Below are 288,358 nucleotides of genomic sequence, written 5' to 3' on the forward strand. Positions count from 1 at the left end.
GGACGCAAGGTGCCCTTCGGTAGTTGGTTGGATTGCAGAGGATGTCGTTCTTGCAGGTTAAAGCAGCAAGTAGCCCCAGAGGGCAATTCCTGTCTCAGCTACAGTTTCAGTATGTCACATGAAGCCAAATTTGGCCAGTTATAATTATAATTTCGCATTTTTATTGCAAAGATTTGAAAGGTAAAGCATAAAAGATTCCGATTTTCTATATTTGAAATCGGCCCATTTTAATTTGACACAAAATCCTTAACTATTATGATAGTCATAATCTAAAGTGAACTGTGACAGAAATAGCAAAGTGTCTAGACAAAATACATAACTATTAGTAAAGCCACATAAATAAGGTGAGCGGGTAGTGAAATCTGTATTGAGCGTGATTTTGAGAAATGTTTTCCATTTAAAAGCTGATATAATTTGTGTGCAAATAAAACATTGCTTTGAACTTTGGTTTTAGATAAAACAACGAATGTTGGTGTTGTAATGTAACCTGCAAGTGAAATAGTTAATGTTTTCTTGGAATTATACTGAGCTCTTTGTTCTGTGAGCTCAGAGCGTTCTTGTTTACCTTTGGACGTTCTGAAAGTGTCTGTTGAAGTTGTTGTTGCTGTGTCTGACACTCTGGCACTCTGCTGGGGGTCGTTATATACTATAACCCAATAAAGCCCTAAAATAAGCTTCAGAATGTGTCATCCATCCTTTATAACAATGGCGACGAGGATGGGATGATGTGAATGGACCCCCGGCAGTGACAAGGATCGATGCCGCTCCACTTCATCTCAGTGTAGAAGCGGCCATCATGGGACGTGTGCTCCAGTGTGTCTCTGACTTCAAGGAAGCGCCCCTAGCATGTTCGCAGCTCCTCCGAAGCTCAGCGCAACGCCCGCACAAACCTCCTGGTACACCGCAGCCCTCATTAACTTCGCTTGATGTGTGCAGACGAACCCCAGGCTTTACCATACATAACAGTGTAGAGATGCATTTGCAAACTAATGCTCGTTCTGCCGTGTTGGAGCGTTTCATCCGTGTGCGAGGCCATCAGACGCTCACAAAATGGGAGAGTGATGTTGGAGCAGGGAGCAGGCAGCAGTGCAGAAGAGCCAATTTGGGACTGCCAAATCTAGCCGCGATGCCAGGGGCAGGGACATTTACAGCATGAAGGCGCAGTGAAGTCGCAGTCAAGAGAGTTTAAATAAATCACATAGCCATCTATGTCACATAGTACGGCCTGACGAGCAGGCTTAAAGCAACACGAAGTGCCATAGGAGCTGTGTGTAATAAGGAAGCATACACTGCAGGTGAGTGGAGATCCTTTATTGGTAACCAGCCTGAGCCAGCAGTACTCAGCCTGCACAGCACCTCTTCACCCAGCTTCTAACGGTTCTTAATGGAATCTCCCCTCTGAACAGAAGTAAACATGACATCAGAGAAGGAGTGGAATTCTACGAGGTAGAATTCCACTCAAGAGCAAAAGGCACTTTACAACACTTCTCCCCCCTTTACCCACAACTGACGGCAAAACAACTACACACACACAGCTACACACGCTACCGCAACACATACTACAGGCAAGACACACATTCACCACAACACATAATAGGAGCCAAAATGCAGCTAAGGGGGAAAAGAAAGATAAGAACCAGAACAAGGACCTTAATGTAGCTCAAAAGAGGGAAAACATATGAACTAGAAAGGTGCTAACGAACTATGGCACCCAGAACAAAATCATTGTACTTAGAAGGAACCTTCCTCACTCTGACGGGATGAGCATGACCCTGGACAGAGACAAACGGCCCAGTAAGGGAGGATGCCTCCTCATCACGTTCACACACCGGAACAAGAGCAGTTTCACCATTGTGAGAAGGGGCCAGCATAGAAGGGACCTTATCAGCAGCCTCCCCATATGTAGAAGGGCATAGCAAGGGATACTCGACCCTCGCCCCAGCATCGCCTACAGCACAATCAGGCTCCCCCCACGCACCACCAGCAGAATCCATTTTGATCTTGTCTACTACAACCACACGCCTGAGACTCCATCTGGAGCCATCTTCAAGCTTGACGTAACCACGACCACACTTGACAACTAAACGTGGTTTCATATACTTGCTGAGTCCCTTCTCTGCAAACCTGGGATTCTTGATCTGGACCCAATCACCCACCTTGACCGGCAAGGGTTTCCTGTGGGCCAGTTGTTCCTGCAGAAAACGCTGTTGCCTGCACCTTACTCGATCTAAGACTTCTTGCATATCCACTTGTGATTGAACCCCACCACCCAGGGCAGGGATCCTCAATTTGGAGCCAGGTTTCCTCCCTCACATCAACTCGAAGGGAGAATGACCAGTGTAAACGGAAGGAGTAAGTCTGTATGCTTTCAGTGACTCTGATACCACTCTCCCCTAGGGAAAGCCATTGGTAAGGGCCAACTGAACCGCACCCTTAACAAAATGATTCATGCGTTCTACTAGACCATTAGCCTGTGGGTTATACAACGCAACCCTATGATGACGTATACCAAGGTCATGCAAATACTTTTGCATGTAGTCCGACACAAACTGGGCACCATTATCGGTCACCAGCCCCGCAGGCACGCCTTCCCTGTCGAACACCGCAGAGAGGAGCTCCACCACTTTCTGGGCAGTAACCGTAGCCAAAGCTGTCGCTTCAACCCATCGGGATGTGTAATCCACCAAGACCACAATAAATCTTAGGCCCTCCCCCCCAATGAATCTATGGGGCCCATTATGTCAAGCGCCACCTTGGACCACACTTCACGGGGCACTTCCACAGGATAAATGGGTAGGGGAGTAGGAACTTTGCTCTTGTCACTAATGGAACAGGCCGCACAATTCTTCACCACATCCTCCACATCAGCGTCCATTCGGGGCCGCCAATATTCTTCTCTGAGCCTCCTCTTGGTCATGGACCCTCACGGGCCAAATCAATGAGCTTCCCCTTAAGGGAACAAGGAGGAACTAACCTCAGGCCCTTGGCCACACCCCATGGACCCACAGACAACTCCTCCCATACGTGACCATACAATTTAGACAACGCAGTACCAACAACCCCACTACTGAGCGCAGTCTTTATTTCCATCAATTCAGGATCAGCAGAACATACTGCACCCCATTCCAATTCCGACACAGCCGGCACCACACTCGCAACCAAGGTGCAATCATCCCTCACTACATCCTGGACTACATCAACATAATCAGACCTCGGAAACCGCGACAGGCAATCCGCTACCGCGTTCCTCGCTCCCGGGACATATTCAACCTTGAAATTGAACTCTGCCATATCAGCCATCCACCTCATAATCCTTGAAGACGCATGAGACAAGCCCTTGGTCGTCAATGCATGCACCAGAGGTTTGTGGTCAGTGCGCAAGGTGTATTCAATTCCTCACAGGAAGGTTCTAAAATATTTAGAGGCCCACACAGCAGCCAGTGCCTCTCTTTCTATGACAGCGTACCTGCCTTAAGCCTCTCTGAGCACTCTGGATGCAAAGGTGATAGGCCGAAGCTCGCCCTCCACCCTCTGCTCCAAGACACACCTATGCCATACTCACTCGCATCCACAGTGAGATATGTTTTCCTGGCCGGTAAAAAGGAACCCAAGGACCGGGCTTGCTAAATCTCCTCCTTCAATCTGAGAAATTCCATTTGGCACTGGTCTGACCATGCAAAATGCATCCCCTTCTTCAGCAACGACCTCATACCAACAGTCTTGTCGGCATACGATGGGACAAATCTGCTGTAGTACTCTGTGAGACCCATGAAGGATCTCAAAGGATCTTTGGTTGCTGGGGCCGGTGCATCCTTCAACGCTTTTACCAACTCTGCCCTAGGATGAATACCTTGGGCATCTAACGAATGTCCCAAATAAGTCACACTGGGAACACCCACCTTGCACTTGCTAAGTTTGAGAGTGAGACCACAATCCCTCAAGACACACATCACCTCAAGAACCCTAACATCATGTTCAGCTTGCGACTTACCCCATACTAAAATGTTATCCTTGAAACATTCTACACCCCGAATGCCCCCAAAAATGTCTGCATTGTCCTCTGGAACACCGCAGCTGTGGAGGCCAAGCCGAAGGGCATCCTACAAAAACGGAAGGCGCCAAAAGGGGTGACAAAGGATGTAAGCGGGCGAGATTCCACATGCAGATCTATCTGATGATATGCAGAGGAAAGATCAAAAGTAGAAAAGCAGGAAGCCCCAGACACCCGGGAAAGCATCTCATTGATGTTGGGGAGGGGGTGTCTGTCAATCCAAATACTTGAGTTTAGATCCCTGAGATCTACGCACATCCTCATTCCTCCATCACCCTTGCGTGCCAATACTACCGGGGCCAACCATTCTGAGCACTCTACTTCCTCTATGAACCCATACTTCTTGAGTTTGTGCAACTATTCCTTTAAGGCATCACGAGCCATGATCGGAACTCTTCTGACTTTGTGTACAACAGGCACGGAACCTTTCTTGAGAACTATCTTGTGTGCAAAACCCTTCAATTTGCCCAACTTTGAAGTAAAAACTGAGGGAAACTTACTCTCCAAAACTTCTGCTGTGATTCCCACAGGCAACATGGCACAGTCATTCCCTTCACATACACTCATCACAGGGACAGGTTTCCCCGGTCTAATTTGCAGCTCCAGGGCAGCTTGTTCGTCCCAACCCAGTACGGGGTCACCTTTGTGAGCCACATACAACTTACCCCTAGTCATTCTGCCTTCAAACTCTATGTCAACCCATTCAACCCTAAAACTTGGATGGGCACTCGCCCATAGGCACACGGGTTTATATCGGAAGAGGAGAGTTCAGACACCTTCTTTTGGAACTTGGACTCGTATAGTTCAGGGGATATCATAGTGTATGGAGAACCTGTGTCCACCATCATCTCTAACAGAACGCCATTGACCATGAGCATTGCCCAAGCTCTCTTCTTGCAGCTCCCCACACTCAACAATGTCTCTTCAGGCACACCTCATTCACCCCTGTCGGAACAACCCATGTAGCCCACTATCGTCACATCATCATCATTCACATCCAGCATCTTCACAGACTCCTTAGCAGAGGCAACGCCCCTGCACATGCGGGCATAATGTCCCCTGGCTTTGCATTTCCTACAGTCCACATTGGTAGCAGGACATTCCTTTGCAACCGCTGCATGCCCTCGCCAACCACATCGCCTGCACTGTTCCTTCGATGAGGGTCCTGCTCTGCCATCCTTGTTCCTCAGTTTGGTCTCAACAGTCCTGCGGAGGATCACCGCATGTACAGTTTCCCCTTTATCAGCCATTTCCCTCACACTCTTCCTAGAGTCTTCAATTGCGCAGGAAATCTCTATGACTTTTTCTAGGGGTGGGTCTTTTTCAATCCATAGTCTCTCCCTGATACGTACATCACACGTGCGCATCATTACTTGGTCACGGATGTACTCATCGACGGTACCAGTGAACTTGCATGTTGCAATCAAAGTGCGTAAGGCAGTCACATAAGCATCTATACCCTCACAGGAACCTTGAGCCCTCGAGAAGAAATGGTACCTCTCAAGAACAACATTGGCTCTCTTGCCAAACCGCGCTTGCAATTTGCCCAAAGCTGTCTCATAAGCGAGCACCACTGGTGGTACTACATCACCACCCTCACTGCCTTCTGCCTGGGCAGCGGGGGTAGCGTGCACATTGGGGCCGGGTAGGTGCCTGAATAACCTGAGGCCCTCAGTTCACAAGCAATTGAGCAATGCCGCCTCCTTCTCATCATCCATGAATTTGGCACCACCCGCGGCTCTGAGGTACACTTTGAAGGTGTCCACCAACAAGTCCCACACAATAGGCGGCTCCCCAGGACTGGCCAAGAATGCAGGTGGCGGACGTGCATTATTGTGCTGCATGTCGAGAAGGGGGAAGTCAGACAGGCTTGTAATGAACCAATATGCACTGCGCAACTTTGTAATCAATTAGTATCCTCTGTGCAACCTCCTCGTGTGCCTGGCAGAGCAACCAGTGCTGGAGTGCCACTGTACAATAAAACGTGCCTGAGCAAAGACAGAGATGTGGCCAGGATACAATCATGAAACACTTGGAAGACCCACACAGGGTTAATTCTCTCTCTGAGTGGCTGGAGTGAACGCCCCCAAAGCAGGAAAGAGAAGGGAGGCATCTTGCGTTTAGTCCCACCCTCCTCCAGCTGGCGTCGATATACACTAAGGGAACGTGGCGGCAGGTACGGGCTCGCCCTGGCTCCCAGCCCTGCTCGCCGCGTAGGGCGGACACGTGCCGGAAAACAGGGATCCCTTCCCCTCTCACCTGCTGTCCGAGGAGGCACCGCGCTCAACCCCAGCTGGGGAGCAGAGGCTGGAAGTACATCGGCTGTCCATGCGCGGAGGGCCTCCCTTCCACAGGACAACAGGCGCTGCAGCCTACGGACGAACTGGCAGGGGCTGGGAAATGCTGCTGCTCCCAGCTGATTCCGGGCGGTACTCGACGTGGGCAGCGTCGGCGGGAGGGCTAACCTCCACACGGCCCCCGCTCCTCCTCTGGAGCAGGCACTCTCCCAAGGGCGAAGAGAGGAATGCAGGCAACTGCTGGCGGCTGCAAAGGCAACGTGGGTCAGAGGCTGGTTACTCTCGTCGCCAGTGTAATAAGGAAGCATACACTGCAGGTGAGTGGAGATCCTTTATTGGTAACCAGCCTGAGCCAGCAGTACTCAGCCTACACAGCACCTCTTCACTCAGCTTCTAACGGCTCTTAATGGAATCTCCCCTCTGAACAGAAGTAAACATGACATCAGAGAAAGAGTGGAATTCTACGAGGTAGAATTCCACTCAAGAGCAAAAAACACTTTACAACACAGTGCAATGTAGGCAAAAGTATTGCTGTGTCACGAGACAAATAAACGCATATGTGAATGCGCTGCCAAGCAAGCAGTGTGAAGGTTGAACAAGAATGTCAAGTTATTTCTGACTTTATTGTCAAGTTGTTTTTGAATTTCGGTGCACCCAACCTCAACGCTCTATTATAGCCCTCAGAGTTGGACATTGAAAGAGGCTATATTTTCCCAAGAAAAGCTGAACAAGTGACAAGCAGCACCCTACCTGAGAGATCACATGAGTCCATTTCAGAGACCATCAGTAATAAAGATCACCTGTTAAATGGACTAAATATATATATTTACTGGGACATTTTTAAAGTGCTGGACGTTAATCTATTTTCACTGCCTTTTATATCTGGGAAGACAAATAGCTCAACATGGCTTTGCCTGGCATAGCTGGTCCTCCGATATTTATGCCCACTCCTGGACCCGTAAAGATTTTGTGGGCTTTATGCATTACCTCAAGGACGCAGGTGGTAACTCATACTCAAATGAAAGGAAGCTTGCACTGTTATTGCATTTTTTAGGATACACGGGGCAAAGGATTTATGAGACACTGCCCCAGCCACCTGGAGATGGTAGTGGTGATGCAGTGAATGAGTTTGAAAATGCCTTACTCAAGCTGGATTTGCATTTCAATCCAAAGACAAGTACAATATTGGAACGATTCAACTTCCGCACCCGGGTGCAAGAGCAAGGGGAATCCGTGGAGGAGTACGTGACTGCTTTACGGCATTTGGCTCTGTCATGCAAGTTTCAAGAGTCATTTGATGAGCACATTCGAGACCAGTTTATGACTCACTGCAAATCCAATAAATTTCGTGAAGAGCTGTGGCTGAGGGACGAGCCCAATCTTGATGAGGTGTTGGACATAGCAAGATGCGTAGAACATTCTTTGGCTTGTGTAGCAAAGTTATCTAAGGGAGAATCTAGTGAGTTGAAGGAGAGCAAAGCAGAAATTCTAAATGTGGTCAATGCAAAGAGTAGAAGAAGAGGAAAGGACAAACAGGTGATCCGTGGAACTGCAGAGGACAAAAGAAGAATAAACTTTCCTCAAAAGGGAGACAAGAATTATGAAAGACTGTGTTTTCGGTGTGCTAGTAATACACATTTAGCTTCATCAGTGGTGTGTCCTGGCAGAAGAACCATATGCGCAAAATGCAAAAGAAGAGGGCATTTTGCCAATTGTTGCAAGAATTACCAGTCAGGCCAGTTTAGCCAAAAAAGGGTTTTGTACGTCAACGAGGAAGATGATGCAAGGTCATTGGAGGAAGAGATTACGCTTCCAACACCGAATTTTATCGTTAACACTGTGAATGTTGTGTCCAATGGTGAGAATGGGGATGATTGTGAGCGCCCATATGCTACGGTGTGTATAAATGGACACATGATATGCATGATGGCTGATTCTGAGTCTAAAGTTACCTTAGTTTCGAGAGTTGTTTTTGAAAAGGATTTGAAATGTGATGTTTCAAAATTGTTGGAACCAGATATCAATCCTGGGGGATATAACCAGGACAAGATTGAGTTGTTATGTTATGCCATGGGAAAATTTGATTTCAAAGGACGTTCTTGTAATGGAAAGGTATATGTTACCAAGAAGGGTCAAACCTTGTTAGGTTGGAGAGAGAAAAAGAACTTAAAGATTAAACTCGATCCCAGTAAGGTAGAGCAAGTGCTACAGGTGTCGTGCGCATCTCTCACGAGACATTCCAAGGTTTTCAGCAAAACCTTGGGAAAAATAAAAGGGGTGCAGCATCAGATAATTGTAAAGAGGGGAAGCACGCCAGTTGTTGCTAAGTTAAGACCAGTTCCTTTAGCTTTGCGTGATGGAGTCAAGAAGGAATTGGAGAAATTGCTGAAGATTCGCATGATAGAAAAGGCCGGAGGTGTGGAATGGGTTTCGCCTGTGGTTGTTGTTAAGAAGGGGTCAGGTATCAGCGTATCATCATATTGAACTAGAGGGGACAGTAGAAAGCTTACAGCTTTTATTACTCATGAAGGAGTTTATCAATTTAAGAGAATGCCCTTCGGGCTGGCATCGGCTTCATCAAAAAGTAATGGACCATTTGATGAAAGGTGTGTGAGGTGTTTTCTGTTTTCAGGATGACGTGTTGATATGTGGTGAGTCAGTGGAGGAACATAATAGAATTCTAGACTCTGTGTTGAGAATCTTTGAGGAGAAAGGGATCACGTTAAGGGAGGAAAAATGCAAGTTTGCAATGTCTAAAGTGGATTACTTGGAACATGAAGTGTCCAGTGAGGGTGTGAGATTAAAGGAGAGTCTTATAAATTCAATAAAGGAGGTAAAAAGGCCGGTGAGTAAGGTTGAATTGCGATCTTTTCTCGGCATGACCGAATTCTATCAAAAGTTTTTGGAGAACTATGCTGTGAAAGTGGAAGAAATGAGAAAACTGTTGAGGAAAGTCACAGAGTTTGTGTGGAATTGTGCTTGTGAAATGGAATTCCAAAGAATAAAGGAGGAAATAGACTTAGCTCGCCCGTTGGGTTGTTTTGAAACCGAAAGGACAAGTATAATTACCGTGGATGCTAGTGAGAGCGGTTTAGGTGCTGTACTTTTGCAGAGATGTGATGATGGGTCAGAACTGATGATTGCTCATGCGTCCCGTGGTTTGAAAGGGGCTGAGTTGCGTTACTTTGTTTTAGAGAAGGAAGCGTTAGCTTGCTATTGGGAAATAGAACGTTTCAAGAGTTTTGTATGAGAACTGATTTCGTTATTAGGACTGACCACAAACCTTTGAAAGTGATATTTGAGAGTAAGGGCCTAGATAAAGTTTCTCGCAGGGTGGCTGGATGGGTCACCAGATTGCAATGCCATAGATTTGAGGTGCAAGTCATTCCAGGTAAGGAGAATATCTTGGCAGACAGTTTGTCAAGAGTGAAAGTGGACAATAATGACTCATTGGATGATGTCGAGATGGAGATGGTGTTTGTGAATTCTGATGGTATTGTGTCTAAGGAGGAAGGGCTGGAAGAAGTGAGGAGAGACAATGTGTTAAGTAAGGTGATATCTTATGTGATGACTTTGGTATGGCTTAAGAAGGTAGAATTGGTGGACAACGAGAGACCTTTCTGGGAGGTGAAAAATGAGTTATCGGTTTCAGATGGTATTTTGTTTAGGTGGGAATGAGCAGAGGCTCATGAAGGTATTCGTTCCAAGGTGATTGATTTAGCTCATGTTGGCCATATCAGTGTTTCAAAGACAAAGGGGGTTTTGAGTTCTGATTACTGGTGGCCGGGTTTTGACAGAGATATCGAGAGGAGACTGAGTGAGTGTCATATGTGCATCAAAACCGGCAAAGGATTAGAAGCAAGGAAGCAACCTTTGGTAGATGTGGGTGTGCCATCCAAGGTGTGGAGTGAATTGGCCATGGACATTTTGGGGCCTGTCGATTTAGGTTATGGTAGGGGCAAGTTTGTGGTGTTGGTTGTTGATCTGTATTCTAGGTGGTGTGATTTCAGAGTTGTGAGGGAGATTTCAGGGGAGAGCATGGTGAACGTCTTGCAAGGGTTATTTGCCAATGAAGGTCTACTGGAGAGTATTCATACTGATAACGGCACCCAGTTCACTGGGGGATGTTTCCCAAAATACCTACGTAAATGTGGAGTAAAACACAAAAAGTCTGCCATATATCATCCTGAAACCAATGGGGTTGTCGAGAGAATGAACAGGTGTGTAATGGAAAGTATGCATCTGGGGCAGGAGTGTGGGTTCGACAAGAGGGTGACTATTCAAAATAGAATCTGGGCCATGCGGATGGTGCCCCATGCAACCAGGGGGTTATGTCCTTTTGAATTGATGAGGGGACGCAAGTCATACTCCAAGATGAGTCCTCCATGGTTGGGGAGGAGTAGAGAGTCTGATTTGGTTGTTGTTGAAGTGAGGAACATGTTAAAAGAAAAGAAGGTGAATTGGGTAATGTGCGAGAATGAAAGGTGAGGCAAGAAGGAGTTGCGTGTAGAGTGCAGGGGTTGGGTAAGAATCAGGAAGGGAGTTGTTAAGAGAAAGGGAGATCTCTTATATTCAGAACCTCTAAAAGTTGTGGCTGTGCTGAAAGGAGCCATGTGAGTTGTGGGTGGCCAAGTCTGGAATAAGAACAGAATTGTGGTGGTGAAAAGGAGCGGTGTGTGTTGGAATGCTCAGGTGGTGTCTTTTATCACATTATATAAAAAGGGGAAGATGTGTTGTGATGTAACCTGCAAGTAAAATAGTTAATGTTTTCTTGGAATTATACTGAGCTCTTTGTTCTGTGAGCTCAGAGCGTTCTTGTTTACCTTTGGACGTTCTGAAAGTGTCTGTTGAAGTTGTTGTTGCTGTGTCTGACACTCTGGCACTCTGCTGGGGGTCTTTATAGTCTATAACCCAATAAAGCCCTAAAATAAGCTTCAGAATGTGTCATCCATCCTTTATAACAATGGCGACGAGGATGGGATGATGTGAATGGACCCCCGGCAGTGACAAGGATTGATGCCGCTCCACTTCTTCTCAGTGTAGAAGCGGCCATCATGGGACGCATGCTCCAGTGTGTCTCTGAATTCAAGAAGCGCCCCTAGCATGTTCGTAGCTCCTCCGAAGCTCAGAGCAACGCCCGCACAAGCCTCCGTATACACGGCAGCCCTCATTAACTTCGCTTGATGTGTGCAGACGAACCCCAGGCTTTACCGTACATAACAGTGTAGAGATGCATTTGCAAGACTAACGCTCGTTCCACCGTGTTGGAGCGTTTCATCCGTGTGCGAGGCATCAGACGCTCACAAAATGGGAGAATGATGTTGGAGCAGGGAGCAGGCAGCAGTGCAGAAGAGCCAATTTGGGACTGCCAAATCTAGCCGCGATGCCAGGGGCAGGGACATTTACAGCATGAAGGCGCAGTGAAGTCGCAGTCAAGAGAGTTTAAATAAATCACATAGCCATCTATGTCACATAGTACGGCCTGACGAGCAGGCTTAAAGCAACACGAAGTGCCATAGGAGCGGTGCAATGTAGGCAGAAGTATCGCTGTGTCACGTGACAAATAAACGCATATATGAATGCGCTGCCAAGCAAGCAGTGTGACGGTTGAACAAGAATGTCAAGTTATTTCTGACTTTATTGTCAAGTTATTTTCGAATTTCGGTGCACCCAACCTCAACGCTCTATTATCGCCCTCAGAGTTGGACATTGAAAGACGCTATATTTTCCCAGGAAAAGTTGAACAAGTGACAAGCAGCACCCTACCTGAGAGATCACATGAGTCCATTTCAGTGACCATCAGTAATAAAGATCACCTGTTTAATGGACTAAATATATATATTTACTGGGAAATTTTTAAAGTGCTGGACGTTAATCTATTTTCACTGACTTTTATATGTGGGAAGACAAATAGCTCAACATGGCTTTGCCTGGCATAGCTGGTCCTTCGATATTTATGCCCACTCCTGGACCTGTAAAGATTTTGTGGGCTCAGTGGCGCAAGGGCTTTATGCATTACCTCAAGGTCGCAGGTGGTAACTCATTCTCAAATGAAAGGAAGCTTGCACTGTTATTGCATTTTTTAGGATACACGGGGCAAAGGATTTATGAGACACTGCCCCAGCCACCTGGAGATGGTAGTGGTGATGCAGTGAATGAGTTTGAAAATGCATTTCTCAAGCTGGATTTGCATTTCAATCCAAAAACAAGTACAATATTGGAATGATTCAACTTCCGCACCCGGGTGTAAGAGCAATGGGAATCCGTGGAGGAGTATGTGACTGCTTTACGGCATTTGGCTATGTCATGCAAGTTTCAAGAGTCATTTGATGAGCACATTCGAGACCAGTTTATGACTCACTGCAAATCCAATAAAATGTGTGAAGAGCTGTGGCTGAGGGACGAGCCCAATCTTGATGAGGTGTTGGACATAGCAAGATGCGTAGAACATTATTTGGCTTGTGTAGCAAAGTTATCTAAGGGAGAATCTAGTGAGTTGAAGGAGAGCAAAGCAGAAATTCTAAATGTGGTTGATGCAAAGAGTAGAAGAAGAGGAAAGGACAAACAGGTGATCCGTGGAACTGCAGAGGACAAAAGAAGAATACACTTTCCTCAAAAGGGAGACAAGAATTATGAAAGACTGTGTTTTCGGTGTGCTAGTAATACACATTTCGCTTCATCATTGGTGTGTCCTGGCAGAAAAACCATGTGCGAAAAATGCAAAAGAAGAGGGCATTTTGCCAATTGTTGCAAGAATTACCAGTCAGGCCAGTTTAGCCAAAAAAGGTTTTTGTACGTCAACGAGGAAGATGAAGCAAGGTAATTGGAGGAAGAGATTACACTTCCAACACCGAATTTTATCGTTAACACTGTGAATGTTGTGTCCAATGGTGAGAATGGGGATGAATGTGAGCGCCCATATGCTACGGTGTGTATAAATGGACACATGATACGCATGATGGCTGATTCTGAGTCTAAAGTTACCTTAGTTTCGATAGTTGTTTTTGAAAAGGAATTGAAAGGTGATGTTTCAAAATTGTTGGAACCAGATATCAATCCTGGGGGATATAACCAGGACAAGATTGAGTTGTTAGGTTATGCCATGGGAAAATTTGATTTCAAAGGACGTTCTTGTAATGGAAAGGTATATGTTACCAAGAAGGGTCAAACCTTGTTAGGTTGGAGATAGCAAAAGAACTTAAAGATTAAACTCGATCCCAACGAGGTAGAGCAAGTGCTACAGGTGTCGTGCGCATCTCTCACGAGAAATTCCAAGCTTTTCAGCAAAACCTTGGGAAAAATAAAAGGGGTGCAGCATCAGATAATTGTAAAGAGGGGAAGCACGCCAGTTGTTGCTAAGTTAATACCAGTTCCTTTAGCTTTGCGTGATGGATTCAAGAAGGAATTGGAGAAATTGCTGAATATTGGCATGATAGAAAAGGCCGGAGGTGTGGAATGGGTTTCGCCTGTGGTTGTTGTTAAGAAGGGGTCAGGTCACTTGAGACTGTGTATTGATATGAGTGAATTAAACAAATGTGTGCTGATGAATAGGCACCTGTTGCCGAACATGGGAGAGATGCTGATGAGTGTTGGGCGTAGTAAAGTGTTCACCAAACTCGACATGGCTTCAGCGTATCATCATATTGAACTAATGGAGAGTAGTAGAAAGCTTACAGCTTTTATTACTCATGAAGGAGTTTATCAATTGAAGAGAATGCCGTTCGGGCTGGCATCGGCTTCGTCAGTCTTCCAAAAAGTAATGGACCGTTTGATGAAAGGTGTGAAAGGTGTTTTCTGTTTTCAGGATGATGTGTTGATATGTGGTGAGTCAGTGGAGGAACATGATAGAATTCTAGACTGTGTGCTGAGAATATTTGAGGAGAAAAGGATCATGTTAAGGGATGAAAAATGCAGGTTTGCAATGTCTAAAGTGGATTACTTGGGACATGAAGTGTCCAGTGAGGGTGTGAGATTAAAGGAGAGTCTTATAAATTCAATAAAGGAGGTAAAAAGGCCGGTGAGTAAGGTTGAATTGCGATCTTTTCTCGGCATGACCGAATTCTATCAAAAGTTTGTGGAAAACTATGCTGTGAAAGTGGAAGAAATGAGAAAACTGTTGAGGAAAGTCACAGAGTTTGTGTTGAATCGTGCTTGTGAAATGGAATTCCAAAGAATAAAGTAGGAAATAGACTTAGCTCGCCCGTTGGGTTGTTTTGATACCAAAAGGACAAGTATAGTTACCATGGATGCTAGTGAGAGCGGTTTAGGTGTTTTACTTTCGCAGAGATGTGATGATGGGTCGGAACTGGTGATTGCTCATGCGTCCCGTGGTTTGAAAGGGGCTGAGTTGCGTTACTCTGTTTTAGAGAAGGAAGCGTTAGCTTGCTTTTGGGCAATAGAACATTTCAAGAGTTTTGTATGGGGAACTGATTTTGTTATTAGGATGGACCACAAACCTTTGAAAGTGATATTTGAGAGTAAGGGCCTAGATGAAGTTTCTCACAGGGTGGCTGGATGGGTCACCAGATTGCAATGCCATAGACTTGAGGTACAAGTAATTCCAGGTAAGGAGAGTATCTTGGCAGACAGTTTGTCAAGAGTGAAAGTGGACAATAATGACTCATTGGATGATGTCAAGATGGAGATGGTGTTTGTGAATTCTGATGGTATTGTATCTAAGGAGGAGTGACTGGAAGAAGTGAGGAGAGACAATGTGTTAAGTAAGGTGATATCTTATGTGATGACTTCGGTATGGCTTAAAAAGGTAGAATTGGTGGACAATGAGAGACCGTTCTGGGAGGTGAGAAATGAGTTATCGTTTTCAGATGGTATTTTGTTTAGGTGGGAACGAGCTGTGGCTCCTGAAGGTATTCGTTCCAAAGTGATTGATTTAGCTCATGTTGGCCATATTAGTGTTTCAAAGACAAAGGGGGTTTTGAGGTCTGATTACTGGTGGCCGGGTTTTGACAGAGATATCGAGAGGCGACTGAGTGAGTGTCATATGTGCATCAAAACCGGCAAAGGATTAGAAGCAAGGAAGCAACCTTTGGTAGATGTGGGTGTGCCATCCAAGGTGTGGAGTGAATTGGCCATGGACATTTTGGGGCCCGTCGATTTAGGTTATGGTAGGGGCAGGTTTGTGGTGTTGGTTGTTGATCTGTATTCTAGGTGGTGTGATTTCAGAGTTGTGATGGAGATTTCAGGGGAGAGCATGGTGAACGTCTTGCAAGGGATATTTGCCAATGAAGGTCTACTGGAGAGTATTCCTACAGGTAACAGCACCCAGTTCACTGGGGGATGTTTCCCAAAATACCTACGTAAATGTGGAGTAAAACACAAAAAGTCTGCCTTATATCATCCTGAAACCAGTGGGGTTGTCGAGAGAATGAACAGTTGTGTAATGGAAAGTATACATCTGGGGCAGGAGTGTGGGTTCGACAAGAAGGTGACTATTCAAAATAGAATCTGGGCCATGCGATGTCGCCCCACGCAACCAAGGGGTTATGTCCTTTTGAATTGATGAGGGGATGCAAGCCATACTCCAAGATGAGTCCTCCATGGTTGGGGAGGAGTAGAGAGTCTGATTTGGTTGTTGTTGAAGTGAGGAACATGTTAAAAGAAAAGAAGGAGAATTCGGTAATGTGCGAGAATGAAAGGTGAGGCAAGAAGGAGTTGTGTGTAGAGTGCAGGGATTGGGTAAGAATCAGGAAGGGAGTTGTTAAGAGAAAGGGAGATCTCTTATATTCAGAACCTGTAAAAGTTGTGGCTGTGCTGAAAGGAGCCGTGGGAATTGTGGGTGGCCAAGTCTGGAATAAGAACAGAATTGCGGTGGTGAAAAGGAGCGGTGTGTGATGGAATGCTCAGGTGGTGTCTTTTATCACATTACATAAAAAGGGGAAGATGTGTTGTAATGTAACCTGCAAGTGAAATAGTTAATGTTTTCTTGAAATTATACTGAGCTCTTTGTTCTGTGAGCTCAGAGCATTCTTGTTTACCTTTGGACGTTCTGAAAGTGTCAATTGAAGTTCTTGTTGCTGTGTCTGACACTCTGGCACTCTGGAGGTCGTTATTTACTATAACCCAATAAAGCCCTAAAATAAGCTTCAGAATGTGTCATCCATCCTTTATAATAGTTGTTTTTTGTGTCTAGAAGCAACTAGCAAGAATGATTTTGAGATGATTAAACATTGCGATATTGTTTTAGAGAACAATGCTGAGATTTAGTGGAATACCGAACAAGGATGTTAATCACATTATTTGGAACAGCAAAGGATTGATGAGGAGGATGATTGATTGGAGGAGGACTGAAGTGTGTCGGAAGCAGCTGATATGTGTTGAACCTTTGCCCCATCAGTGCGTCTTGACACTCTGAACGTTAGGACATATGAGGACGTATGAGGGTTCTTTTCTCTAACTTAACCTAACTGAACCTGCTAGTGCTAGAGCTGCTGGAGTTGGAGCTGGAGGGGCTGTGAGCCTGGGCTGGGCATGAGTGACGTGCCTGGAGAAAGTTTTCGATAGCATTGTTGATGAAGGAGATGGTGGCGGAGTAGCTGGGCAGGGGTCGGTAAGAGGCTTGTGTGCCTCTAGGGTGGTAACTATTAAGCTACCTGAGGGTTGAATCTGATTGAGAGGTGGACCCTCCCCCCTTATTTATCCCTGCCAGCTTTCGATTACTCAAGCAATTCTATATTCTGTGCTTGTTACATTGCTATACTGACAGTAACGATTGAACTGGAGTAGTTGGGAGGCGTGGTGAGGTGCGGAAGATGGCATCTGAATATTATTGAATGTCAGAAACAGCCTTGGCAATTAGTGAAGGTGCAGTGTGGTATGTTGTGGTAAGACCTGCAGGATCGTTTTTGTGAGCAAGCGAAAGCGTCGAGGAGTGGAGAAGTGCTCTGGCTCTAACCTTTGGATATTTAGGCTGTGTGGGGCAACGTTTTTCTGGCCTTGTTGCTGGGTGATAGGAATATGGTCTGTGCTCTTGGTGCTCTGGTGTTTTGTGAAACACTCTGCGTTGTGCCCTGGAAGCCGTGGTGGCCCGAAGGTTGAGTTTTACGAGGGTAGCACACAAGTGGAGCATGGAGTAAAATTCCTGTTGCAAATGGTCTTCCTCTATGCCAGGGAAAATCAAAACCTATTCCCCTCGCAGCAAAAGAAGAAACACTAATATTGTCAGGCATCTTATGGGAGAGGTATACATAAAAAGAAAAATGTGCAAGTGGCAATCGAAATTGCTTCTACCAAGGCAAATGATAATGCAGGGCCAAAACCAGTGGCTGGGTTAACAGCAGGGGTTGGTTCGACATGTGGCCTATTGGTGGTGAATAGCAAGATCACAGACTTTTTTGGATCAAAAATGTTTCTATTGTGGGTGTGGCTATAAGCAACACTATCATTCTCTGCAGTGGATGATCTGATTGAACTATTTGGCCCTGCAGTAGAGAATACTCAGAATCAATTACCAGTAGCCCTGAATCAACAGCCTGAACCAATGACGGGGGATCAATTGATACCATCTTTTGAGGAAAGTACCTCTTCTGCTCCTGTGGATAATAATTATTTTCTAAATACATGTGTTAATCTGCAGAGAGAATCAATTGGTAATGGGTATACTAAGCCTCCGTGCTTACAAGAAGAAGCTGTAAGCAACGTGTTGGCCATTCATTTCTCTAACTCACCAGAATTGGCGAAGATAGCGGAGGAATTGAGAGAGGGAGGTGTGCTATTAGGGTTCTATGTGTAAAGACCTCATCATTAAAATCTCATGAGAAAAAAGATTGATGTATTTTGGCCATTGTTCTTTTGATCGTAGATCCCAAAACCTTAATAAGGAGGTCTTTTCACACAGAACACCCTGTTTTTTTATTTTTATTTGGAGGTTTCACCTCTGAGACACCCTTCCCTCCTCCCTCGTGCCCCCGGTCCCCCACTTTCCCACATTATTACCAAGCCCCTCACCCCACCCCTCCACACCCATGACTCCCCTTATCCAAAACACATATATACATACAACACACACACACCAACACACACACCCACACACTTACCCGTTCTCCTCATCCTGCGGTTCCCAGTCCCATGGGTCTGTCAGCTCTTGCGCACACTTGTGTGCAGCAGGGGCGTGACAGTTTCATTTAGAAACAGCGCTCTGTGCAGTCATGGAGCAGTTTTTTTAAATCAATTTTATTTTTAAAAGATCTTTAGAAAAAGTTATTTTCACCTAGAACGGGTATGGCCCGCTCTGCAAGTGGATCTGAATCCAGTAGTTTCTGACATAAGAGAAGTCTTAATGATTGTTAAGGCTTTGTTTACTTTGAGTATGTCAATGTCTGGAAAACAGAAGGACCTTTGTAATGTTGTAGCGAATATTGTAGACATTATCCTTGAGAATGCCTCTCGAGAAGAAGATCCTATTCCACTAATGGAAGATACTTTGATTAAGGAGGATGGTATGCTGAATTGATGAACGTATTTGATCAATCTGATGGGATTATTATTCCTGAGGACGAGGAGGTTGGTTTGCATTCACCTGTCATTCAACAAGACCCAGATAAGGGTAAAAACTATTTTGAAACAGAGAAAGATTAAGAGAAAGGTACACAAGAGTATGAGAAGGAAGAATACAAGGAAGGGATTGCAGAGTGTAGAGGGATCTGTTGGACCTGGAATCCCTCATACATCAATACATGTGGCTGATTATTCTCCTAATATTGGTTCTGGAGCTGGTGAGTTGGGACCCATTTCTGAGGGTTATTTACAGATTAGCCCAGATACCTGCAGTGAGAATTGGTTCCCTTGACAAGTGAACAAAGCAATCTGGCAATGGCAAGGAATCTCAGAAGATGGACAAGACACATATTATGAGTGTTTCTTCTGATAGTAACCAATGTTTTGTCAGTTAGTGGTCATTATGGCACCACTGCTTGTAATTTCTCGTGGGTTTGGTGAGCCGCCTGCTGATTGTCTGCATGTAAAGGAGAAACCTATGTTTGTTGAGTATGATGGGGAGGGAGAGATCACCATATCGGTCCTGCTGCTGCTCCTAATGTGTCTTCTAGGCAAAAATCGAAATTCGGGCTTACCTGTTAAGTCTGCTGAGCATAGACTCTGTGATAGTATAATGTTTACTGAGATATTTGGTATTTCCTCTCATCCTTTCTTTAATAGAAATTGTACTTTACAAATGATTCATGGTGTACCACCCTTATCTGCCACATATAGTTTAGATATTGAACTGGTGGAAATTCCTGAGGATGTTGAAATGTCTAATTGGTCAATTGGGAATTTTATATTGCCGGTAATACCTGGCCAGATATTATCTAAATCCAATTAATTCCTGAAACTGGGTTTTGAATGCGAAATGTTTTGGGAAGAACAAGATGGCGATCTGAAGGATGTGGAAAATAGTAGGGGTGACGATCAGGAACAGACATGACTGGAAGAAAAATATGTGGGGGTTATGAGAGTGTTTTTTGAACAAATTAAGATGAAGGAGTTAGGAAATTGACCTTCTTGCTCTAAGCAAGTTAGTGAGCCATTAATTGTAACCTACTGGAACACAAGGGGATATTCCACCTTATTGAAATACACTGATAGTGTTAGGATCATGGTCAATTCTGATTTATGTGTGTTCCTTTAGACATGGTTAAGCCAAGGGGTTGCCCATACATGGGTACTCTGCGATTCAAAGAGTTGCTAGTAAACAGAAGTTAGGTTGACCCAGAGGACGGCTCATTATTGGGATCAAAAGCTCACATTCAATTAGTGAATTTCCAGGATTCTATCATGAGTCAGTTCTTGCAGCAGTTATTACGTTTTATAAAGCAGAAGGTACGGCTCAGGTACTATTGGTTAATGTCTATGCCCCGGTGGAGAGGAGAAATTTGCATGAAGTTATACGACTTGTTGATGATATTTTGAATGATTGGACTCTTCAGTATCCAGGGACACACTATTTGGTGATGGGGGATTTTAATGCCATGTGTGGTCCTGCTTTGATTAATAAGAGACGCTATAAAATAGCTAAAATTCAGATGGGTGGCACACAGAATGATCTTTTTCTAGGCTATGGTATGCGCCATCCCTCCAATAGTTCAGAAGAAGCAGCCGGTAGGGATTATATCTGGATAATGGGACTTTTAAATCTTGTATTAAATTTGTTTTTGTTATCCACCAAATCTTTAAATTGTGTTCATGAATTGGCACTGACAGACAGTAACTTAAGTAACCCTAGAGCCCTGCGTTTTCCAATTAAGTTGGGACCATCTCTGGTTAGAAGAAGTATGGATGATGATGTAATGTGCAATCAACAGGGCAGTAGACATTTTTGGAATACTGTAAAGGTTGATAAATTTAATGAGAACCTAACATAGGATTTTCTTTTAAACCAGTGGCTAAAGCAGTTGAGATTGATGCTAACAGAGTTGCCCCCCCTCTTCTCCTCTGGATACCCCAGGCGGTGGCACAATTCACCAACCTGTGGCAAACCCTAAGCAATGGAAGACCATGACGGTGATAACAGGCTCAATATAAAAGGCGACTTGCATGTACATCCACAATATGCTTTTAGAGGAGGAAAAGAGCAAAAAACAATGTATAGCTAATTTGTTCACTCAAGTAAGAGCAATACATTAAATGTTCTCAATGGGAGCCAACGAGAGGCTTCACAGGTCAGGCAGTGTGTCCTACTGCTGGCCAGGGACATGGGCTCTGCATCTAACGAGTGCTTCCCTTACTGGATTGCCTTGGCAAGATGCCGGGGGCATCGTGGAAAACATTTGCTCAACAAATAATGAGGAAGAGAAAGTTGTTAACAATTTGGTTACTTTTCTTTTAGCGATTACAACTGAGCTAAATGTGTAAACATTAGGATTAGATGTGTTTTCCAAATTTTGGCTTATCCTTAATAGCAGCATAGTGAATAATTAAGGACAGCGCCCCCTTCTTAACACATGTTTCTATGTATATAGGAGTATGGGTGCTACCCCAAATGCCATGAGTCATTACTAGTTAGACCATGCATCATATGCCGATTTTGTGCTTGCAAAAAATAGTGCAAATGTTTTCATTTTTAAATGAAACACTGCATGTTTGAATTGCCTCTACAAGGGCACAGCATGTAGCATCATATTCATCTGCCACTTATTATATTTAGTTTGATCGACAGATCTCTATACATTTTTGATATCCAGTGCCAACAGCACCAGAAGTCTGAGGTCACATTTACATGACGGAACTTCTCTGGTGAGAGAGAGTGCTTTCATTCCAGAGGCACAAGTGCGACGTTGGAGGTAGAGTACTGTAAGTCCAGCAGCTACCTCTAGCTGTTCTACTTAAGCTTAATGCTGCAACATGTACATGTGTGTGCCACATTATTTTCTTTTTCTTGGTGGAAATATTTGGAAATCAATGCCACATTATCCTGGCGTGGAGTTCTGCCTAGAATGAGGAAGTTGCCAAAACTCAAGAGAGTGGGCGTTTTCATTGGGTAAAATCTATTGTTACTTTCATGTAAAAGAATTTAGCCTGCATACTATAAAGCAGATGCCTGCAACCTGCGGATTAGCAGATGCTTAGGAATTATTCCGCCCCCAGGTACCCCACAACCGCCCCCCATCTCCCACTAATGACTATTTATTTTCAAATTTCTTTATTGGCATTTATTATTTAACACATTTGCAGGACAGCATATATGTCCAAGGTTCAAGGATAATGAGCATTACTGAGAAAAACAATAACAAACGAACGATACAACATTAACTTTCTCCCAATGATTTGCGTGTTGAGCAGATGCCGCCCAGTGGGCCGGGGGGGGGAGGGGTTCTAAGTGGTTTGGAGTCTCCCACTAATGACTATGATGGATAGGCTCATGGGAAGAAAATTGTTGTATGTGTTATTGACAAATGACCTTTATGTATTTCACATTGTTGCGAGAATCATCATTTTGTTCTTTGTTATAACCAGAATAAGCTAAAAAGAGATACAAATGTAGTGGAATTCTATTGGTAGTTCTGTGGAAGCAGTCAGTGAGTAGGGGTAGGTGGTGGTATGTTAATGTCGCTGGCAGCTTGGCAAACAGCTCAAACTGGGGGAGGGCAGTGTGTAAAGTAACAAATAATTAGTAGTATGATGGTCATCAATTGATATTCAAAGCAAAATGTGTAACCAAACAGAGCAGAAAGCCACTACAAGAGGTGTGCGGTCACTCACTCTGGTCAACCAGATGCGTGTCACTGTGGTTCCATGGAGGCCTATAATGTCTGGGCTTGCCCCGTCATTTATGTTAAACTAATTAGTGAACACGCATAGAGATAGAATCCCAAAATGACTCTGGCCAAACGAGTCTGGCGAGGTCCTGAAAGAGACCCTGCACAGGTGTGGTGCTGCAAGAGGGTGATGGTTGTGAAGCAACTCGTGGCTGCGGACACCATTGGGTACCAGGACACAGTGGCTGAAGTCTTCCAATGTAGGGGCAGGGAGCAAGGGTGAGGATGCTGGGAGAGTTGAGTTTTGCAGCCTGGTGCATCTGGGCAAGGCATAGAAACAAAAGCATGTGCTGTCCATATTTCTTACCCTGTCCCCAGGAGGCCTGAAAAGGATTGCAAATCATGAATGCCCTTCCTGCCCCAAAAGACTATACTAGGATGCAAAAGGGACATAAGGGAGAGGGGTGACAGCAGGCTGTCAAGGCATAGGAAAATAGTGCTAGCAAAGTTCAAGAACTTTCGACCAAAGCCCACTTGGGGGCTGTGCTCCTTGTGCCCCAGTGCAAGCGAAGTGGATGTGCAAGGCGGCGGTCCTCTGGGGTCACATCTGAGTTGAGGAGGAGACAGTGTAAGCGACCAGCTAAACTTCAGGAATTATAACCTAATCCACTCATAGAGTGGGAAGACAAAGCTAACAAACCTAAACAGGCTTAAAATGAAAGAAGGAAACTCAAAGACTAGGCCCAGCACATGGTATTTGAGGCACTGGAAGATTAAAATCAACAGTAAGAATTGATTGCCCTGGAGAAGGACGTGTTTGGCATCCGAAACTGACTGTGGAGTTTCATCTTCTTTAAAGTGTGTGTCCTTGCATCAAAAAGGGACAACCATATCCACTCGGCCATGTCTAGGCATAGAGGTCACAGCAGATTATAACCCAGAAGAGGGCAGCTAGAATACATCTAAGCTCTGATGTGGCAATATCATTGCCCTGAGGGGCACAGTGAGCGATCAACCGGGGAAGCCTGTTGTACACCGATGCCTTTACAGAAGGACAAGCAAAAGTGTGCAAACGCTGTCCCCCTTTAATCATTGTTTTGTCCAAAGCAACGTGCACAATGCTTTGGCAGACCAGGCTGACCAGAGTCTCATACAAAGCAGGTTCTGGAGGCAATTGGCACTCCACCGACTGAAGTCAATGGGATTCTAAAACAAGAAAGGGTTATATTGATGGATTTGAGAAAATTGTGAATAGATAGAATTTCATGTGCGGTCAGCTTGCAACACTAGTTGCCTTCGGAAGTGTGAAACATGTAATTTGTGATGTGTGCATCGTTTTTATTGTATCATGGATAGATTACACAGGTAAATTGACTGATTTTATAAATGGTTGGTTAATATTCAATTTACATATGTTATTTGAAAATTGTATATGATGGATGGATTGATGAATTTAAATGTGTATAAAGGTTTATCTTAAAAAATGAATAAATTAAGGAGCCCCTGCATGAGAACACCCACTTAAAAAAACTGACCTTGCAAATATATCAAGTGCAGACCACTTAACAATGTACAATTTTTAAGTTCCAAAGTGAATGCCCTATCAAGACAAATCTGCAGTGATCTGAGCGTGTAGTAGGAGTTCCATTGAGCACAATATCCTAGCCGATATGGTGTGCTTTGAGGCCGGTCGTGCAACCCTGGTCATTGATAGAGGATTGAGGAATCATCAACTCAGGTGCTGTTAAAGAACTTTGTGCATGATGTATAGCAGGATTTCTGTAGCTCTATCTGATTACAGTTAGGGATTTATGGGGATCAGGGTAAAGATGGGGAAACAAGGATTGTAGAACATTATCCGATAAAAACACCTTCTTCCCCGATGGCACCCTAGAGAGTTAATGGAGCCGATTAATGGAATTAATGTGCGCTGAAATTTTCAGCGCAAGCATGCGAAAGCGTGCAAATCGCAGTGCCAGTGCGAAAATCGCAGCAAAACCCGTGAAACCCGCGCACAGCGATTCATGGAAGTCCGTGCGTGAGGAAATTCCAGAATGTGCGCCAAAATTCTGCGTGGCGCACGGTGGCGCACACGTCTCCAAACAGCATGCGCTAAGCGCACAGCAAAATCGTACATAGCGCGGCGCACACAACAAAAGTAGGAGGCACGCGGAATGGGGAACAACTCGTGAAAATGTGGGCATCACGGGGGAAGTACAGGAGGCAAGTGCGCGGAACGTCCACACGCTCGCCTAAAACACGTATTCATGGAATCGAATAGGGCAAACCAGCGCACGGGCAAAGACGTGCACAGGCCTAAACACGTCCGCCACACGAAGGCAGGCGGTAGCGTCCCTGCACATGAAAAAAATGTGCGCTAACAAAAATCAGGTACATACAGCTATGATGAATGTCCCATACTGTGTCCCTCTAGGACAAATGACGTGCAAAGGGGTACGCGACCAACACAGAGACCCGCTGTGTGAAAAATAGCGTGTGCGTGCATTTCAGGGGGTGCGCGGGAAGTTTCAAACGCGATAGGCCTTGGGCGAGTGGGATACATGTATAACTTTGGTTCGCATGGAGTTTCATACACGATTGGATCCGGGTACGTGTATATCTGGGGTGCGCGGGAAGTTTCACACGCGAAAGGGCCTGTGCGAGTGGGGTACGTGTATTTCTGGGGTGCGCGGGAAGTTTCACACGCGAAAAGGCCTGTGCGAGTGGGGTACATGTATTTCTGGGGTACGCATGGAGTTACAGACGTGATAGGCCCTGTGCGAGTGGGGTACGTGTATTCCTGGGGTTCGGGGAAGTCTCACACGCGATTTCAGCAGGGTACGTGTATTTCGGGGGTGCCGGGAGTCCTACACGTGAATTGGCAGTGTGGGTCCTCCCAGGTGTTCCCTCTACACCCTCCACGGCCCCTGCAGGCAGCCCACACCTCATGGAACTACCCTGCACCCCTGGTAATGTCCCACAGGCAGCCCATCCACCATGGGCATGCCCCCCAGCCAGGCCACATGTCACCTTGCACTACTGATCACCAAGCATGACCCCCTGCACCCCCACTCCCCAGCAGAGCAGGGCACCTGCCAGCAGGCCCCCACACATGTCCCCCAGCACCCCCACCCCCCAGCAGCCAGGGGCACCTGCCAGCAGGCCCCCACACATGTCCCACACATGCTCCCCTGCACCCCCACCCCCCCAGCAGTCAGGGGCACCTGCCAGCAGGCCCCCACTCATGTCCCACACATGTCCCCCAGCACCCCCACCCTCCAGCAGTCAGGGGCACCTGCCAGCAGGCCCCCACACATGTCCCACACATGTCCCCCTGCACCCCCACCCCCCAGCAGTGCAGGGCACCTGCCAGCAGGCCCCCACACATGTCCCCCAGCACCCCCACCCCCCAGCAGTCAGGGGCACTTGCCAGCAGGACCCCACACATGTCCCCCTGCACCCCCACCGCCCAGCAGTGCAGGGCACCTGCCAGCAGGCCCCCACACATGTCCCCCAGCACCCTCACCCCCCAGCAGCCAGGGGCACCTGCCGGCAGGCCCCCACACATGTCCCACACATGTCCCCCAGCACTCCCACCCCCCAGCAGTGCAGGGCACCTGACAGCAGGCCCCCACACATGTCCCTCAGCACCCCCACCCCCCCAGCAGTGCAGGGCACCTTCCAGTAGGCCCCCACTCATGTCCCCCAGCACCCCTCCCCCCCAGCAGTCAGGGGCACCTGCCAGCAGGCCCCCACACATGTCCCACTCATGTCCCCCAGCACACCCACCCCCCAGCAGTGCAGGGCACCTGCCAGCAGGCCCCCACTCATGTCCCCCAGCACCCCCACCCCCCAGCAGTCAGGGGCACCTGCCAGCAGGCCCCCACACATGTCCCACACATGTCCCCCTGCACCCCCACCCCCCAGCAGTCAGGGGCACCTGCCAGCAGGCCCCCACACATGTCCCCCCCGACAGGTCATCACACTCCAGACCCATGCCCCTCATGGCCACCCAAATCCCACCCCAGTCCAAACACCCCACATTGAAATCCCAAAGTCATTATAGAAAATACATAACCAGCATGGCTATGAATCAATGTCCCTCAGACCCACGCAATGGTGACACATGACTGTGAAAAGATCAACATTGTGACATGCACAAAACAAATGAGATAAGACCACATCAGTAACGTATATAATAAATGTGCATTCAATAATTAACCAAATGAATAAAAAAAATCACACAATAATGGAAAAAATGAAGAAAAAGCTGCATGTCCAAAATATTCAAAAAAAATGTGTGAAACCAGAATCCAAATCAATCCAAAAGCAAATGGGTCCAAAGAGTCTGTCCGTCCAACCAAATCCAAAGTGTAAAAATAAGACACATCCATTGATCCATGGTAAAAAAGAAACTTCAATGAAGTGAAATCCAGTGTAGAACTATATACAAAGTACAAATCCCGGGTCCATGAGCCCAACCATTGAAAGGAAATCTACAAAAACCCTACCTAATGAACAACTATATACAAAAAGGTGGGGCATTGTCCAAGCGCCCCAAATGAAATGAAAACCAAAAGGAAACCTAACACTAATTAACTATATACAATGGCAGCGGGCTAGTCCGACAGCTCACTTCCTGATTTCCCGGGCCAGGGCATCAACGAACTCCTGCTCGATGTCCCGGAGGCGGTCCTCTTCTAAGGCCCCGAGGGTTCGCAGGGATGATGACATCCAGACCTCCAGGTCCCTGCGAATTGCCTCGAGGCACTCGGCCCGCCTCAGAGCCCTTTGCATGGAATTCTCCGCCCTGACCATCGTGAGCCGTGCCTTTTCCGCCCGCTGCCGCTCCGCATCTATAGCATGACCTAACCGCTGCCACACGGAAGACACTTCCCGTCCTGGGTCCTCCTGCTCTCCGGCCGATGCCTGCCCCTCCGATGTCGAAGACCACAAGCCATCATGGCTCCCACCTTGTTGCTGCTGCTGCTGTGCCTGTGCCCGTGCCCTGGCTCCTGCTGCCTGCACATCCTCCTCCGGCTGGGGTGCAGTTGTTGAGGTGGCCACCCCTGCTGGACGTCCGACTCCCGACTGTGGCAGGGATGTGTCCTCCACCAGCCTGGCCGCACGGTCAGAGGCAGCTCCACAGGGTACCCAGGTGATACATGGGACGGAAGATGGCACGGAGGACGACTGGCGCATAGGGGGTTCAGGTGAGGAGAGGGTCGAAGCAAGGTTCAGCAAACAGAGGAATCCAGCCTGGGTGACCTGTCCCAGTAGGCTGACATGGTCAACGAGCCATTCGAGATGACGTGCAGTCTCCCCATGAAAAGACTGCAGGTCACCTCGCATGTCACGTTGACACAACGCCACCCCACCCAGGACAGGCTCAACCCGGTCCCGGATAGCCACGTCCGCAGGGAGAGGAAGGCCAGTTGTCATAAGCGGATCCCCTCCCTGAAAATGGGTCTGGACGTAGGCATCCCTGCTGGTGCGGAATGATGCAGTCACAGGATCGGGGACAGGATTACACACAGGCACCTCCGCGGCGGCCTGTGCTGCTTCCTGTTCCTGCCCCTGCATTGCACCACTGGCACCAGTGGAATCCCCACCTCCAGACCCCGTCTCTGTCCCTTGCGCGGCCTCCTCCTCCACTAAACCCCCCAACAACCTGGATGACTCCGTGCCATCTTCCTTCATCGGACCCTGTGGGGTTCAGCTGCCCCTTCTGCTGCCGAGGAGTCCAACTCCGACCTCCGCCTCTTGGACCTACCCTCGGCAGCTGCGGCCTGGGACGCGGCACCGGACTCCTCACTCCCTGACGAGATCACAACCTGGGAGGGGACCCGGGCCTTGCGTCTCCGGCTGGTGGTGTGATCCCCGCCGCTGTGCTCCACAGCACCCTCTCCGCCCTCTTCATCAGTTGACGCTGCAGACAGGGAGAGATAGGAGTACACTGTACGATGGACTGATACACACATGCCAGTTGCACATGAATGGCAGTGTCAAACTTCAGACATGGCATCACAATCCCCAACACACATGGCATGTCAACTCACACACCTGAGCAATTCCACAGCCATATGGCAACAGCCAGCACCATCCATACACATACAACAGCATGAGCAGCCAAAGGTGAGCCAGACATCACATGAAACACAGGGAGTGCACTAGACATGCACACATGCCACTACACTTACATGCATGTGTACACCTCCACCAACTGTCGCAGTGATGAGATCGGCATCCATGTCACATCTGGCAATCAGTCTTCTACATATCCGTGTCCCAAGCATCCATGTTGCATCACTGTTGCACCCTTGTGAAACACACACATGCACATGTACACGGTGCAGATACATGCAGCTGGAACCGACATCCATGTGTGACACTACAACCATGCCAACTTACATACACAGTCATTCAAGCATGTGTGCTCACACATCTGCATTTGGCATGCAAGCTTACACACACATGCACCATCCATGTGTCTCACACATGAGAGGACTCGCATGTGTTAGCCTCACGGCCCTGTACATACACATCCATACATGGCCCTACAAAACCACATGTGCAACCTGCACACTACCGGCACACTACTAAGGGCCTTTCCTCGAATTACACGCTGACGTGCCAAATCACTCCGTATCAAGCTGGCCATGCGAAAACACACGGAAGACCACGCTCCTGCCCTGAAGGCCATTTTCCTGCCCCCAAGAGCCCCGAGCACGCTCCCACCTGCCATCTGCTGCTGCCTGCCTGCTGCCCACGTGCCCTGCTATTTGCTACCTGCACATCAGCCATCTGCAGGGGTGCAGTTGCTGTGACCACCCCTGCTGGAATAGAAGACTCCCGACTGGGATACCATCGCTCCACAGCCCAGCCCCAGGACCCAGTTGCCCACCCACGCCTCCCTCTGGGGTTGCCATGTCGGGCACACCACCATCTGAGACCACTGGCAACCCCCAGCCAGAGAGGCAGAGAGCCACCAGCTTCACTACCACCGAAGTTGGTGTCCTGGTGGAGCAAGTCCTGGGGCAGTATGATGCCCTCTTCGGAAGTTCGCACGCCAACAAGGAAGGACGGACCAGGATCTGGACGGACATTGTGACTGCCATCTATGCGGAGGGGGTGGCAGTTCGAAGATTCCAACATGTCAAGAAGCGCTGGGAGGACTTCAGGTCCAGGACCCTCAACAAGGCCCAGCGCCTCGTGGAGGGGGGCCGGGGCAGCATGAGTACCATACAGATGAGGGTCCTGGAATGCGTAGGCCCAGTGCTCCATGCCCAGATCCTTCGGAGGCAGACCCGTCCGGAGTTGAGCGGTAAGTGGCCAAGCATTGCTGTGTGAGACAGGGCATGTTGCAGGGTGCTGGTTGTCTGATACTTGCCTGTATGTGTGACATAGGCCATGTACGTACGTGTGTGTGCAGGGACATCATGGTCATGCATGTGAGACCAGTAATGTGTGAACCACATTGTTGGTGCATGTGTTACAATGCAACATGCGGAGCAGCATGGGGAATGCACACATTAATGCATGCCTGTCTCTGTTATTGGACATGGATGGGGTGTGAGAGATGGGTGCTGCTGTCATGGACATGGATGGTGTCCATGTCTGTGTGTCTGACTTGCGTGTCTGTGACTTGGAAATGCCATGGATGCATGACACATGTCTGTGAGAATGTTCAGATTCACTGATACAGCCTAGTCATCCTTGTATCCACTGTGTCTGGGGTGTATGAGGCCAGATGGATGAAACTAGGGTTAAGTGTGTGCATGTGATAGGCATGACCCATGATGCATGTGAGTTTAAAACCAGCATTGTATGTTTCAAGAGTCCCTTGGACATGTATGCTAATGTTCGTAGCATGCGCCATGCCTGTTACTGCATGTGTTTTGCCTTCACTGACCCATGTGTTGTGGAGGGACATGATGGAAGTGATGTTTGACAGTGCCACTCATCTGCTATTGCTTCCTGTCTAGGGGACCATTGTACAGTACTCTGATGCTTGTGTTCTATGTCTCCCTCTACACAGCAGCAAGTGATGAAGAGGGCAGAGACGGCGCTGTGGAGCAGAGTGGCGGGGATGCCCCCACCGGCCGGCGACGAAAGGCCCAGTCACCCTCCCATAATTTACCATCGTCCGGGAGTGAGGGGACTGGTGCTGCGTCTGCCACTACGGCTGCAGCGGAAGGGGTGGGTGAGCCCCCACAGGGGCTTGCAACGGCGGAAGACGGTGTGGAGCCATCCAGGTTGGTGGTTTCCACAGAGGAGGAGGAGGCCGCTACTGAGCCGCACATGGGGCCTGGTGGGGGTGGTACCACCGGTGCAAGTGGTGCAGTCCAGGGCCAGGGCCAGGAGGCAGCACAGGTCACCACGGAGGGGCCTGTGCATGTCGCCGTCCCTGACCCTGTGACTGCACCACCATGCACCAGCAGGGATGCCCCATCCCAGGCCCGTCCGCAGGTAGGGGGGATGTCCATGTCATCTGACACTCCTATACCTGCGGACGAGGGGACCCCTGGCCGTATGGAGAAGGTCCTGATTGGTGTCGCGTTGCGCACGCGTGACATTCGTGATGACGTGCGTGCTTCCCGGTGGAGCACGCATGTCATCACGAAGAGCAGCGTGCCAACGTGGCCCAGTTGGGAGTGTCCATGGTCGGGGGTTTTGTACATGTGTCGGCCACTCTGGCGGCCCTCTCCTCCTCTGTGGAGACTATGCGCCAGTCGTTCTCCATGCCCTCTTTTGGCCCAGATGCCACCAGGGCCCCCGGTGGACCTGCCCTGACCAACGCAGCCAGCTCGGTGGGGATCCCATCCCTGACACAGTCGGGAGTCGGAGGTCCAGCAGGGATGGACACCACAGCAACTGGACCCCAGCAGATGGAGGATGTGTCGGCATCATCGAGCAGGGCACGTGCACAACGGCGTCGGTGGATTCCATCCGCCTGGATGCCGTTGTGCTGGCAGAGGCAGTTGCGTCAGAGGCAGCGGCAGGCTCAACGTGGGAGGCATCATGGCTCGGGGCAATCTACATCAGAGGGGCAGGCATCAGCCGGAGGGCAGGAGGACCCTGGAATGGGAGTGTCTTCCGTGTGGCAGCGGTTGGGCCAGCAGAGAGGTGCGGAGCGGCGGCGGGCGGAGGAGGCACGGCTCATGATGGTCAGGGCGGAGGCGGGCTGAGTGCCTCGAGGGAATTCGCAGGGAGTTGGAGGTGGACATGGCGTTATCCCTGCGAGACCTCGGGGCCAGAGAACAGACCCGCCTCCAAGACATTGAACAGGAGTTCGATGATGCCCTGGCCCATGACATCAACAAGTGAGCCGTTGGACTTGCCCGCCGCCATTGTATATAGTTCCTTAGTGTTAAGTTTCATTTCTTTTTTCTTTCATTTGGGGTGCATGGACTATGCCCCACATTTTTGTATATAGTTATTAATTAAGTAGGTTTCATTGTAGGTTTCATTTATGTTGTTGGGCTCATGGACCCTGGATTTGCTATTTGTACATAGTTTTACAGTGGATTTTTCTCCTTCATCTTTATTTTTCTTCACCATGGAGCAATGGATGTTACGCTTTTCTCTCCCTTTGGATTTGCTTTGTTGGACGGTGACTTTGGACACATTTTCATTTGGATTAATTTGAATTCTCATTTTTTTTATTTATCATTTTTTGGGACATGCTGCATTTTCATTATTATTGGCATTATTGTGTGTTTTTATTTCATTCACTTCATTTTGACTTGATTACATTTTTGTTTCTTACTTCAATGTGTGTTCTTCTCTCATTGGTTTCATGCATGTCACAATGTGGGTTTTCTCAGTCATGTGTTGCCATTGTGTGGGTCGGACAGACTTGTACTCATGCGCGTACTGCTTATTTGTGATCTATCATGTAATGGGGATTTCAGTTTAGAGTGGATGTAAAGCTTGGTTGGGTGTTTGGACTGGGGTGCTGTGGGGTGGGATTTGTGTGGCCATAAGAGCCAGGGATCTGGATTGTGATGACGTGTTGGCTGGGGGACATGTGTCAAGGCCTGCTGGCAGGTGCCTGTCAATAATGGGGGGGGGGGAGGATCAGGGGGACATGTGTGGGACATGAGTGGGGGCCTGCTGGCAGGTGCCCCTGACTGCTGGGGGTGTGGGTGCTGGGGGACATGTGTGGGGGCCTGCTGGCAGGTGCCCCTGACTGCTGGGGGGTGGGGGTGCTGGGGGACATGTGTGAGGGCCTGCTGGCAGGTGCCCCGCACTGCTGGGGGCGTGGGGGTGCAGGGGGACATGTGTGGGACATGTGTGGGGGCCTGCTGGCAGGTGACCCTGACTGCTGGGGGGTGGGGGTGCTGGGGACATGTGTGGGACATGAGTGGGGGCCTGCTGGCAGGTGCCCCTGACTGCTGGGGGGCGGGGGTGCTGGGGGACATGTGTGGGGGCCTGCTGGCAGGTGCCCTGAACTGCTGGGGGGTGGGGGTGCAGGGGGACATGTGTGGGGGCCTGCAGGCAGGTGCCACTGACTGCTGGGGGTGGGGGTGCAGGGGGACATGTGTGGGACATGAGTGGGGGCCTGCTGGCAGGTGCCCCTGACTGCTGGGGTGTGGGGGTGCTGGGGGACATGTGTGGGGGGCTGCTGGCAGGTGCCCCTGACTGCTGGGGGCTGGGGGTGCTGGGGACATGTGTGGGGGCCTGCTGGCAGGTGCCCTGCACTGCTGGGGGGTGGGGGTGCAGGGGGACATGTGTGGGACATGTGTGGGGGCCTGCTGGCAGGTGCCCCTGACTGCTGGGAGGTGGGGGTGCTGGGGGACATGGATGGGACATGAGTGGGGGCCTGCTGGCAGGTGCCCCTGACTGCTGGGGGGTGGGGGTGCTGGGGGACATGTGTGGGGGCCTGCTGGCAGGTGCCCCTGACTGCTGGGAGGTGGGGGTGCTGGGGGACATGGATGGGACATGAGTGGGGGCCTGCTGGCAGGTGCCCCTGACTGCTGGGGGGGTGGGGGTGCTGGGGGACATGTGTGGGGGCCTGCTGGCAGGTGCCCTGCACTGCTGGGGGGTGGGGGTGCAGGGGGACATGTGTGGGGGCCTGCTGGCAGGTGCCCCTGACTGCTGGGGGCTGGAGGTGCAGGGGGACATGTGTGGGACATGAGTGGGGGCCTGCTGGCAGGTGCCCCTGACTGCTGGGGGGTGGGGGTGCTGGGGGACATGTGTGGGGGCCTGCTGGCAGGTGCCCCTGACTGCTGGGGGTGGGGGTGCAGGGGAACATGAGTGGGATATGTGTGGTGGCCTGCTGGAAGGTGTCCCTGACTGCTGGGGGGGTGGGGGTGCTGGGGGACATCTGTGGGGGCCTGCTGGCAGGTGCCCCTGACTGCTGGGGGTGGGGGTGCTGGGGGACATGTGTGTGGGCCTGCTGGCAGGTGCCCCTGACTGCTGGAGGGTGGGGGTGCTGGGGGACATGTGTGGGGGCCTGCTGGCAGGTGCCCTGCACTGCTGGGGGGTGGGGGTGCAGGGGGCATGTGTGGGACATGTGTGGGGGCCTGCTGGCAGGTGCCCCTGACTGCTGGGGGGTGTGGGTGCTGGGGGACATGTGTGGGACATGAGTGGGGGCCTGCTGGCAGGTGCCCCTGGCTGCTGGGGGGTGGGGTGATGGGGGACATGTGTGGGGGCCTGCTGCCAGGTGCCAGCACTGCTGGGGGGTGGGGGTGCAGGGGGACATGTGTGGGGGCCTGCTGGCAGGTGCCCCTGACTGCTGGGGGTGGGGGTGCAGGGGGACATGTGTGGGACATGGGTGGGGGCCTGCTGGCAGATGCCCCTGACTGCTGGGGGGTGGGGGTGCTGGGGGACATGTGTGGAGGCCTGCTGGCAGGTGCCCCTGACTGCTGGGGGGTGGGGGTGCAGGGGGACATGAGTGGGACATGTGTGGGGGCCTGCTGGCAGGTGCCCCTGACTGCTGGGGGGTGGGGGTGCTGGGGGACATGTGGGGGGGCCTGCTGGCAGGTGCCCTGACTGCTGGGGGGTGGGGGTGCTGGGGGACATGTGTGGGGGCCTGCTGGCAGGTGCCCCTGACTGCTGGGGGGTGGGGGTGCTGGGGGACATGTGTGGGGGCCTGCTGGCAGGTGCCCTGCACTGCTGGGGGTGGGGGTGCAGGGGGACATGTGTGGGACATGTGTGGGGGCCTGCTGGCAGGTGCCCCTGACTGCTGGGGGTGGGGTGCTGGGGGACATGTGTGGGGCCTGCTGGCAGGTGCCCCTGACTGCTGGGGGGTGGGGGTGCAGCGGGACATGTGTGGGACAGGAGTGGGGGCCTGCTGGCAGGTGCCCTGCACTGCTGGGGGGTGGGGGTGCTGGGAGTTATGAGTTGGTGATCATATTGCAACGTGACATGTGGCTTGGCTGGGGGCATGCCCATGGTGGATGGGCTGCCTGCGGGACATGACCAGGGGTGCAGGGTAGTCCCCTGTGGTGTGGGCTGCCTGAAGGGGCCGTGGAGGGGGTAGAGGTGACACCTGGGAGAACCCACACTGCCAATTCACATGTAGGACTCCCCGCGCACCCCCGAAATGCACATACCCAGCCAAATAGTGTGTGAATCTTCCCGCGCACCCCTGAAATACACGTACCAAGCCCAATCGCGTGTGAAACTTCCTGCGCACTCCCGAAATACACGTACCCAGGCCAATCACGTGTGAAACTTCCAGCGCACCCCTGAAATACACGTACCCAGACGAATCGCGTGTGAAACTTCCCACGCACCCCTGAAATACACGTACCCAGCCCAATCGCGTGTGAAACTTCCCGCGCACCCCTGAAATACATGTACTAAGCCCAATCACTTGTGAAACTTCCCGCGCACCCCTGAAATTCACGTACCCAGGCCAATCGCGTGTGAAACTTCCCACGCACCCCTGAAATACACGTACCCAGGCCAATCGTGTGTGAAACTTCCTGCGCACCCCTGAAATAAATGCACCCAGCCCAATTGCGTGTGAAACTTCCCGCGCACCCGTGAAATACACGAACCCAGGCCAATCGCATGTGAAACTTCCCGCGCACCCATGAAATACACTACCAAGCCCCATCGTGTGTGAAACTTCCCGTGCACCCATGAAATACACTACCAAGCCCCATCGCGTGTGAAACTTCCCACGCACGCCCGAAATACACGTACCCAGGCCAATCACGTGTGAAACTTCCCGCGCACCCCTGAAATACACTTACCCAGGCCAATCGCATGTGAAACTTCCCGCGCACCCCTGAAATACACGTACCCAGCCCAATCGCGTGTGAAACTTCCCGTGCACCCCTGAAATACACGAACCCAGGCCAATCGCATGTGAAACTTCCCGCGCACCCATGAAATACACTACCAAGCCCCATCGCGTGTGAAACTTCCCGTGCGCCCATGAAATACACTACCAAGCCCCATCGCGTGTGAAACTTCCCACGCACGCCCGAAATACACGTACCCAGGCCAATCACGTGTGAAACTTCCCGCGCACCCCTGAAATACACGTACCCAGGCCAATCGCATGTGAAACTTTCCGCGCACCCCTGAAATACACGTACCCACCCCAATCGCGTGTGAAACTTCCCGTGCACCCCTGAAATACACTACCAAGCCCCATCGCGTGTGAATCTTCCCGCGCACGCCCGAAATGCACGTACCCAGGCCAATCATGTGTGAAACTTCCCGCGCACCCCTGAAATACACGTACCAAGCCCAATCGCGTGTAAAACTTTCCGCGCACCACTGAAATACACGTACCCAGCCCAATCGCATGTGAAACTTCCCGCGCACCCCTGAAATACACGTACCCAGGCCAATCACGTGTTAAACTTCCCACGCACCCCTGAAATACACGTACCCAGGCCAATTGCGTGTGAAAATTTCCACGCATCCCTGAAATACACGGACTCAGGCCAATCGCGTGTGAAACTTCCCGCGCACCCCTGAAATACACGTACCCCACTCGCACAGGCCCTTTCACGTGTGAAAGTTCCAGCGAACACCGTAATACACGTACCCTGCTGAAATCGCGTGTGAAACTTCCCGCGAACCCCAGCAATACACGTACCCCACTCGCACAGGCCCTTTCACGTGTGAAAGTTCCAGCGAACACCGTAATACACGTACCCTGCTGAAATCGCGTGTGAAACTTCACGCACACCCCAGTAATACACGTTCCCCACTTGGCATTTGCTGTTTGGCAGCCCTTTAAACTGGTCCAGGGTTAGCGCAGCTCTTTGCGCTGAATTGGGAATTTTGATGGCTTTTCCTTGCGCGAGGACGTTCTTGGGGGCGTAACTGGCGCTGCTGCAGGGTCGCTGCACCACTCTGCACCACGGCTGGTTTTGGAGGCTAAAATCCATGAATACGCTGTGCGCGGAAATCGATTTTAGTGCACGCGACTCGTGCAGACATTCGCACGTGCACACTGTGCGCCAGCCACGTGCGCCACTTTTGTGCGAAATTCTATGAATTACCCTGAATGTTTTTAGCAAGTCTATCGATTCCGGGGATTTCTTTACCCTTATAAAGCGATGCGGGGATCTAGCCCATTGATCTTTTCCAATCAACTGAGGGATTTCTCAATTAAAAGGTCATTTTGAAAATATACTATTTAAGGCTTGAATATTAACAAGTACACTTAGACGTCTTGAGAACGACCTTCGGGGTCGAAACACGTGTTGGCTATTACTTCACAAATACAAACAAGAGAACTTGTATGATCCCATGCGTGGACTTTGTTATTTTCAGCATCGGCTTGTGATTGTTACTTAAACACAATTTGATCATTTTTTCATTCTATAAGAACAGTATTTCCGTGCGCAGTGATAGTCTTCAAACAATTCTCAAGTTAATCGTTATGCATAGTGAACCGTTGAGTGGAAGGTTCACCCTTTGAAAGACTCCTGCTGCCGGTAGTCTCTTCATGTGTATCATTCACTAATTAACGTATGGGCTGCTAAATAGCACACAATCTCAAGTATCTTTTCCACTCGAACCAATTTTTGTAATGTTTTTATAATAGTTCACACCCTTGCGAGAACAATTCTTTCATCTCAGCAATCAGAAATGAGGGTTTCGAAGGAGTCATTTCTGCTTGCAGGAGACACATTTAAAAAATGAATGACCAACAAAGCCTTTTGTCAGCAACATTAATAACAAAAATGCTGAGATATTAGTAAGTTCTCATATTTTGTGGTCAACATTTGCAATATCTTCCAATAATAACCACAACGAATTGAGACATCATAATGGGATTTGTATCCTGTCGTATTAGCTCACTTTTCAGAGTAATTTCAAACCTGGTAATCTCTCGACAATGTGACAAATCCAGAAGAGAAAATACATGGCAACAGACCAGCATGAGAACATTAAGACCAAAAATAAAAGTAGCAGGATTACGCAACATATGGAGTGTGTCAAACCCTAGGAAAAGATGCACTTCATACACACACGTGTGTAAATTAGATCATATATTCACTAGTGCAGTTCTGGAGATGGGTCAGAAAGTCTGAATGATTGGTTCCATCAAAGTTTACAGCCACTACACAGTCGCAACGGCCCTAGATCTGCTCCCAGAGAAGTTATGTGAACTAGATGGAGGCTAACTACAGAGTTTTTAAAAGACTTGAGTAACTATAAAAAGACTGAAGAACAAATAGCAGTTTTTCAAACTCACCACTCTTGAGTTTCTCAGAAAGGAAGCTTGCGGAATTCAGGGAGACATCCCAGAAGATGATGCAGCAGGATACTTGCAACAGGAGCCAGTGCAGTTTGATGAGGGTCGGGTGATGTGGTTGAATTTGTGGAGTCCTTTTATTAGTCATGCTGCAACATGTCGGACACATCTCAGAGGTGCCAGGATAGTCACCGGAAGGCCTTAAATATAATATAATTTGTAATTTATATCACGCTTAGTACCCAGAGGTTTCCAAGCGTGGACCCAGGGATCGTACCTGTGTTGCGCTGCGTCGTCTTGCTTGCAAGGCAAGCATTTTGCTCCTGAGCTATCCTGCTGAAACTTCCAAAAGGGCATTGCCACCATCTAGGTGGGAAATGACCAAGACTCAGAAAGCAGATCTGAAGTTTTTTTCTGTGATGAAAGGTTTGACTTTCAGCATGAGAGAAAGTTGACATGAAAGGTGTCCATCGATGTCAACCACAAAAGACTTGGCACAGGTGGCCAGCTGAGGTGTGAAGCCCTCATTCTTTACATGGAGGTGCATAGCATAGAGACAAGTCTGGATGTCAGGGTTTTTGGTGTTGTTGGTTAGCAGTAGGATTTCTGTCTTGTAGGGGTTTAGTTTAAGCAACGGACCTCCAGGACTGGATCAATGTAAGGCAGGGATAGAGCCTGTGGGTGCTTTCGATAGAGGATATCTGTGTATTAGTAAATATGCATGTTGTGTGGAGCCAGGAGGGTTCTATGTAAAGAATGAAGGTTACAGAGGAGAGGCTGAATCCTTGTGGGACTCCCTAGGTGTAGGCAAAGTTGGTGATCTGGAAGAATACATTTGGATGAAGTGGTGGTTACCAATGTATGATTTGAACCAGCTGAGGATGGTCTCTCTGATCCTCATGTGTTAGTGCAGAATTTCAGCGAGTGTCTGGTGATCTACTGTGTTAAATGCTGCTGAGAGGTCAGGGATACCAGGAGGCAAGGCTGGCCATCACCAATCTCAGGGAAGAGCATACAGGTAATTGGGCGGTAATTGCTGAGATCATCAGGTTTCAGTGTTGGTTTCTTAAGAATTGGGAGGATTTATCCGGTATTGAGGGTTGAGATGAAGGTGCCTTCAGTGAGGGAGATGTTGATGATTGTCAGCTAACGGAGGAGTTCTTCAGTTGGACGGGTCTTGAGTACAGAGGCTGGGGGATATCGCCTGTGTACAATGTTGCCTTGTGGGATGCTAATGTGGCAGTCTTTCATAGTGAATGTCTTAAAAGGTGTACAGGTAGTTGTGGTTTTGTGAGATAAGATGTGTAGTGTGCTGTCAGTTGTGGTGTTTGGGTCCATCTCTTGGCAGATCGTGCTGACCTTATTGAAGAAAAAAGAATTGATGGTGGATTTTATTTTCGATGATGTGAAGGTGCGGGTGGGTCGGGCAGAGGGCTGAAGCAATTCCTGAGGGCTCTGCTTTCATTGCTGGCCTTGCCTATGGTGTTTTGGGAGTAGTTGGCCTTGGCAGTTGTGATATGTGGCCTGCATGTAGCACATAGTTCCTTGAGCAGGGCGAGGTCAGTTGCACTGCAGGATCTTCACCAATTCTTTTCTTGTTTTCTGATAGTACATTTGTTGAAGTTGAGTTACTGATTGTACCTGGGTGTCGAAGGTTTAGGCTTGAGGGTGCATTGTTTCAATGGGGTATGGCGGTTGATGTTGATTGCGAGGGTGGTTTTGATGTGAGTCACACGCCTGGTTCGACTGAGGTAGAAGGGCCTATGTGAGGTGGAGGTTGGCGAGGTCTTCAGTAAGATCCTCCCCTCAGAAGTTCTCAAATGATACGAAGGCTTTTTTCTGGGTTTCCAGTGGGTGTGCTTAGCTGGGGTGGTGTGAGTAATGTCAAAGAGGATTGCCAGATGCTCTGACCTGTCAATCACAATTGGAGAGCTGTGATGGAAGGTTGTCAGGACAGTGATAATAAGGTCAAGAATATTACCTTTCCTGTTAGTTATGCCTTGGATGTGCTGTGTGATGGTCAGAGTGTGAAGTAGTCAGTGGAGAGCTTCCTTCATTGACTTAGTTGCTGGGTTACCATGGATGTTGACGTCACAGAGGAAGGTGTTGGCCTGGGGTGAGAGACATGGGGATTGTCAGGTCAGTGAATTCTTCAATGAATCAGGTGGTGGGCTTGGAGTGTCTGTACATGAGATGAAAAGTAACTGTGGGAATTTGGCAGAGTGGGAAGTGACAGGAAATGTTTTTGAAAGAGCAGATGGTGGCTACATCCAGCTGGGTTCTGGGCCATGATGCCTTGTGAATAATGGCGACTTCTCTGTCCATCTTGTTTGCACTATCTCTTTGCAGAATGCTGTAGCCATTGGGGATCAGGACATCAAGATGTGGTTGGAGGTAGATGTCATCCAGGTCTAAGTAATAGAGATGGCTTCCAAGTCATGTGTGCTGATGAGGTTGCTGATATCTGCTGCAGACATTGACGAGCATCTGTTTTTGTGTCATGGCGGATTATGGAGTGCTGATGGTGTCTACGGTGACGCAGGTAAGCTTACTTCGATGCAGTGTCCAAGATGTTGCTGATGATAGGGTGGTTGGTGATGAGTGGTGATATGGAGATGCACTGTTGGGAGAGAGGGGTGAAATAAATATTTGAGGGAGCTTAACTGATGTTAGAGGAGCAGGAGTTCTGGTCTTGGGTCCGAACGGTTTGAAGATGTCCAAAAAGAAATGGCCCTTTTCTTCCTCTGCCATTTGTTCCAGACAACTGGGTAAAAGACGCCCTTGATATAAAAGTACAAAAAAGGAAGAGCAGGCCTAATCAGATGTGTGGGGCTTAGGTCACATGATCCACTTGCACCTGCTCACCAACTGCAAAAGAAAGGAAAATGGAGGGTTGCTTAAGTTGGGAAAATGGACAGCAAACAAGAAGGCACCAAAAGCAAGAGAGACTGGGAGCAAGAACTACATATAACACTGGCGAACAGTACATAATCGATGTGTGCAACATTAGTCCGAACATGCAGATACGCAACAATAAATACTGCTGCGTACATACTGGTCCAGAAATAAAACACATGCTGTCCGCTTACTTCCAAACGACGTTTGCAGGAGATGCTTAGAACCTAAGGCCACCCTCTGCCACATGCTGCTCATCTGCAAAAGCCTAAAGAAGTGGCGGCAAGAGATTCAAAAACATATCTTCTTAGTCATGAACATGGAAATAAGATTGTCAAAGTAAAACGAAAAAAATGTACAAAGAGGTATGGCAGTGTGGATCAAAACGCCCTTACGGTTGCTAGAAAACACTTTAGCAGACTGTAATGATAATGTTCACTGCTAACAGGAATGAAGAACTCGCCACATTCCAAGGCAAAGAAGACACATTCAACATCTTCTGAGGGGACTTTTTGGAGTATATAGATGATGGAAATAGCACCTGCGCCTAAGCGACACCACTAGCCCACACATCAATAATAAAGCACGTAAAAGTTGGCTTTCCTTAAGGTTGGTCTTTTGCCGGCGACACTTGTAGATACCAAGTATTCTTACATCTGTCAAATATTTATTAACAGTTTTACTTAATTAGAGTCTGTTGCATCTCACTGGAGTAGGTGGAGAAAAATCCAAAGACCACCGAAATATGAAAGTAAAGAAAACTCCCAGAGAACTGCACCAAATTGTTAGACCTTTTGAGTTTTAATTGTCTCATTAAGCAAGGTGCCCTTCCTGATGACACGTGTTTCGACAAGAGAAAAAGATGCTGTATGTGGGCTTTCTTATAACTGTGGTACTGGTGTCATCTTAATTGATTATGTAACACTCATTGAATATGATTTCATACTTAAATCAAAGTTGTCAAAAAAAGACAGCGGGAGTGGCTGAACCCTTAATATGGGAGGAACTGAAGGTGGTGATCAGGGGAAAGATCCTCCCAGGAGCTTCCAATCTCCAGAGGCTTAAACTCCTCGCCCAAGCTAATATGGAGGGAGAAATTAATATCCTTGAAGGCAAGCACATGATTCACAAAGAATGTATGGTTGGAAATGGTCTGCCGCTATTGGTCAACTATATTTTACTGACAAGCAAAGCAGAAGAAGAATGGTGACATCTGAACTCTTCGATTGAAGAGCAAGAGCAATAAAACATTCAAACACATAATAAAAGACACATACAGATAATAAAATATAACGAAGTAAGCCTGCGCAATACCAGATCAAAGCAACTAGAAGAGCTGAATGTTCTGGCAGGATCTGTACACAGCCGGCGAGGTTAGCCTGGGAACCCAAGTTGCTTATTTGAGTGTGGGAGTTCTCCGCGTAGTTGCGAGGAATAGTTTCCCTGCTGAGAATTGCTGGTGCTGTCCATGAAGTCCTGATGAGAAGTGTTGCTATAGTCCAATTAAAAGCACAGAAAACCCGATGAGAATTCTGCCACAAAAAATGCCATTGCTGCTCCATTGAAATATAGTGAGCCATCCGAACAGTGCTGGTACTGTCCCATTCAATTGTCACACGTTAACAGGCATGCCAAGATTTTGCAGCAGAAAGCGATAGTATTGAATTTCCCTGTTCCATTGCATTGGGGTTAGAATTATTGTAGGAGGGAGACAGTAAAAAATAGCAACTCTTTTGTTTACGAAATCGGGAATGGTGGCTTGTATGTATTCAAAAGGAAAGCATCTCCGCTGAACAGGGTGAGGACTGCGCGTTTATCCTCCTTGTGTTCCATACCGGGTTCTCCAAGCGTTTATCCTCCTTGTGTTCCATACCGGGTTCTCCAACTCCGGCCTCGAGGGCTGGAACCATGTTGGATTTTCAATACACCTCTCATTAATATTCATGAGATACATTTGCATACAATGACTCTAAATGTATGCATTTTTTTTCTCATGAATATTAATGAGGGATATCCTAGAAAAAAATCAGGATTCCGGGCCTCGAGTTGGACAACCCTGCAGCATAAAAATGTGCTCTTGTATGTCTTGTTTTACATATGTCCTAATTTGGGAGGGGGTAAATTAAATCACGTGCCCCCATCCTTCAAGACCCAGTAACTCCGGAGATATATATTGTTTTGTTTGCTGCCATCTGGCCCGCTGGGGGCTGCGGTGGTGGTTGTGGGGTGGAAGGGGGGGTGGGGGGGAATTAAAAGGCTTAAAAGTATTGGGAGACCATCTGGGAGAGTGTGCTGAAAGGCTCAGCAATGGCTGCTGCTCGCTTACAGCATTGCCATTGCTTTTGCCATTCCCCCTACAGACACATGCGTCAGAAAGGGTGATTCGCACAGCGGGAGCTACACGCCCAGTCCTCTTCAGGAAGATGAGCTCGAGACACTGGGACATGTAAACGCAGGTCGCAGAGGATTTGTTTTCATTTGGAACGAGCGTGGCTCTGAGAGGCTCATGTGGCATTTGTTTTCCGGGGCGTTAAACAGTTTTGGTGTGTGTAGTAATTTAACCCTGAGTGCTTTAGATTATTAGCTTTGTGCAGGGGGAAATGTCCTCTCCAAAAGGTTTAAGACTTTTTCATCCTTGATTGCCTCCCTGGACAGCCTCTCCCTCAGGGTCTCCGGCACCAAACAGCCTTTAATAGCTCACTTACTGGGAACTAGCTGGAGTGCCTGTTAAATCCACAGTCCACTGGCTCCACGAATTCAGAGCCGCACGAGGCTTAATGGGTCAAAGGTTAGATCCACATAGACTATGAGATCTGATGCTATGTTGACACTGCAGATTAGCGGTCAGGAGGACCACTTAGGCCTATTGCTGCCAAACAATTTCAGTTCAATGGAAAGCGAAAACAATCGCAAGGAAACATGGAAGCCGCAGCACACTCTGTGCCTCCAGGCTCCCATCGATTGACTTACTTTTTTGGTAGCACATGCATGTGGGTTTTACCTTCTCCTTGTCTCCTCTCTCACCCCCCTAAATACACTACAAATGCCTCCCAAAGACACTCGCCAGTGAACATACTATTCCAATGTTGGTGGTTAAAAGGACACGGCTGCTCCTGCTCTATTGGCAGGAGTTAATTTACAGGCGATTCATAAATGATGAAACAACATCAGTGTGAAGTGCTCCCCCTTTAAGAAAAGAGTCTCTGCTAAGGGCTCTTGCCAATGTCACATGTCAGTGACCCTATGACCACTTCAATAAAAGGGATGAGCGGTTTCCTGCTCATCAGTCGATACCAACTGACTCCTGCCTGCTGTTTCGTACTTCTGCAGCGCAATGCTGGCGCTGCATAGCAAGCATAGGGCCTCCCCTGCATTACCCTCCAACAGGACATTGCCCCTGCTGGGCAAGGCTGTCCCTGAGGACCCTTATGTTTAGCAGAAACCCTGCCGGGCAACTCTACAACTGTGTGCCGGTGCCCCTGCTCGGCAACTATGTGAGTTGTAATGACCTGGCTGCCACCAGGCCATGGTGCGCCCCTGTGATCATGGGCGAACAGGGTGATCCGTGTTCATGAGTTGTTGGCTGGGAGACTCCCAACAATACGCCTGGACCACGGTACCGTGGGGGTCCAGGCACAACAATCAGGGCCTTTGTTGAGGTGGTGCCCAAGCTGTGCCCCAGCAAAATTGTTATTCTTTCCCTGAGGCACTTGGGGTTCCATCTAGCTTTGTGTGGCCATTTTCGTGCCTTCTCTTGAGTTGACGCCCTGTAGAGTGGTTTGTTTCTTGCCTCATCCGACGCCTCTATAGGACTGTGTGTGTTTACTTCCTGATCTCTGCTGTGGAGCACTCGTTCATGGGCCTGGAATTCCTTCCAGGCCTCTCCTCCTCCCGAGGCACCACCCCTCAACGCAGACTTCTGGAGGTCCTGCATTGATTGGCTGCCAGACATAACTAGCTCTGACAACTTTTTTCCTTGAATGGATGTGCCATGTAAATCCGCTGTAACAACAACCCTGCAGAAAGTTGACAACGCGCTGGTCTTGGAAGCAAGACCATGCAGAGCAACAGAGGTTCGATTTCCCGGATCCGCTCTTAGAAACCGAACTCAGGTATGGTATTAGGCGCGTTGTAAAAAAACAATTAAATTAATAATAAATGATAGATACAAGCATTGTGGTGTAAAATTCTGAGATTAGAGTGGGGGATGACAAGAAATCGTCACCGTAATGCACAAATAGAGAAGTCATGATCCTTTGCATGTTGCCCTTAAAAGTAGGCCTGACTTGCCCCTTCTGGCCTGATCCTCAGCCTGCCCAAGGAATTTCCTGGCTTTCCTTCCTGTACTCAAGGCCCGGTGGTGGCACTCTCTCTAAAGTTATACCCATGCTCGTCTCCATTATTTTAAAACACCCCTTTCCTTTTTTTTCAACATTCATTTTAAACACCCCTTATTCCCAAAATCAAGGAATTCGTAAAACAATTACAACACCCTGATGCTCGACATTTTCTAACCTGTACAGGACAATCAGACATCTCTTTGTATTGTCCTACTTGCCTTCAAAGCATTTTTCACTCAAGCATCTTCTGAATACAATGTGCAAGTGTGTATGCGTTATTACCTCACTGTTTTCATGTAAATTTAGACACATCTCAGACCATCATCGAAAAAAAATCAGGCTTATGTGGTGCAGGCATTTACTGTGGAGAATACACAGGATGAGGGGCTTTGGAATGTTGATGGGCCCTTCCCTGTGAGCTGGGACGTGTCAGGGAAAGGGGCAATTAGCATTCTCCATTTCACACTTGTGTCTGCCCCTGCCTAGTAATAAAAGGTAATACTTAAATGAAATATGAACACAATGAACAACCCTTTGTCAGGATTGCTCAAGGCAAACCTTCTTGATTTTACACTTCAAAAAGCACCCTTTTCCTCGTTTTCAGGAACGAATATGCATGCCACATACCAATATAAGTTCCACCACCGGGACAAAAGGACACACCCCTCCCCCTACTATCACCTCCCCTTTTCTATTTCTCCCCTTCTTCAATGTGATCTAATGTCTCATCTCGGGGCGGGGGGTGGAGAGGAGTGAGCGAGGGGTTTCCATCACTGCTAAAGGCGACAAAAAGCCTTCCAGTAGTTGGTGTAGCTACGGCACGGCACCAAAGTACGCCGCTAAATGTATTGATTTACTTCATGACGCACACAAGTTGGATTTCACTGTCTCCTTGTTTTCTTCCCAACACCGAATGCTTCCCCAAGTCACTGCCAAAAGAAACCAGACCTCTGGCATAACAGGGGCCCCTGCACCTCCCGTGTTGTGGGGGGCCCCGTCACCACATGTTCTGGAAGGGGGCTCCACTTGAAGTAAAAAAAAAAAGGGGGGTTTTCAACTTTTTTTTTTCCCATTTTTTTTATTCACTCTGCATTTCTCAGTCCTTAATGGAAATAATTTCTTTATGAAGGCAGAGTGACTTCAAAAAGGAGTGTATGGTGCAAGAGTGCACACAAATGTATGGGTGGCTGGGTATGCGTGTGTGCGTGTACGGTGAAAGGATGCACACTTAAATGTATGGGTGACTGTCTGGGTGTGCCTGTATGGTGAAAGGTTGCACACTTAAAAGGACGGGTGCCTGCCCGGGTGTGCCTGTATGTATGGTGAAAGGGTGCACACTTAAATGTATGGGTGGGTGCCTGGGTGTGCCTGTATGGTGAAAGAGTGCACTCTTAAATAAATGGATGGCTGGGTGTGCGTGTGTATATATGGTGAATGGTGTGTGTTCTTGTGTTGAGTGGCGCAACAAAACCTACATTTCAGGGGGGCTAACCCTGCAAATATTGGGAGAGGCGCTAACTTCACATGTGGTGGGGAGGAGCAAATATATTTGTGTGGGGGCATTTAACTTCCTTACGCATTTTAATGAGACTATTCTAGTGCAGCTTCAATGTTACAAGCAGTTAACTCTCTCCTTTAGGTCTGAAAGCACCCACTTATAGGCTGCTGTGAGAATGATTGGTCTCCTGTTTCCTCTCTACCCTTCCAATCACTCCCATTTGAATGCAGGTACTAACAGTGAAATGCTGTACATTAGTCCTTTTCTGTCCGGCAACTGCTCTGTAGGTCAGCCAGGTCAAGTCAACATAGCCCACAATTTCAGTGGGGGGGGGGGGCGGAGTGCTGAAGCCCAGTCAGCTCAATGGTGTTGCACCACTACTTGTGCTTAATGCCTTCATTAATTATTGGTAATCTTCTTTACACCTAGCCCTATTCTTCCTCATCCCAGTAGTTGTTTATGAGACAGTACTTGTGTATGATGCACTGTGCCTCATACACAAGTACTGGGATAAGCTAGTGGTACACGAAGGTAATGCCTGGTTTAGCTACCTGTAATCTTCATTACTCCTAGTCCCACTCTTCCATGATCCCAGTACTTACCAGTGAGGCAAGGAGCCTCATACGTAAGCACTGGGACAAGGAAGAGGGACCTAGAGGTAATTCTGGGCCAATTAGCTGATTTTGGAGGTTGGGGTAGGGGATGGGAGGGAGAACGGATGTGTGGAGGGGTGGGGTTGTGCAATAAATCATAATGGTCGTCCATGTCCATGCTAAGCAGGCATGATATGTGGCATTAGTGGCTAGAGAGGCATTTTGGTGCAGCCAGTCTAGTCATTCATCAGTTTGGTATGACTTGTTTTAACTGGGCATTTCTGATAAAGCAGCCCTGCTAAGTGTAATTACCTGGCTAGACTGGCATTTGGGTTCTTCCAGTCTGGCCTTTTCTTACTGCGGCACTGTATATATTTCTGGGCATCTGTGATAAAATGATATAGTATGATAAGTCATATAAAAAGCACCCGTACACAAGTGTTTTTAGGCACGACAAGGGAAGGAAAACAGAGGGAGGACAAGACAAATTATCTTACTAAGCCTTTTGTCGTTCAGATCGGGCAAGTGTGAGAACGAGAAGTGCAAGGGGAAGGGAGGGGGGAAGTGCATGAAAGAGGGGAGGGGAAAACAGGGCAGCAATGCTCTGAGTAAGTGCCGCCAGGGCAGCGCGGCTCTGGGTAGTGCAAGGAGAAAAAAGGACTGTAGGGTTACAGTTACAGCCCCTAATTGCGTGGTAGGCCTGGAGGCATTGCAAGGGTGACTAATCAAGAAAGAGCCTGCACTCAGTGAGACAGAGGGTAGGTAAGCAACCAGTTGGTACAGTGGACACGTAGGTCAGTTGGGCCAGCAGAGGAGGGAGTGAGAGAAAGCAGCGGAGAAGAGGAACGTTATGAGCTGCTCCTGGAACTTCAGGTGGTCCGGCTCAAGTTTGGGTGGGTCAGGGAGGCCATTTCAGAGGGAGGCACCTGCTGGGGAGAAGGATCTACCCCGTCACTCGCTGCCTGTAGAAGCATCTAACCCCTAGGGCTCGAGAAGGAAGGTATTTGGAAGAGAGCGTTGGATGTAGTGCAGATCCCAGCCCCAGAAAGCCTTGTGGACAATGAAAAGGGTCGTGAACTTGATCCTTGCAGCCACCGAGAGCCAGTGGAGAGATTTCATGGCTGGAGAGATACAGTCCCTGGGCTTGAGACCAAGGATAAGTGTTGCAGTCCTGTTCTGGGTTAGTTGCAGAGGGTGGAGAGTAGAGGAAGGCAGATTGAGAAAGTAGCTGTTGCAGTAGTCCAGCCTAGAGAGAACCAGAGCTCTGGAGACAGTGACCTTCTGGGGTAAAGTGAGAAATGGAAGAGTCCCTTTGAGGAGGTGCAGCTGGTAGTGGGACTTCTTGGCGACGTCCAAGATGTGAGGGGAGAAAGAGAGAGTGGATTTGAAGATGACACCAGGAATGAGCGATAGAGGAGAGTAGGCTGAGGGGAGCCTGAAGGAAAGCTGAGTGTCATCCGCATAAAACTATAAATTAGAGGAGAAGGTAGAGATCAGGTGGGTCAAAGAGGCCAAGTAGAGGTTAAAAAACCAGGGTGAGAGGATTATTGAGCCCTGGAGAACAACACATGTAGAGATAGTTGGTGGTGTGAAAGGGAGCAAGTTGTACCTGGGAGGGGAGGTCCAAGAGCAAGGAGGTCAGCCACTCCAGGGCCTGATCCATGATGCTCAGGTTCTCACAGAGTCAATTGATCAGGATGGTCTGGTTGGCCGTGTCAAAAGCTGAGGAAAGTTCCAGGATGATGAGTACAGAAGGAATGCTGGAATCAAGGTTAGACATCAGATCTTCACAGGTGTTCAGGAGAGCAGTTTCCGTGCCTCTGGCAGCTCTTAAGCCAGACTGATGGTCATGGTGACAACCAACAGATTCAGTGTGGAGAGTAAGCTGACAGTTAGCCAGCTTTTCCAAGAGTTTGGGAGAGGGGGAATGTTCCAGTGGCAAAAGAATAATTACAGAAATCGGCCAAGGCTGGATCAAGGGTGTCAATGTGGTCCTTGATGGTTCTGGAGGAGCAAGCGAGCACCTGTTTCGATGACACTTCCATAGATGGGACTTGTCTAGAAACCTTGTCAGGTGTTAGAGAGAAAGAGGAGAAAGGAGGAGGAGAGGGAGAGATGGCCAAAGGGGGCCGAGAGAGGAAGAGGGAGAGGAAGAGGAGATAGTGGACAGGATATCCTGAGTTTTAGAGGAGAAGCGAGAAGCCAAAGCCGTACAGAGGGCCTGTTGAGGGAACAGGAGAGGTAGAAACCGCGACAGGATTGGCCAGTTCCTTTCAGATTTTAAAGAGTTTGGCTGTGTTGTTAGAGGCCGCAGCGATGCAGGCTTGAATGTGTGCGCTCTTCTTGATGAGTCTTAATGCTTCGACTGGCATTTTGGTGCTATCAGTCTAGGTATGTCTTAATGTGCAGCCAGTTGGACATGTTTTCATTGTGGCATGGCATTTTTAATAGCCAAGCATTAATGTGCCTGTTCACTGTTGGTGACTTGCATGTATTGGATTGGTGTTACCCTACACAACAATAGGAAACACTATGGCTTTTTAGCCAATTTTTCTCAGAAAGTGTGCCGTGCATTGCATTAAAACATATATTTATATCTTTCTCCTAGTGCACTGTGATGCATACCCCTTCAGCAACACGTTTGTGTGTATTGCGCAAGCGTGGTAATCAAGGGTGGCTCAAAGCACAGGGGACTCGTGATTTGTTGCCGAGTAGGGCGGGCCCCCTCAGCATGGCTCGCAGGGGGGCCCCATATCTTGTGTTGCGCCACTGAACCAAACTCCGCTATTTCTTTTGTAGGTAAAAAGGGTGCTGCTTTATTGGCAGGAGCGGGCTTGTACTGGCCCATGGGGCAATAGGGCACTGCCTAGTTTGGGCCAGTTTATTTGGCCAAAGTGGGCCAGTTTGTGTTACTGCACTCATTTTAGAAAATGCTACTAACCAAATCTATGTTAAAACGCACTATTTGCATTACATGTTTACCAAAAACTCCCCCTTGAGTAGTACTTCCCGAAAAATAGTTAATTCCAATTTGTTATCGAGAGCCACTTTTTCATTGGTGCTGGGACACATGTATATCCCAGTACGACCCTGGGCAGGAGTTAAGGTGATCTATACATGGGCACACAGCATGACCACGGTTATCTGTGGCCCAGAGAAACGAATCGTTCTTCCACCAGGTCTCGTGACCACTTTATTGCCTTTTCGCTATCGCCTCGTTTGTGCACCCACATCTGCTCCATTTCCAAGCTCTGCTTTGGAACATTCGATTTGGGGCCCGGAATTGATTCCACAGCCAATCAAGGAACCCGGCTCACCCCAGTCTTCCCCGTGGTCTTGTACCCTGGAGCACCACTGAATTATTAAGCTTGTGTCTGCCAGACATCTGTGCCCCACGCAGGAAGTTTTTCTAAATTAATGCACCATCTAACTCCACCATGACACTACGGCAGGAGTTCCCCCATCCTCCTTCTACATTACCTGCAACCATACTCTTCTACTGGATCCCCAATGTGCATCAGCTTTAGTGTCATACCAACGTCTGATAGGTGAACCTTATCCAGTTTTGAGAGTTGTTAAGCAGTGCCATATACCCTCCATAATCATTCCCCTCAGGAACTTATCCATTCCTCGCTTTAAGAGCATTCTAGAATGCTTGAAACCCTCAAAACGGTCCGTGCTTCTCAGCTCACTACAGAAACGTGTCAAGGACCCCTGCATTAACTGTAATAATGGGCCCCAGCCCCTTTTTACTAGGTTGGTCCCTCTCGAGTTCTCGAGTGTATTACCCACATGCATGGTCTGCCTTTTATTCTACCCTTTATTCTATCCTTCTCATCACCTCATCATGGAGCTTCCCTCCCAACAGCCCGGCTTTCCCAATCCAATACATTCTTCCTTATCAATAAGGCCCTCACCACTGCTCCCATGCCCCCTCTGACATCACCTCATCTGCTTTTGAATATGCCACTTTTCAATTCCTACCTCTTACCTTTGTCACTGTTCTGGTGCTCTCCCAAACCCTTTATCCTCTCAACTCCTTCTTCTCTGACCTTCTACGTCTCCTTAGGTCACTCTCCAAAACATCTCCACTGTAATTCTGGGGGACTTTATCCTTCTCAAGCCCTTTGCAGACACCTACCTTGAACTTAAATCCCATCTTTATGACAACTCTCTCTACTCCAGGCATGACCGGCCTACTCACTCTGGTGGAAAATCTGTTGTCCTTGCCTTTCTCTCTACGTCGCTGTCCTCCTCTAACATCTCTATTGACGCCTCTCTCCTGACCATTCCATTATTCACTTTAAAGTGTTGTGCCGTCATCCTCCACTCCCCCTCTCCCCTATTCAAAAACCAAGTGTAAATTTAAGAAGGGCTCTCTTGACACTTACCTTGAGTACCTCTCTCCTATCTTGTTCCACTATTCATGCCTCTTCCATGTACTATGGTTTTTCTGAATTTCTCTATGCACTTATGACTCCCTTTGACTAACACTATCCTGTACGCACATTCACACCTTCCTATCCCCATCCTCAGCCGTGTATCACCTCTGAGGTCCAGACCCTCAAACAAGCATGAACTGTGACCTGTGACACTGGCAGAAGTCTCAGACCCCACCCTACTCCTAGCCTACAAAACGCCTTTGCTGACCTCTGTTCTGCACTGTACTCAGGTGAATCCCCATACTCTACAACCCTAATCCCCTCCCTTCACAATCATCCCTGCAAACTTTCATTTCCCCTCCAACCTTTGCTCAAACCTACCAAGCCAATATCCATTGCCTCCCTTCTCTCGGCTAATGACTTGTTCATATCTGTACTAATAGAATCTCTAAAATGTGTGACACTTTACAGTGCTCCTCTCCATCCCCCCTTGTCCACCATCTTTTCTTACTAGCCGATCTATGCTCAACTATTTCTTCCTTATCTTTCCTACCAAATAAGCACCCATCTTTCACAATACCAACCCATCTCGCGCTTCTATAAATCTGTTTGCTCCTAAACCTCTAAGAGCCAATCGCCTGATCTTATTTCTCAGAGCTCACTAACCTCTCTATACTGGACTTTCTCCTGCCTCCTTTAAATCTGCAACTGTCCAGTCCTGGGCTGAGCTAAACATCCTGGTGACCAATCACACGATTTCCCTCCTAACCTAGTATCCAATGCTCTTTCAGCCAGTGATTATCAATCGGATCACTAAGTACTTGCAGATCTTGTCCTTGGAGATTCACTTTGTGGTGAAGATAAACCCCATCACAAGTAACCCAGTCTTCATGCCCAGCCACAGAGTGATGTAATAGGAATGTTGAGGAGGGATTCCAAAGAGGAACGTTATCCTGGTGTAGTGCAAAGAGGAAGATGGAGTATTTTATTTGTGGATATTAAACCTAATCAAGCATGTTGTGCGTATGAGTCTTCAAATACAATTCAGTCAGTCTTCCGTAGTAAATAGTTCACTGAGACTGCCCTCATGCGTGCCTCCAACTTTCTTTTTGTTGCTCACCACCCCAGAGTCTCGAATGTACTCATCATTTTGGATCTCACTACTGCTTTTGATAACTGTCAACCACTCCTCTCTCCTAATAACTCACGAAGAGGTTTTGCAAATCTCCTCTAGCCTGTATTGATTCCTACCTGGAAAGTCGCTCCTTTAAAATCTCCTGGAATTCACAAACATCTAACCCCACTCTCTTGCCTGTTGGCATCCACTGAGGATCAGTACTCAAGTCCCTGGACCTCTGCTCTTCACCAGCTCTACCTCTGCACTATGAAGACTTATTTCATACTTTGGCATTCACGATCATATTTGTTAATGATACTCAACTCTTTGTCTTCTTTCCCTCCTTCCCCCAGCTATCTCATAATGGATTACCAACTGTCTCACTGCAATCCGTCACTAGATGGCCCTCTGCTGCCTCATGGTGAACACTTCAAAAATGGAAGTCATATTTCTCCCTGCTTTTAAATGCATCCATCCCCTCTGCTATCTCCTTCCCACTTGAGCATCCTGCTGCCTTGCTCACAACTTTGGGGTTGTCTATGATAGCACCACCATCTTCAACAATTCATCACTCAATCAATCAATCAATCAACCAATCGTTCTTCTTTATTTTGGTGGAAACTACCATAAATGATTCACATAATACATAACAACACACAATAGAACAATCCAATATTCTTAAATGAAAGCAACAATAAAACCAGGGTAATTAAAAGTCTGCAAATCAAAAATAACAATAATCTATTCTAGATATCATTACTGACAATTGTATTCTAATTCATTAAATCTGATCCTAGGTACAAATCGTTACCAGACCTCAAGTAAATTGTTTATATGCATTTGGCATAATAAGAGGATAGATTACATTTTAGAGATGGAATACATTGATCAAGTGGGATTTGCTTCAATATTAAACAAAGCTCCATGTGCAGTACAACAGGTCTGAATTAGTATGAAAACTGTAAAAACAGAGCAATTTCCTGCATATAACTAAGAAGTGTTGGTCGTCAAAACATATAGGCCAAGCAAGGACAATCAGGTTGACCTGAGCCTAGTGCCTAACACCAAACTGCAAGTAATTAGCCTATTTCTTCTTGACCATGCTCTACTTAGGTATGAACCCAGGAAAAAGGTGACTCTCACCTCTGAGGACTAAAGTAGGAAGGCGATAGTGGGACTGAAATGCCTTACCCCGCTTTTCCCAAGGATACTTGTCTTCCTGATGTCTGTAGAAGTAGGACAGAACAGAATGAGATGTGCAAGAGTTTCTATGGCACCACAGACACATCTTTGGCTGGCTCCCCACTTCAAACTAGATGTATGAACCACCAGCGGCAGAATGTTTAACCTTTTGCTGATGGGCAGATTTGTATGGTGTTGGTTAGTCACGAAAGGTAGATACCATGGTAATCCCTTCACAGGTGCGAAAGGGAGATATGTTCTAATCTGCCTGCTAGCTGCCATGTCATCTCCCCTTTTGTCAACCAGGAACTGTGCAATCTCAGACTTTAGGGTTCTTTTGGGTATAGCAACCAGGAGTTTATGGTCAGTGAAGCAAATTAACAGGACTGGTTGAAATAAAGTGGACTTGACATAAGTAAACCAGCCCACCTTGCTTCAACCGCTTAATGGCAGTAAATTAGTTACCAAGGTCTTAGTTAGGTTCTCTCCACTGTCGAACCAGAGACTATGCCATAATATAATTGGTCTAGCTCAGATTATATCCGTTATGCACGTTGTTCCTATCTCCAGATGGGTTGTGTAAATCGAGGTGGCCTGTGGGACAGACAGTAATTTTCTTAAGAAATAATTGGCAGCCGACTGTAAACAGGTTGGATTAATGTAGCCCCAAATTTCACAACTATATGTCCCGGCCGCTATAACTTTGGTGGATTGGGGCCTTATATTAGTGGCAAATCTGAAGATACACCCAGAAATCTGTCAGATTTGTGCAGCTGATTCAGCAAAATTGTCCTCTGAAGTCAATTTGGTGTTAAAGCTGAGACCCATGTAGTCTAATTTGTTGCAGACCCCTAGTTTATACCTATTTGGACTGATTTCTGGTTGAATCCTCCTTGTTCCCGAAATACACACTGTGAGGCACTTCTTTTGGTTTACTCTAAGCCCCCTGGCCAACATATATGCAGTGAACCCATCAACCAATAGCTGCACTGATTTGGGAGTAATTGCCAGTAAGACCGCATCATCTGCATGTGTAATGAAATGTAACTATATTTATAAAGCGCTATCTATGGCTTGAAGGCATCTAGGCCCTAAAAAAAGAGAGAAACGGGCCAAAAAGAACATTCAAAGCAAGAGATTCTTCAAAGCTTTACGAAACCCAAGGTGATCAACAGTTTTGCACATTTGCAAAGGAAGGGAGTTTCTCATTGACAGAGCAAGACAAGAAAAGGCTCTTCCCCAAACGCAGGCTCTCTGAAATCTGGGGACTACTAACAACAACTGTGAAGTGGAATGGAGCGATCTGGCTGTGATGTAAGGAGCCGGTTTCCTTTTTAAGAAACTCTATTCCCCCTAAGTGGACTGTCCGGTTAACAATGCAGAGCACCTTAAATCTGATGTGACTGCTGACCAGGAGCCAGTGGAGCTGAGAGAGAACTTCCTGAGAATGGGCAAAACGAGTGGCACCAAGGGCTAGCCGTGCAGTGGCATTTTGGAGTAATTGAAGCCGCAGGACTAAAAGAGCCAACTGTCCCAGGTAGATCCCATCACTGCCACCGCTCCTGCTCAAGACTCAGCAGGGAGAAAAGACAGAATCTTTTTAAGGGGTTTCAATTTTAAAAAACCTATGTTACATAGAGGAAATGCAATTCTCGGGAGCCAGAAGGAAGACGTTTTACCCCAAGGCTCTTTTCCGATTTACTAGGTGCAGGACACCGCAATGATTCTATCAAGCAGTCTGTGGTCCAGGAAGTCTCTGTTCCAGTGGACCCTACCACCATGATCTAAGTTGTATTACTGTTAAGTTTAAACCGGTTTCGGGCCATCCCTTTCCCTATTGCTAACAAGCAATTTCAAAGCTTGGATGGAGCAGGGGGCAGATACCAGAGAGTCTAGTCAGAAAAGTAGCTGGGTATCGTCAGCATATGTGTAAAAATGCACCTTGTACTCATAGATCAGATCTGCTAGTGGCCAGAGATAAGGATTAAATAGAAGCTGGGACAAGGAAGACTCCTGAGGGACCCCTAAAGAAAGAGCTTAAAGGAGACAAAAAGAAAGGAGAAATAGTTACCATCTGAGTACAGCCTGAAAGGAAGGATGCAAACCAAGCCAATGGTAGGCCTGAAATTCCTGCATCTTCCAGGCAGCGAAGTTCTGGTGATCAATATTACCAAACGCCACAGAGAGGCCAAGGAGGATCAACACTCCAACCTCTCCACGGTCCTGAAGCAAAGCCAGTTCATCCAGAACATATATCATGACTGATTCCGTACCCCTAGAAGGCCGAAAGCCAGAGTGAAACTGATGGAGCTAGAGTTGGGATTCCAGAAAAGAAGAGAGCTAAGTAGTGACTATAATTTCCATCAACTTCAAAATGGATGGGAGAAGTGAAAGAGGTCTGTAGTTTACTGGCTGAGATATGTTAAGATATGTCATTTTCAGTAAGGAGGACAGAAGTGCATGCTTTAGAGGGATGGACTAGAGCCTGCAGAAAAGGAAGAGTGAAGGGCTGCCATAAGCAGCGGTATAAAATCAGATGGTAATGACTCACAGACCCAGAGAGGAATGGAATCAACAGGAGATGCTGATTTATGAATATGAAGGACTCTCATAACTAACTCATCAGTGCATAACTTAATACCGGGAGTTTCCTGCCACTACACCTTGGGACATCGGTCTTTAAAGCAAGCCAATTTTCTTCAAGTGAATTTATTTACAGATCTAACAGCAGGGATGCCAGCACACACCCTTGCCGGACCCCCTTACCCACATCTATCTCATCACTGAGTTCACCTCAAGTTCCAAAACTGACAGGCATCCTGGGGTTTATATGAAGGGCCATAATTGTTCGCAAATGTGGCCTTGGCACAACCATTTCACCTAACGTACTCCAGAGGCAGTTCCTGTCCATGTGGTTAATGGCAGAACTCAAATCCATGAAGGCTACATAGACAGGAACATCCAGGACCTTAGCATATTTGGCCAGAATCAGGCAAAGGTTCAGTCACTGAAAAAAAGTACCAGTCCCTGCCCTGAATGCAAACTGTGTATCCAACAGGACATTATTTTCCTCCACCCATTCCTCCAGTCTTTTTAAGAGAATACCTGTAAACAGTTTCAATGATCCATCCGCAAGAGTGACGGGGCAGTAAGCACATGGGTCCGCTAAATATCTCTATTTCGCTAAATATCGCTAAATAGCCACTACACTCCTCGCCGGAGACAAATGGGACTTGAGCCCCCCATTGTAACCCATAGAGGATGCTTCTGATGCTGCCCATGCCCCTCCAATACATCGGGAACAGTCTGTCTCGATGTGAGGTCAATCCGTGCACCCGAGACGGTGCGACTGCCATCCAAAATCTCCCTGTGAAGGGGGAGCTGAGAGAGTCCATCATCAGATCCAGGGCTCAAATACTTGTCTGGCAACATGGTGTGTGCTGCATAGGGAAGAAGCAGACAACAGAGGTGGCCTGCCCACAGACCTCAGGCATTTGGTGCTCCCACAAAAGCCAGGGCATGGGGAACATCCCACAGACCTCATACCCTGAGGCCTTCTGAATAATTCAGCAAGTGCTAAAAGAGAAAGGGCTCAGTGAGATCCGAGGCCTTGCAGGTCTCACAGCCTTGTGAAGAGAGGTAAGCCTGGCCCGGTGGAGAGGCATCAAATAACTACTGCTGGTCTGGGGGCTCGCAAATGCACTCTTAAGCTGTACAGAGAATTCTGGGCAGAAAACATCACCCATGAGTGCCAATCCCCGAAGCCCATCCCACACAGAACTCCCCTGGTTATTTCCATCATCAGGACTTACCTGTGCCTGCAATCCTTGGGGGGTTACGCCAGCCTCAATAACTACTTAGGATTTTAGGGGGGCTAGAATGCTACCTTGCTTGTGTAATGCCATGTTGGGAGCAGAACCCCCCAGAAAGGAGCCCCAACTCAAAGGTGCCCATTGAGATCAGAGCGGGTCAGGGCTTTTCTTCTTTATAAGCCCCGAGGACATGGTACAAGGTTACGGATCACAATACTGGTTACAAGAACCAAGCTCCAAAGTTAACCTTAGAGTGGAACACATTTTTGATTAAGCAAGGAGGTGATGGTCCTTTGGTACTGGAGTTGTGAAGTTACTTGCACCTCTCAAGAAGAGTCACACAGCCAGCATAAAGACATGGACCAACTAAAGTAGTAGAGCGTACACCTAGCAACTGCGCAGTCTCCAAACTTCCGGAAGGTGCGAGCTATTCTTTAAACCACTGTAGCACCCAGAGTCTTGAGGAGAGTACTGAACAACTTGACCTTATTGGAGGTGGCTCATCAGGGTGATCCAGAAGTATCAAAGGAGGATAATACGACTGAGCCTGGAACACCCTATGAGTTGGAAAGAAGCCCTCCAAAAACATAAGCATTTGCCAGCTGCTGACCCTCAAATTGTAGAGCAAGAGGAACATACTGTAGCAATCATGGGAGAAGAATCAGCTATGAAAAATGATATAGCGGCCTTCCTAGAAAAGATCAGAGGGATACGGACTGATATAGGGTGTAGACTGGACAGCCTAGATAGGAAAGTGGAAACCCTGGAAGACAGAGTGCTGGGGCTCAAGGGGAACCAATCATCTGTCGACATCCTAGAAACTTGGTTGGATATGAGCCTATCCGAGTTGGAGAGAAGGGAAGAAGAGGCATATATAAAAAATCCAAGTATGGAGGGGAACTGATTATTGCCAGAGCTCACCGTGCAGGAGGCAGAGGCCAGGGCCCAGATTGGTCCTGGTACAATTTCATTACTACACCGAGAAGTGAAAAGTGCCGGACAAGGCCTGGAAGGAAGGTCTGGTGGAATATGAGCCAGCCAAGATCACAGTGTTTCAAGACCGGTCAGGTTTCACCCAATCTAGGTGACGTCACTGTGGCCCCTTAACCCAGTGTCTGATAGAGGAAGAAGTGCATTATCGAGGGGCATTCCCATTTTCGATGTCTTTCGAACATGGTGGAATGAATTATAACTTAGTCACAGAAGATGACATTCAATGAGTTACAGAGAGACCTTATGGGGGAAGAATTTCCCCCATCACAAAAGGTTAAAGGACAGAGGAAGTCCACGATGAGCAATACAAGACCTGAAGAAAGAAGAAAAATCCTGTGATCCAGAACATTTTAAAAGTTGAACACCCCTTCGCCGGAAAAGGAGTGAAGCAGAGTGGTTTCATGGTTCGTAGTGGAACTGATATATAACATTTTGTGTTTCAACAATGTCACTTGTTAGATTTGCACTCTAATGAAAATGAGAGTTAATTTAGGTTGGGGCTGGAATAAGGATCTCGATTTGTACCGCTGGACGAGATGGGGGTTTAGCATGGCAGGAGCGACTCATACTGCTTTGAGAAATCTTCTTAAGGGGACATTGGCCTGGGTGACACTTGAGTGGGGGTGAGGGGGCGGAGATTGGCAAATACTCTGGAGTAGATTTGGGGGGGTTTGAGAGATGGCCAACAAAGAGGTTGAATTACCTGGTAACATGAACAGAAAGGCCGATAGATTATAATTGATTAGAGGGGACTCAGAGAGGTAACGTAAGTATAAGAACAGGGGGTGGGTGAGGTTATACCAGGTGGTCCAGTCTGAGCAGTTCTACCAGGGCAATCCTGAGCTGGACGCCAAGGGGGGATGGAGGAGGTTATTATATGTTTTGGTTAGGGTGTTTGAATATCACTTGTTCATTGTTGGGAGAGAAGGTAGAGTCAGAAGGGTACTTGATCTCGATAAGCAGAAGGAAACTGATAGTTGTTATTGGGATTAATGAGTTCAACAAGGAGCACAACATGAATGTCAATGGTTGACGAGTTTGCAAAAAAATTTACATTGCATCTTTGAACATGAGAGATCTTAATTCCCCTGTTAAGAGGTCACTCACTTACAGAGAATATAAGCGGTCAAAGTTGGATGTGCTCTGACTCCAAGAGACACACCGGGAAAGGGGACAGGAACTCCTAAACTGAGGAAAGGGCATTGAACAAATATATATTGCATCAGGCCCCGCAAAGAAGGGTAGTGTGGCTATAGTATTGGAAGATAGATGTAGACTGGTACTCGAAAAAAAGCTCACAGACCCTGAGGGTATATAATTGTTCCTGAAGTGGGCACTCCAGGGAATTAGGATTCCAATTGGGGTGGTGTACTGTCCTAATACAGTGCAGATCCACTTCAGGAAGAAAGTTTCTAATAAGATCAGGTCATTCATGGAAGGGGCACTCACAATGGGCAGCAATTTTAACATGGTTCTAACCCTGACAGAGACAGGAAAAAGATGAAACCCGACGTGCCCCACTCAGATGATAAAACCAAATTAAAGCACTTTTTGGGAAATTAACCATGAACTGGGAACAGAAGATGTACTGACGATGCCAAGGGAAAGTAATCCCCATTTACCTATTACTCGGCGGTACACAATTTGTATTCTAGAATTGATTTCATTCTGGTTGATCCAGAGGAGAAGGCTAAGGTCAAGGAAGTGGGACTCTTGTCAATCCTATGGTTGCACGATGATCTAGTAATTGCAAGAATAGGCGACTGGTCGGAGGAGGCTAAGAGAGGCAGGTGGATGTGCAACGATTACATCCTAAAAGACAGAGAAGTGGTGCGAAGTCTACTAAATGATATAAAAGAATACTTCCAGTTCAATGACAATAGTGAAGTGAGCCCCTCTATATTATGAGAGGGCATCAAAGTGACAATAAGGGGAACATTAATCAGACTTGGTTCCCAGAAGAAAAGAGAATGGCAGCAGGAGGAATCTATGTTTAGGGATATCATTGAAACTCTCCAACCTGGAGGCCCAAGCAAAGCCTATATTAACCCGACAACCTCGAAACAACTCAGGATTTATAAAACGCAACTGCAAGTTCTTATGGTTCATGAGACAGACAGGAAACTATAATTCCTGAAACAAAAATACTATGAGAAGGGGGAGAAGGCGGACAAGATCCTGGCATGGAAGTTGAGGGAAATGAGGAAGTCTAAAACGGTTCCTAAAATCTGTACCATCGATTCCCAGGCAGTCTATGGCAATCACAGTATAGGTAGAGAATTCATGACATTTTATGAGAAATTATATGACTCAGAATTGGAAGAGGATGACGGTCCAATAAACAACTTCATGGATCCCTTAGCTCTATTTAGTCTTCCTAGAGATGCAGCTGAACAGTTAGATGACCCTATAAATGAAAAGGAAATTGTGGCCACAATTAAATTTATAAAGGGGGGGACACCCCTGGTGGCAATGAGTTCTCCATTCAATTTTACAACATAATTACAACATAATTAGATCTACTTTAACGCCATACTTGGTGAAAGTACTTAACAGCATTCTCAGAGGGGATGAGCTGCCTGACACCACGACGGAGGCGATAATTGTTCTAATGCACAAAGGCAAGACCCATTTTCATGCGCGTCATTCAGACCCATCTCTCTGTTTAATACAGACGTGAACATCCTGGCCAAACCCATGGGAACAGACTACAGAAGGTCTACCCGATAATAATACATGGAGATTGGGATGGGGTGGAGGTTCAGGAGCAACGCGTTTGTCTTGGAAGCAAGTAACACAAGGTTCGAGTCCTGGTCTTACGCTTAGCAACTCGTCTCCGGTATTAAGCGTGTTATAAAAGAACAATTAAAAAAAAAGAGATCAAGCAGGATTTAAAAGCGGTCAGATAATATTAGAAAAACTTTACACTTGATCGACATGCCCCAGAACCAAGACCAGGATGCTTGTTTGGTTTCATTAGATTCGTAGAAAGCATTTGATAGGGTGAAATGGAGGTACTTGGGGAAGGTCCTGGAGAAGATTGGGTTGGGGTCAAATTTTGGCAGATAGATAACAGCTCCATATAGATCACCAACTGCTAAAGTGCAGGTCAATGGCGTGCTATATGACCCCTTCAGGTTATCTTATGGTACCGGACAGGGTTGTCCTCTATCACCCTTCTCTACGATATGGCTATATTGCCATTATCGGTCGCTATTAAAGGTGATCCCGCAATCAAAAGGATTTACTAAGGGGCAGTCAAATTCAAATGATCATTATTCGCTGATGATATTCTAGGCTACATGGGGATGGGAGAACTTCGATAATGGCACTCACGGACACAATAAGAACATTTGGGGTCTTTTCTGGGTTTAAAAAAATATTTCCAAGTCCAGAATAATGCTGATAGGAAAGGCAAGCCCTAGTCTTGATGTTAAAACAGATGTTGGGGTATGAAAACAGTACATGAGTAAATAGATTACCTGGGAGTTAGAATCCCCACCGTATTGTCAGACTTACTTTCTCTAAATTTCATCCCTTTACTTGAAACAATTCAGAACAACCTCAGACGATGGAGCTCATTGATTCTTTCATGGTTTGATAGAATGACTGCAGTCGAAATTAATATTTTTCTGAGCCTCTTATATTGATTTGCCACCTTACCGATACCCCTCCCTGATAGTTTTTTAGAGACCTAGATCATGCGGTTTACAGATTTATCTGGGAGGGGAAGAAGTCACGGATCAAGAGATCAACTTTCCCTCTACCTAAGGACAAGGGTGGTTTTGGGTTCCCAGACTTCTACAAATACTGCAAAGCAGCTCAGCTCAGAGTAATGTTCGGACACATGAGAGATGATCTGGGTACATACTGGAAATTCCTGGAAGACTGTGTGGTGCTTCCTAAGAAGGTTAGGGACTATCTGCTGGCCCCATTGAAGGAGGGGAGGTGCTTCGGCCCCTATGGAGGAAAGGCCACGTTGTGAGGCTCTCACTACTTAGCCCTTTCCATTGAGCTCACTTTGGGGGGCACCATTCAACTTGAATAAGGCAGGTTCTCATAAGGCACAACTCTTGCTCAGATGTAGGTCTAGTGAGAGCGGGGCAACTATTTAATGAAGCTAGGTTCAAGGACAATGATGAAATCGGCGAGATGTTGAGCCAGGATTCCAGAACTGTTATTGAGTATTGTGTGGAACCCATAGTCGCAACAGTAAAGACAGACACAAGTGATCACAGTTCAAGGGTATTTATTGAACAGTGTTTGCAGGGTGGAAACATGCCTAAACTAAACCTAACTCTAAGATGGGAGCAAGCGTCGACCATCAAATGAAAATAAGGCAGTCCTAGTGGCGTTGTGTCAAAATAAAAGGGCCTGTACTAAGAAACCTATTGCCAAAACCTCACAGCTAATACAAAAAGGGGTGCGAGATAGTTTTCAAGAAAAGAAAGAAGTGTTCTCAAATAATATGTCAGGATGCGGCAGCTTGGTTCTCCCGTCCCCACTTTTTAACTACGGGGTAAGGTGGGATCTTGGAGCACAGTACACACTCGAGCTTCCTCGGAATGAGTCGACAGTTCTTATCCAGCTTATCAGGAGCCTTGATGGCCAAGTCTCATTTCCCCAGAAAGTCTCTTGCCTTCGAGGGCCTGGCATGTTCAAATAACAAAACATAAGGTCCTTCATCAAAATTAAAGTTTGTTTTCTGCTTTCACTTAGGGTGAGGATTCTTCACCCTTGGATCCCCCTCTTCCGGGCGTAGATCCTTCTTTTACAAATCTTAATGTCTTTTTAAACAGTTGCAGTGGACATCCCTCCACCGGGTTCACTCTTGTCAACACACTGTTTCTTGGGACTTTAGACTTGCCCCCTTCTCATCAGCATCCCTCGGTCAGGTTCACTCTTACCAACTTCACATTCACAAATGGTTATGGGATTCAATTCCCTTGCTTTCTCATGTGGTGGGATTCACTTCCCTTGCGTTCTTATAGTTCGTAGATCAAAGACTTTCGACTATACAGGGATTTTGCCTGACCTCCTGTATGACCACTTTGACATAACTTGGCGTCTCTCCTACGGCCTCCTGGTTTCTGAAGTTTCACTCATAGGGGATCAACCAAAGTCTCTTGAGTTAGCACCCACGTGGTGCTGGTTCTCTCTGCAGCTTGTCTCCCCTCAAGACTTTTACAGTTCTTTCTACTTAGTTCAATTTGTCATTTTGCGTCTTTCATGTGTGCACTAGAAGCCTAACCGGCCCATAAAGCTGGGGTTTGCCCAATAGCACTTTAAGATGAGTAGCAGCACCCGTGAGAAGGATGGGGATGCATATTAATACTCTAGCATCAAATCAATAATGACAACTCAATGGTTTGGCAAAGGGAGTCCGTTTAATGACAAGTACAAAAAACTGGAGTCTCACGAATTTCAATGGTTGTTAGATCTTCCTTCTCGCTTCACAACTCCAACGAACTTCATAAAAAAACATCATTTATACTAAAAATGTGTCATCACTGACGCGTAACGCTTAAAATGTTGCATGCAATTCTATTGGTTCTAGGAAGGTAACTTTAATATAGGTACTATATCTGTATATGGTAACGGAGTGAGGGAATTGGGTAAACACTGTCAGGTGGGGCATCTAAGCCCTACCTTAAAAATGGATACTGTAGACGTCACTAAAAGTACGATGTCCCATTGGTTCTACTAACTATAGGACCCTAGATTACTTGGTCCACTATGATTGGGTTGGCACCAACCCCACTCATACTTTTCCACTTTGCCTAGCAGCATGCAGAATGGTCAGCCAGGTGAAGGGTGCACATCAGCTCCCCCAGCCTTTCTCCAATTATTGCTACAATCAATCATCACTTCAGTGGTCATGTGTCAATTATTTCGCTGTGGTTGGCCTTGAGACTGCATCTCTGTCTGGAAAAGTTCCAATATCTTTGCATGGCAAACCGCCATGCATAGGTGTGAAAGTCCCCCTTCTTCTCGCTCAGCTGGTCACATGATTCAGACTCCGTAAAATCACCTCATTCTCCATGTAATCCGTGTATTTGATTTTCGTTTTGTCCACCACCTGCCTTCTGCTTTTTATCTTGACCTTTCTGAGCAGGATATTCTGTTCCTTGCTTCATTAGTTTTAACTACTATTGGCCTATTTTGGCTTATACAACCATGGCTTTTTGGCACGATTTGTCTTTGTCCGAGTTTCACTTCTGTGTTTTATTCTTGATTTGTTCACGATGAAACTCTCCTCATGCGACCTCTAGTAACCTTTGATTGATTCTGTCATTGTGCATAGTGGACGTATACTTATATAACCTGCTTCTATTGAGGTAGGTATGCATAGGTGGCGCTTGCCGCAATCTATTTTACAACTAAGCATAGCACGCTGGATGATTTTCTTATCTTTCTTGTGGTTCCAAGCATATGTACACGTGTAAACAAACTGAACATCTTTGCCGTGCTCATGGCATAAGTTTCTTACAGTTGACATCGTCTTTTCACTTTAGGTTCCCGATGTCCCTTATCCATGGCGTTTCATCTCCTCTTGTCACTCGCAAGTCGTCATACCTTCTATATGTGAGTCAGTCCGGGTTCTTGTGACATCACCATTCGTCTTCCTTTAAGACCTTCTTGGCTTCTTCAGGGACTGTACTCTGACAATCTTTATTCTGCTTCATTTGTTGATATGGTTTTCTCAATGCATACTTTACTGTCCAGGTTTTCTTAGGTGTCGGTTCCTCAATGGGTGCAGTTCTTTTGATAGGTACTGGACAGAGCCCCACTGCGGCTCTCTGCTGGTTTATTTGCTTCTCGTACGTCACATACTTGGCGTGAATGTTCCTGGTACTTCAAAATGGATGGTTGGAGTGCGGGCCTTACTTGGGACCTCCTCTACACTCCCCCTGCTGGGTGATTCATCAACCACTTTTATTTCTTCCTTTGTATCCATCTTCTTTGGATCCTCTGTATTCACTTTCACTTCATCTTCTGGGTCCATTTTTACTTCATCTTTTGGGTCCATACATGACAGTCTGAAGAAATGTCTCTTTGGGGTCCATATCTTTATGACTCCTTTTAGACTTCCTGCTGTTCTTACGTGTTCATCTTTGTTCCATGCCATTAGTTGACACTGTCCATTTGGGCTGCAATAGATCCATCTTCTCACATATTTTCTATATTTCCTGGGATATCAAAACTTTCTTTTTTCTGGTGCATGAATGCTGGCTTTTATGAAGTCTCTTATTTCTTCATAAGTCAGGTCTTTGGGCTCCCACCCTGGTTCAACATCAATCATGATCTTCATCCCTATGGCCTTTTTTGCAGTTTTGTGACACTGAGAGATTATTATCTTGATAACACTGAATCCGAGCAATATCATCACTAGCAGGGCTCCTAGGAACTTGAATGTGTCTGCCATCCATTGCGGAACCCATGAGAATAGTGATCCAAACAAACTGTCGTTCTCCAGTTCGTCAGTTTCCTCAATCATTTGGTTCTGTAGTTTTGTCAGCATACCTATGGCCTCTGTTAGAGTTCCATTTTCTTTGTCATGAGAAGGGATAAATGTGCAACATGATTCTCCGATTTTTGCACAAAACACCTCCATCCATGGCTGTGATCATGTCAAGGACATATCTGTTCTGGAGAGTCTTTAGTCAAATCGCTCTTAACTCTTCCTTGATTGTGTTGAATCCCTTTATGGTTGTGTTGATGGTCTGCAATAACTCCCATCTGGTTATCTGCAACCATTCAGTATTTGCTCCAACCTGAACTCTTGGCATGAAAATTGTCGTGAACACTGAAGAAGTCTGACTGAACAACCTATGTTCATAAGGGATGGCACCAAAAGCTTCTATGGATTTGGCAGAAAAGTAATTATCTCGCTTCATTCGGTTCATCAATATCACAGATCTCTTCTTCCTCAGGTGAGCATCTGCTTTTGGGAAACTGTCAATTTTCAGGTCACTTTTCGGAATCACCAACGCTGGAACATGGACATTCACTATTGTACATAAAACTCCCCAGTTTCTCCGCAGTCTGATATATGCTTTGGATCCACATGCTCAATAATGATCCATGATAACTGAAGTACCGTTTATCATTCCTGGAGCGTCAATAACTCATCCACAGTTCTGATTCTCCCCATTCTTCCTTGTGCCATTATTCCTGAAGCAGAATTTTGGGCTTTCCAATGGCACTATCTGCAAGGGTCCTCCTCTGTCCTTGACCCATTTCGCACTATGTTGATGGTGGTCTCATAGTGACTGAAGACCATCCAGGCCCTGTATAGCACCACTCCTTTCTCCCATCCGTCTGGTGAAAGCACTGTTCCCCAAATTTGCATTTGGCCTCCGTTCTTCCACTTTCGAGCCTCTTCTGGCATCTTCCATTGAACGTTTAGTTTGTGACTTGTTTCTCTTCTTATTTCTCCTCCATTAACTCCAGGCTTGTCATATCTGATCACAATGTGTTTTGTCTTTCCATTTTTTCTTGTCTTTATGTCCTGGACATAATCATCTTCATTTGGATCAGTTCCCCATTTCAGTGAGCCATTACTTCCCATGAACTGGCCTATGGTTGTGCACATTGCTACGTTTGATAGACAAGTGCTGTCTGGACATCAATTTCTACAACTACAAAGATCTTTGACTTCCCCATGCTGTAAGGTAGGAGTGCACAAACAAAGCATTCCCCCTCTGAATTCTGTCTTCCAACTTCTCTCATATGCTGGTACCATATGTTATTTCCCAAATGTGCTGTGCTGTCCAAGTAGTCGTTTAGCTCGCTGTCATCTCCTTGTATGCTTCTCTTGATTCTCAAGGTTCTCATGTAGTTTGTTATAACTACATCCTTGAATGCATCCGTATGGCTTCTTCTTGCTGGAGGATTCTAAGGTACCTCAATCCATGATTCAGGTCTCTTCATCTGTACCAATTGGGTAGAAGACAGTCTGGAAATTCTTTCCTTGTCCTCTTGTCTTTCCATAGCTCGGGTTATGAACAACCATATTGATTCTGCTATCATCTGTGCTTGTGAGATTTTCTCTGGGCTTGCACTTGTCTCTTTCAGTGCTGGATCAGGAGTGTTCATTAATGTTGTTTCAGTTGGCTTCCTCTCCAACTCCTTTTGTCTCTTCACTAGTTCAGCTTTCTTCATTTGGTTTTTAACTTCACTTATAGTAGAGCTTTTCATTGTTGGCTGTCCAACCTTCCCTTCTTCTTTGGAATGTGGTTATGTAATTATTGACACTAGACCTGGTGGGTGTGCATTCATCGTTTGCATGCGTGTGGTTGTCAGTAACATTCTTTCATCCTTACTCTGCCGACCCTGTCTCCGGATTTTCAATTTGTTTGTTACCATAAGTGTGTGTGTGTCATTGCTAATCACATCCATCGCAAGTTCACTCATTCCGCTATCAGACCTTCTAGGGACTGGAATGACTATGTAAGGTCTGGGTGCCTTCGTGGGTTTCATGTGTACATCATTAGGTGGGTGCACTGGAATCGGAACACTTTGTGCACCAATAAAAATGCAGTTCTAATCATCAGTGACAGTAAAACAATAATGAATACAATGCATAGGTGCATGATTCCTCTATAGGTTAATCTACAGCATTTAGTTCTGGAACAATAAGAGCGTCTCTCTTCCTGAGGGATGACAAGATTACTACTTTCGTTGCCCATTTCGATCATCTGAGGAAAGAAAACTAACTTTTAGTACACTCTAGACAATATTATCTCTGGATTCTGCTGTTTCTGCTTGTGGGTTCCAGGTACTGAAACAATTGTCCTTCTTTGCCTGGACAATGGATTGTCTATCATCTCTGGATACAGTTCTTTTGTTCGGTTATGATCAGTTCAGCAAGTCTCTTTACTGTGCATGTTCAAGGTACACAAGCTCCCAATTGATTCCTTTTATCTGTTTCACTCCAGAAGACATATTGTGTACTTGTCAGTACAACAAGAGTGAAGTCTCTGACAATACCTTCTCGATCTGTCCCTCAGCAGAAAGTTTTAAATGTTCTCAGATAATTCTGTTGATGGTTAGAAAGTTCGACCTGCATCACAATACCATGCAAGAGCATGCTCACCTGTGTAGATTTAGCTGGGTCTCTTATGAATGTGAGGATGTCAACACTGGCATGTCCCCCCACAAATTTTGGAAAATCCTCAATTAGGTGAAAGAAGACGTTGCTGGCCAATCTGCTATCTTCTGGTGGAGGGACATTTGTCCTGCCCTTGATAAAGTTTGGAACTGTTTGGCCCTCACTCACTGTGAGCAGTTTCTGCAATCTTAATGTGTGTGGAGAGCAACTTGGATGATAATTCCATTCAGGATTATACTTAAACGTTCTGTGTTTGCTAGATCTTGAAGAAATGTCAAAACATCCGTGTTACTTCCGACAAGATCTGGACAGTGTTCAATTAAGCGAAAGAACAGCACGCTGATAAGCCTATTTGCTTCTTCTTCTGCTTGGGACATTTGATTTTTCCCTCTCTGTACTCCTGAAGCAGGTGGAACTGCTCGGCAATCACAGTGAGTAGCCTCCTTATCGTATTTTCGTTTACAGGATTTTGAAGAAATTCAGTGATGCTGGTGAGCCTTCAAACCAATGACGGGTATGACCTTAACACTAGGTCAAAGTAACTCAGGACCTCTTTGGTGATGTCGCTACTGTGGGACACCATAAGTGAGTCCGAACAATATTTCTGTTTGGATGCTGTATTTTCTTCCAATTTGTGTGTCCTCAATCAAAATTTGGCATATCCTTTTCTTATCAAGGCTTCAGTGTGCCTCAGTCTAAAGTTCAAAGTAAATAACCTCTGTTGTGGCTTATGCATTCAATTCTCTCCTTCACACTGCAACTAGGATGCACAGAGTGTCCATTTTTTTAATGTCCTTATCCCCTTTTTGCTCAGAGGAAATGTCCAAAATGAAGCCACAACCTTGCACAAAAGCTCTTTGTCTTTGCTGGTCATGCGTCCTCTTCCTCGTCATGGATCTCGTCTGCACGTGCTGCAGGCTTCCCCGCCGTCTGTAGTCTCTACGAGTTGGGGTGAAGGCAGGGGGCCTTCTCCAATGTATGACTTGATGTCTCCCAGAAAGATCCAAACTCTTCTTCCTTGTAGCTTGACTGCAGAGGGAGTGACATCTTCCACTGTGAAGGGACCATTGAACCTTGTCTTGTCCCACTTTTTCCTCATATGATTCTTCACCAGGACCGTGTCTCCAGGGAAGATTGATGGTACACATAATATCTGAGCTGTGTTTGCAGTATTATCTCCTTCTGTGTTCTGTGCTGCCCTGCACCCTTTTTGTCGTCGCTGCAACTGGCCTGAAATTACACAAGATGTCATGCAATTCAAGTAATTTTGCATTACAGACCCTAAGGTTTCTCCTGTTGGCTGGGAATCACTTCTAGCTCTGTCTCGGGTGTCAGGGAGTGCACATCCTTCTGCCTGTTGCTATTTTGTATAGCATAAAATGATGGTCAGTACCAGGCTGGTTTCTGAGTGCATACAGTGCCAAAGGAAGGCAGTGTAACCATCCCTCTTTAGAGTAAGCTTCAACTTGGCTATCCTTTCCTTTAACAATCCGTTGAGCTTCTCACATACTCCATTACCTTGCGGGTGATACGCCAACGAGAACTTGTGCTTTATACCAAGCAGCAAGCTAATCTGTTCAAAAACTTTGTTAACAAAGTTAGCCCCATTATCTGATCTCATAACCTCACATACTCCCCACCTGGGAAATACCTCTCTCACCCAAAATTTTGCCGCACAGGTAGAGTCTGGGTGTGTGCATGGACCTGCTTCTATCCATCTAGAGAATGGAAATACCACAACAATTAGGTAACTGTACCCATTACATACTTGAATCATATCAATGGAATTGACATGCAAGTGCTGAAAAGGTCCCTTGGGCCTTGATATGACGCCTCTAATTACTTATAATGTATGCCCAGCCGTGACTGCTGGCAGATTATACAGTTCACCATAAAAAATGCAATGTGCTCTGCTAAGTTCAGTATGAACCAGTCTTCAATGAGCGTAGTTGCAAGATTCTCTTTTGTCATGTGTGCTGGATAGTGCAACTGCTCCAATGCTAATTTTAACAGGGCTATAGGCATTAATGATTTACCAGTATTGTCTTGTTCAGAGGGGTTTAAAGAACACCCTCACCACTTCCAGAGGTTCTTCTCCTCCTATGGTACCTCCCCTTGGAGTTCCATTAACTGGGTTTGCCCCAGGTTATTATAGCTCTGAGGTTCACTTTGTGCAAAAATAATTTTTTCATTTACATTAGTTATTTCCACATTCATTATGGTTTCGTCTTTGGATGCCATACGCTTGGCCTCTGTGTCTGCTGCTTGATTTCCTTGTGAGATAAAATCTGTCCCCTTCATGTGGGCGACACATTTCATGACTGCTATGCTCACTGGGAGCTGTAGTACCTTAATGAGCCTAACCAATAGGGCTGCGTGCTGCACTGGAGGGCCATCTGCTCGGAGGTAGCCCCTCCTTTTCCAGCGTGCTAGGCCTGTGTGCACTGTCGATGTCACATAGGCGGAGTCACTGTACACCGTTACTTCCTGGTCTGCATGATTCCCAATCGCGAGTATCAACGCCAATAATTCTGCAGCTTGTGCTGAATAATGAGATGGTAATCGTGCACTAATGAGTACTCGAAATTCTCAGTTTGCTGTGTGCTTCACCACAGCAGTGCCTGTATATCGTTGCCCATCGTTTTGATCGAGGAACCGTCAACAAAGACAATTTCTCCTTCTGCCAATGCATTTGCTTTCACTCTGGGAATCTCATCATAAAATTCTTCATAATTTGCGCAGTCATGTATTGGCTCTCCTTCAGTGACTGGTTCTGCTATGAACATAGCTGGGTATACTTTCTTACATCTAGGATTTTTAATCAATGGATTTGATATGATCACTTCATAAGTAGAAGCTTTCTGAGATGTCAATGTGCTCTTTGGTTTCTCTAGAATAGCAAATAGTGCATGCTCGAGCATACCATCAAAATGGTTGTATCTTTCTATATGGCAAACTCTGCGGCAGCTAAACTTTGTTCGCAAGGGAAGCGGTCTCTCATCACTGGGTCCGAATTCCCACTGTACTATGCCAGGGGCTTGTAACCCCATGTGGTTCTCTGTGTGAGCACTGCCATCATAACGCTGCCATTTGTGTCTGAAAACAAGTGGAATTCCTCTGCATAATTGGGAATCCCTAAAACTGGTGCAGTGCAAATGGCTCTCTTGAGTTCAGCAAACCAATTTTCCATGGTCTCAGACCATTCAATTTTCCCTTTCATCACCTGTGCCTTCTTTAGGGCCTGTAGCAAGGGTTTGGTATATGAGCTGTAGTCAAAGACCCAAGCCCTGACATAATTGCAAAGACCAACAAAAACTCTGCATCTGTTTTATCGTGTGTAGTTTAGCTCTGTTGAGTATGACTTCAGCCCTTTCAGGGGTAACCCTTTTCCCCTCATGCGAGATCATGCGAGATCAGTCGGCATATGTACAGCACTTCTCGCTGACAATATTGTAACTTTTCTTTGTCAACTTCAATCCTTTCTCAGCCAATATGGTCAATAGCCGAACAGAATCGCGTTTGCATCTTTCCTCTGTCGTGCTGCAGATTAGGATGTCATCCACATATTGCAAGCCAACCCTCTCTAATGCAATATTGCTTAAGTCCATCTGCAGGACTCTTTTAAAAATCGAAGGAGACTAGCAGTACCCCTGGGGCGGCAAACGCATGCTTTTCATATGCATCTGCCTGAATATAAATTATGTGAAATCTTGTGAGTCTTGGTGCAATGGGATTGAGAAAAATGCATTTTTCAAGTCAATCACCGTGAAATATTTTGCCTCAACAGGTCTATTACATAGGATTGTGGCCGGGTTAGGGACTAAAGGGAACTCTGCCTCTACAATATCATTTATCGGGCGTAAATCTTGAATTAGTCTCCAAGACCCTCCCTTTGATTTTTTCATAGGGTACACAGCGGTATTACATGACGGCTCTGACTACACTAAGATGCCCTGTTCCATCATAGCCGAAATTGTCTTGAAAATTCCTTCATCTGCTTCCCTAGACATGGGATACTGTTGTACTTTGGGTAAAATTGCTCTTGGCTTCAATGTAATCCTTACTTCTCCGACTCCTTTCAATAAGCCTACGTCATAGGGTCATGTGGTCCATATTGAGACAGGCACCTGGATCATGTCGTCCTCAAAATATTTAGCACGATTCTGTGCCAGCATCATTCTCTGAGGCACTTCTCTTTTGCTCATTTTCACCCAGAAAATTAGATTTACCTCAACTGTTGTTTCTTCTCCATCTGCTTGTTCGTCAAACAGATCGTCATCACTGACGTCAGTCAATCTGTACCTTTCTTCAACAGCGATTACTGTGCACCATTGTGGGCCTTCATCATTGCAAACATCGATCAAAGCCATTTTCCCCTCGCACTATAGCTGTGTGTATCGTCAAGGGAAATACTTGTCCCTCCTCCTCGTGCATAGGTATTCTTGGCCTAAATAGAAATTCATCTGGGGTCCTCATGGTTTTGTCTGCAAGACCTGGTAGCCCTGCCATTAACACATGTACTCCATACGCAAATTTTTCTGGCTCTAATGGGATAGCTCTCATAGCTGTATGTCCTGCGTATACTCTGATTATCTCGCATACGTTCAGGTAGTGCATTCCTGGAGTTGAACATATTATGCCCTTCTCTGTGAACGAGATTGTCATGTTTAACTTTGTCATTAGGTCTTGTCCCAAGATATTTACTGGGGGTTGTCTCGAATATAACAGTGGTACATTCATATCACATTCTCCTATGGAGACTGGAAGTATATCTGTAAAAGGAACACGACTTGTTGCTCCTGTGAAGCCCTGAGTATTTATAGCATCGCCGGACAAGGAAAACTTGCCTTCACGTATACACGAGCGTGTGGCGCATGTGTCAACTAAGAAGGAATATTCTTTATCCCCTATAACGACATCCACCCTTGGTTCCTGGTGAGGGTCTGGTGTCACTGATAGGATAGAACACATCAGGGTTCCCAGTGAGCTGTCCTAGTCCATATACAACTTTGTCCCGTTTTGCATGATTTCCGCCATCACCAGTGTTAGCTCTTATTCCACAATTCACAGCCTGTCCTGCACTTACTGTCTGTACCAGTTGCATCAGCGACTGTTGAGACTGTCCTTGTGGAAAACCTATCAGGTTCTGAGGTTGCAAGCTTTGCTGTGCTCCTGGCGTTGCTGTTGCACCGTGTGATTCTGTGCAACTCCATTTCCTCGCTGCTGTAAAAACACAGGTGGATTCACCATAACTGTTCTTGTTCGTTGGTTATTTTGCACCATGCCTTGACTTCTGCATGTGCATGCTATATGCCCTGTCATTCCACACATCCAACATATTGGCGGTGGTCTGATTATGTGCCCATTCGACATATCTTGATTGCCATTTGGCATATTCTGAAAGCCTTCCAAATTGTTTTGAAAGCCTCCCTGCTTACTCTGCCATCCTCTTCCTCTAAATCCTCTCCCTATGGGGTAAATCCCCTTATTGCCCTGGTTAACCTGCTGTGGATTATTGACCTGCTGTATGTTCGATCCATCTGTGTTAGTTATCATTGCCCCTTCAATGGCATATTTTGACAGTGTTTTCTGCACTCATTTTGCGGCTTCGCCTTTTCGTGCAGCCTCTTTTTTGCAATTCTTTTCCTGCAGCAGTCTGCAATAGTGTGCTATGGGCAACTGTATTTCAGACCAAGGTTTGGCTGCGATTCCTACCAATTTCTTAAGCTGCTTCTGTACCTGATCTGGCAGCACTTGGCATAATATATGGTAAACACCGGTATAGATTTCCCCCAAGAGTCCCGCGTTTCCAGTACCCACGCGTCTTGGAAATTCTGGATGTAAAGCAAAGGGTCCACTGACTCCTTCATTTTACGTGTCATTATAGCTCCCATGTCAGAAGTATCTGGATGTAACAATCGTAGTGCTTTCCATACCGTGGGTCTGCAATTGTTAAATGGTGCTCCATCATGCGCAGTATTAACTGTGGTTATGCCAGGATAACCTGCACGTGTCCACACATCGTCAGCTCTATCACCAAGTATGGCGATTAAAAGATCCTTGATATCCCCTATAGCTAACGTGTTCCCTCCCGTCATTTTCTCTAGCTCGTGTATCCATTTTCCGGCTCCCGATGTATGGAAATTGTGACGTATAGCCCTCCCTCACTTCTCTCATTGTAGGAGTAATATTCCTGCATCGCTGCCTACCTGGTAATGTCCTTAGTTGGCTCACATAGGGTGGTGGAGACACCCCCCTCTGACCGTAAGATACTTCTTTGTGTCGATCTGACTGGGTGGCTGACTCAGCCTTAGGTGCAGACTCGCTAGAATCTGACCATCTTATCCCTTTTCCTCCAGAGAAGCATTTTTCGCGTCTCCTCTCTTCCTCCTTTTCCTCATGTTCGTCTCTTTCGGCATCTGATATCGTCTGTGCCCAACTCGTGCAACTTCTCTCATCCTCCTCGTTCCTATTGATTGTCAACCTGTCTAAGGACAGTTTTCTATTTCTACTACTTTGGGAGGCGTCCTCCGCATCGTACAGCTGAGTGCTCTCCAGGCGCTCGTCCTCTCCTTTCCATTGGGGTACTTGTTCTAGCCCCATTTCGTAATATATCCTATCGATCATCTCTCCGATGCTTCTGGTGTCAAAGTCATCCTCGATATTTGCCTGGTTTTTCCAGGCGTTAAGGACGGGACCCGCAAAGGGACCTCAGAGCCAATTACGGTACCGCAATTAGCGGTACCGTAATTAGCACGTACATCATTCCCATTGAGCCCTATGGGGCTGACTGGCTATGATGTAGGGGTAATGGAGGATGGCGGAATTAGCGCCATTACCCACCTTGGAATATGGCGCTAATTCCGCCATCCACCAAGGCGGACCCGGTAAGGGACCGGCGGCAGCCATGGCGCTAATAGTGCCATGGTTTACCGCCTTCCGTGTAATGAGGCCCATTGAATTCTCTGCTCTTCCTCGCTTCCTCTCTGACCATATCTTCTTCCCTTTTCTTTGCATATCTACGTTCATTTGCCCTTCGTATTTGCTCATCCCTTTGTCTCTTTATTCTTTTTCCCCGTATCTCTTGCCCTTCTTCTTCTATTCACTTTTGTTCATGTCTGTCCTGATCATTAGCTGTTCTCTGTTTATGATTGTGTTGTCTTTCTTGCTTTTCGGCAAACAACTGCTCTCGTCTCTGCCTATCTTTTTTCCTGATCCTTTCATCTCTCAATCCCTTTTCCTTTTCCTTCTCTTTTCTCTGTAAACTGTGTAGCTTCCCCTATTCTCCCGTCATTGATGCCTTTACAATCGAGTTTCAATAAAATCTTACCTCCCATCAATTTGTTCTGTGTGAATGCTATCTCATCAGTTATATCCTCATTTCCTTTCCATATTTTGCCCTCTCTCTCTGTATCGAGAGATGTACCTGCTTGTGCCTGGTCCTCTCTCTCATTCTCGCGCCTCTCTTTGTCCCTCAGGACCTTGTAGATGATATCTCTATCTCTGTCTTTGTCTGGATTTTCATCGCTACTTTGCGTAGGTGACTCATATGCCGGGTTGCTATGTCCAGTGGCTGCTTTAAGTTCCCTTAGTGGGTATAATCCTTCATCTCTACTGACTTCACTTTTTATTTCAGATGGGGCGGGTGGCGCGGAAGGCATCTCACTGCCCTCTGTGCATATGTTAAGTATCCAATCTACTGGCAGCTCCTCCTCCTTATCCTCTTTGTACTTCTTCCAAAGTTCTAAACTTGCTAGGCGTTTGACTAACTTTTTGGCAGTGTATGTGGCATGCAAATATGTTGTCATGTGCTGCAGGACCGTTTTAGACAGCGATCCACCCTTGGGCCATGGCATAAACATTTTGTTTGCGGTTCGTTTAACCCATTCTGCACTGTACTTTTTCAGATTTAGTGCGTGTTTTGGCAACTGCTTGTGTCTTCCATGCTTAAATCTATTCACCTTCTCTTTATATAACACCTGTTGTGCTTTTCCGTTTCTTTAAACAACTTCAACAATATGAGCGAGTACCAATCGTCGCAAGCTCCAATCCCATTTTTTTCACAAAAAATTATACTTTCTTTTTCAAACAACAAGCATCAATTAGTGTCTACAATATCTCAGCTAAACAATCGCGTAATTTTTATGCTAATTCCTCAAAGGAAAAAATCTCATCCTATGACGTCACAACAAACAACACATAAGACAGATGTTGACAGACTAGAAAGACGCCAGCTTTCGTCTCCTAGTTATTCCTCTTTTATTCAGGACTTTGGATGCAGGCTTCTTCTAACTGCTATATTAAGCGTAGGAATTTGGGCGTATCCTCTTTTCTAGGGTGTCCTCCCCAGTACCTCTCTTTTCTCGGGTGTCCTCCTCGGTATCTTTATCCACTACTCGGTCACCCTGTGAGTCACTATTTTCTTCCCCTATATATATATATATGTATATATATATATATACACATTCTACTCTACTTCTAACTGTATTTTTGTTTCTCCCGCATCCCTGTTACCTTCCCTTACTTGTTCGAAGGCATGCACTTTTGCCACTCACCGTTCGCATGTTTTCCTCTCTAGATGCTCGTGATCACTGCCTTCGTCACCGTCATCCTGCCGTTCACCCGATCGGTTGCTCGGAGAAGTGGGAAGGGGTTTGTGGGGGAAAGCACAGGTTCCTTCAGACCTTAACCTGCAGGTTTTACAATTTATTCTAATCACTGTCTACGGGGAGCTTCTCGATCTACTTAGCCAGAAGGCAAAAGGACTTGTGATATTGCCGAGGACCTAGAGTTACTTTATGTCGACAGTCAATGGGTGTCTTATCTAATCGATAATCAATAAACCATCCTATCTCTGCTACTATGTGTGCACTAGGACCCCAACCGGCCCATAAAACTGGGGGTTGCCCAATAGCACTGAATAGCATAACCCGTGAGATGGATGGGGATGCAGATTAATACTCTAGCATCAAATCAAAATGACAACTCAATGGTTTGGCAAAGGGAGTCCGTTTAATGACAAGTACAAAAAACTGGGAGTCTCAGGAATATCAGTGGTTGTTAGATCTTCCTTCTCGCTTCACAACTCCAACGAACTTCATAAAAAACACATAATTTATATTAAAAATTTGTCATCACTGACACGTAATGCCTAAAATGTTGCATGCAATTCTATTGGTTCTAGGAAGGTAACTTTAATATAGGTACTATATCTGTATATGGTAACGGAGTGAGGGGATTGGGTAAACACTATCAGGTGGGGCATCTAAGCCCTACGTTAAAAATGGCTACTGTAGACGTCACTAAATGTACAACGTCCCATTGGTTCTACTAACTATAAGACCCTAGATTACTTGGTCCACTATGATTGGGTTGGCCTAGCAGCATGCAGAATGGTCGGCCAGGTGCAAGGTGCACGTCAGCTCCCCAGCCTTTCTCCAACTATTGCTACAATCAATCATCACTTCAGTGGTCATATGTCAATTATTTCACTGTGGTTGGCCTTGAGCCTGCATCTCTGTCTGGAAAAGTTCTGATATCTTTGCATGGCACACTGACATGGGCATGTGTGAAAGTCCCCCTTCTTCTCGCTCGGCTGGTCACATGATTCAGACACCGTAAAATCGCCTCATTCTCCATGTAATTTGTGTATTTGATTTTCGTTTTGCCCACCACCTGCATTCTGCTTCTTATCTTGACCTTTCTGAGCAGGATATTCTGTTCCTTGCGTCATTAATTGTAACTACTGTTGGCCTATTTTGACTTATACAACATTGGCTTTTTGGCACGATTTGTCTCTGTCTGAGTTTCACTTCTGTCTTTTATTCTTGATTTGTTAACTATGAAATTCTCCTCATGCAACCTCTAGTAACCTTTGGTTGATTCTGCTTTTGTGTGTAGTGGAATTATACTTATATAATGTGCTTCTATTCAGGTAGGTATGTATAGGTGGCGCTTGCCGCAATCTATCTTACAACTAAGCATAGCAAGCCGCACGATTTTCTTAGCTTTCTTGCGGTTCCAAGCATATGTACACGTGTAAACTAACTGAATATTCTTTCACTTTAGGTTCACGATGTCCCATATTCATGGCGTTTCGTCTCCTCTTGTCACTCGCAGGTCGTTATACCTTCTATATGTGAGTCAGACCGGGTTCTTGTGACATCACCATTCATCTTCCTTTAACACCTTCTTGGCTTCTTCATGGACTGTATTCTGACAATCTTCATTCCGTTTCATTTGTTGATATGGTTTTCTCAATGGATACTTTACTGTCTAGGTTTTCTTAGGTGTCGGTACCTCAATGGGTGCAGTTCTTTTGATAGGTACTGGACAGAGCCCCACTGCGGCTCTATGCTGGTTTATTTGCTCCTTGTACGTCACATACTTCGGCGTGAACGTTCCTGGTACTTCAAAATAGACATCTGTTGCAGCACACTTGGCCTATTGTCCTCAGTCTTACGATTCCATCTCCGGAGGTTTCACGTGTCTTTCTCAGAAAGGGCAAGGTTGTGTCTTTCCTTGTCAGCCTCTTGATATTCGCCGCCTTTCTCCTCCTCTTGAACTGCCGTACCTGGATAGCTGTCTCGTTGTGCGGTCTGCCTTGCTCGTGCTGTGCTCTCTTGCTCCACCTTCTATGCCTGTGGGGAAGGGAAAGGGCTGTCGAGTGTGTGTGAGCCTGAACTATTGCCTGACTTTGCCTGACTCTTGTATTGGGACATGTCAGGTAAACGTCTCTGGTGTTAGTCTGTTCTCTAGTGTGTCGTGCAAAAGTGTTTGTGTCGGAAAAGGGGGAAGTGGTTTTGAATGGCCTACTTGGTAGGATGGGGAAAAGGTGTTGAAAGAATGGAGATAGCGCGTCTCACCCATCGGTGTCCCACTCCCCGACACCCCTCATCCAGGTGATCCTCCCTCAGTGGTACACCCCCAGGAACTGGATCCAATAGCGATGGCAATGTCCTGGCCACCTGGATGACAGATCCCTGGTGCCTTCAGGTTTCTCACAGTATTTCAGACTAAAGGGCTGTATTCTAAACTCTAAATGGGTTAAACAAAGAGAGAGGGATCTCACTCCTTTGAAAAGGCACTGGATGATGTAAACTCTAGAAAAGGCATAGTGTCCAGATTATACAAAGTGTTAGTAACAACAGAGGTACTTGATAGGCGGTACTTCAAAAAGTACTGGGTCGATTTAGCTGGAGAAGAAATCCCGGACCACATCTGGGATAAGATTTATAAGGTTACTTTCCACAGGAATCTTTCTACCTCGGCTATGGAGCACAATTTTAAGATCCTCCACGGTTGGCACAGAGATCCCCTGAAACTATTCAAGATGTTTAAGTGGGTATCTCCATTATGTGCCCATGGATCTGTTGGATCATTAGACCACATCTGTTGGTCATGCCCAAGACTACAAATGTATTGGTCAGAACTGCGGAGCTGGATTAAAGAGATAACAGGAGTAGGGTTGGAAATACACCCTTTGTTGGTACTTCTGGGAATTCCCTCGTGGGATAAGGAGGAATACTGATTCCATAGGATGTGGAAGAATCAGATGGTCCCGGATAAGGATGACTGGCTAAAGAAGGTCGAGGATATATTTACAATGGAAAAGCTAACTTACCTATTTCATTACGAACTGGGCTACTCTGACGAGGAATGGGGAGAGTTAACGAGTAAATGGGGATCCAGCAGGAACTAGACAGACAAAGGGAACCTATGAGAACACAGGAGAATCACGCAGATTAGGGGGGCAAAAGGTACATCTCAGTATACAATTTCAGGGTGAGCAGTTATGTCTCCCAAGCACAGGATCCATCGTGAGGAGGCCTACAGGCACCACTACTCTAACATAGCGATACCTATAGCAGGGGAATATACCAAAGACTGAATATTGTTGGACTTGCAGTGAGTTGTTGTGATTATTACTGAAGTCAATGCCCACCTGACTAGAAAAAAGTGATAAAGTTTAAGGAGGGGTGGGGGCAGAGTGGGGCAATGGGTATATAACTGGAATTCTCAAATTGAAATGTTTGTATTGCAATATCTTTTGTTTAACATCTTTGTGAGATTTTCAAAAAACTTTAACAAAAATATGTTAAAATAGAAAATTGAGCCAGAACAGGTGTCCACAGTTCTGGTTGACTGAGGAAAGGGGCATTGGGACGCCACCTATTACCAGTGCTCTGTGGGCCTTTTTGCCTGGATGTCACATGGCTCAACTCGTCCACCGTAAAGGCGGCTAACAGTTCTATCAACTGCAATTTTCTTTCATCTGCTGCATCAGTTCTACATTAATACAAGGTCTGGAAATGATCTATCCACACCTTTTCTGGAGGTTCCTTGTACCTGTGCCTAAATCATTAGTATCCCTAGATACAATGAGTCAACAATCTATGCTGTTATTTGACCAGCTGCACCACAGAGCCTATCCCAGCCATCATTCATGATCTCCACACTTTTCCCTGCCAGCTCATCTTTAAAATCACCTCTCCGCTCTCTTATACATCCAATATCAGGGGGTTGACATTTTAGGGCTCATGCCAGGGCTTTCCTCTTTTCCCTACATGGTTGAGAGAGCCAGGACCGTCTTGACCTATTAGGAAGCTCTATATCAGAGCACAGTGATCTACAAATCTTGCTGCAATTCGTAATTATTTGGGAAAAGGCAATTATGATAACTCCAGAATGGACACGATATTCCAGGCAGGTCAATATCTCCTCTCTACAGGCATAATTAATTGACTTCTGTAGGGAGGCCTCCTTGGCAGGTGTCCACCCGACTACCCTAAATCCTTTCCTCACTATGTTACTAGGAAATGCAGGGATATTTGATAACGAGAAATCCACCCGACCCCAAGTAAGAAGCAGAGGGATATGGTCACTTTCACTCCTCTCTGAAATCTCGAAACCTTGTGTATTGGCCCACCATTGGAAGAGTATGGGTACGTAATCAATTATGCTCTGATAACATCCATTTACAAAAGTAGACTTTCCCGATGGTGGAGTATCAGTACTCCGGTTTACAGTTCTAAAACCGTTTTTCAAGCAATAGCTCCACAACAGTAAGGCATTATCTGTGGTGGCCAGGTCCACCAAGTTGGATTTAGTTAAGCACAACGCCAATTCCTTCTCGCAGTCTTGGAGTAAATCATCCCGTACCTAGTTTCAGATTAAAATCACCACCAATAATTAAAGGATAGTTAGACCCAACATCAGAGTTAAGGTCCATGATCTCACTAAGTGAAGTGTATTATGAGAGTGGCGCCTTTCCCGATTTATTGTTATACAGATTCACCAGACCTAGCCCCTTTCCACCTCCCAACTTTAGGTAAACAAAGAAAATGTGTGGAGCGGACCACATAGAGCGAATATCTAATACTTCCATTCATCACTACACTGCCTCTGCTGTTCATATTAACATTCTCAACATTCAGAAAATTCATAAATGTCTTGCTTACCATTCTACAAAAAGTCTAATCTCCACCCTCAAGGTAAGCAAACTTGACTACTGCTTGTGCTTGTTCCTTGGCCTCCCTTTCTACTCCTTCTTTCCTCTAGGTAAGTGGTTTTCAAACTTTGGGGCATGACCCCCTTGGGGGAAGCAGGCTCATGTCCAGGGGGTCATGCACCCACAATTCTTTTTTTTTTAACGTATTTGTTCTTGAGTCTAGATTCTAGACTAAGACAAATTTGGTCTTGAACTTGCAATGAATATCATGTTGGAAGTACCATTTACCTGCATACGACTATCATTACACTACATTTCTTTCTGTCTAGATTATAGACAGAAATAAATGTAGTGTAATGACAACCGTATGCAGGAAAATTGTACCATTAAACACGATATTCATTACAAGATGAAGACCAGATTTAGCATATAGTTTAATGGGAAAGCCACAACATACATACAGTATTGTAGCTATCTACAGTATCAAGCCCTCCTGAAGATAATAGAGAATGATATACTTGGAATTGGAAGGGCTGTAATGGTATGTAATGTACAAAGCAAAAAAGACAGTAATGTAAACCCCATAAACTATCAACGCTTCTAGACAGAGAATAAGTGGACACTTGTAATGGGAAAGGCTGAAATGGATAGGAGAATGTTTCTATAAAATCTTCACAACTATGGTATATTGATGATCAGAAAAAGCACAGCGCTGACACAGTGAACAAAGATGGCGTTCAAATGACTGCCGTAAAGTGGCCCAAACTAAGGCTCAAGCTGACATTTCATCACATTTTGAATACAAAAGATATTTTTTCGGCTAATAAAGACTATTCTTCTACTAAGATTGCTTTGGAAAATAATACATATAAAGTTATGATTCTTTGTGAGCTTCATTCACCAACGTCTTCTGCACCTTCTGATCCCTCTCAAAAGCAGTTTCAATTCTTAAGTGTTTTTAGGCTAAGATTGAAACTCTCAGAAACCATTCATTTTCACACCCCATATACAGCTGTGAATGCTATTTCGCCATTGTTAGTGCTTAGATTCTGCTTTCTGACTTCAGAAATGTGTTCCATTGATTTTGATAACATTCTTCACATATGCCGCCATTCACGCTCTCCAAGGGATACTTGCTCAGCTGCAAGGTACAGAGATATAATAGTGAACTTATTCTCAATATGATGTGGCTGAGACTCAGATAGACTCCTTATTACAGCTAGCGTGCACGAAACCTCCAGTGTTTGGATTCAGCAGCCCGCATCCAATTCCTGATATTACAAACTCTGCTAAATAGCTGATATTTAATACTCTTCTCTTTTTTTATCATACCCTGCGCACTTGTGACATACTGAGACATTCCATTCAGCCTCTTGAAGTTGCAAAAGTGGTAACCCGGGGTGGAAATAGCATTAATCCCCCGTTCCAAGGACTGAAATGGGGGTAACAGGCCAGTGCCCGTGTTATCTGCCCTCGCTTCATTCAGGTTAATTACTTGGGCTACTGGTGTGATAACTTGGGCTACTGGGCCATTAACCCTCGTTCCAGCCCTTGAAACAGGGGATTAACTCCATAGTTATCTTGGGAATTGTTTCTAAGCATACTGCATGTTAGTGGCATTCTCAGTTTTTAGAACATAAATGGATCACAGAGAAATACAGCAGCTGTCACTGATGTCCGATAAAAAATACCATGCCTCCCACCCCTCCACCCCCAAGTGCCAATTGCAAACTGTTTGGCTTTTTAATAATTGTTCTGATGGGAGAAGCCCCTCCCCCCTGCAAACTGATGCATGACTTAACATGGTCACTTTTCACTCTCACCAAACACTGCACAAACACGGATGTCCCAACCCTGCCACTTCTTGTCCCCCACCCCTTCCCCCCAGCATCTTAAAGAGCCATATGTTCATTAAACATTTGACACAGTAGACCACCAGGCACTTATGGGCATTGTACATCAGTGCATGGGGATCAGCAACCTTGTCCTAAGCTGGTTCAAGTCCTACCTATCAACTGCAAGGAGTTTGCTCAGATGGATTCCACGAGATTGCCAATGCTACCCGTCACCTGTGGAGTCCCACAGGGTTCCATCCTCTCCCCAGTGGTCTTCAATCTATACATGGAGCTGCTGGGAGTCCTGCTAGCCACAAACAACATCCACCAATAAGCTTATAACAGTCATCTATACCTCAAGATCGACTGCATCAAGGACATCCATAGGCTCAAAACCTGCCTCTCACTGATCCAGTCTTGGATGTCTAGTGCATACTTGAAGCTCAACCCCTCCAAGACCGAATTCCCACTCCTTACCAACAACACTGAACACCCAGACATACAGACCTAGTTATCAATCATGAACTCAGAGGGCTTCACACCTGAGCTCCCTGCCTCCGCTAAGTCCCTCAGGTTCCACATCGACAAACAGCTCTCCTTCAAGACACACATAGCGAAGAAAACTCAGACAGTTTGGTATCAGCTCTTTTTCCTGTGAAAAGTCAAGCCCTTCCTCCCCCCGGACAGGTGTAGATCAACTGTCCTATGCCACCTGGATGGGGGCAATGAACTCCTCAAAGGCCTCCCGTCATCCTCCCTTGTGCCCCTGAGAAGTGTCCTACATGCGGCTGCACGCCTAATCATGGGTCTACACAGATACGACCACATCACCATGGCACTCATCGACCTTCACTGGCTCCCACTGCACACACAAATCACATTCAAGTCTTGCTGCATCATCTATAAGGCAGTCACGCTCAAGTCACCCAGCTACCTCGCGGAGAAACTCTGCATCTCTGGTGGACAGCACACCACCAGAAGCCAGTACACATGCAGACTTTAAATCTGCTGCTGCAAAAAGGAAAGGGCCAGAAAACAAGCCTTCTCTTCCTATGCCCCAAGACTTTGGAACCTCCTACCGTCGGCATCAGACTCGCCCCCACGCTCCTACAATTCAGAAAAGAACTCAAGACCCACCTCTTCAAGGAGTCTCTCCTCACCACCACCTAGGCCATCAAGTCACCCCTCATGCCACCTGACTCACTAGATGCCGCCTGACCCCTTAGATGATACTAATTTAGTTGAACGCAGAAGGATTCAACATTGAGCAGGTCTTCCCCTGGATTATAATATATGTTCTTGTGGGTCATCCATAGAGTTCTTCCATGGGTGCATTAATCCAGAGCACCTGCATTTCCCATGACATGCACGAGTAATGGTCAAGTTTTTTCCTTTGAATTCTGGAACTTGTAGTCCTGCATTTGAAATGGGAAAGTTTTCAGAATGCAAAGAATACAATTAGGACTGGATGAACTACTCTTGCATAACAAGGGGAAACCGGAGAGTTCTATAAATCCACATAGCTAATTTACAGGATCTGATCAGTGTGTTTTCTTACAGGCATGTTTTAGGTCCCTCGACTTGCCAGCTGTTTAATGTAAGCTCTTTGCATGAGACACGCATGCTCAGCGAGTACTAAGGGACACATCATGTTAGAATCAGCTCTAACAAAAGCAGCCAAATGCTTTAAAAGCCCATGGCTATATTTGATCCTCATATTAGAGACATTGAATGATTTACAAAACTGAAGAATCATATCACAGACTTCTGTGGAACGCGGCTAGCCAGTGGGATGGAGGCATTTCTAACTCAAGCAAGGCAACCGCAGGGTATGGACATGAGCTATCCCAACTACAAGAGAAATAGACTACAAGGTAGAAGGCACAAGTGACCAACCCCAGCCAAGATAGCCTCATGTCAACAGGAGGGGCATATAACCAAGATCTTGCTTTTAATTTAGCGAGCCAACACATTCTTTGAGTTGTAGCATTGATTGCATTCACTTGAACAAATTGGAATGAAGTGTCAGATTGCACAGGAGAAAGAGTATTGTGAAAACAAAATAAAGACTCAGTATTATTAACAGAAATAAGATGTAGAATACGTTGATGCAGTAGCATGAACATAAACAAAAGACTACGTCAAGCACTCATGGACAATTTGTAAATGATGTCCAAGCTGCAAAGGGAGTGAAAAAATGCAGAGCATCATTATGAGTTTAGCAGTAATTCAGTGGTAAATCTGTCAAATTACCACCAAATTCAATTACCCTTACCGCCACATGGTGATTGTTGGCATACTTTTCTCTGGAGGAATTACCGCACAGTAAATCCACCAATTCTGGAGGTAAAGTAGAGGATTTGCCTCCAACAACATACTGGAGATGAATCTGTAAATTTACCTCCATAACTCGCCAAAACCTTTAATTTGGTGGTGTGTGTAAAAACAGTGGCAAATTGGTTACCACTAAAAAAAGGTGTACCTGTAAAACCTGTAATGAGGCCCATAGTGGGTTAAAATGAATAGTAATACAAATCGAAAAAATAAAAGTAAAGACAAATTTACCAACTCGTGCTGAAGAGGTTACACTAACAGAACCACTGTGCTCATTCCCACCGTAAAGACATCAATACATGATGCACCCATATTCATTCTGGTTGCGGGATTGGAGGGGGCGGGTGTCAATTCTCATCAAACAGGAAGGTGAAGCATATAGCATCAGGAAGGAAGATTGCCCAAGAAAACCATGTAATTCACGATTAGTGTCGAACCCATTATTAACCGAGTGCAAGCCTGCAAGTCCCTTTTGCCTCAAATGATCAAAGCTTTGAAGTTCAATTTCCAGAACAAGGAGATGGTGGAATTCTTTGTAATGGAAAGAATCTGCAATTGTTCTTTGCTTTTGCACGCAGCCCTGCATAATGTGATGTAACCAGCTCACGTTCTTCACCACTGAATATAGCACATACTTTATCCAACATATACAACTCTATTTTAACATATTTAGAACCTTTCCTGGAAAGACATTTCTTCTTGCCAATGAAAAGCTCTCACAAACTAGATTACCTCCATGTGCCTCTTCTTTATCCCAGTACTTACTTGTTAGGTAACCTAACCTCCCTTCAGCAACCCCTTTTCACTCTTTTTTCTTTTTGTCCTGGCTCTGCCTCCTCCCTCTGAGCCATATCAATCACCGTCACCTGGCATCTTTTCTGGCAGTGGTCCTCCGCCATCCGATCCTTTCCTGGCTGAGCCAGGAGGGGTCACATTCCTGAGACATTTTGCTCCCACAGAGCCTCCTGAGTGAGGATATACCGCTGAGCTGGCAAACCAGTTTTGGACCTGCCGGCACCCATGCTGAGTCCTGTGCACTGGTTGAGCAGGTGGTCCTGCGGCATCGGAGGGGCCGCATTTTCACTGAGACCACTGAGTCGAGCAACAGTAGTGTGGCATCCATAAGCCGGCCTAGGCATTTGGTTGCGAAGCGACCCATGCACAAGGCAGGTTCGTCCTGATGCGACAGGTCTTTCTTATTAAAACACATAGAAAGGCGTCAATGGATCTTGTTCTCTCCTTGGGGGCAAGTTTGCAGATACCTGGCAAAGATATACAAGTGTCATGAGGAAACACAGAGAGAATAGGTGCCACCTGGAGCCTAGATCTCCTTCTCCCTCATCTTCGTGCATCCCAGAAAAATCACACAGGAGGGGGACACATTGAAAGGTTTCAGAAGATCAGCTCCTGGAAATGTTTAAGAAGGCCATCAAAGAGGAAGGGATTAGGAGTAGAGGCAAGCACAGACATGCCTCTTCCTCCTCCAGCTCTACTGAGGGCAACCTTTACTTACTGGGTGAAGACCTAAAGGGTAAATACCTGGATAAGGAGTCAGTAGCCAATGTCATGACCCAGGTTTCACCAGACACTGATCCCCCAGCAGCTACAGCCGGATCCACGAGGGCTCCACCTTTAATGTACCCTAAGAACAGGGCTTATATCCTTTGAAAGGAGTGTTGAAGGTGATGCCACAGAACATATAGGTGGACAGTATACTGCCCAGCCTAGTGGGGAGTGCATCAATGGCGCTGCAGGAAGTTGTTAGGAGCCCACGGATAGGAAGGTGGATGGAGCACTACAGAAGACCTTCAGCTGTTTGTCTCCTTTGGGGTGCCCTTACCAGGGAAGAAAGCAAATGTGATCGCAAACATTCACTGGTTGTGAGATACCATCTCCCAGGCGTATTTGTCCATGGGCTCAACTCCCCCTTCACGGGTACAGGGAAAATTTGCCAGCGACATGCCGGCTTCTTGGGCAGAAGCCAGGGGAGTTTCAATTCAGGATATTTGCAGGGCAGCTACCCGGGAAGACCCGAATAGATTCATCAGGCACTATTGTGATGTACACCGGCAGGGGGCTGGGGCAATTGGAACAGAGGTGTTAAGTGCAGCACTCCTGGAATTATTCAGACTTGGATACTGAGACTATTGTCCATTTGTTCTTGAATGAAGTTGGTGATGGTTGGTGTGCATACCAAAGTTTTTTCTGTTGCTTCCTGTTCCCGGACTCTATTACATAGAGTTGGTGTACCTCACAAGCAAGTACTGAGAAGAGGGATGTGGAGGGTATGCTTTATTACTTACCGTAATTTTCATTATTCATAGTCCCACTCTTTCTCGTCCCAGTACTTCCGGCCCACCTCTCTCTCACCTCCCAAGCAGTAATAAGTAGAATGGGCCTACCAAGGCAGTTGGTAATAACTGAAGGATGTCGGTCAAAGAGGATTCATATGCCCTGGGGGGGAGGCAGCACCAGGAAGAAAAGGCTGAAAAGTGAATAGGGGTTCCTGGAGGGTGGTAACGTCACCTCACAACCAAGTACTTGGACGAGGAAGAGTAAGACTAGCAGTAATTAAGATTACCAGTAAGTAATCTAAGCATTTCTAACGTTTGAAGACGCCAGAGGGGACATTTTGGCAGCCATATACGTGTGTGTGTAGGGTCGGGATCTGTGTGACTAAACCCTTAATCCTCGGGACCTCGGAACTGGCCTCCGTGTGCACTATAAAACGAATTTGGCTAGAGGAGGCTCCTTGCTGAACAGAACCAATCTTTGTAAAAGTGAGCTATTATAATTTGATTACTTTATTACTTTCTAAATCCAACAAAACGCATGTATAGCTCTCAAAGGATCCGTAGAACATGTGTAAAGAAATGCACACCGGTCTGGAAGGTTTGGCAGTCAGCAATATTGTCAAACTGTCCGGGCGACCTCCAGAGGGCAGTGCGCGGATGGAGGTAACTGTCAGGGCGCGTGCTCGCTTGTGTGGGGGAGGACTCGCGCCCTGAGGACTTAAGAAGTGTGCTTGCCGAGATCATTAGGAGCCTGCGGCTTCATTATTCCGGTTGTGGGAGGATTAATTAAACCCAGGTGGCGGCTGAGTTAGCCAGCCGAGGGGGCTGCGAGCGGGGCTCCCCGCCTGCCGTCACTCCCTGTTTTCCAGGATATTGTTACCCCTAAGAGCTATTCCTAAAAGCGCTCTTTTGTTTCATTCCCTGGTGCAGAGGAATTCCACAGCTAATGGCTTCAATCAGCGCCCAGGACACGCCTGGAGAGCCAGCAGCTGCTCCGGGGCAGGGTTGGCCAAGGAGGGCCCAGCTGCGCACTGTACACTTTACACTGTATTATATTTACAAAGGGGTCCATGGCGTTAGGTTCTTGCAGGGCCGGCCCTAGATTTGTGGGGCACTGGTCGGACAAATATCTGTGGGACCCCTTATTCGAATCGCAGAAAATTATGTCACAAAATGAGTCTTTAATATCCATGGGAATCAAATAAACGGTCGATTAGTGTTTGATTTTTAGTTTAACTTATCTAAGCAATCCCTATTTACAGGGAAGGCATTAAGGCAGTCAGTGTTAGCAATGCTGCAGTTCTTCAAATGTTATCAATAGAGCTCTAGTCCAAAAAAAAGTGGGTCTGCACAGACTGAATCTATATAAACGTGAAATACGCACATTTAATTCAACTGGTCCTCCCTAATAGAAAAATATTCACAATACAAATGAGCATTGGTCTTTAATAAAAGGAATCATAAATAACCAAAAAATAACCAGATAGAAGAAATGTTCCTATAACGCTGTTGCCAAAGTATAAAAGGTGCAGCCCTTTTACCCTTTTAAACCCAAAAATCTATATTGAAATATTCCATTAAAAGCAACATATCAATACAAGACATGTGCTTTGAGGACACTTTCATGTGGTCTTGTGAGTAAGCGTGTGCCATTGAACTTGAGGATCTTGGATAAAAACTTTTTGGACAAACAGTTCAGCAAACATGCTTTTTTTGCATTCCGGCCTCAAAAAACGCCTTCCCAAGGAGGATGGCTTCCACACTGTTAAAAAAGTGGGTGGATGCTGTCAACCCACATGTACCCTCAACTTGTACCCTGAAAATCAGAAAAGGACCAGGGGAAAAAAACTCTTCAGTCTCTTCATTGATGAACCTGGTAAATCATCACAACCAGTTTGCCCTCTTATCCTTTCCCCTCCTCAGCCAAAGAGGACTTGAAAAGTGCACACATCATTAAAGTACTCCAGAAAATAAGTAATCCTTTTAGGAATGTTCAACAGAAAGAGTACAACTGTTGTGTTATTGCCCCCCATCTTGAAGACTGCAAATACCAGAATGCAATTCAGCAAAAGGATAAAAATGGCTTTAAGGCTTTCTCTCAAGACTTAAAGACTCATAACAAAAGATAATGTGAAAAGGTAACCTGGGTGCTTTACATGGTTTGACAATGGCAGGCTTCATATGTTGCGTGTGAAATGTGACATTCTACAAAAAAATAAACCTATTTGGCACACCAAAATCTGTACCCATGAAAACTAGTGAGAGAGAGTCTACAACTCTTTTGTTAACATATTTTAATTGTCTACAAAGAAGACAGATTTGGGCAGCAAAACAATTGTTCTTAAATCGACCAGTATTTATAAAAAGCTCTGCTAAAACATAGAGCGTAATAAGTCCTAACTGTGAGGCCCCATGGGGTCTGATGGGCTGCTGGGGTGGTGGGCAGGCGGTATTTCTCTCTAGAAGCAGGTGACAGGGGTGCGGGAGCTGAAAGCACGGCCTAGCTAAGACGGGGGCCCGTGCCTGGAGCAGCATAGACCTGCAGCCCCTGTTTAAAGCAATTCACGTTATTTCATATACTCTCTGAAGCTTGTGGCTGTGAGCCCCCCAAGATCACAGGGCCCAGGGCGACGGCACACACTGCCCATACCTTGGCCCGGCCCGGCCCTGGGTTCTTGCATGCCCCCTCAATGGAGTATCCGAGAGTATCCGACTTAGAAAGGCATTCCCAGCTAAAGCACTGTTAACCCTGTGCCGAATTACAAAGCAAATGGTTGACACCACGCACGCCCAAATTATTAAAACATACATATTATCAGAAGAAGACGCACAAGTAATAACCAAAAAAGGCGTGCATATTTTTGGAGTTGTTCCGTGTCAGCTCCTCCAATCTCGGATTTCTGTTTCTGGTCAGTTAGTTATCGTTTTACTTTTATACACTAAAACGTCAGGACCAATGGAAATAGAATACAAATAAAACAAGCATTTGGAAACCTAACAGTTTTAGCTTTTGCACGGGCATAGGATAGGCATTTTCCATGCACTGCCATAATGGTTCTTACCTGGCCATGACATGAAAACACCTGACAAATAACTGGTGTTACTACCTGGCACTGCAAGACTTTGGAGATGATTGGTGGCTAAACTGCCCACTCAGGCCCACACAACTGCTAAACTACCAGTGATCCTAAGCACTGCACATAATGCATGCCCCCTTCATCTTGTGTGGTAGCGCAGGCCAACGGCAGGCTATATCTTCAGGAGGGGTGTGAGGTGATGGCAATAGCAATCCACATAACGTGCGTACAATGGTTCCAAAATAAAAGAATGTCCAAACAAAGTTCTATACCAATATAGACTTTTAATCACACAATAAATTGCAACCAACGAGCTAAAAACACTAGCAAAAGCCTACACCTGAAAAGTGAACACAGAAAGTGCAGACTGTCGTGGAATGCCACTGTGGATGGATGAGCAAGGGCGTTCAGGCACTTAATTGGCTAAATAGCAATGTTAAAAAATGTGTTAGTGGCTTTTAAGCTCTGCTTCTCTGGCTTTTTTCTTCTATGGTCCAGTGGAACAGGGCCTCTTCACAGTACCACCTTCTTGTCTTTGGGAGCTCAACAGTGTTGAGAAGGGTATCTAGGAGCTTCCTGAGTCAGTGATTTGGCGCCCGGGTGGTGAGCTGTTCGACTGGGTCTAACACGCCTTATGGTCCAAGCAGTAACGTTACGTGGCCCGAAGAAGCTTTTGACAGGCTGGTAATGTCCACTTCTGTGTAACTCACTAGCGGGTCAACGTGGGAAGCAGGGTACAGAGCTGTTCCTTGACTCATACGTTGCTGGAAGGTCCAATCTAGGGTCTCGAGGCACAAGGTGAGTCCTTCTTTTCTGCACTCCCACTCCAGGGAGCTACGCTGGCACAAATAGGGGATCCTTCACTTCCAGTTAACAGGGTCCTGGTTCCACTGTGCAGCCTGCAGTGAAGCCTTGATCCAACAGCAATCACTCCCACTGTTCCCTGTGAATGGTTAGGAGACATAAGCCTAGAGGTGGGAGGGCCAGGCAGGGCTTCAGCCTGCTCAGGGTTTGTCGCTAACCCCATCCTGAACCTAACTACGAGCAAATGGGCCTTGGGTCCGTGCTGAGACTTGCCTGCTTGCCCCATCTGCCAGTGCCACCTTCACCTTGACTGAAAAAATAAAACACGGGGGAAAATGAAAGTCTTTCTTGGTCTGGGGGTAGGTGGTGTCTGCCTGCACCCAATAGGGATATATTGTCCTGGAAGGCTGCAGCCTGCCTGTGTAACCCCCCCACCCCACTTCTCCACCACTCGCCTGTGGACACAAAGCAGGCATCACTCTAGGGCTGGTCTCATATAAAAAGTGCCTGACAGGATCCTGATTTTTGCATGGCAAATGTTGTCCTCCTGGACATTTTCATATTCACATGAAAGCCCTCTCTTCACCTTCCTCCCCGGCTCAGGTCTCAGCTTTTAACTGATGTTTCTGTCCTTCCAGACTGTCATATGGCTTCTGATTCCCCTCTCAACCCTTCTCACCTTGCCTCCCATGGTGTAGCTCATTTGTTTTTTGTTGCTTTTTTAGAAATCAGAAAAAGGTGCAGTTTTTTTTTCTCTCTTGAACGTAGAATAGTTTAAGCTGTTATCACTTTGCATTATACCTGTAGTGCTCATTCAAACTGAGGAAACTTAAAACTAGAATGATACATGTGTTCAGTAACATACATGTTACATATTTTTCAGGTGTGTATAATCTGACAAGCATTAGTTTAAAACCCATACATTATTACGTTTATGTAAATGCTAGATCAGTTTGTTTCCTTTGCATTCTGGGACTTGAAGTCCTGGATTGCAGAAAAACGAAATCTAGGATTAAAGTCCCTGAATGTAAGCAATTGATACAAAACATGACTGGACTACCACCCCTGAATAGATTTGAACATGTTGTTACTTGATATTTGTTTAGCATCTATTGCCATTGATTTGGCCTCAAAGCAGTGATATAGTGTGTTGTTGGCTCAGCTTGTGTTTGGCCCTACAAGCCAGGTTAGACCCTCTGGCTGAACTCTGGTTCAGCCCTTCCCCATTACCTCGTGGGCTCCCCCACCTCTACATTGGTCTCCCGTGCCTTCCTGTCCCTTCAGTCTTCACCTCTATGGTAGAGGACTTTGGAATGGACTGCGCTCCCAACAGATGTCCAAAGGGGTATCCTTCTTCTCTTGATTGTCCAATGATGAATCAAAGAATGAGGGGGCTCCCCTCTCTTGGTAAGGCAAAATGTCCCAGAGGAGGGCTCCCAAGCAAGCCTGATGTAAGGAGTTCAATACAGGTGGTGGTAAAAAGCGCCCTTTGTCTTTTGACACCCCACCCAGAGTGCCTTGCCTGCAGGAAATGGAGGGGACATGAAAAATAAGAGAGCCCTAATAGAATCAGAGATGGAGGGGCCCTTCTCTCAATCTACACCTGCTCCCTGGCTACTCTAACTCTGCCCCCTTTCCATGCTGCTGACATCAATGGGACTCCAGTGGTCAGCATCCTGGTGTGAGGGAGGCTTTTGTTTTGTTATCCCAGTGCCTGCCCCTGAAGCATGGTTCCCAGGACACCTACTGGGGAATTTATTTTGCTCTGGGAGAGAATTCTAGCTATTGTTCTGCATAGCTGTAGTGGAGACAGTCAGACCCAACACCAATTCACATCAGTCTTTTCATATCTGGCCTTGCTCACAGAGCTGGCACTGCGTGATATGTGTTCCAGCAGCGGTCATGGATGCATGGGTAACCTGTGAGCCTTCTCTGTGTCACTGCAGGGCTCGATCTGTAGATGTCAGGAGATTGATTACAGCAGGGCAACTGTGTTTTGGCGTGCAGAATTATAAAGTGCTATCCGATTAGCAGACCTCTCAGTGACAGAAATACTCACATCATTTTTTAACATTAAAAATCAAAAAAGCTAAGGCTTTCACCCACTGGCAGATGGCATCCCGACAAGGGGAGGTATGATCATATCCATCAGAAAGCACCTTATCAACGGTAAGTAGTTTGTTCACCTAACCATTACTTATGCAAATGAAACAAAGTGACTGAAACAAATGTATTGATTCTTTTTTTTTTCAAATTGTTTTTATTACAATTTTATACTGAAAAACAAATCAAACATTGAAACAAAGGGACTGAACCACAGTCCCAAACTCTCCCCTCCCCCCCACCGGATTGTGGATATTGTCTCTGATCCGGATTCAAGGCCTCTAGAGATTTAGTTTATTTAAACAGGTCCAAGATGCGGAGTTTGTGGGGGCACCATTGTAGCATATACTCGCTCTGTAGATGTTCTAGTGCTGTTCCCCAGTCTGTGATAAATGTTTGGGCTTCTCCCTGGATGTTGTACGCAATTCTTTCCATAGCGATATGGGTCCAAATTTTTCTGAGCCAATCCAGGTTGGTCGGTGGAGATTGTTGTTTACATTTTTGTGCTATTTCTAGCCAGGCCGCTGTTAGGAATCCCATGAAGTTCTTTTTTTGGGAATTCGTCAGTGTCTTATCTCCCAGGTTCCACAGCCCACACAACCATACCTCTTCTTGCAGATTTCCGGCCCCGTTGAACATGGCTTGCATGTGGGTTTTTACGTCTGACCAGAATTGTGATAGTTTTGGGCAGTCCCACCAAATTGGTCTCCAGTTCCCTGCGGAATTGCATCACCTCCAGCATTTGTTTTGGGTGGAATGATACATTTTATGTAGTCTTTTGGGGGTGTAGTGCCATTGGACCATGATTTCTATCCACGCTTCCCTCACCTGGATGGCTTTAGACCATTTTGGGATAATGCCCCATACATAGTCCCATTGTTCTTTTGGTATCGCTTTCTCCAGCATAGTTTCCCATCGCTTCATGTATTGTCACTTTTTGGTTCCGGTGTGAGTCAGTATGTATTTCTCAAAAGGGGTTGGGTCTCTGCTCACAGCTTGTTTTATCCGTGGGGAGTAAAGCCAATGGCAGAGTTGGTTGTATTTGAATTTATCTTTTTGCGATAGACCCAATAGATCTCTGCATTCCGTGAATGATCTAATTTGTTGCCCATTGATCATGTCTCCGACTTTTGTGCAATCTGCTTCCTCCCATTTCTGATAAGTACCCTTCTCCATGCCTGATTGGAATTCCGGGTTGTCTTGTATAGGCATAAAGGGGGCAGGGTTGATTGTCAGAATTTCTTTTCTGATTGATTTGTTTAATATGTCTAGTGGAGTTCGCATCACTGATGCGGACATTCTGATGTCTATGTTTTGGCTTAGTCCATAGGAGTTTGCAGAGTCGGTTCCTAGCCACCGCTCTGTCTTGTGCCTCCCAAATCTTTTTGGAGTGGTCGGGGATCCATTCTTTGAGGACCCACATTTGGGCCGCCTCATAGTATCTTCTGAAGTGTGGAAGCGCCATTCCTCCCCATTCTCTTGGTGCTGTAAGTGTCTGGTTCGATGGTGTCAGAGTTTTTTTCTGCCATCTGTACGTCGATGTTGCCTTAGTAAGGGCTTTAAAGAAGGAGGGGGGAATTCGAATTGGGAGCGCCTGGAAGGTGTACAGCAGCCTGGGTAGGACCATCATTTTTATCACTGTCATTCGGCCCCACCACGAGATCGAGAGTGGATTCCACTTTACCAGATCCCCTTTGGTCTTTCCTAGCAGGTACTGGAGGTTTTCTGTGTAGAGATTTGCAATTTTGTTCATGAGAGTTGTTCCCAGGTATTTGATCCCTTTCTTTGCTATGTTTTGTTGTAGTTCCGCTGCTAGTTAAGGATCTCTTCGTTGTTACCTGCTAGGATTAAGATTTCACATTTATGTCTATTGATTTTTAGTCCTGATATATTGCCATAGATCTCTATTTCCCTCATCAGAGTCGGAAGGGATTCCTTTGGATTCGACAGAGCCAGCAGCATGTCATCCGCATATGCCATCGATTTGTGTGTTATTCCTCCCATGTCGATCCCTTGAATTTCTGGGGTTTCTCTGATCCTCTGCAGAAGTGGTTCTAGGAAAATAGTGTAGAGCAGTGGGGAAAGTGGGCACCCCTGTTTGGTGCCTCTTCATATTTTGAACGAATCTGTGAGTTCCCCATTCACCGCTACACGAGCTAATGGAGTATTGTAGTTTGCACGTATCATCTTTATATATTCTTATCCCATTCCCATTTTCTCTAGAATGCAAAATAGCAGAGACCATTCTACGCGGTTGAATGCTTTTTCTGCGTCAAGTGTTAGGAGTATGGCTGCTGTTCTTGGGTGTCCTTTCTTTTCTATCAAGTGTGTGATCCGCCTGATGTTATCGTGGGTCATCCTGTTGGGGATGAATCCCGCTTGGTCCTGATGGATCAACCTGGGAAGCACCTCCGAGAGTCTTTTGGCCAAGACTTTAGTGTATAGTTTTGCATCCAAGTTTATTAGCGCAATGGGGCAGTATGAGTTTGAGGTTTCCGGATTTTTCCCTTGCTTGTGGAAGACTAGGATCTTTGCTTCATTCATGGATGGGGTGATGTCCGTGCAGTCTTTAAAGGTGTTAAATAATTCTGTTAGGCACGGGGTCAGTTCTCTTCTGTATGTTTTATAGAATTGTGCTGTAAACCCGTCCGGACCCGGTGCTTTATTTTTTGGCAGGTCCCGTATCACTGCCTCCACCTCTTCTTCTGTGATGGGCTCATCTAGTCTCTGCTTCTCCTCCTGCGACACTGTCTGCAGTGTCACATTTTCCAGGTATGCGGTCTGGTCTTCTTCTCTTGGATTCTCTGTGGCATATAGCATTTGGTAATATTGTTGGAAGATCTTCCCTATCTCGGTTGTTAAGGTGCATTTTTGGCCATGATCATCCGTCAGGGCTTTTATCGATTGGGCTTGTCGTTTACCCCATAACTGTCTGGCTAATAGTTTGTCTGCTTTGTTCGATCTCATGTAGTACCATTGCTTCAGATATAGGAGGTGTCTTTCCGCTCGTTTAGTTCGTAGGGCCTCCAATTGGCCCTGAATATGTCTGTATGCCCTTTTTACTTTTTATGAGTTGTTGTGCGCCATTTCTTCTCTCAGTTCCGTGCTTTTTGCTTCTAATTCTGCCTCCCACTTGTTATTTGATTTGGCTCTTTGTGTTGTGATCGCTATAATGTGTCCGAGTATCACCGCCTTGAAGGCCTCCCATAGGGTTGACTTGGATATGTCCTGTGTATTGTTCTCTTTAAAGTATTCTTCAGTTCGCTCTCTGATGATCTCTCTCATGGCTGGGTCCTGTAGGATTTCCCCCGGTAGTGTCCATCTCTATAGGCATGCTTGTTTGCGTAAGGTGGGGAGGCAGATCCAGAGGGGGGCATTGTCCGATAGAGAGATGTCACTCACCTCTGTTTTACGGGTCTTCCCCAGTAGGCTTGAGGACATCCAGATATAATCGATCCTGGCAGTTGAACCGTGTACATGCGAGAAGTGGGTGTATTCTGGTGTTGAACCTCCAAGTTTCCTCCACGTGTCTTCCAGAGCCAATTTTGTCATCGCCTTCTGGAGAGCCTTTGAGGGGGTACCCTCGCCCAAGTGTCTTGGATTTGAACGATCTGTGCATGGGTCCCATGCAATGTTGATGTCTCTTGTTAAGATGATCTCTGCCTTCGCAAAGGATTCCAGTTTGCCTATGCTATCCCTTATGAATCTGTCTTGGCCCACATTGGGGGCGTATATCGTTGCTATTGTCAACGGGAAGCCTTCAATTCGTACATTCGCAAACAAGTATCTACCTTGTTTGTCCAATAGCGTTTCCTGAATGTGTACATTTAGGGTGTTAGCGAATTCTATTAGTACCCCTCTTTTCTTCTCTGAGTCATTGGCTTGGAGGACTGTATCCTATGATTCGGGTTTTCCCTTTGTCTTGTTTTTTTATATGAGTTTCCTGAAGTGTCAGGATATCGAATCTCTCCTTGTGTAGGTAGTGTTCCACCTTTTTCCTTTTTACAGGGGAGTTTAGCCAACGTATGTTATATGTAATGATTTTTAGGCCCATTTTTTATATGAATTCTCTTCTCTTGTATGTCTCGTCAAGGTCTTTTGGCTTATACCTTCTGCCTTCCGGTGTATATCCCCTCCCCCTTCCCAACTTTCCCCTTAACAATTCCCTTAACTCCCCCCACCCCCCATAACAACCCTGAGGAGGGCTCTGGGCCCTATGATCGCTCGGGCGTGTTGCCACTCGCGCCATGCCCTCTTTAACTCATGTGACCTGGCTGTGGGGGGTCCTAAACCCCACTTAGGATTTTCACAGTAGTTCTGTTCTTCCCGGCTCTGGCCCACCATGTTGGTTGCCGGCGGTCCCGTCCTTTTCTGCCTCCTCTTGTTGGTTACATTGGTGTTCAAAGTGGTTTCTCCTTGAGTCTGTGGGGATGATAGTTTCTTCTTATTCCTGTTTTTTTATGGCTTGCTTCCCTTTGGATACTGTGGTTTGCCAGCCTCTCGGGGCTCTTCGCCCTTTGATGGGGTCTCTGGGTTGCGCATTCCCCTCCGGGTCTTCCTGCATAGTCATAATTCTCTGGCCTTCCTCGCACGTGGTTATTCGCTGTTGGGCGCCTTCCCATGTAAACAGGATGCCGAATGGGAAAGTCCATTTGTATCGGATTTGTCTTGTAGTGAGTTCTTTTGTGATTGGGGCCATTTCTCTGCGCTTTTGGAGAGTTGATTGAGCCAGGTCTTGGTACAGTTGAATGTTGGCTCCATTCATTCTTATCTGATCCAGCGTCCTAGCCTTTTGTAGGATGTGCTCCTTCTGTGTGTATGTGGCCATTGCTATTAGCACATCTCTAGGGCAACTTCCGGGCTCCCCCTCCCGTCGGGGGCCCACTCTATGGACTGTGTCTATGAGAATTGCTGACTCTTCTTCTTCATCGATTATGTCTTTGAACACCTGTTGCACTCCAGTTTTAAGGTCTTTATCTCCGACCGACTCTACCATGTTCTTAATTCGTATGTTTGATCTCCGAGATCTGTTTTCTAAGTCTTCACATTGTATCTCCAGATTGTGTGAGAGTCTGGCCAGGTGCTCTTGCGTTTCTGCATATTGCTGGGTTTCTTCGTCCAAGTTCTGGAACGTTCTCTCTAGTATATCGGTTCTCTCTTCTAGTTTGACCACGTCTAGTTTCAGCTGTTGCACTGTTTGTTCGCTCTTCATGGTCTCGAATTGTGTGTGCATTGAGGCCATAAATTGTTTCTGGAATTCTTTAAACCAGTCTCTCATGTCTTCCTTAGTGGCCATGTCGGTTCTTCCCTCTTCGGCGCTTGGGGACTTTGTTTGTCTTTGTGAGCGGACGTTTTCGAAAGGTCTTGTGTATCTGTCCCCCAGAGTAGAGCCAGATTCTGGTCCTGCTTCCCTTTTAATGTTGTTGCGTGTGATTGCCTGCTCCTAGACTTTGACATCTGTGCTATCTTCGCCCCACATGTGTGTCGGGTCACGCTCTGCATGTTCTCTTTTGCTGGGACTATTTTAGGTATATCGTGCTGGTGTTATGGCCTAGGTGTTCCTAATGCCTCCTCAGTTTTCCCTAGTATTGGTTTCCCTTGTTTGTGGGATCGTTGGGGTTCTCTTGAGGTGGGGGCTGGGTGGGGGGGGGAACGCCACCACACGTCCCTTCTGTGTCGCTTTGGTATCGTGCCTTATTTTGCAATGGTTTTTGGACCCTTTCTAGGTCCGCGTTATGAAGCCCGAGTCTATGGGGAGATGGATTGCACGTCCTGCTTATTGCGCCTTATGCCCGTTCCTCCCAGGGAACTCCCTCCACACTCCACCTCACCTCATTTCTTGATTTCTTGTGGGTGTCCCCGCCTGAGTGTCACTGCCACCTGCTCTTTTGTTGTCTGCAGGTTGGGGGGCTGCTCCCTCTGGGTGGATTCCCCTCTCTCGGGGCACCGGGGCCTGCTGGGGAAGTCCTCACACTGCTCGTGCTCCTCTGTGGGTTCCACTGTTCCCGGAGTTCGTTGCGGGGGTCCGCTCTGCCGTATGCGGGCGGGGGAGGGACCGCACTGCTCCAGGCCTCTCCTCGCCAGCACCCCCTCTCCTCGGTTCTCACGTGTCGGCATTGTTGTTGCAGGCAGGGGCTATCCGGCGTCCGGCTCCGCTTATCTTGGCGTCTCCTTCCTTCCTCCTATGCTCCCCGCTGGTCGAGGCGAGTGCCCGCCCCACTAGGTGTGGGGGGGATCTCTACCTCAGGTCCGCGGGCTGGTTCGCTTCTCTCCTCTCGATGGGTATGCTGGTACGCCCGCGGCTCCAGTCTTCGACTGCGTCCGGTCTCCGGGTGCTGAGGGCACTGGGTCTGCGTATTGTGTGTAGGCGTAGTTTGAGGGAGACGGTTCGTGCATGGACGCTCACCTCTTCTTTCGTTGCTCCTCACTGCTTATAATCTCTTCCACCAGTGGAACTGTTATCCCGTGGACCGCGGCTGCATGAATTATTACGCTATGCTGTGTCGGCCCGAGTCGGGAGATGGAGCACCGTTCATGCACGTCTACCCTGCTCGGCGGCCATCTTGGAATCCAAATGTATTGATTCTACGATAACATTTTATCCATACAATGCTACTTACCTGACCAAAATCCAAGTTTTATTGCAGAACATTTACAAAACAGTTCTAAACCTGCTTACAAAGTGTTGTCACAACCAGAACAATTCAATTTAACACATTACAAATGATAAAACATTTCTACTTTTACAAACACAACTCAAAGAAATCATACCAAATAAGCACATAACATTAAAGTCAGTCATTAGACTGAATCATTGAACATATACTGTAAGATCCACACATCAAAATACCATGTCTGCCTCATAAAACGATTAAAAGTAGTAACCTATCAATCAAAAGCACACCTGTTACTGCAGATCATTAACATGAACCTTGATAGGTCACATCACATTACTTTTCTATAAATGCAGAAAAACCCACACATTCAATCACAAATAATATATCCAGTAGCATCAACAATTTTTATTGGTCACAATGTTAGCTAATACCTTAATACCAACCTCTTTCACGGTAGGTTGTATAAACCACACATATTCTGATAATTCACAAACACCAAAAAACATAAATTGAGGAGAGTAATAGATCCTTTTAAACTCCAAGCAAATGTGATGGCCTAATTCACACACATGTTAGACAGTGGTAGTCTCTTAAACCAACGTGGAAATCATTGGAGAAAGGTTTTTTGAGGAACATTGGGGTTGTCGGCTTTGGAAAGTGGAGGTTTGTGAGCGATGGGGATGCCAGCGTTTGGGTTTAAATTATAGTTGTATACTGGACATAACAAAAAATGGATCCCACATTTTTGGAACCTTAACTCAGCCGTATAAATGCCAAATACAAACCTTACACCAGCACATAAGTATATCTTTACAATGTACACCAACAAAAATATATATATATTGTAAACAGGCAATACACTCTAAAACCACACAAAATTAACCATTGAAATAAATAAAAATATACATCTTGTCTGACATGTCCTCAAAACAGACACAGGCAATCACACATGGGGTGTATGTGACTTCAACACACACACACCAACACTAAAATCGCTAGGTCACAACAAAAGATATTTTTGTCGTTGTCTTCATACCCCAGATCACACCAGACAACTATTATGCATAGTATAAACAAGCAAACATATAAAATCAGTATACAAGCTAAAAGCAAAATACTATTTACATACCAGTACACTCACACATTTACACAAATCCATAACAAGAGGAGGAGTTGTTGTTTATGCAATGTTTTAAAAACAAATGTTTGTTGTCTAGTTGTGCATTGGACTTTGACATTGCTGGAGTTGTAGATTTCAGCATTTTCTTGACAGTAACCGGGATTATTTAAAAGCATTTTCCTCAAAAAATGTTCCTTTCAGAGTACTCTAGTTCAATATTGATATTTGTTTTCAAATACACTGTTTTAAATACATAAGTATACATAATCAATTTAATGAAAGTGTCGACTAAGAACATTGTTGGTAGCATGTTGTGATGAATCCTGTGGAGTCATCACCATTTCCCCAGCGATTACCTCCTCCCATGTGGCCAGGGGACGACAGCTGCTGCCTGATCCTGGGGGTGCTACTAGCTACTATGAAAACCAAACTTCTGATGGCATATACTAGTCAAAACCCAAGATGTCATAGCTTCAACATATACATACACACATAACATCTCCTGTTTCTGATGTTTCTCTAAGTAAACAACATTATTTTAGAAATCCCCTAAGCAAGCACACCTAAGGGGCAGCTCGCAAACGTGAGAATCACATACCGGCGTGGCGAGAAGGAAGGAGAGATGCAGTGGGCACCTTTAGAAGACCGTCAGAGTACTGGGAGCAGCGGAGAAGCTCTTGCAGATACTGCCATGCTGAAAAGAAGCATTCTCCAGCTCAGGTCATGGTGAGAAGTTGTGTGAGAGCACAGAGTTGTAAGGAATGCTGTGTAAGTGACTTAAATCCAGCAGTCCAACTAAGCCAATGCCTAGTATGGGATGCCCAATTGAAACCCTTATTTATATATTTTTATCTCAAAAGTTCTTTAAATCTGGATGATGAACCCTTATATAACGCCCCTCTCTTTGAATCTCCCCAACCTCACTGAGCCAAGAAGTAGGTTTGTTTTGCAAATTAAAAGGTTTATTTGAAAAATTGAACAATATATATCACACTTTTATGAATAGAATAGTATCTGAATAGCACACTATGAATATGAACAGTGATCAGCAATGGGTAATCTTATAATATCAACAATCTCTTTAATCATTTAGGAGTAGAAGTAGGAAAGATAAGGTAGCAGAGAATACTTTGTAAGATTCAAGGAAATGCAATGATGGGAAAGAATGCAACACAGAAATGAACTTGATATGGTTTCAATCAAAAGACAATATGATCACTCTTTCCCCTGTGGCTACTCACTCCCCCCCTCTATGCAATATGAAGAGATGGAAATGAGGGCACACAGGTTTCAAGAATACAATCAATAAAGCAGTTCAATCCCAGTTCACCCAGCAAGCTTAGAGAAAACAGGTATGGTTTTAAAACAGTTCAATTGCTTTTGAATGTGTTCAATTGCTTTTGAAAGTGATTGCAATGAATGGGAAACTATGCTAAAATGATTTTAATTCACTAAAGGAGATTCAACACTAGTGAGAATTACTTTGGATTGGTACAGGTCAACACTAGCAATGATTCATGAATGATTATCAGATTGAAAACGAATTTCAGCAGTTGAAAACAAGAAACAGCTATTTTGACATGTGGTGAAATGGAGCCAAATGGCAATTCGTGGCAATTTTTCTGCGTGCGTGAAACACGATTACATAACAACGGTAATGAATTGGAATGTTTTAGGTTTGTTGGAAAGCCTAGGATCTTAGCTTCAAAATGACAGTTAAATTTTGGTTCTAGGACGTGCAGTTCAAAAGTTAGAGGTTTTTGTGAAGGTAGATTTTTCGGAAACAGAATCAAGATTTCAAAATGAAAGATTGTGCTTTAAAGATTTACCAACAAGGATAGGCTTATACTAAGGGGCTATGAAGAAGCAAGACACTCAATGGGCAGCCACCAGAACACCGGGGCCTCCGCTCTGATCTCTGTCCGTCAAAACACTTGTCCCTCTTCAGAAAAATATCAGCGCATAGATGATTATTGCTCCAATTATCAAGAATTATGTGGAGGAGAGAAGAATTTAGGATAGACAAAAGAGGTTCTATAATGCAGTTCTGGACAAGTTGAAATGGATGGAATAATATTGTTTTAAACTAAGAGATTGGTTAGGTACAGTTCTAGGCTGGATACTCCTATGGCTTTGGAATGGAGTGGGCCCCATCAAAGATCTGGTCAAGGGTTTGGCTGGGGTTCTCTCGCCACCGGACAGGTCTCAGCACCTGGTTCTGCTCTCAGCAAGGCACTGCGGTCTGCACGGCCTCTTGGACTGGATCTGACGGGTTCTGGATACAGCTCTGCTCTCTGGGTCTGGATCTAGCACAGTGTTCTTAGCTAGAACAGCAAAACAGCTCAGCCAGGCTGTTGGATTTTGATATGCCCCTTGGAAGTTTAGGGGTTAGGATCAGGTTGCAAAAGGTTCTGAAGGCCAGCTGAAAAAGGTTCGGCTTTTGGGTTAGGCCTCTCTGCTTGAAGGTTCTAGAGTTTGGTTCTAGAGCTTGGTTCTGGAGTCTGATTTCTGGATCTATGTCTGGATCTTCCTGCAGGGTGCTTCGTCAAGAAATCGGTTGATGAGTGGAAAAGTGTGTGTCCTGCCTGTCCTCAGCAGTCCCTATTTATGTATTTCCAAAGTGGGTGGGGAGGCTGATTCTCTATGCCCAACCCTCTAAGGATCTTATAGGTCAGAGGATTCCCTGTCGCCTGATTGGAGAAACGAGCAGCGTGTCATCCTGTGTCATCATGTGTCATGTTTATGGCTTAGGGGAACAACCCTCCCCTTTTCTCTGTACAGTATATCTTATTTTTCATAAAAACATATTTACAAGGTGCACAACTTGTTAATACTACATAAATTACATAACAGATTGCCTAAGGTATATTTCTGTTCAACTCTCAACTTCCTGAGAGCTTTGGTTCAGAAATGACAACTTTTTCGCACTTTTGGTGGGTTTCTCAATATTAATTCTGCACCAATTTTTATACCCGCATGCATATCCCATCTGAGCACATTTCTGTAATTTTTTAGGTTCCTGGCATAAACACAGTAGCTACAATATTAATAATTCTGGGGTTTGGTCTCAGAACATCGCACAGAGTCCAGCTTAGTCTTAAACTGTGAGCAAATTTTTCAATTTAACAATCTCAAAGTTTCACATTTTTGTCAGTTTGTTACAATATTTTAGAAGCGTTTTCCTTAAACATATATTTAATCCAATGTCAAATCCACATCCCAGTCTGGTCCGCCCCCAGAGCTGGGCTGACTCAGAGGGTCACATGTCCTTCTTCCTGCCAGCAGTTTGTTGTCAGTCACACCCGGATTAGCATTTCTATTCAGCCCAAGGACTCCTTTGTCTGCACTCAGAGCAACAGGCCAGGCTGCCCCTGCTAGTTCCCTTTCACAACAGCCTGTCAATCTCGTAGCCAAGGGCAGGGGGAAGTTTCCTTTGTCCAGGGAGAAGGTGTGGAATTTGTTGAAGCACAGTGTGGGAAACTTAATCTCTTAACCCAATGTCTAAAAATTGTCTTTTCTTATAATATAACTCACATTTATAACACATACAACAAACAATGCCTTACTTCAAGCCTTTTCAGAATATGGTTTTAAATTGTATCCACCTCTTAGGCTTCTGATAGCAAGTCTTTCTTTGGCATAGTTTGAGTTCCATGTTCAACTTTACCCAAAATGGTTTTAAAACGCCGGCTTCTGGTAGAGGTGTGTAACGGTATTACACCCATTTTTGACAGATTTCTTCCAGCAAGCAATCCTCAAAAGTATACTTTGTTCAGATATAGATACACTTCTGTGGACCTTATATTTATGTAGATTCTAGAAGGAGAATGATGTTGACCACCCAACAAGGAGGTTGGATCTTTTTGGGTGGTTTGTGAGCCATGAGTTTTGCAAATTTGACACCAAATAAAAACAGATTTTTGAAACAACTCTGTTTCTTTTGCACTGATTTTGCTCTGTGGACAGCTAAATGATGGGTTTTGGCAGTGGTCTCCTGCGTTACAGATGGTGACCTATTTTTCAGATTTTTACTGCGCACTTTCTGGTGATTTCAGGCGAGCAGCATGCTTTCCAGCGGCCATTATGATGTTTCTGCTGCCAGCATTGCACAGTGATGTTGCAGGGCTTGAATTAGTGGGTTAATACATCCCACAGCTGAAGGAAGGTCCGCAGTGAACAGGAGGCCGTCCCAGAGAGGAAGCTTTCTTGCAGAGGCATGCCACGGGTTGGGATGCTGCAAACTACTGGGGAGCCTTCTCAGAGGCTTTGGGGACCCCTGGGTGTACCAACAGGCATTTACACAAGTACATGAATTAAGTAAATGTGAATACCTCTGCTACTCTATCTCCTATTCTATCCCTCTCGCTAAGTCTAAGGAAAAAAATTAAGATGAATACCCTGGTCTCCAACCCATGCCTCCCTATCACTGATACCTACATCAGTGCTTCCACCAGACAGATTCTCACTGACATCCTCTTTGTCGTTCCCTCTCCCAAATGATGGACCCCTCATATGGTCTCTGATCTCCCCCTTTCTCATCCTCCCCCATTAATGGTGGCCACCGGCGGAAGGTCCTCTTGGCCTCTTTCCATTCCTACAAGAACATCATTAATGTCTATTTAAATGGTACTGTCATGGTTCAGGGCTCTCAGCCCAATATCCTCCTTCTTGATAGGTGTCTCCCGCGTCTTATCAATATCCTCCCTCTCCTGCTACCCTTTCTAACACCTCTCTAGCTCCTCTGCCACAACCTTCCTTCTCCACTGCCTCTCTGGCTCCCACCTCCTCCTATGCTTTGGCCCCTGTGCCACCTCCAGCTACTGCCTCTGCCCACTCTCTGACCCTTCTTCTGCCTCCACTGGTTGTCTCTCACTCCTGCACCCCACTCCGGAAGTCTTTCAAATGTGGCAACATGCTCCACATCACTACTGTCAACACTCGCTCTGCTATCAGACACTCCTCTGACATCTTCTCACCTCCTCGAAGACCTTGACCAGGATGTCCTTGCTCTCACTGAGACATGGTTTACAGCCAATTTTGTCGCACGTTTTGGCACTCTCCTCCCTGAAGGCTACAAGATCAGAACCAACCGGCCTGGAGGTGGAGTGGCCATGATCTTTCCGGAGTGAGTCCCTGCTTCTGTCATTTGTATGCAGGCCTACTCCTCCTTGAAATGTCTGGTCTGCAGACTCTCTATCTCTCCTGGCCTCTCTCTGACGGTGGTCACCATCTATCTACAGGCCTCCTGGCCAGGTCGCCCTCTTCCTCTCAGAATGGGCTAACCTCTCTACCTCTCTTCCTTTCTCCTTGCCTCGACCTCTCAACTTCTCCTCGGAGACCTTAACCTCCACCTGGATGCTTCTAATCCCTCCTCTGGGCTCTTCAGCAACCTCTGCGACTCTCTCTCCCTCTCCATTCTTCCCTCTGGTCTGGCACACTCTGCCGGACACATCTTGGATATTCTCATCTCCTCAGACATCCCCCTCTCTAACCCCCTCACTACTCCTCTCTCTTGAACTGACCACTTCCTGCTCTCTTCTCACCTGAAACTTCTTGTCCCTCAAGAAAAGCCTACCCCAGCACTGCCTCCCTCATTCTCTGTCATTCGGACCATGCAGCGAGTGTCAGTCGATATCTTTGCCTCTACTTTCCCTGCTCCTCCCTCCCCTGTGGCTGACTCACACTCTGACATAGACCTCTCTAACCTGCATCTTTCTATCTCTAACACCCTGGACATCCTTGCCCCTGTCACTTTGGTGAGTGCAGTCAAGGTTACAAAAATGTACCAAGCACTGAGGGCAGGTTCCTATTGCATCCTTGGTGTAGCTTTAATGAGTTATATATATATATATATATATATATATATATATATATATATATATATATATATATATATATATATATATATATTGCTTAGGGTGTAGCTTTAAAGGTATAGAAATATATGTATCAGTTTTTATTATGTGTTCAATAGCTATGGAGTGCAAACATGTCATGGAGAGAATGCAGTCTTGTCATCTAAGCGATTGTTGCATTCCATTTTAATCTGTTGCTGTACTTCAGTGTGCCTGGTTGTAATATTATGCAGCTGGAGGTCCTTTTCCTTAAAAGATAACTTAAATAAATAGAATTCAAAGCTTACGTGTGTCCGGACGTTCATATATAACATTGGTGATGAGGATTCATTAAGAAGAAGCAAGCCAGGACCTCTGCTGCATGCCTGCATCCCAGCCGTGAAAGTCTGACTGAAGTGCCCTGAACTGCTACTACGCCATGCCACATTGCAGCTGCTCCATTCTGCTGAACGTTGCAGTGGCCCGGAAGTAAGTGATTCCCCGCTCCTCCCATCTCTTCCCCGACCTCTCCGCACACAGCCATAAGCATGTAAGCCCCCTCCTCACCCGACGCGGCCCTTCATTCCCTCACACTTCAACCAAACGTGCTGAATTTGGAGATGCCTCACTGCTGCTCCTCCCCTTCTAGTCTGATACAGTATTACATGGTATAGCGGCGCACTGTCGAATAAGCACCATTTCATCCCACGATCAAAGGAATTTAGGATTAAAGCCATGAGATGAGGTGAGGGGTGAGGAGGGGTGAAAATTGAAGATTGTGTATAAGGCGGCATATGAGAAGAAGGAGAATCAGTTGCAGGGGAATATGAACTATTCCAGTAAGTAGGGGCAAGAAGAGGCAAGAGGCACATACCAATTAAGGACAAAGGTGCATCGCACATGCCAAATAAGTACAAAGATGCAAAGAGGAGCTGATAAGCAGCAGCAGGCAACACTACAATAGGATCACTTATATAACAGTAATCCTCCGGAAGTAGCAGCAACAGTCAGCTATCAAGTGTTGTGGCATCAACAGTAGTACCATTCCAGTGCTCATTTAAGAGGAAATGTTCAGAAGCAGAAACCCACAGGAAAAATATTAACTATAGCATACCTTTGCTTGCACCCCACTGCAACAAGCCCACTGAAGCAGCACCATGGCCATGTCAAATGTCTATAACCCACCTATGTTTATGGCGACTCCAGGGCCAATAAAGATCAAATGGGCGCAGTGAAGAAAGGATGTATGCATTATTTGAAAGCAGCTGGTGGGAATTCCTTTTCAAAATGACAGAAAATGTGCCCTATTAATGCATCACTTGGGCTACAAAGGACAGAGAATCTTTAAGACTTTGCCGCAGATTTCAAGTGATGGTGAGGGAGATACCATGTCTTAACTTGAAGGTGCGTTTGCGAAAATGGACTTACATTTTAACCCAAAAACAAGCACTATAATTGAAAGGTATAATTTTCTCATGAGAGTGCAGGAATCAGGGGAATCAGTTGAAGAGTACATTACTGCACTCCGCCAATTGGCATCTTCGTGCAAGTTTCAGGGAGCCTATGATGAACATCTACGTGACCAATTCATGACTCATTGCAGCTCTGATCGCATACGTGAGGAATTATGGCTCAAGGATGAGCCCACATTGGATGAAGTATTAACCATTGCCAGTAGGGTTGAACATTCATTAGCTTGCATTGCTAAGTTGGCAAAGAGATACACTAATGAGATGAAGTCAGAGGTTTTGAATGTGAATGAACAAAAGAGCAAGAAGAAGCCTAGATATAAGGAAAGACAGCCATACCGAAGCGGAATTGAGACAAAGAACTACAAGCAAAAGGGAGAGAGAGGAGAAAAAGAAGAACGCTTATCTTATTGTTGTGCCAGTAGCACACATTTCGCTGCCTCAGTAGTTTGTCCGGGAAGAAGAGCAGTGTGTTCAAAATGCAAGAGGAAGGGACATTTTGCAAACTGTTGCAAAAACTATCAACACGCTCAGAAGAAAATTTTATATCTCACTGAGGAGGAGGGACGGAAATCATCTGATGATGAGAATGAATTTCCGGTGGAAAATGTTATTGTTAACACCATTGTTGACACTGTTAATGCTGTGGACGGTGTGAATGATGAGGATGATGAATGTGATTGCCCATATGCGAGTGTTAAGGTGGATGGGAAAGAAGTATGCATGAAGGCAGATTCAGGATCAAAAATAACACTCATGTCAAGAGAGGTATTTCAAAGGGTTCTAAAGGGGGATGTACAAAGACTTTTCAAGCCTGACATTAGGCCTGGCGGCTACAATCAGGACCCAATTGACTTATTGGGATATAGCAGGAATCGATTTGAATTCAAGGATCGGGAATGTGAAGGAAAAATATGTGTAACCAAAAGAGGGCTTACTTTGTTGGGGTGGAGGGAGCAGAAAAAACTGAAAATCAAATTAGATCCTAAAGGTGCTGAGCAGGTGTTGCAAGTAGGCGAATCAATCACCAGTAAACACCCCATGGTACTTAAGAAAGGTATTGGCAAAATGAAAGGTATACAGCATCAAATTATCTTAAGGAAAGGAAGTGTACCTATAGCTGTAAATGAGGCCCGTGCCTTTGGCAGTAAGAGAAGGGGTCAAGGAGGAGCTTATCAAATTTTTGAAGTTAGATGTTATTGAAAGAGCGGGAGTAGTAGACTGGACTTCTCATTGGTAGTTGTTAAGAAGGCAAACTCCGTTTGTGTGTGGATTTACGTCAGCTCAATAAGTGTGTGATGGTAGATCGCCACCCTCTCCCAAATGTGTCAGAGATGCTTTCAAGGATTAGGCAAGGGAGGGTATTTTCCAAATTGGACATGGCTTCTGCTTATCATCAGGTGGAATTGGAGGAGCGGTACCGGACACATGTAAGCTTTGAATTCTATTTATTTAAGTTATCTTTCAAGGAAAAGGACCTCCAGCTGCATAATATTACAACCAGGCACACTGAAGTACAGCAAGGGATTAAAATGGAATGCAAATGAAAGCAAACAACACCATCATAACAAACTGGAATGTTCTCTCATAAGATGACATGCTTACATTCCAACCATTGCTTAGATGATAAGACTGCATTCTCTCCATGATGCATCTATTCATTCTTTCTACACATCCATTAGTTTCCGGCTGATACAATGCAGTACTCTTGTGTTTGGTTCCATATTCTTTGAATTCTATTTATTTAAGTTATCTTTTAAGGAAAAGGGCCTCCAGCTGCGTAATATTACAACCAGGCACACAGAAGTACAGCAACGGATGAAAATGGAATGCAAATGAAAGTAAACAACAGCATCATAACAAACTGGAATTTTCTCTCATAAAATGACATGCTTACATTCCAACCATCACTGGAGACTTGTACTTACACCTCCTGAGGCCCAGACCGTGTAGCAGTTCACATCCCAGCACTTCATCCATGCTCCTCCCCTCCCCCCGGGCCCGGACTCCCCAGCACTTGCCCCCTCTATCCTCTTCCTTGCTGCACTTGCACTTTCTGAATACTCAGAAGGCATAGTAGGTTCGTCCCCCTCTCTCTTCCTCCTCTGCTCTTAAATATTGTGTTGTAATGTTGTAATGTTTTTCCCACTCTCTCCCTCCCTGCCCTGTGGGCGCTTTTAAAAAGTATATTTTTATTGTCTAAGAGCCTAACACGCAAACAATAAATAAATAAATACGTAAATAAAATAAGATGGAACAGTGGAAGAACATTTGGGCCAATGTAGAGTCTCCAGGTGGGCAGCTCTATAGCAGTCAATGGTTTTCCTGCTCAACAGATCATTATGGCATTGCCATCGCATGCCCTGCATCCACTTCTGTTACCCATATCGCGGCACATTGTAAATGCAGAGACCTGAGGAACTCTGGCACAGTGCGTGGAGGACAATCCCAGGCATCAGGGAAGCCTCCCAACCATGTACCAAGCCTTATCAACACTGCTGGCGAATTGGAATGATGCAAAACAGGTAACGTATAATAAGCAAAGGCATTCTCTCTTTATTGCGTAGATTTGGGAGGATGTCAGCCACGACTGAAAAAACGAAATCCACGTTTGAGAATTTCTGGCTCCCACCCAAAGAATTTTTGTAGAAGGCCTTGACGAGGTACTCTGGTACTGCTCCAGCCGTGGCTAGTAAGCCATTTTAAGATTCACGGCCCACCGGAGACCCAGAGACTTGGGCTGTGTACGTCCTCTAGAGTTTGTGCTATTTCCTCTTCAGTCATAATATTGTCTGATGTGAGTAATTCTTTTCTCCATCTCGACCTTGTACGTTCTAAACATTCTATGTGTGTGTGTGTGTGTGTGTGTGTGTGGGCGGGGGCCGGGGGTAACTGTGTGAGTGTGCCCTTGGCCATCCTGCTCTATTCTACTCGTTTAGATGGACTACAATGCAAAAGGTTTTTCATTACTGCCGTGTAGTATCTTGCATATGCACTATGCGTCACCTAGATTGACAGAATGAGGTCATGCGCTGTTGTCTACTTCCTTGACCTTTAGAAATTGGCCATATGTTTTGGAATATGTGTCGGTATGTTATTTTTAAAATTTCAGTAAATCTTAAACACAAAACAATACAACCAAAAGCAAATATTGAAAAGGTTGCCAAAAAAATAGGGAATGAGTTCGAGGGGACAGCTAACATGATGAGCACTCGCCTCTGCCTTGCCAGCCTGCAAGTGGCAAGTTAGAAACCAAGCAGTGCAGAATCAGCCTTTCATACTTCTCAGGTTGTTAAACCGATTAGCATTAAATGGGATACACATACCATCTACTATTACAGCGCATAGAAGCCGGTGGAATGTAGCATGAAGCACTATATGATAACTCGATGCTAGTTGGCGCAGGCCACCATGGTGTGCTCAGGTGTGAAGAAGGTTGAGCCCCGTCACCCCTTTTTATCCCCTCATATATACAGAGCCGTGCACACACGCTTTGAACGCTGCCAGGCCAGGAGACTCCAGTTTGGAAGCTCAGAGCTACAGACCAAGAGGACGGAAGATCTGTCAGCTTGAACTTCACTACACGGCCTTCCAAATCGCGAACTGCAGAATGTCACCGACCTTGCACATTATTTAAATAATAAGGACAGTTTTGCCACCCTCTAAATTGCGCGACACTGCATTGTTCCCGATGGTGTCAGTATAGCGAGAGTCAACTCTTCGGGACACATTGAAACAAGCATTGACAAAGACAGTTCTTTTCACTTTTACGTTGAATAATTGCGTGAATTCATAGATGGCGGTTTCTTTGTTTTGTTGTTTATTTCTTTATTTATAACAGGTTATCCATCCAGTACATATTAATATCAAAGTCAATGTACAAGATAACCAGAGCATAAATAGAGCAATACTAGAGTAACTAAATCCATTGAGATCACTTAGTCAAGGATAAGAGTTTGAAATATAAACAATGTTGATCAAAGAACAATTCTATACAGTGTTACATTGAGATATTCCACAGATAAGACACTACACAAACGAGCACACACACATATTGGGAAGAAGCAAAGTTAGTCTTTTGACAGGCTTGACTGGGAGGTGAATGTCTCAAAATAATAATACGTTTTTTATATAGCACTTTAATCTAAAGCACTTTACCTAGGACATATTTACATACACTACTATTATTATCCAATCGAAATTGGTACTCATTTATCAATCTCGGAAGAATGAAAGGCTGAGTTGGCTATTTCGGGACTTGAACCTGCGACATGCGGATCAAACACAGATCACAACTATGAGCATTTAACTAGCTGATCCATTTTACTGGCTCTTTCGAATTGTTGGCAACCTTTCGGCAAGTCTAGGTTTTCAGGAAACCCCCTCATCCCCCACCCAATGTATCCACAGGCCAGTGGACCAGCTGCAATCTTTAGATTCTCACTGATGACTGCCAGCCAGGGCACCCTGAATTAGACATAGTTCGACAATGCGTAGGATTTGTAGAGTGTAAACTTCTCCTAAATGAGGTTCATCCTGGAAGGCGTTCAAGTAAACCCAATAAAGCTGAAAGCATGTTCCTGCAAAGTGCATCACCCCCACGGTGCCGGCGCACCCCCTGTAAGTGAGCGATGCCCTTGTTAGGAGAAGATGCTTTATTTATGGGGAGACGTTGGCTCTTATCTGCAGAACGCCACCTAGAAGGAGCGGCTAGCGAAAGCCAGGAGGGCCTTTTATCAGCAGACTTCGCAATGGAAGTATGTGATCCTGATCTTAATGATGGCAAAGGAGAACGGCGATTGCTTTTTGGCTTAAATAGGAAAAGGCCTTGGAAAGCTGTTTGCAGCCCGGGGCTGTCTAGTCTTCGCTTCATTGTTGCTAAACAAGGGAGGACCCCGGCAGAGCCTGGGGTAGAGGAACAGAGCCATGAATGCATCAAGACTTCGTAGCCAGTCATCTTTTCAAAGGACCCCTTGTCCTCAGCATGTCCAACTTTACGTCACAGACGAGGGGACCCCTTCTTGCGCCTCGATTGCATTCTCTTTAGCTGCCATCATGCGGTGGAGCTCTGAAAAATGATTTTTTTTTACTGCTTGTTAGAATTTTTGAACTGTAGAAATGTATGAGCCTGCGTGGTAGACGGTGCCCAACCACCTGATGTTGTTTATGTTATGTTATGTCACAACGCTTTTATACTGTGCCAAATCACCACCGTTGTGGTATCCAAGTGCTAAGGCTTGCATGGAGGTTGACTGTCCAGACCAAATTCTGCAGTGGGGTTGCGGACACCACCACTTTCAGTGCTTCAAGTGGGGTGAAACATTGAGGGCAGGCCTGAAATGGTATGAAGCTATCTTTATTTAGGGCGTGGCCTAAGATGCATACGTAATTAAGAGACCTTTAATAGCGGTGTGGCCTATGAAACTGCAGATGTACTTTTATGGCTCCACCTTACCCAATGGATCAACCCATCAAACCGCACGTTTCGCGTCAATGAAATAAAGGAAAATGTTTCTGTAACTTCTCCAGACTTCATCAGGTCACTGTTTTATTTTTGACCTCTCAAACACATCCAATTCCTTGTCATTTTAAAAACACAGGTGTTTTCCCTCTCAAAAAAGGCAGGCGTAGTTCTGAGTGTCGCTCATTTTTGAATTATGGTCAGTGTGTGCGATCATCATCCTCATTTAGACCCACTGTGTGCATTGTGGCTATCGTGGAAATCCATACCTGGTGAAAAGCTATGGATCCGTTTGCATATTTGCTCTCATTCCTACCGCACATTTACCCTAAAGCACTTTATACTTCCAAGGCAACTGTATAACATCAATGAGCATTTGTCAAAAGGGAAAATTAATCAAACAAATCTAAACGTAAAAACATTAAGTGTGAGGACACACTTTATTATTTTATTTATTTATTTAGTTATTATTACATGTGTTACATGGGCAAACCCAGAGGTATCACGGCGTAGATCACTTAGAGCATAAATCTGGTTACAGAAAGGTGTTGCAAAATAGAGAACACAAGATTCAGGATACCATACTAGATTACTTAGAGCATGTATCAGGTTGCAAATTGTGTTACAAAATAGAGAGCAAAATATTCAGGATACAATAGTGAAATACATTACCAGAGTGGAGAGAGTGAAGCTGACAATGGCCACGGTCGTGGTTGAGATCCTACTAGTTACATTTGTTAAATAGCCAACTTTTGATAAGCCTCTTAAAGCACTGGTGCGAAGGCTCGTTTCTGATATGTGTAGGCAGGGTGTTGCAAATCCTAGGTGCCACAACTGGGAAGCTGAACCCTCCCGCCCTAGTGCTCTGGAATCTGGGCACATACATGTGAGTACTGGCACCAGAACAAAGGGGTCTGGTCGATGTTTTTTGGGTGACACAGTTGTTCAGGTAGGATGGCACTTGTGATAATAATCGTTGATCCTTTTTATTTTTCTAAAGAAACAGAAAAGTAGCATGCAAGGTATAGTTGCTAATAAAGAACTCTGTAATGTGGGTCCTGGTCTCAGGGGTAGAACACATGGCAGGGAAATTCACATCCGCAGGTCAAGTAAAGGACCCCATTCTCAAATTTAAGACACAAGGCATGAAAACCCCTCCCATAGTGACAGGAGGCTAAGGAGACTTCAACTATGTTTTATTTTATTTTACTGAAGTTAAAATAAACTACAATTATTTTAAGGTCAAACGGTACACTCCAAACACACCAACAAAACACTTAACAATGAACAGATAACTGCAATTTCAAAGCAGGCAGCCACGGGAGAGTGGCCTATGGGAAGCTGTACCCATCTGCAACTTAGTATCTCCAATCTGCTATGCAGGCCTTTGGGAACATGAGACCTGGCTGGTGACAATCCCCAAGCTGATCAGCTGGGACTTTACATTGAGGAAGAGTTCCTCACTTCCTGGGTTTGTAACGAACTAGCAGGGCTTTTAGGAGTGCACATACAGAGACGCTTTTGGGGGTCAGCGTGGCCCAGACTTCTTAGGCCTAAACCTCTTGTTGATGACGTGGGCAGTTTGGATCTGCGTTTCTGGTGGTGCTGGAGACCAGACTGCCTAGGCACGTTAAGACCAACACGAGGCATTTCTGGGCAGTTTTGGTTCCCCTTGGGACTAGATTGAGTGTACATGGTCCTCTTGTGGGCTGACGAGGGGCATATTTGGTTCTGGGTTTTTGGAGGCATTGGGGTGGGTCTGACAGCTATTGGTTGTGAGGTGTCTTGAGAAGGTAGGGAGGGCCTGCAATACTAGGCTTTTGACTCTATCAGAGAGGAGGAATGTTTGCATCCTGTTGTCTAGTGTTACTAGTGGGTCTGTGTTTAGTTAATCTGTGTGGGGGCAGCCAGGTAAGCATCTTGATTCTGTCACACCCGAGCCTAGGCTCGTGCGAGGGGCCAGATCACCTTTTGGGATGGGGTCAGATTGTTTTTTGCCTGTTGCTTTTGGGTAATGGAAGGGGTAGAGGGTGTGCATTCTGAGTGAAGAAGAGGTGCCTATCCCGTGCTTGCACACCTTTGAGGTGATGGCGTGTTCTGTTCACCAGGTGCTTTCTGGAGTAGACGAGCTTGTGCGTGTGGCCAGATCATCTTGTGGAATGAAGTTGGGATAGCTTGTCCTGCTGTATTCGGCCAGACAGACAGAGGGCAGTGTATGGGCAGCGGAGAGACAGAGCTGCGGGACTGGACTCCTCTGCAAGCCCTGCATGACTGGCAGCTTAGCAAGGAGATTGGTGGCTCACGTCAGTCACCACAGGTGGGCTCCACTCATGCATGGAACTGTTTCATTAGCAGATCATTTCCTTGCTTACTGTGAATCATTGCATTGTTTGGTATTATTATAATTAAACATTTCATAGAATCCAGTGAAGTGCAAGGCATTCTCCCTTTGTAGATGATTTCATAGGTGCATTGGACTGTGTTGAGTCTGCTTGTTTTATTCAACCAATACAATGCAGAATACAGTTCATTATGGTTGACTCACAAATAAGGCGGTTAAGGAGAGGTGGAAGATGATATGAGGTTGGTATGTGCCATTCTCCAGGAAATATGCTTCAAGAATGTCGACTACACCACCGGACCCCGTCACGCTACTAGATGTTGCACATTTCTTTATTCAGACAGATAGTTCCTCCTAAATCCCAAACACCACAATTAACCTGCAGAACTCACAGAGAGTGCTCATGTAGTCACATGCATGCCTCACAATCACGGAGAGGCCAGGCAGGTATGGATCCGAGAAGACCTGGTTCACCCATTCTTCCCTCCTGCCCTTTTCACTTTGTGCTCCAAACATTCACCTATACACAGCTAATGATTGGCTCTGTCACTTCTGACAGTTTGCAAGGCAGTCTCAGATTACGCCCTGGAGATATGTAGGGGGTGCCAAAAATGTTTACTTGTCAATCAAGACCCCACACTTCGAGAGCACACTTGAGCACATCACGCAACCATACTCTGACTAATTATAGTACCGTCCTCCAAGTAATAGAAATTGCCATTACTGGAAAAAAAACACACTCAAACAAGATGTCTTATTGTTCCTGTGAAGAATCAACTTCTGGGGCACTTGAATCACCCCCTCACCTCTAGTACACCAGAACAAATCGGAACAGATTGGAAACACAAGTTAATTATAAACCTCCTTGTCCAATTTTGGTAACGTGGATGCATTGTTAAGCTTATCTCTGCAAGGTCATGGATCATTGGTTAGTTGCAACACAGCGAAAACACAATTATTACCCAATGACAAAAGGGACTTTCCAGTCAAGGTTGTTTAAACAATATCTACTTTATTATTATTACAACAGACAGTTCTAGCACACTACAAAATACAACCCACCCTCTAAAGGAACAGAGGACAGTTTCATGAAGGAAAGGGATGCACTCTGGATACTGACAGGAAGGTAGGGCAGTCCGTAAAGCAATCAGTCTTAACTGTTCAATGTTATTTGGTTTCAGCACCAAGGGAGCAAGGGGTCATAAATATCACTAGGGGCCTTAGGAGAAGGAACAGGGGGACAGCACCATAATGTTCCTGGTGCTTGAGATGCTCGACAGCGTCAAGCCAGTTCCAGGACGCTTTACAGCTCTGACAACAGAGTTCAAGATGGGAGAGAGTGGTGGGTATCAGGCGCAGGCAGTTTGGCAAGTGAGGCTGGATGGACGGCTGCAAGCTGGCCTACATGGCGGTTCGGGATCAAGAATCATTGTCTCTGTGCTGGTTGGCGGATCTGGAACGCTGGTTGAGGCATCTCGGATGGCTTTAATGACTGCAGGGTGGCAACAGTCAGTGGTGCAGCTGGTCGTGGTTCGAAAGGCTCAAGTGCCTCAAAATATCCTTAAAAGATGGACACTGGTTGATGCTTGTTGTGGCACTCCTCCTAGCTTCTTTGCAGGGCTTGTGTCATCCATTAAGGTGGACGGACCAAAACTGAGGAGAGTGTTTGCAGGCAAGGGCCTTGTCCTTTGTGCACTCTCTGGCACTTCCCACCTAGGAAGCATTCCTTGCAGAACCTAGCAGGGCACACTATGTGCTGGCTCGGTACCGGTTCCGGAGCTGCTGGACGGGTCCTCCGAGTCCGGTATCTCCCTCTCTTCCCTTGGAGATGTTTAGGGTAGGGATCTTGGTTTCCTCTTGGAAATCCTGGGTTTTCTACACTGGCGGAAGATGTAAGCTCGATTCTACCTTCAGCCAGGTTCCAAATGAGTCCTTCTTCTTACTCCTTTCAAAGTCATCGGTTGATCTGCTAAGTGAGGGACTCAGTCCTCTTTTAAAGCCAAATGGGCCCCGGTGATTGGTGCAGGCTAGGCCTACCTTAAGGAACCAATCCTGGGTACCCACCAACAATCTCCTGTTATGGGTGAGGTCAGGACCAGAGTGCTTTGCAACAGGAAAGGTAAGGGGTGACAGCATGTACTCCTAAATCCCAACCATCTTCCTGTCTGTTGTAGAACAAAGTGTTTCTCTGGTTAACTGAGCCCTCTGTGACTCTTGATCACAGCGGAGGTCTCCCTTGAAGTTTTTGACGAGAGCAGACTTCCTCTCTCCCTTAAATCACATACTTCATCCCTTTTGAAAGGGGTCCGCTCTGCAGGGTTTGCCTATGGTAAATAGTGGACCCAGACATGCCATTCACTGCCTTTCATACAGAGCAGTGGGAGTTAGCTTCAAGTTGACACATTGCATATCCAAGAAGTGTTTGTCCTGCCTCCCCTTTGTCTGTTCTGTGATGAAGCCTGTCGCAGGCCTGTTTCAATTAACTCTTATCAGTATGCACTGCCACCAGCAGATTTAGACAATAGAGAGGCAGATCCATGGAGCCTTTGATATTTTAATTAGGCTAGCCATGGCCAAGGAAGGTGTTGCTTTCCCCCTCTGAGATGCTTTTGATGTACCCGTGGCTGTCACATTCCAGCTGAACATGACAGGGGAGGACGGCACTTGTAGGCTGTGTCCTCCCGGAGTACACTCAACTATGCATTTGTTGTGTAGTGAGCAGGGAAAAAGTGTGCGGAATGGCCCCACACATTTTCAGAGGTTGATCTCCTATCATTCATTTTCATTTCCAAAATTCTAAAAAACCCAGGCGTGCGCACACTCCCCGTGCAGATGGTCGAATTCCCCACATGCCCCCAAACTTCAACATGTGAATCATCACCTTACTGAGGGTCTGGTACATCATCAAGGTGAACGTACTGGCTGGGGCTATCTGCATTTCCATGCTGGGAGCCTTACTTTTGCTGGATGTCCATATCTAATCCATGTAGGGACATGGGCCAATGCAAAAGTTTAGGGTTTCCCCCCTTGCATGGCCATTAACCATTGCAGAGGCGATGGTATGTCGGGATCATGAAGTGAGACCTGAAAATGTAGGGTTTCAGCTTCTTTTCAGCCCAGTTCCTTTCTCTTTTTGTCAACGCCTGCTAATGTAGGCAACAGGTTACTCTACCCCTCTAGAGTTCAGTTGTGCTAAGACTGCTCCAAATCCAAAATTACAGGCATCTGTCTGGATAATGAACTCCTGACCATAGTTTGGCACTTTCAGAACTGGGGCCCTGCACAATCCATCCTTTAAATCCTGAACGTAGGTTTGACAGGCGGGGGTCCAATTTGCCTTCTTTGGCTTCCTCTTGGACGTTACATCATTCAGCGGTATGGCAATGGTCCGATACCCTCTGATGAATGATCAGTATTACCCTGTGAGAACTAGAAAGGCTCTCACCTGTGTCTGTGTGGTGGGGATATCCCAATCCTTCACAGCCTGTACCTTTGCTTCGAGAGGTTGTTTCTTACCTCCTCCAACCAGGTGGCCTAGGTACGTCACTTTGCCCTGCGTTATCTGGCCCTTCATGGCCTTAATAGTCAGACCTGCATTCTGCAGCACCTGAAACACTTGCCTCAGGTGGGATAACTGATCCCCCCAGGTGTTGCTGAACACAGCAATGTCATCTAAATAGACAACACTGAAGTTTTCCAGACCAGACAAAACCTGGTTAACCATCCTCTGTAAAATGGCAGGGGCATTCTTCAATCCAAAGGGCATCACAGTGAATTTATAATGTCCTTCCAGGGTTGATAATGATGAAAATGATGACCTCTCTCTCGTTCCATCTGTCAAGCCAAGCTACCAATACCCCAGGTCAATGTTACTCATGTACTTGGCAGCAATGAGCTTGCCAATGAGCTCATCTACACAAGGAATGGGGTAAGCATCTGTCTTCATGACAAAATTGGGCCCCCTATAGTCCACACAAAAGCAAACTTCAGTCTTTCCACCACAGGGCTTTTTAGGGACCAGTACCACTGGGCTAGCCCAGGGGCTGTGGGGTGGCTCTATCACTCCAAGGGACAGCATCTTGGAAACTTCCTCCTTGATGGAGTCACTGAATTTATCGGACATTCAGTGAATCCTCCTCTTCACTGGCTTGCTGTCTCCAGTGTCCGCATCATGGGTACACCAATCTGCGTGACCGGGAGTCAGAGAAAACAGACCGGCAAACTGTCCCAGTAAATGGCGACAGTCTGTCAGTTGCTGTTCTCACAGGTCCATTGCAAGGTTGACACTTTCAACTGACCCATCTGTGGCTTCAGTGTGCAAGAGGTCTGGGAGGGGATCGATCACTAATGCCATGACCAAGTCATCCCGGCTATAATGAGGTTTTAGCCAGTTGACGTGAAAGACCCTGCACACCTGTTTAGGTCCTTTCACGTCAATGAGATAATTCACCTCACTGACCTTTTGTAGCACACAGTAAGGACCAGTCTCATTGTCCTGTAGGGCACTGGGTTTGACAGACTCCATAATCCACACCCACTGGCCTGGAGAATAGACTGTCACTGTGGCCTTCTGGTCATGCCAGTGCTTCATCAGCTCGTGCCTGGCCTTTAGGTTCTTGGTTGTCTGTTCTATGTACTTTGCCATTCTAGCCTGAAGGCCGGGTACATATTCCACCACATCGTGTGTAGGGAATGGTGGTTTGGTTTCCCATCCCTTTTTTCAATAGACTGAGGGGACCTCGTACAGGGTATCCAAACAGAAGCTCAGAGGGGCTAAACCCTACTCCGTTCTGTGGCAGCTCCCTGTAGGCGAACAGAAGGCATGGCAGGAGAATATCCAATTTTCCCATCAGATGTTCTTTAAAGCCACCTATCATGCCTTCCAGGGTCTTGTTGAAATGCTCAACAAGCCCATTTGTTTGTGGATAGAAGGATGTAGAAAACCTATAGGCGAATCCACACTCTTCACGCATGGCCTTCATATATGCTGTTATGAAGCTTGATGCCCTGTTAGAGTTTTTGCAACCACAGGGGCTTTGATGCTCCTCAGAGGGAAAGCCTCAGTGGATCTTGTGGCGTGGTCTACCACAACCAAGATATACCTTTTCCCTCAGCTGGTTTGAGGATCCAAAAGGCCCACAATATCCATGCCTATTCTTTCGAAAGGCTGCCTAACCACTGGTAGTGGAATTAAGGGGGTCTTTGTGGCACCAACTGACTTGCCAGAAGCTTGACAAGTCGGGCAGCTACTGGACAAATTCCTTAACCTTTACGCCGAACTGCAGCCAGTTAAAGTGCTCAGACAACCGGTCCAATGTCTTAGTCACTCCCGAGTGACCCGCTAAAGAAATTTGGTGAGCCAAATCAAAAGGAACTTTCTGTGACATTGGGGAATCACCAACCTACTGGTGCCCTCACCCTCAAAGCCTTTTGGCTCACTGTACAGGAGTCCATCCTCTCAGAACACTTTGAGCAGTCCACGGGCCTCGCCCTTAGCCTGCTCCTCCACTTGCTTCCACAGACCTGCCAGAGTGGGAACTCTTTCTGGGCTGTGAAGAAGTCAGTCTGACCTGAGCCCCCAGCTGATGCAAGCTCATCCAGCTTGGGCATGCCCTTCAGATCTGTGCCCACCTGGTCCTCCATCTCAAGTTCCTGCACTGCGCCAGGCAACTCTGAAGTCACTGAGTCCTCTGCTACCTAAGTAGGGTCTTCAGTGGCTACTAGTCCCTTTCCTGCAGGAGTAGGTGACCCAGTAGTCTGTGGAACTGGACTAGGGGCTACTGGCCACAACGGCCCTTCCAACAAGCCCTCTGGAAGCACTGAAGGCCCTAAGACTCTCCGAGTGTTCAATCTGGTGCTCTCTTTGGCCCTCAATCGGGTAGCCACTGTAAATATTTCAGGATCAGGAAGATCATTACAGAATAGAAATTGGGCAGGGATGGAGTCTTTCACCGCTACACAGCACTGGGTCATTTCACCTCGCCAGCTGAACTCTACTATCGCCAAGGGGAACTTACTCTTTCCATCAAGCCCACTGATGCACAAATCAGGCCTATCAATGTACTGGCCTGGCTGTACCCACGGCCAGGGGACAACCCCTCCCCGAGAACAAATTGAGGACACAGCCAAGGGCAAGTTAGGAGTGTTGTTTATTACAAAAACCGACAGGTATCATACAGGAGAATTGCAGATCTCCAGAATCTCCATTTCCCAGAATCTCCATCTCCATTTCCCAGAATCTCCATGTCTCCCCTTTTTGATGCAAAATTGCAAAATTGCATCAGCACATGGGCCCTCCCCCAAAAACCTATCATGCATGTGTATTGAGTGCTTGGAGTGGTAGATCCAATAGATGGTCAGTATACATCTTACTCTACTTGTCCTTCCACGTCCGGTGACTGGCCTGCCGTTCCATGTGTTAATACCCCCCCAAAAAGTATTGCGATACAAAAATATCACCATATTTCTGCAGCGATATTGAGCCATGGACCCTGCAGGGCCACCCCTGAAATCCCCCCACTATTTTTAAATGTGCGGGGGACACCCCGCAACCCCTGCTCCCACAAATGATCCCCCCAAAAAATATTGCCTATGGCGAGACAAACTACCATATGTACGGCCTGCCCTGTCCTCAAGAAACTACCTATTACATCATTGCAGGGTTTCAGACTTACCATTGGCCCTTTCCCCCTGCCATCCACCCCTGTGTTTCTGTCCCCTGATTAGCTGGAACTGGTCTCCCCAGGGCAGGGACCCAGTTCGGATCTCAGCCCTCTGTGCACCTCTTCAAGGTGATGTGAAATGACTATGTGTTCCCAATGTATTTGGTAGCAACACCACTTTTCCCTATGGAAGTGCCCTCCACGTTGCAACATTGTTAACTTATTCATGTTTCACTTCTCGTCTGGGTTGCTGAGACCTGTTTGTCTTCCCATTGCTGGTGAATATCCATTGTCTAGCTCGGCTGCATCACGTGATTGTGGACCACAGAATCCGGCTCTCCAGGTCTGCAAATATGAGGATTTATTCTGTTTTTCTGCAGCTGGCACCTTGTTGTTTGAAGTTTGGAATGTGCTTGTTTATCTCTGACCTTGGCTGTGAGCTCTGGCCTTCCCGTTCTGTGCAGCCTGGTTCTGCTTCCCTCATCTTGTGTCCTGCGGCTTGAGGTCTTCTGTGATTTTCATTAGACTTATAATATGATTTCTACATACTTCTACCACTTTATTTCCTAAAGGTTAATCATACCTGGTCCTACCAGGCTGCTTATCTACTCCTGTAGTTCCATAGGGCTAGATGCCATAAGCATCTGCAAGCTTGCTCTGGATCTCTTTGTCGCCTTGTGTTTTGTGTTACTGCACTTGGCTAATGAGAAAAATAATAAAGGCTTTGACAGTATGTACATGTATCGGTCCTCTATCTACGGAACTGTGTATGCATGTTCTTCGTGTATACGAGTGTGTGTTTGTGTAAGCTGTGCATAGTTGCGAGTATACTTCATGACTAACGCTGCTATTTTGTGGTGTCACTATTGACGTCAGGATAGCGGGGTTCAGCATTTAGTCTATGTTGTCCATTTTGGCATTTGGATCCATGATCACTCTTCAGATAACTGTATGTAAGGATATCCACTGGATAAGGTTAGAATGGCTGTCAGAGAGAATATCTCTCTGCATACATGTCAGTCAGTGATGCTCCTGGGGGTCATCCCAATAATGAGTGACTGTGCGTTCTTGACTCTTTGGGCCATCATGTTCATAGGGGTGAGGAGGGGCATTTCTGGGACCCTCTCTTCAGTTCCCCCTCTGGTCGACCTGTCAAATAATCCTCCATACTTCGTCACTCTCGCTTTTGGTAGCCATATCTTTGTTACTCCTCCAAAATGTCCACAGAAATGTGCATGATCATCAAAACTTCATGTCCTATAGGTACGGTCTCCTTCTGGGTTGCACCAGACCTACTTTCCCCAGTATCTGTTATTGTCTAATGGGTTGTCGAATTTTATCATCTTAGTCGGGAATATTGGACATTCCTTTGTCATGGCTCTCAGGCTATTTCCTTCTTCCACTATCTTGTCTTTTTCTTCTCTCATGTTCACATCTACCATCATCTTCATCCCTACTGTCTTCTGAGTAGTTTTGCGGAATTGTGTAATGCAGATCTTCACCACGCACAGTCCAAATAGTACTAATATTAGTGCTCCTATTAGTACTTTCAGTCTGTCTGCCAGCCATGAAGGCATCCAGGACCATAGGTATGCCAACCAGCTCTGGTCTTTTCCGGTCCCTTTGGCTTCTTCCTCCATCTTGGCATGCATCTTCTATAATCTTGTCCCGTCTTCTGTCAGTGTGCCATTCTCTCTGTCATCGGCAGATGCAAATGTGCAACAGGAACTCCCAATCTTGGCACAAACTCCTCCTTCCATTGCTGTGAGAAGGTCTAAAACATATCTTTTTTTGAGTGCCATTAACCTTACTGCTTGGAGCCCTTCTTTTATCGCATTGAAGCCATTCACTGTAGAATTTATTGTTTGCATCAGGTCCCATCAGGTTATCTGCAACAATTTTGAAATTGTATATGTTTGGACAGCTGGAACCACTGACGCAAACAATATCTCTGTCCTGCTGAATAACCGATGTTCAGGTGGTACATCGTCTAGTGATAATTCTGATTCTAATGAGAAATTGTTGTCTCTCTTCACTCTACTCACTTTCACAGTCCATTTCTTTCTTCCCTTTTCTTCTACTCCCACGGACCTCTTCTTCCTTTTGTTATTATCCATCTAAGAGAAGTCGTCTATCTTCACGTCTTTCTGTGACACTACCAGTGCTGGCATATTGATGTGCACCAATGAGCAAACTCCTCCCCAGTTGGGTGGCAGCTCCTCGTATGCCTTGCATCCACATGCCCAATAGCGGTCCATTAATACTGCTGTGCTTACTTTCATTGCTGGATGCTTTTCTGTGAACCCACACTCTGTGTTATTTCTAACCTTATGGTAATATAATGCTGGTTTCTTCAGTGGTATTATGGCCATTGGTCGAGCTTCATTGTCTAGCCAGGTGAGCAGTTTAGTGCTTGCATCCCATTCCTTTAGGCACTTGTCATTTTCTCCTTGCACTGTGTTCACTGGTGCTTGTACTAGAGTGTGTGCTTTGCTTACTACTACTCCTTCTTTCCATCCTTCCGCTGTGTATACTTGGGAATACACAAGCAGCTGTGGTCTTTCCCAACATCCTGGTTCTCCTATTTCCTTGACCCCCCTATTTGGGCATGGTCATTTCATTAGTGTTATTGTTTTTGTCTCTCCTTTCTGCGTGCCATCAGTTATGTATTGTATAGCTTGGACTAACTGCCAGTAATTGTTAATTATGTCAAGAGTCTTTATATAGCTGTCTTCATAGCGGAATGTTGTTTCAGACATCCATCTCAATGCTGGCTGAGGTTTTACCTTTGAATCTTCCTCAGGTTGTAACCATGAATAGATACATGAGTCACAGTGCTCTTGCTGCTGGTATCTCAGTTGCTATAAACATTCTGGAAGCACTCATGGCATAGGGCATTAGTGAGCAGACATACAAGCTCTTCCCAGTGGTTTCTTTACCTACTTTGGTCATGTGTTTGTACCACATATTGTTAGACGCTCGAGCAATGTCAGTAAGATATAGGTCCACCCCTCCCATGTCTGTGTCAGCAAAGTGCTTACCTAAGTGAAGGCCATTGTCAGACCGCAGGACCTCGCACACGCCCCATCGTGGGAATACTTCCCGGGCCAGGAATTTTTCACTCTAAGGGCGTCAGGATGAGAGAAAGGACCTTCCTCGATCCAACAGAAAAATGGACATACAAGCACTATCATGTATTGGGTCCCTAAGCAGACTTGGATCATGTTGACATAGTCGACGTGGAGATGTTGGAATGGACCAACAGGGCGAGGTATGGCTTCTGTTAAAACTCTTAATGTATGCCCTGTAGGAAACTGCTTGCACGTTAAACAATTACTCATGAACTCAGCCACATGTTCCACCTAGTTAGGACATAACCATGTTTCTCCAATATGGGCGGCAAGCACCTCCTTCCCTGTATGTCTTAGATAATGTGATTGTGTTAGTGATGTGTATAACAATACGAGTGGCATAAACCCTTTCCCTGTGTTACTTTGCCACCATAGGGCATCTGTTGGAGATACTGTACATCCCCTCCTAAGCCACAGGTATTTTTCTTCGCTGGGTGCAGCTCCCTGCAGCTCCATGATTTCTGTTTCTGGTAATATGTTGCACCCCACTTTGAGTATCTTTGTACTTGCATAATCACATGTGTGTGACGATGCCTCCATTTCTAAAAGGTTCCCAAAATATGCGGCGCATTTTGTATCCGCATCTGCTGCTTCATTTCCTCTTGAGATAGGGTCTTCCCCTTTTGTGTGTGCTTGCCATTTCACTATTGCTAGTCGCTCTGGGATATGTATGACATCTACCAATCTGCCCAATAGGAGGGAATGCTGCACTGGTGATCCATCAGCATGTCTGAAGATCCTCCTCATCCAACGTGGCAGCCCAGAATGCACTGTGGTTGTCCGTAAGCTGAATCTGAATAAATCATCACTTCCTTTCCCCTGCTGCACTCCAATGCAATATTAGGGTCCCTAATTCTTCTGCTTGTGCTGATTAATGTGATGGCAGTTGTGCGCTTGTCACGACCGCACTGGTACCATCTCCCAGCAGTCTCACTACTCCTGTTCCATTTTGACTTTCCCCATCTGACTGGTCAATTGTTGACAATCCATCAATAAAAGGCACGTCTCCCCCCTAAAGTGCGTCCTCCTGTACCTTGCGAGTGTCACTGAATTAATCTAGGTTTGCTGTGCAGTCATGTGCGTAGTCACCCTCCTCTAGAAATTAAGCGATAAATGTCGCTGGGTTGACAAGCCTGTATCTCGCTACTTTGAGAGCTGGATTGGATATTAACACCTCATTCCCAGAGGCTATCTGTGTGGCAGTGTGCTCTATGGCCTTTCCAGTACTGCAAAGAGAGCATGCTCCATGTAAAGAGTGGTGCTGCATCCCATGGTGATACTCACTGACTCATCCGCAGCGAATGCGGCTGCAGCCAATGCTCGGTTGGATGGATAATGTCCTCTCATTACTTGGTGTAGTTTCCTAATGTAATATGCTAGTGGATTGTGCCCTAGGCTAGTCTTCTGTGTCAGTACTGCTGTCATCACTACTCCATCAGAGTTCAAGAACAGAAAGAATTCCTTTAGATAGTCTGGGATGCCTTACACTGGAGCTGTGCATATTGCTTCCTTCAGCTCATTTCTGTTGTCCATCATATTCTTTTCTCCCCTTTCTGTGCTTCCTTGCCCTGCAGAAATTACATAGTCCCAAGAACTGCTGCATCTCTTTGACTGTTGTGGGTTTTGCTTTCTTACATATAGTCTCCACCCTCTCTGGCATCACTCGTCAGTCATTTTGGAAAATCATCCGGCCAATGTACAACACTTCTGTCTGGCAATATTGTAGTTTGGCCTTGTCCTCCTTGTATCCCGTGTCTGCTAACACTGTCAGAATGTGTACTGAGTCTACACTGTTCTTCTATCTTGCTACAGATCAATATGTCATCTACGTACTGTATGACCATGCTCTCCATCTGTTCTTTGCCTAGGTATAATATGATATGATATGGCAGTTGTAACACCTATGCACAAGTGTTTCAAGGTGTGATGAGGCAAGGAAGGGGGAACAGGGGGAATACAGAGAGAGTGATCTTACTAGGCCAAGTGATATTGAGATCGCACAAGTGCAGGGGAGGGGGTAGGAGAAAAATGCCAGGGGAGAGGTCAGTGCTGTACAGGGGAGCAAAACAATCACGAGAAGTGCAACCACCAGGTGCCAGGTACAAGGCTAAGTGCAGACAGCTGCTGTCTAAAAGTGCAGGTAGGAGGGCTGTAGGGTTACAGATACAGACCCAAGAGCAAGGGTTGCCAGGAGGCAACGCAGGGATGCAACTGGGTGGGTAGGGAAAAAGGCCCAAAATCAGGGGTTAGCCAGGTGACCAGTGCAGTATCAGACAGGAAATCAGCATGGGAGAGGAAGAGGGAAGGTAGAAGCAAAGAGGAAGATCTTGAGGTGCGTCCGGAACCGGAGATGGTTCTCCTGGTATAAGGTAATAAAATTGCAGCAAAAATGTCGCCTGTAAAAAAAATCACAGCCGTGGTTTTATCCAGTAAAGGTGTACCCCATTATACCATTTAAGGGGAGAGAGGGTTGCGGGGGTGTCCCCCACTCCCTTTAAATGGTATAATGGGTCCAGGGATTGTGGGGGTGTCCCCCGCATCCTTTACATGAATGTGGCAGCAAAAGCATTTTTGCTGAGATTTTAAGACATAGAACCGTTCTCCTCAAGTTTCAGAGAGGCAGGGAGGCTGTTCCAGAGGGAGGCCCCAGCCGAAGAAAGAGATCTACCACAGAGAAGCGACTGACCCTGGGGGATTTGGAGGTGAAGGAGCGAAGAGCTTGAGTAGGAAGGTATTTACGAAGAGAGAGTAGGAGGTATTGAGGACCCAGGCCCCAGAAGGCCTTGTAGACAATGCAGAGGGTCTTAAACTTAATCCTTGCAGCAACTGGGAGCCAATGCAGAGATTTCAGTGCTGGAGAGATACGATCCCTGAGCTTGAAGCCAAGGACAAGTATCGCAGTCCTGTTCTGGATGAGTTACAGAGGGCAGAGAGTAGAAACAGGCAGATTTAGAAAGAGACTGTTGCAGTAGTCCAGCCCAGAGAGAACCAGAGCTCTAAAGACAGTGAGCTTCTGGGGGAAGGAGAAGAAAGGAAGAATACCTCTGAGGTGGTGCAGTTGGTAGGTTGACCTCTTAGAGACGTCAGAGATGTGAAGAGAAAAGGAGAGTGTAGAGTCGAAGAAAACCCAGAGATTCTCAGCCTCACAGGTGGGAGCATGAGAGGCTGGCCAGAGAGAGACAGGAAAGGAGGCTGCAGGTGTGCCAATGAGGAGAATCTCTGTTTTACTGGCATTAAGGCAGAGATCTTTGGTAGCACACCACTCCTGGATAGCAGACAGACAGAGATGAGAGAAGGAGAAGAGGTGGCAGAGGGGAGCCTGAAAATGAGCGTCATCCTCATATCACTGAAAGTTAGAGCAGAGAGCGGCAATGCGGTGGTCACAAGGTGCCAGGTATTGGTTGAACAGCCAGGGAGAGAGGTTAGACCCATGGGGAACACCACAGGTAGAGAGTGAGATAAAGGAAAGGTCCACCTGAAGGACCCTATTGAATATGGAAGGCGGTGATTCACAGTACCCTTGAGGACGTCTGGTATGTTTCCACTTCTCATTTCTATATAAAAATGAAGTCAAGTCTTGTGAGTCTAGATGTACTGGTATAGAGAATAGAGCATTCTTCAAATCTATGACCATGAAGTAGGCAGCTTCCCTTGAAATGCTGCAAATAACGGTCGCTCGATTCGAACTAAAGGATATTCTTCTTCTACAATATGATTAAGAGGGTGCAAGTCCTGTATAAAACACCACAAACCCCCTTTCGCCTTTTTGACTGGGTACAAATCAGTGTTGCATGGTAATTCTGATGGCACTAGGATGCCTTGCTTCACTAGTACTGTAATGGTTTCATAAATACCTTTGTCTGCCTCCCTTTAGAGTGGGTATTGTTTAACTCATGGTAAATTCGCTCCTAGCTTCAGCTTTATCTTCTGCTGCTACCCCCTTCAGAAGCCCCACATCACAGGGACTAACGGTCCATAAAATGCTGGGTACCTTTCACAAATCCTCCTTGAGAAAAGTCGTCTGTGCCTTGAGCACCATCGCCATTCTCTGTGGTACCTCGCTGTTATCTGTTATGTATCCTCACCCAATATGTGATGTTAATTTCGAACACTCTCATGATCTGATCTGTTGTCTTTAAATAGTTCTTCCTCTGTGACAGTGACCATGATCAACCTGTATCCCTCTGCTATTTTGATCACTGCTCGCCATGATCGCCCTCTGTCATCGGTCCCATGCACTGCTATCCAATCATCTCCCACGATTAGAGACTCTAGTTCTACTGGCACTATCGTCCCTTCCTCTTCATCTAATGTTATCTCTGGCCTGAATAAGTACTCATTTGGAAAGTGTTACATCTTCCCTTAGATCTCTGGAAGCCATGCTATTACAATCTCAGTCCCATATTGGAACAGCTACTCATCCACTGGCACATCCCTCTGCACCCTTTGTCCGCAATAGGCTTGAATGATTTCCCTTACATTGAGAAGGTGCATCCCTGGTGTGGATCACACTATCCCCTTGTCAGTGAATGAAATTTTGAGTCTGCGCATAATGTCTCTCCCTAGTAAAAGTATATTTACAGGTGTCTGTAGGGTGTGAAGTAGGAGCAAGGATAGATCATGCTCCCCTTTAGAAAGTGTAATATTGTCTGTAAAAAGAACCACTTCCATCGCCCCAGAGAATCCTTGAGTATTCATGGCATCGCCTGACAAACTATATTTCCCCTCCCGGATGCAGGATTTAGTCACCCCTGTGTCTACAAGAGAGGTGAATGTTTTGTCACCTATTGTCACCCCCATGTCTGGTTCCCCTGATAGGGTGGTCTTTAGGTTTTTTTGATAAAATAATGCTACTGTTTTGTCCCACGGTTCTTACGTTTCAAGGCACCAAAGCTCTTGAATCGTCTGAATGTTGTGTAAGGGGTCTTCATCTTTCCCCACTTTGCGTACAATAATCGCACTCATGTCTGATGTGTCTGGGTATTGTGTCCTTAGAGCTTGCCATTCGGCCATTCGGCCACTCGGCCGTTTGAAAATGGCGAACCATTGTGTGCCATGTCCTGGGTGGTTACTTCTGGGTAACCCACCCTTCTCCATTCGCCATCAACAGCCTCCCAAAGGATTGCCACTAGTAGACGCTTTATAACCCACATGGCAAAATTCTGTCCCGTTGTCATTCTTTCTATTTCGTATATCCATTTCCCCACACCCGCGGTTAATGAGGGTAGCCTACACCTCATGTTTTCCTTGTCTATGTGCTTCGATGGTATATACTGTGGTCTTTCCCTCCTTTTTCCAGTAGGGGCAACTGTATGAACCTGATCTCCAAATTCTCTCCTCGTGTCAGCCTGATCTTTCTGTCAGATTGGTCGATGTCTTTAATGTTAGTGCATGCCTTTGCTGGCTCCCCCTTATATCACCCTGGGAGATCCCTAAGCCTCTGCATGTATGGGATTAAGTCATCTAGATGGAACAATGCATCCGTCGACTGCTGCAATTGATCGTCCTTGTCACCCTTAGATCCCCCTGTGTCCTTTCCTACTTCCCTGGTCACATTTCTGTCTGTGCTTTTCCCGTTGACTTATGTTTGGATCACCCGCTTCCCTCGTCCTCACTTCCCCCTGCGTCTCTGTCTGAGTCGGTGTCCATGTCACTGCAAAAAGTTTCTGCAAAGTTCAGTGTCCTAGTGGCCATGTCTGTGATGGGCTTCACTGCAAAGTCAATCAGGTGCTCGGCTGTTCCTCTCCTCGAAGGACCTCATGTCTATTCTGTCCGATAAAGTGGCAGTCCTGTGTGGTAGAGCTGTCTAGCTCCATTCACTTACTTCGTTCAGTTTTGTCGTCTCCCATGCCCATTCCCCACGTCATCCTATGTCTCTGATCACGTGCTCATCCTCCTCCTTGCATTTGCGCTCTCTTGCAGTTCGGACCCGAATGGAAAAGACCTTCCAGGGGGAGAAAATGACTTGGAGGACTGCATGAGCAGTGTTTCTTGCCAATCATCTCCCCAAGGAGTAAACAGGGCCTTCATAGCTACAGCCACCATGAACTCTAGGCTCGCGTACTGTAACAGGCGTTAGTTGGTACCTCACAAAGAAATATAAAAAAACTGCAGACAATTCGGACCGGGGCTGTCATAGCCGTCTGTGGCATTGGACATAGGGATCGTGTTTCCAGTGCCCAGAGGAAACTACATTGGCACCCCGTCCATCAAAGGATTCAATTTAAAGCATCTTTCCTGGTTTACAAATGCCTTGCAGGTATTGCTCCTAGTTATCTTGAGTCACGCATCAGGAGACTGCCCTACAGACGAACACTGCATTCCAATAACAAGGACCTTTTACTGCAACTACATTTCACAATGAAGAGATTTGGGGACCTGAGTTTTAACGCCTGGGATCCAAGGGTTTGGTTGATCGACCCCTCTCCATCAGGCAGCTGCCATCCTTTACCCAATTTAGGAAAGCCCTAAAAACTCATCTGTTTGACAGAGGACTCTCTTACTCACTCACTCTCTCACTCCCTGGATCCTGACTGTAACCCCACTGCCTCTTGCCTTTAGGTTTTCTGTTTGTACTGTCTGTGAGCGCTCTGAGGCCTGTGGGTAAACTGGTGCCTAATACAAATTCAATAGAATAGAATCAAATAGAATAGGAGCAAGTGTGGTTTCTCAACACCCGAGAGTGTCAGTGAGGATAGGGGCTAGTGCAAAGGCCTCAGCACAGTCTCTAAATGGCCCTATAACTGTTCCTGCTGTGAATGAGGTAGTGGCTATAAAGCTCCTGCTTGAAGAGAGGAGACTAGCGCTAGAAGAACAGAAACAGCAGGACAAGGTCACCATAGAGCTACACAAGCTGGCGCTTGAAAAGAAGAAAGGAGGCCAACAGATCCACCTCTAGCGAAAGCAGCAGTAGCGGCTCAAACCAGAGTGCCCGGGAACAGCCTGATGGCACATCACGAATGATTTAGTGCAGGCTTATGAAGTCAAGAAGGATATTTTTGACTGGTTTGAAGCACTCGAGCTGGCTTTCCAGCTACAGGAGGTTGATGAGTACTGTGGGGTGCAGCCTTTGCCCTTACTGACACCAGCAACTGATGCAACTCTTCAGCTAACTTTGTGAGGTTGACTTACACCAGCATCTTGTGGACAAGACTATCACAGACCCTAGGGAGCTTGCAAAGGTTGCTGACAGTTTTGTGAGTACTCGAGTCCAGAAAAAGGATAAGGCGAGCACAGCCAAACCATAAGAGAAATCGGCGTACAAAAAAGTAAAGAAGGATGGGAGGGACAAAGGTCCAACCCAATCCTATTCGAAGTCAGGTCCTCACAAGAAGAAAGGGAAATCCCAAAACTCTAGTTCAGCCGTGCATACTGAAAAGAAGAGCGCAGGCACCCCTAACACTGGGACACTGGCGTTCTCACCACCCAAAGGTGGTTGTTTCATGTGTCAGGAGCTGGCCCATAGGAAAGGGGATCCTGCTTGCAATGGCTTACCCAAGCAAGCCATAGTGAATGTTGGACTTGTGGAAGAGCCATCATTAGTGCGGGCCTCTTAGAGGAGGACTTCTGACTAGGCCAGGGAGGGGCTGAATATAGAATGGTTGCACAGAGTGGGAACAGTACCGGGTCCCCAGAAGAGACTCCAGTTCCCAATAATACTCAACTCTATCTAGAACATGTGTATATCAATGACACCGTAGTGAAGAGAGAGTCCAATGAATGCCCCTCCGTACCCCTATCATGATGGCCCGAAGGGTCAAGAACGCATGAATTCACTCATTATTCAGACAACCTCCAGGAGCACCACTGACTGACACGTATGCAGAGAGATATTCTCTCAGACAGACATTCCAACCTCGTCCAGTGGATATCCTTGGCGATACAGGTGCCTCAACAGTGATCATGGATAAAACAGCAAGACCCCATTGTGCTTAGGTCCTTGGTGACACAACGACATAGCTGAGTCATGAAGTACACTCACAACCATGCACAGCTTACGCAAACACACACTCATATACACGAAGAACATGCTTACATAATTCTGTAGATAGAGGAAAGATACGTATACATATTGTCATAGCTTTTTTAATTTTTCTCATTAGCCAAGTTCAGAAACGCAAAACGCAAGGCAACAAAGAGATCCAGAGCACGCTTGCAGATGCTTATGGCAACTAGCCCTACGGAACTACAGGAGTACATAAGGAGCCTGGTAGGACCAAGTACAACTAACCTATGGGAAATAAAGTGATAGAAGTATGTAGAAATCATATTATATGTTATAAAATCACAGAAGGTCTCAAGCCGCAGGACACAACGAGGAAGCAGAACCAGGCTGTACAGAATGGGAAGGCCAGAGCTCACAGCCAAGGTCAGAGATAAACAAGCACATTTCAAACTTCAAATGACAAGGGGCCAGCTGCAGAAAAACTGAATAAACCTTCATAACTGCAGACCAGCAGAGCTTGATTCTGTGGTCCACAACCATGTGATGCGGCCGAGCTAGACAATGGGTATTCACCCACGGTGGGAAGACAAACAGTTTTCAGCAACCCAGCCGAGAACTGAAAAATGAATAAGTTAACAATGTTTCAACATGGAGCGCACTCCCATAGGCAAAAGTGATGTTGCTACCAGATATATTGGGAACATATTGTCATTTCACATCACCTTGAAGAGTTGCACAGAGAGCTGAGAACCGAACTGGGTCCCAGGCCTGGGGAGAGCAGGGGTGTATGGCAGGGGCGCAAGGGCCAATGGTAAATCTGCGACCCTGCAATGATGTAATGGATAGTTTCTTGGGGACAGGGCAGGCCAGCCACCTAACATGGAAGTACCAATAGAGTAAGATGGATACTGCCCATCAATAGGGTCAACCACTCTGAGCACCCAATAAACGTGAGTGATAGGTTTTTGGGAGGGGGTTCAGGTGCTGATGCAATTTTCCATCAAAACGGGGAGAAACGTCTTGTGGAATTAGAGATTCTGGACATCTGTGATTGTCCTGTATGATCCCTGTCAGTTTCTGTAATAAACGACAGTCCTAACTTGCACTTGGCTGAGTCCTCGGTTTGTCCTCTGCGAAAGGGTTGGTGGGCCCTTAGGAGCTGAACGGGTGAGCTCATAGCAATCCCCAGACGGTATGAAGCTGCCTCTCCCATTGCAGTGCCTGGAGGGCTGCGGGACACCTTACGGGACCCGAGAAGATGGGACAAGTGTTCCCCGTGCAAATGCCGTCAGGGGCCAGCTTGGAAACATCCTGCCCGTGAACCATGAGGAGTCCAGCAGACCAGAAGGGTGGTGTGGCAGCTTTGGGGCACCTGTTAGCCGAACAGCGTCCACAGATCACGGAGTGCAAGTATTGACTCAGCCACACAGCAACTAATGGGAGTGGGATAGTAACGAGGAGTGTGAGTGTGGTACTACGTATTGTTTAGTATCTTTGGAGTATTTTTGAGAATTGTCTAGTAGTGTTGAGTATTGCTAAGCATAGTAGGGAAATGAGTGGAGGTAGATGTAATTTTTGTGGTTAAGGCACATTCAGTCTTGAGGTGAAAGGTTCTGGTGAATAACCTAGGCTATTGATTTAAGGGCACAAATGACAGAAGTTGTGTGAATATTGGATTTCCTGTGGGTTGGGCATTTTAACTCGGGTCATAAATGATGGTATCCCCGTATAAGGTTTAGCAAAGGGAGCTGGTCTAGATTGCGGAAGGTGTTCGTCTGGTTAAGTCTCAAGGAGACTTTTTATTTGCAAGGCGATGCTGCAGATACAGGTTGAACACAAAGAATATTGGTATCCCTTGTTAAGAGGCAGGAAGACAGCTGTGGGTTTATGTTGGGTTTTTATACATTTTTGTATAGCGAGAGATTAGCATTATGCGCACTGTGAGTGATCTTTAGCACTACCTTGTTCAGTGAGTTGGTGACATCACCCGTTAGTCTATGAATAGGAATTGGAAAGCACAAGGTACTGTGGAAGCGGTGTTGAGAAACCTAAGACTGACAGAGAAGGTTGCCCAGAGGCGGTGCGCGGAAGGCGCATGCGCAGGATTGGTGAGTGTGTCTGAGGAAGTGGATAATTGCAAAAGGGTGGTGCGCTGATCACACTTGACAGGTTGTTTTGGGCCAGAGAGGCTGAAAAATATTTTTTTTAAACTGTTATTTTATTGTGCTTGTATAACAGCGGAGTTTCGAAATCCTCAGCTTCAGGTCAAGTAGGTATAAAATCAATGTATCAAGGGATGTGGGAGGGGGACACGCCCCTACATCACGTGTGCAAGACCATTCTACACCATAAGGACAAGCTTGTAAATATGGCACATCATGAATGAAAAGTACTGGTGGTAAATTGACTAAGCCATGGCCACAAAAGGGAAGTTTCTCCAAAAATGTGCAGCAACTGCCACTGACAGATTTACATGACACTGTTAAGGGGAAGAAATTAGCTAACTGAATGACGATATTTGAGCTTTGGAAGATGTTCCAGGAGGACGAGGGGGAAGTAGTGAGGCGTCAATGGATGCTGAGCCAAGAGGAGACACCGGGGCTAGCATGCCGCCCTCTGCTCCCCCACCTTCTCCTGCGAGCGAAAACAAAGGGGATACAGAAGACAAACAAGGGCTATACCCACTACGTGAGCTAAAAGCAGCATAGGCATATACAAACCCAGTATTTCAACCTCCACCATATACCATGAAGGAGGGGCAGAAAGGGTTTGGACTGATGGATGGTGGAAAGGGAGCTTGAGGCGAGGCGTAGGCAAGCACTAAGGAGGGGCTAGAGGGCATAGCCTCGAATGAATGGATAGGGAGACAGATCCTCCTGAAACTAGATTGTAAGACAACGGTAGAAGCAGCAGGGGTGACCAAAGAGATGGAGGGATTTAAGGGGAGCAACAAAGCAAGGGACTGGGTAGAGATAATGGAAGAAGTAGAGTGAAGGGAGAAGGAAGAAGAGGAGAGACGCAAAAGAGAACATAGAGACAAGCAAAGAGACAAATAAAAATAGCGCGAGCAGTGAGAGAGGAGGAGAAGGGAGCGAGCGGAGATAGAGTATGGATAGTAATGGGGTAGAACCGCTGGTGGGTACGCTCTGGCTCTCAAAATTTGTATTCCAAATATGTGTGACCTCTCCCACAGCGTCACCAAAACCTGGAAGCTCTATCCAAGTCTTCCATAGAAAGATAGGTGAGTTAGAGTTGGATTGCTGGATCACCTAAAAAAAGTGTGCTTGCAATGGCAAACTTTAGAACGACGTATGGTCGAAACACATGTCGGCTGCAAGCAGTTAACTAGCACATGCTTTTGAATAAATCATGCAGTTGAGAAAACTAAGCTTTCATCTGATGAATCTATGTATTAATTGTTCATTATCACAACTTTCCATGGGAATATAACCATTTTTTTGTGCCCTGTGCGACTCACCAATTCAACACTAAATCACCTAGATTAATGCAAAGGCTACAGTTACCGCCCACTTAGATCCAATACAATGGCTACATTTCACATCCACCTATATTCCAAAAACAGGGTACGCTCTGCCTTCAGTTGGAATACAATGCAAAGGCTACCTTCTACAATAACCTAGGGACAATCAATAATGTGATATAGTTGTAATATGATGGCTACCCTTGAAAAATCATCTGAGTGCAATACATGACTACCCTTGCAATTCCTCTAAGCGCAATACATTGGCTAACCTTCACAACTCTTCTAGGTGCGAAACATTGGCTAACCTTCACAATTCTTCTGAGTGTGAAAAGTGGGCTACCCTTAAAGGTTCTTCTAGGAGCAGTACATTGGCTAACCATCACCACCTTCACCATCTTCTAAGTGCAGTATATAGGCTAACCTTAGCAGTTCTTCTAAGTGTGATACATTGGCTAGCCTTCACAATTCTTCTGAGTGTGATAAGTGGGATAACCTTCAAGGTTCTTCTGGGAGCAGTACATTGGCTAACCTTCACCACCTTCACCATCTTCTAAGTGCAGTATATAGGCTAACCTTAGCAGTTCTTCTAAATGTGATACATTGGCTAACCGTCACAATTCTTCTAAGAGCAATACAGTAGCCGGCCTTCACAATACTTTAAAGTGTAATGAAGAGGCTAAACTACACAATTCTATCTGAGTGCAGCATCAAGGCTAAACTACACAATTCCTTCTGAGTGGAGCGCTTAGGCTGATTTTCACAATTCTAAATGAAACATTGGTTATCTCTGGGTGTTCCTCTAAGTTCAAACATGAACCTACCCTCACAATTCAATTCAATAAATTGCAATACCAGGGCAAAGTGCAGATCAACACAATGATTGAGTTGGAGCTAATTATGAGGGAGTGGCAGGGTTTTACTAGAGCGCAGAATTGGCTATACACCCGGCCTGTACCACCTTACATGGTTGTTGCTGTAGGATAACTGGTCATGCGTACATGGGTGAACAGGAGCAAACCGGGATGGGAGTTGCCCTTTGCCTCTGGCCCGTAGCCGGCTGCCTGGGCAAGGCTGCCCTGATGAGGTTGGTAAAGAGGGCCCGTTACGGTCACATGGTGGGGGCCACCAGCCTATCAGCAAGGGGTAGGGCTGCAAGTGAGAGTGAGGATGGGCGGGGGGTACTACAAGGATGGGAGGTAAAACACATAAGGAAAAAGGTGCCAATGAAAAGAAAAGCAATGAAGCTGCAGAGAGCAGAAAGGAGAAAAAGCAAGAGAGGGACACTTACTCTAGGCTGCACACTGTTCGTAGGGGTGCTAGAAAGGCCCAGTGTGTGCCGAGCAGGGGATAAGATCCCCAGTGCTCTGGCCCATTGCAGTCACATGGGGGAGGCAACAGCCTATCAGCAAGGGTGTAAGGAAAAGGGTGTTGTTAGGGGGCTCAAGACTGTATTTCTGCTCTAAAGCAGGAAAGAAACTGCATTTCCCATGAGTCTGTGGGTTTCTGGAGCCCGCGCAGGATCATGAACACTATTTAAGTTCCTACTTGGACCGTACTGCCTGTTGGTGATTGTTGGTGTGGCAAGCACGGGCCGGAGGAGATCATGTGTGCAGGAGTTCATGGAAGCAAGGGGAAAGACCCAGGCCAGGCGGTGAGGTGGCGTGCTTCCCGAAGAGCTCTGTCCCTCAAGTGGGAACAGAGCAGAGTCACAATGGTTAGTCTGTCCAATGCTGAATACGCTTTCACCTAGGGAGGTGCCGGCGAGCCCCCCCCAGGCTTCAGTTAAATGCCACAATGAGTGCATGTGTATTTGGGTGCATACTGTTGTTGTAGATGGGCAACCTGAACCGGGTGCAAGATGCTCATTCTTATTTTGCTCCATACTTGATTTGAGAGTGGTACATGTTCATGGAGTGCTGCACGTGTGTGCTCTCTTACTGAAGGGAGCCTCACAAACACATGCTGGGGCGAACCGTGGAAGGCGGATCTCTAGCGAACTCAAACAGGGGAACGTTGAGGGGAGGGAGCATGTTCACGAAAGAAGCAGAGAGACTCTTACATGTTGCTTTGTGGCTGCTTGCTCTTGTACTTTTCATGTTGTAGCACGTGGCCTATGTTTCATGCATTAACAGGAGTAACTTTTGCCTGATTACAGTTCAAGAAGGGCTGGAGTCATTCCAAAAGGGAAATCACGTTGATGCCAAAATATGTGTCATTTGCATTGTGCTTTGTCCGTTTATGTTGTACTCTGCTTCAGTCTCTATGGCCATGAGTAAATCATGTATGTACTTATGTTTGTTGCTGACAAGGAAGAGTACATGAATGATTAAGCTGCTCTCTAAACAAGAAGGGTGTAGCTTATGTTAGGAGGGGTGCCACAGGTTTCTGACAAGTGAATGCTATAGGTTGTTTCTTTTACTATGTTCCCTGATACCTATCCATTTGTAAGTACCCTAACCCTTGTTCCGGTCATCCTAAACACTGCCTACCTATCCACAACCTCTCCCTAACCCGCTTCCCCCCTTTGGCTGCCTCGGGGTACCTGTCTATACTAAAAATCAGGAGCTTGTGCTAACTAAGGTGGGAAGGGTCAACTACATTGGGCTTCTGTGGCTAGGAAGGAGTTGTGTGATAATCCAGGGGTGTGACAAAGGGCTACGGCTGGAGGTGGGAGTGTCGATGGGTGTGGAGTACAACAGAGACGAGAGGGGAGACAAACATGAGGAGGAAGGTGCCAAGGAAAGGTAAATATAGAAGCCGCAGAGAGCGGTAAGGAGAGAAAGCACGAGAGGGTAACTTACCCTAGTATGCACACTGTTCGAAGGGGCACTGGAGTGTGAGAATTACCTGCTCTTAGTCATTGTCTGATGCAGGCTTGCAGCTTGATGTCATGGATGATGTACATACAATCAAGCGACAGCATCCTTTCATTGAGACGAAATCACTCTTAATTCAACCACCTAATAGTAAGCACTCAGCAAGACTAAAATAGACATCACTCCCAGCTCAGCTTCAAATAATATGCAGTCATTGACAGTCTGTTTAACAGAAGGTAGATAACCCACAGTTACAGAGAACAGGGGGCAAAAATTGGCAACTTCTCACTTAGTTCTTTGGCAACACTATCACATTTCACTGTACAGATGTTTACAGGTTTCATTTTCTGACTGCACATCCTAAATGAATCTATGTGCAATATTAGTGTGACTGGAGATTAAACGCTGTTGGCTTTATGGTAGTTTTGTACATTAACTGAACGGTTGGCCGTATGGCGATTTTGAGCACAATCAGGGATCCGCATTGCAGGTTGAATTCTTTTAAAGTAGCATGGCACTTTCCCAACTAGAAATCAGCCAAGGGAGCTCAGCCGGTTGAGCGAATCTTACAAAGATGCTACATATTTAAAACTGCCTGTAGAACATATGGTTGTTTGCTATGGCTTCTAAAAGAAATATGTGCTGTAAAATTCAGTTTTCAACCTGGTGAAGGTTTGGCCTGGTCACTTCCTAGTATTCAGGGTTTTGGGTGAGGGAATTTCTAACCCCATTGTGAAAACCAGTTGCTCATAACTGCCGGGTCAGCACAATAGAGGCATTTAATTTAGATTGCACCATTTGGCAAGCCAATAACATCTTTAAAAGTATCCTCTGGAATGAGATACACCAAGGAATGGGAACAAGAATGGCAGAGTTGTGTGCATATTAAAGAAATCAACTGGTGGTTTTAGGTTTCAAAAATCCCTGTTTTGCTTCATATTAAATCGTAACCAGTGCATTTACCAAACAGGGTGACCAGCATGTGGGAAGCCCGCTTTTAAAATAGATGGGCCCCACCTCAGTCATAGTCCATATCCAGTGATAATGTCGCTGTGAAAATGGCCGCCACTTAGTGACATTTCCCTAAAATGGCACCCTCCAGACAATCAAACACTTTCCCCAAATATTCTAGGATTGGAGATAGTGATATTTAATTATACCCCTCCTAGAATATTTGGGGAAATAATTTAAGGGCTCAGGGGGAAGAAGTCGCCTACCGGGCAACGTTTTTAAGGCGATTATCACATGGAACCTAATCTTCATGGCCAATCAAGTCATGTGGTGTCTGATTGAGGCCAGAAGAAGGGGAAGCTGAGAAAACAAAGCGACTATTAAACGTCGAGCACCTGAAAGACTGTTGAAAGGGTTCTTATCTAGAGAAGGGGGGATGAAGGGGGCCGAGCACACCAATTGGGGGGCAGAGCACTAAGTCAGGTGGGAAATTGATCCCTGTGGGGCACGCCTGTGCAAGGCTGTCCCTGCTTGCCCGTTTCTCTTTATACCATAGCACCAGCAGTGATACGTCATTGAGAATTATAGGGCCCCGACATGCAGAAAGCCCAAACACCCTAACCAATCAGAGCGAGGCATCTGCAATGCTTTAGGCCATCTTCAGAAGAGCTGCTGACTGATTACCTGGGAAGGAAGGCTTGCCTTGTAATCAGCCTGACTCTTATTGGCCAAATTACCAAGGCAAAGAGTAGACACAAAGAGAGCAGCGCGAGCCAAGGGAGGGGCGATATCCCGCAGCACATTTTGAAACAATGGACCGGGTTATTACAAAGGACATGGCACGTGGTTGTAATCTGGGAAAATCGCCAAAAAATTGTAAAAAGTAAAACAAAGTCATGTCAAGGGCAGCAGTGGATAATTCCGACCATGTGCGGCCTGTCATTGGCTCGCGAGATGGAATTTCTATTCTGCAGACAGTTTTCTCTACCTGACGGGTTCATACTCTGGGCCCTGCGCCCGGCAGGGCCAAGCATCTGGAAATTAACCCTTGCGCACGCGAACGGCTCCTGCTTCCATAAACACCCTTTCCCTTGTGAACCTCACCTCCGAGTCTCGTGCACACACATTCGCTCTTTAGTAACGGGTTAACTCAGCTCGTATCGCACGCATCCCCACACGTATTTGCCACAGACGTCAAGTTAAAGCAGGACGCAGTTGCAGAACACGATAATACTCAAACGACTTCGCAAATACAATACATCTTGCGCACTCACTCTCTCTCTTGCACCAATTCTCAAAGACACTCCATCCCCCACACGTGATTTCCGCCTGGCAATAATTCTATATGAGTAATTTAGTCACTCTAATTCTCTCACAACATAAGTATTTTGGTGATAAAAAATGAGGGGGGAAGGCCGTACCTGATGGCGGGGGTGCTGACGTCTAGTACCGGCTGGTACCGGCTGGTATGGCCATCTCGAGATGTCTGTAGCTGCATTTGCAGACTGGAATAACATCTGGGGTGCTACGGGCCATTATTTGCAGGAGAAACATGATAAATAAGATGGCGGCTTGGCCGACCATGGAAATGGCCATGGAACGGTGAGCAGGGGAATGCCGGGAGCAGCCAACAGCTTGCTCGAGCTCAAGATAATGCCTTAAGTAAAGCCTGTAAAACAAGCAACCTGATTGACTGCTCGCTCCACCACGGGTGATGATTCCCGTAAGTGGATCGCAAGGTGGCGAGTGCTGGGGCGATATGAGCTATACGAACCGGTTCAGCTCCCAGATTGGGCCAAGCATCATAGCGATGCAGACCATGGAGCCGCGGGCATGAGAGCGCCCCGCTGAGAGCAGCCCCACCGCCCGCATCGCTTACCTCCTCGCCCTGCTCGTCAGGCAGGCCTCACTTGACAGGCACAACTTGTACCCTAAAAAAACCCACCCCCAAATCACCACTCTTCTTCTTACTTTGGAGGCAATGGCCCACTCCCAGCCGCCGCAATCTTCACCAGGCCGCACCTGTAGATGCGGCCCGGCGTCTCCCTCTCACCACTCCTTCTCTATTACTGTGCTGGGCCAAACCCGAGCACGGCTCAGCTGTTGTCAAAGCCCCCTCCCTCAGCACGTGCCTATTTGACGACATGGGAAACAAAATATGTTATCCTGCTTGTCAAAATCCTGAAAATGTTCAATTAGACCCCTTAAATCAATCGATTTTTTACTACTCTATGACATTTGTTTGTTAATTTAAACAACGAGGGGTGCGCTAATAGTCTTACAGACAGTGCCTTTGGGCAATACTGGGAGTTATGGGCCCTACACCTCGCTGCGCTCGGGTTTTTAACTCCATATTCAGGGCCATAACTCTTGGTAAAGCCGTCAGGCTAGGTCTCAAAGGATTAATTAGCATACTTCATAGAACGTTGCTCAGCGGCCTGTAAACAGGGAGCAGGAATTCTGGGCACTGTTTTCTGGGAGTGCCTGAAATTCTGCCACCAAGAGGCAGCCACTCAACAATGGCCTGCAACTTTCCCCCCTGCACCAGCTCACCTCTGTCTCTCGTCAACTTCCGGGGCACTAGTAGTCCAGGAATGAATATGGGTTTCTAAACGATCAATCAGCCCCACACCTCTAATACACAAGAAGGGATCCGAACAAAGTGGAAACACAAGCAAATTATAGACCTCCATGTCCAATTCTGGTAACATGTACGAAACGGCAGGCTTATCTTTGCAAGGTCGTGGATCGTTGGTTACTTGCAACACAGAGAAAATACAATTATTACCCAATGATAAAAGGGACTGTGCAGTCAAGGGCATTTCAAAAATATCTACTTCATTTATATATCACAACAGACAGTTCTAGTAACACTAGAAATAATACCCACCCTGTAAAGGAATGCAGAAGACAGCCAGTTTTAAAGAAGGAAAATGGATGCACTCTGGATACTGACATCAGGGTAGTCGGTATGGTTAAAACAAAAACAGTTTCAGGTTACTTGGCTACAGCACAAAGGAATCGATGGGTCTTAAAATGTCTCTAAGGGCCTTCTGTGAAGGACCAGGGGGACCAAACCACAATGTACCTGGTGCTTTAGGTGTGCTTGGTGCTTGACAGGGTCGATTAGGCTTCATGGCGCTCTGCAGCTTCTGTGACAGAGTTCAAGACGGAGTCAGCTACGGGTACCAGGTAGCAAGATGGTTCCGTGAGCGAAAATGTATGAACGGCTGCAGGCTGGCCGACACAGTGGCTCTGGGTCAGGAATCATTGTCTCAGTGCTGATCGGATGTTCTGAGGCATTGGTCGCGACATCTTGGATGTCTTAAAGTGACTACAGCTTGACAACTGTCAGCGTTGCAGTTGGTTGCAGCTCGAGGAACTCGACTGGCTCCAAAATGTCCTTTAAGGTGGACGTCGGTAGATGCTCATCCAGGCACTTCTCCCAGCATCTTCAATGGGCATGTGTCGTTCTTTAAGGAAGATGGCCCACAGCTGCGGCGTATGTTGCAGGCAGCTGCCTTGTCCTTGTTTGTAGGTTCAGAAACCTTCTGGCACTTCCTACCTATAATGTTTGCTGCAGAGCCTAGCAGGGCACACTATGGGCTGGCTGGTGCTGGTTCTGGGGCAGCTAGAAAGTCTTCTGGACTCGGTATCTCTCTCTGTTCCCTGGGAGATGTTTAAGGGAGGGACCTTGCTTTTCTCTTTGAACATCCTGGCCTTCCTTCACTGGTGGAACATGTAAGGCAGACTGTACCTTCAGCCAGGGTCCAATGATGAGTTCTTCTTGCTACTCCTGGCAAAGTCTTTAGATGATCTGCCAAAAGAGGGGATCGGCCCTCTTTTAAAATCAAATGGACCACAGTGATTGATGTAGGTTACTCCTACCTTAATGAACCAATCCTGGGGACCCTACCAACAATCTTCTGTTTGCCTGTGGTCATAACCAAAGTGCTTTGTAACAGGAAAGCGAAGAGGAAGAAAACATGTGATACTAAGTCCCACCCATCCTCCTGCCTGCTGTCGATCAAGCAGTCTTTCTGGTTAATAGATTGCTCTGTGGTTCCTGATTAAAGCAGCAGGTCTCCCTTGAAGCTGCGGCAAGACCAGACTCTCGGTCTCCTGCAAACCACATTTTCGTACCTTTGAATGAGGTCCCTCTGTGGGGTGTACTACTTTAAATACGCAGTCCCAGCCATAACAACTCACTGTTATAGATATGGAGGGTGGGAGCTGGTTTCAGGTTGACACAGTTACATATGAAAGGTTGTTGGGTTTTTTTTTGTCTCCTTTGTTAACCTCTGCAGCCAGGCCCCATGTGGGCCTGTTTGAATTACCCTCTAATTGGTATGTGAATCACTGCCACCAGCTGCAGGGCCCAACAAAAAAGCAAAGCGGATCCATGAAGCCTTTGTTAGTTAATCATGCTGCCCATGGCAGTGGGAAGATTTGGTCCTTCCTCTTATGGAGATGCATTGTGTACCCCTGGCTGTCATATCCCAACTAAATATGACATGGGGGCTATGCCTGTAGGCTGTGTCTACCCAGAGTACATGGGTCTATGTGTTTGTCATGCTGTGAGCATAGGAAAATGCGTGTGGATTAGCACCACACATTTTCTAGAGGTTGGTCTACCATCACTCCATTTAATTAAAACATTTCAAAAAGCCCAGGCGAGCGCACAACCACAGTGCGGATTGTTGAATTCCTCAATCCTCCATCTCTCTCCCTTGTCCCACCTCTTACACTGCCCACAGCCTGTCAAGCACCATTCTTTGCATCCAATTGATGCTGATGCTCTAGGCTCCTGTCTCACTGCTGCATCGGGTTGACCCGCCCCAACCTTAGGGATCTCTGTACACTGCTTCCTTGTAGAATGCCTTTTCTTGCCAGCCTCAGCTTGCCATACAAACAAGAGCATTTGTAAAGCTGCGTCAGCTATTTTTGACTTTTTCTCCCTCCCTTAGGTAGCCCGCACAATCGTGCCCTTCCCTCTCCCCTGCATGCCAACAGATGCTAAAAGCCTTAATGCCTTAACACGGGTGGGTGGCTCCATTCATGGCCACATGGAGGCTTCAGCGCTCCATAAAGCCCTTGCTTCACTCATGGCCATTAAATCGGGCTTTCTAGGCCCTTATTCTTTTAAAAGAATTATATTTCGAATCAATAATTTCACACTAGTTTCCACCCATTAGTTATCTAACAAACTCGATCTCCTGTAGGTACCAGAGTTCCTTCGCACAACTATTGCCTTCCACTAACTCACACTAATACTATTATACCTGATGTGCAAAGCATTTTTGAACGGACCTGCGCCATTGTAAAACACTTTTGTAAATCAGGCCGTTATTCTCTAATGCTGTTTCTCTCCAAAACAAATACTCTGCAGACCAATTCTTTTCACATGCAAATGCAGCCTGTCGAAAAACACAACTTATCTTCATTTTCCAAACACAAATATTCGTCATATGTTTTATTCACTTCAAGCTGGAGGGTTTTTCCATTTACTAAGCTACGGTTGTGTCTGTGGGAAAAATGCACTATGTGGACTCATAGATTAGATGTATTTAAGCATTTTTGGCATAACAAACCTAAAATAATTACTAAGGGCTCATTGACCTAATGCAAACCCTCTCCTGCAAATCATCTTTTCCCACGCAAGGCTATTTCCTAAGGACCAAGGACATTGGATAGGTAGATCAGACAAGAAGTACGCCCAAACATGAAGTCTTGATTCCACACCCCATGAAAGTTTAACTCTCTGGAATTTCTATTTCCTTTTCATTTTTCTTCTTTTTCTATGCTTCCTTCCACCTTTCTTCCCCCCTTTTTTAAGATCTATTTTAAAATGTCATGGTTATGTGTGTGGATGCCCCTTTCAGTTTTGGCTATTAGGTCGCACTAACGCGCCACACATAAGCTGAAACTATTGCATTAGAGTATAGCTATGGAGAAATGGCATATGAGGAGGGAAATAAAGCTTGGAGGTGTTGTTTGGATATTTACCCACCCATTCACTCCACATGGCCATGCTAATCCCTATGGCCATTCCCACCCACTTCCTGCCCCTCCCTGCCCAAAATGCTTCTTCCGAGGATCTCTGACTTTGAGCTTGTTTTTTTCAAGCCTTGCGATCAAACATGCGCTCAAAGTGCCTGCCAATATTTCTTTTAAAGCAGTCATCTGAAAAGTAATGACTCAATTGGAGATGGAAACGTGCAGTGGTGTAATAAAACGTCTCAACCAGGTCTGCCGTCAGCCACTCAGTTTATAAGCACTATGTGTGTACTTTACTCGACTCCTGTTAAAAACAAGCATTGACAAAGCCAACAGCTTTTGCTTGATTTGGCATTTGCTGGGTACTGTCATAGTACGGATAGATACTCGCAGCATTTTGCAGCGGCTATCATCAATAGTCAATTATTACCACTATAGCAGAGCACCTTAGCATTTGTATTCACATGTGGGTGGGCCAGAGTGAAAATCTGATCTGCAAGGCGCTAGTTGCCCTCATGCTTTTGGCAAGTGTTGATCAGTGGAAGTGCCAGCTCATTGCCACACGCAAATATGCTGCTCATTGTATGCAAGCAACCCCCACTGAATGGATGACCTACAAAAGCCTATTGGGCAAGGGGAGAAGGTTAAGGGTTAAACGAAAGCACCATATTAGGGGATTGTCCGTTTTATACAGTAACATGTGTAAAGAGTGTTTGAAAAAATATTTTGGTCGATTAGGTGAACTGAATTAGGTTGACCTACAAAAACATGCCGGGAAACGGGTTAAGGGTTAACAAAAGCACCCTATTAGTGAATGGCAGCAGTAAGGCTGGCAGAGGTAAGGGGGTGGGGGGGTGGGCTCCAATGAAGAATAAAGAGAAAGAGGACCTTGGGAAAAATGAACAAGTTCAGTCGACCACAGTGGCAAAGGCATTTTTCAAGAAGACATTGTCACATGGTACCCCTTACAGAACTATGGTAACACATTGGTATCCTTTGTATGGCAAACCTAATGCCCAGTACCCATCGTTCGGTAGCAGCCACCTCCAGTTATTGTCAATGTTGGTGTCCTACAGGAAGATCAAAATCATGAAGCAATTTCTTCGGGTTGTTAAATCTCTGAGTGTGGGGCGGTACCATATTTGGTCCTTGACGATGGCGGATCTTCCTATGCCTCATCTAAAGGATAAATGGCAACCCCCTGTAAGTACGATAGCTCCGTGAATTTTGCGATAGCCCACAACATCTGTGTGCAGCTTGTCACAGGTGCACACCCTAGCAGGGTCAACTCTGCTCATCATCTTTCCGCGGTCTATGAATGGAGGCCATTACTACTAACAGCACATATTATTACAGCTCCTAGAAGTGGGAGTCATCTGGTATGACACAAAGTGTAATGTAATGTACTCCTTCCTCCCTAGGGTGCCCCAGTGTGGAATTGGATGTCGGCGAATGTCTGGCTGCCATGAACTTGATCCCTAACTCAAAATATATCTGTGCTTTGAACCTCTTACCAGTTCAAGGCACACTGTAGCTCCGCACTTCCTTGCTGCACCCCCACCAGGCACATTATCCACTGTGCAGGGGTGTTGCTAGGTCTGGAAAAGATCTGGGCCCACGCTAATGTCGGGACTGTCGGGACTCGGGGGTAGCTAGTCTTTTAGTTGTAGCCCCTGAGCTTCTATCTGGGGCCAAAACCAAAAGAACCAGGCCTACATCCAAAATAACCAGGGCTATGGCCCCCTCAGCGCCTCCCCCTAGCGATGCCTCTGTCACTGTCGATCACGCTGAAGTGATGTCATGCCCCCAACCACTCGCGCACAATGTTACAGACGTTACGTGGGGGAGGTGAAACTAAGAAGGGAGGTGCGCTTCGTATATAACTAAATAAATGAAAGCTCACTTCAGCATTACAAGATGAGGCCTGTTTATTGAATGTTTAGGTCAAAACGAACCAATGAATTACTATCTCGCAGCACAGAGAGATCTAGAGAAAAAAACGGCCATTTCTGGGAAATGGTTGGCAACATGTTGAGAGACGTGTTAGTGGTGTGCTGCTGAAGCACCTAAATGTAAGAAAAATGATTGCAATGCAAGAGTCCCACATTAGAAGAATACTACAGACAGCACGCAGTGCAGAAGAAAGTGAACTGAGGCAAATCACTGTAAAAGAAACAATGTGAGTGAATGAAGTCAAATGGAAACAGGCAAGGAGAGAAGAGAACCATAGAGGAACAAATGACCAAAATGTTAAAGGAGAAGATATCCAGGAGAAAGCAGGTGAAAGAGAGAGCTTCAGGTGTAGGATGCAAGAAAATGTGTCTAACAGCAGAGCATGCCCAGAACAAGGAAGACAAATGCCAAAGAATAGCACTTTGCAAGGAAGTTATCAGCAGCAGATCGGAAGAGGATGGAAAAAAGCCAATGAGAATACTGAGTGTGAACATAAAGAAAGGAAAGAAAACAAAAAGATGCAAACCATCCTGCAAATTCAAAGTAGACAAGAGGCCCGTACACATGACAGAGCAGATCTTACGCCAGAGGCGTAGCCAGGACTGTCTAACAAGTGGGGCCTGAAGCTTATGTAGTTGGGCCCACCTCAGTGACATTAACATATGTAAATACCCACACAGGGCTACTCAGTGGGCATTTACAGATTTTGGGTCGGCCTTACCCGCTCAGGGCCTGCCCTGTCTCCGCCTCTTACACTCATATCTGAAGAACTGAACAAAGAGCTGTGAAAAGAAGGAGAAAACAAACTAAAAAAACAAAGAGAAATCCGGGCGCATGCACAGGTATAGAGATCATGAAAACCAACATTCAATTCAAGGACAGAAAAATTAGAGGCAAAGTGTATGGTAAAGAAGAAGGTGACTCCCTTCTAGGCTAGTGACATCAAGTCTGGACATCAAACTAGATCCAAATGGAAAGGAGAAAGTCATGACAGTGACTGTGGGAGAGCTGTGGGGAACATTGGAAGAACACGCCAAGGAACTTCACTCCTGCCTTAGGAATCTTGAAGGGGACATGCACAAAATGAAGGTACAAATGGAGCCCTGCCAGTCAAACAATGGGTGGGTCCTGCTCCAGACACTGCAAGAGAGGAACTATGGACTCTCCCAGGAATCCACTCAAGGAAGGGAGGGATAACAGCGGGAGAAGAAGCAGCAGAAGTGCTGAGCCCCACTACAGTCATGAGAAGGAATGGAACAAGCAGACTGAGAATGTTTATCAATTTCAGAGCACTGGACCAAAAGGTGGCGAGTGGCAACTTCCCGCCACCCAACAACATGCAGATGATACTCTTGCTGTGAGAAGCTAAGGCAGACATCACTGTTGCATGCCATTAGGTGAAATTGCCGCCCGGTAAAAGCAATCAACAGCTTGCATAATGCGCTTTGGCACATCCCATTTTCCTATAGTGCCATTTGGGCTATGTTCAGCTGTGCCAGTCTTCCAAGGAATTATGGCACAAATGTTACACGGCATAGAGAAGCTAAAATATCTCCAAGATGAAACCTTAATTCATGGGTCATCGGAAAAGAACATATTGCATCTTGAATGCTGAAGACACTAAAGGCCTGATTCACAGAGCGTTTTCCAGTGGGATTGCACCTTTATAAAATGCTTCTGTGAATCAGGCCCTAAGAGAGACCAGATTCCCCTTAAGGAAGGACTGTGGGATGTATTGACCCACTCTGCTATACTATGCGGCCTCACTCTGCTATCTATGGTGCGAGAAACAGCAAAATAGCGGCAAAACCCTTGTGCGCGCAAAAACCTCAAAAACTGCGTTTTTCAACACATAAAAAGATGGCTGCACAACCTGCCATCTATGGTGCATGTGTGGTGGAACAGAACACACGCCACAGAAAAAGTGCCAGTGGGCTCCATGACAAGTAAACATGGGGTACCGAGGGAGCAGCAGCGCTTTGCCAGTGAAAATTTGCCTGTAAATTACCTGTACTTGGCTGCTGAAACTTCCAAATGCCTGTACATAATACTTTTCAACACTCACAATCTTGCTTGGTGCTAAAATTCATTTAATATAATGAAGCACTGTGAAGTTACAAGGTCCTGAAATGTTAAAAGCAAAACATTCGCTCAGCAAAACTGGATTGCCTGTGAATGACAGCACCTGTCAAATGGGTTTTCCTGATTATAAACTTTAAAGTTTTCTAAAACTAAAGATCTGCCGGATTAGCAAATATAAAAGGACTGTTGCTGAAAGGAACATGGATCTTAGTTGTTTTGATCCCACAGGTTTAAAGCTAAGAATGTAATTTATCTATGTCATCTGATGCAACAAGTTTGTTTTGTGCTGATTTTTAAGTCAAGAAATTAGATTTTAACTTAGGCTGACTGGGCCTGCAAGATTTTGAAAAACAGGTTTCCACCCAAGGGGAGGGCATTCCTCTCAGCAGATGCTCACTGACATATGATAATTGTGGGGTAGGACAGACTTTTGTCTGCTGCCGGGGACTGAACAATGGCAGATTCTCCAGGCCCGGAAATGGACGTGTGAAAGGGTCATAAACTACGCTTGCAGAAGGAAATCCCAAAAAGGTGGGGGCTACTCCTTGACTCTAGAGACAGACAAAAGGCGGATCATTTCCTGCTAAGAATCTGTAATGAACAATTTTTAGAGACTTAGAACTCGCTATCAGAAATGGTGAAAAATATTAAACGGGCAGATTTGTTACTCTAATTTTTGACCCTACATTGCAAAACGTAGTGGAACTATGTAGCATGTTCTGAACAGGAATGGCAATATATGTGGTTTTATGGAAACTGTATTCATGCTAGAATTGTTAAACTTTGCACACACATTCCTATGGTAAACACGCATATTTGTGTAAATTTGGAGAAAGTTTGGAAAATGTTTTCATTGAGAAATGGACAAAATGCTGCAGAAAGGCGAAGCAAGGTCTCACAGCTGTGGTATTTTGACAAACAGATACTCCATAACATATGTGATACTTGTATGTGATTTTCATAGAGGTAACACATGTACAAAATATGTATTTAGGACAAAATTCGATTTTGATACTAGTGGCTAGGGGAGGTTTCTAAGGATTCTAACCGAACCATACATTTGACATCATCTGCCCTTGATCCAATCACTCGGATGCAAGGCGGAGATGAGGCTCTGATCCATAACCAGTTCACAGGGAAAGCTTAGTTAAGCTGGCCCATACACCCATTTTTGTGATGTCATTGAAAGGATAAATAGAGACAGCTGACAACACAACAGGACTCTCTCTTCTGATTCCAGCAAAGCACTCTGATCCAGCATTCACATCCAGCCTTTAACATCCTTCCAGATCCAGATGCCAAGGACCAGGCCAAGCAGTAGCTGAACCATTTCCAGTTAGGCCTCAATCATTAATAATTAATCCTCAAATAATCCTTACAACCCAGTGGAGCGCTGAGGTGTGGGGAAGCATCCTGAAACTATCTGGCTTGCTACCATAAATGCTTGCCTGATGAACTCGCAATCCCACTGAATTGAAATATCCAGAAACAAGAAGGGCAGATCCTGTGCAGTTCCAGTGGTCGGCTTAGCTGATCCAGTCCCCCGCCTGATGTGCTGTCTTTCCCTGTTAGACCTGATCCATTGACCAGAATCTTGACGGGCCAAAAATCTTAAATCCCAGTGGATTGTGACAGGACTCCAGAGAATGATTGTATACCTTGCCTTATCTTGTCCCACCCTAGTTGCTAAAGCGTCATTTTCATAGTCATTTTTATTTGTGTAACTCCCATCCATAAATCCCACTTCGAGTGTGTGGACTGGTTCTGGGGAAGGTGCTGATGATCTGTTACTGAAGTCATGAATGAGTCTCAGAGCTTACTGTGGCCCAACCTTGTTGTCTAGTCTGCATGCTATAGTCTTGAGTAGAAGCATAAGCCATGTTTTCTGATTTTGAACTGAAGTTTTTGTCCAAATTTGTGTCTTTATTTCCGAAAAACACCTCTCACTAAGACCTCCATAACTCCCTCAGTTTTGAAGTGCGAAACAGTGCGGTTGACCTGTTATATCAAAAATCGCATGGTAAAAGTTTGCTGCAAATTTACATTTGCAAAAGTTTTACACGTGTGAATCGCCTTTAAATTATTTCCCACTTTGCCTTTGAGATTCCAAATGTTTTCTTGTGATTAAATCATTGCTTTTGCTTGCTTGCATCCGTTCAAAGCAGCTCTCGTAGAAATTTATAATAATTTAAGCATTTTTGACCAAATTTAGTGTTTTTACTCAGCCAGTTTCAAAGCCATACTGACAGTTGAAAAGTCAAATCCGTTTTTCTCTTGTGTTTAAGGGGGAAAGATGGGAGTGATATTCTGTTTGTTCTGTATTATTCCACAGTACCTGCTCTCTCCTCACATCTATTTAAATTGCCTATTGGTGGGTTGAGGAATATTACAGGGAGAACCTCTAACCACAGTGCTATCTGTTCCAAACAAACCCAAAAGTATTCTTTTGTGTGCTGCATTCTTTTTGTGTTCATTACCTGATTCCCAGTGCATTAAAGATATTATTCATTGTTCTTGTCACCCATTGGTGATTGTTGTTACCTATTAAAAAAATATTGTGATTTTAAATTCTAAATAAATAAATATTTACCGTTGCAAACTAGCCTGATTCCTGGTTCAGTGTGAACAGGGAGGTATTTTGAGAAGGGTGTGATATGAGTGATATATCATTCAGAATATTGAATTTATAGATAAAATAAAAATAAGGGTTTCATTTGCGCACTACATGCTGGGCGAGACTTGGGTGTGTGCCCGATTGAAATCACTTACAGGACACGTGCTAATTCCACGAATCCATACAAATAACCTAATACAAAAAAAATCGAATAAGAAATTACCTCATTTATTTGACCGAAAAAAGTAGGTATCTAAGTATATGTATGGTAAATATTAGGTGGGGGTGGGGTAAGGGTATAAGTTAGGGTAGGTGGGCGAGGAAGGGGGCGGGGGACTCCCCATGCAGTATTAAAAAAATAAAGTCAAAAAAGCAAAAAGTAATTTGCGGTTTTTGGTCAAAAACGTAGGTCATTTCTCAATTTTTGTTTTTCCTCAAAAATATCACGGATATCGCCAATTCCACAAAGGAAAACTAGTCTTTCAAGGATACTTTAGCTCTACTAAAGAGACAGAACCCAAGGAAGGTCTATTAAATGACATAGAGTTTGCGCCGGATCCAGCAACCACAGAGCTATTCAAATCTTTCATGGTCATGGCAGAAAACTACTCAAAATTTGGTAAAGAGGTTCTTGACAAAACTGGGATGGCTATGAAAGTTGAGAAGAAGAGAGTTGTGTGACTGGCTCGACCAGTGAAGGGAAGCAGTCAAGGGGATAAAGAGGAACATTATCAATTATTAAAACCATTTGATTAAAATTGCAAAACCATGACAGCGGTAGGGGCCAGTGCATACAACACTAGTCAGTCATTGAGAAGGAGATGCTGGTGTGCGCGTGCGCAGTCATCCAACTCAGGACTTCTGTATGGGGAAGGAAGTTCAATCTCTGGACTGACCACAAACTGCTGGTAAACGTTCTGCTCCATGGCAGTGAATCGAAGTGAGTGGGAACGGTCGGGGGTGGTGTTGCACTACTTTTATTGTTTTCTGTTTTCCATTCCTCTACTTTTTACGACCATATTCTCTGTTCTATATTAGTCACTTACTATTGCAATGCTCCAGCCGCAACACCTTGTCACATGTTGCACTATGCTTTCGCCTACCCTTTCCCTTCCTCAGACCGCAGTTCCACTACTTTATTCAGGACACTTCTACCACCAGACCCCAAAGCTAGCAAGGCTAGCATTAATAATTCAAGAGTATACTTTTGCGATTGAGCACATACCACAGTGGCGGAATCGCCAGGTGGACTATTTATCAATTTTACCAGTGAAAAGGGTTCCATGTGTTAATATCACTGCAAAAATTGTGCCTTTTTTCTGGTGATATTACCCCATGGAACCTGTGGGGGATGCCTCTGCAACCCCCATATTTTTTTAAAGGGAGCGGGGGACACCCCTGCAACCCCACTCCCATTTAAACCTAATATTAACCCCATCAATAATGTCGCCTATGCCATTTCCCTGATGACTATATATATGGCAACATTATTGATGGGGATAATATTACGTGATTCCGTCCAAAAAGGAAAACTAATGCCATGCATTTGAAGGAGGGATGCGTAGTAGCCATTATAACCAACTCAAGCACGCTCCAGGGCCGTTCCTTGACTACAGAAAAATGGCACAAGGAGCAACGAGAGGACACCATGCAGAGAGCGATGATCGAGTTCGCAGAAACAGGATACCCCCTCCAGAAAGGTTAATCCCTCAAGAAATGGAAAATTGCTGTAAAGTATCTTAGGAAATACATGTTCATCACAACCTTCTGATGAGAGGGGGAGTAATGATGCCCCTTAATCCACTTAAAAGAAAACTTTTACCTCATGGGTAAGAAGGACACACAGAAACCACCTTGACCAAGCGCAAGGTACAGGAACAATACTGGTGGCCTATGGTGAACTCTGAAACAGAAAGAGAGGGAGAAAACAGCACTCTATGCAAAGAAGGTGACAAGAGATTTACAACATGACTCTTTCCGTTCATGACCACAGTATTGCAAAATGAGCCTTTGACTCAAGTGGGAGTTGACTTCATTCGTCCCATGGGGTACATTCCAGGGGAACAAAAGCATGCACTTGCTCTGGAGGCCTTCATGTCAAGAGTTAAGGTTTCTCAGGGAGATCACTACTAAGAGAACAGAAGCATTCTTAAATGAAGGTATCCTGGAGTACTTTGTGATAGACAATGGAGTCCAACCCACTTCCAAAGAGATGAGAAAATGCCTACAAGGAAACGCCACACTTTACCACCCTCAAGTCAACAGTAGGATTGAAAAAATGAACTGCTATGTAAAGTGAGCACTACATATAATCAGTGCACCACAGTGTGCTGGACTGTGAGAAGGAACTCTCAAAGCAACAGCTGTCCACTGAAGCACACCCAATAACTTAACATGAGAGTCTCCTTTCTACATGATGAGGAAAAGGCAAGCCCACACCAAACTATCCCCTGGTTGGACTGTCAGCAGGAACAAGAGTTAGGACACCGACAGAGAGAATAAAAGAAATAATAAATGGCCTGCTGCAGAAAAGGAAGCGAATTCCTGACAAACGTAAAACAGTCAAAACCTATGACCTGTAGAGCGAGATTTAATCACAGTGAAACGTCAACACACAAAGAAAGGGCGACAAATTTTCTATAAAGTTCTCCCGTCTAAGTAAGGAAGGCGAGAGAACATTATGTACAGTGCACTGACAGAATAAAATGGAACATAACTGGCACCATATACCAGCAAAGCGTGGAAAGAAACTCAGAGGAACAGGGTGTCCTTAGAGACAATGAACGCTGCAGAGACTTTAAAAAGGAGGTGAACGAGGAACCCGCAACCAGGGAGGAGAACCTCGGAGCAATCAAGAACAGAGACATGGAAGGAAGAGATGGCATCGAAGGAGGCGAAAGGGAGGAAGACGCAACTGCAAGCGAGAAGGCTGCGAAAGAAAGAGAAAAGACAGTGAACAGATAAAATCGCAGGAGTCAAACTCGTGAGATAAGAGCTCCAGAGAGGTGCAAGGACAATGTAACAGACTAGGATTATTTTAGGGATAAGGAAGTGACTTCACACCCCAAAGTGCTTACATGCATCGTGATGGACATTACATGGAGGAGGACGAACTAAGAAGAGAGAAGTGTGCATACAAGGTAGGGGACTGAAAGGAGAGGCACAGAGATCTCTCCTTTCGTGCATCAAGTATTATTCTTATATAACCGCATAATTAAAAACACCCACAACACAGCATAAGAAGATGAAGCCTGTTTATCGAATGAGAGGAACAGATCACACTACACATGCTTTGCTCTGCATCCCAGCAGCGGCAGAGGTATACACCTTGCATGCAGGGCACTCAATAAACGTGCACTGTTGGATCAGCACCCTGGAGCCTCCTGGGTTCCATTTCCTTGCATCTAGGCACCTCAACTTCATGACAGGAGTCACTCAATTAACTACCACAGTGGCAACAAGTTGGGGCCACTCATACTCAGAATGACCCAAGTCTTCTACCGGCATCTTCCATGCCAACAGAACGCCCCACCAAAAATTGCCAGATTTTCGTTCCCTAGAAAACCCCCACACCATTCCTGCTCTCTCCAGGAACACCTCCAATGCCTTCGGCACAGGAGAGCCCATTGTTTCCAACGTGTTTGGAAGCCATTGGTGGGATGGACTATCCTGCAGGTTGATAGCCAGCACATATCCTTTCCACCCTGGGCATGGAGGGCAAGCACATGTTCAATCGCTCGACCATCCCCAATAGTTTCCAGGACTCTTGCTCACATCACTCAGCACGTCAGTAAAAAGGTAGTCAAAGATCGTCACGAAACGGCAGCAATGTTACCCTCACCTGCAGGCAGCTGACGATCCCACCAATGGTGTAACACCATTAAAGGGACAGGCATTCTCCTGTGCGTTTTTGTGTTTATCACCAATTAGCTCACAAGAAACGAATTAGTCACTGCCGTGATCTAAAGGCCCAGGAAGCCTTACGAATCAGTGGGCACCCATCCCTCACTGGAAGAAGCCATCACCCTCGCCAAAGCTGTGGAATATATGATTAAGATGGATCCATGTGTTAAAATCGCTGCAAAAATGGCCGTTTACACAAAAAATCACAGCAAAAAGGCTGTGGTTTTGCTGCCGCAATCCTTGTAAAGGATGTGGGGGACACCCCTGCGACCCCCAGACCCATTTTAGCATTTAAGGGGTGTGGAGGACACCCCCGCAACCTCCGCTCTCCTTTAATGGTATAATGGGGTACACCTTTACTGGGTCAAACCACAGCATTTTTGCTGCGATTTTTAAAATTGTTTATTATTTTTTTTTTTTTAAAGGCGACATTTTTTACCTGATTTTATTACTGCATACCATTAAGATGTGGGAAATTTGATTCCCATTGCATGCTGGAGGTGCCGCCATGAGGGTTTTGACAAACTCCTCATGAATGATACTGGCGTGGTAGTCCCAACCATCAGGTCACCCACAGCACATGCCCTACTCTTGATGAAGAATGAGAAGACTGCAGCCCGATAGGTTCTTTGGCCATCACACGCAATGCGAAACGATCGCTTGCCGTCTCGGCTGTTGCCACTGATGACGTCTCAGATGCAGTGGAAGATAAGGCAAACCTTGTTCTCTTTCTAAAGGGTCCCAGCCAGTCCCCTCACTCCAGGAAGCCCATACTGCAAGTCATGCATTGATGGCTGCACAAGAGATTGGCTGGAGGACTCTGGGTCAGATCACACAATAATTCTGTTTGAGAGGTTGTGTGATGCTTTTCCCAAGTTTTAAGTGACGTTCAGGCCACCCAAAGTCTAACCAGGCGAATATGAGAGCCACAAAATGTGTGTGCTGGGCAACAAATGCTGCAAACTGGTTTTGGGGGTTTAAAATCGAACACGATGTCTGCACTGATGATACTGCGTTATGGCTCCAATATTTTTTCTGTCATAACTGGTACAGAAGTACACATTCGTGTGTTATATCAGAACAGACAAGCTAATGGGGTACATGCACGGGATATGAATGAGATCAGATGGTGCCTATGAAACACAAGTCACTGCCTATCCCTCTTGCTTCCCGGCAGGACCTTCAGGACCGCTCCAAGATCTTATAGCCGGTGGCCTCATCGAACCAATAGAAGCTATGGAATGGCTGAGCCCAGTTTTGCTAGAGTGCAAAGCATAAGTCAAGGGTCTTTGTATGTTTGTGGACTTTAGGAAGCACATCAATGATATCACGACTGACTTGGATCCCTTTTGTACCATCACTGAGTTGCTTGATGCCAGACACATCCCCAGACTATACCTGAAGTGCCTATCACCTGGAGCAACTTCATCCAACTTTGGAACAATCTCTCATTGAGTATTCAAAGAAACCTGGATCTTTAATTTTTTAGGAAACATTTTAAGACATTCCTCTTCTCTATGATATTTGTATTTATTTGTAATTCAATTTACATTTGTGTGGAACCCAAACCCTTGGGTGTTAGGGTGCATGAGCATAGATAGATGCATGTAGTCAATCGGGTAGCAAAATCAATGGTCAAAGATCAGAGGTGTCATTAGTCAGATTTGTTGAACAGCCAGGTTTTAAGCAGTATTCTGAATAGGAGGGTTCATCTCTGATGGCTTCTGGGAGAGAATTCCAAAGAGTGGGGTCGATGAATGTGAAGATGGATCCTCCAGCTTCTTTACAGTTCAATCTGGGGGAGTACAGCTGAAGGGAGGACGAAGAACGTAGTGGGCGTACTGTATGTTTCTTAACAAGGCAGTGGTTGAAATAGGAAGGGGCAGCTGTATGGATGCATCAATGTGTGAGAATGAGGGTTTTGGAATTGATACAGGATTTAATTGGGAGCCAGTGAGCTTTGCGTCTGGCTCGAGTGATGTGGTCGGTGCATCGCATGCATCAGGTCACTCTGAGGGCGTTACTTTGGTGGAGTTGTAGTTTTGAAAGGTTCCTGGCGAGGTGCCTCAGAAGTGGGCAATGCAGTAGTCTAGTTTGCTGCCTATGATGGCTCTAGCTAGTTAGGCAGTTTTCATGGGTGAGGAACCATCTAATGAGGTTAATGAGTTTGGTAGTATAGGCGGCTGATGAGGCTAGGGCATTCACATGTTTGGTCATGTTGAGGTTGGCATCCAGGTAGACACTGAGTGTTTGGTGACGTGGATGGTATTGCCATCAATAGTGATGGCTGAAAAGGCAGGGTCCAGGTTTTTTGCCATATCTTTCTTTCATAAACACTCTTGGTAAATCCTGGGCACTGTGTAACCTTTTAGGTAGTAGCGCCCTCAAACCTTTTTCATGAAATTGAAATTGAATTGAACATGAACTGCAAGTCCCAGATGGCTTTTGTCAGTAATGATGGAGTATTCCAAAACACATGCATGCTCTTCGACTTGTTGACCGCAAAATCTGTCTTTCAAAGACCCATACCCACTTACTCAAAGGCATCCCTAACATCCGTTGTTTCTAGGATGATGTATTGGCCTACTATGACCTCAGAGAAGACTCACACAATGTTACCCTGGACCAGACCTTGCAGTCATAATGTGACATAATGTGACAGTGGTATGACTTTACACATGGACAAGGGCCAGTTATTGCATTCTCATGTCTAGTACTTGGGGTGCGAAATTCATGGACAACATTTTGTCTCACAGCAACTCTCTTCGAAGCCTGCGGAAAAAAAGCCTTCCTTCGTTTAGGAGAAGCATTGCCGACCCACTTTTGACATCATCAAACAAGCCACCTGACATGATACTGGTCTGTGGAATTTCATCTCAGTGCCAGAATACATTATACTGCTGGATGCCAGCACTTATGGCTTGGGAGCATCATGATGGAGAAGAATGGTACTGCTGAACACATGCAGCATTTGCTCACTGATGGATCCAGAATCCTCAGTGACTGAGCAAGAAAATGCTGACTTGTTCCTGGGTGAAACAAAAAGTGTCTAAACTTAAAGACACTCCCGTCCCCTGCACACCTTACAAGCTGAAATAAATCAGTCAAATTTCATAACATTTGCACTTTTATATATAGAAAGAATTGTCAATTTAGAACATAGGTAACAAAATATCTTCATAAAAGTACAGAAAAAAGGTATCAACTGACTTCCTATATGGCCAGCATGAAAAACAAATCAAACCAGACAAAGAAATAAGCTCCCAATTTTGAACTGCAGCTTCAAGCTCTACGCGTTTCGGGGACTATCCCCTTCTTCAGGAGCAAAAATATCTGCAAGTATAGATATATATACAATTAGAGGACATCTCACATATCATTAAAAGTTTGGACAAACTAAACACATTAAATAAAGAGAATACATTAAATAATTATGTACACATAAATCCAACCACAATTCTACATAACATACACAAGTGGTTGTATATTCACAGTGGTACAACTGGTATGGCTCCAAATGTAAATCTCAAAATGCATTAAAACCTAAAACACTTATACGTATGTACCTCACAGTGGGAATGTTGTCAAAGAAAATAGAGTCTCTGTCTGTGCATCTGTCTGTGCACGACGTACACAGAACCAGGATCCCTGCGAATACTCCTGCCGTCCTCAACAAGTGAAATGTGATTGCCGAACTCTGGAATACCAAAGCATATCTGTCAGCTTCAATTACACGTAGTTAAATCACCAAACCTTAATGACTGAATGACTAGTTCAAAAAACACCTATTACTCATTGGCAACTAATCTGTGCAGCTCAACGATCACCAAAATCCACAACCTTGTGCCACCACCTCATCTTTGTGCCAACACATCAACTTAACACAGAAAGTTAAAAAGCCCAAATCCTCAAAGAAAACCCAAAATTTAAATTGTGCATCTCTTCCAACATATATTATTTACCTAAGGCAAATCAATAGCCAATCCAATCCAAATTCAGGACTTCCAGTACCCCGCATCCAATGTAAAGCATCCTGCTGATTATAGAAATGTATAATGCAACTAAAAAACAAACACAAAATATACCATTTACAAACTAACACCACCTTTCCAATACAAACATAAATAAATATAAACGCATCCACACAGTTTAAACTTACTTCAAGAAGCGCACCTCTTCACCTCAGATTCAACGGCTCCTCTCCAATTCACACGTAACAGATCCCAACCCACAACACACTTCCTGGCTCATTTTATACTGTTTCCTGGTAGTCACATGATAAAGTCACGTGACCCGCCGGCACTGAATACTAAAAGAATGCACAAAGCTCCCTGCAACCTGCCAAATACACAGGTAATCCTAACTAAGCACACAGGTACTGAGTGAGTAAATCAAACAAAATAAAAAAGACACCAAAGATTAATGTGTGTGTATTTAAAAAGGAGATAGACATAGAAGAAAGACTGCATTTTTGAAAAAATAAAAAAAATAATAAATAAGTGCCTTAAAACTATTGCTGTCCATCAACCATACTTAACTACGCGGCAAATTCAGAAATAAACAAGTAAACTAGTTATGTACTAAAGATAAATGTGTGTGTATTTAAAAAGAAGATAGACATAGAAGAAAGACTACATTTTTGAAAAAATTGAAAAAATAATGAATAAGTGCCTTAAAACAATTGCTGTCCATCAACCATACCTAACTACGCGGCAAATTCAGAAATAACCAAGTAAACTAGTTATGTACTAATTTCCCAAACCCAATAACTACTATTCCATACACCTCTACTGGAACAACCAGTATGTAACCCCCGGAAAACACAAATCCCTCCATGTGACCTCAAACTCATATCAATTTATGCATTATGAACTACGCGGCAAATTCAAAAATAACCAAGTAAACTAGTTATGTACTCATTACACAAACCCAATAACTACTCTTCCATACACCTCTAATGGAACAACCAGTATGTAACACCCGGAAAACACAAATCACTCCATGTGACCTCAAACACATATAAATGTATGCATTATGAACGACTTAAACCATTCACCAACCATACCTCGACACCTACACAAAACAATTCAAAGAGAACTCTTCATTGAGCCCTCTTGGAGATAAAGTCCCCAAGAGGTCAATCCAAAACATCTCTCTCTGGGCTAATATTCTCAAAAAGTCACCTCCTCTGGGTGGTTTCTTCACCACTTCCAAAATATTAAACCTCAATTGTGCAATAGTATGTCTAGACATATTAAAATGCCTAGCAACTGAAGATTTCTCATTTTTACACCGTATTTGAGATTTATGTTCAGTCCATCTTTCACGTGCGGATCTGGCTGTCTGTCCAATATACATTAATCCACACGGGCACTTAATGCTGTAAATCACCCCTGTGGATCTGCATGTGGCAAAATCTCTAAGAGGGATTTTTTTGCCCGTCTGAGGGTGAAGAATGTATTCTCCTTTAGCCACATTGTTACAATGACTACACGACAGACAAGGAAATGTTCCCTTTTTTTTAGTCACCAATGTCATCTGAATTTCCTTCGGGCCTCTTTCGGCTCTCACAACCCTATCTCTCAGGTTCCTACCTCTTCTATACACCATCATTGGTGGAGATGGAAACAATCCCAGAAGTGTAGGATCATGATGGAGAATCGACCAGTGTTTATGTATGATTCTTTTAACATGCCAACTTTGTCGAGAGAATTTGGAAATATGCAAAATTGCATCAGACTCCTTCTTCACCTTAGGTGTTAGCAATTGCTCCCTTGTAATCGGGAGCGCTCTCTTCTGGGCCTCATTCAAAAGTTGTTCTGGATACCCTCTTTCAGAGAATTTTTTAGAGAGCGACTCACATTCAACTTTAGATTCATCAGTATCCATAACAATTCTCTTAATTCGTAATATCTGACTATATGGCAGACTAGCCGTCATTGGCTTTGGATGAAAACTCGCAAAATGCAATAAATTATTAACATCAGTTGGTTTATGAAAAAGTGATGTTTTGACCTGATTATTAACAATTTCTAACTGAACGTCCAAAAAGTGTAACTTGGGGTCACCAATTTCCAAAGTAAATTTTATCCGTGAATGAACAGTATTTAAATACTCAAAAAACACTTCGAGTTCACCTTTGGAGCCACACCACACACCAAAAATGTCGTTGATGTACCTTTTCCAGACAATTATCTTACTGGACCATTCATCATTGTCTAGTACAAATTGTTTTTCAAACCAGTACATGTAGATATTAGCATATGCAGGGGCCATCACTGACCCCATTGATGTTCCAGAAATGTGTGCAAAATATGAGTCTTGGTACCTAAAGTAACTATTGTGTAAAATAATCGTAATAAACTCAATCACCAACTGTGGATCACATTCTACATTCACAGACTGTAGTAGTAACCACTCTACTGCCTCAATTCCCTCCTGGTGGGGAATTGAGGTGTACAGGCTACATACATCCATAGAAAACAAAATACATTCTGAGGATAGACAAACAATTTCATTTATGTTCAATAAAAAATCAGTTGTATCCCTTAAGTAGGTAGGTATCAACTTCACCAGGGGTTGTAAGATCTTATCAACATATTTAGACAGTGGATCTAAAATACTGTCTGTTCCTGCTACTATGGGTCTCAAGGGAGGATGTGTTGTGTTTTTGTGTATCTTTGGAAGACCATATAGTACTGGTATGATTGGATGTTTATTGAGGAGAAAAGACCTTGTTTTAATCCAGATCCACTCATCCAAAGCTCTGTTCACACAGGCTTCAATCACTGATTTAATCTGTATAGTAGGATCACGATCCAATCGCAGATACATGGAATTGTCATTAAGCATCATTCGACATTGGGTGTGATAGAAAGCAGAGTCCATGACTACTACTGCCCCACCCTTATCTGCTGGTTTTATCGTTAGATCTAAATCTTTAGCCAAGGCCTCAATATCTTTAAGTTGAGACTCTTTAAGATTAACTGGAGTATTTGAATTGAATTTATTTTTTTTCAAATCATTTTCCACCTTGAATTTAAACATATTGATCACTGGATTTTCTATAGGAGGGTCAAACGTACTCTTAGGTTTAATTTCCAAAACATTCTCCATTTCATCAACTGTTCTGTCAAAAGTTTGCATAGAGAAAAACAATTTCAGTTTGATTTTCCGCAACAACAGATGTAAATTAATCTTTTCTTCAAACAGACTAGAATTACTTGCTGGAACAAATGACAGTTCCTTATTCAAAATATCCAACTGATTAACGGTGAGAGTTTTACTTGAAATATTCACTACTATGGATTCTCTCACTTGGTTTTCTTTTTGGACCTTGTTCCCACGTCGGGTCTTTTTTCTAAAAAAGGAACCCTCTGCGGAGAACGTGGCAATATCGGTACAGTTAAAGCAGCTTCGCCTGAATCTGCACTGTCAGCCGGAATACGAGTTGGCAAGCTTGTACCTGGTATGGGGTCACCAACACTCCCCTCACTAGTGTTATCCGAGCCTGATGATTTAGATGGTGGTTTAGGAAACCTACTCCTATTTCTTTGAGCATAAAATTCCTCCCACTATATTATGTCGTTTTCGAAAATCAATGAGATTACTGACAAACATGCCACTACTTTGGCATTTACTAACGAGGAAGCCAAGCAGATCTTGGCTCTAATTGGTGAAACTGAAACACTTACAGACCACAGGACAGTCCGGATCGTTTGATTTCTAGATTAGAACGCGTCATTAGACATGAGATTTCTCAGAAGCTTCATGCTTCAACTTTGGTTGAATATCATAAATCTCAACGAATTCCTAGAGGCCTCAGAGTATATCTGAGGCCAACTTTATGTAAGGAGAACAAGGAGTTCATGATTAAATGGGACCAGATATTGAATAAATGTTCATTGGACCTCATCCTCTTGACCATACAGGAACTCGCTAATTCCTTAGATTCTATTCAGAAAGAAATTACTGATCTGACTAATCAACTTTTAAAGTTGAAGACTGAACAAGACCTTAAGTGCATTTTGGAGGATATCAATCTGAAGCTCGCTTCATACAAACAAGATATTGAACAGCGTAAATTGCGTAAATTTAGGAGAGACACTTTTGACTATTACAACGATATTGTATACTCGTGGCAGGAATTTTATGCTCAAAGAAATAGGAGTAGGTTTCCTAAACCACCATCTAAATCATCAGGCTCGGATAACACTAGTGAGGGGAGTATTGGTGACCCCATACCAGGTAGAAGCTTGCCAACTCGTATTCCGGCTGACAGTGCAGATTCAGGCGAAGCTGCTTTAACTGTACCGATATTGCCACGTTCTCCGCAGAGGGTTCCTTTTTTAGAAAAAAGACCCGACGTGGGAACAAGGTCCAAAAAGAAAACCAAGTGAGAGAATCCATAGTAGTGAATATTTCAAGTAAAACTCTCACCGTTAATCAGTTGGATATTTTGAATAAGGAACTGTCATTTGTTCCAGCAAGTAATTCTAGTCTGTTTGAAGAAAAGATTAATTTACATCTGTTGTTGCGGAAAATCAAACTGAAATTGTTTTTCTCTATGCAAACTTTTGACAGAACAGTTGATGAAATGGAGAATGTTTTGGAAATTAAACCTAAGAGTACGTTTGACCCTCCTATAGAAAATCCAGTGATCAATATGTTTAAATTCAAGGTGGAAAATGATTTGAAAAAAATTAAATTCAATTCAAATACTCCAGTTAATCTTAAAGAGTCTCAACTTAAAGATATTGAGGCCTTGGCTAAAGATTTAGATCTAACGATAAAACCAGCAGATAAGGGTGGGGCAGTAGTAGTCATGGACTCTGCTTTCTATCACACCCAATGTCGAATGATGCTTAATGACAATTCCACGTATCTGCGATTGGATCGTGATCCTACTATACAGATTAAATCAGTGATTAAAGCCTGTGTGAACAGAGCTTTGGATGAGTGGATCTGGATTAAAACAAGGTCTTTTCTCCTCAATAAACATCCAATCATACCAGTACTATATGGTCTTCCAAAGATACACAAAAACACAACACATCCTCCCTTGAGACCCATAGTAGCAGGAACAGACAGTATTTTAGATCCACGGTCTAAATATGTTGATAAGATCTTACAACGCCTGGTGAAGTTGATACCTACCTACTTAAGGGATACAACTGATTTTTTATTGAACATAAATGAAATTGTTTGTCTATCCTCAGAATGTATTTTGTTTTCTATGGATGTATGTAGCCTGTACACCTCAATTCCCCACCAGGAGGGAATTGAGGCAGTAGAGTGGTTACTACTACAGTCTGTGAATGTAGAATGTGATCCACAGTTGGTGATTGAGTTTATTACGATTATTTTACACAACAGTTACTTTAGGTACCAAGACTCATATTTTGCACACATTTCTGGAACATCAATGGGGTCAGCGATGGCCCCTGCATATGCTAATATCTACATGTACTGGTTTGAAAAACAATTTGTACTAGACAATGTTGAATGGTCCAGTAAGATAATTGTCTGGAAAAGGTACTTTGACGACATTTTTGGTGTGTGGTGTGGCTCCAAAGGTGAACTCGAAGTGTTTTTTGAGTATTTAAATACTGTTCATTCACGGATAAAATTTACTTTGGAAATTGGTGACAACAAGTTACACTTTTTGGACGTTCAGTTAGAAATTGTTAATAATCAGGTCAAAACATCACTTTTTCATAAACCAACTGATGTTAATAATTTATTGTATTTTGCGAGTTTTCATCCAAAGCCAATGATGGCTAGTCTGCCATATAGTCAGATATTACGAATTAAGAGAATTGTTATGGATACTGCTGAATTTAAAGTTGAATGTGAGTCGCTCTCTAAAAAATTCTCTGAAAGAGGGTATCCAGTACAACTTTTGAATGAGGCCCAGAACAGAGCGCTCCCGATTACAAGGGAGCAATTGCTTACACCTAAGGTGAAGAAGGAGTCTGATGCAATTTTGCATATTTCCAAATTCTCTCGACAAAGTTGGCATGATAAAAGAAGCATACATAAACACTGGTCGATTCTCCATCATGATCCTACACTTCTGGGATATTTCCATCTCCACCAATGATGGTGTATAGAAGAGGTAGGAACCTGAGAGATAAGTTTGTGAGAGCCGAAAGAGGCCCGAAGGAAATTCGTATGACATTGGTGACTAAAAAAAAGGGAACATTTCCTTGTCTGTCGTGTAGTCATTGTAACAATGTGGCTAAAGGAGAATACATTCTTCACCCGCAGACGGGCAAAAAAATCACTCTTAGAGATTTTGCCACATGCAGATCCACAGGGGTGATTTACAGCATTAAGTGCCCGTGTGGATTAATGTATATTGGACAGACAGCCAGATCCGCACGTGAAAGATGGACTGAACATAAATCTCAAATACGGTGTAAAAATGAGAAATCTTCAGTTGCTAGGCATTTTAATGTGTCTAGACATACTATTGCACAATTGAGGTTTAATGTTTTGGAAGTGGTGAAGAAACCACCCAGAGGAGGTGACTTTTTGAGAATATTAGCCCAGAGAGAGATGTTTTGGATTGACCTCTTGGGGACTTTATCTCCAAGAGGGCTCAATGAAGAGTTCTCTTTGAATTGTTTTGTGTAGGTGTCGAGGTATGGTTGGTGAATGGTTTAAGTCGTTCATAATGCATACATTTATATGTGTTTGAGGTCACATGGAGTGATTTGTGTTTTCCGGGTGTTACATACTGGTTGTTCCATTAGAGGTGTATGGAAGAGTAGTTATTGGGTTTGTGTAATGAGTACATAACTAGTTTACTTGGTTATTTTTGAATTTGCCGCGTAGTTCATAATGCATAAATTGATATGAGTTTGAGGTCACATGGAGGGATTTGTGTTTTCCGGGGGTTACATACTGGTTGTTCCAGTAGAGGTGTATGGAATAGTAGTTATTGGGTTTGGGTAATTAGTACATAAGTAGTTTACTTGGTTATTTCTGAATTTGCCGCGTAGTTAGGTATGGTTGATGGACAGCAATTGTTTTAAGGCACTTATTCATTATTTTTTCAATTTTTTCAAAAATGTAGTCTTTCTTCTATGTCTATCTTCTTTTTAAATACACACACATTTATCTTTAGTACATAACTAGTTTACTTGGTTATTTCTGAGTTTGCCGGGTAGTTAAGTATGGTTGATGGACAGCAATAGTTTTAAGGCACTTATTTATTATTGTTTTAATTTTTTCAAAAATGCAGTCTTTCTTCTATGTCTATCTCCTTTTTAAATACACACACATTCATCTTTGGTGTCTTTTTTATTTTGTTTGATTTACTCACTCAGTACCTGTGTGCTTAGTTCGCATTACCTGTGTATTTGGCAGGTTGCAGGGAGCTTTGTGCATTCTTTAAGTATTCAGTGCCGGCGGGTCATGTGACTTTATCATGTGACTACCAGGAAACAGTATAAAATGAGCCAGGAAGTGTGTTGTGGGTTGGGATCTGTTACGTGTGAATTGGAGAGGAGCCGTTGAATCTGAGGTGAAGAGGTGCGCTTCTTGAAGTAAGTTTAAGCTGTGTGGATGTGTTTATATTTATTTATGTTTGTATTGGAAAGGTGGTGTTAGTTTGTAAATGGTATATTTTGTGTTTGTTTTTTAGTTGCATTATACATTTCTATAATCAGCAGGATGCTTTACATTGGATGCGGGGTACTGGAAGTCCTGAATTTGGATTGGATTGGCTATTGATTTGCCTTAGGTAAATAATATATGTTGGAAGAGTTGCACAATTTAAATTTTGGGTTTTCTTTGAGGATTTGGGCTTTTTAACTTTCTGTGTTAAGTTGATGTGTTGGCACAAAGATGAGGTGGTGGCACAAGGTTGTGGATTTTGGTGATCGTTGAGCTGCACAGATTAGTTGCCAATGAGTAATAGGTGTTTTTTGAACTAGTTATTTAGTCATTAAGGTTTGGTGATTTAACTATGTGTAATTGGAGCTGATAGATATGCTTTGGTATTCCAGAGTTCGGCAATCACATTTCACTTGTTGAGGACGGCAGGAGTATTCGCAGGGATCCTGGTTCTGTGTACGTCGTGCACAGACAGATGCACAGACAGAGACTCTATTTTCTTTGACAACATTCCCACTGTGAGGTACATACGTATAAGTGTTTTAGGTTTTAATGCATTTTGAGATTTACATTTGGAGCCATACCAGTTTTACCACTGTGAATATACAACCACTTGTGTATGTTATGTAGAATTGTGGTTGGATTTATGTGTACATAACTATTTAATGTATTCTCTTTATTTAATGTGTTTAGTTTGTCCAAACTTTTAATGATATGTGAGATGTCCTCTAATTGTATATATATCTATACTTGCAGATATTTTTGCTCCTGAAGAAGGGGATAGTCCCCGAAACGCGTAGAGCTTGACGCTGCAGTTCAAAATTGGGAGCTTATTTCTTTGTCTGGTTTGATTTGTTTTTCATGCTGGCCATATTGGAAGTCAGTTGATACCTTTTTTCTGTACTTTTATGAAGATATTTTGTTACCTATGTTCTAAATTGACAATTTTTTCTATATATAAAAGTGCAAATGTTATGAAATTTGACTGATTTATTTCAGCTTGTAAGGTGTGCAGGGGACGGGAGTGTCTTTAAGTTTAGACACTTTTTGTTTTATGTTTAACACATGCTCCAGTGTCAGGGCGTGTATTCCTCCCCAGCACCCAGAATTGTAATAAAATTTCTCTAAATAGTTATTTAGTTTTTGAGTAATTAGGTGTGCTCTGATAGATACTTCTTTTTGTAATTTGTTCCTGGGTGACACAGCATTTCAAGACCTACATCTGCGTGCAGAATTTCATTCTCTGCATGGACCACAAACTGCTGACTCATGTCCTGGCCCCAGGCAGCTCCAGGGAGGTCAGATCATGTCCAATCCCTCTGGTAGTCAAACCTCAGGAATTTCTTTTTTGGCCAGAATATTTGCCGGGTTGGTGAAACTCACAAGCAGACTGCATCTCCAGACTGCCTTCGGCCATCCATAGGTGGCATGGATTGGGACAAGCAAGAGTGGATAACAGCCATCACAAGGGATGTAGGCCTCAACACAGGCGGCTGTAGCTGCAGAATCTGAATGGATGACTCGAATTGCCAAACCCCCAACCTTTCTATGCTTGATATCATACACTGCTCAAGGCTGGCCCACTGAATGCTCCCTCAACCCAGGTCTTTAAAGTCACGGATGACTCTGGCATGTTGGTAAGCATTAACACGCTCATTCTGCCAGTCAGTATACATGTCCAGCATATAGCCTTGGGCCATGATGGGCACCTGGACATCATGCTTACCAAGCGTTAATTCCATCATAATGACTGGTGGCCAATCATGGAAAGGGAGGTGGAAAGACACATCAAGTCATGCACCATCTCTGTTGAAGGCAAAAAGTATGTGCTCACGTACATACTGTCCATGATGAAAGTGCAAAGTTAGAGAAATGTCTGGGAGAAGGTCCGTATAAATTTCCTAGATCCCATCGAACCCATGACAGTAGACCAGAGGCATGGGAAGGTGCTTACTGACCATGCCTCCGTGTGGATTGAAGCCCACTTCCTCCAGGAAATCACATGACATCCCAGCACCTCTGTACCTGACACCATTTTTCAGAGGGAATTCTGTCTCCAGTTCTTGCTTTTGGAAAGTGATGTCCGTTTTATCTCCAGCCACATATAGCAATTCCTCCAAAGATGGGACACTCGGCATTGCGGGGCGGCACTCTTGCAATCTAGGGGTAAAAGGCAACAAGTGCGAGTCAACAGTTTCAATAAAGAAACACTTCAAATGGAAGTGCCTACTTAAATGGATGGCCATCAAGCTGTTCAGAAAGTGCTCAGAGCCCACAGACAGACTGTCAACGCCATTCCATGGATCAACTCTTTCTAAGAAGCGTGTAGGCCTGTGGCACATACCATGGCATTATCCACTGTTTTGGTAAGGCAATCTACTTTTGGCCTAAACTAGCTGTGCACCACATGTTCGCCTTGTATTTTCAGCACTTTCATCCTAGAATTCCTCTGCAGATGCATGATGAATGGGTAAGGATTATACAGATGGTGGCATCGCATTCCAAGTGTTATTTTTTCAGAGGATGTGGGAGGGTGAGGTAAGCTGGCAAGACCTCAATCACATCCTGACGGTGTAAGCTTGACCTCACTGTGGCTCACCTGCATGCCTGGGCATGAATGAACTCCTCAAAGTTCCCCTCGATCAACAACAGTTTGTCGGGGTCACATTGCTTTACCATTCTAAAATGCAGTGGAGATCATGGACCGTTCATTCCATTGTGATGGGAGTGGTAAGGCCCTGTCGAGGCTATTTTTTTTATGTTATTGTTTAAAGTGCGGACCTAGCTCGAGAGCAGCGGAGTACTTTACACGGTTTGAGTAGCTCGCTTTTGGGCTGGCATCTTTCAAAAGTAGTGCGCTACTGTGAGTTGCGTTCTGTGCATCCAGCGCTACAATTGGCTCTCCATCAAAGCTCGAAAGCACACTGTTTTTTCACCACAACAAATGCCCTTTACCAGGATCGGACTGGGACATACACATTTTCTTGGGCACCAACAAAAGTGTCCCACAGTTGCAAATGGCAACTCATTCCTTTTGTGACGCTGTTTGAATAGTACCCATGGGGAAGGTTTTTGAGCAAATGTGATGCAAATTGTACATTTTAAAGAATATGTATTCAGCATCACTGGTCCAAACTATTAGCCGCATAGTAAAGTAATTCATCAAACTGGCCCACATTGGCCAAAAAAGTGCCACACTTTGACCCAAAAAATTGGCCCACACCAGCATTTTGCATTTTTGGTTCGGCCATGGGCCTATTGCCCTATAGGCCAGTCCATGCCTGCCCTTTACTGGTTGTCAACAAGTTGCATGCTATCTCACCACGTTTCTGCAGGGCGTAGTTCCCGTCATACCTTAGTGCAAGTCTGCTCCCAATGATGTGGCCAACAGGCACATGGCCAATCCGAAGAACTCTGTGCCACTATGTAGTTCAACCGGTACTGCCTAATCCCTCACTGGTTGTGAGACCGCAGTGCAGAGCAGAAACTTGCTCTAAGGGAGGATGGTTGACAATGTGATGTACTGTCAATGTGTGGCCCTTTCATTCCTGGGAGGCGGAATGCCTGTCAAAACCCAAAACCGCCAATATCGGAATTGACGATACAAGACACAGACCTCACTGTTAATCTGCTCAACATAGGAGATATCGAAGAAAGACATACAATGGAAACATTCACAACCGATCTTGATATAGATACAGGACAAACAGCAACATCCAAACTTAAAACCAAATCCTCTTTTACACCACACACTACGATGGAAAATATAGTGGAAATCTTCACACTGGCAGTATAAAAAGATCTCAGAAAAGTCTATACTCAAAATCTAAGTATCACAAGGAAACAATTCAATCTCACAAAAGAAGAAAGAGATGCAATTCAAGCCCTCAGCAAGAATAGTGACATTGTAACCAAAGAGGCCGATAAAGGCGGAAAAATAGTCCTGCTCAATACTAAGGACTACATCAAAATGGCGGAACAACATTTGAAAGACTCAACATGTTATAAAAAACTAAAAGACAATCCTCTACCTCAACTTATGACAGAATGGAATCAGATGATTACTGATTGGTATGAGACCGGCCTCCTATCTGATGATGAATTAGAATATCTAAAGCCCAAACATCCGCTACTTGCCACAATCTACTTTCTACCAAAAATACACATAAAATACACAAAAATACCGCCAAGCAGACCAATCATCAATGGAATAGGTGCATTAACAGAACCCATCTCGGCATACATCGATCGGTTTCTTCAACCGCTGGCAGCCAACCTAGCATCATATATACAGGACACAAAACATATCATACAACAACTAGAACACATCAAATGGGAAGCCAACTATAGGCTAGTAACGTTTGATGTCACATCATTATACACAAGCATACCAAATCTCAAAGGAATGGAAACTACAGAATACTTTCTGAAGGCAAGATCTATATCCTATTTAAATCAGAACAACATGATCTTGGAAATGCTCAATTTTGTTTTACAAAACAATATATTTCTTTTCAACAACATGATCTATCTACAATGCCAAGGCACAGCCATGGGCGCAAAATTTGCACCTTCATATGCCAATCTGTACATGGGCAGCTTTGAACTCAAACATGCATGGTCACACAAAGCATTTACAGAAAACAATCAGATCATTTTATGGGGCAGGTATATTGACGATATACTAGTGATATGGAATGGTAACCAAAAATCTCTGTAAGACTATCAAAAACACCTCAACAACAACAATTATAATCTAAAACTTACTATGGAAGAAAGTCCAGACCGGATTCATTTTCTTGATTTAGAACTGTATATAGAAGACAACAAGAGTCAAACTACTCTCTATACAAAACCTACTTCTGGCAATAGTATCTAACATGCCGACAGTAATCATCCACCACATACAATAAAAAATATACCCTATGGAGAATTTACAAGAATTAAACGGAACTGTACCAAAGACAGTGAAATGTACAAACATTTGGAAACAGCAAATGACAAATTTCGAAAAAGAGGCTATCACGACAAACTTTTAAGAGAGTCACTAACAAAAGTTCAACAACGGAATCGCCAAGATCTTCTACATACAACAACACAACAAAAACAAGCAGACAAAAAAGCCAACAAAATAAGATTTGTTACTACCTTCAATTCACACAACAAAATTCTAAGGAAAATCTTAAACAAACACTGGAATATGCTTACATTGGATGAAGAGTTGAAGGATCACATTGATGACCACCCTCTGATCACATATCGCAAAGCAAGAAATCTCAAACAAACTCTATGCCCATCGCATTTTACACAAGATTTATCAAAACAAGGACAAACACAATTATGGTCAACAGAGAAACTAGTAGGATTTTACAAGTGTGGTCAATGTAACTATTGCAAATTTGCAGAAAATGGCAAAAAATCTATAACTTTACCCAATGGAAAAATGCATAATATAATGGACCTCATGAACTGCAACACGAGCAACATAGTATATACCATCATCTGTATATGCAATAAACAATACATAGGCAGCACAACAAGACCTCTTAAAATAAGGATTGCTGAACATTTACGCACAATCAGGAACAAAGACAATAGATACCCACTGGGAAAACACTTCGTAATGGAACACTCTGAAGAGAGTATGGATGCGATAAGATACTTTGGCATTGAACAAGTCAAGATGGGACAGAGAGGTGGCAATAAAGAAAAGAAACTTCGGCAACATGAAGCAAAATGGATTTGTTTAATGGACTGTTGCAACAAAGGTCTAAACACTGATACGGAAATGGGACACTTTTTGTAAAATATGTAAAATATGTCTAAACAAATTGCAAACAATGTAAAAAAATGCAAAATATTATGTCAATTTATAATTCATAGTGATAACTTACAAACCGGTTTCTCCAGAAGGTATAGACAGTTCCCTATGTTTGACTCAATGTAAACCGGCAGAGACTAAATTTTCTCCTCCGGCACAAATACAACGTTTTCTCCCGATCCAAAATGGCGGTCGGAACAACTACGCGACACACGGTGCGTAGTGACGTCAGTTTGCGTCCACGGCGAGGTGACGTGATCATGTCGCGACGCCATGGACTCACCATAAAAAGCAGCGGCTCTCGAGGGGTACAGCGGACAATCGTATCCGATGCACACCCTCGAAAGCGACCGCCAAGATGATCTAAGACCAAACAACACTTCCAGGTAAGCCCAATAACAGCAACCTAGCATATTCTATTTTTGTTAAAGAAGATGTTACTTTTCAACTGTAATAGGCAAACAGCCACGCTAACATCAACCACACATTTAAAAATTATATTTTTTTGTAGATTGTTCAGAAAACTTTGGATATAGACAACGAATTTGTGTTAAAAAATGAGACGATGAAGGAAATTGATGTAATATCAGAAGTGTAACGCTCACCTGGTTCCCACGGGGGCGCTGGTCTAGTCTGGATTGCTGTGGCCTCTTCTAGCGTGATGCGCAGGACCCGGAACACTGATTGGACAGGACCTCCAAATCGTGCTTGCCTGGCCCGTAGGAATATCCTTCTGCAGATGAGAAAGGGGATTAAGAGTCTGCAGAATAGTGTGCTAGCTCCCCCCTTTCCCCCTTCCCCCTTCGTTCCTCTCTAACTTCCTCCAAACCCCGTTTTAAGCTCACCTTATGGTTTGGAAGGATGAACTCTCCATCCTGCTTCTGGTGCAGGGGCGCGTGTTCGTCCAGTTACTTCACTGGTTTTCAGAATGGCGCTGGCAAAATCCACTTGACTTTCCTGAGCGATGCGCCGTAGTTATGAAAGTTCAAAGTTCAAGTGAGGCCCCCTTTATGTTGTCTTTCTAACCTGTGATCTGTCCTTTATTTCAGGTGCAGAATGAAGGCGATGCGTCGAGGGGTTAAACTGCCGAGGTGAGTAGTGATGAGGGCGATCCCTCTAAATGTCCTTATCATTCCCCCGAAATGTCTCTTGTCCTTTCCCCATATAGGCCGGAGTACGGTACCTGACAACGGGGCGGCGCCGACCCGAAATGTGGAAGAAAAGCCGGTAAGTATTATGGCTGTTAATCAGGCTTTCCTTCTGTGTTCCTTCTGCTCACCTTTTGTTTCTTCTTCTCTCCCCTAGGTGCAGAGATGTGGCGTCCGATGCTGACAGCCGCGATGGAGCCGGGAGATGTCTCGAGGACAGGTGAGTGAAGCGTGGCGCTGCAGCGAGCAATGCGATGCTTTTAAATGGAAGTCTTTCTTCAGGGATGCTGGCGAGAAGATTCCGGATGCAGGTAAGAAGTTTGAAATAGTCCTTGGTTTTCACCTTTCTCTTCTCTTCCTTCCTTGCAGGTCTTCCAGGTTCGAGGCGGGCGTGGCTGGAGTCCAGGAGCTGGAGCAGACACGGTGAGGCGTTAAGCTGCAGGAAGCAGAATAACGCGAAGCATGAGCTGCTGTCTTGGCGTGGCTTAAATAGCCTCCAAAGAAGTCCCAGGTATGTATCCTTCCCCAACTAGGTATGTATCCTTCCCTGGCCACGCCCGAGTGAAAAAATAGTCCCTATGAAAAAATAGTCCCTTTCAGGTCTCAGGGAGGCCTGAAGCGTGCAGCATGGTCTGCATCAGGTAAGTGCACAAAACACCTCCCTTTATGAGCCTGGCGCCTATGGCGCCAGGACTGATGTCCAACATGAGCCTGGCGCCAAAGGCGCCAGGACTGAGTCCAAAGAGCCCCTATAAGGGGCCGCTGGGCTTTTACCCGAGGGCATGATGCCTGCTTCCGGGGGTGCTGGGCCTGGCCTGGTGCTCCGGGGGTAGGCATCATGACAGCACTCCCCCCCAAGGCCCCTCCCAAGGTCGTTCCTTCTGGAGGTTTCGGTTTGTTTGGGAAATTCCGATGGAACCTTTTTACCAGCCGAGGTGCATGTACGTGATCACTGGGTTCCCAAGACCTTTCCTGAGGCCCGTACCCTTTCCAATCAATTAGATAGAAAAGTTTTGATTTTGAGATCTTAGAACCAAAATGTTCTTCACCTCGAATTCAGGGTCCCCATCTATCTGAATCGGTTCTGGTGGCTTTGTTAATCTGGTTCCTGGGTGCACTGGTTTCAAAAGTGACACATGAAAAACGGGGTGAATCCGCATGTTAGCTGGTAGATCGAGCTTGACTGCCACTGGGTTGATTATGGCTTTGATCGAGTAAAGTTCGAGGCCCCTTGAGTGATAGGTGTTTGGTAGCCAACCATACTTTATCCCCTATTTGGTATGGAGGCGCCTCTCTTCGATGCAGATCTGCATTCTTTTTGTATTTCCCTTTCGCATGTTGCAAATGTGCAGTTGCATCCTTGAAGTCTTGAGTAATCGTAGAATGCAAATGGTCCACTGAGGGAATTTCAAGGCTCAGAGGTGAGTCCAAGTCTGAAGTACGAGGGTGATGTCCATATAGGGTATAAAAGGGGCTCTGACCAGTTCCAGAGTGTATCGAGTTATTGTATGCATAGTCTGCCACCCATAAAATGTCTTTCCAATTACCCTCCGATTGGTGCAACATACATCGTAGATATTGTTCAAGGGTCTGGTTCGTTCTCTCCGTCTGACCATCGGTCTGTGGGTGGTGGCTGGTCGAGAGTCTTACGTGGATTGGTGCCAGTGACAACACTTTTTCCAAAAATGAGAAATAAACTAGCTTCCCCGATCGGAGACTAGTATGGACGGGAATCCATGCAAACGGATGATATTTTCGAGGAATTCTTTGGCAAGAACAAAGGCTGAAGGTAATCCTTTCAACGGAATAAAGTGGGCCATTTTGGAAAATAAATTCACCACAACGAGAATAGTATTGTAACCATTACAAGAGGGCAGGTCCGTGATAAAATCTAGTGATATGGTGTGCCAAGGTGCTGGTGGAATGTCTAAGGGCTGAAGAAGACCGGCGGGTCTTGTCTTTTGACCTTTGTTTTAGGCACAAACTCCACAGGACATCACGAAAGATTTAATATCCTTTTGCCAGGAAGGCCACCAGAATTGTCGTTTAACCTTTTCCTCTGTTTTGGCAATGCCAGGATGTCCTTCCATCAGGGTATCATGATGACGGGAAATAACTAGTTCTTGCAATTCCTTTTCTGGCAAAAATAAGCGTCCTTGGAAGTAAGGTAAGCCATCCTTGACTGAAAAGTTAGACCCCCTTTTGATCCAATCCTGCAAGGCTGAAGAGTCCAGGAATTGTTTCACTCGTGCTTGAATGTCTTCAAGGGTTTGTAAAGTGGTTATCCCCAAAATTCTTTGTTCGGGAATTATCGGCACAGGTTCTGAGTTTGTGTCTATTTCTTCCATTCCAATTCGGGATAGAGCGTCCGCCTTACCATTCTTATAGCTGGGGCGGTAGGTGATTACAAAATCGAACTCAGCAAAGAACAAAGCCCATCGGAGCTGTCGAGACGTTTGAGCCTTGGCAGTTTTTAAATATTGTAAATTTCGGTGATCAGTGATCACGGTGATGGTATGCCGGGTGCCGAGGAGATAATGCCGCCAAGCCTTGAAGGCAGACTTAATGGCTAATAGTTCCTTATCGGTGATCGCATAATTTATCTCCGGCGGCGAGAACTTTCTGGACCAAAATGCTACGGGGTGCAGTTGGTTGGTTTCAGGGTCTCTCTGAGACAGGACAGCTCCCATGGCTAAGCTGGACGCGTCGGTTTCGACTATATATGGGAGGAGATCGGGACGCGGGTGCTTCAAAATAGGTGCGGACGTGAACTTAGCTTTCAACTCCTGAAAGGCCTGTTCGGCTTCCTCGGTCCATTCAAAACGTTTATTTTTTTGCAAGAGTGCAGTGATGGGTTGCACCACACGTGAAAACTCCTGGATAAACCTGCGATAAAAGTTGGCAAAACCAAGCATGCTTTGGACACCTTTCACCGAACTAGGTGATGGCCATTTGAGGATGGCATCCACTTTCCGTGAGTCCATTCGGACCCCGTTAGGTGTCAGGATGAATCCGAGAAACTCAACCTCGGTGGTATGGAAAACACATTTTTCCAGCTTGGCAAACAGTTTGTGCTGGCGCAGTTTCTCTAGGACGGCCCTGACATTCTTTCTGTGATCAGATTCCGAAGAGGAGTACACAAGAATGACATCGATATACACGACAACACAGACATCGATGAGTTCCCGAAGGACATCGTTCATGAAGAATTGGAAGGCTGCAGGCGCGTTGCACAACCCGAAAGTCATCACCTGGTATTCGAATAGTCCATATTTTGTACGGAAGGCCGTTTTCCATTCGTCGCCTTCTTTTACTCGTACCAGATGATAAGCCCCCCTGAGATCTAACTTGGTGTATACGCAAGCGTCCTTCACCTGGTCAAGGAGTTCAGGGATCAGAGGCAGAGGGTAACGATTTTTAACCGTTATCTGGTTCAATGCACGGTAATCGATACAAGTTCTAAGGTCGCCTTCTTTTTTAGGCACGAAGAACAAAGCTGAGGATTCCGGGGACTTTGATGGGTGAATGAAACCATTGGCGAGGTATTGATCTAAATATTGTCTGAAATGCAGATTCTCTGGTTCAGTAAGGGCGTAAATCCTGCTACAAGGGGGTTGTGCACCGGGCACCAGATCGATTTGGCAATCGTACGATCTGTGGGGAGGTAACGTGTTGGCCTGTTCCTTTTGGAAGACGTCCTGAAAGTCTTGGTACTCTGGAGGTAGTTGCACGGGGACAGAGGTTACTGATGCTAGATTAATCTTTGGATTTTCTGGGTAGCAGGTTTGTGCACAATCCGGGAAGGTTATTCTCTTCGCTCGCCAAACAATTCGAGGATTATGTGTCTCTAACCAAGGGATTCCGAGAATAAGCTGAAACTGTGGAGCCTTGATTACATCAAACACAACTGCCTCCCGATGGCCATCCGGACCTACAAGTGTCACCTCAGCTGTGGAATGTGTTACCGGTCCAGAGGCAATTTCGGTTCCATCTACTGTGGTGATGACATCTTTGTTGGTTTTAGGACGCAGAGGGAGGTTTATCCTAGAGACCAATTCTCGATCCACATAGATTCCTATAGCCCCGCTATCGATGTATGCCTTTATAGCATGCAACTGTTTAGGCTGTTCCGGATCTACGAGGACCATTGGCACAATGAAATGCGAGGCCTGAGAGTTAGTTTTCAAGCTCGGCAAGCGGACCCCTACGCTTGCCGGGCGTGGTCGTTTCCCGATACAGAGTTTCCATGGATTTTATCAGCGGCTCCTACCACCTTCTTGGGCGGCTTAACCGGGAAATCTCGTAGAAAGTGTCCAGAGGACACACAATAAAGGCATAATTGCATCTGTCGTCTTCTTTCCCGTTCTTTTTGAGTTAGGGGTCCTTTAACACCTCCGATTTGCATAGGCTCCGAGGCATCAGCCCCCTTGGGGTTAGCGTGGGTCTTGGCCAACACCCGGGTTTCAAACTTGGACCGATTTGCTTTTCTGTTTTGAAGCCTGTGATCCAATTGGACCACTAAGTCTATATATTCAGTGCATTCTTGGGGCGGATTTACAACTTGTGCCAGGACATCTTTAAGTTCTCCGCGTAGACCTCCATAGAATAACGTGATTCTTTTATCCTCTGGCCAACCAGTTTCCACAATTAGTCTATTGAAGGTTGCAATGTAGGATAGAAGGTCTTGATTGCCCTGTCGCAGAGATAGAAGTTCGTCATCCAGAGCCTGTCCCTGGGAGTGTTGAGCAAATAACCTTTCCATGCTTGTTTGAAATCCTTGAAAATCACAAAGAATCGGGTCATCTTGAGTTACCAGTGGGACTGACCAATCGGCAGCACATCCGCTGAGATATGACAACACAAAGGCTACCTTGGTCTGATCATTAGGGAAGGCCCCAGCTCTGCATAGGAAGTGCAAACGACACTGATTCATGAATACGGCGAATCGTTTGGGGTCCCCAGCAAAGCGTTCAGGTGGGGCCAGCGGCATGTTTCCAGGTAGATTAATCTGCACCGGGTTACTGGAAACCACAGGAGCGGGGTTCCCCCCGGAACCGGGTAAAGGAGTTTGTCCAGCTTGACCTTGCAAAAGCTGTCTAGCCAGGTCATCAGCTCTATCCTTTATTACAATCACTTCCCTCCTGAGGGCACTAGTCTCTTGATGAGCGGCGTGTACTTCGGCCCGTAATTCCCCCAGTAATTGGGCCAACTGGTCAGTTTCGGAAGTTTCCATAGCGCCTGGGTGGGAATTTGTAGGAAGGCTTCGCGTTCTGTAACGCTCACCTGGTTCCCACGGGGGCGCTGGTCTAGTCTGGATTGCTGTGGCCTCTTCTAGCGTGATGCGCAGGACCCGGAACACCGATTGGACAGGACCTCCAAATCGTGCTTGCCTGGCCCGTAGGAATATCCTTCTGCAGATGAGAAAGGGGATTAACAGTCTGCAGAATAGTGTGCTAGCTCCCTCCTTTCCCCCTTCCCCCTTCGTTCCTCTCTAACTTCCTCCAAACCCCAGTTTAAGCTCACCTTATGGTTTGGAAGGATGAACTCTCCATCCGCTTCTGGTGCAGGGGCGCGTGTTCGTCCAGTTACTTCACTGGTTTTCAGAATGGCGCTGGCAAAATCCACTTGACTTTCCTGAGCGATGCGCCGTAAGTATGAAAGTTCAAAGTTCAAGTGAGGCCCCCTTTATGTTGTCTTTCTAACCTGTGATCTGTCCTTTATTTCAGGTGCAGAATGAAGGCGATGCGTCGAGGGGTTAAACTGCAGAGGTGAGTAGTGATGAGGGCGATCCCTCTAAATGTCCTTATCATTCCCCAGAAATGTCTCTTGTCCTTTCCCCATAGGGGCCGGGGTACGGTACCTGCCAACGGGGCGGCGCCGACCCGATATGTGGAAGAAAAGCCGGTAAGTATTATGGCTGTTAATCAGGCTTTCCTTCTGTGTTCCTTCTGCTCACCTTTTGTTTCTTCCTCTCTCCCCTAGGTGCAGAGATGTGGCGTCCGATGCTGACAGCCGCGATGGAGCCGGGAGATGTCTTGAGGACAGGTGAGTGAAGCGTGGCGCTGCAGCGAGCAACGCAATGCTTTTAAATGGAAGTCTTTCTTCAGGGATGCTGGCGAGAAGATTCCGGATGCAGGTAAGAAGTTTGAAATAGTCCTTGGTTTTCACCTTTCTCTTCTCTTCCTTCCTTGCAGGTCTTCCAGGTTTGAGGCGGGCGTGGCTGGAGTCCAGGAGCAGGAGCAGACACGGTGAGCGTTAAGCTGCAGGAAGCAGAACAACGCGAAGCATGAGCTGCTGTCTGGGCGTGGCTTAAATAGCCTCCAAAGAAGTCCCAGGTATGTATCCTTCCCCAACTAGGTATGTATCCTTCCCTGGCCACGCCCGAGTGAAAAAATAGTCCCTATGAAAAAATAGTCCCTTTCAGGTCTCAGGGAGGCCTGAAGCGTGCAGCATGGTCTGCATCAGGTAAGTGCACAAAACACCTCCCTTTATGAGCCTGGCGCCTATGGCGCCAGGACTGATGTCCAACATGAGCCTGGCGCCAAAGGCGCCAGGACTGAGTCCAAAGAGCCCCTATAAGGGGCCGCTGGGCTTTTACCCGAGGGCATGATGCCTGCTTCCGGCGGTGCTGGGCCTGGCCTGGTGCTCCGGGGCTAGGCATCATGACAAGAAGCTAGCACTAACAAGGAAATCCCAATATATGTAAGTAGGTACCGTATATAAATAAACTTGAATAGGGCGAACCTGATGATGATCTGCTCTATAAAGCATTGATTTGCTGCTTTTTTCTTTCTGTTCCTTTTTTCTCTTTAGCTCCAACCAGCATAACTATACGTTAAAAATCCCTCCTGAAGATCCTTGCCAACACAAGCAAGGTGAAACACGTGTAGAGGGTGAACCTTATAACCCTCACAACTGAGAAACAATGTATTGAATCAACTGAGGGTGAACCTTATAACCCTCACAACTGAGAAACAATGTATTGAATCAACTGTGTAACCAATCAAATAAAATTTATATTTGGAGCGCAAAAGTGGAAGTCTGGTATTTTTCCAAGGAATGCCTGTCGATGTTGCTGTGAATGTGCAGTGGCATTACCAAGGCCGGTCCACATCATCACAGCCAGGTCACATTCAAATTCCCTAGCTCCAGGTCTGTAAGTAGACCAAGGCTATCCAGGGCTCAGCCACAGCGGTCTCCAAAAATCGCCTTTAAACTGGGGCTCTCTGAACTGAATATCCCAACCTGTTTTCAAAGAACGGTAAAGTAAATGAAAAGTTGATGAACAGCAATACTTCTCTTTCCCAGTAGATGTCACTATCAGTTATGTTTAGAATCATCATTGGTTACCATCATTTGGAGTTGGATTTGTTGTGTTCTAACATTGAATGGAAGAGAAACAACGATTAAAAAGAAACATTTAATGTTTGATGTTTAAAACATAAAAAGCTGACTTCCGGCTAAAAACGAGCAGATGCTGGCAATGTAAGGGGCAATAATTTAAATGTAAGACCAATCTTTTTCTTTACTTTGGGGCGGTGGGCATGGCACTCCTATCCTATTGGAAATCACCCTTGAATACACATATAGTTCAGATGTTATTTGTCACTGCAGAGGATTGTTCTACAATGATTAAGATTGATGAAGCATTCGCAGATGTACCTGCCCAGGGACGCTAAGGCCTTAATTTGCTCCAACATTTGAACGTTGCGTCTAAGGGACCTGTTTATTTCGTTTTTGTTTTTGAGCCTACATTGAAGGTTTTGAACTCTTGATCTGCTTTATAGGAATGCCTTTCAAGAGGGGTGAGAGAGGTTCCTAAAGGCAGTCTAGATAAAAGACATGTTTCCCTTTTCTTCTTCTCGACACCCAACATATATTGAATACCCAGGATAGGGAAGGGGCGCATATGAACTCTCAATAACAGACTGTACCTATGGCGCGTGTGCCCCTCTTCAAGTGCTAGTTGTTTCCCTAGATAGACTATTCTACGTCATACTTTGAAAGCTTTAAAATTGCGTTGAAGCTTATTGTGTCCATCCCTGCCCCTAATATGTATTGATGTTGTTGAAAATTAATGAAAAATAAAAAGGCAAAATAAAAAAAACAAATATTGAAGTTTTGTCACTATAATGATTTCACAAAATGAATGTATAAAACTCATGAATTTCCTCCAAAGGAAGTTAGGGATAGGAACATGCATTGGCCTATTTAGGTCTGATTTCAATTTTGCATTTCAATATCTTTACAGTATTACATTTTTTTGATTGCACATTCTTTATATTTCAAAAACCTTTTAAAAATAATCTTTCTACATTTTGTTCCGGTACAACAACTCCACAGCATCTGTTGGGCCACTCCTTTTATTGCATGGGCCTCATGCTGTTTAAGAAGGTTCCGTGGCTACTTGGGATTGTGAGGCCATGGTAGACTCTTTTTGAACCCTGTCGTAAAATATTGCTTATAATCTATTTCATCCCTGCCCCCTGATTTCTTTTCCCACTCAAAGCATTGCCTAGCACCACCAATGTGGTGAACTTACACACTCAGCAGCACAGATCCCTCCATTCCACTTGCGCTAAAGGCCTGTGTCCAGCTTTAGTTCACGGACAACACAGGACTTTCTGAACTCAGTGAGGTACCTCTGATTGACCCATGATCACCTTAACATGCATCAAATACCATTCACCATTATGTGAAACCAGTCATACCTGACATATCATATGACAATGTACCACATCCTCTCTCTCTCTCTCTCTCTCTCTCTCTCTCGTTCCCTCTCTCTCTTCCCTCTCTCATTCTCTCTCTCTCTCTCTCTCCTCCCCCATGCTCTATTTCCTACTCTAGATCCATCTCTCTCTCTCTTCTCTCCCTCATTCTCTCTCTCTCTCTCTCTCTCTCTCACTCTCTCTCTCGTTTTCTCTCTCTCTCTCTCTCCCCCCATGCCCTATTTCTTACTCTAGATCCATGTCTCTCTCTCTCTCTCTCGTTTTCTCTCTCTCTCACTCTGTCTCTCTCTCGCGCTCTCTCTCTCGTTTTCTCTCTCTCTCTCCCCCCATGCTCTATTTCTTACTCTAAATCCATGACTCTCTCTCTCTCCCTCTCTTCTCGCTCTCTCTCTCTGTCTCTCTCGCTCTATTTCTTACTCTAGATCTATGTCTCTCTCTCTCTCCCTCTCTTCTCTCCCTCATTCTCTCTCTCTCTCTCTCTCTCTCTCTCTCTATCTCGCTCTATTTCTTACTCTAGATCCATGTCTCTCTCTCTCTGTGGGCGAGAGTTGCAATATCTAGGGTGCATTAGCTAGAGCCAGCTGAGCCGTTTCTAACAGCAACGCGACCAGAGGAAAAAGCAGAGATATCTTGGAGGGATAGAGATGCTGTGCTGACTACAAGTAGAATGAGGGCAGTAGTGATAGAGGCATCCCCCTGAGGGGGCACTGGCCTGATATCTAGAGACATTCTTACGCCTTACGTGTGTCCTGCAAGAATCTTCCGCTCTCCCTGTTCAAGTAGGGGTTGGGGGGGAGGGGAGAGGGAGGCATGGGTCAGATCTGCGGGCATTTGCTGGGGTTGTACCATACTTTGAGCACAAGACATATTTACTTACATGCTTTGTAAGGGACCAGAGGACCAGACAGCAGGTTCTACCATTGTGTTTGTTATTTTCTATTTTTTGTAAATTATTAATGTTTGTGCATATTGTAAAAAAAAAAAAAAACCCACAGGTTCTGTAGCTCCAGCAACCAATCAGTGGCGAGCACACAAAATTAAACATTGCCTTGGTGCTCAGAGAAGAAACAGACACTTGGGGCCTCATTACGAGGTCGGCAGTAAGGGGTTAACGGCAACGGTAAGGGTGCCATGCCGTTAACCCCTTACCTCCGCATTACGAGGTCCCTTAGCGGGAGCCGCTAAGGGACCAGGGAGCTAATAACAGGCCCACTATTAGCGGGCCCATTATTAGCTCCATCCCCATTCCCATTGAGCCCTATGGGGGCTCGAATGGGAATGGGGAATGGGTCTCAGAATGGGGACTTACCGGGTCCTCCAAGGTTGGAATGACCCGGTAAATCCCTGTTCCGAGAACCCAGACCCGCAATGCGGTAAGGGGGTCCAACCTCGTAATGAGGCCCTTGGTTTTAATCCAAGCATGATCTCTTTCAAGAAGGAAGGGCATTTTGAGAGACAAAATGATTTGTGTTTGTGGCAAAAGAGTCTATGAAATAAAAGGAATTTATTTAATCGTACGTGCATTGTAAGCTGTTTCTTTTTAAGCATTTACAGTGTTCCTTTCTAATAATCGCTTCCAGTATTTATTGTAGTCATAGTGAGAATGTTACACCTCACTTATTGAACAGGGGGCATTATTAAAACCTACAATAACCATATACATTATTTCTGATAGAAACATAATGAACATTTTGGTACACTCCGAGCTAACACTTTCAAGAGACCCCTCTAAGAAAGAGACAGGGAACAAATAGCACTAATGAGGTGTACTAACTGCTTTGTATATAATCAAAGAGCATTTTGAGAACAAAGGAATAACCACAAATATCTGTATATTTGACAAATACAACTGTGATAAAAAAAAATGGTTGCATGCTTGAATTACTAATTACCTAATGCACACTGGGCATTTTGCTTATTTAATTTGTCGCAATATTCATCCTAACATTGAAGTGCTTGTAAACACTTATACTCATCTGGGCAGCCTTAGGGTTTGGATCTGTGGATACATCTGTCACTCAATTGGGGTCCTAAAGTGTCTCATGCAGGATTTTAGAAGAGGGGTAGAGGGGCAGAGGGGTAGGCGGGGGCAGGTGGCGGTTCACTCAGACATCCTTTGAGGATCCGAGATATAGGATAGTCCTCATTGCTCTTGCATGGTTATTGAGCTGCTAATGAGATTTAACAGATTTGAATCCCTCTCAGGCCCATTAAATCTGAGTACCATTGAGTTGAAGTAATAACACTTGTTATGTACAGGGCTTCGGAGATTAACATTGTCTGCAATAAAAGTTATATGGACTTGAAGGACATTTTCCAAATTTGGTCTGATGCATGATTCTGCTTGTGAGTTGCTTAATTCAATTCTGCCCCACCTCTGTAGCCTTTCCAGAATCAGACATGTCCTAACTCAACAAACAGCCAGTGGTGCAGACATGGTCATCGCGGGGACTTGCCAGTGTGCCTGGAAGGGAAGTGGTGGAAAAGCCCCACTCTCTCTCCACAAACAAAATATTTTCACATTAGCCTTCGATCCAGCCAATGCTGACTCACGGAGGGCTGCGGAGGGGACAGAGGGGGAGCACAGAACGCTGGCTGCCTGCTACGTCTGGAGGCAGTTTTTCCAGTGTGGTTGGCACTGCGAGCAACATTATTTCAGAAACCACCTTCCTCCCACAAGTAATCCTTTTCTTCTTTCCTTGGCGCATGAAATCCCTCTCGTCTCCCTCCCTTTCTTTCCTCTCCCCTTCCATCAGTTTCATCTTCCTTCTTTTCATTCTTTCCCTCTCCCTTTCCTTCTTTCAATCCCCCTTTCCTTGTATTTGTATTTGTATTTATTTATTTGTAAAGCGCATCCTTGCCCTGAGGCATTTGGGTGCTTAGTTACAAGAAGGTGGTTACAGGCAGGCGTAACATGTTCCCCTCGCAGGGGCAGTCTTACAGCGAAAAGCAATGTAATTTACATTTTAGTGAAACAAGTAGTGACAAAGCAAAGCAATTTACACAAAGTTACTTCATCGTATAGCGAAGACTAGAGGCTAAAGGCTGTAAAAGAGAGAGAGAGAGTAAGAGAGAACATATAAGAGATGGACCAGGGAGAGAAGTGCTTGGAAGCTGCGCAGGCACCTATGATGCAGGTGTAGTCGGCTCATCAAGCTTGTGAAGCCAGCGTTTGGTGCTAGTTCTGAAGAAGTGGAATGTAGGTTCTGAACTGAGTGTGGATGGGGTGGTGTTCCATAGTTTGGCTGCGAGGACTGGGAAGCTAGATCCCCCCGCAGATTGTAACTTAAATCTGTGAATAGAAAGTGTGTTGACATAGGCTGATCTCAGAGGTCTATGCGCAACATGCTGTGAAAACCTGCTGGTCAGATAAGCTGGTGCCAGGTTATTCTGGGCCTTGTAGGTTAGGGCTGATGTTTTGAGCGAAATTCGCTGCGCGACAGGTAGCCAGTGGAGGTTGCATCTGATGTCTGAAATGTGGGATCTTCTAGGGATGTTGAGGGCGGCCCTTATGGTATTGTATTTTGTAACCTGTAACTTGTCAATGTTTTTTTGGCTAGTCGCTAGGTAGAGGGCGTTGCAATAGTCTATTTTTGCCATAATTAGAGTTCTCGCTAAGATGATACAATTATCAGTGTTCAGGAAGGGTCTGCAGGCTGTGATGAGTTTACAGGTATAGGCTGAGGCAGATGCTACGGCGTTGGTTTGTCTAGTTAGCAGTAGTGTGGAGTCGAGATAAATGCCTAGAGTTTTAGCTACATTTGACACTTTAATGATGTTGCCGTCTATGGTGAATGATTTGTATGCTGGGTCGAGTTTAGCTAGTTTGATGTGCGATCCAAGGATGAGTAGCTCAGTTTTCTCATCATTGAGGCAAAGCCTGTGATGAGCCATCCAGGCCTGGATGATGAGGTAGATATCATTAAGTGCCTTTGTATCCAGAGCGAAGTCACCTGAGATAGGGATGAGTATCTGGGTGTCATCAGCATAGTTGGTGTATGAGACACCCAGATAGTCAAGTATGTCAAAGAGAGGCTTGGTAAACACGTTGTATAATGTGGGAGAGAGGCATGATCCTTGGGGGACTCCGCAAAGGACAGGTGCAGATTCAGCTGAAGTTAAAGGGGAAAAGACCCTCATGGTTCTGTTTGCTAAGAAGGAACTGATCCAAGATGACGCTGAGTCTGAAAAGTGGGCAGCAATTTTGAAATGGTGGCAGATAATTTTGTGATCAACTAAGCCGAAAGCTGCTGACAGATTGAGCAAGAGGAGGAGTTCCAACTTGCCCTTATCTTTTAGATTGTCAATTTGAGTTTTTATGTCAATCAAAGCGGTTTTGGTGCCGTGTCTAGGCCGGAAGCCGGATTGACGAAGACCAAGTAATTGGTTTGATTCAAGATAGTCCTGAATTTGCAGGTATGCAGCCCGGTCCAGAATTTTTAGAAGGTATGGTACCATGGTGATAGGCCTATAGTTGGCAGGGTTGCTTGTGTCAAGGGAAGGTTTTTTGATTAGTGGGATAATCCATGCATCCTTGATGTTATCTGGGACAATGCCCGAACTGAAGGAGGCATTTATGAAAGTGGTAATGAATGGTGCGAGGTCATGCTCAGCTTCCTTGATGATAGGTGCTGGGCACGTGTCGCCTTGACAATTTGAAGGTTTAAGCTTTATGATAATATTTTATACTTCCACAATGGATAGCGGAGAGAAGCTGAAAGGTTTTAGAGGGCGTGAAGGGACAGGGAGGTCAAGCGGTGGTGTGTTCATTGAAAGATCGGTTAGGGTGTTCTTTTTGCCACTCATTTTCGTCTGCAGTGTGGCAATTTTATCTAACAGTGCCTTTTGAATATTTGAACACCAGGCAGCGTCATGGGAGCAAGTAACCAAGGGGGCAACAGGAGATTCTAGTTCCTTGAGGATCTTAAGGAGTTCCTTCGTGTTTGACTGGGTATGCGTGGTACGTTTATCGTAGACATCTTTTTTGGCTGCAGAAATAGCCGCTTTGTAGGTGGATGATGCCAGGGTGAGGTTATTTTTGTTGACAGGAGAGGGTATATTTTTCCAAAGGGACTCAACCTTTCTTTTTTCTATGCATAAGTCTCTAAGATGGGGAGTGAACCAGGAGTTCAGATGGGAGCAAGGTTTGTGTTTACACAATTTAAACAGTGCAATAGTATCAATGGCTTTGAGCATGGCCTGGTTGTAAATGTCCACTATTATTGTAGGGTCTGAGTTGGTGGTCAAAGATTAATTGGAAGAGGAAGGATGATAGGAAGGAGTTTCTCTGTCGTGATATCCTTTTTCTTATGTGTTTGAATGGCCGGGGCAAGATTAGGTTTGGGGTGTTGCGGGCTAGAGTTAATTGCATGTGGTTGAAGTGGTCTGACCACATGCAAGGGCTCACAGAGATCAAGTTAAGCTTGCAGTTTAGGTCAGCCAACCAGTCAAGCGTGCGATCTTTGATGTGAGTGGGCTCTTTGATGTGTTGGGTAAATCCAAAATCATTTAGAGTGTTTAGGAGGTTGGTAGCTTTGGGATCATTCGCATCCTGGTAGCCTAGATTAAAGTCACCAAGTAGAAGGATCTGCGAGTTGGGCTTGGTACTGGATGCAAGGATGGAGGATAAGTCATCAATAAATGAGGTTATCGGGCCTGGGGGCCTATATATAAGATGCGCTGTAATAGTTTGGTTGGGGGAGATGGGTATCTTGAAGGATAGCAGTTCAGCAGATGGGATCTGGCTGATGGGCATCATCCTAAATTCAAGTGAGCTTTTGAAGATGACGGCTATTCCACATCCTTAGATTGATTGGAATGCCTGTCTTGTCTAATAATGGAGTAATTAACTGGGACGGCAAGGGAAAGTGCAGGGCCAGATGCCATATGCAGCCGAGTTTCAGTGATAGCCAGGAAGTCAAGATTACCGGAAGTAATCATGTCAGCAATATCAAGGGCATGCGCTGTGAGGGATCGGGCATTGATCAGGGCACCAATGAGTTTGTTATTATTTACTTTGATTCGGTCAGCGGTCCATGGTGGTGAAGGGTTTAGGTTTGTGTCTGGGGCAGAGGTGGGGGTGTGTGTTGGAGAATGGTCAGTGGCAGGTTGAGTGAGACTGGAGTCTGGGTAAGGGTCCTGGTGGCACGATCCCAGAAAGAGTCTAGATGCTAGTCTCTGGTTTCTTGTGAGTGGGGAGCATGGCTGACTCACGTGAATGCAAGCGAGTGCTGTCTGGGTCAAGGATGATTGGCTAAGTACATGATGTGGACTGGAGGAGCTGCTAATGTGAGGAAAGGTATGTGAAGGTGGGAGGTGTAGTCTCGTGGCTAGTCTCACGTTGCTGGCATGGGTGGTGATGGGCTGGGTCAGTGATGTGACTGAGCTGGCTATACACGGAAATAGGATAGTAAGGTCACAATGGCATCCAGAGCCAAGTCTCGAGTTTCTGATGCTTGTGGTGCAAGGACAATTTGGTGTAGGTTTTAGTGGCAAAGTGACGGATCCAGAGTGCTGGGTCGTTCAAATATGGGTTGGGGCAGCCATGGTAGATAGAGCTGGTGGATAATGTGGGCTGTTTTGGAGAGTGTCAGTAGTGGGCCAGGAGAGTAACAGCGCACCGGTGGTGCTTAATGACACGATCAGGAGCAGAAAAGACAGTAATGCACAGGATCTGAAGAACAGTGAGAGGCTGTAGGTAGGTTGCAACCTGAGAGACCAAGGCGGTGGGCAAGAAGTGTATGGGGTTGGCAACATTTTACACTGAATCACTGTGGGCCAAATGAAATATCAATTGGTATAGAAACTTAAAACAGTGTCAGCGGCTGAGTTGCAGTGACAGGTGCATAGGCAAAATACAATTCAAAATGTTAAATGCCAATCAGGCTCGGAAAGCAAAAATACACAGTCAAAAATGCTAAATGCAGATGAGGTGCACAAGCAAAATACACAATCAAAAGCTAAATGCAAATCAGGCTCAGAAGGCAAAGCTACAAAGTGAAAATGCTAAATGCAATGAGGCGCGCAGGCAAAATACACAATCAAAAGCTACATGCAAATCAGGCTCAGAAGGCAAAGATACACAGTGAAAATGCTAAATGCAAATGAGGCTCAGAAGGCAAAAATACACAGTGAAAATGCTAAATGCAATGAGGCACGCAGGCAAAATACACAATCAAAAAGCTAAATGCAAATCAGGCTCAGAAGGCAAAGCTACAAAGTGAAAATGCTAAATGCAAATGAGGTGCACAGGCAAAATACACAATCAAAAGCTAAATGCAAATGAGGCTCAGAAGGCAAAAATACACAGTGGAAATGCTAAATGCAATGAGGCACGCAGGCAAAATACACAATCAAAAAGCTAAATGCAAATCAGGCTCAGAAGGCAAAAATACACAGTGGAAATGCTAAATGCAAATGAGGCGCGGATGGCTAAATACAAAGACCTTATGTCATATGTTAAATGGTGAAATGAAGGTACCAAAGGCTAAGAGCCCGGCATTGACATGGTGTGGAGGGCTAGATGCAGAACACTAGGCAGTAGGTTGAATGAGAAGGGCTGCGAACTGCGTGGCTCATTGCAGAGCGTACTGGGGAACAGGGAGGCAGTTACGAGCATTTGCGTACTTGTAGACTAGGCTGCAAGTTTGCCTGGATATGTGCACATGACAATAGGTACATCATCCCAAAGTGGGGCATAGTATGCTGTGAAGCAGTCAACTACACAATAGGCAGAATAGATGAAACAGTGGCGGCACATACGTAGGAATGACATGAGGATTGTTTCAAAGTCAGTGAAGGGTGCGGCATGGGCGTAGTGCGCAATATAAGTCAAACGACGGGTTTGGAATCTGAATAGTCGACAAAAGCCTGCAGAGGGGTGTGCATGAGGGAAAGATGTTTTCGAATTGCTTAAAGGCAATTTAGGACTTCTTACCCGTCACAGATGAGGATTTCAGGAGACAGTTACAAGCAGATTTAAGATGCTCGGGCAGAATTCCTGGCCCTGGCCTCTTTCGGCTCTGGACAGGGTCAAGACAGGAGTTGTTCCTTGTTGGCTTGGTTCCTTAAGGGGTGGGCCGGCGCTCGCCTGCCGGCGAGGGATTGTTCCACACAGGGGCGTTGCTAGGGGTTTGGCTAAGGGGGCTATAGCCCCTGATCTTTTGGTTGTAGCCCCGGATAGAATCTCAGGAGCTACAGCCAAAAGACTAGCTAGCCCCCAGTCCCAACAGTTCTGACATCAGCTTAGCCCCGGGTCTTTGCCAGACCTAGCAACTCCCCTGGTTCCACATAAAATGGCAGGTGGCCAATCAGGTAGTGGAGGCCAGGCTGCATCAGAGGGGTAGAGCGGCTTCACTCATCTTCACCTTTGCTCTTGCACGTCTCTCTCCATCCATTCCTTTTCCCACACTTTCTTCCCTTTTCCTACAATTATTTTCCTTCTTCCATTTCTCCCATTCTTGAGAGAGAGAGAGAGAGAGAGAGAGAGAGTGTGTGCGTGCGTGCGTGCGTGTGTGTGTGTGTGTGTGTTTTTTTCATGCTCAATTTGCTCATCATGATTCTGTAGAACCGTACGTGTTTGAAGTTGGATGTGGCTTCAAGAGTAAGGGACGTACTAAAACAAGGACAGGGCGATATTCACCTTAATAATGTCCAAATCCTGCCCAGTCAGCACGTGCTGCTGTGGTGTAAAGGTTCTTCTGCAAGCAATGTGAGAGAGACAGTCCCTTCTTATTGACAATGTTCAGCACAGCCAATCAGATGGTTCACAAGTTGTATCATGCTACCAGCCTGCTTTCCAACCAATCTAAAGGTTTCACTCTCGAGTCCCTGCCCTCCCGGTCCTTAATCCATGTTATTGTTATTAATTGAAGACTGACCCAAATTTACTTGTCAACCACCATCTTCCTAATCAGCTGCTTTTTGCTTCACCACAATCTCAGCTGAATAGAATGAACACAGAAAAGGGGATTTTTCTAGACAACCCTTTTCTTTTTTATTTTGGCATCCATCTTTCTGGTTGATTTTATTTCTGTTTTTTTAAAACAGGTTTGCCCTCTCTTGTCATGAATTTACTTCTGCCCTGCAGGAGTACAAGGATGAGTAGAGGCTAAAGTGCCTTCTCAGCCATCACACTTATACAAACCAAGAGCCAACACAATCATAATGGTAAAATAGGCAGTTTTAAGAGATATACCTCCTTTGCCTTTTGTGTTGACGCAGGCCGAGGGGAGGCTATACGTGCAAGAGGGGTGTGAATCTGGTCCAGTAGCAACACAAACAAATAAAGTAAAACAGTCCAGTATAAAGGAATTTCTAATCAAGTTTTGAGGTGGTAATTCTGTTACTGCCGCATTACAGCACCGCAGTATTATAGGTTTGGTGGTGAGGTGGAGGAAAACCTCCAGAAAAATGTTGGAGGTAATTCTACCACCATACCACCAAAAAACAGTAAAATCGGTGGAGTTACCATCAGCAGTAATTCTGACGAAATCCTTATGGAGTCCAATGGAGGCCATAAATGGGGACTAACACTGCCATACTGCCACTTGTAATCTGGCAATAGTTCCGCTGGACCAAGTAGCAGTAACAGTAAATCTGTTTGTTGATATCCTGGTAGATTTACCACTTGAATGCCCGCAAACTTTTAATGAGTCCAATGTGCTTTAAAATAATGTGGTCTTGGATGCACAAAGGGATAAATGTGACCTAGCGAGTCTCTACGGCCCAAAGATGGACCAAGAGAACAGCTAGCAGTCAATAATACCTTTCTCGGTACTAGGTCTTCCGGCATCACCAAACCGGGCTTCTTGATGCTGTGTGGGTGATTTGAAGATAGGGAGAGTGAAAAGGGCAGCACCAGAGGGTTGTGGTTGTTCAAATGTGTCAAACGGTTCTTTAGACACATCTCCAAGCAGTTCAACAGCAAAAAATACTTGGATCCCGCCTGTCTTGGCTCCCAGGGAGCCGTGAGTCCCAGTCCATGGGCTCAGGGACAAGATGAGTCCTTTTGCATGCCCCCAAACACAAAGAGGCTGGCCCACAACTCCAGGGACCCTTCAACATGATGAGCTCCTGGGCAATGCTGTGGCTGACAGAGAGGCAGGTCTTGCTCCCTCAGCAGTTCACTCCTCAGGTTGCTGTGAGTCCCACTCCATAGTGCTGGGGGACAAGATGGGTCTTTGTTCTCTGGCTCCAAAACATGGCGGAGGCTGCCACACAACTGCAAGTCTCCTTCAACACAATGAGGCCCTGGGTACTGCTTTGGCTGACGGAGAGGCAATTGTTGTTCCAGCAACAGGATCACCCCCAATAGTCCCTAGAGATTGTAAGGGTACATAGATGGCCTCTGCCTTGGAACACATGTCTCTACCTCACAACTGGAGGATGTTGGAAAGGACTGCTCTACAAACAGGGTCCAACAAAATCTTCTTCAAGGGTTGAAGCCCAAAAGATGATTCAAATGAGTGGTTTGAGATCCCATCTTTTAAAGGTAAAAGTCTACAGGTGATTGGAATAAAGCCAGTCTGCTTTAGGGGTCCAATCTCTTTTCTTGAAAGAAGTGGACTTTGCCCTTCTCACATCACATCCAAAGTTCTTTGTGCTGGAAGAAATGGAGGGGACAGGAAGGAAAGGCGGAGAGGCACAAGATGGTGGAACCTTCACACAACTGTACAGAGCTCTGCCTGGCTACACTAACCACACCCCTTCTCTTCTCAATCCTCAATCCTATGAAAGGCATCTTTGGTATGCACCAATCTGGTGTGAGATTATTCCCTTTGAATGGATTTGCTCCTTTGATTCCTGGGCCCAGGGCAGCTTCCTGTTGAGTGGAGGTCTGGTGGAGGGAGCATTACCTCCCCCCACAAAGCGATCAAAGAAGAGGCATGACCATTCATATTCCTGCTGTCCTTGCATTTCGGAGGACCAGCTTGACTGGCCAGAACACATGTCACTTTCCACAGCTAAGTTGGCTCAGAGGAGTTGGCATATGTGTGAACACAAATGGGTTGTGGCTGCAATGATTATGAGCAGTGCCATGCACCATGCCGTAACTCAGGCATGGCTTATATTACGATTCTAGCCTGCCATCAGCATGGGCTACTCATATTCAAAATAGCTTGGAACAGGGGTGCATATCCTAAATGCCATCCCTGGGTTACAGTATTGTTGGCTGTCAAGAGGACACCTGTGACCTAAAACTCTTCTGGCCCACTGTAGAACAGGTGCTGCAACCAGGCTACTGCAGCAGTGCATAGGGTACACTAAGCTTTTGGCATGGAGCTTATGAAAGGGGAATCTGATCAGCAAATTACCTTTTCATAGATGGAATTACCTGCATTTTTTCATTAATTCATAAATGTTAAAAAAGCCCTTGCCAGATGGCAATTCATCACAGCTTCGGATGAACATGCTTACCAAAAACAAAACAGCGGGTGTTAATAATGATAACAGATGCACTGGTGGGCAATCATGGACAGAAATGGCGGTTCACGCGCTCAAATAAAAAACCTTATTGCACAAGGGTCTAGTAACTCGGGCTGGATGGCTTTTATCAGAAGGGGTGCTGCATCGAGACTCATTATTGCTTCAATCGCATCACTGATGATGAGTGTCTGTTTCAACTCTATGCAAGACTGCAAGGTAATCCACCAACCACATCTCTGGGGCTATGTTATGATGATGATCTATATATTAGCAGCATAACGCAATCATATAACACTCACCCCAATTCAGAACCACAATAAAATAAATTGCAAACTGCTGTTTGAAGAAGAAAATTGACCATTCAAGTGATACAAGAACAAATAGATAAACTGTCACAGAGGTCCTATGTAACGTGATACTGAAATCTTCACCGTAGATCAGTGGTCTTCAAACTTTTTTGGCCTGGGCCCCCCTCAGCAAAATGTGGGTAGGCCTGGACCCCCCAAAAATAACAAATGGACAGTGACTCCCAAATGGCTATGAACTGTTGTGCGCCATTGCCGCACCCTACTCCCAGTATAGTCCCTGGGCTCCCCCAACTGCTCCTGTCACAGCCACTGGGCTCCCTCATCCCACTCCTAGCCCTGTCCCTGGGCTCTCCCCACCCCACTGCGGACCCTTGGCTCTCCCCATCCTACTCCCACCTCTATCCCATGGCTCCCCCCCATTCTGCTCCCACCACAGTCTCTCTGCTCCTCCCACCCTGCTCCAGCACAGTCCTAGGGCCAGATGCGACTGTTGAATTTTTTTGGTGGAGGGGCATAAATATTTCACTCAGATATGCCATAACGACCGAGCATAGTGAGGAAGCCCGAACCAATCAAGAGGGATTCGGGGGGGGGGGTTCTCCCCCGGGAAATGTTTCAAAATAATGGGTTAAAATGCTGCAACCTGGTTTACCACTCTTACTCCCATCCCTAAACGGCACAGCTTATTAACAAGTCTTTCTAGAGCAAGAGGCAGTTGAAGGAAAGAAGAAGCAACATTATACTTTATGCTACATCTGATCTTCAGCATGCAATGAATATTGTGTGTAATGATAGCCGTGTGCAAGTGAATGGTACCATTACACACGATATTCATTGCATGCTGAATACCAGATTTTATTTAGTCTAGAATTATTCTAGATTTAAACAAAATTGCATTAAAAAAATATATACCCACGTCTGGGCATAACCGTCCCACTCAGGGTGACTATAGCAAAACACAAGGGGTAATGACTGGAAGGTTTGGATTTAATCTTATCCTCTGGCATTGCTCTGCGCCCGGACGTGGGTCCTGTGCCTGCTGGGCCCCATAGACCCAAGCTACTCCTCACTGATGAGGCCCAAGGAGGCCGAAATGTGTTTGGGGATGCTTATGGTCTGGTGCAGAAAGAATATGACCAAGCAGTTCGGGCTGGGCTGCCCCTTTCTGGGTGGGACTAAGCCTGATTTGCATATGGTATTTGCCCTTTTGTAATGTCTTGGCATGCAAAAAACAATGGTCTGGAGCAATGCCAGAGGTTAAAATTAATTCTAAACCTTCCAGCCATCACCTATTTTGTTTTGCCTTAGTCACCCCGAGTGGGACGGGTATCCACCGACATGGGCCACATGCCTGCTGGGCTTAGAGACCCAAGCTACTCCTCACTGATGAGGCCCAATGAGGCCAAAACATGTTTGGGGATGCTTGTGGTCTGTGCAGAAAGGATGTGACAAAGCAGTTCGGGCTGGGCTGCCTCTTTCGGGTTGGGACCAAGCCTGATTTGCATATTGCTTTTCCCCTTTTGTAATGGCGTGGCAGGCGAAGAACGATGGTTGGAAGGTTTGCCCAGTGCAATGCCAGAGGCTAAGATTAATTACTTTCAAGCCATTACCTCTTTTGCTTTGCTGTAGTCACCCTGAGTGGGACGGGTATGCCCAGACGTGGGTCCCATGTCTGCTGGGCTTAGAGACCCAAGCTACTCATCTTGATGAGGCCCAAAGAAGCTTAAACATGTTTGGGGATGCCTGTGGTCTCGTGCAGAAGGGATGTGACGTAGCAGTTCGGTCTGGACTGCCCTTTTCGAGGTGGGACCAAGCCTGATTTGCATACGGTCTTTCCCCTTTTGTAATGGCTTGGCAGGCGAAGAACCATGGTCAGGAGGGTTGCCTAGAGCAATGCCAGAGGTTAAGATTAAATATAAACCTTCCAGCCATCACCTATATTGTTGTGCATTTCTTTTCTAAAATGTTTCTTTTATTTCTTACACGCTGAAAATCCTATAGGCATCAGGGTGCGAGAACAAGAACACAGGTCGACAACAGAAAGCACGGGACAGTCACAGTTAAACAGTAAGGATGCTATTCAGATAGGGTGGTCTTTTGTTGTTTGTTGGAAAAACTGCAGGGTTTTTTTCTTGTCGTAGTGCTGGGGAAAGGGCTTTCCAGGCTGTAGCTGCCAGGAGGGGAAACAAACTTTTGATTCCTCTGGCCCCTTTAGATTTCAGGGAAACCAAGAGGCGGTTATTGCTGGATCTGAGCGTTCTCTTGGGACAGTAGTTTTTTAGTTTCTCTTTCAAATAGGATGGTGCTCGCCGTCGATGCTCTTATGTACCAGAGTGAGAATGTTGAAATGTATTCTTGATTTTACTGGAAGCCAGTGGAGATTTGTTCTATGTTCAGTAATATGTTCGCCATGGCTCACATTTATGATGATTATACGGATAGCATTATTTTGTACTATCTGGAGTTTTGTGACATTGCCTTTCATCACGCCCCCTAGGAGAGCATTGCAGTAATCAAGCCGGGAAAGGATGGTTGCTCTGTCCAGGGTTTCGCAATGATTTTCTGAAATGAAGGGCTTAACTTAACAGTTTGAAATGCAACTCGAGGTCTTCACCATGTGGTTAAGCTGGGAATCGGAACTCAAAGAAGAGTCTAGGTAGGTGTCTAGAATTTTAACCTTACTCGTGGTAGGAATGGTACAATTGTTAATCTCGAAGTTGGCATAGCGCATATCCAATTTTGATCTAGCGTGTTGTGTACAGGAGAGTAGGAGCTCCGTCTTTGAGTTATTTAAGCGGATCTGGTGTCTGGTCATCCATTGCTTGACCTCTTGATAGATGTTATTAAGTTTAGTGGAGTCGTGGTCATAGTCGCCATTCAAGGTAAGTAAAAGTTGGCTATCATCTGCCTAACTTGAAAATTGGACTAGACATCTGTGTTTGATAGGTTAAATAATACAAAACTCCAGAATAAACGTCAAAACTGAAGCATTTGTAAAGGCATACTTTAAATGATTCTTGTCCTGTATCACAACAGTTAAAGTTAGAATGGACATGCAAGGCACTTCAACTTAGGAGATACAAACAACTGGAGCAGGGGTTAGCAGTGGCATTTATACTATTTCATTTGCATGCAGCTGACCTCACTTTATCTATCACTCAGGAGTCATATTTTCCACCAAGATTTGACAAACAGTATACAAAATGGATTGCGTACATAGATGATATAGTCCTGTTAGACTCTACCAGGAGGATAGCTCAGGGGCAACGTGCTCGCCTTGGAAGCATGAAAGGTGCGATCCCCGGGTCCATGCTTAGAAACCTCTGGGTATTAAGCATGTCATAAATAACCAATTACATTACATTACCAAAGTTCTGTAACCTCTGGCTGTCTGGATGTTTGGATGATGACTTCCATGATCTCTCAACATTGACTATGCTGGCTAGGGTTGATGGTAGTTGTAGTCCAAAACATCTGGAGAGCCAAAGTTTGCAGACCCTTATCTGCAAATCCGGCTTTAACACATGCTTTCTAAAAATAATCTTTTTTTCACCAAAACATGACTTCAAGAAAAATCAGAATATAGCTAAATAAATATGTTTCTCAAATAAAACATGTGTGAGAAAGGATTTATCACTGAGTTAGTCCAGTTGTAAAAACAAGCAATTTCAAGGCAATGATACTTTTTATTGGACTAACAAAATATTGTGTTAATATGGTAGTTCCATAGGCTTTCGATGTCCCAGAGACCTCTTAATCGTGTGGTAGTTACAAGACAAATGGGAAACAAAAGACAACAAAGAGCTGCACATTACATTTACATGCAAAAAAGACAAGGGATTCTCCCACTTTAAACACCATTCTATGACAAGACAGGAGGCTTGCATTATGCTTTATCTTTCTTTAATACTGCCACAACAGCTTTTCAACTTATACTTTTAAACATCTACATTTGTGCTTTTTTTTTTTTGCTGACACAAAATAAAAATAGCCAATCCGAAGTTTAAAAGTTTCAAACCAGAGTCTTACATCTCGAAAAAACTCTCAAACTCCAACTCCATATGCACCTCCAGGAGTGCAGTAGTCCTGACCCTATCCCATGCTCCAATGCGGTGATAGGTCATCCTATAAGAACCCTACTGTCCCAGGTCCTTTCCTCTTTCTTTTTGCTGCCATGAGATAAGTACATCATAATTCACTCTCTTAGTTAAGATAATAGCTATATCAGCGTAGTATAGAACTTTGCATGAGAAACGCGTAAGCTGTGCGATTGTAAACTATTTATCAGAAGGTAAATACAATTCTTACGGTGAACTTTATCGAAAGTGTGCTTCAGTGTGTTTGTTTCGTTTTCTCTCACGCGTTCGCGTCGGACGCCGTGGCATATTTCTGTGAAGAGGAGGCGGGGCGGCGCCGCGGGTGAACGCGCTCGCTTCAGGCTCCCGGCCCCGCTCCTCATTTCCGCGCCGTCGAACACGACGTGCGGCAGGACCCAGGGGAGCGGGAGGAGCTGAATTCCCGTCATCCCTTGGGAGGTCTTCTGCCGGCAGCGCGAATGTTTTTCATTGTGTTGCGTATGCCGAGTGAGGAGAAAAGTGGAGTGACACGGTCATAAAAAAAAAAAAAAAAAAAGTATAGTCACATTTTCCACTGGAGCAAACAGTGATTCATACTATACTGCCTCTTATATCTAAAGAGCCTGCAAGTTGAGGAGAGAAAGGCAGAATGCCCTAGACTGGAGTTGCCAGGCAAACTGGCCGACACTCCTGAACTTGACCCCAAAATGGTCACCTTTGTTACAAAGACGGCGAAAGACATATGTAAGGGCGTAGACCGAGCCTGGCGAGGGTGCCAAGATAAGCTCCTCGACCTAGCCGGCTCATTGGCAAAAATAATGGATCTTGTGGAGAAAGCGAAGGACACAGGTACCCCTATAGATTCTTTTCCGTATTAGCCAGTTGGGCTCAGAGAGCTGTATGCATCTTGGGAAAAGCGAATTGCGCACTGTCAGCTGAGAGAAAAAGAGGTGTTCTTCTTAAGATCGACAGTAAGCTGAGCGACTTAGCGTCGTACAAGGCAGGTGAAGGAGCAAAAGGCCTACTATTCGGCGAGGCACTCGCTAAAGAAATGGCACAGTTCGTGGGAACTTATTCAGCTCTTGAACGAGCACAAAGATCAATCAAAAAGATTTTCCCCACAAGTTTTTTCCGGGACCGGACGTTACAGGGGTCATACGTCCGGTCGATTTAACTATCAACGCAGACCCCAGGGGTTGCGCGCCCAATATTGGGAAGGAAAACAACAAGACACATTCTTCCCATCCAGGTCCAGATTTCCCAGAGGACGAAGAGGGAGAGGTGCATACCGGCAACCAAATGCCTCAGGAGGTGAGTGCAATGAGAGTAAGAGTAGGAGGGAGAACCCTCCAGTTTCTAAGCGCATGGCAAGCATTATCTTGCGATGCATTTGTGCTGCAGGCAGTAGCAGGACTACAGCTAGAATTTGTGGGGAACCCAGTTCAGAGATCAGAATCCCATTTTATTCAGATGCCTCGAGAAGAGGCGAGATTGTTGAACAGCGAAATTCTCCAAATAGCAGACAAAAATGCTTTGGAAAAAGATACGCAAATCTGAAGAGGCTGAACGAATGGGTTGTTTACAACCATTTCAAGATGGAGGGCATTCATCTACTTCAAGATCTCCTCCAGACGGGGGACTGGTTAGCGCAATTAGACCTCAAAGACGCTTATCTAACGATTCCGATAGCTCAAGAGTTTCGGAAATATCTGAGGTTTTGGTGGGAAGGGGAGACATGGCTCTTCACGTGTCTTCTGTTCGGACTAGCATCTGCGCCTTGGGCATTCACCAAGCTGATGAAACCCATAGCAGCAGCCATAAGAGAGCGAGGCATTTGCATAATCATTTACCTAGAGGACATTCTCGTCATGGGTACAGACAAAGTCATGCTTTCCAAGAACGTGCAATGGATATTCACGCTCTTGACCTCTCTAGGATGCCTAGTAAATTTAGACAAATCCCAGCTAGTGCCGGTGCAGAACATAGAATTCCTGGGTTTCAGTATAGACACAAACAAAGCAACCCTAGAGCTACCACATCACAAAGTGAAGGCGATAAAGAAAGAGCTCAGAACAGTTATAGCAAAGAAAGTCATATCTCTTCGAGCTCTCGCAAGGGTAGTTGGCCTGCTAGCGGCTCCAATCCAAGCGATTTTTCCGGGTCCGCTCCATTATCGAGCTCTACAGAGGCTCAAGATAAGACACCTAAAATAGGGGGTAGGATATCACCAGCTAGTGACCCTATACCCAGAAGCGATCTCGAAACTCCACTGGTGGCTCACCAACATGGAGGCCTGGAATGGCTGTGCGATTTTCGGAGACTCACCGGACATCGTCATAGAATCAGGCGCAAGCAGGTCCGGATGGGGCGCCAGATGCGAGAACTTAGAGACAGGGGAGAAGTGGTCAGAACAGGAACTAGAAATGCACATAAACTGTCTCGAACTCTTAGCGGGGTCCTTTGCAGTGCAAGCATTTACAAAGGACAAAGTTCGATGTTGCGTTCTGCTCAAAATGGACAATATTTCAGAGGTGCGTTATATCAACAAGCTGGGAGGAACGAAATCAAGGATGCTAGCAGAACTAGCGAAAGACTTTTGGTACTACTGCCTTCAGAATCAAGTAGCAGTCACAGCAGAGTATCTGCCAGGGATGTTCAACGAGAGAGCGTACTGGAATTCACGATATCTTGTAGATTCAAGCGATTGGAAACTACACCCGAGTGTGTTCAACAGATTACAGAACCTCTGGGGTCCCGTTCATATAGATCTATTTGCGTCCAGACTGAATGCGCAGACGCAGACTTATTTCATTTGGAGATTAGACCTGGGGGCAGCAGGCACAGACGCCTTCCTCCAACCTTGGAACGGAACACTGAATTATGCCTTCCCTCTGTTTCTCATGATCTCAAGAGCACATGAAAAGTGCGCAGGGAGCGAGCAGACCTATTAATAGTTCTCCCCCTCTGGAGATCGCAGCCTTGGTTACCAGTAGCGATGTAACTTTCTACGGATTTTCCGAGGATAGTTCCACAGCAGCAGGACCTTCTAGTAGACCCAATCGAGAGAATTCATCCCCTAGTATCGACAGGCACCCTGCGATTGATAGCTTGCAAGGTTTCAGGAGAAAGTGGGAATTGCCAGGCATTTCACGACACGCTGCAGACTGTATCAGAGATTCATGGGTGCCTTCCACCGTCAGGAGCTATAACACCGCATGGTAGAGTTGGGCTTACTGGTATTGCTGAGACCGCGAGGTGTAACACAGCTGTTAATAGTGCGTAGAAAACCTTTTCATGCAGTAGCAACAGCGACAATTGCAAGATGGGTGCGTGAAATAATGCAATGGGCAGGCATAGACTTGTCACAGTTTGGAGCGCATTCAGCTAGAGGGGCAATGGCATCTAGAGCATTTGCAGCGGGAGTGCCACTCCAAGATATAATGAAAGCGGCCGACGGGTCCTCCGAGTCTACCTTTAAGACTTTTTATTTCAAGCCAGTGTCAGATTTGGCAAATAGGGTGGTGGCTAGCTTTGAAGAAGCATAATGCGAGCCTCCTGTCTTGTCATAGAATAAAGATTGCCAACGCTGACAGCTCAGGAAGTCTTCATTCTATTAAAGACAAGGAGGTGAGCATTATATGCCAGGAATTCAGTCTTCCAAGGCTCCTTTATCTGAAGGGCCATGCATTGAGCATGTGTCTGTTTTCGTTTCCAAACCCTGAGAGGCAGTGACCCTCACTGAGAAGTTACATTTCAAGCAAATGTTTTGCAATGCGTAATGTGTCCAAACCTTCAAACGCCTAGTAGTGTCCAATGACTAGAACCCAGCATAGAAAAACAGTAATGCTATTGTAGACAAATTCAAAATGTTGCATTCAAAGGTACACATGTTGAGAAGGAAAAGGAAATGCTTTTTCACGCCTTCCATGTGCATTAAGGTTTTTCACATGTACAGTGATATGAATTGTCCAATGTTATAACCACGGTCATTTATTTCCAATTTAAATGTGTATGAGCATCTTGCTGGCAGTCACAGCAAATTATTACTTGCAGTGATTGTAATTCTCCAACTGACCAGGAAAAACAATTGTGTGTTGACTACAATATTGTCAGAGGTTGCTGCATGTTTTCCGCAGCATCCATGCTATGCCAGGACGGTGAATAGATTAACCTGAGTTGCTTAAACATACTTGTATTCATATGCTGGAAGTAATACAGAAATATTCCCTCAGCTTCCAAGAAGCTATGTCCAAACTTATCCTAGCTGTGCCTCACATTTGACAGTGTCTTAAGGACTCTCATACCAAGTGCCAAATACAAAAATATGTTCCAATGGGGAGGCTTCCACCCACTGTTTGCTTGGCATGCCTCTTCTTTAATAATTGGTACAAATAATTTCTGATCAGACATCCAAAATTGCCATACATGATGCCTGTGTCTTTACCCATTTGGGTATCTAAACATTGGGCCTCATTACAAGTTTGCCGGTCCGGTAGTACCGGTGCCGGTAAGCTACCAGCACCGTTACTACCGGACCAGCAAACTACGAGTTGTGCTCATGTATGCCTTTCTGCCTGCCAGCACAACTCGACGGATGCACCGGCACCATTAATTAATGGTGCCGGTGCATTCGGCCTCCCCGTTCCCATTGAGCTCTACAGGGCTCAATGGGAATGGGGAGTAATGGATTCTGGTCCCTGGCAATGGGGAAAGACAGGGTCCGTCAGGGTTGTTATGGCCCTGTATTTCCCCATTGCCAGTCACCGGAAAATAATGCAAGTTCGGCAACAGCCTGCCGGTTTTACCAGCAAGGCTACCGCCAAACTTGTAATGAGGCCCATTGTGTCAAAAAGTTGTATGTGAGAAGTAGTCACGGCTGCCTTGAAGGTTTCAGGCTCGAAGTAGGCCATAGTGTGACATGAATCTTGTGTCCATGTTAAGACCAGCCTTTCCAAGATTGAGAATCTTTAAGTACTTGAGCGCCCATGTTCTTCTTTGTGTGGTATTTGAGAGGTCACCTTTCAGTATCATCACTAACAAGTCATGCAGCATGTGACCATCTTGTGTGAAGTTTTGGCCAACAGGTGTTTCTGTTTCTGTTTTATGGTTCAAGATGGTGTGTGTATGCAGGTTCATTCTTTGACATAGTTCCTTGTAAGTCTCATCAACATATTTTCCAAATAAATAAAACAAACATACTAGATGTAAGTGCCATTTCAAGGATACACAAATTGAAGTTGTGGAAGGCTTTACTTACTTGGACATTGCTTCAAATGAAAAGTTAAATTGGAGACTGCATCAATTAAATGTGATCAAGAAGTCAACTCAACTTATGCAAGCTGAGATATGATTTTTTATCAGAAATGGAGGACACACGTTAAGACCAGGTGTATCGGTTAAAAATAAACCCTACAGTGCTATCTGAGGCACATACCTGGTCATTGGATGGCCCCAAGTGGCTTAAGCTATAGGAAAGTAAATTATTGAGAAGTGCTTTACTAGCTATATATATATGTGGGAGCTATATATCCAGATATGCAAAATATGTACAAAAAAATATACTCCAGAGTAACACCCTCTGGTATACAGGACATTAGTATCCAAATTAAAACAATCTCACTTTTATAATTCAACTCAACAAATGATTGTATTAGTTGACCTAAAGTTAAGTTCTATATTTCCATAGAAATATGTTTTTTGTCAAATTTCCAAATCAATAACCATCTTCATCGGGCGACCCAATCAAAATAAAATGCACTACATGTATGCGTTTCGTTCCATCTGGATCTTCATTATATGGCTAATCAAAACAAATATATATATATACATATATATATATATATATATATATATATATATATATATATATATATATATATATTACATGTTGCTGTTTCCATAGGAAGAGCACTTTTTGGTCGGCTTATAACTTCGCTCCCCCTGGACGAATCCTCACCAAACTTTGCAAAAAAAGTATATGGCCTACTCTTTTTTGCAAAGTTTGGTGAGGTTTGGTCCAGGGGGGGCAAAGTTATAGGGGGAGGGGTCCCAAAACTTCTTTTTTCCCATAGACATAATGGGAATAAACTTTGCTCACGCTTACAGCAAATTTGCGGCGGGAGCGGTGGCTTGGTCCCGAAAGCGTGCTTTTTTTTATTTGGTGTAAATCCGTCCAGTAGTTTTTTTTTTAAATGACAAAAATGTAAGTGAAAAAAATTAGTGATATCTGTGTCCGCTCTACAGACAGGACAGGGATTGGGCAAGCGGCTTGCGTGATGTCCGCAGACATCTGACGTGCTTTCCTATTGGCTGCGGTGAAGCATGCAGTGCGTCGTATTTGAGAGACGCCCGCCATCTTTGTTTATCATTTGCATCAGAGCGCTGCATAGTAAGCTCCATGTCTTCCTCCCATTTCCCCACCCCCCGCTCATGCCCTGTGTCTCCCTCCCGCTCCCCCACACCCCGCTCAAGCCCCTTGTCTCTCTCCCGTTCCCCCACACCCCCGCTCATGGCCCGTGTCTCTCTCCCGTTCCCCCCACCCCCCGCTCATGCCCCGTGTCTCTCTCCCGTTCCCCCCACCCCCTGCTCATGGCCGTGTCTCTCTCCCGTTCCCCCCACCCCCCGCTCATGCCCGGTGTCTCTCTCCCGTTCCCCCCACCCCCCGCTCATGGCCCGTGTCTCCCTCCTGTTCCGCCCCACCCGCCCCTCATGCTCCGTGTCTCCCTCCCGTTCCCCCGACCCCCCGCTAATGCCCTGTGTCTCCCCTGTTCACCCCCACCCCCCGCTCATGCCCTGTGTGTGCCCTGTTCCCCCCCACCCCTTTCTCATGCCCCATGTCTCCCTCGTGTTACCCCCCAACCCCCGCTCATGCCCCGTGTCTCCCTCGTGTACCCCCCACCCCCCGCTCATGCCCCGTGTCTCTCTCCTGTTGCCCCCCACCCCCGCTCATGCCCTGTGTCTCCCTCGTGTTCCCCCCACCCCCCGCTCATGCCCCGTGTCTCCCTCGTGTTACCCCCCACCCCCTGCTCATGCCCCGTGTCTCCCTCCTGTTCCCCCCACCCCCCGCTCATGCCCCGTGTCTCTCTCTTGTACCCCCCACCCCCCGCTCATGCCCCGTGTCTGCCCTGTTCCCCCCCACACCCTGCTCATGCCCCATGTCTCCCTCGTGTTACCCCCCACACCCTGCTCATGCCCCATGTCTCCCTCCTGTTCCCCACCCCCGCTCATGCCATGTGTCTCCCTCGTGTTACCCCACTCCCCCCGCTCATGCCCCATGTCTCCCTTGTGTTCCCCCACTCCCTGCTCATGCCCCGTGTCTCCCACGTGTTCCCCCCACCCCCCACTCATGCCCCGTGTCTCTCTCCCGTTCCCCCCACCCCCGCTCATGCCCGTGTCTATCTCCTGTTGCCCCCCACCCCCTGTTCATGCCCCATGTCTCCCTTGTGTTCCCCCACCCCCTGCTCATGCCCCGTGTTGCCCCCCACCCCCCGCTCATGCCCTGTGTCTCCCTCTTGTACCCCCCACCCACCGCTCATGCCCTGTGTCTCCATCATGTTGCCCCCCACCCACCCCCCGCTCATGCCCTGTGTCTCCCTCCTCTTCCCCCCAACCCCCGCTCATGCCCCGTGTCTCTCTCTTGTTCCCCCCACCCCCCGCTCATGCCCCGTGTCTCCCTCCTGTACCCCCCACCCCACGCTCATGCCCTGTGTCTCCCTTGTGTTACCCCCCACCACCCGCTCATGCCCGGTGTCTCCCTCCTGTTCCCCCACCCCCCACTCATGCCCCGTGTCTCCCTCGGGTTACCCCCCACCACCCGCTCATGCCCCGTGTCTCCCTCCTGTACCCCCCGCTCATGCCCCTTGTCTCCCTACTGCACCCCCACCCCCCGCTCATGCCCTGTGTCTCCCTCCTGTTCCCCCACCCCCGTTCATGCCCCGTGTCTCCCTCATGTTACCCCTCACCCCCCGCTCATGACCCGGGTCTCCCTCGTGTTCCTCCCACCCCGCGCTCATGCCCCGTGTCTCCCTCATGTTCCCCAACCCCCCGCCCATGCCCCGTGTCTCCCTCGTGTTACCCCCACCCCTCACTCATGCCCCGTGTCTCCCTCCTGTACCCCCCACCCCCGCTCATGCCCCGTGTCTACCTCGTGTTGCCCCCAACCCCCACTCATGCCCCGTGTCTCTCTCCTGTTGCCCCCACCCCCACTCATGCCCTGTGTCTCTCCCCTGTTCCCCCCACCCCCGCTCATGCCCAGTGTCTCTCCCCTGTTCCCCCACCCCCCGCTCATGCCCCGTGTCTCCCCTGTTCCCCCCACCCCCGCTCATGCCCCGTGTCTCCCTCCTGTTCCCCCCACCCCCCCGTCATGCCCTGTGTCTCTCCCCTGCTCCCCCCACCCCCCGGTCATGCCCGTGTCTCTCCCTGTTCCCCCACCCCCTGCTCATGCCCCGTGTCTCTTCCCTGTTCCCCCCACCCCCCGCTCAAGCCCCGTGTCTCTCCCCTGTTCCCTCCACCCCCCGCTCATGCCCATGTCTCCCCTATTCCCCCCAACCCCTGCTCATGCCCCGTGTCTCTCTCCTGGTCCCCCCCGCCGATGCCCTGTTGTGTTCTCTTTATACACCCCACCTTCCCTTTACATGGTGCCCATCTTGGTAAAGGATTTTCCTTCCTACACCGGGACGCCGCAGGAGTTCCGGTTTGGGAATAAAAATCTTTTTTTTACCACCCCGGGTCCCCGCTTTGAGAACCTAGGATGCTAGTGGTCTTCATCCATTGAAAAGGACGTTATGGTTACGTTGCACTAATAATAACCTATGAAATTCAGTAAAAAAAATGTGTTAAAGGGACGTTATGGTTAAGTTGCACTAATAAAAAAAACTATGAAATTCAATGAAAAAACTTTGTTAAAGGAACATTATGGTTAAGTTGCACTAATAAAAACCTTTGAAATTCAATTAAAAAACTTTTTTAAAGGAATGTTATGGTAAAGTTGCACTAATAAAAAGCAATGAAATTCAGTGAAAAATCTTTGTTAAAGGGACGTTATGGTTAAGTTGCGCTACTAAAAACCTATGAAATTCAGTGATAAAACGTTGTTGAAGGGACGTTATGGTTCCAAGTAAAACCGAAAAACCCTTGAAATGTGCAAGTTATAGTAAGCTAAGCAACAATAACTCGCGCCACCATCGTGCACTGCTAAGCCTAACACCCAGGACATCAAAGATGACATCACAAATGTCATTGATGACACCACTGATGACATCACATGTGCATTTACCTTTCATGAAAAGTCTGTACAAGGGATTCTTAGTGTAATGTTAATTAAAAAAAGTGTAAAGGATTTTTGGAATAAATATCAAGTGCTAATTAGTGCATTAAGCTATGCATTGATATAAATAGCATTCTCTTATTAAGTTCAATCCAGTATACTAAGGTACTCATATAGAAATATAGGCATTGTGTGCAGCATACTTGATGGAAGTGCAATATTCATAAACTTGCCACGTTGAATAGTGAAATGATAACTGTTTTCTTGTTAGAGTTTTGCGTACTGTGAAACAAGTGATAAGTAGGTAATAAAACTCACTTACTACATAATTGTATTATTATAGACAAAACACAAACAGACAACACCACATACAAATATGAATATATACAAGGAAGTAGAAATAAAAAAAAAAAAACAGCAGTAGTAGCAGAAAGTGTTCACAACCTAACTGATTACCTTTATGCAGAGAAATGATTGCTCTGTTTCTAAGCTGTTACTTACCCTATGTATATATATCACATGATGTGCTTGGACCCTAAGGTAAATAGTGTGAGTACAACCTATAAAAATAGGAGCATAAACAGGGAAAGTACAGTAAGAAAAAAACATCAGAACTATCAGAAAGTGCTGATAACTCTACTGATTATTTAATGTACAAAAAGGATTGCTGTCTTTCAAGGTTGTGTCTTCCTCAATGTATATGTTTCATATGATATAACTGGACCATAAGGGAATTATTGTAAGAACATACTTGAAGGATAAGTCTACAAATATAGTATGTTTACAATTCTTAGTTCCTAACTGTTACTGAAGACAAACATGTGACCTAGATATGTCAGTAAAGAAAAAAGGGTGAGCCAGACATGTGATGTCATCAGTCATGTCATCAATGACATTTGTGATGTCATCTTTGATGTCCTGGGTGTTAGGCTTAGCAGTGCACGATTGTGGCACGAGTTATGGTTGCTTAGCTTACCATAACTTGCGAACTTCAAGGGTTTTTCGGTTTTACTTGGAACCATAACGTCCCTTTAACAACATTTTTTCACTGAATTTCATAGGTTTTTAGTAGCGCAACTTAACCATAACGTCCCTTTTTAACAAAGTTTTTTCACTGAATATATATATATATATATATATATATATATATATATATATATATGAGCTAATAAATTGAATGTAAACATATATCCTGAAGCAGCATTTTTGGAAACAATAGGTCATTCAACTAATAGTTTGTCTGATTCACCATACAAGCTGGGCATCATCTGCATACAAGTTTAAAGCTCCTGTTGATCAACAGTAGAGGACACATGCAGGCATATAAAAGGAGAGGGGACGGTGGGGAGCTCCCTTCATCAGTCCTCAATCAAGTGCTTGAATAGTAGAGTAGAATAGTTATTTGTGATCTATTGGCAAGGAGGAATCTCAGCCAGAAAAGGGCAGATTAAGTGAGAAAAAACCCACCTTGAATGTGATCCAAAAGTTTCTTATGGTTCGTTTTGTTGAAGGGAGTTGATGAATCTAGGAGGTTTCTCCCAGAAGTGGTTCCGTGTTGGAGCTGAAGTTGATGGACATGTTGGCCTCCTTCAGCACGTCAATGCTCACAGACAGACTGAAGTTGGGACATTTGATTGCTGGGGAAGTGTATATCAAAGGACAATCTCCATGACCCTAAGTTGAAGTTGGCATATTTTGGAAGTGAACATTTCTTTGAGTAGCTTGCAGAGGTTTTTGGAAGGGTGAAGTGTTGGTGAATACCTGCTTGATAAAATGATGGTAAACCTTGAAAAGTGGTGTTATTCTCTGTATTGATTATGTGAGCAAAGTTCACTGTCTTACCCTAGAAATGGCATGTGTGAGACCTCTCTAATGGGGGCAACAAGCCCATTAACAGGACTGAGGGCAGTATTCCTCCAAAGTTTTTCTTGCCTCCTGCATTCTCTGATCATTACAGCTAAGCACTTGGTGGATCAAGTTTAGTCTGGGCAGGATGATTCAGAGCTTCGCAGAATGAGGCTAGCTGGTCTTTGAGTGTTATGCTTGAGCTAAAACATGGCGCCTGTGTGCAATGTATTCTGGGGGCACTCAGAGCCATAATGGATATTTACTCCATGCCTCAGTGAAAAGCTGTACTTACTTTGCTGAAAGCTGAATTTACTTTGCTGAAGAAAACATGCTTTCCAAACCTGGTGTGCAGTCAAGGACATTCTGCTGGGAAAGCTGGTTTTGTTATGTCTTGTTATGAGTTATGGGACTGTTTTCCATGGCGTTTGTTCTTAGGAGAGGAGGGAAGTGCTTTGCTCCTTGAGGTTACTGTTGGTTGACCCAGCTGGCAACCAACGGTTGCCCATCAATGCACAAGTGCATTGCCAGAAGGTTCGAGAAATTACCACCCCTTTTGAGGAGTGCATACATGCGGAACCCCTCAACGGTCAGACGGGACAAGTACAAAGACCTCATTCGGAAGGGGGACGCCTTTGTCCGGTATACCTGTGGCTGTTGTGCTCTCGGCCTGGCTGTTAACGGGGTCTTCCAGCCGCTTCTGGCGAGATGAGGGATTCAATTACGCCCACGGTGATGTATTTTCTTTTGAGTTCTCTGTCTTTTCGGTGATTTATTTCTGTGTTATCACTTGTTGCTTCCAAGCTTTGAATAAATAACTGTATAAGTGCTCATTATTTTCTAAGCGTGCGTGTAGTTGTAAGTCATTGCGTCGTCTACCTGCGTTCAAAGTATTGGCTCTGCAATTGCGCTGGTGATTAATGACTGTTCGTGCACTCTGAGCGAGCAATACATTGAGTAACAGATTTACCCAGATTCTTGATCCAAAGGATTTAGAGGTTTGAAGTCGAGGGAGAATTTTCCTAAAAGGAGGTTCTGATATTATGTCTGGGTTTGAAAAATCTTCATATGAATGGGCTCTGATGTCTCAAATGAAATAATATGATGATCGGACCAGCCAGTAGGTGTTGTGGGAATCAAGCTTATGCGGCGATCTAAGGTGAAGATGAGCTTTAGAGAATGCTCTCTAGAGCAATTATAGCTGGATGGGAGGCGCATAAATTTGGAATGGATGACAATGTTTAACTTCAAAGTAACAGCCAAGTTTTCAGTTTCCTCTCCCTTTCTTATTGCTGTGATTCATAATGATGGACCTTGTTGTCAAGTTAAGTTATTTTAAACACGGGGAGCAGTGCGGTTGACGACGAAAGACAAATATCTCCTATGGGTTTCAAATATAATGTTGTTCACTTTGGTGGTGATCTCTAAGAGCTTTGAAAAATGTGTCAGATTTCTCAGGTTAAAGTGGGCTGATGAACAAAGAAAGGTGGGGTCAGAGCCACTTCACTGCCTCTTTTCCTAGACCTGTTTATCAGACCAACTGAAAGAGGGAGGGGTGATCAAAGCATTCTTGAAAGTAAATGTCACATATTCAGTTTGTTATAGTACAATGCTTCAACAAACCAGTGGGGCATTGTAGTACACCAACATGAGGGTAAAAACATATACATGTTAAAGAAATAACAAAAGTAGAATAACAGCAGCTCCTGGCAAAAGGTGACAAGGAATAGGTTGCTCTTGCACATATGCCAGAACTGATGGGGTGCAGACCTAAGTCTTGAGGGGATTCTTTTTCCTGGATTGCCAATGGGCCTTCACCAGTGTTGCCTGTACCTACGTGATCTGAAGATCTCAAGGTAGATCTGCAAATACAAAGACCCAGATAGTAGAGTGAGGATCCAATTTATGAGATTTTGCAACCGCCTAAAACTGACACACCAGATGAGCCACTGCCCACCTCTAAATATAAACCCAACAGCCCCCAGACCCATGAAACCTCCCAAGATTCAACACTCTCATATCAAATCATATGAACTAAGGAGACTTCATCCAGACACCCAATACTCTTCAACAGACTCACCTGCTACATTCAAGTCTAATTTTCTTTAATCTCCTTGACTAGATCACTCCAGATATTCCTCTTTTACCCATCCCTAGTACCATTGTACAGATACCAGCCAATTAGGCTGAAGGCAAACCTGTGCAGACACAAATCCAGTGAGAAACAAGTACATAATGCGACCATTATCAACTATTTTAAATAAAATATACATCAAATAAATAGGACAAGGCCAAGAGCCTAACTTTGTTGTACAGAGATTTCTATGGAACTGACCCCATCTAATCTCTAAAACAATTTAAAAATACACTCTGGGTGCTAACTCTGATCTGCCTACACATACCTACCAAATGAACCCACAGAAAAGTATGAATACAAAGGCTGCAGACACTTCTTAGGTGCCCAACTGTAGAGGCATGCTACCAAAGGCTGCATGCAAAACAGAGAACATCTGTCCCTTACTCAAATTCTTGTTGCTGTTCCCGTAACAACCTTGTCAGCTGGGCATCCATCTTGACTTCCTCTACTATTAGGGGCAATTCGATGCATGCATTATTCCTAACTAGGTTCACCAATCAGGAAATATATAAAAATGGAAAGTGACTTTTGTAGGGCATCACATGCAGTGCAAATTCTGGACACCCACAGGGAGCATTTTACAGCTCACAGAGGATAGGAGAAATGTGCCACACATCAGCATATCAGCTGACATTTTCTTCCCTAAGTGGATCCACCTCTGTAGTCCAAGAAGTGGCTTTGCAGGCCAGATTCCTAAAGTCCATCACCACAGCTGCACAGATATATAGGTTAATGGTTCAAGACACTGAGACACAAAGGGAAGTGTAACTCTTGAAGAACTAATGAGGAAGCACACACACATTCCTTCTAAATGGGATTTGATATGTCATATGAAAGTTATAGCCAAACAACACCCCATAATTATGCACCTTCTATGAGAGCAGAAGATACACACCCTGCTAAGGGGACACACACCAGAGGAAATTGTTCAAAGGAAATATCCACAATACTACAGAAGAGCTTAATGCTAAAACAAATCCACACAGGAACCAAGACACGCTTGCAACAATGTTGTTCAAGATAAAAGGTTTGACAAGCAATATTAAAAAAAGGATGCAGGGTAAAGACTGAGAATTTCCATATGGTTCAACAGATGGTCATCAGACTCCTCAACCGCTGTTGCTATGGTTACTGTCTGCAGTATGTTCACATTAAGGACACAGGAAGGCAGTGTTTGTGAGTGGACACTACTCAAGGGAACTTAAAGGTAATACTCTCTAGGACCGGGCACACCACCCGGGATGCCAATGATGCCTACCAAACATGCCAATCAAATAACGATCCTGAAAGGATATAACATCAAGGTGGTGTAACAATGCACAACACACTAGAATGGAGCAAGTAGGAGCAGGAAAAAAAATAAAACATAGGCATTCATAATGTACCATACTGATTCAGGATAGCAAACGAAACAACACTCCACACCTAATAATCAGCAGGATACCGGGTTGAAGAGCAGGGAGAAACCAGGACCAAAATCCAAAAGGGACCAAAGGACTGACCGGGCAGTGCAACCAGTAGGTTGCCCGGGCTTCAGCCTGGGGTGCCAGCCATCAGGGGGCACCAAAATGCAGGTTTTCCCCCTTCTTCAATGAAATAAAAAAAGATGTAAGCAGCTCCAGTGGCTGAAGGAAGCCCTTCTTCAAATAGGGGATGCCCTCCTGCAAACAAGGAGCAGGTTGCTCTTTTACATTCTGCTCAGCAGTGGAAGCAATAATAATTCCTGTTGTTAACACTTCTTTTTGTACTGTAGGATCACAAGTTCTGGGAATAATCTGGAGGCCCTACAAGATACAATTTGAATGAAACAGCAAGTTCAGGTCCAGTCTCGCACCAGAGGCAGATCAAATGGTCAGTAAATTACTGTACCTAAAACCTCTGGAAGCAGGCTCTGGGCCAGCCCAAGCCAGCACCTCACAGGTAAAGGACAGGAAGTGATTAGGCAGAAGGAGATGGTTAGGAGTCCCATGAAGGTACTGCAATAGGGAGCCAAAGGTGAGTGGCTGAGGGGAAGCTTTACAAAATTGGGGAGGGAAAAACATAGTTCTTTGGTTTGGAATTTTGTGCGGTGGGTTCAGCTTCCGTGTTTAGATTATTGATTTTTGGGCTAAAATTGTTAGATTGGTTTGGAGTATGGAGACTCCTCCTGATCACTTGTGTAAGGTAGTTCCAGGGTATAAGGTAAAGAATGTGAAATTCCATTGAGAATGGCTGTGGGAAACTATGGGTAAAATGCTTATTTCCTGGCCTGAAGAGGTGACCTATGATAATCGGATATTGGAAAACTTGTATACCTTCTTAGTGACTAGGCATAAGGGATCTTAGTAAGAGAAACATTTAAACATCTTAGAATTATGTAGGATGTATGAGAATGGCAGAAAGACCCACAGTTAGGGTGGAGAAGTGAGAGAGAGTGAAACCAGTAACTGAAAGGTTAGTTAAGGGGTTTAGAATGGGTGGCAAAGGAAGAGCTGCACCTCCTACTGCTAAAATAGAGGATAGGTTGCGAATGGTTGTGTGAAATCAAGGGCGGAGAAATTTGGAGGAAGCTTTGAGACTAGTGGAAGAAGAGGTAGTGCTGTTGCGGCATCAGAGAAGTGAAGAATAGGAAGGAGGGAATAGGCAGGTAAAGGATGTAGAAGAAGGGAGATGGAGGCATGGGCAAGTCCTGGTTAGGCATAATAGGTCAGTCATCAAGTATGTCTACGTAGACTTTGAAGGGGAAAATGCTGCTTTAAGTACAGAACTTTAATAGCGGGAAGGGAATCAGCATACCATGGTAGCATGTTTCCGTGCTCATGGAAAGTCCAGAGTATGTGATTGAAGGAGAAGAGAATGAGGAAGAGGAATGGGAATTGGATATTGAGCAGAGAGAACATGGTGCAGCAGCCCCACTTCCCGCTCCAGCAGTGGTGGCTGCAGAAATCACACCATGGGGTCTTCGGACATGCCTTGGTGCTTGTATGGCCATAGTAAGAAGTAAGGGAAAGACGGGGAGAGACCCAGTAAAAACGACAGTAACTCAATTGCTGTTGCTCCAGAAGGGACGAAGGAAGGCATATTATGTTCTGTGTAGCGCAGATCAATTTGATGAAGACACCCTCTTTCCTCACTGCAGGGGCAGGGAAGTGGATTTATGCATTGGAAAACCGACTGCAAGTGTTATGTTGGCCATAGGGGACATGAAAAGCGTTTTCATGGCTCTAATGGTGGAACGATCAGATGAACCATGGAGGCGAGCACGGTATCAGGGAGTTCAGTTTTTTTTTCTAACACCCATGATGGATCACCCTTTAATAATTGCAGGGCACAGGCATGGGAAGCCCTGTGGGCTGTGTATCCTGATACGGCAGACATCAATTCGATTCTGGATAAAATTATGAAATTAGATGATGATCCTGCCGCACATATCGAGTTGATTCAGGACATTTGGAGAGCACAGACAGGAGAAGCATGGGATACAAATGTGGCTATTTATTTACCACATGTTAAGAAAGAGACTTCCCAAAGAGGTTCAGCAAGATTTAGATAAGGTTTTGGGAATGGAGGCCAAAGGTTGGTCGGAAATTCAGGCATATGTGTATTTTTGTAAGAGAAGGCGAGAGAAGGCAAAGGAGAGTATTGAACAAGCACAAAAGGCAGAAGCAAACCTCATTCAGAAGAAAAACAAGCTAAGATCATTCTAGAAGGAGCAGTAATCACTAGCTCCACAGAGGGAATCCAGGGACATATTGAGCCAAGTATGGCACACAGTTGGATAGACGGGTATGTTCCTGATCAACGGTGAATGAGATGCTCTCCGAGGGGTAGGGGAGGATTTTCATGCGGAGGAGGGTTATTTGGCTTGTTCTGAGGAATGAGGCCCCGGTTCAATGTGCCAATGATAGGTAATAATGGAGCACTGTACGGGATCCAGTATTGGGCATGTGGGAGAATGGGACATATGTCACAAGACTGTCAGAGTAGGCCACAGTATTTCAACCTAGAAACCCAGCAAATGCAAAATGCAACCCCCGACCATGCCATATTCCCCAGGTTCTGTGCAATCACAGAAAATACAGGTTGGACAGACACCCACATTTTAGGCTACACTGACCTATATGTTTCAACTGACCATGCCAGGGCATGCAACAGTACAGGCATGAGAGAAAAATCCTTTACCCCAAGGAATGGTCACTCATTACAATGCAGCAAGAGTTTTTGGAGGGAATACTTTCCCACTCCCAGGTACTAACATATATCCAGATTAGGACAGCCTACAGAGATCCTTAATGTGTCCAGACCTGTCTGTTACTGCCGATCCAGTAGAGGAACCCAGAATAGATGTTAAGGTAGGCGATTGAACATTTTCATTCATGGTCGATATATGGGCTACAAAATCTAACACTGAGGATCTACGTATTAAGGTAGGGACACAAAATGTATCTGCATCCTTGTTGTATTGTACAGATACCCCGGCAAGTCTCTTGGGCAGAGATCTCCTAAGCAAAGTAAACATGACCAACGCTTTCAGGGAGGAAGGTATAGTATGCTCGACTCCAGATTTGCATCCGGTGAGAGAATCAGTCATTTTTCATGCATATTTTGATGATAGTGTGAAAAGTGGGGGTGCCAGTATATACAGCTTTGTTCATTTATGTAGTGATGGTTTGTGTTGGGGCCCTGGGATCAGAGATCAGACATGGCGGATACCGATTGAATTTTTGTTTCACCCTGCTGAGTCACAGGAGGTAGTGACAGGAACTATTGTTACGATTCTTTTAGCTGCAGTGGCCATTAAAAAAGAAAGGGTGGTTCTCTCAGGCACTGATGAGGAAGGCAAAGAGTGGCACACAGTCTTGTGCATTGATCTTACCTTATCACTAAGGGACGTGTCAGATGAACAATTGTTTGAGGATGTCAAAGACATAGACGAGATGTGTTTTGAGATTGGAGCGCCTTGTCAGATAGCGATAGAGCAAAGAGAAGTACTACAGACCATGTTCATCATTAGAAATGCATTGCCATACGGAAGGAGGATTTATAGAAGGTGCCAGAACATTTGTGGACCTCCAATCCTCATGACATGGGGTTGTTAAAGAGTGTTGAATTAGTGCAGATAAAATTGAAATCCTGTGCAATATTGCCGCATGTGAGGCAATACCCCATGTCTAGAGAGGCAGACAAAGGGATGTATGAGACCATTATGGTGTTGTTGAAGCAAGGCATAATGCAATCTTCCATGTCCCCGTGTAATAGGGCTATCTATCCTGTAAAGAAAACAAAGGGGTCCAGTTGGAGGCTGGTTCAGGATTTGACACCCTCTGAATAATATTGTTGAGGTGAATTTTCTGGTGGTGACAAATCCCGCTACCACTCTCTATAACATCCCTACTGGTTCAACCCACCTTACTGTGGTTGTTTTAAAAAATACATTTTTCTCAGTCCCCTTAAACCCGAATTCCCAAGACCTTATAGCGTTTACGTATCGTGGCCAGATATCTGAGCACACAAGGTTGCCCCAGGAGTACTGTGAATCCCAGAGTGTATTGAAAAGGGTGGTCAAATGGATTTGGGGAATTTACATGTGTCCAGTACAGGTACAGTAATTCAGTACGTGGACGATTTACTAGCCTATAGCATTTCAGAACAGCAATGTCGAGGAGATTCAATAACATTCCACACCCTGCTCCCGGTGAAGGGGTATAAAGGGGATATAGAAAAATTGCAATACTGCCAGAAAGAGGTAGTATATGTGGGGCAAGGTAAATCGCTCACAGGATGAAAGGTAATGCTTGAGGGAGCCACCACAGTTCAGAATACACGCCAGCCATTTACGGTGAAACAGATGCAGCAGTTCTTAGCAACCTGTAACTATTGTAGATCATGGATCTTTGACTACTCTAGTTGCACGAGGCCCTTACTGCAAGGATTTAAGGGAGTGCGAAAGTTGAAAGGTCTTAATGAATACTCTGAAGAGATGGTGACCTGTTTTTGGGAGCTTAAGGCTGCGATCAGCAATGCTGCAGTCTCGACGACCCCGGATTACAAAAAGCCATTTTATTTATTTTCACATTCGGATGGGCAGGTGATGGGAGCGGTCCTGGCCCAGAAAACATCACTGGGCCATCAATCCTTGGCTTACTAAAGCAGGTGACAATGTATGTGGAACATGTGGTTTTTGTTTTGCGAATTTGGAAAAGTCCAAATCGACTTTGACAACACACAGAGTCTCCTGGTATGAAGTTATCGTATGAAATGCTTCCATACATCCAGTGAGGTGTCACCTAGTGACTCCAATGACATTTGTAGTTGAACCAGTGAAACCTGATGACGTTGCCCATGACTGTGCGACTTATGAAGGAGAAGAGGAAGAGAGGACAAATGTTAAGGAGGATGACTTGGAGGGAGGTGAGGTACTCTTTGTTGATGGTTCTTCACTGGGCACTGGTGAGAGGCTTACGGGTGTGGCCATTGTGGGCCTTGTGGATGGGGAAAACCAGGTCAAGATGAAGAAATGGTTGCCTTTGCATTACTTGGCGCAAGCGGCAGAATAAGTGGCACTCATATAGACGCTGGAAATGATTACGGGAAAGGTAGCCACTATTTATCCTGACTCCATATTTAACCTCCAAAGTATATTCAGGCCTGTCAAGATGCTGGAGAACAGGGTTTAGGAGATCGGACGGGATGCTTGTCCAGCATGCTGCACGGTTATCCAGACTAATCCAAGTGTTAACACTGTCAACAGAGGTAGGACTAGTTAAATGCGCTGCACATACTAATCATACTAACCCGATAGCACTTGGAAACAATGCCGTGGACAGAGCGTTAAAAGAAGCTGCCTATTTGCCATTCATAGATCCCCAGAAAATGGAAACTGTGTCCCAGTAAGTACAGTTGCCAGCCATGTTTACTGCGGCCCCTTTCCTTCAAATTGTAGAGATGCAGGAAAGAGCACTAAAAGATGAGAAGGATCTCTGTGCAAAGAGGGGATGTGCCCTCTCGTCAATGGATTTGCTGTGGAGATAGGACCTTATGGGAAAGGTGGTGATGCCTGTAGAGCTGCTTCTTGTGGCACTAGAGCAACTACTTTACCCGTCGCCAATTCTCAGTGACAAATCGCAGCAGAGCTCTGGGAGGAATGGTTTATAGCAAATCCGCAAGAACAGGTGAGTAAATTCATAGAGAACTGTATAGTATATAGAGAATTAAATCCTGGAAACACATTGAAAATGGTAAGAGGAGTTTTGCCCAACCTTCAGGGCCTTTTTGGGAATTTCAGATTGATTTTGTGGATATGATGCAAAGATGTGATTGATTGATTGACTGATTGATTAATTGTTTATTTATTATGCGCGTATACTCAAGTGTTTCAAAGCACAACCATGCATGGGAGGGGACGACATAGGGAAACACAAGACAAACAATCTCAATAGGCATGGTATATTCAGATTATGCAGGTGGACAGAAACAGGAAGTGTGTGCGGGGGGGGGCAATAGGGACTAGGTGTGCCCAGTGCTATCAGAAAATGGGTTAAGTGCAGAGAGAACCCCTTTCATGGGTCGTAACCGGAGTGCAGTAGTGCTACGGCAAGTGCCAGGCCTACGAAAAAGTGCAGAAGACTGGAGAGGAAGCTTTGGACCTGTGAGGCTCTGAAGGTGCACCAGGCAGCCAGTCAGCGAAACTGAGCAGAAGTAGAGGGCAGAGAGCGAGAGAAGCAAAAAGAGGTGGTTAGCAGGGGAGGCTGATCGAGAAGGTGGATGTGAAGTGGAAAGTGTTGAGGAGTTTTCAGAATTTAAGGAGAACCGGCTCAAGACAGAGAGAGGTATGAAGGTTGTTCCAGAGTGAGGCACCTTCAGTGGATAGAGATCTCCTCCCAAGTCTCTGCTTGGAGAAGCGGTTCACTCGCAGAGAGTTTGAGGAAGACGAGCGGAGGGCTTCAGAAGGTGAGTATTTAGGAAGAAAGTGTTGCAGATAGAGTGGGCCCAGGCCCCAGAAAGCCTTTTGAACAATGCAAAGGGTCTTGAACTTAATCCTTGCAGCCACGGGGGGCCAGTGAGCCGGTGAAGGCATTTCAGCACCACAGAGATGCAGTCCCTGGGATTGAGGCCAAGGATAAGTCTTTCGGTTCTGTTCTGGATGAATTGAAGAGAACGAAGGGTAGAAGAGGGCAGGTTGAGAAAGAGGCTGTTACAGTAGTCCATCCTAGAGAGGAACAGGGCTCTGGAGACGGTGAGCCTCTGGGGGAAGATGAGAAAAGGTAGAATACCGCTGAGAAGGTGCAGTTGGTAGTGGGACATTTTAGAGATGTCCGTGATGTGAGACGAGAAGGATAAAGTGGAGTCGAAGATGACCAACAGATTTATTTTTTGCCTCGTTGGTAGGTGGAGGAGCAGGGCCAAGGGAGGCCAGCCAGAGAGAAAGATTAAAGGTGAGAGCAGGTGTCCCAATGAAGACAATCTCTGTTTTACTGGCATTCATGCAGAGGTCATTTGCAGCACCCTGAATTGCAGACAGACAGTCAGGTATGAGTGGGGAAGAGGCCAAGGGTAGCCTGAAGGAGAGCTGCGTGTCATTGGCGTACCACTGAAAGTTGTAGGTGAAGGTGGCAATCACACGGGCCACAGGGACCATGTAGCCGTTGCAAAACCAGAGGGTAGGTTAGATCCCTGGGGGACACCGCATCTAGAGAGAGTGATAGGGGAGAGGAAGGACACCAATTCCACCTGGGATGGGCAGTCAGAGAAAAGGAGGTAAGCCACACCAGGGCCTGATCAGTGATGCCCAGGGTATCATGTAGACGTGCAATCAGGCTGTTGTGGTTCACTGTATCTAAGGCAGAGGAGAGATCCAGTAGGATGGGGACAGAGGGAGAGTTAGAATCAAGGTTTGAGAGCAGATCTTTACGGGTGTTCAGGAGAGCAGTTCCTGTGCTCTGGATGCTCTAAAGGCAGACTGGTGATAATGGAAGCAACCAGCAGATTCAGTGAGGTGGGTGAGCTGAGAAATAGCCAACTTTTCCAGGAGTTTGCCCAGGAAAGGAGTGATAGAGATTGGGCGATAGTTTGCCGGAATGGAAGGGTCAGCAGAAGGTTTTTTGAGGAGAGCGTGCACAAGGGTGTACTTAAGAACAGTGGCGAAAACTCCAGTGGAGAAGGAGACATTGCAGAATTCGGCCAAGGCTGGGATGAGAGAGTCAATGTTGTCCTTGATTGTTTTGGAGGGACAGGGAGCCATCTGTTTGGAGGAGGCTTTCAAAGGCCGGAATCGTCTAGTGACCTCTGGTGTGACAGGGGCACGAGAAGAAAGAAGAAGGGGAGGTGTAGCGGAGACCAAGGGCAGTACAAGCAATGTTGGTGCATGTGATGGTGGGGAAGAGAGAGAGGACAGGATGTTCTGTGTTTTTTAGGTGAAGTGTGCAGCCAGGGCCAATCAAAGGGCCTGGGTGGGTGTGACTGAGGAGGAGGCTGTGATAGGGTTGGCTAGTTCCTTGCAGACTTTAAAAAGTATGGCCGTGTTATTGGATCCTGCAGAGATGCAGGCTTGAATAAAGACTATTTTTTGGGAATAGATGCAGTGTCTATACTGCCTTTGAAGGAGGTGGCAAGCCAGTTTGTCAAAGGGTGCGCCAGAGGAATCCCTTTCTGTTCAGCTGCCCAGCACCTGCGTTTAAGGGCAGCCAGTTCAGAGTCGGACCAAGAGTTGCAACTTTTGGTAGGCTTCAGTCGTACCTCATGACAGGGGCAAGAATATCAAGAGTGTTGGAAACAGAGAGGTTAAAGTTAGATAAGGCTGTGTCAGGGTGGGAGTCAGCCACAGGAGTAGAAGGAGCAGAGTAGGCAGAGACAAAGGAAGCTACTGACACTCTTTTCATGGGTCGGATGAACTTGTAGATGGGAGGCAGTTTCTGTCTTACCGATGCAAGAGGAGAAGAGAGTTTCAAATGAGAAGAGAGGAGAGAGAAGTGGTGAGAGGGAGAGATAGAGGCATGTCAGTTGAGATGAGATCATCTAAGGTGTGGCCAATGATGTGCGATGGGCCAGATTGTAAAATGGCTAGAGAAAGAGAGAGTCAAAAAGATTGCAGAAAGGTCCTGAGGAATTGGGTGAGTCGAGATAGATGTTGAGATCACCCAGTAGGAGGAGTTGAGAAGAGGAGGCAAGGAGAGAGGGGGCAAGGTCCGGCCATTCCGAAAGGAAAAGGGCGGGTTGACCAGGTGGCCAATAGAAGGTGGCCAGCAGGAGTGAAGAGCTAGGAGAGATGGAGAGCCTGCAGACCAGGCACTCAAAGGATGAATAGGCCTGCGTGGGAATGACAGACACAGAGATCTACTCAGGGAAGATCATTGATACTCCCCCACCTGGTCTGTTTGGTCTAGGCAGAGAGAGTATCTTGTAGCCTTCTGGGAGAAGTGTGTCAAAACACGTGACAGAGCTATCCTTGAACCAAGTTTCAGTGTGGGCAAGTAAATAAAGATCCAGAAGTTCAAGGAGGTTGCAGATGTCAGAAGAGTGTTTGACAGCTGAACAAGTGTTAAGCGTGGCAATGTGGAGCAGATTGCCATTTGTGAAAGACTTATGGGGGGGGCAGGTGACAGTGATCTTCTCGTAAGTGGCGACAGTGCTTGAGGGATAGCGGTAGAAGGGGGAGGAGGAGCCAAGGCTGGCAAGGGGGCTGGGAACCGCTGTGGTTGAGAGGGGGTCCAGTGAAGGAGGTGCTGCAGGAGGCAAATGAGCCCAAGATACGATGTTAGTGGGTGGCAGGTTCACCAAAGTGGAGGAGGCTGACATGGTTGTCAATGTGTGGGGTGGCGGCAGGGAGGCTGGGTAGAAGGGAGGTTAGGAGGTGACAAGGGATCCAAGGAGAGCACAGCTGGCAGGGGAGCCAGGGATGCTGAAGGAGATGGTGCAGAAGGAGAAGGGAGGTTGATAAGGCGAGGAAGGAGCTTATCAATGATGGTACCATTGCGGTAGACATTGATGATGACCTGCAGGTGAAGAGGGGGGCAAGAAGGACCTCCCAGCAGGTGCCACCATTGATGGGTGAAGAAGAGACAGGGGAGAGAAGAGCGATCATATGGAGAGTGCATAGGTCGGGTGAGGTAACGACAAAGAGGATGTTGGTGAGCGTATCTCTGGCAGAGGCAGTGAAATAGGTATCTGCAACCGGAATGTCTGGGTTAGAGCCCAGTGTGTCCTTCTTGAGTTTCTTCCTGCCAGACTTAGTAAGGGGTGAAGGATAAGAGATAGAGAAGCAGTTTGAGAAGATAGGAGAAATAGAGAGGGCCATAGCAGACTGCAGAGAATGAGGTGCACTTAACCAGGCTGAGGCCACAGAGGCATGGGGAGAGCAGTAAGAAGGGGGAAGTGAGACAGGGAACAAGAGTGGGGGAAGAACACTGGGAACTGTGGGAAGGTAATATGCACAGAAAACAGTGAGCATGTAGAGAAAAGGGAATAGCGGGTGTGGGGCTGAAGGGAATAACAAAACAGAGATACACTGGGAACTGAGGGAGCAGGTAACAAACCAGAGTAGAGGGGTTAACCAATGCCCGCAATCCCAACATGAACAATGTGAACACAGTGGGAGGTGACGAGGGTGAGGGAACAGATAGCAGACTAGCCAGAGAACAGAGGGGATAACATGACAGTAGGAAAGCAGGATGTGCACACATCTAAATTAGAATTTAAAATGACAGCAGGAAAACAGGATGCGCACACAGTTACATTTGGATTTAAACCAGCATCAGGAAATCAGGACGTGCACACAGCAAGATTAGAATTTAGGACAACAGCAGACAGTCATGATGTGCACACAGCTAAATTTGAATTTAAAATGCCAGCAGGAAATCAGGATTTGCACACAGCTAAATTATAATTTAGGACAGCAGCAGACAGTCTGGATGTGCACACCAAAAAAATATTTTCTTTTTAGGTAATCAGATAAATGAGCAAGATAGTACTAGGGTGTAATCGTGGAGTTTAAAGTCCAGGAAGACCTGGGTGTTATGGTTTGGTGTTTTTGCACAAAAAGAGAGGAACGAACTCTTGAGGATAGTTAGTAGAGATTGACATGAAGGGTCTGGGTCTGGGTCTGAGGATGGTGCAGGCAGCATAGACATGGACAACGCTTACATGATTGCTGAGGGGGGATGTATCACATAGTCCAAGAGCACCAGGATAGTGTCCCCATTGACCAGGTATATGGTGAGGGGTTGGCCAAAGTAGAGGGGCCCACAACGCCCAGCCAGGACCGGACAGAGGCAGACAGGAGCCTTAGGAGTGGGGCCTTGGGAGTGGGGCCGGCATTTGCCTGCCAGCGAGTTCTGATTGGCCTTGTCTGGCCTACAAGGCCCAATCAGAGGTGAAGACTCTCCCCAGGTGAAGGCACTCCAGTGATAAGAGGACACGCGGCCATGTTGAAAGGGGGTGTGAATGCAGCTATTCTATGCAGCCAAGATCGCCCTGCCATCGAAAGTGGAGCACACATGTAATTTGCAAAACACTCCAAATATTTCAGCCAGGGAAGGGTCATCATCTCATTCCTCATGAGATAGTGACAGGGCGCAGATTACATATACCACTTTTGCCTGCACTCACAGTATCAGATGCAAACAAGTCTGCAGAGTGTTTTGGTAAGGAGTTTAGGGACTACCTTACGGCTTTAACCAAGAGTGTCAGACTTGGATCTTCACAGGTTGTGTTCTCCCATCAGCAGCGAACAGAAGAAAGTGTCCAACAGTGTAAAGATCCACATGAGTCACTCCTGGTTTTCATCCATTCCTTTTTACAACAATGGAATGAGAGACGTTTCTATGGGCCACAGAGAGTGATTTTCATGACTCTGACTGCTGTGAAGGTGGAGGACAGCAAGAGCTGGATTCATATTGGTGACGTGCGAATGGATAACGGCTCCCCTCCACTGGCACAGGAGCAAAAGCAGGTTCAAATTTAAGTATCCCTTAAGATTCGCAGTTCATTTCAGTTGAGAAGGAGGGATGAATAAAAGCCAGAGACTGCTATTTCAAATACAAAGAAGAAATGTGGACTTAAAATGAATGTTAGGATGTTTAATTGTATGGTTTTCTTGTTTTTCTTGTTATTCTGTTCAGACATGGCAGACAATATAAATCTGAATATTTTTTACTTGTCTAGTACTGTTGGACTTGATAAAGTGTTACTTAGACCACAAACAAGTATCAATTCAGACCTCATGAAGGATTGCAATGATGTAAATATAGATCCAGTAGTGGATGGACATGGGTTTGAAACGGATAATGTGTGGTACAGGCATATAAGGAGGGGGAGAGATCTGTGGGATCTTGCTACACTTTCTCTCTTATCCCCCATGCTTCTGCTGTCCCTAGACTGTTTATTCCGGATTAGATAGATTTAACAGAAGCACTGTGCCTGGTGCATCTAGCCTTGTGCAGGGGTTGACGGCAGTTCCAAGGGCAATCAGTTACAGCTTCTGTCCTGTCTATTGATGAAGAGTGTTTAAACAAAGATCGTAAAGGGCAGGAAAATGTGCATTGTGTGCAGAGAGTCCACTTGAATTTGGAAGGTTCTATTGTTGTAAATGACAGATGTGAGCAAGGGGTGAAGAGTTGTAAAGCTGGAGAAATTAGGGGATTTTTGGAAGAAGGGGTGGCACAGATCAATCAGGGTTGTGGAAATGTCTGGAATAAGTACCTGAAATATCTGACATGGCTCAAGGAGCCAGAGAAACCTGATAAGATCCAGTTACTCACACGTTGTATGCTTTGTTTTAAGGGCGATGGCACAAACGAAACTGCAGCGGCACGCTTTGCATTGCTGATCTGGCTGAAGGTACATTATCACTCCTCAATGTGTTTTGGTCTTGCAGACAATTTTCTTAACAACAACTACCTCCAGTCTGGTGAGGTGTGTGCAGTCTCTCTACAGTGCACTTGCCTATTGTTGTTGTTCCTCAGAACCATTTGATACTTCCTAGCCCAAAACCTAAAGCCACATCTGTGCTCATTTTGTCCGCTGTCACCCTTGCGTACCTTGTTTCACCAGACAAGGAAAGCCTATTGACTTTGCATAAACATGAAAAAACTGATTTGTTAAATTGGACTCAACAATCTAATTAAATATCTCCAGCATCCACAGAAGCCCTAATGAACATCCCTGAGCAGTTTTGATTGTTCAGCCGAACTGAGATGGTCTTTGCTTCTCTTATGGCCCCTGGTGTACAAGCTGTTGCTAATGCGAAGTGGCTTCAGATCACTTGATAGGAGCTCTTACTGTTTATGACCTCCTGTGAATCCGTTTTTAGTGCCATACAGTAAGAACTGCGGTCCTTGAGGCTCATTGCTCTGCAAAACAGGTACACCCTTGACCACCTGTCAGCTTTGGAGAGGGGCATTTGCCCCCTAATGATTTAGAAAATTGAACTCTGAAACAGGCAATATCTTCATTACGTAAGCTTAGGTGTAACAGTCCGACCTTTGTGGTCTTTCTGGCATCGATGGAGGTTTCCCCATAGGAAACCGGCTTGCCCCCTCCCTTCCAAGATGGCCGTCATGCTGGGCAATAGTCCTGGGTTGTGTTTTTCTCCCAGGCTGACTGGATCCCGCTCTCGTGGGTTTTCGCATTGCCATGACAGTGGAATGCATTCCTGCTACAAAGGTTTCCTGCACAGAAGCCACTGTGTGTCTCAATGCTATGGTATTTTGTTGCCTTTAGGCTAGTGCTTCTATGTTAGTTTCAGGTCCCTGTGCCTTGGAAACCCCTTTATTCGTTCCCCTTGTCTTCTGCTGTTTTTCCTTCCTTTGCCCTTCCCTGCTTCTAGCCTACTGCCGGAATCCGCATTGGACTCTTTTGCATTATTCCTTGCTGTATGGCACTGTATCTGCATTTGTTTTCAACTCAGGCATACTTTATCCATTTTATCTCTTCTCTGTTCCTGCTCCAGCTGTGTTTATTTACTTTTCAAGTACCGAATCCTGCACCTGCTTCGTTTTGCCTACCTGCTCACTGTATGTCGCTTTTTTTTTCCCACTGCTCCTTTGTGTACCGGAATACTGCTTCTGCATCCTTTCAACCATTTTTACTCTGAGGTTGATTTAACCAATAACTCCAACTTTCCTGCTTCATATTGGAAATATATATTGGAATTGGACATTAGTATCAAACCTCTTGGAACTTGCTCTTTACCATCGCCCTGTGGGTTTTTCCCAGTTAAGGGTGTTTTACAACTCCTGCAAGGATTCTTACTCCGGGTGTCACACGGTCCAGGTTAGACTCACTGGGCAGTGCGGCGTCTGGAGGGAAGTGTTCATTTCTTCAGGATTCAAACTTACATCAAAAGCATCGGCAAAAGCACACATTAGGGTGGTCATGGAGAAAGAAACAGGCATCACGAATGACCCTTGGTTGGACTCTTTTTTCCCTTGGGTACCTTCTTGAAGGAGCATATCTGTGAAGAGCCTCATGCTAAATTTTTGTCTTTTTGCTTATTATCTTTTGTACCTGTCAGATACTCTTACGATGCTGCTCTAATAAAATACCTAAAGTAGCAATGATGATTGACACTGTCCAAGGCTAAGACCACTGCCATTCCATATCACCTTGGTACTCAGACTGAGTTAGAAATGTATCCAGGGTTGGTTGGTATTCCATATGCTGTCCTATCTACCATCACCAAATTGGGATGATTGTGTGGAACAAGGGGTAGATTGTGGAAATGGTGGGGGAACAATTTGGGGTTGTTTGGCAGTGGAGTATGCACATAATAGGACTGGTATGAGAGATGTTTGTAGGGTTCTGTTTCCCCAAGAAGATTTTTTAAAAGGACAAATAATTGGTTCATTAGTTAATGAATTAACTAAAGAAGGGCATGTTGGGGTGGTCAAGAATGGTTTCAATAGGAAAGAAGGGTTCACGTTGCATGTGCAATATGGGTGACTGGAGTAGACATGACGTTAGCGCTATGTTGCAGTTTAGTATGTATCTAGTGTAGTGAATGAGAGGAAGGTTACTATTAGTGTTATTTTGTGTAAAAGTGATACATTTTAGATTCACTGACACATAGCAACATAATGACAAGTCTGCAGATACAATATGAACACAATGTAGTTGAGTGGCGTGCCACATAGCACTTAAAGATGAGAAGGGAGGAGCTCAATATGCACATGCGAGGAAGGAGATGCGCTGATGGAGAAGCCATTGTGAGGGGACGCGGTAGTCTTGAACATACATGCATAGACATATATAATGGGGGTCTTTAGGGAAATGTTTTGGGAAACAAGGGTTGCATGGTGAATACATGAATCTGTATACCATGGGTCCCTCATACTTGGGTTTTTTGAAGGCTACACAAACCTGAGTTGACGAGATAAACTTTGTGTGACCTGGTAAGCTGGTTGATCAAGGCTGAAGGATGGGGAAAGGCAGCTGACTGCATTCAGGCAGCTGCGATCACATCAAATCGTCAGTTGGGGACCGGCATGGGTTTACGACTTGGTGCTATTGAGGATAGGAGATGAAACCTTCCTGCAAACATGGGGGTTTATTATTCAGTGACCAGGGAAATCTGACCAACTGGTAAGGTCGACTTGGGGCCAGGTAATAAACCTGGTGCAAGGGGTGCTTGAGGGCAGAGTTGACAAATGGATTATGGGTTTCAATCAGGTTCTCAAAAATGACCATGATGTGCCCAGAGGCCATGCGTGCTGAAATGGTAGTCATTATAGATTAGTGTGTAATAAGAGCTATCAGGAATGCCAGCAAGTCTGGGTGGATAAGATGCTTACCATCAGTTCAAAGGGAACTGGTTTGTTTCTCCCGCTCCTCATAATGTTGAAGTGTCTTTGTGAAAAGCCATGTTCATCACAAGGGGTTAGAGGTCCCCGACCAGAATGAACCTGTAAATAATTAGGATTGTTGCTATTAAATATGCAACTATGTGATGATGCCACAACCAACTATGGAAAGATCCCAAACAGGGGTCTGCTGTAAATATGAGCTAATGCAAATGTATGTTGAAAGGGGAGGGTGACTAAATAAATGTATCTATTGAGAGCATAGGAACTAAGGGGATTAGATTTCCTTTTATAGGTTTGACCAATCATGTTTCGGGGGATGGCTTTGTAACAAAATATGTGGGAGTGTGTTAATTGCTGATAAGAGTGAGTGCAGGACGAAGCTGTTTCTGCGCATTTGCAACTTCTCTACACACGCGTGTGCCCAGCCTATGTATTTGTCATGGTTATGAGCTGCTAGAGGGAGAACAGTAGGTGAACGCATGTTGCTAGCAACGTGGGGAATGTGGCAGGATGCTTGAAAGCTAGTACACATTCTTTATGTGTTATTTGCAAAGGAAGCATACACTGGCCCGGTCTATGTTGTGCCCACTGTCTCTGTGGGAAGGATTGCATTGGTCTGTCCATGCTGTACATGTACCCATTTGTATGAAAAGCTTGCAACTACCCACCACACTGCGCCTGATTCCACTTTTGTATAGGAAGCTTGCACTGGTCCCACCTATGATGTACCTGTGATGCAAGTGTGAGGAAGCTTACCCTAGGCCTGCCTGTGCTGTACCAGTTTGCAATATAAGCTTGCTCTAGCCCTGTCCATAAAACACATGATGAAGAATCCATAGTATATGCAGTGACTACATTTCTATTCAGAGTTTGGCCAATAATGCAGAGAGCATTGACCTATTTAACCTAGGCTGTCACAAGTGAAGAAAAGACCGACCAGATCTTAAAAGACTTTTTTATGCTGACCCATTTTTAAGGTCTTGGTGCACTTATTATTAACTACTTTTGTCATGAATTGTAATTATTGTATTTATTGCTATTCAAGCGAGATTTTAAATAAATGTTATTTGATGAAATACTACTTATCAATTGAATGTGCGTATGTATATGTATTGCTTTGTCTCTTTAATGGCGATTTGTCGAATGTAGTATTTGATTGATTGATTTATCCTACACATATTGTGAGGGAAACTTCCATTGTCCCTGCCCATGTGCAACCTGTTTATAAGGAAAACGTGCACTGGCCCTGCCATCAGCATACCTGTCATGTATATGGGAGAATGTTATGCTGGCATTTCGCATGCAGTAACTGTTTTTGTTGTGCTTGTGAGGGAAACATGCAGTAACTGTTTCTGTGCTTGTTGTATGCGTTCAGAGTGATAATGTGTGTGTGAGACAACTCTGCAGTGCTGCTGCCTATGCAGTGCCTATTGTGCATGCCAGGGTAACTAGCACAGTGCCGATAATCCCTTTGATGTACCCAGGGGCGTTGCTAGGGGAGGGCTAATGGGGCTATAGCCCCTGATCTTTTGGTTGTAGCCCCGGATAGAATCTCAAGAGCTACAGCCAAAAGTCTAGCTAGCCCCCAGTCCCAACAGTTCCAACATCAGCTTAGCCCTGGGTCTTTTCCAGACCTAGCAACTCCCCTGTGTACCTGTCATTCTGCCCTCTGTTGTCTGTACTCTTTGAGTGGTGGACGCTCGCTCTTGTGCCTTTGAGTGCGTGTGGGTGTGTGTCTGGGGTAGGAGTGGTTGTGTCTGATGGTGATTTGTAATCACACCTAATATGTTAGTTTTTTTCTACTACTGCTCAAAGATTTTTATTTTTAATTCTGCCTGTGCTGCGTATGCTTTGATATTCACATTGGAAAAGCGAAAGGAAGGTTTAAAAGATGCTGCTGAAAGGATATTGTGTAAAAGTGGTGAACATGATATATATGTGAAGTGGCCACACACATTTGGGGGCAGGGAATGCTATTGTCAGTCGGGGGCACATGAGGTTGGTGATGGGGTGTTGTGGTAAATATCCGTGCACTGGCCCTGGAGACAGGAGCAGATACGAAGTCCAACACCACCCTCCTCCAGACCCAGACAATGAAAGAACTTTGAAAACCGTACCCCAACCGCCCCCAAAGCCCCTCAAAACGAAGAAAGGCAAGAAGGAGGGAAAACCGAGAACAACCCCCAATGTTACCCTTCCCTCACCCAGAAAAGAAAAGTGGTGAGCCTAAAGAAATAATGGTCGACTTCAGAGGACATCAGTGTCAAAGCACTATAAAACACCCTCAAACTGCAATATCCAGGAAGAGGGGAACACTGTAAACATTTTGCCTCAAAACACAGAGAAAAGCAGCTATAATGGCAATTCAGGAAGCAAAACGAATCGAAATTCAGGAAGAAACCACAAACAGGAATACTATGACAATGACTAGCGTTCCCCTGAAGACAAACAAGTCTTTTAAAGCAAACTAATAATCAAGGTCCGTGGGTGCGCTCAAATGCCAGTAGCTGCCAGCTGCCGGTGAAGTGTCCTCCAGCCATCCTTGGCCTGCAAGGATGGAGCTATAGCAGTCTGCAAGGCATTCTGGGAAAGGTAGTCTTTTCGATAGACACTGGCTGACAAACACTAGCAATGGATACAGATGTGAAAGGCATTCGGAAATGGAATACTAGAGCTGCCAAATCACCAAAGCTATATGCCAGAGGGTTCAGAAGCAAAGTCCAACACTGGGCAGGCTTCAAAGCACGGCCACAAGGAGTGGGATCCAGAGCAAAAGAAGAGCAGCGTAACATACCTTTAGTGATTGGAATGTAAATGTGGCCCATATTCTCAACCTTTGGCAATCAGAATCTGTGTCTTACTGGATGCTTTCTTCCATTCAAAGAAAAAATGTTCCCCCTCAAAAATGAGGGTTGGGGACTACTACTCCGATGCGCAACCACACAAAATATTGCTCAAATATTCAACCCACGAACATCATTGCTGCAGGGTTTTGCCAATGTAGACGCAGAGTCCCTGATGAGCCTAACAAGTGGTAAATCAACAGACAAGGTATTGGTTCAACCACTGCACATAGACCATTGATGACTCCTCTCCTTAATATACAATGTTATCAATAGGTATCAGTTTTCTTTCCAATTTTTCGCAAATTAGAGTTTTCAACAGATTCTTCACATTCAAATTTAATTTCAATTGGTGATTAATATGCTCCTGCCAACACGTGTTTCAACCTTACAGAACACAGGCCTTCTTCAGGGCCAATGTATCACCTTACTCCTGTTTAAATATTCTAACTAAATGATTGAACGATGTCCAGTAGTTTACATATAACCTTGCTGGCTGGACTAAGAGATCTAATCCCGTTTGTTTACTCATACGGGTAAAAAGCATTATTTCTCCTTGGATTGGAGTTGTGCTTCTTAACCTTTACAATGCTTCCAATAGCGTGTTTATGATGCCGGCAGTGGTCTGCTCCACGCACAATTCAATCCATTCATGTGGCCTATCATTTTGTTAGACAAGAAACCCTAGGTGAATTGAGATGTTGCTGCCGGCCCGAGGGGGATGGGTCTTGCAGCAACTCAACGCCCTCTGCTGGCTGTGTGCTAGGCAGCTTTCCATGATTTAGGATAAGCCATGCCCTTGTTTAAACAGTGCTTATCATTTGGGAAGTTTTTTTTTTTATAGATGAGTTGACTGATAAAATGATGCCTTTGTAACCAGGCCAGCCCCAAACAAAAACAACCTGGGACAAAATACAAATTGTTGTTGTTGTTGTTGTTGTTATTATTATTATTATTATTATTATTAAGGTTTTAATTGAAGGTGGATCTAGCTTTGGGAAGCAACTGAGCGCTTTGCAAATCATAGGAGGAAGGACACAGTGAGGGACGCAAAGATACCAAGAAGCGGGGCACTAACAACGGGCAAGGGGGAGTGCAGGCAATTTGGCAGCAAGGGATCTACAAGCAACATGGGGAGAAAAAAGTGGGCCGCAGATCACAGTGTCTGAGGTTAGGTGGGGAGTGGAGGGTGTGTGGACCGAGGCGTTAGGAACGCCCTAGCAATCGAGCATTGTGACCCTAAATGGAGTCAACATTCTGGGGGCTTTACAGGAAACACCAGAGTCTCCAATATAAAAGATGACACTCAAGAAGATGCTCATTCCAAATTGAGCTTGTGAAACACTTTAGGAATTGGTGTGTCTTTCTTTGTGTTCATCAATGTGGAAGCGCCTTGAAATCAGGTATTTGATTGATTGATTTATAATACACATAGTGTCAGGGAAACTTCCATTGTCCCTGCCCATGTACAACCTGTTTATAGGGAAAACGTGTACTAAGCCTGCCATCAGAATACCTGTCAGGCCTGTTCCTGTGTGTGGTCCAAACTTAACAACTTCAGAAAAAGAAACTTAACATGTGACGTCAGGAAGACCCAAGCCAGTCTGTCCATTTCCTGCCCACTAATCGCACACATATCCCTACGTGGTCTGCAGTTTTATACTAACTTACTCACTTCTAAATCCCTGTTGGGTCTGTCTTGGGCTTTTTAGAATTTGCTGGTTGTGTCTTTGATTGACCACTAACTTCTACCTGAGAAGGTACATTCTCTTGTTACTTCTCAGCCTCCCTGTCCATTTTCCGGGACTAGGATAGGCAAAATCTGCTACTGAACAAAACAGCCTCTTGGTTTTTATTTATGGTTCATGTATCTAAATGTCTCACACAAACTGCTGTCGTCCGCTTGTCCTCTGGGATATAAAGATGCGTCTCCTGAGCCCCTTCCCATAGCACTTATGGTTCAAGCGATGTGCCATCTTGATCACCCTACACCAGACTTTCTCCAGTTTCATTTTTTTCTTCTGGAAGTGTGGCTTCTAGAACTTCACTTACTCTACCTGCAAGTATTGCCTCCAGAATTTGGTAATGAACGCTTTGTCCATCTTCCTCATTTCAATCCTAACAGCATGACATCAGTCGGTCCAGGAAACAGACATACAGCTCTGCCTTTCAAAATGTACTATAAACTTTAGCCTCTCCCTGTCAAAGGTTGAGGATATGAATCACTTGAACGCCTATCCACAATACGAGACACCTGTTTCCTGTTGATATAGACATTAGGCTGCATTGCTGATACTGCTTTGAATCTGAAGCCAAGGTCCTATTATGGGCATGTTGTGTAGTGAAATGCCACTGGAGCCTTGGAAACATTTATGTATTTATGTATCTATATACAGAAAGAACAATGCTCTTTTGATCAAAAGAACGTAAAATAGATAAGAAATCAGATTTGATGGGAAGCACTGAGCTTCTTAGAATGGGGTGAGTTTGAGGGACATTCTCACCAGGTTGTGGAGGGGAATAAATGGAGTGAATAATCATTTTCAATCTTGACTCAGGAGGATAGCGCATAGGCAACGCGCTCGATTTGGAAGCAAGATGACACGGAGCAACACAGGTTTCATTCCCGGGTCCACACTTCGAAACCTCAGGGTATAAAGTACGTTAAAAATAACCAATTGCAATTACAGTCATTGGGGACAATACATAAGTGGACATACATAGATGAAGGACAATGAACATTGGACATTTTAAAGTGCTGGTAACCGGTATGGCCAGCTGTGCTGGGGATGTGACAATAATGGGTGAAGTGCTAGAGTGGAGGCAGAGGCAGGTTAGAGGCGAGGCAGACGTATTAGCTTGCAGGCAGATGAGAGGTGGGTTAAGAGGGTAACTCAGAGGCGAGAAAGTAGGCTTTTAGTTTCATTTTGAATAAATCCATGTGGAATGTTTCTCATATGTCCGGGGAAGTGAGTTCCAAGCACGTGGAGGAAGAAGAGAAAAAGAGCAGAAGTGGGAAGAAGCATAGTGAGGGTGACGAGCCACAAGAGTAGTCGCGGAGACAGTACAGAGATTACAAGAAGTCTTGTAGAGTTTGATAGAAGAGGATAGAGACAGTGGTGTCTTAGCGTGGATAGATTTGTGAACTCGGAGAAGACATTTAAATTTGGTCCTGTTTTGCATCATCAGTCATCCAGCCTGGTGATGGTATGAGGAAGTAGGTGTGAAGTAAGGGAGTTCAAAGAGGGTGCCCTGGTAGCAATGTTAATGATCTTGTTGAGAGGACAGAAAGCATAGTTGGGGAGACCAAAGAGAATGCTAGCACAGAGTGGTTAAGAGATATTTGGCGGTGTTGAAAGGAATCATGTGCCTGATTTTCCTAATATTTAGGAAGTTAAGGCTAGCTGCTGTTCCAGTTTTGGAGATGAAAGTAGAGAAGATGTGAGAAAGGTCATAGATGACACTGAGGTTTTCAGCTGAAGAAGAGGAGAGGCGAGCACCTCTGTTTGGTAGAGTTTAACATTAGAGAGTGCAAAGCCATTCAATATTTTATGGCAGAGACAGTTGGAAATTTTGATACAGAGATCAAAAGAGAGTTCAGGAAAAGAGAAGAAAATGTGGGTGTCATCTGCAAGGAGTTGGTAGGAGAACCCAAACGAGGAGATTAGTGCCCCAAGAGCAGAAGTGCGTAATGTAAAGAGGAGCGGACCGAGCAACAACAATAGTTAGACGAGTGAGTTCAGAGGTGTTGTTGTTAGAGGAGACAGAGAATTGACGAGTTGCAAGATGGGATTCAATCCAGGCGTGGGCTCAGTTGTGAATCCTGAGAAGAAAAAGTATTAAGGAGATCAGAGTGATCAACAGAGTCAAAGAAAGCAGACTGGTCAAGGACATCAACTAGTCTTTCTTCCATGGCCATCACTATGCGATTCCCACTCACCGCACAACGGGATATTCAAAGATGAGGGGAACATTGTGTGAGGATGTCTTTGGCCTCTTCTGCTTGGAATGGGCTCACCTGGTATCTTCTCTCCTTTCCTCCTCCTCCCAGCTCCTCCTGCTGGGGGATCCAAATATTCATTTTGACTCTCTCGACTCTTCTCAACCTTTCCACAACCTATGCGACTCTCTCTCTCTCTCTCTCTCTCTCTCTCTCTCTCTCTCTCTCTCTCTCTCTCCATTCTACCCTCTGGTCCGATGCACACTGCTGGCCACACCTTGGATGCTCTCATCTCCACAGACATCCCTCTCTCTATCCCTCTCACTACCTAACTCTTCTGGACTGATCACTCTCTTCTCTCTTCTACCATGCGAGGATTTTTTATCCAACTGACCATTTATGGTCTTTCATTGCATGCAAGTCATCAAACACTCTTTTACAATTCTCTTGTCCTCTTTGGTTTACTTTCATCACTTCCTCATGATCCACCCACAAAGGTGTTGCCACCCCCATCCAACCTGGACACACTTTGGTCCTTGACTCACTTCATTTCAATGAAACAAATGGAGAAATGTTTGTTACCGATTGTGGTGTGGTGCAATAACCACATATCAATTGTCTCAGTACAATTTCCCATGCTAAACCCGCTCTCAACGCCAATTGAATCCCACCTCTGACAAATCTATTTACACTCTACACTAAGCCATTTCCCCTGGGGTGATATAGAGCTGTCTTCATGTTTGATACTGTACTCACACAGACATGTCCTCATCATTTCAGATGTAAATTGTACACTATTATCTCTCACCAGCGTACTTGGAAATCCTTCTCTAAAGAAAACATTTTCTAAGAATCTGATTAGTTTGCTTGTGGTAGCCTACCTCACACCTGCCCACTCCACCCATTTGGAGTGGTAATCTACCATCACAAACAACAATATGGTATCTTCCCCCAAACCCTGAATGGGGCCCATAACATCCACTGCCACTTGTTGCCAAAGTTGGGGCGGTACTTCTATTGGGATTAAAGGGGTCGCCCGTACAACCCTGCTTTTTTTTCACTTAAAGCACACTCTACTCACTTGGTTACTTTACTTTCAACCAACCTGTCCATGGCTGGCCACCAATAACTTTGTTGTAATCTTCTTTTTGTGCCATTCATTCCTAAATGACCTTGATGTGCCAGTTCAATCAACCTTTTCTTAATATTTTCTGGATGAACAAATTTCACTCCCCTCCTTATTCTAGTTCCTACCAAGCATAATTCATCTTTCACCTCGAAAAAGGGTTCAAACTTCCTCTCTAACACCTCCCTTTCAGGCCATCCAATAACCGTCCATTCTATAACAGATTTCAATCACATGTCATTTTCTGTTGCATTATCCCACTCATCTTCGCTTATCGCCCCTTTCTCAATGCTCGCCACCACGGACTTCCACATTAAGACATTTTCCTTGCACAATTGTCTCTACAGGCATTCTCGAAAGGCAGTCTGCTACTGAATTCCTCTTACCCAGAAGATAACAGACACAGAAATCATATCATTGCAGGCCTAAGAACCATCTATATATCATTGGAGACCCTTTACTCCATCCCATGTTGGCCATCATCTGAACTAGTGGTTTGTGGTCAGACCTTACCACACATTTCTGACCCCAAAGGAAAAATGTAAAGTGTAGTATTGCCCAGAATACTGCTAATGCTTCTCTCTCCACAACTGAGTAATTAGCTTCGGAGCCACTAAAAGGCTGAAAGGCAAATGCTACCACTCTTTCCTCCCCACTTGCATCTCTTTGGGTTAATGAGGCGCCTAACGCTAAAATGCTGGCATCAACATTCAGGAATGTTTTACTTTTAACTGAAAGTGTTTCTAACGAAGGAGCATTAGATATATAATCTTTGATTTCTTTAAAAGCCACTTCACACTCTTTATCCCATGTGAATGTCACACCCTTTTTTAGTAACGACCTGAGGGGCATGGACGAAATTGCAAAGCTTTCAACACATTTGTGGTAGTACTCCGATAATCCCAGGAACAAACGCAATTGTTCCTTGTCCTCGGGTTGTGGAGCCGACCTGATTGCCTCAACTAGACTGTGCTTTGGGATGATCCCTTGCGCCGAAATGTTATGTCCCAAATATTCCACAGATTGCACTCCAGTTTTGCATTTGCTTCTCTAAACTGTTAATCCTGCCTCTTTCAGTTTCTGTAGTACTTCTTTCACCCTCTTGTCATTTTCTTTCACTGACGGTGCATATACCAAAATGTCATCCTGGAAAATGATGATGTTCTTTACACCCTCAAGAACTTTTTCCATTACCTTCTGGAAGACAGCAGCCACTGAAGCCAGACCAAAGTGCATCCTGCAGTACTTCAAAGTTCCTTCGGGTGTGATAAACGATGTAAGTTCTTGGCAAGATTTTGTTAATGGTACCTGGTGATACGCTGCAGAAAGATCGATTAATGTAAATTACTTAACATCCTTTAGAAGAGCTGAAGCTTCCAAAATCACTGGCAGGGAATGTCCATCCACTAGAATGTTTTTGTTCAAATCCCTGAGATCCACACAGAGGGCCTCATTACACGGACGGCGGTGGACCAAGGTGCTATATATAGGTAAAATACCAGCACCACCTTGGAGGAAAGGGGAATTACCGCCCTATTCCAAGGTTGGTGGGGCGGCAATTCCCCCTTCCCCCATTGCCCTTCCCCATTCCCATTTTTGCCCCATAGGGCATAATGGGAATGGGGAAGGTGCTAATTACGGCACCGCAAATTGCGGTACCGTAATTAGCTCCCTGGTCCCTTTGTGGGTTGGTTTTTAATGCCTGCAAAAAGCAGGCGTTAAAGTCTCCAACCCGCAAAGGGACCTCGTAGTAAGGCGGTAAGGGTTAACGGTCACCGGTACCACTAACGGTGACCGTTAACCCTTACCGCCGTCCGTGTAATGAGGCCCAGAGTCTCAAATTCCCATTTGGTTTCGCTACTAACACCACTAGGAACAACCATTCTGTTGCTTCTACCCTTTCAATAACGCCCTTTTGTAGTAACGTGTCTAATTCTTCCTTCAGTTTTTCTCGCAAGTAGTGAGGTACAGGACATACCCTGTGTGTTACTGGATTTGTGTCGGCTTTTAGTCTTATTCAGTGTTCAAAGTCTTTGAGTTCTCCCAACTCCTCAGAGAAAACTTCTGGAATTCCACTCTCCCATTTGTCTTGTACTTCTGTGATTGCTATTGGTTCCTATGAATTTGCTTGAATGCGAATACCAAGGTTTGCTTGTTCGTCGCATCTTAACAAGGACACTCCTTTTTCTGCCACAAACACTTCTGCCGTGCAACTACGGCCTTTGTATTATATCTCAGCATTACATTTCCCCAACATTCCTATTTTAACTTCTCCATAACTATGTGGTCGCATTTCAGAAGGTCTTGTACTCTTTCAACCCACGACATTCATGAAGGTTTCACCAGAGATAATTGTCCAAAGGGAAGCATTGTCCTCATTCATAATTAATGATTTCCCATTTACACACATTTCATCTGAAAGAGCCATTTTACCTCTACCCAGAACTGAGATTTAAAAAACATGTTGGACACTTGTGTTTTTATTTTCCATCAAGGAGAGTTTTGCCACTTCTTGTTCTGGCTAAGCTGGTATATGTTCAATGGTATTCACTGTTCCTTCCTTGGATACTTTGGCAAAGCGTCCCTTGCATTTGCATTTTAAGCAAGATGCATTCTTTTCTGGGCAGAATAGGCTTGAGAACCAGTCCAGTGTTGCCACATTTGAAACAACATAATTCTTTCTTTCCTTTGTTGTACCTTCTGTTTCTCAGGGCACAAATTTCGTTCCCTCCTTGTTCAATTTTCATATCTCTCATGTAGTGAGCAGTCTGTTGGATGCTGCAAGTAAGTTCCACTGCTTGTTCAAGTGACAGATTTTGCTAATAATTTCTCTTGAATCTCAACGTTGTTTGTGCATCTCACAAATTCATCTCTGATTATAGAGTTTGTCAATTGTCCAAACTCGCAAGTGTGACTAAGGGTTCATAAAGCAGCCACATAACTCTCCACTGGTTCTGCAGATTCTTGTTGTCTCTGAAAGAACTTATGCCTCTCGACTGTTATATTCATTTTAGGCTCATATTGCTCTTGTAACATCTCAACTGCTTTTCTGAAGTTAACCAAATCACCAGAACCTTTGGTTGTGGGTTCTGACAGGCCTTCAAATACAAAACGTCCTTCAATTCCCAAGTCGTGTAGTAGTGAAACACGTTTCCTTGCAGAGGCTAATTTGTACCCCCCGCACATTGCAAACAGGTAAGATTCAAACATTCTTTTCCACCTTTCCCACCTTATTGGGAGGGTGTTTCCAGGTTCTGCTACGAAAGGTGGTGGTGGTGGAATACTTGCTGTGGCCATTGCCTTTGTGCTTATTTATTGTTGTGCTTATTTTTTGTTCAATATTGTTGTGCTTGTTTACTGTTCAATATTGCACAATCAGGGAAAAAAACATCTTTTTTTGTTGTTGTTTTTTTTGCTTGCTTAGTGGTTGTTGCTCTGGTGTTTATTCTGAAATGTGTTTTATATTGTTGCCAGTGACCTCTGCACCGCTGTACAGCAGATTTGCTGCCTAGTAATCAACATTGTCAATGCTGTGTTTTGTTCTCTGGCTTCTGACACCTGCGCATCCCTCTGGTGCTCTCTGTTTCCTCAGCAACGCTTACTGTCTTTCTTTTTTTTCTTGCGCGCACACGTGCGGCACAAGCTAGGGTTCTATCCTCTGATCAGCCGTGTTTCCGTTTAGTCACGCAATCTATCCCAAATCTCTGTTCCTTGTCGCGTCATGTACCTCCCTTCTGGGAAAGGATTCCCCAGCGCTTATCGCCCACTGGGATCTGGGACCAACACGCCCGTAACTTTTCTTGTTTCCTTGTCTTCTTTGGATGCTGTACTCTTGGTCCTGCTGTCCTCGGTGCAGCTGTTGTCTCCGTGCTCCTCTCCATGGACTTCAAACCTGCATCCTCATCGCCACTGTAAAGATGACACAGGGTTGGGTAGGTTTAAGAAGCTCCTTCATTGAAGCCCATGCCAGAGCCACAGCCTGTGCCACTGACTCCTCACAGTAACTATAAATCTTTATTAACTCAAACACTCTAAGAAGCTCTACTGCACACCATAGTGGAATGAGGTACAGAACACTGATGTATTCTATGTGAGTATAATTACAGGGAGCTATGACAAGGGTAACTCCAGACATTAACACACACCCTGAATTGCCTCCCACCTTCAAGGTCACCCGACCTATGAAAACAGTGTCAGTGGCTGCCTTTGCCTCTTCCTACTCTTGCAGCTTACTCCGACTCTGACACAGCCCTCTAACTTTCACCTTTCCATCTCCAACACTCCTGATATCCTCGCCCCTGTCATGAGGGTTCGACTGAAGCCTGCCAAAAAGTGCAACTCTTGGTATGACTCTGATTTGGCTGACCTTAAATGCAAGTGCAGGGCAGCTGAACGGCAATGGGAATCTTCAGGTGTGCCCTCTGGCAAGCTGGTCTGCCGTCTTCTGCAAAGGCAATACAGACTCTGCACCCGGGCAAAAAAAAGTCCTTATTCAAACCTGCATCTCTGTGACATCCAACAACACGGCTGAACTTTTCAAAGTCTGCAAGGAACTAGCCAACCCTGCTGCAGCCTCATCCTCTATTGCACCAACCCAGGCACTTTGCTCGGCCCTGGCTGCACACACTGGCGTAACAGGGGCCCCCGCAGCCCCCGCGGTACGGGAGGCCCCGCTAGCACATTCCCTGGGAGGGAGCCCCACTTGGAAAAAAAATGAAAAAAAATATTTTTTCTAAATCTTTTTTTTTTATTTCTTTTTTAAATCACCTTTGCCTGCATAAAGAAATGATTTCTGTAACAGAAATAATGTCTTTATGAAGACAGAGTAACTACAAAAAGAAACATTCTTTTTGAAGTCCGAGGGCTCCCCCTGCCCCATGACATGGAAGACCCTAGGCTGGAGGCCTCCATGTCATGGGGTGGGGGAGCCCTACGACTACAAAAAGAAAGAGTGATTTCAAAAGAAACAATCCGCCTCATCACAAGTTTGGCCGTAGCCTTACTGGTAAACCCGGCAGGCTGCCGCCCAACTTGTGCTTTTTTCCAGCACCCGCGAATGGGCAATTACCGGGTCATTACGGCTCCACCGAACCCGGTAATTGTCCATTCACAGGTGCCAGGAAAAAATGCTCCCCATTCCCATTTGATCCCCATATTCCAATGGGAATGGGGAGTTTGGATGCACCGGTACCATTCAGAATGCTGCCGGTGTATCCAACATGCTCGGCTCGCGGGTGCCGGTACGCCCCCCAAGTCAGACCTGGCGGGTGGGAAGGCACCCGCGAGCAGAACTCATAGTTTGCCAGTCTGGTAACAACGGTACAGCAAGCTTACCGGTACTGTTGTTACCGGACCGACAAATTTATACTGAGGCCCAATTTCTTTTTGAAGTATTAGGGCTCCCCTCAACCCCATGACGTGTGCGTGTGTGAGTGTATTGGGAAAGAGTGAACACTTAAATGTGGAGGTGGCTGCCTGTGTGAGTGTATGGTGAAAGGGTGCACACAAATGTATGGGTAACTGGGTGTGCATGTGTGCGTGTACAGTGAAAGGGTGCTGTCATGCCCGCGCCGGAGGCGCACGCATTGGCAACCATCATGGACTACTTGGTACTCATTGATCCTTCTAATACTCTTTGAACAACTCCTATTCACACCTTGGTCTTTTATTTCCATTTGCTCAACTTTGGTTCTTTCTTATTTTATTCAATTAACTACATTTACCATAATGCACCTGGCTACAGTCCTCAATTCCTGGCTATTCTCATTCATCGTTATTGGGACCACAATCCCCAGAAGTCCTAGTGGCCAGTGCTGCTTCCACCTGCTCAGGACCAGAGAGGGAGGAGGCAGATTGTCTTCAGGTGTGCTGCTCCAGGTGCTGTCAATTAGCCTGCCTCAGAACAGGGCAGGGCTGTATATAAGCAGCTGCCTGCAGGAGCACAGTGTCTTGCTTCTTGAGATCTCCCTGCTCCTGTTTGCCTTGACCCTCTACTTTGTATGCTGTTCCTGTTGCTGCATTATCCTGTTTTGATCCTACAGTCCTTGTCCTCTGGGCTCCCAGCCCTGCAGCGTGCCTCACTCCGGCTGCCTACAGTCCTTGTCCTCTGGGCTCCCTGCCCTGCAGCCTGCCTCACTCCGGCTGCCTACAGTCCTTGTCCTCTGGGCTCCCTGCCTACAGCCTGCCTCACTCCGGCTGCCTACAGCCCTTGTCCTCTGGGCTCCCTACCTTGCAGCCTGCACCACTTCGCTGCCTACAGCCCTTGTCCTCTGGGCTCCTTCCTTGCAGCCTGTCTCCCTCTGCTGCCTACTGCCCTTGTCCTCTGGGCTCCCTGCCTTGCGGCTTGCTACACTCCTCTGCCTTACAGCCTGTTTTACACTTAGCTGCCTACGGCCCTGCTCCTCTGGGCTCCCTTCCTCGCGGCCCTATTATTTTGGGCTCTCTGTCTGTCGCCTACTACTAATCTCTCTCTGTCCTGTTCTTCTGGACTCCCTGCCTTGCAGCCTACTACAGTCCTCCGCAGTCCACTACAGTTTGCCTGCACCTAGTGCCACTCTTGACTGCAGACCTGCTTCCTACTTTGCAGCCCTTCTGTTTTCCTGACTGCTGCTCCCTTGTTCTCTTCCTTGAGTCCTCTGTACTCCACCTTAGGTTATCTACTTCAGTCTAGGTTATCTACTTCAGTCTAACTGCCTTTCCTTCATTTTCCTTCTGCTAGATTGCTCATTGACTTCCTTTTCGCTGGATATATCTGTTCTTGTCTTCTCATGTGTCTTATGTAATCCCTTTGTACAGAGCTTGCCTGTTGGTTTCCGGCAGGCAACCTCTGCCCCTTCCCTTGTCGCGTTTTCAGTGTTACAGACACCCACTGCTGCTGTTCCCAGCCATGAGCATACAGCGTGGGCCTCTGTTATAACAATCTGTGCAGAAGGCTGGAGTTTCCTAAGGTTCGTGGAACACTCTTTCCCATTTCAGCATCCACCCCAAGAGGGAATCCAGTTTGTTTGTACCTTTGTATCTTTTGCCCCTTTTGGCTCACAGCTACAGTTTCCTACTCTTCTTTCTTGTTGAACTTCCTGCTGTGTGTGCTTATCTGCTACCTTACTTCAGCACAGCCACCCAAAACCTACCTGGGTACCCTGTGCCACTCTTGACAGAGTGCCCTTCTTGACAGGTGCACACTTAAATGTATGGGTGGCTGTCTGGGTGTGCCTGCATGGAGAAAGGGTGCACACTTAAATGTATGAATGGCTGCCTGGGTGTGCCTGTATGGTGAAAGAGTGCACACTTAAATGTAAGGATGGCTGGGTGTGCATGCGTGTATATGGTGAATGGTGTTTGTGCTTGTGTTAAGGGCGCAACAAAACCTACATTTCGGGGGGCTGATGCTTCAAATGTTGGGAGAGGCACTAACTTCACGGGTGGTGGGGGAGGCAAACTTATTTGTGTGGGGGCATCTAACTTCTTTACGCATTTTAATGAGACTATTTTAGTGCAGCTTCAATGTTACAAGCAGTTAACTCTCTAATTGAATGAACGTCCCCTTTTCCCTTTCTACACTTCCCTGGCATGAAAGTACTAGAAAGAAAGAAGTATCACAATTTCAACTGCCTAAAAAATTTGGCATTTGAATGCAGGTACAAACAGTGAAATGCTTTACGTTAGTAACTGATGGGCCCTTGTTAACAGCGAAACCCAGGTGCCGTTTAACATCTGTCTCCTGTTCTGTCCGGCAACTTCTCTGAAAGTCAGCCAGGTTGAGTCAACATAGCCCAACATTTCTTCGTGTGAGTGCTGCAGCCCAGTCAACTGAATATTGTTAAGCCGCTACTTGTGTTTAATGCCTTAGTTACATATTGGTAATCGTCATTACTCCTGGCCCTATTCTTCCTTGTCCCTGTACTTGTGTATGAGGCAGTACTTGTGTATGAGGCAGTATGCCTCATACACAAGCACTGGGATGAAGTAGAGGTACATGGAGGTAATCCCTGATTTAGCTACCTGTATCTTCATTACTCCTAATGCCACGCCTCCTCATCCCTGTACATACCTATGAGGCAAGGAGCCTCAAACGTAAGTTCTGGGACAAGGAAGAGGGACATGAAGGTAATTCTGGGCCAAGCAGCTGATTTTGGAGGTTGGGGTAGGGCATAAGAGGGAGAGGGGATCTGCGGACGGTGGGATTGTGTGATAGAGAATAATGGTTGTCCATTTCGAGGCTAAGCAGGCATGATATGTGGTATTAGTGGCATGAGAGGCATTTTGGTACAGCCAGTCTAGTTATTCCTCAGTTTGGTATGACTTTTCTTTTTACTGCGCAATCCTGCTAAGTGTAATTACCTGGCTAGATTGGCATTTGGGTGCTGCCAGTCTAGCCATTTCTTACTGTAGCATTGTATATTTTTTGGAGCATCTGTGATAAAATGATATGATATAAGTCTATTATAACACGCCTGTATACAAGTGTTTCTTGGCGCGACAAGCAATGGAGTGAAGATAGAGGGTGGAAAAGACAAATGATCTCACTAGGTCTTGTGTCATTCAAATTGTGCAAGTGTGAGAATGAGAAATGCAAGGGGAAAGGGAGGGGGGAAGTGCAAGGAAGGAGAGAGGGGAAAACAGGGCTGCAAGGCTCCTAGTAAGTGCAGCCAGGACAGTGCAGCTCTGGGTAGTGCAAGGATAACAAGGGACTCTAGGGTTACAGTTACAGTCCCTAAGTGTGTGGTAGGCTGGAGACAGTGCAAGGGTGACTGATCAAGAAAGAGCCTGGACTCAGTGAGACTCGCCAAGCAACCAGTCAGTACAGCAGACAGGTAGGTCAGCAGGGGAGGGAGAGAGCGAAAGCAGAGGAGAAGAGGAAAGTTTTCAGCTGCTTCCAGAACATCAGGTGGTCCTCTAATGTTTGAGAGGGGCAGGGAGGCCAGTCCAGAGGGAGGCATTTGCAGAGGAGAGAAATCTACCCCCACTCTCTACCTAAAGAAGCAGCTAGCCATTTGAGAGTTGGAGGTAGCCGGGGGAAGGGCTAGAAAAAAATTGTATTTTGGAAGAGAGTGTTGGATGTAGTGTGGGCCCAACCCCAGAAAGCCTTGTGGATAATGCAAGGGGTCTTGAACTTGATTCTTGCAACCTCGGGGAGCCAGTGGAGAGATTTCAGGGTTGAAGACATATGTTCCCTGGGCTTGTGGCCAAGGATAAATCTTGCTGTCCTGTTCTGGATTAGTTGCAGAGGGCGGAGAGTAGAGGAAGGCAGCTTGAGAAAGAGGCTGTTGCAGTAGTGCAGCCTAGACAGAAACAGGGCTCTGGAGACAGTGAGCTTCTGGGGGAAAGTGAGAAAGGGAAGAGTCCCTTTGAGGAGGAGCAGCTGGTAGGTGGTGAGACTTCTTGGCGACGTCCGAAATGCGAGGAGAGAAAGCGAGAGTGGAGTCGATGATGACAAAAGGTTTTTTGCCTTGCAGGATGGCGAAGGAAGAGGGCCCAAGGTGGGCGGCCAGAGTGAGAGAGGGAACGCAAGGGCAGGGGTCCCAATGAGAAAGATCACCATCGTAATGGCACTAAGGTGGAAATTGTTGGAGGAGCACCAATCTTGAATCACGGATAGACAGTCAGGAATGGGCAAGAGATGAAAGGAGCCTGAAGGAAAGCTGAGTGCCATCCGCTTAACACTGAAAGTTAGAGGAGAAGGTAGAGATCAGGTGGGCCAAAGGGGCCAAGTAGAGGTTGAAAGACCGGGGTGAGAGGATAGAGCCCTGGGGAATGCCACAGGTAGAGAGAGAGGTGGCAGAGAGAAAGGGACCAAGTTGGACCTGGGAGGGGCAGTCCAAGAGGAAGGAGGTCAGCCACTTCAGGGCCTGATCCTTGATATCCAGGTTCTCACATACTCGATTGATCAGGATGGCGTGGTTGACTGTTTCAAAAGTAGCGGGACGATCAATGAGGATTAGGACAGAAGGAAGGCTGGAATCAAGATTAGAGAGCAGATATTCACAGTGTTCAGGAGAGAAGTTTCTGTGCCTCTGGCAGCTCTGAAGCCAGACTGATGGTCATGGAGACAACCAACAGATTCAATGTGGAGAGTAAGCTGGGAGATGGCCAGCTTTTTTCCAAGAGTTTGCCCAGGAAAGAGGTGATGGGGATTGGGCGATAGTTTGCCGGACAGGTAGGATCAGCAGATGGCTTCTTGAGGAGTGGGTGCACAAGGGAGTGCTTAATGGGAGAGGGGAACGTTCCAGTGATGAAAGACTGATTACAGAAATCGGCCAAGGTGCAGCAAGGGTGTCAATATGGTCCTTGATGGTTCTGGAGGAGCAGGGGAGCAGTTGTTTGGATGACACTTTCATGGATCAGACCTGTCTAGGAATCTTGTCAGGTGTTGTCAGAGAGAAAGAGAAGAAAGGAGGAGGAGAGGTAGAGATGACCAAAGAGAGGCCGAGAGAGGAAGAGGGAGAGGAAGAGGAGATAGTTGACAGGATGTCCTGAGTTTTAGCACAGAAGTGAGAGGCCAGAGCCATGCAGAGGGCCTGGGAGGGAACAGGAGAGATGGAGACTGCAATAGGATTGACCAGTTCCGTGCAGATTTTAAAGAGTTTGGCCGTGTTGTTGGAGTCAGCAGAGATCCGAGCTTCAGTGTGTGCTCTCTTCTTGATGAGTGTTATTGCTTCGACTGGCATTTTTGTGCAACCAGTCTAGGTATGTCTAAATGTGGCCTGGCATGCTTTACTGTAGTGTTAAGACGTGTCTACACTGGTCTATATTGTGCAGCCAGTGGGACCTGTTTTCAATGTGGCATGACATTTTTAATAGCAAAGCATTCATGTTCCTGTGCATTGTTGGTGACTAGCGTGTATTGGATTGGTGTTACCCTACAAAACAATTGCAAACACTCTGGCTTTTTAGCCAATTATTCTCAAAGTGTGCTGTATATTGCATTAAAACACATATTTATATCTTTCTCCTAGTACAGTGTGCGGCATACCCCTTCAGCAGCACGTTCATGCGTATTGGGCAAGTGTGATAATCTAGGCCTGCCCAGTGTGAAGCACGAACCGTGATTTGTTGCTGAGTTGGGGGGGGGCCCTCAGAATGGCTCGCAGCGGGGCCCCCACATTTTGTGTTACGCCACTGGCTGCACACTTCACTGCCAAAACACAGGACATCCTGTCCTCTCTCTCTCCTCTGCACCCACTCATGCACCATCATCTCTTGGGCTCCCATCGGCCACCCCCTTCCTCACCTCCCTCTACCCTGTCACACCTGAGGAGTTTTCCAGACTAGTCCAGTCCATGAAAGCCTCTTCCAAATAAGTGGACGCCTGCCCCTCTAAAACCATCAAGGACAAAATCGACTCGCTCGCTCTGGCCTTGGCAGACCTCTGCGACCTGTTGTCCCCACTTCTCTAAAGCACTCTCTTGTGCAACCTCTGCTCAAAAAACCCTCTGATGACCCTTCCATTCTGGCAAACTATACCCTGATCTCTATCACTCCTTTTCTGGGCAAACTCTTGCAGATACTGGCTATCCCTCAGTTTACCCTCAACACCAAATCTGTTGGCTGTCTCCATGACCATCAGTCTGGCTTTAGAGCATCCAGAGCCACGGAAATTGCTCTTCTGAACACCTGTGAAGACCTGCTCTCAAATCTTGCCTGTTTACTCTGTCCTCATCCTTCTTGACCTCTCTTTTGCTTTTGATAGGTAAACCACAACATCCTGATCTCCCGTCTGTGTGATACCCTGGGCATCACAGAGCAGCAAGCCCTGGTGTGGCTAGTGTCCTTTCTCTCAGATCGTCCTTCCCAGGTGGACCTTGGGTCTCTCTACGTGTGGTGTTCCCCAGGGATCTAATCTATCCCCCTGGTTCTCCAATGTCTACATGGTCTCTTTGGCCCACAGTATCTCTGACTTCACCTCCAACTTTCACTGTTATGTGGATGAAACACAGCTCTCTTTCAGGCTACCCTTGGCCTCTTCCTCCTCCTCGCTCATCCTTGACTGTCTGTCCGCAATTCGGTGCTGGTGTGCCACCAATTAGCTCTGCCTTAATACCAGAAAGACAGAGATCGTCCTCATTGGGATCGCTGGTTCCGCTTTCCTGCTTGCACACTGGCCGGCCTCCCCTGTTCCTGTGCCCTCACCCACCAGTGAGGAAAAATATCTGGGGTCATCTTCAACTCCACTCTCTCCTTCTCTTCTCACATCTCAGACATCTCTCAAACGTCCCACTACCAGCTGCACCTCCTCAGAGGCATTCTACCGTTTCTCCCTTTCCACCAGAGGCTCATCATCTCCAGAGCCCTGGTTCTCTCTAGACTGGACTACTGCAACAGTCTCTTTCTCAATCTTCCCACTTCTATTCTCTGACCTCTTCAACTTATCCAGAACAGAACCGTGAGACTTATCCTTGGCCTCAAGCCCAGGGACTGCATCTCTCCGGCACTGAAATCCCTCCACTGACTCCCAGTGGCTGCAATGATCAAGTTTAAGTCCCTCTGCATAGTCCTCAAGGCTTTCTAGGGCCAGGGTACCTACAACGCTTGCTTCATAAATACTCTCCTTCTAGAGGCCTCCACTCAACCTCCTCCAACTCTCTGCGGTTGAGCCGTTTCTCCAAACAGAGATTTGTGGGTAGAACTTTATCCTATGCAGGTGCCTCCCTCTAAATCAGCCTTCCTGCCTCTCTCTGTCTTGAGCCAGACATCCTCAAATTCCAGAAACTCCTCAAGACCTTCCTCTTTCTCTCTCCCTCTCCCCTGCTAACCTCCTTATTCCTCCTCCAGCATCCCTCATCCTTATCCTCCCCAACTCTGCTCAGTTTCTCTGACTGGTCACCTGGTGCACCTCCAGAACATCATAGGTCCCAGGCTCCCCCACCAGTCCCACACTTGCCTCCAGGCCTCTGCACTCTACCTTGCACTACTGCTCTCAGAATAAGATCCATGTGAGGGGCACCGTCTCTCTTCTCTTCTTCTTTCTCTTTCCCTCTCCCCTGCTAACCTCCTTCCTCCTTCAGTTTCTCTCATCCTTTATTCTCCCCAACTCTTCTCAATTTTGCTGACTGGTCAACTGGTGCACCTCCAGTACCTCACAGGTCCCAGGCTCCCCCGCCAGTCCCACGCTTGCCTACGGGCCTCTGCACTCTGCCTTGCACTACTGCACTCGGAATTCGTTCCATGTGAGGGGCAACCTCTCTGCATTTAACCTAGGCCCCTGATGGACTGGGCGCACTTGTCCCCCTCCCCCTCACTTCCTGTCTGCAGACTTACATGACCTTGAATGCACTAGGCCTGGCAAGATCATTTGTCCTGTCCTCCCCTTGTTTCCCCTCCCTGGCCTGGCTGCGCAGGAAATACTTGTGCATAGGTGCATTATTGATGATGACCTATTATCAATCTGAATAGTGCAGGCCTAGTACAGTAGTTTATTGTTCTGTCTGTCCTTTTGCCCTCCCCCCTACTTCTCTCCACACTCTTTCCCATGCACTTGTAGTATCAGAAAAGTCATTAGGCCTAGTACAGCAGCCTATCGATTGTATGCTCCTTCCTTCTCCCTCCCACCCCCCTGGAAACTCCTGTCAGGCAGCTGCACTAGTAGAAATGCCTCAGGCCTAGTATGCTAGTTAATTTTGTTAGATCATTCGGAAACTTCAAGACCTAAGAATTACTACTGTATTCCCTTGTTCCCTTTCCGCCTTGGAGCGATTTGAAGCACTTCACTTGTGTATAAGCGCTTTACCAAATAAACAATAACAATTACACAAGTATCCCAAGCATCTTCGAGCAGAAGGACAGCAGAGGAGAGGTGAAAAACAGTTTTGGCTATAACCAGGACAGAAGCTGGCTGTGAGTAGTGTTGAGGACACAGAGAGACAACACACACCTGAGTGTCACCGAGACATGGAGCCAACTGTTCCACCAAGGGGAGAGGTGGAAGCAGGAGACCTGTCTCCTTAGCAGAGCTGGAACAACGAGAGAGAGAGAGAGAGAGAGGAGAGGGAGAGAAGAGAGAGAGGAGAGGGAGAAGAGAGAGGAGAGAGGAGAGAGGAGAGAGGAGAGAGGAGAGAGGAGAGAAAGAGAGAAAGAGAGAAAGGGAGAGAGGGATATATATATATATATATATATATATATATCATTGATGGCTGAAAATTGCTGAGAAAGAGGAGTCAGGGGGAATACCAAAGCAGCAAACAGGACACATGCAGAGCCGTTCCAGAGGTAGAGGCAGTACTGATGAGAAAGTCAGGACACAAGAGCTAATACCCGGGAGGGGATGGGATGGTGAGATTAACAGAGAAACAGAACAAGTACCGATGCCAAGAAATGGTGACACTGCGACCTTTCCCTGGCACAGAATTACAATGCCTTAGTAGAGAAGTACAGAATCATTGCATTGTGTGAAATGAAGATGGAACACCCAAAGTCCTAATGAGGTAGAGGAAGTGTGAAGAACGAATAAATGAAAGAAAACATGCATTATGGAAATTGAAATGTGAACGCCATAGCCCCTCTGAGGATGAGACTGACAAAAACCTTCCAGTTTAATAAATGAAGGAAGAATTCTTGAGGAGTTGGGTGGGGGAATCTCCTTAAACACAATCCACCCTGTTTAGTTCATAGTAATCCTCCGCTGCACCCATACACACTCTATTTATACATGGGTGACCACCAAGGTCTTGGCCACCCTCACAAAACGTTAATGGCTAAAATGCACACACACATAATAGCAGCTCCCAGTTCCCCCAAATTTGGACTCCGGTTCCTCTGAGGACGTTCAACCAACAGCGCATTATGACCATAATTGTGTTGAAAGGCGCTATACAAATGACAAAATGAAAGAATGAATGAATTAAATGAATGGTAAATCTTGAAATCTAGAATGCCATGTCATCATCTTTCAGAAAAACATGTTTGCTGTCTATTGCTTCATTGTGTGGGGAAATCTTGCAATGCACGTTAAGTTATTGCAATGCTATTTCATTAAGTGCAAATTCGATTCTTTAGTTCCACACTTGATTTTAGAGCATACTTTTTTATTCCATTATAAACTTCTCTGTGTTTTGGTCAATAGGCCACATTTTTTGGAATGATGTGAACTAATGTTAAAAATCAGGTGCTCAATCATGCTTCCCAAACAGAAAAACATTGTCAATGACATTTTCCTTCTGTTAAATGAAGACTGGATTAATTTCGCAGAGGAAGACTTGGTTGACCTGCAAAAAGATTTCCTTAGCAGCAATGGCAGGCTATGCTTCTGAAATCATCTGTGAAAGAGGCTGAGAATAACCAGAGGTTTTCCTGGGAAAGGCAGTCCAGGTTCCGAGAACCACGATAGGGAGGCTGAGATTAACAGGACGGCCCACACGCGTTTGAAGTCCGAGTTCCCAGAACCATCCGAGAGGGAGCCTGAAGGCAGTAAGAAGCTGTGTGGGGGGGGGGGGGGGGGGGGGGCGGGGGGGGGAATTGAACTTTCCTTTCTGTTTCCAATGCTGGGCATATGCTCCGGGATGAGGTTTCGAGCTGCGGCTGTACTTTTGTCGGTAAAGGCCTTCCCTTGGGTAGACTGGGCGGAGCCTCATGGATTGGATTCACCTTGGTTCACATCCCAGAGTCATGCCGCTTCTTCTTTAGTTTCCGTGCAGCAGCTTTGTATCACAGCAAAGGGGTCCACCTGCGTCACCAGAAGGTTGTAACCAGCTGCCAAGCTGAATGGGTGCCTACCCACACGTGTTCCTCTTCATTTCGAGATCAACGTTTCCATGTGTTCTTTGATAGGATCCATTTCAGGAATTTGGAGTAAGGGGATTCACATTTCGGCTTGCCAGGCTGGTAGGCAAATACTACCCAGTTTATGCTCAGACCATGCCCTTACACACTGTGTGGAATGACACCTTGTCAACGCTGTAGGATTGGCACGCTGGTCTGATGCTAGAGGTTATATCACACCCCTTCCAGGTCGTGTTAAAGATATGTTGCTACAATGGATTTTTGCACACGCGTTTTATTCCATATGCTGCGGCTAGAAGAACAATTCCCACTTCCCAGCCACTAGTATAGGGTTATGGTTATTATTTAATCTTTTTTAACACACCCAATACTGGAGACCAGTCCCTCAGCGCGGACCAGCATTCAAACCTGTGCTGCTTTGTGTTGACTTGCTTCCTGAGCAATTATCCTCCTAGTTCTTTTATGTAGTGTTATGGTGGTGTTGCCTTTCTGCAGGTCCACTTTATTGGAGTTGTGTGCATTTTTGAAATGCTTCCTTGCCATAGTGGCACGATCTGTGGTTGTGTGGCATGCATTGTGGTGGCAGTATGAGCGTGCGATTGCCGGTTTGTGTTTCTTCCATTGTACCATTTATTCATTCAGCTTCGCTGCTCATTGGTCAGGCTCCTATCACTTTAGGGTATCGTCATACATTGCAGAGTGTATTTCACAAACCTTTCCATCAGTGGTGGAAATGGAAAAAATTGATGGGGGATCCCACAAGGGCCGGGGTGGGGGGCTGGGCGGTGCCCTATGAGGCAGAGTTAAGGGGGTGGTGCTCACAGTTGACCTCCGATCAAAGGAAATGTCCAAAATAATAATTTAAAACGGCGCTATTTCTTTCATGCTGCTTCTTTTACAAACTATATATCAATTCCACTTTAAACCACTTCCATGGCACTGGTGATGAGTTATTACACTATGCGGAAAATAGTTTTGACCTTTGTTGCTGAGTAAATATTCTTTAAAATTGTTGCTGAGTAAATATTCTTTAAAATGCACAATTTGCATTCCATTTTATTAAAAAAAACTTCCCTTTGGGTACTATTCAAACACAGTGATTTCTCTTCGCCATAAGCAACGTTTTCCTTTACTTGAACCACACCCAGCACAGCTCCTGCAGCTCCCCTCTGAAAGCAGCTGGGTGGCCGCATCGTGTGTGATGTTAATAGGGGTATTTATTTATGCAATATTTGTCGGATACATGTATATTTATTTATGCAATGATTGTTGGATACAAGTATCCGACAAACATTGCATTAATAAATAAATAATCCAGGTCAACGTATCCGACAAACATTGCATAAATAAATAATTAAACCGGGTCGTGGCAGAGGATGGTAACTTCCTCGTGTCACCTTTTGCATGGGGTCACCGGAGGAAGTTACAGTTTTCTTGCATGTGCTTTTTTTTTCTCTTCTCCCCAGCGCAGAGCAGGGGTTTGGGGTGGCTGACTCTGGCTGGATCGCGAGATCCGGCTACACATCTGTTGCCGGATCTCAGATCCGGCAAGAGCCGGCCCAATGACCAGCCCTGCTTTCCATGTGGGATTTGCTTTTCCAAACAAGCACTGCAGACTATTCCTCCATGTGGTCTGGCCTGCCTTAGTTCTGTTAGCACTCGATTTCAGGCATTCCTTGTTGCAAACGCCATGATACACATGATACAAGTGTGTTGGCTTGTTAACTCTATCTTTTTTTTCAGTTGCCTGGTGACTTTCAACTATTGTCAGTGAGCGCATTTTAGGGTTGGTCATTAATAGGCTGTAAGGGCTCCTCCTGTGTTCTCTGGGGGACGTAGTATTTCCTGTTCAATAGTGATGTTTGTGTATCTATTATGATATGCTGTTTTTAATTCGTGGGGTCTGCATTTAGGACCTGGATCTGTGCTATTTTCGCCTCTACAATGTGGATGGGTGCCAGCCTAGATACAATTACGGGCCGGGAATATACTTAAGTACTTGGAACAACTTGGTATAGCCACAAAGTGTTAGGACCGGGACCAAGAGGAGAGTCGAAGTGATAATGCTCTGGATGATGGTTAAATACTTGGAACTGCTTGAAATATCATCATAGTGTTAGGACAGGAACTAAGAAGAGTGTCGGGGATGACAGCGCTCTGGACCATTTGTTTGTTTGTTTTATTCACTTATAATGTGCACCATACCCGAGGGCAAGAGGGCGCAGCAGTACAGCATACTCCTGGTAAGTACAAACAAGGTTGTGGATAGAAAGACCAGCAATTTATATTTTCAGCCAAGGAGACAGAGGAGTTAACTGTTGGTACTAGCTTTTAAGAGCTGGTATCATGAGTTTCTTTTTCTCCTCCACAGACTGACATAATCAGGGGACGTATGCGTGGATCACTGCGAAGTCTGGGTTGGCAGCTCGGTGTGAAATCAATGTTGTGGCAGTACTAGTGGATGGAGATTACAGAGAGGCGTTTTACACTTCCATCACGACACACTGACATCTTGATAGTACATGGAGCAGAGCAAGTAGCCCAGTAGTTCTTTAAAAAAAAATTCAACCCGCCCCTAATAAAAACAGCAGAACTCTAGGACAGTTTCAAAGGATAGAAAGAGTTTGGGTCCTCCAATGAAAAGTTTGAATCCAACCCAAAAATGGCACTTCGGGTGAAAAAGGCTCTGCTTCTTGAGTCTTTCCATGGTCATCCCCATAATTTAAAAATCACACTGCTAACCCTTATAATACATCTTTCTACAAATCCTGCTCCTTCCTCCCCACCACTCCAAAGTCCTTGAGAGATATGTCTTTAACTGCAATATCTTTAACTGCAATGTCAGCCGCCTCAAAGATCACTCGCATTCCGATCAAGTCCAATTAGACTTCCAGAGCAAACACTACACAGAAACTGCTTTTGCCTACATCTACAATTTTCTACCCACAGGTTACCACTCTTAACACTCCTCGATCCTCCTCCTAGGTGGTCCACAACCTTTGACACTATGGCTTACCACTCCTTCAAACCCTCTCCTCCCTCTGCTTCAAAGACGTGGCACTTGACGCATGGTCTCGTATCCCCAAATGCTCCTTCGCCATCCAATGGAACGCTAACATCCCTTCCCCATGCACTCATACACATTCTTGTGGGAGCACCCCATGGTTCAGATCTTGTACCACTGCTTTTTACTCTCTGCAGCTCCTCACTGGTGAAATGCAGCCCAACCGTTGGCCTATACTACCATCTCTGCTGGCAAAAGCCAGATCATTTTCTCGTTTCCCTCTTTCACCTCTGCTGTCACTGAAAGCATCTCCAGTTGCCTTACAGCCATCCACCACTGGATGGCCCTTTTCCACCTGACACTTCATTTCTCTAAGACAAGAGTCATCTTTCTCCCCGGTCCTAATGCTAACCCCACTCTCGCTTCCCATTTCCTGCCCTCCTGACCCCCCCAGTCAATCACGCAAGGCTCAAAACATTGACAATTTAGCGGTCTAGGACTCCAACAGTTAATTACAACAACTGTCACTGCAGCTCAGATTACCCTACTCAGTAGCACCAAACTGAAACCCCATCTTACCCACTGCTACAACCCCGATATCTACCTTTACTATCAGCAAACTGGACTAATGTTCATGCCTACTCCTTGAACTCCCCAGCTACTCCTTGTCGCTCTTAAACAAAATGCTCAAGTTTTTGATGCACCCCTTTTACAGCCTTCTGGTCCTCCCCCCACCTTTACTCATCAACATCACTCTGCATGGTCTCAATGAAAAATCTGTCTCGTTGAGTTCCTACTCCTCTATACATCTATCCGTGGCATGTGCTGCTCTGCCCGGCTGACATCTCTTACTACTTTCCTCCTATAACTCTGGGACCCTCCTGTATCCTCAGCCTCTCCCTTTGCAACTCCATGCATTTGCTTGTGCTTCACCCCCTTCTCTCATCCTATTACTAAAATGTCTCCCCCCCCGGCATTAAAGCCAGCCCATCAGTCAAAGACTTAAATTCCCTTAAATTCCCTTTACTAGCCAGGGAAGGGGCTCCTGCCTGCTCCTCTCTACCAGTCACCATCTGACCACAATCATCCCCACCTGCCATTGTGTAATGTTGCCACACTACCGACAAAAGTGTTGCTGACAATGTAGAGAGGGCGACCCTACATTGTTGTCCATAGATCAAGCACACTTGGGCCTCATTAACAAGTGTAAAGTATAAACATTTTAAAGTAATGGTATCACCCAGTTCCCCCTGGGATCACATGTGTACAGGTGGGCGGAACGACCTCTGACAGGCCCATGGCATCAGAGCTCACCCTCGAGTACTTTAAGATGAGATAGCTGCACCTTGAGGTGGATGGGGTGCAGGATTCTCTTACTCCAACACCAATCAATAAGGACAACTCAAATGGTTTGGCATTTGGGAAGTCTGTTTAATGAGAAGTACAAAAACGGGGAAACATTAGGAAATCATCAGTTATGAGATCGCCAGTCTCGCTTCAACTTCCACAATCTTCCACACCCTTCATTCAGACAGCAATTCTTATAGGCAAAAGTCGTCATCATTGACGTGTAACACTCGAAAGTTTGTCATGCAAGTTTATTGGTTGGAAAAGGTAACTTAAGTATAGGTACTATATCTGGTAACGGGGTGTGGGGATTGGATAACTCTTATCGGGTGGGCATCTACGCCCATCCCTCTACATCACTTGTGCTAGACGTCACTACAAGTACGTAGTCTTACGTGGCCAGTACTGTGTCTTCTGCCACCTACTACATTAAACTGTTGACCCACCTGCAACCATTTATTTCTCAGCCCAATGCAGAGTCTATCGTTCGAGATATCATAGGATCTACATTAGATTATTGCTGTAGCTTACTAGCAGGTTCTAGCAAAAAGACCATTAACCATCTCCAGGTGGTTCAAAATGGAGCGGTTAGAGTGGTATCTGGACTTGACTATAGGGCACATGTATCTGAGGCACGTCGAGCACTGCACTGGCTGCCCGTGGAGTTGCGAATATCCTTCAGACTCATGGTTATCACCTTTAAATGTCTCAAGGGCCTTATGCCCACCTACCTACAAAGGTACATAGGAATAAAACACTGCCTTAGAAATCGTCATTCAAATAAACAGAACCTCCTTCACCAGCCCAAATTCAAAACTAAAAAAGCACAATGGGGCGCCTTTGCGTTTGTGGCTCCGGCACTCTGGAACGCCCTACCAGATCAGCTGAGAAGCTCCGTAGCCCTGAGTAACTTCAAGAAGGGTCTCAAAACTCTGCTTTTTAAATAGTAGACCTCAAATCCCTTAGCGCCGCTTCTTCCCTGTTCAGGAGATACTTAGGGTTTTCCCGGTCATTCCATGTCTTTTATCTGTCTTGTCTGCGCCCTCACACCCATGGGTCTATGGTTGCGCAATGTAAATGTAATAAAGTAAAGTAAAGACGTCTCATTGGTTCTACTAACTATAGGACCCTAGATTACTTGGTTGATTGTGATTGGGTCAGTTACACCCCCAAGTATAAATCTCCACTTTAATTAGCAGCTTGCAGAATATTCACCTAGATGCGGCATTCCCCAAGATTCACCCTGCCTCCCTTCCATCAATCAGTACTTTAGGGCTATGTGTCAATTAGTTGGCTGAGGATGGCCTCAAAACTGTAGCTTCTTATTAGGGAAAGTTATGGCATCCTCTGGTTTTGGGTGACATCAGGCGTTGGTACCTCTTCATGCTTGGCTGGTCACGTTTCTGTACATCGTGAAGCTGCTTCATTTTCCATCTATTTGCGTATTTGATTCTCTCTTCGGCCTTGCCACCTGCCTGGGCCTCTTTATCTCGACCTTCACGGGCAGGCTGCTATGCTCTTAAGTTTTGCTTCTTCAGAGTTGCTGCTCTCCTCCCTTCCTTGGGTTGACCTCGAATTTCTAGGCATGAGCTGCTCCTTGCTAAGTTTCGATTCCACTCTTTCGTCTGGTTTTGTGCTGGTATATGAATCCTGGCCCGTTTGGCCCCTACCATCCTGGGCTTAATTCTGCTTTCATTTTGAATGGACTGCACTTATATAATGTGATTCATTGAGGTAGATATATATAGTTGGCGCTTGCCGCTATAGTCTTTGACTTAAGCATAGCAAGCCACACTGTTTTCTTAGCTTCTTGCGTTACAAGCCTATGTACAGGCGTTAGCTGGTTGCATACTTTCATCCTGCGTTATGGTTAGGTTTCTTTATATTTTGACATTGTCTCTTCTTCTATGTCTGTGATATCTTTATCCATGGTGTTTCGTCTTAGTGTGTCATCTTTCGCTTGTTGTTCGTTCCTCTGTACGTTTGTCCGGGCCCTCGTGTCATCACCATTCATCTTTGATTAAGGCTCTTTGGGTCTCTTCTGGTACAGTTTGAAAGTAGTCTTCATGTCGTGTCAGCTGTTGGTATGGTTGTCTCAATGGGTACCGTGCTGCCCATGGTTGTCTGGTAATTGGCACTTCAACAGATATTGCTCTTCCAATGGGCACTGGACAAAGCCCTAGCGTGGCTCTCTGCTGGTTTATTTGCTCATCACACGTCACATATCTCGGCGAGTATGTTCCTGGTATTTCAAAATGGGTGGCTGGAGTGGAGGCCATATCTGGGACCTCCTCTACACTCCCCCCTCTGGTCGGTTCATCGACCACTTCTGCTTCCTCCTTTCAGTTCACCTTACTTGGTTCTTCTGTATTCAGTTCTTCTTCATCTTCTGGGTTTGTACAAGATGGTGTGAAGGAGTGTCTCTTTGGAGTCCAAATTTGTATCACCCCTTTCAAACTTCCTGCTGTTTTTACATGTTTGTCTTTGTTCCAGGTCATTAGTTGGCATTGTCCGTTTGGGCTACAATACATCAATTTTCCTTCGTACTTTCTTCGTTTCCTGGGATAAACAAATTTTGTTCCTTCTGGCGCATATTCGCTGGCCTTCACAAATTCTCTTATTTCTTCATCAGTCAGGTCTCTTGGCTTCCATCCTTGTTTGACATCGATCATGATCTTCATCCCTATGGCTTTCTTTTCAGTTTTCTGGCATTGTGAGATAATTATCTTGAAAACACAAAATCCTAATAATATCATCAGTAGCAGGGCTCCCAGGAACTTGAATATGTCTGCCATCCATTGTGGGACCCATGAGAATAGTGTTCCAAACCAGCTGTCATCATCAACTTTGTCAGTTCCATCAATCATCTGGTTCTGTAGGTTTGTCAGCATACTTAGGGCTTCTGTTAAAGTTCCATTTCCTTCATCATGAGAAGGTATAAATGTGCAACATGATTCACCGATTTTTGCACAAACTCCTCCATCCATTGCTGTGATCATGTCAGGCACATATCTGTTCTGTAGAATCATCAGTCGGATTGCTCTTATCTCTTCCTTGATTGCGTTGAATCCCTTTACTGTCGAGTTGATGATTTGCAGTAATTCCCATCTGGTGATTTGCAACCACTTAGTATTTGCTCCAACCTGGAATCTTGGCATGATGATCGTTGTGAACACAGATGAGGTGAGGCTGAAGAGCATGTGCACATACGGGATTGCATGGAATGCTTCTTCTGATTTGGCAGAAAAGTAATTTTCTCTCTTCCTTTGGGATACCAGCTCAACAGATCTCCTTTTCCTCAGGTGAGCATTTGCTTTTGGGAAACTGTCAATCTTCAGGACGCTTTTCGGGATCACTAGTGCAGGAACGTGGACGTTCACTATTGTGCATATGCCTCCCCAGTTTTTCCGCAGTCTTATGTATCCTTTGGATCCACACGCCCAGTAATGATCCATAATTACTGCGGTTCTGTGAGTCATTCCTGGAGCCTCAAAGATACGTCCGCAGTTCTGATTCTCTCCCATCTTCCTCGTGCCATTGTTCCTGAAGCACAATTTTGGGTTTTCCAGTGGCACTATCTGCAGGGGTCCTCCTCTGTCTTCAACCCATGTTAGTAATTTTGTGAGTTTCGGCCATAAAGGTTTACACAACCTCTGAGAGTTCTCTATTGCTTCCTTATAGGCTCCAAAGACCATCCATGATCGGCAGATCACCACTCCTTATTCCCATCCGTCTGGTGAAAGCACTGTTCCTCAAATCTGCATTTGGCCTCTGTTCTTCCAATTGTTTGCCTCTCCTGGAGTTTTTCCTCGGACATTTAGCTTTGTGTTCACTTCCGATCTGATTGCTGCTTCTTTAACTCCAGGCTTCTCGTACCTGATCACATGATTCCTTGTATGGGCTCTGTTTCTCGTCTTAATGTCCTGTATGTAATCATCTTCATCAGGGTAATTTGTCTCGGTTGCCCATATCAATGAGGCATCCCTCCCCATAAACTGCCCTCTGGTGTTGCACATTGCTACGTGTGAAAGACAGTGTGCTATCAGGACATCGATTTCTACAACCACGAAGATCTTGGATTTACCCATGCTGTACAGTAGGAGTGCACATACGAAGCATTCTCCTTCTGATTTCCTTCTTCCAACTTCTTTCATGTACTGGTACCAAATGTTGTTTCCTAGATGTGCTGTGCTGTACAGATAGTCGTTCAGTTCACTGTTATCTTCATGCAGGCTCCTCTTGATCCTTAGTGTCTTCCTGTAGTTTGCTATAACTACATCTCTAAATGTGTGTGTGTGGCTTTTCCTTGCTTGAGGACTCTCGGGCATGCTGGTCCGTGGAGCAGGTTTTTTTATCTGCATCGATGTGGTAGGTGGAGGCCTTGCAACTCTCTCCTTCTCTTCTTGCATTCTTTTCCTGCCCTCTATAAGTGCTTTTATTAGCCACCACACTGTCACCGGCCCAGTGTATGGCTGCATCTTGGGCCTGGTGCTTGTTCCTTGTGTTGGAACTTGTGTGACTGTCAGTACAGTCTCTGCGGTTTTATTTTTCAGTTCCTCACACAGTTTCTTCACTCTAGCTATAAACGGGAATAAATGATCTATTAACATTTGTGTCTTTGCAGTGAATTCTCCTACAGCCGCTTCTATCTTTTTAAGGGCTTTTGTTAAGTCTTCTTTCGTTGGCCTTTCTCTCGATCCCTTTTGGTCTCTTTCATTATTTTCTGGGACTGATTGTTCGGTAGGCAGTCTCATGCTCTCGATTGCCTTCGCTTGAGGTCCTGTGGCTATTGACACATGCCCTGGTTCATATGCATTCAGTGTATGGGTGCGTGTAGTTGTCAGTGCTATGTTTTCATTCATTCCATGCTGACCCTATATCCAGCTCTTCTCCTCATTCGTTACCTCAAGTGTGTACGTGTCACTGTTGATTACATTCATTTCCAGTTCATTCACTTTACCATCAGGCTTTCTCGGGACTGGAATAACTATATAGGGTCTGGGTGCTTTTGTGGGACTCATGTGTACATCATCAGGTGGGTTCACTCAAATTGGAACGCTTCACGCACCAAGAAAAAATGCAGTTCTGATCGTTAATGATAGCAAAATAATGATAAACACAATGCATAGATACATGATAGCGCGGTAGGTAAACGGCAGCATTTCCTTCCCGAAAAGCGGGGGAGCCCCTCTGCTTGTGGGAGGACCAGGTTACTGTTCTGTTCCCCCATCTCGATCATAACAAAATGTCAATGTTTATTCTTTTCTCCCAATTCTCTGTTGTTCTCGAATAGTTTGTATCATTAAGTGTCTGGTGCTTCACAAGTGTCCGCCCTCTTGCGGGTGACGATTGTCTCTTGATACAGGATGCAGTGTCCTTGCTAGACTACGGAAAAATAGATTAGACTAACACTTCGATATGTCACTTTTACTGTGTATATTAAAAGTGGGTGAGTTCCCAATCCACCCCCCGAATCTGCTTCAGTCCTGAAGACATGCTGGACACTGTTCAATGTGAAGAAATGGGAAAAATGGCAATCAAAACACATAAAGGTGAAGTTCTTGTCCCTGCTCCCTCGATCTGTCCCTCGGTGGAAAGATGAGGTGATTGCCTCGGCTGCCTCGATCTGTCCCTCGGCGGAAGGTTTCACTGGAATCTCCTCATATAATCTCTCTATAAGTTGGACAGATCCACTTGCAGCATGATGCCATGGAGGAGCTTTCCCATCTGTGCGACGTTAGCTGGATCTCTGATGAAGGTGAGGACATCAACCTCGACAGGTCTCCCCACCATTTCTGGAAAGTCAGTTACTAGGTGAAAGAGGACGTTGTGCACCAGTCGGCTGTCCTCAGGTGACAGGGACATGTGTCCTGCCACACTGGGTTCAGGATTATAGGCTCTTCCCTTGACGTGAACAATGCTTGCACTTTCCTGATGCGTGGATTGCGACCACATAACTTAGATTGGTCCACAGCTGGCTCAAAAGTTCAGAGTTTGCTGGATCTCGACTAAACGTGAGAGTGTCTGTGGTTCTCCCGACAATAGCTGGGCACTCCTCTATGATGCGAAAGAAAAGCTTATTGATGAGTTCCTCTATAATTGTCTGTGGTGGAATCATTTGTGTCCTTATCACTGTATTCAGGCAGTCCAATGAAGGCTTCCGCGATGACGGTAAGTAGTTGCCAGATTACTTTCTTGTTGGCAGGATCCTGGATAAAGTCTGTGACACTGGTAACCCTCCCTACCAGCGACGGATATGATGCCAATACTAACTGGAAATAAGTGAGTATGTCCTCTGTGATGTTTCTGTTGGGGGACACCATAAATGCTGACAAACAAGGTCTCGATATTTGATGATTCAGGATACTGTGTTTAGCTCTTAAGGTAAAAGTCCTTGATCACTGTCTGTTAGAGTCTTGTTTCTCAACAATGCTTAAGTGTGGTTTGGTTTACAGGTTTGTGTCAGCAAAATGTGTTGTGGCTTAAATGTGCAATTCTCTTCTTCACCCTGCAACTAGGATGCACAGAGTGTCCGTTTTATGTCCTTATGCCCCATTTTGCTTAGAGGAAAGGTCCGGTTTAGGCCACAACTTGCACAAGGGGTTATTTGTCTTTGCATTGCTGCTCATGCGTCCTTCTTCCTTATCATGGATCTCGTCTGCACGTGCTGAGGGTCTTCCCCGTTGTCTGTGGGTTCTTCGTGGTGGGGTGCAGCTAGAGGGCTTTCTCCGATATAGGGCTTATTGTCATTGAGAAAAATCCATGCTCTCCTGCCCTGCAGTTGTGAAGATGAAGGAGTGCAACCCTCTACGATGAAAGGGCCATTGAATATTGGCTCGTCCCACCTCTTCCTCGTGTCTTTTTTTACTAATACTGCATCTCCAGGAAAGATGAGTGGAACACGTAGACCTTTAACTGTGTCTGTTTCAGTGTCTCCTGTTGTGTTTTGTGCGGTGCTGCAGTTGGTCTGAAATTACAGTAAGACTGGATGTCATGCAGTTCAGATAATTTTGCAATTCGGATCCCAGGACCTCTCGGGTTGGCTGGGCATCACATCCAGCTCTGTCTCTAGGGGTTAGGGGAGTATTCATTCTCCTTCCTGTGACTATCTCGTGCGGCGTAAGATGATGGTCGGAGCCTGGTTGGTTCCGAAGAACATACAATGCCAGTGGAAGGCAGTGCAACCATCCCCTCTTTAGAGCAAGCTTCAAATTGGCTATCCTTTCCTTTAACAAGTCATTGAGCCTCTCACAAATACCATTACCTTCCAGATGATACGGCAACGAGAACTTGTGCTTTATACCAAGCAACAAGCGAATCTGTTCAAAAACTAAATTTACAAAATGAGCCCCATTATCTGATCTCATCACTTCACACACCCCCCATCTAGAGAACACTTCCCTCACTAGGAATTTGGCCACACAGGTAGAGTCTGGGTGTGTAAATGGACCTGCTTCTATCCATCTAGTGAATGGAAACACCACTACAATTAAGTATCTATACCCATTGCACACTTCAATCATGTCGATATAGTCGATATGTAAGTGCTGAAAAGGCCCATTGGCCGGAGGATGACTCCTCTCACTACTTTTAATGTGTGCCCAGCAGTGAATTGCTGGCAGATTATGCAGTTCACCATAAAGAATGCAACATGCTCAGCTAAATTCGGTATAAACCATTCTTCTGCGAGCGTTGCTGCTAGATTCTCTTTTGACATGTGTAGTGGGTAATGCAATTGCTACAATGCTATTTTTAGTAGGGCTACAGGCCTTACTGGTTTACCAGTGCTGTCTTGCCACCACAATCCATCAGAGGGGTTTAAAGAACACCCTCAATGTTTCCATACGTTCTTCTTGTCCTGTGGGGCCTCCCCTTGAAGCTCCATTAGTTGCATCTGCCCCAGATTACTACAGGCTTCAGGTGTGGTACGTGCCACCATCATTCTCTCATGGGTGCACGCCACTTCCATTTCCACTTCCATGACCATCTCACTTTTGGATGCCATGCGCTTGGCTTCCGTGTCTGCTGCGTGGTTCCTGCATGACACGAAATCTGTCCCTTTTGTGTGGGCGGTGCATTTCATGACCGCTATGCCCAATGGGAGTTGTAGTGCCTTAATCAGCCTGTCCAATAAGGCTGCAAGCTGCACTGGCGTGCCGTCTGCTTGGAGGTAGCCCCTCCTTTTCCAGTGCGCTAGTCCTGCATGCACTGTGGACGTCACATAGGCGGAGTCACTGTACACCGTTACTTCCTGGTCTGCATGATTCTCTATGGAAAGTATCAATGCCAATAGTTCTGCAGCCTGCGCTGAATAATGAGCTGGTATTCGTGCGCTGACGAGTACTCGAAATTCTCCATTTGCTATGTGTTTCATTATGGCAACACCTGCATATCTTTGTCTGTCTTCTTGGTTAATTCTTGAAGATCTGTCAATAAAGACGATCTCTCCTCCCGCCAGGGATTTTCTTTCACCCTGGGGATTTCATCATGGAATTCTTAATAGTCTGCACAGTCATGTATCGGGTCTCCTTCAGTGACTGGCTCTGCTATGAATGTAGCTGGGTTCACTGTTTTACATCAAACTACTTTGATCGATGGATTAGATATGATCACTACATATGCAGAAGCTCTCTGAGATGCCAGCGTGCCTTTAGGTTTCTCTAAAATAGCGAATAGTGAATGTTCGACGTATAACGTCATGGAACATCCCATCACAATAGAGGTTGCCTTTTCTATGGCAAACGCTGCGACAGCTAAACTTTGTTCATATGGGAAGTGGCCTCTCATTACTGGGTCCGGGATCCCGCTGTAATATGCCAGGGGCTTGTATCCCAACAAAGTTTTTTGAGCGAGCACTGCTGTCATAACGTTGCCATCCGTGTGTGAGAATAGGTAGAATTCCTCTGCATAATTAGGAATCCCGAGAACTGGAGCTGTACAAATCACTCTCTTGAGTTCAGCAAACCCTTTTTCCATTGTCTCCGACCATTCAATCTTTTCTTTGTCACCTGGGCTTTCTTTAGAGCCTGAAGCAAAGGCTTGGTGTATGAGCTTTAATCGAAGAGCCATGCTCTAACATAGTTACATAGGCCTAGAAAGCTCTGCATTCGCTTTATCGTGTGTGGCTCAGCCGTGTTCAATATGGCTTCAGCCCTTTCTGGTGTCACCTTTTTACCTTCATGTGAGATTAGCTGGCCTATGTATAGCACCTCCTGTTGACAATATTGCAACTTTTCCTTGTCAACCTTATAACCTTTCTCAGCCAGTACAGTCAATAGCTGAATAGAATCGCTTCTGCATTGTTTTTCCGTGGAGCTGCAGATCAAGATGTCGTCCACATATTGCAAGACGACACTTTCTAATGCAATATTGCTTAGGTCCATCTGTAGGGCTCTGTTGAAAATAGACGGGGACTCACAGTACCCCTGTGACAACCTCGTGCTTTTCAGACGCATTTGTCGGAAAGTGAATGATGTCAGATCTTGAGAGTCACTGTGCAACGGGATTGAGAAAAAGGCATTTTTCAAGTCAATCACCGTAAAATATTTTGCCTCTGTGGGTATATTACATAGGATTGTAGATGGATTAGGGACTAGAGGGAACTCGGCTTCAACAATATCGTTTAATGCTCTTAAATCTTGAATTAACTGCCAAGACCCTCCCTTTGATTTCTTGACAGGATAAATCACCATATTACATGGTGACTCTGACGTCACCAAGATGCCCTGGTCCATCATGGCGGAAATTGTCTATGTGATCCCTTCATCTGCCTCTCTGGACATGGGGTATTGTCGTGCTCTCAGTAAAAAAGCTCCAGGTTTCAGCTTAATTTTCACTTCTCCCACCCCCCTTCAGGAGGCCTATGTCATATGGTCCTGTAGTCCATACTGAGACAGGCACCTGGGCCATGTCGTCATCAAAGTATTCCGGACGTATCAGTGCCAAAATCATTCTCTGAGGCACTTCTCTTTTGATCATTCTTACCCAAAATATGAGACCCACTTCCACCCTTGTCTCTTCTGAGTCTGGTTGTTCTTCAAACAGATCGTCATCGGTGACGTCAGTCACTCCACACCCTTCTTCAGTGGCGATAATTGTGCACCATTGTCTGCCTTCATCACCGTAGCCTTCAACCAATGCTACTTTCCCTAGCACTGCTGCAGTATGTATCATCAAGGGAAATACGTGTCCCTCCTCTTCATGCATTGGTATTCTTGGTCTGAATAAAAATTCATCAGGGGTTCTTGTGGTCCTATCTGCAAGGCCTGGCAAACCTGCCATGAGCACACGCATGCCATATGCGAAAACGTCTGGCATTAATGGTATAGCTCTCATGGCTATGTGCCCGGAGTATGCCCTGATCATTTCACACAAATTTGAATAATGCATTCCTGGAGTGGAGCATACTATGCCCTCCTCCGTAAACGAGATTGTCATGTTCAACTTTGTCATTAAGTCTCTACCCAAAATGTTTACTGGGGTCTGACGTGAGTATAATAAAGGTGCATTCATTTCACAATCTCCTACGGAGACTGGGAGTGTGTCCGTAAAGGGAACTCGACTGTGAGCTCCTGTGAAACTCTGAGTATCTATGGCCTCGCCGGACAAGGAAAACTTGCCTTCTCGTATGCACATGCGTGTTGCACCCATGTCAACTAAGAAGGAATATTCTTTACCCCTTATGATGACATTCACCCTAGGTTCCCTATTAGAGTCTGGTGTCACTGATAGGATAGAGGAAATCAGGGTTCCCAGTGAGCTGTCCTAGTTCATATGTAGGTTCACTCCTCTGTATATTTGTGGATTCTCTCCATTCCCTGGGTTGCCTCCCTTTCCGGAGCTTGTGCCCAGAGACACTTGCGCTGGTGCCTGTTTAAATTGCCCTTGTGGCAAATTCCTCATGTTCGGGGATTGAACCCCTTGTTGCGCACCTTGATGCACGCCATATGCTTGCTGCTGCACTGTGCATTGCCCTGTTGTGAGATCACAGGTGGATTCACTGTGCCTGTTCCCATTCCTTGGCTATTCTGCCACACGTCTTGACTTTTGCACATGCGCGCCAAATGCCCCGTCATTCCACACAGCCAACATACTGGCGGTGGTCGGATTATTTGTCCGGTTGACATATCTGGGTTGCCCATTTGCACATTTTGAAAACCTCCTTGATTACTCTGGAAACCTCCTTGATTACTTTGCCATCCTCTTCTTCTAAATCCCCTTCCCCTCGGTGTACAGTCCTACGTTACCCTGGTTGTTCTGCTGTGGGTTAGCCACCTGTTGTATGTTCTATTCAGCTGGGCTAGTAAGCATGGCTCCTTCGAGAGCATACTTTGATAATTTCTTTTGCACCAGCTTTGCTTCCTCACCCTTTCGTGTTGCCTCCTTTTTCCGATTCTTTTCTTGCAACAATCTACAGTAATATGCGATAGTTAACTGTATTTCAGCCCAAGGTTTAGCCTCAACCCCTACCAATTTCTTGAGCTGTTTCTGCACAGGTTCTGGCACCCCTTGGCACAATATGTGGTAGAACACTGGTATAGATTTCGTCCAGGATTCATGCGCTTCGAGCACCCACACGTTTTGGAAATTCTGGATATAAATCAACGGATCTTCTGACTCCTTCATTTTTCAAGTCATTATAGCTCCTATATCGGAAGTGTCCGGGTAAAGCACTCATAGCGCTTTCCATACTGCTGCTCTGCAATTATTAAATGGTGCTCTGTCGTGAACAGTGTTAATTATGGGTACACCAGGGTACTCTACCCGTGTTCACACATCATCTGCTCTCTCACCAAGTATGGCGATCAGGAGACCTTTAATGTCCCCTATAGCTAACGTGACACCCCCTGTCATTATTTTTTCTAACTCATGTATCCACTTCCCGGCTCCCGATGTCAGCATTGTAAGCTTGTTTTTCAGGTTTTCTCGATCCATGTGTGGCCAAGGAATATATTGCGGTCTTGCTCCCCCTTTTTCTAATAGCAGAAATTGGAATGCACAGCCTTCCTTCTCTTCTCTCATAGCTCTCTTGTCTATTGCAGGTGTTATATTCCCGCATCGTTGTCTGCCTGGCAATGTCCTCAACCTGTCAACATAGGTGGGTGCCGACACCCCCTCTGACTATGGGGTGTTCCATCATGCCGGTCCAATTGTGTGGCAGACTCTGATGTCCTCAGTGTGGACTCACTAGCAAACGACCATCGTACCCCTTTGTCCCTTGGAAGCAGCTTTTTCGCGCTGTCTCCCTTCTTCATTTGTCTCGCACTCCATTTCCTCTCTGGAGTCAGACATTGATTTTTTCCAATTCACGCAACTCCTTGTGTCATCATCATTTTTAATGATTTCTAGTCTGTCCAGGGACAGTCTCGTGCTCCCACTACTTCGGGTGACATCCTCAGTTTCATACAGTTGAGTGCTTTCCAAGCGCTCGTCTTCCCTCTCCATCTGGGATATTTGTTCTAGTCCCGTTTCATCATATATTTTATCTATCCTTTCCCAGATGCTTCTGGTGTCGAAGTCATCTTCAATATTTGCCCCAATCGTGCCTCGTACCGAGTCGTGCGCAGGAAAGAATTCTTCAATGTCTTCCCATTCTACAACAGGATTGGGTTTTTTAACTTCCCGCTCCAAATATTCAAGATCGCGTGCCCTCTGTCTACGCTTACGTTCTATGACATCATCACATTCTTTGGGCTTCCTCGTCTCTTCTCTGACCTTATCTTCTTCTCTTCTCCTTTCATTTCTATGTTCATTTTCCCTTCGAACTTCCTCATCCCTTTGTCTCCTTATCGTGTTACATACTCTTTGCTCTTCTTCTAAACCTTACTGTTTCTGTCTGTCCAAGGTATAGACTGCTCTCTGTTTGCAATCGAGCTGTTTCTCTTGCTCTTCGCGATATAGCTGTTCATGCCTCAGTCTATACTACCGTCTTATCCTTTCATCCCTTGACTCCTTGTCTTTCTCTTTTCTCTGCGCCTCGTCTAACTTCTCTTTAGGTCTCACATCATCACTTCCTTTCCCATCGAGTTTCAACAATATCTGTCCTCCCATCCATTCGTCCTTTGCGAATGCTATCTCATCAGTTCTGCTTTCACCTTCTTGCCATTTCTTTCCCTCTCTCTCCTTATCGAGAGATGCACTAATCTGTGCCTGATCCTTCCTCTCATCATCTCGTGTCTCCTTGTCCCTCGGGACTGCGTAGGTAAGAATCTTGTCCTGATCCTTCCCTCGGTTTTCGTCACTACTGTAAATAGGTGACTCATATGCGGGTTTCTGTACCTTGTGGCTGCTTTAAGCTCTCTTAATGGGTACAATCCCACAGGCTTACTTCCCTCAGTTTCTGTTTCAGGCGGGGCAGGTGGTGTGGTAGGCATCTCACCCCCCTCCGTGCATACGTTTAATATCCAGTCAGTAGGTGGCTCTTCTTCCTTCGACTGTTTGAACATTTTCCAAAGTTCTAGAACAGCAAGGCGTTTCTCTAGATTTTTCCTGTATATGTGGCATGCAAGTAAGTCATCATATGCTGTGAGACGGCTTTGGATAAGGACCCATTTTGTGGCCACAACATAAACATCGTGTGGGCGGTACCCTTAACCCACTCGGTGCTATATTTCTTAAGCTTGGGTGCATTTTTCGGTAGTTGCTTACATAAATGTGCCAATGGTGTGATTTCTTCCATGCTTAAACCTGTTCTACTTTCCTCTCAAACACCACTTTTCAATGCTTGCTTGCAATTTAACACTATCAACAATATGAGCGAGCACCAAACACTGCAAGCTCCAATCCAATTTTTTCCCGCCAAAACCTTTTATCGCCAATTTACTCAAGAATATCAATCCATGTCCGATTCCCTCTCAACTATAGAATCGCATAAAAACCCTTATTTGATTTCAACAACACAAGACATTTCTCACATGTGACATACAACATAACATGTATGACAGACACTTAACAGACTAGAGAGACACCAGCTGGAAAAAAATATCTATGCCTCTAATTTGTACCCCGACATGGAGTTTAAACAAACTCCTTTTACGACGTCTTTAAACGTGGTAGTAGCCTAGTCGTTCCCCATTATGTGGGACTCATGGATTGCCGAAGACCTAGAGTTACTTTGTGTCGACGGTCAATAGGTGTCTTATTTTAATCAATAATCAATAATCGATGGTCGAAACCATCCTCTGCGACCAAGTGTACAGGAGGGCGGAGCGACCTCTGACGGGCCCATGGGATCAGAGCTCACCCTCGAGTACTTTAAGACGAGATAGCTGCACCTTGAGGTGGATGGGGTACAGGATTCTCTTACTCCAACACCAAGCAATAAGGACAACTCAATGGTTTGGCAAAGGGAAGTCTGTTTAATGACAAGTACAAAAACGGGGAAACATTAGGAAATCATCAGTGATGCGTTCGCTTCAACTTCCACAATCTTAATTCAGACAGCAATTCTTATAGGCAAAAGTCATCATCATTGACGTGTAACACTCAGAAGTTTGTCATGCAAGTCTATTGGTTGGAAAAGGTAACTTAAGTATAGGTACTATATCTGTATATGGTAACCGGGTGTGGGGATTGGATAACTCTTATCGGGTGGCCGTCTACGCCCATCCCTCTACATCACTCATGCTAGACGTCACTACAAGTACGACGTCTCATTGGTTCTACTAACTATAGGATCCTAGATTACTTGGTCCATTGTGAATGGGTCAGTTACACCCCCAAGCATAAATCTCCACTTTAATTAGCAGCTTGCAGAATGTTCACCCAGATGCGGCATGCCCCAAGATTCACTGTGCCTCCCTTCCATCAATCAGTACTTTAGGGCTATGTGTCAATTAGTTGGCTGAGGATGGCCTCGAAACTGTAGCTTCTTATCTGGGAAAGTTATGGCATCCTCTGGTTTTGGGTGACATCAGACGTTGGTACCTCTTCGCGCTTGGCTGGTCACGTGTCTGTACACCGTGAAGCTGCTTCATTTTCCATCTATTTGCGTATTTGATTCTCTCTTCGGCCTTGCCACCTGCCTGGGCCTCCTTATCTTGACCTTCACGGGCAGGCTGCTATGCTCTTAAGTTTCGATTCTTCGGAGTTGCCGCTCTCCTCCCTTCCTTGTGTTGACCTCGAATTCCTAGGCATGAGCTGCTTCTTGCTAAGTTTCGATTCCGCTCTTTCATCTGGCTTTGTGCTGGTACATGAATCCTGGCCTGTTTTGCCCCTACCATCATGGCCTTAATTCTGCTTTCATGTTGAGTGGATTGCACTTATACAATGTGCTTCATTGAGGTATATATATATAGTTGGTACTTGCCACTCTATTCTTCCACTTAAGCATAGCAAGCCGCACTGTTTTCTTAGCTTCTTGCGTTACAAGCCTATGTACAGGCGTTAGTGGTTGCATACTTTCATCCTGCTTTAGGTTACGTTTCTTTATATTTCGACATTGTCTCTTCTTCTATGTCTGTGATATCTTTATCCATGGTGTTTCGTCTTAGTGTATCATCTTTCGGTTGTTGTTCGTTCATCTGTACGTTTGTCCGAGCCCTCATGTCGTCACCATTCGCCTTCGATTAAGGCCCTTTGGGTCTCTTCTGGGACAGTTTGAAAGTAGTCTTCATGTCGTGTCAGCTGTTGGTATGGTTGTCTCAATGGGTACAGTGCTGCCCATGGTTGTCTGGTAATTGGCACTTCAACAGATATTGCTCTTCCGATGGGCACTGGACAAAGCCCTAGCGTGGCTCTCTGCTGGTTTATTTGCTCATCACACATCACATATCTCGGCGAGCATGTTCCTGGTATTTCAAAATGGGTGGCTGGAGTGCAGGCCATATCTGGGACCTTCTCTACACATGTACTATTACCAGATAGATAGTGCATGAGCCTGTGACGTCAGACAGAAGCATGTCTGTTAGATGTGGGTGGAGGGGCAGCGGCGTGCTAGAGCTCCGCAAGCCTGTGTGCCTCCTCCCAGAGACATTACAATAGCTGAGTATCTTATCTCTGCCTATGAGGAGGTTGCACGCTCCAGGGAGACTTGGCACAGCAAGCCCTCGCCTTTCCTGGCACCTTCCTGTCTCTTCCTGCAGCAATATGAGGTGCGGTGTGGCCCCTTTCATATAAATGCATTGCCTGTTTAAGAATACGAGTCATGACCTTGTCATGACGGCAGTTAATAAAAGGGGCCTCGGCTTGCACGTGCAGCAGCAGACCCACAGAGTGTTGCCTAGTGTCTGTGTCCTTCGTGTGGAGTTGTGCCCACCATGTGATCATGACTTCAAAGTTGCCTTGGCCTGTGTGCCCATGAGGCCAAAGGTTGTGCCTGCTGGGTGCTCCCCGCACAGTGTGCTGGGTTGGGTTCCCCCGACCCTAAAAGGGTATGGCCCCAGTTAGCGTGAAACTTCGGACCCTGGCACAACTGATCCTTGCTAGGTGTCTCCAGTGTCAGCAACTATGTGTCTGGTCCAGATGCCCCCGAGCCAGGACGTAACATTGGTGATGAGGTGGGTTAGGGACCATGTGCCTGCACTGTTGGCAGTGACACCTGCTGCCGTGAAGATGCAGTGGCGTGCTGTGGCTGCTCCCGCTGGCTGTCTGGGCCTGGAGCCTGCGGAGCTCTGCATCGGAGCTGGGTGAAGAAAAAGAAACAAAAAAAGGAGGTCAAGATTTGCACTACTCCGGGATCTGAGATTCAGACTGGGTGCCCCCTACTTGGCCTGCTGAGCGGTGACATGCGGGTGTTCCGCTGGTTGTCCAGTCTAGTCTCATTCGGCCCCACAGTTCATAACATGCTGTTAATTAAGACAAGAAGTAGGAAACCACCTCCCACAGGCCCCCCTTCTGTCTCAAGTCCCTGGCGGACGACTGGGTTAGTGTAACCCCTCACAATGCTTTGCAGCAGCACCCACACCACCTGTGCCTCTCCCCGCTGGCCCTCTCTCACTGGAGCCTTAATTGCCAGGAGCGCTGCCGGCCTCTCGGACCCCATTTTGCGCTCTACCACCGACAATCGTTCTGGGCTTCACTGAACATGCAAAGACATGCTTCAGGTCAGGGGCTAATGTAATCCGGCAATCTCTTTATCTCTTGATCAAGTAATCTGCGCATGCTCGGGTTTCTTTGCTGTCAGCAGACTGGAGCTGCCATAAGGTTAGGACTTAGCTTGGTACAGCCTTACAAACAGAAAGCAACAATATTCGTGAACATATAAATCCGGTTCGGGGCCCTGAGACACCTTTCGCTTTGAACAATATTTTCGAGGTCAGTGACGGGTCTCCAAGTGTGGAAAATATTATTTATATGACCGTTGTAAGGCGTTATGATTTTCGGTTAGAAAGGATGGCTCAGAGGCAACGTGCTCGCCTTGGAATCAAAACGACACGGAGCAAAACAGGTTCGATCTCCTGGTCCACTGTGTATTAAGCCGTTATTAATAATCTAGCATATCGAAGAAATCCGGTGTAGCGCTAGTAAGAGGTCTTCTACAGTTGCCTCGTTCATATAGTGCCTTTTCCCATTAATATATTATCAAAGCGCTGATTAATCTGGTATTGTTTGTTGCCTGCCACCAACCTTATGTAATGCCTTTTTATGTCACTCCTTTGGGTTTGATGCCGATTGCTTTATTTCTCTGAATTTGGGGGGGATTTGGGATTACCCATGTGTACCACCTTGTACTATGCACCTTTGGCAACCTCTGATGCTAGACCTTCACAGGGGGCAAAGCCAGAACCGGGAAAGACCGGTAAGCAGCATGGCACAGTGTGGTGATGGTAACGCACGTCTGTTCATTAGTCTCTGCCCCCTCTCATTTCTATATCCCTTCTCCAACTGGTACACTTGTAGCCACCCACACCAACTGTAAGGGCAATTTACCCAGTGACTGCCTCTGTCGTCTATATTGTTTCCTGTGTGTATATAATGCCCATCCCTCATCTAAAATATATTTTTGAAAAAATACAATTCTAAATGGCCTCAGAGAAAACTACTGCCACAGCGCCTCCCTTCGGTATTGAGAGGAGATGCAATTCGGCCTTATGGATTCCTCATACAAATGGCTTCTCGTCTCTTTTTAAACACATGTCGATCGTACCCAGGCCATGTAGCCCGCCCATTCCCCTATTTGCTATAACTGAACCTTTATCTGTGTTATTGCACTCCTATTGCTGCTCCCCTGTGTCAGTCTCTTATTTGTTTTAATGATCTTAATGCATTTGCCCCAGCAAGTTTGCTGGAAGACTTACCAATTTTGTGTTACACCATCACTTTTCCTGTGATAAGCTCTTCGTCCAGAAATCCACCACGGTTCGGATATGCTCGCCTCGTCTATTGGCCCACGAGTCACCTGACTTTCCCAGCAGAATGCCTATTGGTTGTGTCTATAATAACTGAAAAGAAACGGGTGAAGGCATACTCCATTGGGCGCAGGTTACCAAGTTGAGAATCACTGCAGTCACGTCGAATGGCCATACAATTAGGCGTCTGGGTCAGGGAAAGGTGAGGGGGCATGGGTGGACTGGCCCATATGGAAGCCTGGATATTTGTGGTGGGCCTCTGGGATCTACGTGAAACAATGAAAAAAATACTTCGAGCCCAAAAACATTGATTTTTATTTTCGGATTTTAAAACATAAATAACATAAATGGGGGCAACCGCCCCACAACTCCCCCACATCCTCCCAACTTAATTAATTCCGCAGCCCCACTCCAATCTAGATTTTCGTTGTTGTGTGTTAAAATTTGCGGATAAAAAATCCCAGGTTATGGGATTCGCAGTGTTTGTGTTTGATGTTTTGTAGCCATAGGGACCAAAGACTCCTAAACGTCAACACGTCAAAAAGAGTCAATGGACTGGGCAGGGCATTCTCTTTCAAACCAATCACCAGATGGAACAAGCTGCCTGGCCACTTGGGAGTAGAATCAAACGACTTAGAAAAGAAACTTAAAACCTTACTTTTTAAATAAAGGCCCATCGAGCACTTAGACCTTAACACTTTTGGTAGAGTCTCCAGTTTATGTTGTCCCGTCACAGAGTTGGGGCTCTGATCCTGCTGGATTTGTCCGCCGCATTTGACACAGTGGACCATTCTATCCTTCTTTCTATACGTCTTGCACAGATTGGGATCTCCAGCCCTGTTCTTGCTTGGTTTACTTCCTTTCTTTCAGATCGCACTGAGACTCTCGCTATGCCCCCTTTCCTTTCTTCCCCCTGTGCTCTTACCTGTGGTGTCCCTCAGGGATCCTCTCTCTCCCCGTTTCTGTTTAACATTTATATGTGGTCGTTGGTTTGCTTTATTCGTTCCTGTGGACTTAATTGTTATTCCTATGCGGATGATACTCAAATCCTGATCCGTCTTGATCAGGATCAAACGGAGATCTCAGATTGTCTTCATGAGTGCCTCAAAGCAGTTGGTGCCTGGATGGACCAAAACTGGCTCAAAATCAATGGCGATAAAACGGAAGTGATGTTGGTGGGTTGCCCTCCCAACCCTTCAATATGGACCCCCGCCTTTTGGCCCACGTCGTTGGGTCCTTTGCCTAGTCCAGTCAATAAAGTGAAGAACCTGGGGGTTATTCTCTCTGCCTCCCTCTCCATGTCAAATCAGGTTACGGCTGTCTGTCAGTCCGCCCATCACCAGGTTAGGGTTTTAAAGAGGCTCCTGCCTATGATTCCGGAAGTCATGCGTCGTCCTGTGGTGGCTGCGTTAGTCCTCTCATGGTTGGATTACTGTAACTCCCTGTACCTGTCTCAACCGATTGGCCTTCTCCAACGGCTTCAACGTATGCAGAATCTGGCAGCCAGACTAGCCACTGGCTCTCCCTACAGTGCCCACATCTCGCCAGTGCTCCGTCGACTCCATTGGCTCCCAGTGGTGCAGCGACTTAAGTTAAAGTCATTGTGTATTGTCCATCGGGCAATTCATGGCTTAGGACCTGAATTCCTTCAATCCAAATTCTTTCGATATATTCCAGAACGTAAACTTCGCTCCTCGGCCACCAACCTACTTATTGTTCCCAGGTTTAACCGGGAAAGACTTGGCGGCAGAGCTTTCTCCATTGCCACGGCCAAGCTTTGGAACACCCTTCCACTATCTCTCAAATCTACTTCCAACCATTTGGTCTTTAGGAAAGCTCTGAAAACCACTTTATTCCAGTTTTATGGCTCTCTACTGATCCCCTTTAGCCAGTAGCTTCCTCACCAGAGCCATGATGCCTTTGGGCGACCGTGCGCTCTATAAATTCAGGTAACATAACATAACATTGTCGTCCTTGTCTATATGTAATGTGCCCTGCTGCCTGCGGACTGCGGCGCTATATAAATATATAAAATAAAAAATAAAATAAATACCGGCCTCTGCATCATGGGCCTCTTTTGTGTGGGTGTTCTGCTTCTATCTCTTCCATCATCCCCTCCTTTCATCTCCCCTCATCCTCCACATCCCTTTAAAGTAACACATTGCTGAGGAAAAAAAGGAGGCGGAAACATAACTCCCATTGTGCCACCCCACTCTGCCTTCAAAAGCACTACAATGCACCAGTGCATGAACAAAGGTGTTAAGACAAGCTTAAAACCTGTACGCCTCTATTTAGAACCTTTGTTCATGCACCTGGGGACTGGGAAAATAAGCCCGATACTGTCTCTCCTCTGTTTCTTAGTTGTTCCATTAGGTATACCCCCATATACCAGCAGCCCTTTCACCACATTCGGACGTGGGACATTTGACAAACAGGCTGCGGTTAGAGTGTAAAATGAGGGAGGGTACATTTAAATGGGGAATGATTCAGGGAAATGGGACGGGTGACGCAATGTCACAGATCCCTTGCACTATGGCACTTCAACCCTTCCTCTGCTTCGGGTTCTCCATCCTATTATCTCTTGTTCATCCTGTCTCTTCCCTTCTTTCCCTCCTCTCTTAATCAGCCACCCTGCCCTTTCCCTCATTCTCCATCTTCTCCCCCGTCCCTTAGACTGTCAATGTTCTATAACTCCTCCCCTCAGAAAGCCCTTATTCTACCCTGTCCCTCGCCTTAATGTCCTCTTCCTCTCACTGACTCATCTGATGTATTGCTTCTCTCTGTCAGAGATATTCTGGCGGTGTGTTTTTAGGATGCCGAGGCTTTCGCCTTATTACTCCATTTGTGACGTTTTAAGTTGCGTTTAGGAATACATCTTGGTCTGCGTCACATCTCACTGACTCAACGTACCCCTCTCCCCTTGTACAGATCTCATCTCCTTTCTTTAGCCTTCCTCTCCCTTTGTTTTTCATTCTACCCCTCTTTCTCTCGCTACACGCTGCGCATGCCAGTCTCTCCTGATAGCTGCGGCCACACGATCTCTTTCCCCGTCGCCATCCATGCAGCTCCACTTTCCTTCCTGAACCCATCGCCTCCCCCACTCTCCCTCTCCTATTTAATTTCCTTCAGCTCGTTTGGTTTCCTAAAAAAAAATTAAAAAAAAAGAAGCTATGTAGAAGTGCACTCCTGTCTCACCTGCTACTCTGAAACTGGCAAAATAAAGTCCTCTCCCTCCCCAGGGCTGGACTGCTACCGCAGACGTGGCCGTGGAAATGTTCTTCAAAGTTGCCCCATACTGGCTCGTCTGAGCAAGCCCAACCCCTATAAGCAGGTTCTGGGGTTTTTGCACAAGAACCTTTGGAATCCATTGTAAACGTCGCCTCCATGTGTAATTGGCAGCAGCGTTTATTCATGTTCCACCGCAGAGTGTGAAGGTACTTCCGTCACCATTTCACACCCCTCTTTTGCACTCTGCAGTGCAAATGACGGAAATTGCGCCAAGGGGGCCTGTTTTCACATAAGTAAGCAGATCCCTCAGAACAACTTCACATTTCTTCACAATGAGATCCTATAAAGGGAGAATAGACAAGGGAAACAGGAAGTGTAGGGGAGGGAAAGAATGAATCAGAAACCAAGCGGGAGGATGAGGGGGCGAGAATAGGGATAGCGTAGTATAGGAAACAATTGGAGGGAAATAAGAGAAAAAACAAGGAACACTAACAGAGGGACACATTATTGGCAGTAGCAGGCTGTAGTGTGCAAAGGTAAAGATTGCAAAGACTTCTGCACGCTGTTACTGTTCACTTTGTGAGGGAAGCCTGTTGCCTGTGCTGTATTTGCTCTGTGGGACTGACCTAAGATTACACTGGGGATTGCCAGTGGTCTCTCTGTTATGTGTGCGAGGGAAGCTTGCATTCCTAGTGCCTCTCCTTTACACGCGCTGTGTGACTGACTGAAGATTGCACTGGGGTTGCATGTGGTCTCTCTGTTCTGCATATGAGGGAAGCTTGCACCACTATTGCCTCTCCTGCACTGGCTCTGTGTGAAGATTGCATGGGGGTTGCATGTGCTCTGTGTGTGAGCAGAGCTTGCACCGCTATTGCTTCTCCTGTACTTGCTCTGTGTGAATGAGTGAAGACTGCATGGAGGTTGCCTGTGCTCTCTCTGTTCTGTGTGTAAGGGCAGTTTGCATTCCTAGTGCCCCCCCTTTACTTGCGCTGTGGGACTGAGTGAAAATGATGCTGCGGTTGCTGTGCTTTTTCTGTTCTGTGTGAGAGGGAAGCTTGCACCACTATTGCCTCTCCTGCACTTGCTCTTTGGGACTAGCTGAAGATTGCATGGGGGTTGCTGTGCTTTCTCTGTTCTGTGTGTGAGCAGAGCTTACACTGCTACTTCCTGTCCTTTACTTGCGCTGTGTGACTGACTGAAAATTGCACTGGGGTTGCATGTGTTCTCTCTGTTCTGCATGTGAGGGAAGCTTGCACCACTATTACCTGTCCTGCACTTGCTCTGTGTGAAGATTGCATGGGGGTTACCTGTGCTTTCTCTGCTCTGTGTGTGAGCAGAGTTTGCACCACTGTTGACTCTCCTGCACTTGGTCTGTAGAACTAACTGAAGATTGCATGGGAGCTGCTGTGCTTTCTCTGCTCTGTGTGTGAGCAGAGCTTGCACCGCTACTTCATGCCCTTTACTTGCACTGTGTGACTGACTGAAGATTGCATGGGGGTTGCATGTGCTCTCTCTGCTGTGTGTGTGAGCAGAGCTTGCACCACTATTGCATCTCTTTCACGTTGTCTGTGTGCATGTGAGTGAAGATTGGGGATTGTATGTGCTCTCTTTGTTGTGTGTGTGAAGGAAGCTTGCACTGCTATTGCCACTCCTGTACGTTGTCTGTGTGACTATGAGTGAAGATTGAGTGGGGGTTGTCTGTGCTCTCTTTGTTGTGTGTGTGAGGGAAGCTTGCACCGCTATTGCCACTCCTGTACGTTGTCTGTGTGACTGTGAGTGAAGATTGAGCGGGGGTTGTCTGTTGTGTGTTATCGCCTCTCATGCACTTGCTCTGTCTGACTGTGAGTGAAGATTGCACTGGGGTTGCATTTGCCCTATCTGTTCTGGGTGGAGGGGGAATGTGTACTGTGCCTGACAGTACAGAACTTAACTTCCCTTTTTTTCTGTTTGTAGGGCAGGGTTTTGTTGTGTTGTAAGTGCTACACTGATCCATGCTTCCTCTTTGTGCACTTGGAACACTCTAGAAGCGGTCACCTTGCTATGTTTGTTTTAGTCTTTCAAATTGTTACTGTTGTGAGAAAATTTCAGTAGTTGCATTGTTTTGGGGACCATGGATTCTATTTCTCCTGGGGACTTCAACACGAAAAGATCAATGACCACAGTGTGAAAGAGTGGCAGGGACTCTCTAGCAGTCACCCAATTACCAGAATAGCATAGCGTTTCCAGAGCTCTTGTCCTCCAAATGTGTGCCACACCATTTTACTCATGAGTGACATCACAAAACAGTTTATGGAAGCTAATTATGCAATGTATAGATGTTAGTATGATTATGGGATATCCATATCGGATGGCTCCTTCTAGGACCACCTCTACCAAACAAATACAAAGTTCCAGGAAAGTAAACAAACGATTGACCACTGCAATGTCTTAACGTGAAAGGTAACTGAGGATTGGATAAACTGTGTCTTCCCAGCCTTGGGACCTTGGACAGCTACCAGGCTGGGTGGACCTTTTCAAGGTGATGGGAACGAACATGGAGGTGCTGTGTGTTCCATCGTGTTGCCATCTCTGATCACCTAAGCCTGAGAAAGCACATTCAGTTGTTAATTTCTTTGCAATACTTGTATCTTTCCACCTCTGGTTCGATGGGAACAGCTTCTCGATGTCTACCTTGTGTGAATAGGTATTGTCTTGTTCTTCCTGGTTACGTGTGTAGAGATCATGAAATGGAGCTCTGGTGCTTGTAATTATGAGGATTTTAGACTAGATTCCTTGTGGGTGTCTGGTTGCCTGGGTGAACTTGGAAACCTTCCATTGCTGTTCGTACTTGACTAGGGTGTGCACTGTATCTGTGCGGGAAGCTTTGTATGCCTGCCTTTAGCTGAAACGGGCTGTCAGTCCTTTCATTTATTCGAAGCCTTTATCCCATTCCTCATTCACTTTAGTGCACCTATAGCTTCCATCTTTGTCCCTCTGGCTTTCCATGTTAGTTTGCAGTTAAGCATGTGCAAGCTGGATACATGTATCCTTGGTATCTTGCGGTTTCGACTTTGGCAAAGGATATATATGTGTGTGTCCATCACCTGCGTGAGTCACAAGCATTTGTTTCGTGTCTATCCGCAATAAACTATTGTATGTTCTTGTAGCTTCATGCGTGGGTGCCCATGTACTTCATGTCTGCCTGCACCTACATTGTGATGCGAGTGTTGATGTCATTAACTTTGAGTTATAGTCAGTCGACCTGTTTGATTGCTGATAGCTCCACCTCCTCCATATCATCAGTCGGGTACGGTTTGAACGGCTGTCTGAGAGAGTAACATTTCTTGCATCTGTGATACATCGACAATGCTGATGAAGGGCCTAATCGTGTTGTGCAACCGTCATTTCTCTGTCTTCGGGCTGCAAGTCAGTTAGGGGTCACGAGGGACATACTTGGACCTCCGTCTTCAACAGAACTAGACACACCCAAACCCATTGAATACCTAGAGAGTTTGGGTGGCCCTTTTGTACTGGCGCACCCTCCTTTGGCTCCCATACTGCCAAGACAAAACTGGAAATAAATGTACTGTCTAAATATACTGCTTATTATTTTATTTTTTGCATTTAAGAACACCTAAGCCTTGCTCAGAGGGATCCTTAAGTGCTATATAATATTATGCAACAGACAGAAAATTGTAACTCCATCAGCGAAATAGCTACAAGATCTAATATAAAGCAAAACAAATGTTTTTCTTTTATAAGAAAAGTAAACTTCCAGCGTGAAACCAAATTCATAATGGAGAGACAGCAAAGGAAATCAATGTACGTTTTTTTACTGAAAAAAAAGGTTAGCAATTTGTGCCAAAAGGCCAAGAAGGTTCCAGGAGCAGGGGGCATTACGGGAGAAGTCATGCACCTGTGTCTGAGATTTTGCTACCTTGGGAATGTGCAGTACCAATTAATTGTAACTGTGCGATGCACAGGAACCACCCAGGTGCTGAAGCGTGAATGCTATGTAAGTGGGCTGGCAAAGAATCCTTACAGGTCAGACACCACAATGTATATAACTGGTTTCCAAGGGCAACCAGTGAATGGATACCACAATGGGAGGATAGCTAAGCGGCAACGTGCTCGCCTTGGAAGCAAGACGACACGAAGCAACACAGGTTCGATCCCCGGGTCTGAGCTTAGAAACCTCAGGGTATTTAAGCGCGTTATAAATACACAACTAAGACAAAAAAAAACAATTACACAACTAAACAATTCCTGTAACAGCGCCTTGATGCCCGCGGGCTGTGTGAACGCTTTAAAAAAATGCTAAAAAATAAAAATAAAAAAAATGGGGGAAATGCAGAGCAATGTAAGTGCCCCAAATGGTTCTGGGTCCTCCTTCTAGCAAACTAAATCAGGAAGTAGAAGAATATTTACCTTTCGCCGGCGTTGCAACTGGTATTAGGCCAGCTGGCCTTTCGTAACCACATGTGATATCGGATATTTTGTTTCTAACAGATATCCCAAAAGGTGGGTAGAGACAACAATGGACAGAGTAATACTCCCCTGAATCAACTGCAGTAGCCAGAGGTGTATTTATTGACACCATCTTTCCAGATGAAATAGCAGAAAGTCAGTCTTGCAGGTGCACAACTGTTTCAGTACTGATTTCTCGAGCAGTTACCCTAAAAGGGGCAAACTAGTAATAGTTCAAAAATGACTAAGGATAGTCACATCCGGACCTGGATTGTGTAATAGAGGAGTGAGTTTGAGAGTTCTGATAAGGGAAGCATTTAGAATGGGTAATGGAACCAGGGTGAAAGCAGCAGGAGACTGCTCAATGAATTTAGCGGGAATGATGCCATCATAGGCGGTAGGTTTTATTACACGAAGTAAAGGGTCAAGTTTCTAAAAAGTCTATAAAAAGTGTCCCGAAAAGGTGTTGTGAGAGGAAGAAAAAGAGAATTGTTGTCAATTTGCGTCTGTGGTACTGTGAAAACAAAAAGAAGATATCGAAGCTGAGTACCCCAAAAGGGAATATACCAAACGTGGGTTTCAAAGGACAAAGCAACAGATAGCTATCGGCCCTCAGTACAACCAGTGGTTAAAGTGAGCGCGAGTGGTCGGGAGCGATGCTCCTCTACTTTTTTAAATTACCTTTTACAGCTCCTATACTTTTATTTTAAAAAGAAACCGTTCCGGAATGGTTTCGTTTTAAAATAAAAGTTTAGAAAGAAGTTCAAACTTGCACTTTCAGTGCACTGCACGGAACGTTCCCGTAAACAGTAGGTGCATGTATTTGGTGGTGTGTATTGTGTCTGGGAGGGGACGTGGTGATGGTGTTTGTGGGGAGTGTGTGCAGGCTAGCAAGGAACATAGTTCCACTACTTCTTTTCATGCACTTCGACCACTGAGTACAACACAGCGAACTCCAGCGTGGTTCGGTGTGCTCAGTGAGTGGGACTGTACATTAGAATAGTCACACTCTTTATACCCTTGAAATCATGATGTTCAACCCATTTCCCAGTTAATATAAGTTAATACATTCCAGATCTAGGGTTCGTGCCGAGTTCGTACATCTGTACATTTAGGGTTTATCTTTAATTTATTCACTAACAAGCCTCAATGGCAACAGTCTTAGGATTTCATGTTAAACCTTCTCAAACAGTCTTATACAATGTAGTCAAACAAGTGTTCACATTTCAGTATTTGAATACATTGTGTTTAACATATGCTTGCGGATTAGCTTCGTTGGTGCAAGCAATCCTCTACACGCAGGTCAGCGAAGCACAAGGTCTCAGTTCATGACCCCAACATGTAGCCTGCAGGCAAGTTATACATTAGTTTATACACAGAGATCAAGACGGCCATGTTACATTCGGAATTACATTGTCCACCATCTTAGAACACAGTGTGACTTTAGAGGGAGAACCTAAAATGGCGGATAGATCTAAAATTGCGGCTTACACTGACCTAAAGTCAAGACCTTGCAATGCGGTTTTCCCATAAGCGACTTATAAACAGCTTGGCGTAGGCCAATATACACCAATATACATATATTCATACAGTATAGGAGGCACAATATAATTTTCCGTTCAACAAACCCTCCTTTTGGCCTATGCCTAGCTCTAAACTACTTCTGGTCACTTTACGAACAACTCCACGTCTCAACATCCATAAACCCTGAATCACTGTCAGAAATATCTATTGCCATTAGATCGTCTATCAAAATCTCTTCCACTCTTATCTGGGGCGTATATCTTGTGTCCTATTGTACCTATTGCCTGTGCGCAACATCCCCCTAGCAT

Source organism: Ambystoma mexicanum, chromosome 9, assembly GCF_040938575.1.
Source record: "Ambystoma mexicanum isolate Mex_15411 chromosome 9, UKY_AmexF1_1, whole genome shotgun sequence".
Lineage (NCBI taxonomy): Eukaryota > Metazoa > Chordata > Amphibia > Caudata > Ambystomatidae > Ambystoma > Ambystoma mexicanum.